At 42.0% G+C, this 226,641-nt stretch overlaps 9 protein-coding genes and 1 non-coding gene across 21 annotated transcripts; all 10 read left to right on the forward strand.

Moving 5' to 3' along the window:
- The first annotated feature begins 60,314 nt into the window (after positions 1-60,314).
- Positions 60,315-88,769, forward strand: CCAR1 (cell division cycle and apoptosis regulator 1). Of its 9 annotated transcripts, none has more exons than XM_066324360.1 (26): positions 60,315-60,359; positions 61,216-61,334; positions 67,722-67,972; positions 68,463-68,507; positions 69,119-69,151; positions 70,129-70,322; positions 70,843-70,957; positions 71,038-71,227; positions 72,320-72,452; positions 72,688-72,849; positions 73,271-73,496; positions 74,392-74,505; positions 75,326-75,492; positions 76,229-76,439; positions 77,241-77,324; positions 77,910-78,095; positions 79,398-79,589; positions 79,926-80,159; positions 80,491-80,602; positions 80,859-80,900; positions 82,255-82,337; positions 82,782-82,928; positions 83,333-83,453; positions 83,975-84,160; positions 84,446-84,651; positions 85,248-88,769. In XM_066324360.1, the coding sequence occupies exons 2-26, from the start codon at positions 61,262-61,264 to the stop codon at positions 85,305-85,307; spliced, it is 3,567 nt and encodes a 1,188-aa protein (XP_066180457.1). In that variant the 5' UTR covers positions 60,315-60,359; positions 61,216-61,261; the 3' UTR covers positions 85,308-88,769. The 9 variants fall into 9 exon arrangements, with proteins under 9 accessions (XP_066180457.1, XP_066180458.1, XP_066180462.1 ...); XM_066324361.1 differs by having other exon boundaries at positions 69,125-69,151; XM_066324365.1 differs by having other exon boundaries at positions 67,722-67,894.
- Positions 75,111-75,174, forward strand: LOC136364602 (small nucleolar RNA SNORD98). The gene has a single exon (XR_010744185.1). It is a non-coding gene; the product is annotated as a small nucleolar RNA SNORD98 (small nucleolar RNA).
- Positions 88,770-103,697: 14,928 nt separating the features above from the next.
- On the forward strand, positions 103,698-112,757 carry STOX1 (storkhead box 1). Its single transcript, XM_066324424.1, has 4 exons — positions 103,698-103,707; positions 106,710-106,862; positions 109,034-111,293; positions 112,290-112,757. The coding sequence occupies exons 1-4, from the start codon at positions 103,698-103,700 to the stop codon at positions 112,327-112,329; spliced, it is 2,463 nt and encodes an 820-aa protein (XP_066180521.1). The 3' UTR covers positions 112,330-112,757.
- A 757-nt stretch (positions 112,758-113,514) lies between these two features.
- Positions 113,515-124,833, forward strand: LOC136364412 (nucleolar RNA helicase 2-like). The gene is made up of 15 exons (XM_066324336.1): positions 113,515-113,700; positions 114,189-114,458; positions 115,126-115,201; positions 115,908-116,086; positions 117,544-117,661; positions 118,457-118,642; positions 119,141-119,286; positions 119,958-120,107; positions 120,596-120,757; positions 121,483-121,602; positions 122,348-122,421; positions 122,616-122,775; positions 123,082-123,216; positions 123,591-123,635; positions 124,142-124,833. The coding sequence occupies exons 1-15, from the start codon at positions 113,596-113,598 to the stop codon at positions 124,352-124,354; spliced, it is 2,139 nt and encodes a 712-aa protein (XP_066180433.1). The 5' UTR covers positions 113,515-113,595; the 3' UTR covers positions 124,355-124,833.
- Positions 124,834-125,673: 840 nt separating this feature from the next.
- Positions 125,674-137,231, forward strand: LOC136364413 (nucleolar RNA helicase 2-like). Its single transcript, XM_066324337.1, has 15 exons — positions 125,674-126,054; positions 126,179-126,463; positions 127,637-127,712; positions 128,668-128,846; positions 129,977-130,094; positions 130,743-130,928; positions 131,608-131,753; positions 132,011-132,160; positions 133,005-133,166; positions 133,729-133,848; positions 134,314-134,387; positions 135,127-135,286; positions 135,878-136,012; positions 136,396-136,440; positions 136,913-137,231. Exons 1-15 carry the CDS (start codon positions 125,674-125,676, stop codon positions 137,078-137,080), a joined length of 2,385 nt encoding a protein of 794 aa, XP_066180434.1. The 3' UTR covers positions 137,081-137,231.
- Positions 137,232-137,576: 345 nt separating this feature from the next.
- Positions 137,577-149,466, forward strand: KIFBP (kinesin family binding protein). 2 transcript variants are annotated; one of them, XM_066324338.1, is made up of 7 exons: positions 137,577-137,933; positions 140,219-140,317; positions 143,849-143,928; positions 144,045-144,228; positions 145,322-145,406; positions 147,165-147,277; positions 148,022-149,466. In XM_066324338.1, the coding sequence occupies exons 1-7, from the start codon at positions 137,586-137,588 to the stop codon at positions 148,898-148,900; spliced, it is 1,788 nt and encodes a 595-aa protein (XP_066180435.1). In that variant the 5' UTR covers positions 137,577-137,585; the 3' UTR covers positions 148,901-149,466. The 2 variants fall into 2 exon arrangements, with proteins under 2 accessions (XP_066180435.1, XP_066180436.1); XM_066324339.1 differs by lacking the exon at positions 137,577-137,933 and adding an exon at positions 138,055-138,117.
- Positions 149,467-159,766: 10,300 nt separating this feature from the next.
- Positions 159,767-162,308, forward strand: SRGN (serglycin). Its single transcript, XM_066324340.1, has 3 exons — positions 159,767-159,923; positions 161,694-161,841; positions 161,993-162,308. The coding sequence occupies exons 1-3, from the start codon at positions 159,833-159,835 to the stop codon at positions 162,204-162,206; spliced, it is 453 nt and encodes a 150-aa protein (XP_066180437.1). The 5' UTR covers positions 159,767-159,832; the 3' UTR covers positions 162,207-162,308.
- Positions 162,309-162,650: 342 nt separating this feature from the next.
- Positions 162,651-174,980, forward strand: VPS26A (VPS26 retromer complex component A). Of its 3 annotated transcripts, none has more exons than XM_066324341.1 (9): positions 162,651-162,808; positions 166,744-166,893; positions 168,544-168,616; positions 170,625-170,781; positions 171,244-171,408; positions 171,887-171,993; positions 173,023-173,091; positions 173,656-173,798; positions 174,664-174,980. In XM_066324341.1, the coding sequence occupies exons 1-9, from the start codon at positions 162,806-162,808 to the stop codon at positions 174,775-174,777; spliced, it is 981 nt and encodes a 326-aa protein (XP_066180438.1). In that variant the 5' UTR covers positions 162,651-162,805; the 3' UTR covers positions 174,778-174,980. The 3 variants fall into 3 exon arrangements, with proteins under 3 accessions (XP_066180438.1, XP_066180440.1, XP_066180441.1); XM_066324343.1 differs by lacking the exon at positions 162,651-162,808 and adding an exon at positions 162,863-162,877; XM_066324344.1 differs by lacking the exons at positions 162,651-162,808; positions 168,544-168,616.
- Positions 174,981-176,619: 1,639 nt separating this feature from the next.
- On the forward strand, positions 176,620-194,681 carry SUPV3L1 (Suv3 like RNA helicase). The gene is given in 18 exon segments (XM_066324345.1): positions 176,620-176,908; positions 182,171-182,248; positions 182,519-182,626; positions 184,158-184,272; positions 184,828-184,996; positions 186,421-186,532; positions 186,839-186,916; positions 187,976-188,067; positions 188,468-188,648; positions 189,082-189,175; positions 189,838-190,057; positions 190,421-190,501; positions 191,963-192,139; positions 193,613-193,761; position 193,841; positions 194,134-194,242; positions 194,245-194,498; positions 194,500-194,681. Coding segments are annotated over 18 exon segments (2,415 nt in total). The 5' UTR covers positions 176,620-176,649; the 3' UTR covers positions 194,638-194,681.
- Positions 194,682-199,667: 4,986 nt separating this feature from the next.
- LOC136364421 (hexokinase HKDC1-like) lies at positions 199,668-218,734 on the forward strand. The gene is given in 23 exon segments (XM_066324351.1): positions 199,668-199,871; positions 199,874-199,914; positions 203,305-203,422; positions 203,425-203,466; positions 205,810-205,958; positions 206,043-206,091; positions 206,094-206,161; positions 206,959-207,054; positions 208,251-208,350; positions 208,972-209,155; positions 209,465-209,620; positions 210,347-210,580; positions 211,017-211,199; positions 211,201-211,316; positions 211,587-211,703; positions 211,706-211,734; positions 211,817-211,936; positions 213,475-213,570; positions 213,657-213,756; positions 214,992-215,175; positions 215,901-216,056; positions 216,768-217,001; positions 217,611-218,734. Coding segments are annotated over 23 exon segments (2,736 nt in total). The 5' UTR covers positions 199,668-199,852; the 3' UTR covers positions 217,756-218,734.
- The last annotated feature ends 7,907 nt before the right edge of the window (positions 218,735-226,641 follow it).

Here is a 226,641-nt window from a genome sequence, read left to right on the forward strand (position 1 = left end):
CAGTCCTGATACTGACACAGCTGAAAGAGGTGATGCTCTATTATTACCTCTCATTCTGCCAACAGATTTTTGATTATGATATAATTATGTCTCATTCCAATTTTCAAAATTTCCCATCAGGACTTTAACAAGGAATGTCCATATGATAGAAGATCATATACTGTGCATTAGGTTAGGTTTCTGACCAATTCTAAAATGGGAAACTTAAAATGAAAAGACCAATCCAAAACCTCTCTTATTAAAAATGTGTGGATACATTGCCTTGTAAAGGAATTCTTCTGCTTTTGCCTACACTCCATGGTTATAATAGCCCTCTCGTTCCCCTTTTAAGCTAGTGATTTGTTTCAGAAGAAAACTGACCTTTAATGTGCCAGAAGATTTGGAAGCTTAGATCTCCTGCCGGTTCTTTGAGGGAGGTGTTCTCATGCTGCCTTTGTGTTATGAAGTTTATCTTCATCCCCCTTCATTTTTATGCTAGATTTAAAAGATGAAGGTGCAGATAAGGAAAAGTTGCAGTCATTGTGATGTCCAGAAATAAAGATGTCAAAATTCAGCTTATCAGCAATGATTGCGAGAAGTCAGCGTAGTCAATTTTTGACAGTCAAACCCTCCCACAAAAGCTAATGCAGGAGATTTGCAAGAGTGCAAAAGTAAACAAACAAAGCCCTACAACAGATTGATCTCTTACATGAAGACCTACTAACTATTAAATTAGGACATATACATTTAAAAAAAAATCATTCTCAGAAGTAAGTTCAAGTATTTTTTCTACCAAATTGCATATGCAGTACCATTTCTAACTAAGAAGAGAAGTGTAAGCAGCTTTCTGACATGCCAATAGAGCCACATTATTTTGGGTAAGACAAAGGGCTTTGCAATTATTTAGCCAAACCTTGGGTTGGTTCTCCATTCCTTCACCCAGTTACAATCCAATATTGCACCTTTTCTAGATGTTATGTTCCGAAGTCTTTTGTAGAAATATCCATGAAGTGGAAATAAGATCAGTGCTGAAAACTTTGACACTCATCTATTGACTTTATCTTGCTTCTTACTTTTCTCACAGGGGTAATATCCCTCTTTCTAGCAACACTGATTTGTGGTCTAGCAGGCAACCAAAAGCATTAGCTTTTGGACAGAAAATAACCTGTTAATCTGCTGCACCATTGTCTCCTGCTTCCATGAAGAATTCCTCCAAGCTCATGAGGCTTCCATCATCTCCTTTGTCCAAACTGTTGTCTCTGTCTCTTTACCAACATCCATTATTATGTCAGCAGGATGATAGCATTTTTTAATCCATCTAAGACATAGGTAATGTTTAAAGGACAGTGTTGCTACAAGAAAAACCGTGAATGGTATTTTGGCTGAGTGCTGCTTCAGCTTTGACAGCCAGATGGAGACATTTGACTTGTTATCACAGGACAAATGCTATAGGTGAATGTTTCCTGGCTGGAGAGGAAGGCTGGATATTCTCTGCTCTCTCAGGAGAGGTGGCAACTCTTACTCACAGCTTGGTGCCCAATAAGAAGATGGATATGTACCACCATCTTCTAATATTGCAGTGTCTTGATTTGTCTCTGGCACGTCTAGAGTTACTTAATTCAGTATTTCTGAATACGCATAAAAGGAGAAAACTGAGGGATTAAAACAGAGTTGCAGTATGACTAGAGTCTATTAATCTAATGGGGTGTATCCTGTGAACTGTGATAATCTTTCCGCTGTACCTGTGGAGAACTGGAGGAAGCAAACCTTAGAAGAGCAAAAAATCTAACTTTGTCACCAGGCTCTTCCCCCTCCATATGTGCTGCTGGAGTCTCTTGCTAGCAGATTATGCTGAGGGATAAAAGCATAACCAGCTCCAAGTATCCTCACCTCGTGCTGCTGGAGCAGGGGTGTGATTTTGTATGCTGCCATCAGTCCTGCCCCTCTCATACACACACAGCAAGTGCAGATGTGTTGTAAGTGCATTAGTCAGCCAAAGAATTTGTTCTCCACTGTATGATGGATTTAAACTAAATGGATGTTTATCCTTCCCGCTTATCAATGTGTAGGAAATTGGAATTATGTTGCATTAAAAAAGTAAAAAGTAAGAAGTAGAATTTCTTTCATCTCTCTTCTGCCAACAGGGAACACAGCCCAAATTTTCCTCCACTGGAGTTAAGGAACTCAGCTATACTGATTTTGGGACGAGCAAGATGAGGTATTGTATTTGCAGGTTACAGCCCAAAACAAATGTGCATGAAAAACCAATATTCTCATGTAGAGAACATAATTTTGCTCAAGTCCGTGGCATTTTAGTAATTACATTTTCATCATGTAAATCTCAGCTTACAAATGTAAATGTGTGCACTTTAGAGTTGGGTCTTCCTAGGAGTTTTGCCAGCTGGTTTTCTGGAACTGCTAGAAGCCTAGTTGAATCTCAAAAAGAAGGTAGTTGAATTAATGCATTGGAAATTTGTCTTATGTAAAATATAACTGAAAGACATGCATTAATTTAAAGAATATTCACATTAAAGTATTTTCTTGTAAAGCAATTTAATTCAGTGGTCTGGAGGCAATTGTATGCTATATTAGTGTAACTCCTGGGAAAACACAAGAACAATTGACTTACTCCAGATTTATTCTTGTCTATCTGAGAACAAGATCTGACTGAAAGGTAAAACTTTGTTACACATTATTGTAAGCCGGTGTCATCGCAGAAATATAAAAGCCTACTGTGAATACTGTGTAATGAGCAATTCAGAATACAAGAAGGATGAAATAGGTTATTTCTAGGAATCATAGTTCAGAATTCCCTGGTATTTATGCACAGGAATAAATCACTAGCTGTGTTGGTTCTGCTCAGCCTGGTTTTTGGTAGTGGGGGTGCCACAGAGGTGGCTCCTGTGAGAAGCTGCTGGAAGCTCCCAGTATGTCCAGCAGAGCCAGTCCCTGATGGCTCTGAAGATGGAAATGCTGCTGACCCAAACTGGGCCAATGAGAAAGGCTGGCAATGCCTCTGTGATGACATATTTGAGAAGAAAATCAAAACAGAGTGGGAGCACAGATTTTTCTAGCCAGACAAGGAGGTGAGAACATGTGAAGGAAACAACATGGAGACACCAAGGTCAGTAGAGGAGGTGCTCCAGGCACCAGAGCCAAGAATCCTCTGCAGGCTGTGGTGAGACCATGGTGGAGCAGCTGTGTCCCTACAGCCCATGGGGATCCACAGGTGATGCAGAGCCACCCACAGCCCATGGGGATCCACAGGGACGCAGAGATCCACCCACAGCCCCTGAGGATCCACGAGGGATGTAGATCTTCATTCCTTCAGTACTCTTGTATGGCATCTACATTCTCAGACAAAGCAATTACCGTTGTTTTCGAGGATGACGCTCTTCTTTTACACCCATACTAAATAATCCTTTTTCCCTTCTAAACAAACATTTTTCTTACTGAGAAGAAAGATGGAAGAAGAAACAAGTCACAAATGTAAGACCAAGGCATTCATCCATCCAGGCAGGTACCAAACGTGTGGCTTCGTCTCATGAATTCGTCCTGAGTGGCAAATGCTCCCCTGTACTTGCTCCCACTGAACCTGGCCAGTCTCACAGAGCTACAAATAGCTCTGGATTACATGACTGAAGGAAGTGACTCTCTGCCCATGCAGGTTATCTCACATCTTTAGTCCTGAGATACATATATACAAAAAATAATTTGCCTGATGTAAACCAAACAATGATGGTTTTTACAGACCTTGTCTCTCCTTCTGGGCTTTATGCAATAACATATATAAGGTTAATTTTTCACCTAACTGCTGTAAAAATATTATTCCAGGACCTAATATTGCCTTTTTGTTCAAGCAAACCTCATGCTGAAGTGAAGATTTTTTTTATTTTATTAATGTTTATATAAGGGCAAAGAACGTTCTTTTTTTATTTACTCTGTAAAGCAATGAAATGAACAGTGAACATTAAAATACTACATGAGTTTAGATATTCCAAATCCCAACCAGCTCCACTTTAATGGATGTGTATTTTTCTTCTGTATAATGAATGTTTCTAAATATGCCCAGAGAAAAGAAAGAATATTTACCTTTTTAATATTTAATATTTTGCAGTCATATAGATGGAAACAATTTAGAATGGGAGTGTTTCTAAACAAAGAAAAGATCTCCATTACAAGGCTGAAATACAGGTTCGATTGCAAAACCCACTCATGTTTGGCATCCTGAATGCCAGATAGAAGCCAGCTGACCCCAGAATATTGAGCTGAACTTTATATAATGCAGTGAATAGTCAAATGCAAAATAATTTTTCAAATCTTCTACAGTGGTTCATACCCATTCTATTGATATGCTGAAATACTTCAAAATTTTATCAGCTGAATATGCATATTATATATATTTTATATATATATTCATAGATATACTATATATACGAATATAACTTCTGTCTCCATTCCAAGGCCTCATATTTATCATTTTTAAAAGTATCATTTGAAGGCTGTTCATTTCAAAACATCACTGATTGTGATTTTTTCTCATCATCCCTTAAAACCCTCCTCATGTAGCCAACATTTACCCACATCCTGCACATTGCGCTAACAGAGCAATAGGCATAACCTGGCAAAGAGGATGGGAGAACTGCTGGTGGGACCTGCAGGAACCTCCCCAGAGCCCTGTGCTCTTCCAGCGACAGGCAGGACCACTCCCAGAGACCAGGGTGCCTATTTTAGAGAACTGAACCATATCCTTCACATCATCTAAAGTGAGAAAAATAACATTTGTTCTATGCCATGTGAATTATATATTATTATATTTTTACTTAGGTAAATTTTAGTAGATAAATTTAACCATATTTTCTCTAATAGTAAAAGTGAATCCAGATTACTTGACAGTTTCATGTGTTTCCACTGCTTCTTCAATACCAAAAATTGCTGTAGTATACACAGCAAAGGTCAATATCACTATAATTACTACATAGTGAAGGATTGATTCTGCACCTCTTTCATCTGTGTATCACCTGTAAAAGACTCTCCTCCCAAACCCCGTGGAGAATTATCTTTCCCTAATCCTTTCTTTTTCATTTTACTTAATTTTTTTCAATTGTTTTTTTTTAGAAACATAGTAAGTAATGCAAGATTTTTCATAGGGATTTTTCACAGACCTCCATGACTCAAGTTAAGACTTTGTAGTTTACCATTTGAGCTACATAAAAATCTTCAAATTCTACACAAAAAAGCAGTAGTTTCATGCATGTTTTTATGTCTGTGTCTTTTATATGTAAACGAAAATTTGTAACTCTATTGCAAATTAAGCCTGTCAAAAGGGGCATTTCTCTGTTGCCTTTTGTTTAAGCCAGTGCTCTTGAAATGGTCTAATCACATGTGCCCAGGGTAGCACATATATTGAGAAGGATAAAGACTTCCCTAAGGAAAGAAGAATAACGATCAGGACTAGCTCTGTCTCTGGGGCTTTTTTGCCTATTTTGCAATATTTTGGGGTTTATAACATTTTGCACACTTAAACACGCACAGGCAATTATACTCAATTTATCTATTCCTGCACTACAGATTTCTAAACAGGCCGTGTTCATCCCTTCAGCTTTGTTAATATATCATCTTGGTCGAATGAAGATACCTGCCAAAATAAAGAAGATTCATGAGTCTGAGTTACCAGCATTTATATTTTGTGGGATCAAGGTGTCACAAGCACAAACCACCTCCCTCAAAGAGAGGGCTGGCAAACTGTCACCATACTGCACCACCACAGCAATGAGAGGGACAAAAAAATAGAAGCATTACGTGCAACATTCCTGCTTTTTCTATTTTAGCATTACATCTCCAATCTTTGCCCTTGAAGCTGTGGGCAATGCTATCAGGTAGGGGAACTCCTATGAAAACAGGCTAAGGGAGATGGGGGAGTTGAGCCCCATCAAGAAGGGAGAAGAGGAGGCTCTGTGGTGTGCCTCAAGGGGCTGTAAAACAGCTGGACAAGGACCAGGGACAAGGCATGGACAGACAGGACAAGGGGGAATGGTTTCCCATTGCCAGAGGGCAGGGTTAGATGGGATATTGAGAAGGAATTCTTCCATGTGAGGGTGGTGAGGCTTGCCCAGAGAAGCTGTGGTGGCCCCTAGATCCCTGGAAGTGTTCAAAGTCAGACTGGATGGAGCTTGGAGCAACCTGGAATAGTGGAAGGTGTCCTTGCTCATGACAGGGGAATGGAACAAGATGGTCTTTAAGGTCCCTTCCAACCCAAACCATTCCATGATTGTATAACACAAACTAGGTTTTTCCCCTTTTTCCTCTGCACCAGTCATATCCATCCTAGTTTCAAACAATTTGTATGGACCTTGAACACAGCACTACTGTGAAGGTACTGGACTATCATAGAAAATATCTCCTTGCAGGAATATTCCCCATGAGCTTTGTAGGAAGTTGCACAGCCATGCATCCTCCCTGGCATCTCAGCACTTCTCCCATCTGTACCAGCACCATCCTGTCTCCAGCCTGGGTACTGGCCCATTTTGCAAGTTGTAAGCAGGTAACTGAACCTTCTGGTCTCCAGGATACAAGTTTAGTGTTTACTGGCTTGTAGTGAGTAAAGCAATAATTACTTTCCACTGTGACACTGAGCATTAATAAACCATACATAAACTGGAACGTTGAGAGCAGGAACAGCTTGTCAGGGGGGATACACTTTTTCTACCCTGGTAGGAACACACAGAGCATGAAAGGATGCATCAAGTCTTCACAATCTGCAGTAGGAATTTCAGTGTGCCTTCAAACAGACAGTGCCAACTTGCCAAACATACCAAATTAATGGAAGACAGCCCTATCAGGATGCAAAATATCTCTGGGCCCCATCCACACAGGCCCAGGGGTGCTCAAAGATGTGAGGGCTGAATTTAAACCTTCATAGAAACTAAAACACATAAATCCACACAGACATGAGGTAGAAATGCAGGATTAGTTTTAAGTAAGTAGAGAATATTTTAAGTGCTTTAAACAAATAAGAGGCTGTATTAGTTAGTAAGAGAAGCCCTAAAACCTAGTTTAAAGTTCAAGTAGCACTGCCTTCTGCAAAGTTAACTAAATTCTAGACATAATAAAAACACACTGCAGCCCTGCTAGTATTCCTAGATAGGACAGATAGAGTCACATATGTAGAATTTGTGTAAGAAATTACAACTATTTTCGTATACCAAAATTAGATTCGGACAGGTCCAACAAGGTAGTAGCAGAACCATGTCTGTAACAGATTGATTAAAAATAGGATAAAAATACACTGATTAGAGAATGCAAATCATCATCACCACCACCACCACAAATGGAACACAGATCACAGATGCTCTTGCTGCTGCTTCTGCATGGGACTTGGGGACTTTATGCTAGAAGGCTTTCTGCATAATGGCACAGACTGTAATAACTCTGCCTTCATGAGACTGATTTTAACCACGCAATAAAAACCTTCATTTTTACAACTACCCAGCTTCTATAGTCTTCACTGAAGACGAGATGAAAACTTGACACAAGCCCTCTGTGAGCCACTGCTGTGGTTTAGGAATGGCATTCCCCAGTTTGGGGCTCCCACTGAGGCTTCCTGAACCACACTGCTGCTCCCTCTGGGCATGAGGTGGATGGTGTGGAATAAAGGGTGGATAATGTCCAGCAGCCAAAGAACACAACCTGCACCTATTGCACCACTGCATCCAGACACAGACACACCACAGCCTCTCCCCACCTGCTCTACAGTGTCCCACTCACCTGGAACCCTCCTCCCTTACAACCATCAAGGCTAATTCTCTTACAGTGAGTAACATTTGTTGGCATGCCTTGCTGGCATTTGATGTTTTGGAACATACCAGTGTGGTATGGCCTGCCTCAGTGCTACTCTTTTTTAAGGATTGCCTCACAGAAAGCAAATACTGCTGGTTTTTATGTCCTGTTGCTTTCAAAGCTCCCAATTTTGCACGACCACGTATACTGCATACATTGCAGAATCTCCTTACACAGAATCCCTGTCCTCAGGGCTTATAATTTTAATGTAAGATTGATCTGCATAACCCTTTTTCTAATGAGCAGAGATAAATAATCCAAATTAGATACCTAATATGAGAGTATTTGCCCTTCACTTATAATTGCCCTTTTTCACTCCTAAAGGGAGAGGTCTTTGTCTCACTTATATATTTACCTATAATTTTCCCTCCCATGTTAACATTTCCACTGCTATTTGACATTTCATTCTCAGGATTTTCTCTTCCAATTATTTTTTATTGGCTGTGATTTTGTGTCTTTCATTAGAAGTGCACAGGGCCATCTGCCAGAAATTCAACCCCTGCTGCAGAAGCCTTTTGTCAACAGCTTCATCTAGACATCTGAGTGCTTTGGGTTGGTTAAGGTCATTATTTTTATTCAAACTGAGAACTACTAGCATTTCCTCATTATTTGCTCTCAAATATTCTTTATCTATTTTCACATTTTGTTCAGTTGCTCGCCGTCTCCCCTTGACTAGCGGTGTTAATGGCTACGCAGTTGTTTCCTATAATTGGGCAGTGACCCATTAACTTCCCAGACTAATTTTACTTTTCACTATTTCAGGTTAATTTGCAGCCCCTTTTGCAGCCAGTGAAGCTGCACTGGTTGTATTATTCCAAGCGGCAGGCTCTTCTTCTGAGACTGCATACCAGCTCCTTTAACTCCATCACCCAGTTCTCTTCCCCTTCTAGAACTCTGTGTTTGGTGTTAGCAGGGTGCTAAATCTTAATTCTTTGGCTATTCAGATGACCACAACTGAGCTTTGTCACTTCCCTACTCTGTAAATGCTTATTGTTCCTCAATAACTCCATGCTACCCAGCAAAGCAATAATTTTCCAGCTTCTGTTTTCATCTCAACATCTATTTCTTTCATCTTGCCAGTTCTTGGGGTAAAGAGAAAAGTTTATCTTAGTTTCCTTTCCACAGTCGTTTGTGCTGGAAAAAGTTTAGCTCTCTACAAAAAAGATTTTCCAAAACAACTTATCAAAACAGCTTTTTGAGACTCTGCACACTTTGAATTTTCCAGAGTCACTCTATCAAGTACTTTGGGGTTAGTTTGGGCAGGATTATGATGGATGCATACCATTAAGGTCACTGGAGGATAAAAAGGAAAGGGAATAAATGTTTTTTGTTCTTCTCTTGACTGTCTCTGAACTGTTCTTGAACAATCTGCACTGTGCTGTCCTGCTCTGCACAGCCTGGGCAGCTCATGAACAGCAAGACTTTGTTACCAGACAGGGCTTCAGACCAACAGCAATGAAGTCCAGACCCTCCACTAGAAAAATGCTAATCCCTGGAATTATTGCTTTTCTATTTTGTGACCCTAGCCCTGGACTTCCCTGGATTCACTCCAGACCTGCTTCTTGAGGCTCCCCAGACTTTTGGCTTCCGATGGCCTCTTTCAGAGGGGGCAGGCAGAGAGGCTGGCTGCTCTAATTGCCCTAAACAACCCTGTGCCAGCCTGAAAACAGGCAAGTGCTGTGGAAAGGCAGAACACTTGAGTTATCTGCAGGGCTGCCACACCCCTGAACCAGAAATGTGCAGGTCACAAAAGGGAGTTCCACTAATCTGCAATTTCCAGGCCAGAGCTTTGTATTTCAAAGAGCAATTGGAGACTTGGCTTGACTGTGATTCGGAACAAAAGCCACATCTTTCCTAGTTCCCTCACAGAAGAAATCACTATCTCATCAGCATGTTGCACCAGAGCCAAAAGCCCCAGGAGCCAGAGGTGTGGCTCAGCACAAGCCCTGAACATGGGGAGCTGGGACGTGTTGGGATGAGATCCAGTTGTGCCGATGGGAAACCAATTCTTCCAGCAGCCCAGCTGGCTCCTAGAGTAGCACCAACACAGCAACCATCATTCCAATTTCCAGCAGCATCCACAGCCTCTCCTCTCCCTCCACCTGGAAAGATGGTTCCAAACTCACAAGAGATTTGTTTCTCAGAGAAGTGTCTGCTAGGTCCCAACACTCCCATAGTACTGCCACTAAGGCCAGACTTCACTGTCTTAGTTAATTATCCTCCAATCCTACCCTTAAATGTACTGGAATCTTTCTCAGTCATGTTCCTGGAGACTATCTTCCTAACTTAACATGTCATATGTACAATTTCCAATTTAGCATTTCTTGATTCCATTCATACCATTCCTCAGGAATTTTCTGTGACAGCAGTATTTGAGCTGTACATTAAAAGCAAATTAATGCTTTAAAGACAGAGCAGTTCCTCTCAGGTTCCTATGCACTCCTGCTATAGGATTTGACTGATTGCATTTTAAAAAAAAGAGATTGAAATTAATTTTCTTTTCATAATTTTGTACTAAAAAAGTGAGAATAACCTCCAGGAAACAACAAACATAATGGTTGTCTTTTTCAAGCTTTCGAGAGCTTTAAGCATTAGTAATGGGATGCCTTAATAAAAAGGAGATAAATGTCATGTTCTTAGACATAAAAATTAGCAAGCAACTATTAAAGCCATTTTTGAACCTAGCAATGAAAGCTCATCATTAAAAATAAAACAACAGGGAGTTAGACTGTGATTCAGTAATGCACACAGGTCATCCAGCCTGAAGACAGGGATCTTTACAAACCCACTGCACTATGACTGAAATGAAGTATAAACCAATAAACTGCTGATTAAGATCATACACTCATAGGTCTTACCAATCAGGCTTGTGTCACTCTCTACAGACAATAATATTTCATTTTGTTCGTTGTTCACTGGTGATTGGAGGCTACTGCTCCTAACATCACACACTTTTTTTAATATGAATTTTATTACAGAATTACATTTCTCCAACACTGAGATTTGTTTAAAGTGTTTCCTCACTCTTCTAGCGAACATGAGCCACCTAACAGTCATTTTGACATTTATTTTAATTTCTTCTTTACCTAAGGGTATTTTATTAAAATTCAAATATTGTCCTTTCATTTACACCTTTTACAAGGCATTTTTCTCTTAATTGACGCTAAGCACCATAATATCCCTGGAGGTTTAAGGAATTGTATTTAGAAGACATTTAATTATTTAGTGAATATTTAAAATTTTAATGCAAAACTTTTAATTTTGTATATCATTTAAGGCCTCATAATCTCCAAGTTTTATTCTTTTAACTACAGTAGAAAGTTTTTCTCACATTCTTCCCCTCTGGTTTGCATGTTGCATCGTTCAGTAAAACATGCCAGTGGATAGAAACACATAGGTAAGTTTAAAGGGTTTTTTCCTCCCTGAATCATCCTCTTTAAATTGACCATTTATTGACTCATTTACAAAAGAATCACATTTATTTGGAAGAGGATTTTTTTGTTCCAAATATCTTGTGCGGGCAACTAAATAAATTGCAATAACATAATTATTTGCTTGGGTTTGGGTTTGTTGTTTTTGTTGGTTTTTTTTTTAATAAAGCTTTGGTTGTTTTGCCACTTACAGTAAATTCTTTTAAGGCTGGATATTTGCTTTGCATCACTTACCTTGACTCTCTTGTACTCATAATGATTCTTGCTGAACAGCCATAGGCCTCTGGTGTTAAAACTATCAACGAAAAATTCAGATCAAAAGGACAAATGTTTCTAAGAATATGAAAGTTATGAAACAAAGAGCGAGGTCCAAGCTGAGTTATACATAATGTCTAATAGGCTAAACTTTCTATTAAAATATTCCTAAATCCATACACTCTTTTAAATTTACCCACAATGAATCTCTTGGAACATCCCCAAAAACCTGTTCATTTTGCAGCTTTGAAGTATATGAATCTAGAGCCTCATTTTCCTGATTGAACATTTAAATCTTCCAGTTCCAGAGGGTATTCTTGAAAAATATTTAATATACAGTCTGGAACTTAATACCATTTTTTTATAAGCTGCTTTCCTTTCAACCCTTTTAATACTTATCAAAAATACTTTAATTAAACCTCATCATCATTCTTTTTTTTTATGCTACAAATGTCTGGGAAAAGCACCACAACAGACTATTTTTTTTCCACTAAGTCCTGGGTTTCCTTTGATTTATCACAATACTTCTCTGTGCTGAGCTAAGAAATAGAGGCTCATGGGGGGACCATTTTGATTTCTACAACTGCTTGAAAGGAGGCTGGAACCAGCTGAGAGCTGTCCCAGGCAACAAACAACAGAACATAGAGGAAACAGCCTCGAGTTGTACCAGGGGATGTTTAGGTTGCATATTAAAGAAAATCTTTTCATGGTGTTGTAAAGCACTGGAACAGGCTTTCCAGGGCAGTGGTGGAGTCATCATTCCTGGACACGTGGATGTGGCGCTTGAGGAAATGGTTTAGAGGTGGCCTTGGCAGTGCCAAGGTGGGTTCATGGTCTTAGAGGTCTTTTCCAATCTTTTTGGTTCAGTGATTCTAAGATTAGGGCAGAGCTAGGGTGATACTTAACTCCTGTTAGAAACTCCCAGTTGCAGAATGGAAAGCCCTTTTGTTAATCCCTAGAAAACACTTTTAGTACATACAATGAGCTTTCCTTAGCATGCAGTTAATTAGCATCCTTATTACATTTGCATTATCTTACCACTGAGCAAACTCATTGTGATACCCTCACGCAAAAACTGAGCAAGAGGAGAACTTTTTTCCACAAAATCCTACAAGCCAAGCAAAAAGCAGTTCAAATCAAGCAAAGGAAGGTGGGAGACAAGAGGTTAGCCTCAGAATACTGCCAAGTCCTCCATGGGCAAGTCAGAATTCAAGAGTTTTTAATTTAAGAAAATTAGGTAGCTTTTACCCATAATGATGAAGGTGCACATTCGGCTAAAAAGACCTGGTGAAATAAAACATGGAAGAACTAACTTGCCATGGAGAAATCCACCATGGACAGATTTCCATCTGGGTTTTTCTGGGATGGAAGGACACACCACAGCACACAAGCGCTGAGCGCTGGCTCATGGCTGTGGGGAGCTGAAATCCTTCATAGCATGGGAGCCTACGAGGAGATAAGACATGACTCACTCTTGACAGGAGGAACATACACACATTGTACCACAAACCAACCAGCACTGAACCTTCAAAATCCCACCAAAATTCGGTGGGATGGGATCAATATGACTGCAGACATTTGGCAGTACCCAGTGATTACCTTCCTGCCATGCGCTTCAGTAGATTCTGGATTTCATTTTGGACTATCCAGGATGAAAGGCAGCAGCATTATAGGATATTTCTGTTCCAGTTTTCCCATTACTCTCTCTTGCAAGCCAAGTTAACTGTAGTTTAAGCTGACACCTTTCTCCTAGAGGAGGTTTTCAGACTTTCAAGACTGTATAAAATCACTCAAAGAAGGAGTTTGCAATGACACCAGTTAGAGATCCCTGGAGAGCGCCAGGGCAGGAAAAAAGTGTCAATACTGATTCTAGATGTGCAAAGCTTGAAGCTGTAATGAGGTTATGTCAGATGAAAAAAGTAATTCAAAAGAATCTTTTCTACCATCATAACTTCCATTGTGAGAATTAAATAATAAATCCTTGTCTGAGAGGAAACGATTTTAAAAAAACAATTTTAGATCTAGACTCTGACAACCATCATGTGCTTTTTGCACACCTTTCACAATTTAGTAGATTGACACTTCGTATAAAGAACAGAAAAACAAGAAGTTTCACATGTGCTGGTTTCAATCCAGAAGAACAGTTCAGCATGGTTGCTCAGATTTTAAAGTGATTTAACTCATCTATTTCAGCTGAGTTAAATACAAAATTAGAAACACGTCACATCATAACATTACCTCTGTGCACTTGCTGGAAAATGAAACTGGATGGTTTGAAATCTACCCAATTAAATATAGATAGCCTGACTAGTAACCAGGACACCAAAGCACTACTTGATTTGCAGCTATTGTAACTGAGTACATTACATATGCTCCTGTTTACATATCAGTACATTACTAACAAATTTGGCTTGCAGCTTCCATACTGTATTACAGGACACTGAACAAAAGAGAGCACCAAACCTTGGCATGGTCATATGTCCCTTGGCAAATGACTAATACAGGTTTTTCTTAACCTATTTCCAGTCAGGTCACCAAGTTCTGAAAGAATAGAGGAAGCAGCATATGTAAGCAGAGCTGAATTGCTACAGCTCATTTTATTAGTGCTACAATTATGACATGTCTGAGCAACTTCGCAATACTGTGGTATGGAAGAAAAGACTAAGAATCCAGCAACCCAAACCAGCTGCTGTAGGCAGCCATGGTGGGCAAGAACATGGCTAATCTCATTCAAGGGACAACCGTATTTATGTCCAATTAGATGGGCTAGATGGCTTAATCTGAAATTTTGACATTCACATTAAAAACAAATGTAAAGTTCAGTGCAGACCTCAGAGCCTGAAGCCACCAGAGGGGGAAGAGAGACCTTTAAATGTCACTAGAGCAGAAAGTTGTTTGGCAACCTGTCCTGGTAGAGAAAACATGTTTAAATCTACATGGAGCACAAACTACTTCTACTCCGATAAGAAGCAGCCTTTCTCTATTTAAAGGGACACAGATAAGAAATTAACCCTGTCAAGACTCTTGAAGACTCAAAATGTTGAGAGTGGTTATAAAGTGGGCATAATCCATCAAGAGGAGGAGAGGTGATCCTTAAGGCAAATGTCTTTATCACCTGCGTCCAGGGAATAATACTGAGCTGAACTGGGAAATACAAAGTGTGTCCTCTGATGCAGAATGCTAATGAGAAAAACAAACACATTTAGGGGTGTTTTTGTTAATCTCTTTATGTTCTAGATGTTAATCTCCAATGCATCTATTTTCAGGCTGTAAGACTGGCTGCTTGGCCAGGATCAACATCTCAAGCCAACTGAAAAGAGCTTTTTGAAGTGGTCTTTATTTTCAAGTAGAGTGGGAAAATTACTTTCTAATTAGGTGACTCTTTTTTTTGCACAGAAATTCTCAGCAAGGTTGGAAAAAAATTCTAAGGAGGAGCACTGAGCCATGTGAGATCAGACTGTGTGGGTGCAGGAATAAAAGCTGGCCAGGAAGCAGAATTTGCTGTGATTCCAAAAGCCAACAAGGTGACCGAACCCACACTGACTGACCTGCTGTGACACCATGGATTGGGGAAGAGTGGGGTATGAAACCCTCATTTTATTCTTTTATCTAATCTCATGTTTAAAAAAAACTAGTTACACTAGTGGGTAATTTAATATACTTTTTTTTTTTTTTAAATTAAAGAGACTTTCAAGTCTTCTCTGAATGCCTAGGATTAGAGAGTGTTAAGTATATCTGCCTCAAAGGTTTGGCCACAAGGGACCTGCTAAAAACATGTTATTCATTGGGCACCCATAATCTTGCATTCCTTGTCCTCAGCTACAACAGTTTCAGGACATTTCATTTAGTAAGCAGTCTTAATATGTTCCACTTAAATCTCTAACTCATTGCTTTTATTCTGTGATGGGTATGGAAACATTTACATAAACATTATAAAACTGACAGTAACATCACCTCTTCTTTTACCTCAAACATTTAAAAAGTTTATGGGGTTCAGTTTTCCACATATTAGAAGTAGAGTTAAAGATTTACTGCTGTTAGAGTCTCTGATACTGCCTGACAGTCCTTAGCCAGTTTGAGAGGGTAACTAATATCATAAAACCTGAGTTAAACTCCAGAAAAAAAAAAAAAATCACACTCCACACATGGAAAGTCATAATTTTGAAAAAGCAAAAGTGCATATAGAGGAAACAGGAGAGAAAACCAGAAAAATCACTTTGTTGTGACTAACAGAGACAAAAGGAGTGATGAGACTACCTCACACACTCTTTGCATACAGTGCCTTCAAGGACTGTAATAAAAAACTTGCAATTTTTCATCGTTTTAAAAAACACCCGAAGTTGCTGCAGTAGCCTGGTGAAATAATCAAAGTAGAAAACCAAATACAAAACAGGCACCTCGGAGAAACATGGAACCACGCATTTAACATCTGCTGTCACAGATTTATCCATCCATGGGAATGTGCCTACCAGCAAGCCTGGCCTTGTGCTTCCCATAAAAGCAGTATGGGCACCAGAGATGATCTGCTTGCAGTCTATGTTGTATTCTTGCCATCACTTTTCTCTCTCAGACCACCTTCAGAAAAATGCCTTTACATTCTCTGAACAATATTTTATTCATCACAGAAGAAAAATAATTGATTTGGCTTCATCTAGAAATCTTCTGGTTTATGACAAATAATGTTTTTGAACTGATAAACAAATCCATGGCTGTGACTACTGCTGAAATACCCCAGTGTACTAACTGGCACATCTTCAAATTATTACAATTTTATTACAAGGCTAAGCAGAGTTATCTTGGGGGATCTTGCTTCTTCAGTAAGAATCAAACAGCAACTGCTAAAGTGGAGTTGCACTTGAGAATTTCAGTTAATATATTTTACTTGAATTTCACTGTTTGTGATATTTCAGTCCAGCTGAAACCAGAAGAAAATTAAAAAGCTTCAGTATTTAGGAGAGGAAAAGCTCAATATTTCCCCTTCCATTGTGCTAGCCAATTCCATGTGCACGTGCCCTGAGAGCAAAGGATTCACGTTGGTGCTGAGCATTGCATAATTACAGGAGTACAGCAGCGTGCCCAAGTCCTGCAGAGTCAGCACCAGTCCCCAGAGGCACACAGGGCTGAGAAGTTCTCTCATGGCCCTGAAGTCCATATTGCTATGGCAGTTGACAGGGTTGAAGCATGAACCAGGATGATAGGATCGATTTTGGAGCATGCCCAACCAGTAATCAAAATTTTTGTGCAGGAGCATGAACACATTTTGCTGCTGTATTATTTCAAAGCCTTTTTTGATAGATTTTTCTCTCGAGATCCTTTCAATACAAAGGTTTATTGAATGAAAACTTTCTCCTACTCCCTGTGATGATCAGCTATGTTCAGTGAGAGCACTACATAAAGTAAACACACAAGGAAGAGAGAATAACTAAAGATTTGAATGAGGGCTGCCACATACTGCCTGGAAATTGTAACCTAATGAGTCACTTTCCACATAAAGAAAGGAGCTGTGTGTGCAGCCTTGCAATGATAACCCCCTCCAGGGGAAGTTTGGGTTAGATATTAGGAAAATGTCTTCAGAAATTACTGTAAGAAAGGGCTGTCAAGCATTAGAATAGGATGTCAAGGTGATAGCTCTGATGGAGTCACCATTCCTGGAAGTGCTCAAAAAAAGTGTGAATGTGGCACATGGGAATGTAGTTTAGTGGTGAACACGTTAGTGCTGGTTAATGGTTGGACTCAATGACCTCAAAGGTGTTTTCCAGCCTCACTGATTCTATAATTCTATGTCATTGGCACTGTGACTAAGAATGCTACCACCACGTCAGAGGCTCATTGCTTCTCTGCCTGTTCCCTCCTTATCTAGAGAAGCAGGTTACTAATAATAATAGCACTGAAGAATCATTCAAATACTTTTGTTTACAACTTCATGATACATTGTTTTAGCACAGTGGCAATAGACAATACTGAATTTGATACTGCTAGATCTTTGCATTTCATTATATGTCAAATTTAGCCATCTGACATACTGTGCTTCGTAATATCTATTGTGTTCATTCAGCATCTTTCCCTGTCTAGCCACCAAAAGACCTCTGAAAAAAATATCTTCCCAGCTCTGCTGCCCCTGTGAGCCAGAGAGCATAGGTCAGGTCAGCTGGCTCCAAATCAGCATTTTGAAATAATGAGCTCTCCAACTAAAAAAGGTGCCTTGGAGTGATGGACACATGGTATAGCAGAAGTCAGAAGAAAAAAGGTATTTCCTGCAATGAAAACCCTTACTTTTGGCTTCTGTAGAAAAATGAAAACCAGTAAAGGCAAAGTAGAAAGGAGAGTCATGACTCTTCTGGATTTTCTTCAAGTGTATATAACATATCATATTTGTTTCAGGCTTGTCCTGGATCATTAATAGGGCATTCTCAGTAACTCCCATTCCAGACAGCACAAATATTTACACATAATATACCTCTGCACATATATATCTATATGTATATATCTAGATATACATCAGCCATAATGCTAACTTAATACTAGCAGATTTCTATTATTTTATGGCTCAAAATGCACTATTTTCTGGAGGAAATAAGAGACACCATCTTTGCTTTGGCACTCTGCAGTTTCATTCAGTGACAGAGAATGCATTTAAATATCCAGGGACTGGTATTATTTTTGGAGACGTCAAGTAGCTGGATTCTTTGCAGAATCCAAGCTGAGTCAGGCACAGAACCGAAGTCTAAACTCTCATCTATCCTCAACAGACTGAGGTATATCTTTGGGAATAGAAAGGACTTGTAATAGCATTCAAGCAGAAAGAATTAAATGCTTTCATGCACCACTGTAATGGGCTTCATACCCTCCCATTATCACTGTTGGGGTTAGGCTTTGTTCCTTTTTACTGTAAAGAGTTTTTTCCCAATAAGTTACCAAGGAGACTAAATGTCGTACTTAGGACTATTTAACAAAACAAAGGAGTGGTCGAAGCTCAGAGGAGGGTGGGGGTTTGAGGCAGGTAAAGGACACAGCTTCAGGCAGCCCATCTCTGGTTTTTGGGATTCGGGGAGAAGGCAGGGCTGGGTTGGTGTTCCTGCTGGAGGAGTTCACTGCTTCTGGAGTCCAGTCCTGGGAAATCTGCCATCATCTGCTCCCCTTGGAATTCTGAGCTTCTCTGCCACCTTGTGAGAGCTGGGCCAGCCCTGCCCTGCTGTCCTGGTTCCATCAGCGCTGCTCCTCTGCTACAGAGTGACCCTGCACCCCTCTGCCCTGCCAGGACACCCTGCCCCTGCCCTGCTGGGGCATCCTGCCACTCCAGCTACCAGCCCAAGACTTTTCCACTGTTCCCAGCTTGGTGCTCTGAGGATCCTGCAGAGGCACCGAGACCAAACTGCCCTGGGTTTCTGTGAAGCAAAGTCCTCAAAGTTCTTGGTACTGTTTTTGTTATCAATGCTGTAGTTGTTTTCTTTTTGTTTGTTTTGTTATACATACTAGTAAAGAACTGCTATTTCTATTTCCAAAATCTTTTGCCTAAAAGCTTTTAGCTGAAAAAATTATAATTGGAAAAAGGGTGGTGGTGGTGTTGGTTTACATTCTCCACTCCAAGGGAAGCTCCAGCTTTCCCTGGCAGATACCTGTCTTCCCAAACCAAGACAATCACATATACTGAAGCATAAAGTAGTCAAGCTAAATATTTTTCTTGCTTTGCATTGTCCTGTACTTTATAGTGCTTTTTACAAGAATGGTTCAGAGATTACAATCACTACACTGTGTACAATCACACCATTGCAAATGTTCCTGCTGTCTGTTCAACCATCTGAAGCTTTACTTCTGTTCTGCCCAACAGCCTTGACCGAATGATCAGCAGTGATTTCCTAACATCCTTGATGCAGTTAAAACATATAGATCCCATCACCTTGAAGTCTTTTCTCAGAGATAAATAACTTCAGTGTTGTACATGTTTTATTAATATTTATGCACCCTCATATGACACACTATGTAAGCTTCCCTAAGCAAACATAAGAAAAAAGTAAGCGTATTTCAAGTGTATTTTGAGAAACTTTCCTCCTGTAAGTTCAGGGTACATTGTATATGGGAGGTGCACCACTACAACTCCAGTTCCAGTTCAAACCTATGGATCTATTACCCTTTAGTCACCTCCCTGGATATGATTAAACACTTACAATTCACAGCTCATACTTCCAAAATCTTCAGTAAAACCAGAAAGAATGTAGTTCAAACTATCCCCTTTCTATTAATGACATAATGACAATCTAACATCTGGGGTTTTTATCAGCAAGAATCTTACAATCATGAATTATAACAAACACAAATCTCTGGAGATGCAACTTATCACACAAGTTAATGTAACGTTGAAATGTATACAAAATATTAGTACATACATTTGGAAGCCTCATCACACATAATAAGTCTCGGTAAGATATTATGGTTAGAACATCACATCGGTACCAAAACATAATCTTACATAATTATTTAAGTACAGGCATTGCTGTATTTCCACAGGCCACTGGAATCTAGATTAGTGTCTCAATTAAAATACAGGGTCTTTCACTTCAAAGATTTAGTAGATTTTATTTGCTCTAGACTACAGCAGTGGGTACCACACAGCACTCACTCTCCTGTTAATGTTCTGCAATAATTGGTGTGAGCCCAAATAATTGCCAATTTGTTATTTTACAAGTGGATAAAGTTTATCAATCCAATACTGCAAAATGCTCCATACAGGAAAAATGATGGTACTAATTGGAGTATCTGATCCTCAAGTAACATGGGGTTTCAGGGGAAGAAATTTGATAGAAAATCTGGAAAGCAGAAAAGCAACTCTTCTGGAAGTCTGGGGAGCATTTCCGAGGCAAAAAAAGTATGATAATTTTATTCCAGTACTCTGTTTCTAATGATCTGTCCATATTTTCATGGTGTGAGGGCACGAAGAGTTCAAAACTCCATGAAGGACAAGATAAAGTCCTGAAGGTACCCACTGGAGTTGGGAAGTCTGTGTTCAGCATCTGGCCAGACCTAAGGACACAGGAGCAGCTCCTGGACCTTGCAGCTACTGGCACATCTCCTCTCTGACTTACACACAACCCTTTCCTGGCAGAACCTGTCTGAATCATGTCCTGCTCCAAATACATCATCGAAGGACTGCTGAGATGGGATTCTATGATTAGGTTGCTCAGTCCTCACCCCATTTGTTCCTAATTCAGGCAGCAGCACTGCTCTTTGAGGATTTATTTATTTACAACCACATGTGTATCAGATGCCTGGATATCTAAAATGAGCACAGTTCAAAACAAATCCTCCACGTTGACCTCAAAGTCACATCAAAACCTCGTCCGGTGGATTTCTGCATGCGCTGGAAAATTGCTTTTCACAATAAGCATCACAAATTTTAGCAGATGACCATCTCTGACACTTTACTTGCTCCCTTTATTTTGCTTTCTATGACAAAAGAAAGATTTTTTTATTTCATTCAAGCAGATCCGCTGTAGTCACCAAGGTGCTTCCACACCACACCTACAGAATTGTATTATGTAGCTTTGAAAAAAATGTGAGGTGGAAGCAAACTTGAAAATTGAGCAGGAACATAGATATCTATATTTTTCAGCATGCAAATGAAGGGACATGCAAAAAGCCAAAGAGTTATAGTCCCTGTAATACTGTATGACTTCTTCACAGTGATTTTGTAACATTTAAAATTCTGAATACTTGGTATTTAGGTGCTTTACCTGATGATGGTTTCTTTACTGAAACGGGGAACACGCTCCCTTCCATTTCTCTAAATCCTTTCCCAACACTTACCATTTCCACAGCATATATACAATCCTATTTTTGAGGACAAGTCATCAGCCCCGCTGACCTCCATCAGCAGCTCCAGCGCCCTTCACATAACGTTTCCGACATTGCTCTGCTCCTTCCACAAGCAACAGCCTCTTACCAAACCCATCAAGATATTTTGAACCTTGCACTGTCCAACCAGTGGTGTCTAAACCCCATCTCAGGAATATGGTGGGGCTTCAGAACTCAGCACACAAAGCTCCTACGACAGCCAACACATGCCACATAGTGAGATTTGCTCAAGGAGGTAAATTCAGCTTCATTATATCCAGCTGACTTTTTGAAAAGGTTCAGTGGTGATAAAAATTAAAAACATGGGAGTCAATAAAATCAGAATAATTTCTACTCTCTCTTTTTAACCTTACTGCTGTATGGGCAGAAGCTCAGGAACACATTTACAAACAGCTCAAAAACAAATAAACTACAGGTTCACAAGAGTCTTGTGAAAACTAACATGCATTTTATACTTTCCAAACAACAAGTGAAGAGAATTAGAAGATTCTATCTCGTGCAATGTTGGAAGCCTGTCTCAGAAAACTTGTTTTGGTAGTTTAGGTGTCATGCACAACCAGACCTCTGCATGCAAGTGGCCTTACCAAAATTCTGCAGTAGCCACATTGGTCAGTGAAATCTGAGGCAAATTCTTTTCTCCCCCAGCAGGTAGACACCAAAAACCCCCACCAGGGTGGAGTTTGTACAATCTCTGAGATTTCTGCCAGCTACCATAGCAGATAACCACAATGAAGGTAAATTAATTTTCCTCCTAGTTTTGCCCAAGCCATTTTTTCATAAACTTCACTGGTTACACTCCTCATGATCTGTATTTGTGTGTTCACAGGGAAGTAATTAGAAAGGAAAGGACTGTTTTTCAGCCAATTACATCACCATTTCCATCCAAATGTAGCAATTTTTTTAAAAAATAGTTAAGTTTCATTCCCTGTGTCACAACAGGGACAAACTACTCAACACAGAAACTTCAGCTGGTAACACCCAGGACAAATACTTAAATCAAAATGAAATGTCACTAATTTTGGTGATGAAGCATCTAACATCCTTCCTATCACTTAATAATAAAAAGAGCTAATAAGATTTATGTTAGCATAATTTCTTTTTTTTACCTCAGACCTAAACCCCAGATTTTGAGGAACAGAAACACCTCTTTTCTGTTACTTTAACTTTTCTTTCACCTTTCTATAGAGGAGGTAATTTACAGCCACAAATCACTAAAATTGCTTCTACCACTGTTACATTTTTCTGCTTCTTCAAAGCTAATTTCAGCATTTTTTTGATGTCACAGGGATATAACATTTTATTGACCAACAAAGCATCCTGAAATACATTTCCATCTCCCTCCTATTGATTTAAGTCAAGCCTGGCAATCATTTCAAATCAGACACTTTACAGTCAGCCAGAACAATCTGGAACAGACAACAACAGATAGAGGAGATACAAGTTACAATGAAGAAGGCTTCAAGAATCAGCACCTTATTATCTGAAAGTCTCTCATACCTTTTGTATGTAGCCTCCCATGGGCAGCTCTGGCTTTTTCTCTCCTTCTTCTCTCTCCCTTCTGCAGTTCCAGCTCACTCCCTCCAGTCCCTAGCAAAGCCACCTAACCCTGTCTGCCCCGTGTAGGACATCTTATCCTTTCTGTCCCTTCCTCCTCACAGCATGGCCAGCAGACTCCACCTGAGCCCCTACCTGCTAACTCACTCTTCTATCACACCCACAGCTCTGAGGGGAAGGCAGTTTCCATTCTTGGGTAATTAACACAGCTGCAATATGTCAGGGGCAAGATTGCCTACAGCACTAAATCTATCTTCCCACAAATAACAACAAAAAAAAATAGTTTATGCACAAGCGAGTGCGCAAAGGGCTCAAAAAACCACACAAAACCATTTGGGCTTTTATTCCAAACTCAATGAGCAGGGTCTCATTCCCAAAGAATCAGTTCTCCACAGTCTGTCAAAGCACACAGGCAAGGTAAAAGACAGGAAAAAATGCCTTAGGGTAGAAGATCTGAGGAGATCAATCCATTCGGATTATCAAATGAAAGGTTAAGTGGTGGCTTGATCGCAGCCTCTTGCCATCTACAAAAATTTGACAATCCTGGAATCCAACATTCTAAAGCAGACCAGACTGAGAATAGCTCAACAAACCAGATGCAGAATAGAGGGTAGTTTTTAAGTAACAGTTTTTAAGTAACAGTTTTTAAGTAACAGAGGGTAGTTTTTAATAACCAGCTGGAATTAGAGGTCATGGGCTGATGTGGATCTATTGCATCTGGAATTGTGTGGCTTAAAAAAAAAAAAAAAAAAAAAAAGGCATTTTGTCATTGGCTTTCAAATTGTTCTATTTGTTCAGGTCTGAAAAACTTCAGAAGACGCAAACTTCACAAAACCTTCCTACAAATACTTCAAGGCTACAAATTCAAGTATATCTACTCTTTTTTTGTGTTATTGTTCTTTGGTAACTAAATGTAATATTAGGACTTAAAAGAGCACACAGACCACTTCTCTTATTCACTGGCACTTAGTTCAGAGAAGCTTAGATGACAAAAGAGCCTCCACTATTAAATCACCCTCATCATCTCTTGTTCTGTGAGAGCTGCTAGAACAGGAGGAGGACACAAAACCATGCTACCAGAGATAATAAATAATTCAAATGTCCTCTGGAGAAACCAGCAGCTCGGGAGATACAAAGAAGATGATGTAGCAGGAAAAACCAGCACAGAGGATAATGACTCCCGGTGGAATGGCCCCAAACCTGCTAAGTGGCAGTAACACCCATCAAGATGCATATTTTCTAACTTATGCAAATGGCGTTCTCTGCTTGATTTGTACCTAATATGATCTACCTCTGTCACTCCAGTTTTTACTGAATGGTAAAGAATACGCTAGGGAAAAATCCAACATTGAAATTTCTGTCATTTTTGTAAGCAAAGCCACAAAGAAAAATGTCTGGCATGCTAATAATTTCTGAAGCTTCATAATTGTTTTCTAGTGGAAGCTGATGATGACATGATGGCTCTCTGAAGACCTACATTCAGCAAAATCACTTTCCTATTGTTTCACGCATTCACTATAAACGTCACGAACAGCCTCATACTCTAGGAAGTATTTTCCCGGCTACAAGTAAAAGTCTATGATGTACAAAAAGTGAAGTTTATACTGCACAAAGCGCTAAGAATTACACAAGCACACACAAAGCTACATGTAAAAGGACAAGGCCTGCTGCCTCCTTCAGCACCCGTTGCCCAAAACTGCTCAGCACACACTAATAGGACAGGGCTTGGAACAGCTCCACAGGCATTACAATGCTCTAAAGATCTGGTATTGAATACATGCAGATATTTATTATTTATATGAAGTCATTTTACTGTAACAATTGTGCTCATGTGGAAACCATTTCTACCTTTAAAAGTTTCACCAAAACTGTGTAATTTCTCTAACAGGTAAAAGAGTCTTCGGTTCTGGTACACAAAATCAAAGCAAGTATCTAAAAGTTTAGCACAGGAAGAGTTCACAGAGAGTAACAATAAATATATTACATTCTTGTTCTTTTAATTGCTGAATGACATTGCTTTAATTGCTTCTGACACCCATGTCATAAGATCTCATTTGTGAAGTCAAGATACACCACCAAATTACTCAAAAGATTCATGTTCAAGCTGAGCTGCAACTCCTATTAAAACTTACATACGTAACACTTCTCTATCATTAACCAGCAGAATAAGGCATAATACATATAAGGTACCTGACCAAATAGAGGGCACAAAAGGCATACATGGAGCAGACAGTTTTTACTTTAGTTTTAAATGTGAGGAGGTTGTCCATGTAGAGGAGTGGCTCTTTTGAAAGACTTCTCCTGTTCTTGCCTTGCAGTAGTCAAGCCATAAGAATTCTCAGTGTGACATTAAACCAGGGATCTCTTGCTCGATGGATGTCTAACCCAAGCAATGGAGTCTGTCAAATGTACACCCCCACAACAGCACAGAATATTTCCTGTGATACCTCCACGGGGCTTTTACCTTGCAGCCTGAACCCAGTTTTTGTGGAACAAGCATTTAAGCTGAGGTGTGCGGAGCCCACAGCAGTGACCACCCTCTGAGAGGGATGAGGTGCCAGGGCTCCTTGGGGTTCATTTGGTATCAGACCACATGGAAAAGAAGGACCAGATGTTACTTGGGTACAGGTCCCAAAGGAGATTTTCCTCCTGGCTCGCAGCTGGACCTGAGCATAGCACAAGGAGATTGCTTAGGACCTGCCTACACCACCCTCTCGGGCATTAGACTGTGGCAAGGGCTACAAATTACATCTCCAAAGAGACATTACCCATGGGAGCAGCTGATGGCAACAGCTTCCTTGTCTTTGCCTCAGCTACTCAGGCACCAATCACACAAAGCTAAATGATTGCCAATACATGCAGCAATTATTAATGCCTGCAGTGGCAGAGGTGCTGATTCCGTGGTGCCAGAAAATGGTACTGATGCATAGAAGAAAGAGGAATAATGAGATACTAAATTACTAATAATTTAGCCTGATTCTAAGTCCCAGGGTGCCATTGTCTTCCAGTAAATATCCCGTAACAACCATTAAGCAATGAACCAGCCATCACATACCTGAGCAGTAGAAAAATGCAGAATGACTAGCTAATGGTTTGTGCTTTTATATTAAAGGCTTTGTTTTGGTTTGTTTGTAGGTTTTTTGTTGGTTTTTTGTTGTTGTTTGTTGGGTGTTTTTCAGGTTTTTTGTGTTTGTAACAAATGCATGGAGAAAGGAAGTAACATTACCAGGCATCAGGGAGGAACATTCACCCTTCCTTTGGGATAGCCTACAAGCACAGCAGGTCTGAGCTGGGTACCATGTGGCATTTTGGTGGTATTTTGCAGTATTTATATAATGCAGGTTTCTGGCTCCCTCCACTGCTGCCACAGAGCCAGCAATACAGATGCTTAAAATGTGCTTGATTTTAACTTACAAACAATTCACCATGTGCTGGTATATTAAAAAAAAAATAAATCAACATTTTTTTAAAAACATTTTAAAAAAATGGCTTTTTTTTTTTTTTTTTTAAAGCCAGATTTCAATCCTAGGGGCATTTTCATGGGTTTAACTTCAAACCACAGCATGGGATCTACTCCTCTTTGGCAAACAGACCTTCACAGTACTAAAATATGTTTCCCAAGCCTGCAGAGCCCTATAAAACACATTATAAGTTTTACTCAGAAGTTTTGGCTGAATGACATAGGTCATAACCTATGCTTGTTTTTACTTTGTTGATCTTTCTTATCAATATTTACTTTACATTGAGAACATTTAAATAATACATTGAGCATGGTCAGTGTTAGGATTTCTGCTCATTAATAGCATTAGGGGACAAGTTATGCATAAAGAACATCTCCTCTATGTCTTGCTTTAAATTATGGCTGCAGGGTTAATTGAACACCTCAATCTAATCTCCCTGTCCTGGCAGTCCAGCATGCTGTACTGCATCAGCATTTTCACTTGAGCTTATGATTTTAAACGACTACAATAAAACAGTGACGCCAAAGAGAAAAACAGTACTGGGGGGAAATACTTAAAAACAACAGGCCTGTTGAGATAACCAGAAAGGGTTCTATTTTAACAGGCTCAGGAATAGCATTTTTTCATATTTCAGCACATTTTTACCAAGCTACTCCCTTATATTTCCTGAATTCCTAGTCTGTCCTATATCAAGGCTATCCTATACAGGATACAAGAACAGAGCAACAAAACCACTAAGGTCATGATGATACGGAAAAGTTATCTGAGTTGCTAGACACTTCAGTCTGTGTGGAAAATCACACTATGGAAAGCCAGTGTCCATAAAGGGGACAGAGGAGTCCCCTTTATTTAAATAACTTTAAACTTTATTTAAATAAAAGGAGAGAGTCCACTGGGGCATACACCAGCATGGTTTTCTCTCTTGAAGCTTCTAAGGGCACAGCCTCATTTGATCTAAACTCCTGGCTGCAAATTGCCCTCTTCCCATCAGCTGAGGTACTAGGAAAGCACAGCCTTCTCAAACCACCTACCACATATTCCCCCCTTAAATATATCATTTTCCCCCAAAGTTCAGAAACTCAGGCTTGTGTGGATCCATTTGTCTGTTTTAGGAGCCAAATTGTCTGGGTTCTGCAACAAACCTGTGGCTTGAAGTTCGTAGAGACATTAAAGACCCATTGTTTGCAAAGACATCAGCACACATTTTTCCTATCAAATCCACTTGATGATAACTTTTCAGGCCATGCATTTTCTGAGGACAGGCATCAACATAGAAATATCTGCTAGTGCTTCCTACCCATTCCTAAAATCCTAGTGGTTCACAGAATCAATATGATTTTTTTTCACTGAGTACATAAACTCCTATTATATTACCAATATTCTCACAAACCCTTGGGTATTACTAGTTGGTTGGGTTTTTTTGCTATTTCCACTGATATCTGACTGCTTGACTATGTAGTCCTTAGCACTTCTAAGCCCAGAAAAAGTCATCTTATTTTACAAGAGTGACATAATTTTAATATAAGGGCCTTTTCTGAAATTCAGCCAAGCCCAATTCCAGCCAGCTAAATCAACCTTTAAGGCCTGTACATTTTGACATATAAATAAGCTGTCACACTTTTAATCCATATGTTGCTCTCTCTGCAGCTATTTGTTGCACAGATTGTTATCTCAGTAAGTGCTGGCAATAGCTCCTGACCTCCCCCGGGCACAGAAGAGCAGCCACCTCTTGCACTTAATAAAACCTGACAACGAGGGAGCTATCAGCTCTGTCAGCTTTCAGGGTCTTTCTCAGCAAGGTTCAAAACCAGAGCACTCCTTTCTCACTATAATGCTAAAAGAAAATGGCACTAAAGCAACAATACCCACCACAAATACAGACCTCTAGCAGCAATTGCCAGCACAAACTATTCACACCTATTACAAACTAAACATATACTGACAAATAGCACAGAAGGGTATGAATAGCTACTAACAGTCTTAGGGAGTCTCTGTGCAAGCATATTCTCATTTTTTAATTTTTTTTGTTTGTTTGTTTTAAAACCAGTTAATTTCTTAGCAAATTATTGGATTCTTTTCAATGTAAACTGTGTCTGAATTGTAAGTTAAGGGAGCAAAGGAACATAATCACGGGGAGTGGTTCAAGAAATCCTATTGTTGGGCAGCAAAGGTAACTCTTCAAAGTAGGGAAGTGATGAGGACAAAGCACTCAAACCCATCTCAGTCTCCTCACTGAAAAAGTGAGATGGTGATGATGTCTGACTCACCTTCCAGTGTCACAGGATCAACATGTTTAATAATATATGGAGTCAAAAAGGCAGGAACCTCTTCTTCAGGCAGGAGCATGCAGTCAGATTCCAATGGGAATTGGAATTGTGCTTAAGGTAAGCAGAGAAACCTGGAAACAGAAGCCTCAACTGTTTGCTCACAGGCAGAGCAGTGGTTGCTGCTGCTCTCAGGACTGGCAGCACACTGGTCTGCACCGTTACAGGGTTGGAAATGTGTCATTAATAAGTGGGACTGGAATAGCAAAATTTACCAGCTTTGTTTCTAATGTCTACAGACAGTAGTCAGGGGCAATATTAAAGACTCAATGACCATCACTCACTTTTAATCTTCTCTCTGTTCCAGCCTCATTTCCTTTAGTGAGCACAACCACATGTCCAAATGAATTTATCCAGCAAACAAACACAGGGTGGAGAAGCCACCTGGCTCTGAATCTGTATTGAAGGGTTGAGATTTCACTGATACAGCTAACGCAGTGGATAGACCATTGTTGATGCAAGTGGGTAAACTTTAATATGGATTAGAAAGATGGAAATAGCCTGTGACACTAAGAAGGTTCCTGCGCGCTACCTGGTAATTAATCTATTTAAAATGCAACAGAAGAATAATTTAAAATGTCAGTTTAAAATTCAAAGAGATAAAACCAGCAAGGAGGTCAAATTTGAAAAGGAAAAATAAGAAGAAACAGAAAGCCAGCTATTGTGGCTCCAGCATGATTTTATACACATCCTCTATTGAATGAGCCCTTATAAAAATGAGCAGAGAAGGATCTCCGACAGAGTGAAACCAGCAGGTAGTATGCAAATACAAGTTAACAAAAAGCAGCTGAAGAGTGGCTTGTAGGTATTAAATTAAACCTTCAGTATTCAAAATCTAATGTAAGCTCTTCATAAAACATACAAAAAGCAAAAATTAAACATTAGAGTAATAAACTCGTGGCGATTGCCTCACATTGGAGATCTACCTCACCAGAGCCCAAAGAAATACAAGCAAACAGTAGGAATAGTAACAGAAAAATCAGGGAATTTACTAATTATCTCTTTTAAAGCCTCTTACCTTTGTTTTAACCATAAAATCCCAAGCTCAAAGTAGGACCATAATATGAGTCCTGCTAGTGTCTTCCCTCTCTATGCAAAGAGCTGTTAAGAGAAAAACCCCACACCATCAGCAACACCTTTTTTTTGGCATTATATTAAAGTGCACAGAGGGCAGTATGGAGCTTGGCTCACAGCTCAGGTCAGGTGCCCAGCAACCTTTATCTGCATTTCATCAGTTAGATACCTTTAAATACAGGCATTGATTTCAAGACCAAATACACATACCACAAAGTGAATTACAGCTGTAGGGGAACTATCTGTAAATAAGACATTGCAGGAGTTTGTACATTGTCACACAGACATTTCATATTTGAATTGGTGGCTAACATGCTTATATTGCAGCAATAACTAGGCAGATGCTGTTTTTAAGCACCTTAAACAGAAAAAAACACAGCAAAATAAGACAAGAGCATGAACAGAAACACCAGTTTGCAGCATGTTTTTCATCACTGATCTTAGGGGTGTTGACAGTCCAAGTTCTTGTGTGGGACAGGGTTTTTTTGGTACAATTGGAGATTGATAAAGAATTCCAATCCTGCATCTGACACACAGTCTTTTTGTTTATACTGAATTTTAAAGGTTTTCAGAAGTTGAAAAATTATTACATTTGCCAACAGAATGTTATATTTATCAACTGTGCATCTTCAGGAAAATGAATTTGCCATTCTACCAGAAATTGTCGGCTTTAGGAGGTGTGATTAGACTTTAGCCATTGGTGTAGAAAATGTAATTCTTTCTCGCAGTTCATTGCTTTCCAGCTCAAAGATTTATTCATGGACTATAGATTATATAAGACCTTAAAATGAATTGTGGGTGAAGCAACTGTTTATAAAACAATCAAACTTGATTTCATGTTTTGAACAAAAATTCACTTTTGCAGTATGTGTCTTATCAGGAATTTTTATCTCAGTCAAGCCCTGAAGGGAGCACATATCTAGTGAATAGCAAAGGAACTGAGCTTCCCTGATTGCATTTTTATGAGTAGAAGCTTGCAGTGTGTAGAGAAGTCCACAGACATGCCAGAGCAGCAGACTCAATACAAACATTAGCAAGAGACAGCCCATGGAGAAACCAGGGTAAGCACATCTCAGCCTAGGAGAGAAAGAGCCAGTGAGTAAAATATGAAAAGGCTGGAGTTATTAATCTGTCATGCACTGCATGACAGCTCTTGAAGATACTCTACCATAACTCTTTTCCCACCTCAACAGCTAATCTTCCATAAGGCTAATACTTAATCATTAACATTTTTGTTAGGCAGAAAAACTTAAAGACTGAGTCCTCTATGTATTACATTACTGCTACTTAGGGATGAAAGCAATGGGATTGTTTTCATTAACCTTTCATTCTTATAAAAGGACAAAAATCAATATAAAATTTATTCAGGCAAGTGAAAAGCAATTTCAAGAGATTTCACAAGGGATTTCACTACCATCACTTTTTTCCTCCCCCAAATTCTAATAAAAAATATTGTATTCTGTCCAAATGTAAGACAAATAGAAAAAGCAAGATACTGTCAGTTCCTCAAAGGTATGAGATAAAACTGCCTTTTTACAGCTGGATAACTGTCTTACTAAAAATACTGGTTTTTTTTGGAATCCTAAGCAAGTCTGCACCATCTTACTGACAACCTGTAATACACTCCTTGCACAATTCTAAGCTGATCTCTTTTTTAAGAAGTACCTGTGATACAGAACTTTTCCTTTGGTAAATTAAACAATTTCTTTTTGGTGCACTTTGCCCTTTTGTGCCATGAACAAAATGGTTTGAATTACAGGGATTTTTATGCACTTTTTAACTTTGCTGGTATGTTTAAATATTCCACAGCATTTTGCCTTTGAATGAACTGGCTTTGAATTCACAGTCAAACATCTGACAAAAGCAATGATAACGCCCACAAAGTAATTTGACAGCAGCTTCACTTTCCACAGAGGACAAAAAAATGCTGAAATGCAAACATGATAAATAACTGTTTTGTTTAATCTGTGACTAGACCTCTTTCCATGAATCCTCCACACATCCTTTCAGAGTCTGTGACAATGCTGTTAAGGGGAAGGAGGGAGCAGGGGCAGCCACAGCCTGGTGCATTAGGCCCAACTGGTTCCTACAAAGCCCTCCAAACAGGACTCTTCTCTTTTTTTTCCCCGCTTTTTTTGTTTGTTATTTGTCACAGTTGGCTTTAAAAATATCTTCAAAAGTAAAATTTCGAAATTACTTCTATCAGTACCATTATTCCATAGATGCATCTTCACTGCAGGTGTTTGCTTTTGAATAGTTTTGGTCCCCTTGCCCAATGTGATGTTTTTGGAGAGTTTGAGGTCGGTCATAACACGTTTTCGAAAGTTCAGCATCTAGGGAAACTTGTGAAGTATCTGCACTATGCAAAACAGATCTAAGATTACAAGAAATAATTTGGTGGACATTAGAGTTGCTGAGCCCACCAGGGTGGGTTCCTAAAAGCCTCAGCTGTCCTCTGAGCTCTGCCAGCCCACTGCAATCACATTGCACAGGGACATGCCTCTCCTCTTCCAGTTCCCTGTGGTGGTACAAAATGGTGCCTGCTTTGAGGATAATGGAAATAACCAACTTGTTGCTTCTTCCATCATGTTTTTGATTGGGCAGTGGAGCTTGTGATGTTGGGAAATGTGCAGGTTTCCTGGGAAATATTAATGGATGGAAAAGCAAGCCCAAAGTTGTAGCAATGTGCTGAAGGCCTAAACCTGCTATGCGTTTGGGCACATTTCAATAAATCTATGCCCAAAAATGAACAAAAAATGTGTCAAGATATATTCACTTTTCTAAGCAGAAATCTAGACAAAGCCCACTCAAACACAAGTGATAAAGCACATAAAAACTCCCAGAAACACCTCCAGGTCTTTGTGAATAGTGTTACAAGGCCACAGGGCAGCCAGTCTGTGCAAACTGCCATCAGGAAACCTTTGGGAATACTGCACATAAGATAACTGTGACATAAGTGTGACAGTTATATTGGAGAACCACTGAAATGCTAGCAATTCTGTTTGCACTGCTAAAAAAATTTCCCAGAATCAGTATTTAGATTTATTCACTGTAAATTAATTATTACACACAAGAAGATTAAAGTGATTATAAGGAAGAAAAATTTGCCAGTTAAAGGGATCTGATTCTAGTAAATATTGTATTTAATAAATAAAAAATTACTGTATAAACACTACCATGCTTTTAGGATGCTGTGTAATTCACCATCACCTAAAAGCAGGGGAAAAGCAGATAGGAAGGGAATATTCTGGGGAAAATTGAAGAGGTTCTTTTTTTTTTTTTTTTTTTTTTTAATTCTGCTTTAAAAACAACAGCAGAAAACCAGAAAAAAAGTATTTGGAGATGCAGAATGCAGTTCAAAGCCTTCTCATTTTCTTCAGCAAAGTGTGAGTTGGCAGGCATGAAGGACCTGGCTTTGACAGGCTATCAGTCTATAAGGATGAATCTACTGCTAATTAAATTCAGCTAGGTTAATCAGAGAAATACAATATTTGCATTCTCATTTCAAGTATTAATGTAGAAACTTCACAGAAACTTACAGCTATTCTCAAAGACTACTGTTATATATATAGTTATAAATTTATGCTTGTAAGGTTTTACAAGTCAAAGCTGAAGTCACACTGTGGTTTTCCCACAAGACACAAAACCCCATTTCCTACATGAAGTCATCAACAGTCCCATCAGCAAGAAACAGATCAGCAGAACTGCAAGAAGGGCCATGGATTATGTCTTGGTTTAGAGACAAGTTTGGGAGAAAAATACTTAGGAATGAGTGTTTCCTCAAAAAAAAAAAAAAGGTCCAAAAAATCCTTTTCTTTCAATAAGAAATTAATACTAATGGATGAAAGCGAAAAAAACCCAATCGTTTACTGCCAAATAGACTGCCCACATGGCCAAAAATCAAAAGATGCCAGGGAAAGATTAAAAACTCACAACGGCTGCAACACGGTGGGGAAAAAAACAACAAATGGCGCCTGCTCCTGTCTCAGGGAAGGGAAAAAAACCAGAGGGTTCACACAGCAGCTTGGACAAAACAGATGAGAGCCCAGTGAATCTCTGGCATGAGCATCTCCTCTCTCCACAGCAGATGAAGCTGGTGGATTTGGTGTCTTTTCTCTTGTTAGCTTGGCTTTTCCAAGGTCTGGGGCCAGGATGGAGCAGCCCCTCACCTTCTTGCTGATCCCCAGCCAATTCACCTCCAGTCAATTGTTCTCTCTGATCTCAGACCAAAACCAAACTGTTTAATTCAAGAAAAAAAATAAAAAGGACACCGAAGGATTGATGTCACAGTCTCCAAGGCCAGGGAGAGGCAAAAAATCTTCTTGCCTAAGCTAACAAAAATCAAGCTAAGTAAAATAAATAAAAGAACCCAGTCTGCATGGCGTGCCGGACACCTGGAGATTGGGGGCTGCCAAAGAGCCCCAAGGCTCCCTCCTCCCCCAGACCCACCCTGGAGCTACAGCAACCATCTCTGAGCATAGGAGAGAAAATCAGGGAATAGAACAACTACCCCAAGACAGATCAGCACCCAGGTACACCTCCCTAGTGGACTTTAAATGGGGCTTCCTAAAGGAATTATGTATCAGAAAACATCCAAGCCACTTATTTCCACTCCCAGAATTGTCACTTGCATATCAGATAGCAATTTTAGAACCCAAGTTTGCCAAACCATCAGATGTATATCACCTTTTACCAATTATTAGAGACCAATTATGTCTGTCCACTTTTAGTTTGTTTTCAGACATAAAGCCTAAGGACTAGTATTTAACCCAGCACTGCCCAAGCATCGGGCTAGAAAGGGCACAGATGATCACCACTGAGCCCCTAGCAATGCTGTGCAATTGCTGTGCACGAAGGATGTTAATCCCATTTATCCTCAAAGAACTCCACAGAGTTCTTTGGAAGAACTCTCATAAAAAATTTTGGAAGAAGATGGAAGTGCTACATTTTGCCATGCCAATGTATGCTGCCGCCTAATTATTTCACCTAGAGCTATCTAGAGCTTCCCTCACTGCAGTTTAAGCCTCATTTCTCCTCATGCTACACACTTGGACTTACAAGAGCACATGATATTTACAATCTTTTGAAACCAGTCAATAGTGTGTCTAGCCCAGACATGCACCTTCTACATTGTCAAACACAGCCAAGCCCAAATATATACAGATCAACTACTTTCTCACTAGTGGAAACTTTTTTTCAATGCAAGAAGAGTTTTAAGTTCCACTGGGAAACTTCACAGGTTTTAGGGTAGCAATGCTCTTCCTGGCCTGCTGTTAGTCAAGCTGTCAAAGTCCATCTAGGTACTAGTGCAGAGGATTGTTTATTTATGCTGAATTTTTGTCATAATAGTTACCAATAAACAAAATATCTCATCTGATACTTTAGGTTGGCTTTTGTCTTACTGGTTTTGTCTTTTAACAGTTCCTCAGCAAGCCTAGCTGCAGTCGTGTCAAGATTACCTGAGCCCAGCTCCTTTTCTGGGCTTATGTCCTGCTAAATTATCCAAATCTTTATACTTTCAGTCTTCCACAAACCTTCCAGCTGTCTCAGCTGTGCATTCAACTGTCTGGCTTCCATTTGGCTTCATGGTACATTGAATACATTATAGACATCAGATTTGAGGTCCTGCAGATATTGCTGTGGCTTATTTCAGATTATCCAGGCTTTTCAAAAGCTCCTCTCTCATACGTCTCTCAAAGCCTTCCAGTTAACAGCACTGGAGCTGCTGCATTCCCAACGCTGGAGTGTCAGCGCTTCCCAAGTTGGTTTAAGGATGTAAAAATACAAAAGTGACTTGGTATCCCTTTGCTCACAGCAGCTGAGGTGCAAGGGAGAGGCAAGAGGCAGCCCACATTCACTGTGCTCTTTCCAGGCTGACTCCCAGCATTTCCAGGAATCTCCTGTCATTCCCTGACTCAAAGGGAAGGGTTTAAAACTCCAATTTTCAACAGGTTTGAACAGAATTTTTTTAGATTAAATATGATGCATGTATGCCCCTTTCAGCACAAGGCAGAACACTAGAATGGCTGATTTATGGCCTCTCTCAATGGGCCCAGGGTACAAAGTTCTTCTGCTCTCACTGCAGTCAGTTGAAGACACCAGTGGACACATGTTCAAATAGAGAGACCAATTAAACCACTTATGCACAGAACATAAGCTGGGCTTCTTTCCCTCATGACAAATGAGTAACACTGGCATACAGAATTAATCAATTATTCCTCCTCCAGCAATTATTATTACAATTGCTTGTCTTTTTTAAATAAACCTTTTGCAGAGAAACAGAACTCTTTAAACACCCCTTGTCCTATGTCCAGAAGCAAAGGGAGTCTAATACTGACACTCCCTGAGGCAGAGACCAAAGAAGGCAAGAAAAAGAAGAACAGGCGACCACTCGATCCTCCCTTAGCTCCATCCCCAAGAGGAGCATTTTTCCTTTCAGTGAAATAAGAACAATGCACAGGACACCCAGAGTACAGGCCAGGCCAGTCACATTCCCAACACAAAGGATACCAGAATTCAACCCCTGCTGTAGTCTGAGAGCTAAAAAAGACCTTTGGGGTTTCCAAACAGTCAACAGCTGAAAACTCATGCTTGTTCATCTGCCAGTATTTTCCATGTCTCTTTCAGTTTCTTGCATTGCAGTGTCTGCTCTCCTGGGAAATCAAGATGTTCATCTTTTTAGAAGACATGCCTAAGATAGCCCTTAATTCACCTCCAATTAATTTCTTTTATTAGCTACAGCACTATTTCTTTCTTTGTTTTCCCATTTTCCAATCCAAACATTCCATATTTATCACAACATAATTGCTGACATTTTGGCTATATGGTTTTGGATGGAAAACATTATTTTAAAGATATGCTACAGTGTATATTGCAGTGACAGGATTTTATTTTGATTAGTTCTTCTTACAGGCATTAATTGAACTTTCACACAGCATTTTTAAGTTTACAATTACTTGGCTGCCTATCTTCCAGCTAGTGAAGCATAGCTGTTCATGTATCTTACACAGTAAAATTGCTGCAGTCTGATAAGATAACCAGAATCATCTCCATCCTCATCCACAGGCATATTCATCATATTTTGTATTTGTAAGCTTATTCTAAAACACACTTTGAAGTTGTCAGTGATATAAAGCCAGAAAACTTTCAAACAAAATACCCTGACAAATATCCCATTCTAGACTGTCAAACTGCTAAAAGTGCTTTCTAATTCTGAGTATTTAAACAAAATCTCATTAGACAATGAGAAGGCAGACAAATCTGTAATAATAATTTAAAGAAAAAAAAAAAAAAAAAAAAAAAGAGAGAGAGAGAAAAAGAGGTTCTGTTCACCCCCTTGAGGAATTTTGGTTCTTTTATATCATGTAGATCTACCTACTGAATATTCAGTATCGGTTACACATCTCTCTCCAGTGCCAGAAACAGATCGTTAACTTGCTTTTTTTCTCTTAATTATTAAGTTAGACAAATTAATTTTCCACTTGCTTTGAAAAGGAGAGACAGGCTCCCAATTAACTCAGCATTCAGGCTCCATGACTGTTGAGCTTGAAAACTTTTCCAGGCACAATGGCAGCAGCACAACTGACAATTTTTCCTATTTGTAGATCTTGTACTTATCTCAGCTGAAAGCATCTGGGGTCTCTGAAATGCGCATCCACAAGTGAGGACACTTATAATGTTTTTCCTTATATATTCACAGCATTTTTCCAAAGGAGAGCATCATTTAATCTCATGTGGACTGAGTTACTGTGAATCAAGCTGTTCTGTTTCCAGGGCAGAGCATTTGCAGTCTGTCAGAAGCGGTGAATTTCTGCTGGCACATTTTTTTCATCTGACACTCCACTAATCACATTTCAACTTGTTCTTGCCTTCAATCATCAGTTATGTTGAATCTGAACTTCCCCTTACTGTCACTTGGAGAAAAAAAGCAATATACTGTAACACTAATTCCCTTCCTTTTCGTTTTCTTTTTGATCTCTGCATTATAAAATGCTCTGTAAAATTTGCTATATGAGTTTCATTTAAAAATGCTAATCTATTTTGGTGTAAGATCTAAACATTTATATGCTTTTATTATATTTTCAGCAACTGGAACATGATGAGCAATTTTTTCTCCAAGGATGGGTGGGCAGCACCTCTCTAGAGCCATTTCATTCTTTATCCCCTTATCCCCAAAATAATGTTATTTAGACGAAAGGAAGGGCTTATCAGTATCCAAATTCTGACTCCTACTGACTAGTGGTTCACAAGCTCAGAAAAAAAGTCTCCCAACACAGTCTGAGCCTTTTCCTGTGGCACTCATTACAAAGAGCAGCTTGGTTCAGTCATCTGCTAGGCTGGCTTTTCCTCCCTCAAAAATAACTTGATATTCACAGGAAATTTTCTGTTATATGAAACCTGAACACCAATGATCTCACATCAAGGCTGAATGATACACTGCTTCTTAGGGACAAAAAGCCAGAACTATTTTCAACTTCTCACAGACCACTGAGTTTGAACACTGAAGAATGCTCTCTTACAGGTTTTCACAGAATCCCAGAATGAACTAGGGTTGCAAAAGACCTCTAAGATCTAGTCCAACCTAGCCACACCAGCGCCACCAGGACAGGGGTTCTGATGTTTCTGACAATTAGTAGCAGACTTCTAGGGAAGTCTTCAGGGGCTGCTTTGGGTCTTTCAAATACATCAGTAAAACTAAAAGCGGAATCTCTCATACAACAACTAAGAGAGGAGAATTTTAACATTAGAAGGGATAAAAAAAGAGTAAAATTCCTAGTAAAGTAGAGGGGAAAAAAGAACCAAAACAACCCACATAGCATGCAGTGAATGTTCTAGCTTTCTGCTGGCATGCTTGTAGAGCAGGCTTTGAGGATATTCAGATTTTAAGGGTGCAATTAGGCCTTTAGCCTCAAGCACTACCTTGAATAGCTGCTCCTCTCCTAGACTGTTCTTGCTGCCTTTCAGCACAAGTCACCTCTAGTACAGTGGCAGTGACCTGTACAGTCTTAGATCTCTTCCTCCTCCTCCACACTGTCACTTCACAGTCGTAATGATAACAGGCACAGAGACATCCAGCAATGTGTCCCTATTTTCCTTCATTACTTATTTGTGCTATTGCCAAGATGCTGCTGTAAAGGTCCACTTCAGTCCTTGGAAACTGCCATAACAGCTGCTGCAACAAGCCACAACCAATATACACAAAGGCTAAAGAAAAGGGATTGAAAAGAAGTGTTTGGAAGAACCAGCCTATATAGGGTCAGACCACACTCTGCTCTCCTCTACATTGAACAAATAAATTTTAGAATTCCAAATAACAAATCTGGAGGCCGTAACACCAGATTTTTTTTCATCTTTCTCTACCTACTTAACACAGCTGACTGCAGAGCTGTCACAAGATCACATGTGAGATCTTGCTGTAGAATCCAGGCTGGGCCCAACAGGTGGATTGAAACATTCAAACCAAACCTGTCTGTGCTCTGAAAACCATGGAGATGTTTTCCTAACGATTTTTATTTCCAAATTGATGGTGTGTGAACAGAAGCATAAGGAGCAAAGCCTGCAGTGAGCTCAAGGACATGAGGCAGCCTTTTACTCCTGCCTCTGAAACTTTAGGAGCTGACAAGCAAGAAGCACCCAACCCACACGTTAAAGATTAAATAAAAAAATCTAAAATAATCCTGCAAAGACGTATTAAATTATCTATGATGGCAAATCTGAGAAAAGGCAAACAAACCCTCAAGCAGACTATATTAATCAATCTCACTTTATGGACATAAGTAACATAAAGTAGAACTGACAGATGCATTATAAAAGCCAAGATGACCATCATTTCTCTGCATTATTAAGAGAATGTTTTCCAGGTCTTTCTTGCCTTTTCTTAAGGGACAGTCACGAGCCAGTACAGGACCCATACAGATGGTAACCCCTTTCCTGTAGATCTCATATTATTCTGGATATTTTTCCTATTTTCTCTCCTTCCTCTTTTATGTATAATTAAGTTGTACTATTGCTTCGGATCCCCACATTTAACATCGTTTGTGCTTAAATCTTGCTTTTGGATATGTTTAGAACCCAGTTCCTTTCCACAGTTGGGGACTGAGGCAAAACTTGCCTCTCCTTCCCTTAAGAGGATCAGGAGAAGGACTGCTTGCCAAGTATTACTTGAGTTGTGTATCTTCCATCTCTGCCAGAAGAAAATACCCTTCACTGAAGGCACACTAGGAAATACTGTTTTGGTTTTAGTCCTATCCCAGCTAAGTCTCTTTGGTCAGTCAGAGACACAGCTTTTATGTTCTAGTTCTAAATCAAGGGATTTCTGATATTTTAATATCTGGTTCCTTGATACATTTGATACACAATTCTGCCACAAAAGCTTTTGGGTTTGTTTGCTTAAAACTCAGGTGATGAGTACTTAAGAATTTGTGTACAAGGCAGTCAATGTCAGAAAGCAAGGCAAGAAATCTGGCCAGAAAATGAACCTGTGCTTCACTTTTTTCACTAAAAGAAACATTGCACGGTTATTTGCATTATTCTTGCTGTTTAATCAATTATTCCCTAAGAGTGAATTATGCTCAGGTGTCAAACCCTTAAGTAACCAACAATTAGTGCTCAAAAAAAAGTAATGATGTGCTCATTACTCAGCATCAATAAATACACCTTAACTGACAGCATGAAATTGCTGCTGTCCTGTCAGCAATGTCCACGGTTCTGTTAGTCCTTTAAGACAGCTGTGAATACCCAGCTATTCCGCTGAAGGTTTGAGGAATGAGGCAATGATAATGCCCATAGACTTACACATGTAAAGGCATTTATTTGTGATATGGCTGCAAAGAGATTGCAAAAGCATTTGTGTGAAGGGGAGGAAACCATCCAAGACTCCCTTCAAATCCCCCAGACTAGAGTGTCATGTGAAGCTATTCCATGATGCTCACAAGAAAAGTCACAAATTTAATACAAGACCCATGTTTTATATCCCTCATAGTATGTTGTACCCTGATTTAAAAATAGGTCTTCAGAAATGCTGAGGTGGGAATGTATCAAGATAGCAAACACAAGACAAAAAGGAAAGGGATAGAAGAAAAGAGGTCACATACCAACATCCAACATATCTCAGGTCTCAACATCAAGAAAACAGAGGTGAGGTTTTGCAAGGCCTTACCAGGAAGGGCATTTGGCTTTGACACTCTTGTTCACCACCACTAAGGAAAAAGGACTGTTATTAACGACTCAGACACCAAGTGGGAATGAATTATAAAAGTTTTTTTGAGAACTATAAAAAAAATTCACAAAGCAAAAGGGACAGTGCTGGAAGCATGGCTGACCACCAGAGGCTTGTCCACAAAATGGCAGCTCCACCTTTTATACCCCTGGTGTTGCATCAGCTTGATGCACATTCATTTTGATTTTACCTGGTTACGGTCCACGTCACCCTCCTTGGTGCAGACTGTGGTCCTTTCATCACTGTGCTCCTCAGGGCCATCACTGGATGAAGTTCTGCTCCTTTTAAAGTCATGTCTCAAAGGCTTGGCCAGCAACAGTCCATGCATTATAAACCCACACTGCAACACACAAAACCATCCCTGCGAAAACCAGCCTCACAACCAGGCCACTGCAACATCATCAACCACTCCACAACACTATCACAATCCCGACACAAACAATGTCACAATATTTAATCAATAATATAATCAATAATCTAATATCAATTCATATACTACCCAGCAAAGTCAACTTCCATTAACTTGTTGCTTACAAGGTCAGAGCTCATTTTGTATCCTCCCATTCTCTGGAGGAAGCAGGAGGGATAATGTAAGGCTACAAGGCAGGGACAGCAATGATCAAAGCAAAAGTCGTTTCAAATTAAAGGAAGGACATGCCAGCTAAACTGGGGTGAAGGAGATTGTAGCAGGTTGACCTGGCTGGGTGCCAGGTGCCCACTCAGTCACTGGGACAGGGGAGAGAATAAGATGGAGAACAACCATCAGGGTGAGATAAGGCTCACTCTTTATAACTGCTTTGTTATGGTAAAAGAAAGAAATAAGCAGAGATCTGCACATGCATGGGCTAAAAAGAAAATAAGTCAGTCTCTAATTCCCATCAGCAGCAATGTTTGGACACTTCCTGGGAACAGGACTTCAGCAGGCATAATGGTTCCTCCGGAATGCAAACACTGAAAACTCCTAAATGCCCTCCCCTTCCCTCCTCTCTCCCTTAGCTTATGTATCTGAGCTGATGTTATATGGTACGGAATATCCCTTTGGCTAATTTGGGTCAGCTGGCCTGGTTGTGTCCTCTCCCAGGATCTTGCCCCCTCCCATCCCGTCTGGTGGAGGAAGGAATGTCAGAGGGACAGCGCTGCTCAGCAGCAGCCAAAACACTGGTCTGTTTTCTGTGCCCTTGCAGCTACCATTGCAAAGCACAGCACTGTAAAGGCTGCGAACTTCACCTTGGTCAGACCCTATACAGAAGGTAAAAGCTAGCTAAGGTGCTGAAAGACCCTAAGATCATCTCAACCACTGGCTTTTCCTTCAAGTGTGCCTCCTCCTGTGCTGCCAGCCACACCTTAAGCAGAACCAACTTTACCTTTAAATCTTTCCCAGCAATAAATCCAACTCCGAATAGACACAACGCACTGCTGGTCAATCCAGGGAAGCAGCCATTATGCCTGTGATCCTAAGGCACACAGGAAAGCCCCCAGTTCCCCATTATATCACTTCAAGAGACAGAGGACTGTGTCCCAATAGACAGTGGCTTGAGAGCAGATATCCCTGGAGGTAACAGCAGATCATCTTGGCTTTCAGTACCCAAGGACAACCAAGAAAGCCATCCAGGGCAGTTTGTGAAGATATCCAACCTGCAGATGTCTCAGAGGTACTTGTGATACCACTGAGCCCAAGTCAGTTCAATCTTAGCCTTTTGCAGGGCTTTGACTGACTTGTATTTCATAATCTGTGTCTTAATTACTGGAGGACATTTTTTTAATTTTTAAACCGTGTCTTGCATAAGCCTCCAGAAAACGAAGCTGGCAGTATTCCCATCTGACCACCTTGCTGTGAAAATTGCCATCTAATGGCCTAGTCCTTTTACATCAGCTTATGAATATATCTCCAGAAGAATGACTGCCAAAAACATATCTGTTGCATATTTACAGTGCCCAAGTCTAAGAGATTAATTAGTGATGACAGAGTTCAGAAGGCTAAGTGTGAAAAATGAACAATTTAATGCCATTTTTACTAAACAAATAATTTTTCAGCCCAAACTAACCACTCGGTTTTTTCAGAAGCATCTCTTGCAGTACAGCAAGTATGTTAGGTGTCAACTTCTAGTATGTTTTCAGAGTTTTAGTTTAGAAAACAGGCAGAGTGTGCAGAACATCAGCCCAAGTATACCTGATGAAATACAACTTTTCCCAATTCAATAAAAAAAATAAAATCCTATAACTTAACTTCGGTCATTTTAGAGATATATCGAAGTTCTCCTTCATTTTAAGCCATAAATTCTCCATAAATTTTATCATTTGACCTCCTTGTGGAAGATTGTGGCATTTGAACAATAAATCAATAGTGTGTTATGAAACACTGACTCACTGCAGAGATTCTCTGAAATGATACATTCAAGAAAAATTGGATTTGCTAGAAAGACTCTCTATTTTCCCTTTTGGGATAAATAGCATCTGATATTCAGCATCATTTTCAGTTTAACCAGAGCAAAGAAGCCCCCTTAACTCTTACTGACAGTGACAGGAAAGCTACACCAGAAAAGTCAGCTACAACAGAAAAAAGGGAAAAACTTAAAGAAACTTGGACTCTAGAAATACAGAGCTTAGTTTGTACTGCTGCTGCCCAAGACATCTTGCTGGACACTGAACAAGCCATTTCTCCTTCTGTGCTACTGCTCTCCTTCACACAAGGGGACACATTCATTTTTAAAGACAGTAACCTGGCAGACGAAAGGATAAAGTCTTTTCTGAAAAGCAAGTCTCATTTTAACAAGCACAGAACGTTCTGTCCTCACCATAGCAGCTGTATTTTTCAAAGGGAAGACCTCTAGTAATGAGAAAAGAGATTTTGAACTCTTTAGAACTAGAAGCATTTTTTGTATTAGCAGGAAAAAGGTATCACAAATAGACAGTAGTTAATCAGAAAGTTACAAGTAGTCTTATCAGATGCTATCTACAGCAAAAGCTAATCCATCCTTTCTTATTACACCTCTTTCTGTAAATACCATATTTGATATCCAAACAAAAACACTGATAAAAAGTTTCAGTCAGCTTCCCACTTAAGCTGAAAATTGGTCAATAACTTGCACTGGCAGTGGTGAGATATCCCAAACAATGTAAATTTTCAGCATCCAAGGAGCCAGGAGCTCAGGCGATTCTCACTAACAGATATGCTTGTTAAAAGACTTCTCAGAGAAGCTAAAACCCAGAAAAATATCAGGTTTTAATAGTCCAAAGCAACAGTTGGCCAGTTAGGAATATTCTGGAATTTACCTGAGGGTGTACTAATGCAAAGGTGACTCCAGTTCAGTAAACTGGTTGCCAGCAATTCAGCAGCTTTCATGAGCAGACAAGGAAAGAAAAAAAAATCAAACCCAAACCCAACTGGGTTAACAGTATCACTGGAGAGCTCATTAGAGTATCTTTGCTTTGTCTTCTTTCATGGAGGTAAAAAAGCCCAACAAAACAAACAAAGATCTGGTTTATTAACCAATCATTGTTGCTTTGTGGAAAAAGATCCTGCCTTTAAAAAAATCCCCTTCCCAGCCTGTTTCCTTTCCTATTATTAGCACCAGTACCAGTTATTATCTACCACATTGAAAATGTGTTCAATTCCTTGTCCTGTAAAATTGCATGAGGAGTTTTCCAGACTTGATCTCACCAACACATCTATGCACTTAACACACTGCAGGCTGTGTCTTGCCAGCACTGTCTTGCCAGCACAACTAAATGAGAACAAACTTTTTCCAATGTTTTGTTTGGAGAAAATGGAGTTACCAATATAGCTTATAAAGCATTTGCTGATCCCAAGGCAGCAAACCTTACCCCAAACAATAGCAAAGTGTTTTTTCCTCCATCTCTCACACAACTTCTTCTCCCAGTCAAATGATATAAACATAACTCCTATTCCTTTCATCCCTATCTTGGGCTTTTCTTACCTGGACTCCCACCTGTCTAATTGTCTCTTCTTCCAATTCAGAATACTTCTCTCCTGTTATCAGTCACAGTGCAGAGACAACAGACACATCAACTTCCTAACTGCTTTCAGCTGGAACTGTCAGTTAGGACTGAAGAGTCACTTTTTGACTTGATAAAATAAAAGCCATATACAATTCTTTTAGCTATGGTGACTTCACTTTCTTTCCTGGAGAAACAAACCTACAACAAGCATCCTCAAAGAACTTCCAATCAGTACATCATGCCATTCCAATAGGATGGTCTGTACAAACCCCTACAGAATAAAAAAAAAAAAAAAAAAAAGCCCATCTTGAATAGAAAAGAATGCACAAGCTCAACTGAAAAGAATGAGGTAGGATAGACCAATGTAATGGTTTAGGAGTGGTATTCTCCCATTTCATACTCTCACTAAAAAACCCCACACTGCTCCTCCTCTGCTACCTCCAATGGGATGTAAAAAAGGTAAAGACCACGGATTGAGAGAAGAAAAATTTACTGGAAACAGTAATGAGATAAGAAAATGAACAGTGGGAAGAACAGTATTAATAACAAAAGTGTACAAAGGAAAGAGCAATTCACATGCAAATATAACAACAAACAATACCAGAAGGTTATCATCCCACCTCCCCCCATCACTTTTTCTCAACCAGAACCCCTTCTCCTCAGAAAAGAGTCCCTTTCCCCCACCTCTAGGAAGGACATTAGGTGGTACAGAATAACTTTTGGGTCCTGGCCATGCCCCTCCCAGCCACTGCAAAAATTAACCCTGTCCAGGCCAAAACCAGGACAACCAACATGTAATTTAAAGACTTTTTAATGGTTGCCCTTTAAATTTGTTTTAAAGAAAGTATTGCTTTCATTAAGCTGCTTCTCCTGATGTGAGAAACTTTGGTGCATCTCTCCCCATGAAGGGGACAGCACTGCTGACAGAGAGAACAGAGACCAGCATTTCCCAGAAAATATCCACTTTACGAACTGTCTCCTCCTCACACAAAAATGCTCCAGGGACTCTCCGAAGGAGTCCAAAATGGACAGGCAAATTCCCCAACAGGCAGTGCAGATGTTCCAAGAAACAGAATATAGCATATATACCAAGCATGTATAGCAAATCAAGGCTGACGACCTCTTTGGGAGAATTTTGCACTAATTTCGACATGGCACATAAGTGATGTACACCTTGGCACAGATTTTCTCCTTGACACAGGGATGTGCACGCTGAGCAAAGGCAGTGTGAGCTGCACTTGGCAATACCCATCCAAGCACAGAGATGTCAGAGCCAGCACAGGTTGCTCCCAACAGCAAAACCCACATCGCAGAGGAGAGAGGAGGAGAGAGAAGAACTGGATAGGCCCACAAATTTAGCAGGAAAGCTACAGCGTTGCATTTAGCACTCCAGGAATTTTGTAGGAGCTTCACCCTACAGTCAGCTTAGCAGACTCTGCTGATGCACAGCACCCATCTATAACCCGGTCCCAGGGGGATTGACCAAAATCTCCAATCTCAAATGCCCTTTGAGTCCCCAATAATGTCTAATTTGCACTTTCAGGCTGGGCATGTATCTATATAACATATACATTATGCAAATTAAGTGCTCCTTTTTACGTTTCAATGAAAATAATTGGATGCAACCAATTCAGTGAAGCGAATTAGATAAAATAACATCAAACCTGGGCCATGCATCTCAGGCTTTGGAAGCAAAGCCAGGCCACTGGGCACAAAACCAAATACATGTTATTTGTGGGTCACCTGAAAATAATTTCTGGACTAGACAGCAGCTTTTAATTCACTATATCCCCCACAACATTTTGTGTTGATTTCACCTGCATAAACTCAAGGGGCAGAAAATAAATATTTTTCTGCTACTCATTCTGATTCACCTATCTGCAGCATACAGATATTAAAACCAGCTACAACAATAAACAGCCAAAGGCTATTTCTTGGCAGAACATGGTTTGCATTCACATTTCCATTGCTTGTAAGATAGGAGGAAAATTTTCTCAGATATTGTGTGCAGGAAGTGACTCAGATCACGGGCCCTCATTCAGAAATGTGACCCCACTGATAGCATAGGCAGTTTTGAGAGACACCTCCTCCTCTGTGGGTTTATACTGTATCACAGATGGGATTGGAGGAGATCAAACAGCCCTCCCAGTCCATCACCCTGAGCTGATCTGAATGGTAAGTCAACAACAGTTAGCCCAGAGGGATATCAGACTTCCATGCTAACACCAGCCTCAGGGAAGGCTCCTAATGTTGTCTGTTAACTTTGCATGTTGACAGATACTTTTCTGTCTCTCAACAAGCAAGTTTCTCTTATCTCTGTATTTTTAAAATAAAACTTTCACAGTGATTTTTCCCATATCAATTATTCAAGATACAGAAAAAAATTCATATAATATGAATGACCAAGAAAGTACATTTTCTAAATGCTCACATAACTTTTAGGACTCAGAGCACACGTATCTAATTGAGCAACCAGCTATGCTGCAATCCAACCAGCTGGAAACTCTCGCTCTGTTGCCGTGTTCCTGGAGGCACGAGCAGTGCCCCACAGGATTCTCAGCTTTCAGAGAGCATAGGAAGCACCCAGGCGCCCTGTGTCAAGCAAAGCCACCGAGACCACTCCGAGGCTTCCCAAAGAGGCTGGCAGGACTCTCCTTGTTGCAGTGTCCCTGGAGTCACACGCACTGCCCCAGAGGCTTCTCTGTTCCTGGAGAGCACAGAAAGTACCCAGGCCTCCTGTGATGAGCAAAACCACTGAACCCACCACGAGGCCGCCCGAACAGGCTTGCAGCACTCTCCCTCTTTCCGGGCCCATAGAGGCTCTGGCACTGCCCCACAGTCTTCTCTGCTTGTGGAGAGCACAGAAAGAATCCAGGCATCTTGTGTCAAGCGAAGCCACCATAGCTCCTCTGAGGCCACCCGAACCGGCTGGCAGCACTGCCCCAGCTGCCATGCTCCTGGAAGCACTGTCGCTGCCCCACAGGCTTGTCTTCTTGTGGAGAGCACAGAAAGCACCCAGGCGTCCTCTATCGAGCAAAGCCACTGAACCCTCCTTCGAGCCCACCCGAAGTGGCCGGCAGCACTCTCCCTGTTGATGTTCTCCTGGAGGATCCTGCACTGCCCCAGAGGCTTGTCTGCTCATGGAGAGTAGAGAAAGCACCCAAGCGTCCTGTGTGGAGCGAAGACAGCAAATGCCCCTTCGACAATATTTGAACTGGGTTGGAAGCACTCTCCGTGTTGGAATGCCCCTGGAGGTACCAGCTCTACCCCAGAGGCTTCTCTGCTCCTGGAGAGCACAGAAAGCGCCCAGGCGTCCTGTATCGAGAAAAGTCACCAAACCCTCCTCCGAGGCCACCCGAACCGGCTGGCAGAACTCTCTCTATTGCCCTGCCCCTGAATGCACCAGCTCTACCCCACTGCCGTGCCCCAGAGGCTTGTCTGCTCATGGAGAGCACAGAAAACACCCAAGTGTCCTGTGCAGAGAAAAGGCACCGAACACCCCTTCGAGAATACCTGAACTGGCTGGAAGCACTCTCCGTTTTGGAATGCCCCTGGAGGCACCGACTCTTCCCCACAGACTTCTCTGCTCATGGAGAGCACAGAAAGCGCCCAAGCATCCTGTGTGTGGCGAAGACACCAAATGCCCGTTCAACAATATTTGAACTGGGTTGGAAGCACTCTCCGTGTCGCAATGCCCCTGGAGGCACCAGGCTCCTTCCCCAGAGGCTTCTCTGCTCGTGGAGAGCACAGAAAGCGCCCAGGCGTCCTGTATCGAGAAAAGTCACCAAACCCTCCTCCAAGGCCACCCGAACCGGCTGGCAGAACTCTCTCTATTGCCCTGCCCCTGGATGCACCAGCTCTACCCCGCTGGCTTCTCTGCTGGTGGAGAGCACAGGAAGCACCCAGGTGCCCTGTGTCAAGGAAAGCCACCGAACACCCCACCGAGGCCACCTGGAACAGCTGGCTGCACTCCCTCTTTTATAGCGCCATTGGAGGCATCGCTACGTCCCCATAGGCTTCTCTTCTTTTGGACGTGATTTTATCTGATTTTAGGGCTGAATTTGGGACAATTGGGGGACAATTGGGGGTGAGTTTGGGGTAATTTTGGCTGAATTTTGGGCTGATTTGAGGGCTGAATATTAGGAGAATTTGGAGGTGATGTGGGCTGATTTTGGGGGTCATTTTGGGCAGAATTTTGAGGTGAGTTTGTGTTGTATTTTCACTGGTTTGTGGGGTAATTTGGGGCTGGTTCGGGGGCTGCTTTTGGGACTGTTTGGGCTGAATTTTGGGCCAATTTTTAGCCAGATTTGGGGTAATTTTGGGGGTGATTTGGGCCACTTTTGGCTGAATTTTGGGCTGAATCTTGGCTGAATTTGGAGCTGATTGTGAGGTAATTTTTTGGCTCTTTTGGGAGAAATTTGGGTGATTTGGGGCTGAATTTTGGGCTGATTTGGGGAGCAGATGTTTGGATGGTTTTAGGGCTGATTTTGGAGGCGATTTTGTCTGATTTTTTTGGCTGAATTTGGGACAATTTGGGGACACTTTGGGCTGAATTGGGGGTAATTTTGGCTGAATTGGGGGTAATTCTGGCTGAATTTTGGGCTGTTTTGGGCTGATTTGGGGGCTGAATTTTAGAAGAATTTGGAGAGGTGACGTGGGCTGATTTTAGGAGTCATTTTGGGCTGAATTTTGAGGTGAGTTTGTGCTATATTTTCAGTGATTTGTGGGGCATTTTTGGGCTGATTTTGGGGGTCATTTTGGGCTGAATTTAGACCTGATTTTGGGACTGTTTGGGATGAACTTTTGGGCAATTTTGTGCCAAATTTGGGATGATTTTTGGGGGTCATTTGGGCCATTTTTGTTTAGAAAAGCTTATTTTGTGGGACGCACGGGGGGGGAGGGTTTCCATACTGCAGCATAATGCAGGAAAGTCCTGGAGCTGTGTTTAGCAGTGGCATGAGGGCAGAGCTTCATTTATGTAATTTTGTATTTTCTTTATAGTTATGTTATTATTTTTTACTTTTTTTGTATTTATGTTCTTTTGTTGAGTTTTTTGGTGTTCTGTTTGTTAGCAGTGAGTTTTTAAAACGTTTTTTCTTTCTATTTTTTGGTTTTAATTTTTTGTTTTCCTTTTATTATTTATTTTTTCCTTTATTTTTAAATACTTTTAGATTTTTAATTTTAGGGTTTTTTTTCATTTTATTACTTTTAAATTTTATTTTCTTCCAATATTTTAATTTTATTTCTTATTGTATATATTTTTGGGGGGGTGTTTTTTCATGTTTTCTGTGTTCCTTTTTTCCCCCAGACTCTTTCTTACCCTGAGTATCTGGAAGTTTGGCTGTTGGCAAGAAAGAAGTTGAAAAATGACCTCCACGTACCCTGGACGTGTGCATAGAATCCAGACCGCAACCAACGAAACCTCCGTGTTTTCTGCTCAGTTAAAACACCTGAACAGAAAAAGCCGTGAACATTCTGGGGCCATTTTTTTCCTTTCAGCCCCCGAACAGAATTTCGTCCCACCCATGCACAGAATTGCCAGCAGCAGCCTGATGTCGGGGTGTATTTCAGAGGCAGCCATAAAACAAAGTCGACACTTTCTTTTGTAACTCTCCGAACCTCTTTGTTTATTAACAAAGAAATCCAAAACAGAGCAGGAAAAAAAAAAAAAAAAAACAAAGCAAAAGCCCCCACAAACACCCACCCCAAGAAAAAAAACACGGAAAGAGAAAATATGCACATATTATTTAAATAAAAATTAAAACTTGATCCTTTAGAAAGCAAGGCTCATTTAATTCTATTTAATTGTGGTTCTGATGTGTTAGGTCAGTGAATTCAAATAGTTTAAAATATCATTTGTTTGTTTATATTTTAAACACGAATTAAAAAAAAAACAAAATAGAACAATACAAGTAACAAAAATAGAAATATAAAATAAAAAAAATCAATAACAAAAGTAAGTACAATATATACTAATGCATGTTAAATATATTTTAATATAATATACATAGTAGACATAGATAAGAATATAAAAGATAAATGGTAAGATAAATAAAATATAAAAATAATAAATCCAAAAAATATTGGAACATAGGCTCAAGTACAGGCTTTTTTGGTTTGAATTTGGTCAGAGGCAGAATTCCTGCAGTAGTGATTGGGGGTCTTTTGGGCAGCTTATTTTAGGGGATGTTCGGAAGGGCATTTTTGGCCACGCTCATTCTGTCCTTCGCTCTGTGCCGCTGCCCCGGGCCGGGCAGTGCGGCGGTGCTGCCGCCGTGTGGACACAGAGCGGTACTGCAGCAATCCCCCGTGCTAGTCCACGAGGCACATGTCAGCTCTTGGCTGTGAGCTCGGGGGCAGTGCTGCCGCCCGACCGTCCAAGATCACGGCCAAAATGCCAGGAAAAATACGAGGACCGAAAGCCTGCACGCGACCCGGACCACGGTGCTGTTCGAGAACCATTTTCCTCGGTGCTTCCAGGATGTGCTCAGATGAGCTGTGGGTTCAACCACGCCACGGCCGGGTTCAGGCAGTCGATTTAGTCAGGCGCCTGTGTAAAGAGTGCGGGGGGGGAACCTTTGGGGGGCGCCACAACCAAGATGGCGGCTGTCTGCGCAGTGTGTGACCTTTCCAAGATGGCGGCAAAAAGGTGGGAAGAGTGCAAGGACCTGCGGTATGTCTCTGCAACTGCCTGTGCAGGACCCCGACTACGGCACCGCCTGGGAGCAATTTTACGCGGCATGTCCAGGGTGTGCGCGCATAGGCTGTGGGTTGAACCACGCCGCAGCCGGGTTCAGGCAGTCGATTTAGTCAGGCACCTGTGTAAACAGCCGGCAGGGACCTTAGGGGTGCCACAAAAAAGATGGCGACGCGACTGGAAGTGGCTTCAGACACAACCAAGATGGTGGTGAGAAAGGGCGGAAACAACTGAGTTTGGCCGAACAAGCGAAAATAGCCGAGGTCTGATGAAAATCACCGACTTTAGCCAACTTGGACTGTGTGCAGCCAAATGAAGCCGCGGTCAGCCGATCCGAACCAAAGGAGCTGCGCCGAACCGAGGCAAGGGCGGTTCCAGGCCAGCCCCGGGCCGGTGTCGGGCATCACTGCCGCTGCGTCGGTAGGCCATTCAAAGGCCACGTCGGGGGCTGCTGCCCGGGCGGGACACGCTGGCGCTGTGGCTGGAGCTGGAGCACTCGCTGTCACTGCTGGAGCTGGGTGTTGGATGGCGAGGAGAGCGGCTACATATCCTGCCATGCGGTGAGTGCCACCTGGCCACCTCCTGCGGGCCCGGAGCCGCAGGTCTCTGAGCTACCCGGAGAGTGCGGGTGGGGAGAGCCGGTCGTGGCTGGACACAGCCCCGGGGCAGTCGGGGCTTCCCTCCCGGGGAAGGCGCCGAGGAGAGCGCCAGAAAAGGGCCCGGAGTGCTGGCGTGCCCCCGGGAGCCCCCAGAGCATTTACTCGGCATGCTCTGTGCAAGCCGCTTATGGCGTGAGGGAGAGGCGTGCTCAGAAGAGCACGGAGTGAGCCGGACGAGGGGAACAGCCTCAGGATGAAAGGGGGCAGGTTTAGATTAATTATCAGGAAGAAATTGTTCCTGTGGGGGCAGTGGGGCCCTGGCACCGGTTACTCAGAGCAGCTGTGGCTGTCCCTGGATCCCTGGCAGTGTCCAGGGCCAGGTTGGATGCTGGGGCTTGGAGCAGCCTGGGCTAGTGGAAGGTGTCCCTGCCATGGCCCAGGGAGGAGGGGGGGGGGAGAAATGGGTTGAGTTTTGAGGTCCCTTGCACAATTTAGTGATTCTGATGGTCTTGTTGAGCTCAGTCAGCCTGAGGAGCTGTTGCAAATTCAGGCTGAAAGATGAGTGCTCGTAATTTACACCATGTAAAGCAAGAAGGAATGTTTAAAAAAATTCTAATGCATTCTCCCTCATCCTATACCAATAGAAGCACGAGCGATGGTCTGCATCTTTCTCTGAACCTGGAGAGCACGGAAAGCACACAGGGCTCCTATTTCAAGCAAAGTCACAGAAGCCCCCTCTGAGGCCACCCAAACCAGCTTGCGGCATTCTCCTGCTTCCTGTGCCACTGGAGGCACGAAAGATGGTCTGCAGCTTTCTCTGAGCCTGCGGAGCACAGAAAGCACGCAGGGCTCCTGTTTTGAGGAAAGTGACAAAAAAGCACTCTGAGACCATCAAAACCAACTTGCAGCATTCTCCCTCTTCCCATGCTGGTAGAGGCACGAACAATGGTCCACAGTTTTCTCTGCTCCTGGAGAGCACAGAAAGCATGCAGGGCTCCTGTTTTCAGGAAAGCCACAGAACCCCCTCCGGGGCCACCCAAACCAGATTGCAGCATTTAAACCCGCCCTGCAATCCTTGTTTGCAAAAGTAAGTTTACCACTAGGAGATGGCTTTAGTGCTTTTTTATATCCTGGATTTCTGGTATGCATTATACAAGGTAATAGAGTATTGATGTCGGACAGTTGGCTGCTTTTAAGTTCTTAAGCCTTAAATTGCAATGCCTACTTAAATGATGTTGTTAACAATTCAGTTGCAAAACAAGCTTTTTTGCTGGTGCTACAGTTAAGTTTTCTGTAGTACTCCTACACTGCTACATATCACAGAATGCCAGGATTTGCTGTTGCACAATGCTAATGTTGGTTACTGCTGTTGACAGTTCATGTTGCACACAGAGTAAACAGCATTCATCAAAATATTGGGGTTTCTGTGCACTCTGTATATCAGAACAAAAGGCATATTCAGATGTTACTTAAACACAAGCAAGGTAATGCTTCAATTAGTCTTTTGCTTCAGGACATGGCCTAGATAGTCTAAAATTAAAATAAAATAGCAGCAATCCCCATGTGTGTTTTTAGTCTTAGACGAACTGAAAATGTATTTAAAATGTGGAAATTTGAACATGGCTATTTTAATAACCATTAACTAGGGCAAAGTAGCCAAGCTGGGCCTTCAATTCCATGTCCCGTCTGTTTACTTCTGGATACTCTTTTATGACATATACCACTAATATAAAATCCTTACATTCCTAACACTTGAATCCTTGAAAATGTCCATGTCTTTTTACACTGGGCCAAAAATTACTTGCAGTCCTGCTGTAGCATGTGTACATCTCCATTTGTAACATGACTGGGTAATACTTTCACGCTATTTGATCCTAAAGGGGTCCTAAATTGCTGCTAGAGGCACAACGTAGCCTTTTTTCCAGCTCAGAACAGCAAAACCTTTGTTTTCTGTGTGTAAAAAGTCAGCAGTTCAGTTTCTTGTGACCATTTTGTTTTTACACAGACTGTTTTTGCATGAGGATGACTGACTCCATTCACTTGAGGGACCCCTCCAGGGAAATGAAGCAGCAGGCCAGTGCTTCATGAAGCAAACATGGTGCTAGACCCTAACTCACTTCCACAACAGTAGAAAGCCTTGTAAGGACTCACCTGGATTATGTGTCGTGGTTTGACATTTGTCAAATTTCGTTTATCAGCTGGGAGATAGGACTTTGGGAGAAAAAGGCAAAACAGGTACAACTTAAAAGAAAAAACAGATAGATTTTATTAATATACACTAAAGAAAAAGAGAGGGGGAAAAAATTGAGACCTGCTGAGACATTCACTTTCTTCCTTCCCTCCTCCAACTGTTTACTTTTCCACACACCACGTAGAGAAAAGAGAAAACCATGATTTTCAGTCAGTTGCCGCTATTTAAACACGATTTTACATCACCTTGGGAGAGTAGCCTCTTTAGGGTTATGAAGAACACGCCACAAGAAAAAAAAGATCTAGTGGCTTTCACAGGGTATACAACCACCCGGAATTTTTGCAGATTCTGTGCAGTCTTACCCATATAACAGTTTCCATGCTGTTCATGGGCTTCTACATGTTTGGGGTATCATTTTAAGAATGCTTTTTTAGTACAAAACAGGGATTGTCTTCCATTTCTAAATTCACTTTTCTCTCAAAAGAAATAGAAACCTCCTTATTCTTTCTCAGGAGCCGGGGACATATTCTAATCAAAATTCTTAATTAAAACCTATGTATATCAATACACACAACCTTTTGATTAGAACTTGTATCCCCCCAAGCAACATTAGGATATTACAAAAACAGTCTATTTCTCCATAATTCACATCTAGAGAAGTCCGGTCAGAAATGTCCACTTCCTCTATCCCGTCTTCAAAATAGTCTTTCTTCATTCTTTCACTGACTTTTTCTCAATGCTCTTTTTTTTATATTTCAAATGTCTTCCACGGAGGAGGGAAAAGGGTTAAAGTTTTTGCTCAGTCTTCCTTCTTCAGCAGACTCAAGGCCACAGATGATGGTCAGGGGAGAGGAAGGGAAAGCGCATGCTCAGGAATGCTGATGGACAAAATCTCTTCCACCCCTGGTCAAACCTCAAGCGATTCAAACCCAGATCAGCTTCCTGGGCCTCCGGAGAAAAGTTTTTAAAAGTCTTTCCTTTTTTGGACCAGCAGCTCTGGCAACCAAGGCCCAGAGCACAGCCACCATGGTCCTGGCGCAGGGCCAGACTGCTGGTCTGCAGTCCTTCTCTTCTTCTCTCCATCGGAGGTGCCCGGGGGTGGCCAGTCCTGGCCCCTGTCCCACAGGCACGGCCCCCCCCGAGGCCCGGCAGGCCTGGCCCCAGCCCAACCCCGACCCACGAGGTGATGTTACTTTCTCGATGACTGGAGAAGAGACTGAGTTACCTGAAAGATTGTAATTTAAGGCTGTGTTTCCAGAGGCGTAGAAACACTCTCATTTGTCAGCCAACCTGTCAATCACAATCCATGCTAAACCACTACATTATGTTACTACAGATTTTATGGGTGGGATTTGTTGATTCTTTGTGCTGTTGCAAATTGTCTTGTTCTATGGGGGTAAGAGGCTTTAAGTGGTTCAGGTGTGTCACTGCATGACAATCCTCCTTAGGCCATCGCTCTGCCTAGGGAAGGTACTCAAAAAAATTTAAAAAAAGAAAGCCCAAGGGTGTTGTGTGCAGAGTGCTCACCAGTAAGCCAGTCAAGTGCCAAAGGCTCTGGAACCCCCAAAGAATACAGGAAACTATTCCTTTCATATGCAACTGCTATTGCATCTGAGCCAGCAGAGCAGCAATCAGAGTTTCAGTCATGCTCCCTTGCTGTCTCCCACTGCAGGAGTCCTTACTTGGGCTTGTCTTGCACACTGAAGTTCTCAGGATGCTCCCTGCTCTTCCTGCACATGGCAGCCTGTGAGTTAAACCTCTGATTCTGTGCACTCAGCTGTCCTGCACAGGAACTGTCTGTCCTGCAGATCAGAGAGAAGCCTGTGCTCTGCTGTGGGAAGAGGCTGAGCACCGCAGACAGTGGTGGAAGGGAAATGGCTTTGCAGCTCTCCACCTCCTGCTTCTCAAGCAATGGAACTGAGATTTTAAAGGTGGCCAGGATTTTTCTTCTCACTCCTTTTCTTTATTGCCTGGCTATAGATGTACCTTTACTCTGGCTTCCATATGGCTGCATTACCCCAAGGCTGTAAGGAGAGAGCTGAGAAATCTTCTGTTTTCAGAATACATCTAGAAAAACAAAAACAGGCTCTTCCCACAGGTACCAAGGACTTAAATACAAGTCAGACTGGGTAAGAAAAAAAGGAACCCTTCAAACTTACGAAACTTACGACTTTTATGAAAGGCCACTGTTCTTGTGCTTCCTGGGGAAGGTGAAGTACTTTTTTCTCTATTTTTTTTTTTTTTTTTTTTAAATGTGATGTTCACAGATCATAGAGTACCCCGGGTTGGTAGGGACCTCAAACCATCACTCAGTCCCACCTTTTGTGGAAAAGAAAGCCTAGGTGGGATTTTCTAGCACCCTGCCCAGCTGTGTCGGGAGAACTTCCAGTGATGGGGACTCTCTCAATTGCTCCAACTGAAAAAACTTTTTCTCTCTTTTATCAAGGTGAAAAATTTACCCTGGTGCTTCTGGTGTCTATTACATGCAAAATAATTAAGAATTACTTTATTTATGCTATGACTTTTTTACTAATTTAAAACTTTGTCAGAAGTCTGTTCTCAATGCATTTAAATTTTATTGCAATACAGCAGACCACAAAAGCTGTTCTGTCCTTACGCTGGGACATTTTAAAACAAACAAACAAACATTACTTGCAATCAGCTAAACCTGAGCAGGTTGGTTTAATTCTATTCTGTCTTTCTTGTATTCTTGAGTGGCCTGACCAGTTCAGAAACACTTTCGTCAAGTACTTTGTACAGCAGTATGTAATAAAGTTCAGTTTATTAATTATTAAATTTCAGTACTGACTGTGTCACACACTTGGCAAAGTGTGAAGTACATATGGCTACACTCAAAAAGACTACAAGAGAAATTTTTGGACACCAAAAAATCCATTATAATTTGTTTAGATGCCTACCTGCTGCACCTAATCGTAATTTAAGAATCAAAAAAGCCATTAACTGGACTGTTGCTACCATTTCTGGATATCTAATGTAATAAAGTTCAGTTTATTAATTATTAAATTTCAGTACTGACTGCGTCACACACTTGGCAAAGTGTGAAGTACATAGGGCTACACTCAAAAAGACTACAAGAGAAATTTTTGGACACCAAAAAATCCATTATAATTTGTTTAGATGCCTACCTGCTGCACCTAATCGTAATTTAAGAATCAAAAAAGCCATTAACTGGACTGTTGCTACCATTTCTGGATATCTAGAAAGGTGAAATGTGTTTGATTCTCTCTGAATGATCTTTTCTGGCCTTCTGAAGAGAATAAATAAACAACCCCATTGAGACCTCCAAAAAGCAGGTTCCAGCAGTGACACATTTGGATCTGCAAATTAATTTGGAAATGGAACAGGATGCATGGAAATTTATTTCCAACAAGAATATGGAAAAATAACATCATCATTTTTCATCATCAAAACTGAATGAAATAACCACCTCCCTGTAACTGGCATTTAGCTGGACAGATACGGCATCTTTATTCACTTTTTGTCGAGTAGCTAGCTTCATGTTAGATATGAAACACTGATTTTTGTGTCTTAGAAATGGTACAGATTATCAAAAGTGTGTTCATTAGAAGATCTCTTCCAATTCTTTCCCTGAAATGCATAATACAAATACAATTAAATGTTTAGGGTGTGGGGGTTTTTTCTAACCAAGAATAAGCCTTTTCCACATTTCCTTCTACATTTTTCTCTCATAGCAGATATCCAAGATACCTGAAACTAGTTTCATTCTACCTGATGCAGGAAAATATCACAGTAGTTCAGCTGCTGCTGTACAGGGACAACTGTTTGGTGCTTAATTTTTGTGTAAAGGGCACTCTCTAAAAGCGTTCAGTTATAACGCATTGATTATGGTATGGAATTCTCTATACAGAGTAAATAATGTCTAGAGATGAGTTAGTAGTGAAGCACTCGGCTCTTAGGGATTCCCTAAGCAAAGGGCAGACATCTCAAGTATTCACAATTTGAACTGTAGCTGGTGCTAAGTTCTCTTCTCTGTGTTTTCCAGTCATCTTTGTTAAATGTAGGGATTGTGCAAAAACATTCACGATGTTCTTTGATGATAAAGTCTAAATATTACCATTTCTACCCACAATATCCCTAGCAGATTCTGAATTCCTGTAGTCACCCAGAAAGCTGGAAGCAACAATTTGCCTTATGCATTTCGCCTTCGAATTTCTATCTTTTTCTTAACCTGCCTCATTATTTTAGGGTAATTTGTAGAAATCTTACGCATTTCAAATTTCTGTCCTCTCATCAATTTTAGATTAAACTGTCCAATGCACTTGAAAGATAGTTTGGGGGCCTAGAACTATTTTAAAAAACAAAACTAGAAGCGCACGGTTTTTTTACTGCCTCTTCCATTACAACTGTTTTTCATCACAACAGCGTGGTTTGTCTTGAGCAGACAACACAGAGACCCAAACAATCCAAAAGGAATCATTAGTGTACTAAAAATGGCAGTGGCAAAATCTGCCACGTAATGGTAGCAGCATGCATGTGGAAAGAAGAAAGTACCCAAAATGTTCCTCTTGAGGAAATCAGAAGTGTGGTTCCTGTGAGCTTCTGAGGCTTTGAGAGCCTTTACAGTCTGATATAAAAGACCCTGGGCCAGAAGCCTGTACAACAGAGCTACTTCACAATACTTTGATACTCACTGACAATTACTTTCTACTTTAATACAACTTTGCCATGGTCCTTCTCACATACGGGGTGGGAGAAAGTCCTGCAACATTCTTAACATTTAATCTTATCTCCAAGTTAAAAGGTACAGATTCTGCTTTAGTCAACTCACTGAGCTAGATGGAGTTAGGCCCAGAAGAGATAAAGTTCAAAATGTGTAGACTTAAAAAGTAAGAACTATGTTTCTGAGCGTGAAACATCTAAACCCTCACCTAATTTGAAATATACTTTAAACAGCAAAGACAGATCTGTCTTTATATATTCTTAACTACCAAATGCTGGCAGAAATTTATTTGCACCTGATGATCTTCTGCTTCTTTATCTAGATGCCCTCTTACAATATAATCCAAAATCCACTGCAAGGGAATTTGAAGTCGCTGCTTCTCAGGATTTTATTCCATCACTAACTTCTGTTTTTAATATGACACTTCGAAGTCCTGTTCTCATTTACAAAGTGAGTCTTGCTGGCTTACTTTCAAACGTAGGTAGGAATTCACGTGTCTATTTCATTTCAAAACAAACTAGTGTAAAAAACTATTTATGGGATGGAAAGTTTTTAGTAACAACGCCATGGTCATGGGTTCCATCAATCCCTACATGAATCGGCCACTCACTTAAAAAGCTGGACTCGACGATCCTTTTAAGTCCTTTCCAACTCAGAAAGAAATTACTCTTGCCTAGAACTCCTGAAATAGTTACCACACTGATCCTCGCTGCAATTTCCGTTTCAGAGCATCTTAAGAGCTTTGATCCGTCTCTGGTGCGTCTGCTCTGCCTTCACCTCAGATGACCCCTTTCCCCCCACAGCATGGCCCGAACGTTTGTGCGCGTATAGCCGGCTCTCAGAGGAGCGGGCGAGGGCTGAGGGCTGCCCCTCCTACAGCGATATGGCAGCGTGAGGTACCGTGGGCTGTGTCTGAGCACTGAGGAGCCGCTGGCGGGGCGGCGGGGGGACCGGAGGAGACCCCTGAGAGGGCCCGCACCGCGCCGGTCCCACGGCTCCCAGGGCGGTCCCGCCGCAAGATGGCGGCTCGGCGCTCCCCCCCCGCGCCCGCCTCGCCCAAGATGGCGGCGGGGCCCCTCCCCCGAGCCGCGCGAACCCCGCACGCGGCAGGGCCGGGCGCGCGCCGCCTCGCGCGGTCGCAGCCGTGACGTAGAACCGGGCATCGGCGCATGCGCGGGGCGGGCAGCCGGGGCGGGCGGCGATGGCGGCGGCGCGGTCCCGCGCAGGTACCGCGGGCGCGGCGCGAGGGGCCGGGGGCGCGCGGGCTCCGCGGCTGCCCCGGAGAGGGGCCGGGCCGTGCCAGGGCCCGCGCTGCGAACAGGGGGCGGCGGGAGGAGGAGTAGGAAGGCGAAGGAGGAGGAGGAGGAGGAGAAGGGGGCGGGAAGGCCTCGCTTCCCGCCCGCCCGGCCCGGCGCCGCCGTCGCCTCCCTTTGCCTTTCTTCCGTGCGGCGCTTTCCGCGCGGCGGCGGGGCCCGGGCCCGCGGCCGGGAACGGAGGCCGCCGAGGCGGTAAAGGAGCTCGCGCGGGCCGCGGGCGCAGGGCCGGAGGGAGGCGGCGGGGCCGGTGCGCGGCCGGGCCGTGCTCGCGTGGTGCCCGGCCCCGCGGCTGCCGCCGCCGCTTCCCCGCGGCGCGGAGCGCGGCCACGGAAAACGAATAACGAGTTCTCGCTTCCGCGGAGTCACCTTTCCCTTAATCTTCCTGGAAACGGGAATGCGTTTTTTGCGTTTTGAACGGCGTTTGTCCCCATTGTTAAGAAGTGGGAGATGGAGATTGTGCTTCAGGGAAATAAAACAACTTGCCTTGCAACTTTTTGTGTTTCCCATACGCGACGCGTGTTGCCCACCAGGATTTAGGGATGTAAAACTAATATTTCAAGACTCTTTTTGTTTGGTTTTTTTTTACTTTTTTTTTTTTTTTTTTTACTTTTTTATTCTTTTTTCTTTCTTTCTTTTTTTCTGGTTTTGAGGGTTTGGGATTTTTTGTTTGGCTGGGGTTTGGTTTTTTGGGTGTTTTTTTGGCCCAGAATTAAAATAGCCTGACGGTATTTGTTTCGAAGATTGCAACTGTGCCTTATTTTACTAGGTTGCAGTTACAGAAGATAGACACTCAGGAGATTCTACCTTCTGCCATGGCTCAGTTTGGAGGACAGAAAAATCCCCCTTGGGCTACTCAGTTTACAGCCACTGCGGTGTCTCAGCCAGGTCAGTTTACACTCAATGTTTGAACCCTGACCTCTAGTAGATTTGGAGATTCCGTACTTGGGTATGCACTTCAGAGTGGCACGATCCTAACTTACTTATTTAAAGTCTGTTTATGTGGTTTAAGTTGTGAGTTTTTTCCTACAATAGGGACTTGAAAAGTCGTTGCCTAATACTGTTCGTTGGTTCTGTTTGTTATTTGGTTTTCTTTAAGGCTTTGAGTAGAATTCCAGGTGAATTTGTATTGATTGTTTCAGTCAATAAATAACGTGTCAAGTTATTAATCTCCAAAGATGTGTAAATCAAATTACCTCTTTTTAAATTACATGTTCTTGATTAAATAATATCAGCTCTAGTAAGGCATTACAGATTTTTAAGTGCTTCCCGGGTTTCATTTCCTGGGTAGCCTGAATCAATGTTTACAAATTATTTTATTAATCGATTATACATAATCCACATCGTGGAGAGTTCTCTGAAATTTCAAGTTACTTGGGTGACAAGGAGGGTATTTATTTTTTAATGCTAAATTAGAATGTAAAGGTTCCTATAACCAGAGTATTGCCATAATACTGGTAGAGTTTACTTTGATTTGACTAAGAAGTGTTATGAATTGCAAGCCACTGTTTAAAAACCTAGCTGGCTTATGTTTCCTCTTGGTTTAGAGTACAAAAGGTTTGAGGCAAGAATGTGAGGCTTGATGCATGATGAATTTTGGTGCTTCCATTTCGAGTTTTGGAGTGCCTTTTGCTTTTCTTGAGTACACATAGTTAATGAAATGTTGTAGTTAAGTTGTACAGTGTGAAGAGACTTGAGCAAAGCTGTGGCACTTAGAGGGTTCAGGATGTGTGGTGTCTGCAGTTGCTCTGATTTGATCACATTTGATTTGTTCCGTGTCACACCTCCTTTGTCAATGGCTTTGTGTGTGGCAGCCTAGCAAAGGTTGGGAATGCATGATTTTCTTTGGGGGTGCATGTCTGGGATGAGAATCGTTCTCCTCCTGACTCAGTTTTCTCTCCCAGAGTGAATCCTCTATCTCCATTTTTTCCCATGGGCACCGGGCCAGTCACACGGCGTATCCTCAGGGAGTGACCACCCACCACGTGCTTCACAGCACTTTGTCCCAGTGTGCCTTTTCCTTTTCCTCCATGCCCATTCTGCTCCATTCCCTACCTAAACCATTGCTGTCCCTAAGCAGCTGCCCACAGGCAGTTTTTTGCTTTTTCTCTGAATAGCTCACACTTCCCTTATCCAAATGACACTATCTCCTTCCATAAGAAAATCCTTAAGAACTGGAAAGGGTTGTGAATGTGGGAAAGAGAAACTTTGCTTTTGGTTCCCATATCAGACATGGGGAGATGTTGGAGCAGTCAAAGAATGGGAGCACCTGGGCTGGACTAGTCTTGGTGTGTTGGCTGGTGTGACAACTAATGCATCAAAAATAGCGGTGGAAGGTGGAGGACCAGCTCCATGTCCTGTTTCAGAGGGAAAGCTGCACAAAACCTCCCAAGGGGAGGAGGTGCCAAGTCATCTTAGAGCTTGCTGAGGTAGGACCAGGAGGGGGGCCCTGGAGGAGGGGTGGATGGAGCATACATCAGCCTCTTACCCATTTTCTTATGCTCATGACACTGGCTTCTGAGCCTCCTTAAGTTAAATGAAGGGCAAATGTAACGGGGGTAGGACTGGTCAACATCAGTTGCTGGGAGAGATTGTTCACCTGCTCAATGAGGACAGTATCTGTAGGGATTTATAGCTGTTCATCTGACCCGGCAGCACCTGACTCAAATATGAGAGCCATTAAAGATGTAACATTTCGTTGCACTTTTACCTTCCTTTTGTGCTAGCTCCATGTTCCTTCGTGTTCCTAGTGTCCTCTTCACGTTGTACTATCCTTTCCTATTCCTGCTGCAATACACAGTCACCACATCTGCATTCTCTTTCTTCCCTGTGTGCTCTGTCAAATCCAGTCCCTGGAATTCTTCTGCCTGGCTGCTGTTTTAGTACATACTTGTTCCCCTGCTTTTTTAATTGGCTCTTTTGATTTATAATACAGAGCACAGGAAGAGTCTTTTGGAAGGCAAGCAGTGCTCTTTGGCACTGCTGTGAGCTGAAGAACAGTATTTCTGGTTGAACTTGCCCCTTTCAATCTGAAGTTGTGACCTTCCAGAGAGGCTGTTTTCCTAAGGAAGAGGTGCTGTCAGTGCTCAGGTGTGCTGACCAGCCTCAACTGCTACTCACCTGTGTTGCACCCAAGAAATTGTGCATATTGGCTTACCCTTGTGAATCTCAGTGTTCATAAACTCATTTTACAAACATACTTTCAGAGGGTTGGCCAAAGCTATTATATATATTTATGCGTGCTAGCTGTTTTTATCCAAGTATCAGGTTCCTTCTCCAAAGTTTTGAGGTGCTTGGGTATGAGGAAAGGAGATTTTGATTTTTGTAACACAAGCAACATAATGTATAGTTTTTTTCAAGCTGTCAGAAGAAGTGAGTGATAACTTGATAATTGCAAAAAAGGTAATATCAGCGTTGGGGGTTTGTGTTTCTCGTTGTTTTGGTTTAGGGATTTTTTTGGTGGATTTTTTAATTGCTGATGTGGATGCTGTCTTGACCATCCCTGGTGAAGAAGCAACTAAATGAGTTAAAGCTCTTAATTATTAAGGTGTGACATGCTAGTTGTAGACTGACATGCTGTGTAATGAAGGGTTCTGTGATCCTTTTAGGAGGGCTTATTAATTAATCTCTGTAGTATTAGAAGAGAGATGGGCAATTCCAGGTGCCAGCAAAAATGGATGTGTGAAGAGAAACTCCTACATGTAACACAGGGAATTTTTGTCTACTTGTCATCTCATGCTTTTATGCATCACAAGACTAAAACCAGAATAATGCCCCTGCCATGCTGGTTAAGCATTGTTAAAGCATAAATTGAATCATGCCTACTACAGAAAATTACTTTCAACTTGCATAATGATGTGCGGACTCCTGAAACGCCTGCAAAGGAGAATTCCCTCTTCTCACCTCTTCGGTTTGTGTCACAGTGCTTGCCCTGTGCTGTTTTCAGGGTTGTGATGAACGTCTGGTTTTATGGATCTGTACTGCTGGGGAAGTCCTGGCTCTGCTGTGTTCTGCCTGGTTGGTGGTGTTGTCTTTGCTGTATCAAGACTTAATTGCATTGGCCCGAGGAATGGTGCAGCTGATGTGAGCTGGAGTGCCTGGAGCTCAATGTCTTGTTGCTGGTGGCCCCTGTGAGGTGACTAAAGCAGTGTGTGAGAACAGAGTGAGCATGTGAATCTCAACTCACTAAGCCATAGTAGCTGGTGCAGTTTGCTGGCTTGCTGTAAACAGATGTCCCATGACAAATCCGCTGAGCCTAGTTTCTGGTGTGTGCCTGTTGAAAGGAGTATTTTTGGAGTAGGCTGTGTGGTGTTTGTGTTGCAAGTGTGTGAAGCTTAAAGAAACTTGAAAGCCCAAGGACCCAAACTCATAATTTTTGACAGCTGTGAGAAGTGTCCCACGCCCTGCACAGGGTACTCCTTTTTTCTAATTGCAACGAACCTATGTCACTTAGCAAGGAGACACATGTAGCTATGTATTTTGAAGATGTTTCCCTAACTTCTAGAGATCTTTAGAGTTTAGGAGTAGGAAGAGGGACTACTAAATCGTGTCCTTGTGTTATTGCAACAGAAATGTCTATTACCTAACCCAGAGCTGCAGCCTAGGACCTCAGTTTCTGCCTTAGCCCTTTCAGCTGGCAGTGCCATGCAGTATTGGTGCCAGTGGGAGTTGTTTGCACTGCATTTGAAGGAAGGCATCTCCATCACTGTATTTAGTGAGATCATTACAAATCCTAAGAAGCTATTGTTTGCCACTGCAGATGCTTGTTGCCAGTAATAATAATATGGCAGTCAGATGTCAATTCCAGACTAGGTCTGATTCATTCTCTATCTCTTGTTTTTCTGTGTGATTTTTCCTTTTTGTTCTTGTTCTTTTCTTTTTCTTTTTAACTAGTAACACAAACTCAGTTGCCTAATGCATTGGAGCCTGTTTAACCAAGATGGGTGCACAGATCAAAGTTAGTCAGATGAAAGTCCTGTAATATTTCGAGGCAAATCAGTGGGAACAAGATACAGCTTTGAAAGACTTATTACTACGGATGTTATCCTTGGAGAGGATCTTGGCTGTCTTTTGTCTTTGCTGTTTCTTAGTAAATTGATCTGCAGTGTTATAGACAGTAGATAACCAGTTAATATTAAAAGCTCAGAAAGTGACAGTAGAGATGGGGAAAAAAAAAATTTTCCGTAGTTGACAAAATGAGATAAGTGTCTTAGGATGGGCTGGGAATTGCTTGAGATAATTCTGGGTTATGCTGAAATGGAAATTGTCATAGTGTAACTGAAGAGCTGAGTAATCCCAAGATCAGGTTTGGGGAGTAACCATTTTTGTGGGTACCATTGGTACAAAAAGTAGGTGAAAATTTGTGAAATTTGCTTTTGCTAATGCTTCCCAACTTCATCCCCCTATGTTGGCACAACATTAGGATAGAACTTCAGGCTGAATGACAATAGCTGGCATAGTCACAGATGTTCAAAATAACAGCATGGAGCAAATTTCTGCACTAATGGGGATTTCTGCTCATGTGGAAGTGGCATGTGGAAGTAAGAGGAGAAAGATGAATGCACTGGTTATTTGCCTTGACTGAGCCAGCAAAGTATTGCAGCCAAGAAAAATTAGAGTTGTCCCAGGATGAAGCAGCAAAGCTTTTGCATTATATTTAAAGGTCTCTTTAAGGTACGTTATGTGAGGCATCGGTGAGAATCTAGTTGAGGGTTTCCTTCTGGATGGTCCAAACTGCACATTCAAATTGAAGCTGATGATCAAGCAGGAGGCAAGAGCATTAAGACAGTGGAGGGTCTGTCATGAGAGAAGCCTCAAATTTTGTTTGCTGGCTTCTAAAGAAATGCAAATTTTGGAATTTTCTAGGGGGAAGTTAATTAAATGCTGTACACCGCAGAATGCTTGATTTCACTTTTAAAATACTGTTACTTCCTGGAATGCTTATTTGACAATATTTGATACAGATCATAGTGATAGCAATTATTTTCAGTGCTGTTTATGTATTTCTTTCCTGTTTCATTCCAAAATTATAAGATGATCAGTGCCATCAACGGACTCTGCTCTGCTGGTAAGGGCAGTGTGGTAGGAAGGATTACATTATTCAGGACCCGTTGAGCAGGCTGCAGCATTATGGTAACAATCAGCAACTAACTACAGGCAGTGTTTTACTGCATGCCTGGATCAGGAATGTAGAGCACAAACTCTGTAGGAATACTGTAAATCTGTTCCTCATTCTGTTGTGTGTCTTCGATGGCTTTGGAAGAGAGAGCAACTGTGTTAATCTTGAATGTTGTTCAGTTCTGAAGATGACTGGCTGATGTGTTTTTTGCTGGCAGTGTTTTCCTGCCGAATTTCTCTCTGGTTTTATTTAAATATGCAAACTGGACTGATAGTTTAATGAAGTGATATTTGATCATGCAGATGCCGATAACTTTTTGAAAAAGTGCTGCCATAGAGGGAGCCAGTTTCCAGATACATTTGCAGTTTTTTTCTGAGATATGCATTTTGCAGGGCTCTTTGTCACCCAAAAGATCCATCTGTAAGTCTTGAGCATACCTTGTTCAGAAGCATAGCCTGTGCATAGTCGTGCCTCATGATTTGCTTATGTTCTGTGGTGAGTTAAAAGCTGGCATGACAATAAAATAAGCTAATCTTTCCTTCTAGGCAGTTTGAGTCTGGGCAGCACAAACCCTTCCTGTTAAGAGCTGGAGAGAGCTTGAGTCCCCTTATACATTGGGGACTGATTAAACTCTCTGTTTTAACAAGGCTGTTCCTTCTCCACCAGCCCCCACTTCAAATGGGACAAAGAGAGCACTGAGTGAAGCAAAAACTTGCGAGATTTCAGAGGACATGTTCCATAAGCCTCTGTTTCATAGATGCTGTTATAGTAAATCTTTTTCTTGCCCTCAGATAGAATGAAATATATTAATTTGCAGAGCAGAGCAGCAGTCTTTATTTGGCTCATCCAGAACCTGAAATATCTTCAAGAAAGTACGTGGGGTAGGGGGCGGGTGCAGGTGGGGATGACAGCTACAGAACTGTAAAATCATGAGCATCTCCAGAGAAGGAACTGTAATGATCTCTGTTCCTCTGCTGTGGTTTACTATTGGTTAGATGAATTTAGAAGAGAAATCTAGTGGGATGTGATCCTTTATCTTGAATTTTGGAACTTTATTCATCTCCTTGGCGAGCTTGAAAAGCACTGCACTCTGCAACCTGTGCGAGGCGGGCTGTCCGAGGTGCTGTGAGCGCTCACCGGCCGTGTTCCCCCCACAGCTGCCCTGGGCGTGCAGCAGCCCTCGCTGCTGGGAGCCTCCCCGACCATCTACACGCAGCAGACGGCGCTGGCAGCCGCGGGGCTGACCACACAGACCCCCACCAACTACCAGCTGACGCAGACCGCCGCGCTCCAGCAGCAGGCGGCAGCCGCGGCCGCGGCCCTGCAGCAGGTAAAGCACACACAGTGGCCGGCGCTCCCCGAACTTCGTAAAGCTAAAGGACCCAGGAGGAAAGGAGAATGGAAAATGGTGAACATCGCAGTGTGAACCTGTCTTATCAATGGGGGGGCGGGGGGTTCGGGTTTATAGCTGGCAGTAGTGGAATTAGTCTGCGAAGGTGGGATCTCGGGCTGTGGAGGAGCTTTTTAGCTGTGGAAAGCCCTTTGGGAGAATGAGTTTTAATGCATCTAAACTGAGAATCTCAAGTATCTCCCATCACGATACATATCCTTTATGGAATTTTGCATGATTTTATAATGTGCCTTAAATACTGTCTAAGTGTCAGGCTTAACAAAAATTGCTGACTTTAGCTGGAAAGGGAACATCAGGGCCCAGTCTAAAGGCTCAGAATATTTGTTGTGAAAATAATACGTGTTTATATTACTGGTTATTTTTTAATTAAGATTGTTAAATGTTAAATATTTTTTATCTGGAACTTGCTAAGCAGATAACTTATATTTGATATTATTGTGGCAATAATTCTCCTGTTTATGAGATGTTTTGCTTTTATCTGTTTCAGCAATATTCACAACCTCAGCAGACTCTCTATAGTGTACAGCAACAGGTTTGTCTGATTCTTACTGTGTACATCACAAATAACTTAAAAATAATGTCAGTTGTGTGTCTTGTAGGATTTGTCTCCAAAATCATTCTCATATGGGAAGTTGTTAAAGAAACCTAAGTAATATTTTGTGTAGCGAAAGAGAGCTTGAAGTTCATAAACTTGGAAAAATGCATGCAGAATGGAAACCTGCCTACCTTCATGCAAAAACAAATTTTAAAAATACATATTGTTCTATGTGTAAAGGATTCTTTGCTGAACTTTGCTCCAAACAGGGCCGTGTATTTTAACTGCTGGAAAGATGCTGTCCAAAAACAATCCGTTTCGGATTTTTATGATGATCTTCAAACTTAACAGGATTTTTGAAAAAGAATAGAAGTACAAGGGAATAACATGCCTAAGCTGTTTCTCCTTTCAGAATAAACCTGGGTTATACAATCTTAAAATTAACCTCACAAGCAGAGTCTTACAGATATTCAGACTGCTGAAGTGACCAAACCCTAAAGGACTATTAACTATTCAGATTAAGCAAAAACTCTTACTTGTAAAGAGGAGGTAGAATTGTACAATTTCCTTAAGCATATAAAATTAATTATAACTTTATTTATTTTAAGTTGCAGCAACCTCAGCAGACCCTTTTAACTCAGGTTAGTTTGGTTTTATTGTTTGGTCTTCATCCCCAAACACAGATAATGTAAGAGTACAAATTTGTGACATCTTGGTATTTTAATCTGTAAAATTAACTAATATGAATGGACATTTTATTGGTACAGGTTTATTTTATCCAGATGTTAAAATATGCATAGCCTTGGTTTCAAAAATTAATAGCAACCACTTTTCCTTAATCTTGAAGGGAACATGTGTGTTGATTATATTTTAATTTTTTTGTTGTTTGAACTTCAAGTGTCCAGTTATTTTGCATTAAATAACAAATGGGGAAAATCTTTCTCTTCTTTGTTCAGGAATTTAACTTCCTGTATTGACAGTATGTGTATAAAGAGGTTTAAAAAGAATCTCCCTGAGCTGGATGGGTTTAAAACATGCAGCCATTTAAAGCACTGCAAATTCCTCTAGTTCCATTTTCACTTGAACTTTTAAACAGGCTTTAAAAAGGTAAAGATGTTTGACTTGATTTCATTATATTACTGTGTTCTGCTTTTGTAAGAAGGCAAGTAACTGTTGAGTTAGGGATGGGTTTATGTTGGCCTCAGCCTTTCCTGACTTCTAACACCACAGGTGGGATATAAATGCAGAATGACCTCTTAAGCATTTATTCCTAGTAAAGTTGGGAATTTATCTCCACTTCAGGCCCACTGTATGGGTTACCTGTAGACAATAATGAAGTCTTCACGGTTTTGTCTGGACAAGGTGCATTGTGGGGGGAAGCTGACTCTTGTAAAAAAGGAGGATAAACAAAGCCAGTCTTCATTCAAAGTAAGAAACACGTTATCTTCAGAGAAACCCAGCAACGTGACAAAAAATACAAAAAGCTTCCACCATCTGGAAATGTCTGTTCTAGGTGCTACAGTCATTTTCAACTGTTGTCTCCATGGCTAAAGGGCCTGTTCCGTGTCAGTCTGCCAGCTGCTTACAAGATTGAGAGTTGGCTTTGTTTTGCTTGCAGCCTGCAGTTGCGCTCCCGACCAGCCTCAGCCTGTCCACGCCCCAGCCGGCAGCACAGATCACTGTCTCCTACCCAGCTCCCCGCTCCAGCCAGCAGCAAACCCAGCCACAAAAGCAGCGTGTCTTCACTGGGGTGGTGACTAAGCTACATGATACATTTGGCTTTGTGGATGAAGATGTCTTCTTTCAGCTTAGGTAACTCACCTGCAGATGTACTCCGTGATACTCTCAGTAATCAATGGTTTAGATGATTGCATGCTAATTGTGTGACTCCACTGACAGGGCCTGCAATAGTGTGTTGTTTTCTTTCAACAGTGAAAGTCAGAGAGGTTGATAGATGCTAAGACTGAAGAATTTCACGTGAATTTTTGAATATTTTTAATACAAAGCCTAAAACTGGGAGACCCAGAGGTTATTATCTCCTTGTAATAGGAAATTCCAGAATTTGTGGGTGATTAAAAGGGTAAAACCTGCTTTCTGCATGTCTTAACTTGGTACTTTTAGGGGAACTTTTGCCTTAGGCCAAAGATAGAATTATTCAGTTCCTACACGTACCCTGAACTGAAGCAGGTAGTACTAATGCTGAATTTGGGGGTAGATGCTCTTCCTGTAAGCTTTCTTTAATGAACTTTGCCTACTGTCTCCCATCTTTAAATGTTACATGCAAAAAACCTAGCTAAAAAAGACTCATGTACGTTTTCTGTAATGTTTGCAGTGCTGTCAAAGGAAAGACCCCTCAGGTGGGTGACAGAGTTTTGGTAGAAGCTACTTACAATCCTAATATGCCATTCAAATGGAATGCCCAAAGGATCCAGACCCTCCCGAACCAGGTACGTGGGGTTACGCAGTGTCACTGGCGGTGACTGACTGTGGTTGAAGCTCTCTCCTGACTCATGGTGTTTGCTGTCAGAACCAGAGCCAGGCGCAGCCGCTGCTGAAGACGCCGCCGGCCGTCCTGCAGCCCATCGCTCAGCAGACCTTCGGGGTCCAGGCACAGCCACAGCCGCAGTCCCTGCTGCAGGCACAGATCTCAGCAGCTTCCATCACACCTCTGCTCCAGACACAGCCTCAGCCACTGCTGCAGCAGCCGCAGCAGAAAGGTGCTCCTTCAGTGCACACCTTTTTGGGGGTCACTGGTGCTTAGTGGGTGATGGTTATTTTATTGTTAATCGGAAGGTTGAAGTAATAACTGAAATGGTATGGAGGGCTCTCTATTGAGTTTTCAGATTGAGTATGTCTTCCTGGAGTAGCTGAGAAATCGCCTGGTTAGTGAAATCCCCGTGGACTCCTGTTCATGTTAAGATTTTGTAATCCGAAAGCAAATTCAATGTAATTTTTGTTCTTTACTGACAAGTTGGGACGTTAAAAGTTTTAATAGCAGTCCAGTCCTTCAGCATCTTCTGCACTGTTCTGCAAAATCAGGTTTCACAGTTGTATTGTTAAAGCTAGTATTTCTTTGCTTATTCATTTCAGTTAGCCAGGTTGGCATCTGAGAGAAGAAATGCTGCCAAACATGGCAAATCTAATGCAAAGATTGTGAAGTCTCTTGAACTTTGCATGGCTGAGGAATCAGTGATAATATTAGGACTGGTCTTATCACAGTAAAAGCAAGGGTAGGAGCACTGAAGCAGAATTGTCTCATGTAAATGCTTACTACCAGCTAATTAGTCATAGTTGTTCATTGGTTTTTAGTAACATTTGCTCCACCTAGATCAGTTGATTAAATAACTTGAGTCAAAGAAAGTACGTGCTGAGGAATTGATGTAGCAGTATGACTTACTGATTTAGGAATAATTTTTCAGGATGCCAGGTATTTTTATGTATGAATAGCCTTAGAATGGGGATTTCAGTTTTTGTTCAGTTCAGTGAGTAGGTAGTATATCTGTCTTAAATAAAGTTTTCAAAAAGGCTTAGCTGTTTATTCAGATGGGCTCTATGTGCTTAGGGTATGTTAGCTTACATCTCAAGAAGATGCTTTTAAACCCATTTCACTTAACTAGTGCATCAGCTTGCCTCCATAAAGAAAAGCTTAGGTCTCTTGAGGCTCTTTAAGTGGGTGTTAATAGTGGATAAATTTGACTGTGGAGTTAGGTTAGAAAATGTACACAAGTGAAACAGCTGTAAGCAGCAGTGTTAGACAAGTGTAGATCCTTGCCCCCTGTACTGTATCAATGCTGTACATTTTGTTTCAGGTGGTTTGTTGCAGCCCCCAGTCCGTCTGGTTTCACAGCCACAACCAGCTCGAAGACTAGACCCACCATCCAGATTTTCTGGGAGGAATGACCGAGGAGGAGACCCTATGCCAAACAGAAAGGATGACAGGAGGTATGTAGACCATAAAGACCTGTCCTCACCCAAGAGCTGAGCTGCTTGCTCCGGAGTGAGTCAGCAAGACCCAGAAGTAGTGTTATCCTTATGAATTAGGAAAGAGTTCTTATCTACCTGAAAGTAAAGAGTTGTGTAATCAGCTTCTCTTGTAAAGAGGCTGGCTTCTGTTGTGCTAGAAGTCATTTTGTGTTACCTGCCTGCAATAACATTTGTATTCTGTGTATTCTTTAAGTCGTGAAAGAGAACGAGAGAGACGCAGGTCCCGGGAAAGATCTCCGCAGAGGAAACGCTCACGAGAGAGATCGCCCAGACGGGAGAGGGAGAGGTCACCGCGGAGACCCCGGCGGGTCGTTCCTCGTTACACCGTTCAGTTCTCCAAGTTTTCATTGGACTGGTATGTTTATAGTGCCAGATGTTTGCCTACAGTTCACTTAATCATGGGCACGGCTTACCCTGAGCCGTGTCAGCCCACATGTAAGTGGGTGTTGAATGATGATCCTGACTTTAAAGAAGGGTCAAATATGTAATGGTTAAAAACCTTGTATGATGAACTTTTTGGAAGTTCTGCGTTACTTTGGAATGCTACTGCAAAATAGCTTTATAGCATTGTTTAATGAATATTCCCTAACATACAGACACATGAATTGAAAGAGTGTTTAATAGTTACTTGTTTTTAAACTTCATCCATGACATTCAAAGGTAGTATTCTTGAGATTTTATATATACAGCATCAAATACGCAATGGTTGTATTGCCAGTTAATATACCTCTTTAAGATGTACTTTGTTAATAGTTCTTTAATGTTGTGTCTTTCAGCCGTAGCTGTGATATGATGGAGCTGAGGAGGCGTTACCAGAACTTGTATATCCCGAGCGATTTCTTTGATGCTCAGTTTACATGGGTGGATGCTTTTCCTATGTCTAGACCATTTCAGCTGGGAAACTACTGTAATTTCTATGTAATGCATAGAGAAGTAGATCCTATAGATAAGAACGCTGCTGTCCTTGATCCACCTGATGCTGATCATCTCTACAGTGCTAAGGTTTGTATACTTTTCCACTGATACCACTATTCATTAGAATTTTTCAGTAGGGTGCAAAAGGGAGTTAAACTGAACTGAAAATATTCTGCAGTCATTTGAGCAAAATAAGTTTTAAACTTTCCAGGAGAAAGCTGGGATGTAGAGCTTAAAGAATCGCAACTGAAATTCAGTTTGTTTTTCTATTACTAGAGCTAAGCTAAATCTTATATTTACAGAGGGCTGTTCCATTCTCTCACCCAGTTGCGGTGATGTAATTATAGGAAAGAAAGCTAGCTCCTGCAAGGTCTCAAGGAAACTATTTCTTAGGCAATTAAATTTGAGTAGTTAATGGAGTCCTTTTTATTTCTTAAAGGATACTTTCTGTGCAGGGTGTGTTATTCTGTTTAGTGGTATTTTCTTTTATTCTTTCCTATTCATCTCAATATTTATTGTTTTGTTTGAAGTAGATTAAGATCTATCTTTGACATGTAATGCTTTTAACACAGATTGCCCTAAAAATCTCAGGCCTGTTTTAATGACAGACTTCAAAGGGAACAGGTTTTAAGAAAATGTTTTGATAAGGGGGTGTTTTATACATGATTACAGCCCTTGATGCAGCATATTTTGACATTCAGATAAAGATAGACTTAACTTACCTGCTTTCTGTGTACAAAAGCCTTTGCTCAAGTATCAGATATCCTGGTTTTTTAGTCTGTTCATGCTGAGCAAGAGCTGCCTTTTAGAAGGCTGAGCTTCAAAACAGCCAGTAACTGAGACAGAGCATCCCGTTTTGTCATACTTCTGTTTAGGGTGTAGGGCAGCCTTGTGAAGTTTTGGTATGTGTGTTTGCAAGTTGTGGTCGTTGTTTATCAGTCATAGTGAGACCTTCACCAGACTGCTCTGACTTGCACCACAGGTGATGTTGATGGCTAGTCCTAGCATGGAAGATCTCTACCACAAGTCATGTGCTTTGGCTGAGGACCCCCAAGAACTTCGTGATGGATTTCAGCATCCTGCTAGACTTGTAAAGGTAAATATGCTTCAATGCCAGACACTTTTGGCAATAAAGGTTGGTTATAGAGCTTTACCATTTTTGACAATAAAAGAGGAGCCTGTAGTCAGCTGAATGATAACTTCATTTTTCCTCTGGAGAGACCTAGTTTATATGTCAGTTCTTTTCCTCTTTATAGGAGCTTCACATTTACTGCTTTGTTCAACTTAGCTAAACTCAAACAATTAACCTTTTTAGCTGCTCTTTACAACCTCGTACTTGTTTTGTACGGGGCACAGCTGTGAAGAGAATACACATAAAGCAACAGTTTAGCAGCAATTTTTAAGTGAACCTTAACCATTGAACTGAACAAGCTGTAAGTGCTGTGGTGTTTCAGGACAACAGACTTGTTTTAAATTCTAACTTACGGCAAATGGGGAACACTTTCATGTATAGGTATGGTGCTCTTGAGGGTCTCATCTTTCATAGCTTTTCTTCATTTCTAAGCAGGCACATCTGTAAATGTGTATCAGAGTTAAGACACCGTTTAAGTGTCTTGTCTTTTGGGTTAGAAAGCTTTTAATTGCAAAGGAACATGCCTATACCAATAAACAAACTTGATGGAAAATCTTGAAAGCAAGAATGAGTGATGATGTTTTAAACCTATTCCATTGCTGAAATAATCTGTGGAAAAAAATAACTGAACTCTTTCTTGACTGATTTCCATTTTCAGACTTCAAAATAATTTGATGGTTTACTCAAGGATTTCAGTGTGTGTGCTATGAAATATTCTTTGCACTTTGGGAAAATGACTTTTTACCCCTAGCAGGGGAACATTCAGAAGACTCTTTTTGTCTAGTTTTTAGTGGGTATGAAAGGCAAAGATGAAGCTATGGCTATTGGAGGACACTGGTCCCCATCACTGGATGGACCTGATCCAGAAAAGGACCCTTCGGTGCTGATAAAGACGGCAATTCGTTGTTGCAAGGCTCTTACAGGGATTGACTTAAGTGTGTGCACGCAATGGTAAGTACTGTGCTGCAAAGCCAAGTGCACTGTAGAAACAAGTACTTGTCTGTTGCCAGGACTTTTTTAAAGAAAAAAAAAAAAAAAAAAGCTGGAAAACCCCTTTTTTCTTTGTCAACTGCTCTTGGTAGTTCAGGTAATCTACTCAAAGGATGTTCTGTTTGGTAATCAGCTTGATTGGTGCCAACTGTGCTGAATACTGCATGAAGAACTAATTAAAAATTGTGGGTTTATTTTTACATGTTATACTGTAATTTTTTTAATGAATGCGCGTTGAAAATATTTTTCATTTTGTGCATAGCTGGAGAGGATCGTCAAGAGAACTTCATTTCATTGTTCTTTTGTTATAAATAAATAGCCGTTTGTTATACAGCCATATTTTCTCTTGATGAGTTTCTGTCCTATGTTAACACTCAATTTAGTTGTACTAGTACCAGGAAAGCCTATTGTATGCTAAATTTGAAGTTCTTCAACAACTTCTATTTGCACATAAAACCTACTTGGGCTAAACAACAAGTTGTGTGAAAAGCATTTTTGTTGGTTTTCCTCCTTTTCAGTTGCGATACTTTTCTACAAGTGTGCCAAAAGAGAAAATATGGCTTCCATAATTTTTTTCTTTAGACAAACCTCAAGGTCTTGCAGCAAAATTTCTTTACTTGATGTGCTACAAGTGATCTAGGCTCTTTAAAATGTATTGTAGAATTTTTTTTCCAACATGCTTCTTCCCTTGCAACAGGTACCGTTTTGCAGAGATTCGCTACCATCGCCCTGAGGAGACCCACAAGGGGCGTACAGTTCCAGCTCATGTGGAGACAGTGGTTTTATTTTTCCCGGATGTTTGGCATTGCCTTCCCACCCGCTCAGAGTGGGAAACCCTCTCCCGAGGATACAAGCAGCAGCTGGTCGAGAAGCTTCAGGGTGAACGCAAGGAGGCTGATGGAGAACAGGCACTGAACGCTAATCCCTTTTTCTATTTCTGCTTCTCACAGGCACAGGAACACAGGCACAAAATGCACACCACATACTACACAACATACATACATAGGAGGAACATAACTGGTAACAATGACTGGTAAACCAGCTTTCAGCAGTGTAGTGAATGTTGCTTTTTATTTTTATTTCAGCTAGTTCACTAACTTTAAATGTGTATGCTGATATCAAACGGAATTAAATTGTGCTCATGATGCGCAGAAATTTTTTTATTGTAGACGTAGTTGCTGGAATCTGGGACCAGTTGTTGAGTGAGATTCAGTTTATGAATAGCTGTCTTCAAACATTTTGCCATTTTCTGAAATTCCTAAATTGTCTCTTGTGGCCAGTTCTAATTGTGATATTTGAAAGTGAACAAACACTAGTCTGAAACATCTGAATTTCAGGCCATGTGGCTGATCAACATCTTGGAATAAGGGAAGGTCTGACTGAACAAAGAGTAATTTGGGGGATTTAAAATGTGGGGGAAGATAACCCACTGTGTGGTTACTGGAGACCAGCAGTGTCTATGTAACCCCAATATCCTTTGTGGTGTTGCTTATCACCCTTTTGTGTTCCACAGATCTGGCTTGTATTGGCTGAGTGGCACTGTGATCATTTATAAAGTGGTAGAATGTGTGTGTGAACTTGTCTAAATAACTTTAGGAGAAGACTATCTGAAACAGTTGTGACCTTGCACAGATCAGCAACAGAATTTAAAAAATAACTGAAATGCTTTCTAGCTTTCTGAACGATAATTTCTAAATTTTATTTGTCAGGATGAAGAGGAAAAGGATGATGGAGAAGCTAAAGAGATCTCTACGCCTACACACTGGTCTAAACTGGATCCAAAAACAATGAAGGTAACAAACACTTCTTAAAAGTTGATTCCATTGTACCTTTTCACTTCTAAGACATGCCCTGAAATGCAGCTGTATGTTCCCTTAATGGAGCAAAAAGCCTTCCGTAGTGTTTTGCTGAATTTATCGGTAGTAGATGTGCTATCAAAGCATGCGGAGATGACTCCTGGTTGTAGGAAGTAAATACAGTTAATTGAATCTGTTGTGAACTTTGTACAATTAAAGGGTATCACGTATGATATATTAAGTGGAAAACAAGAGTTCTGCTTTGTACAACTACTGCCTTTTTAAACTTATGTCAGGAGACATAATGAAAAGTTTCCTCAAAAGCAACAGTAATAATATACTATTCTCCTCTGATAAAATCCTTTCCCTGCCTCTGTGAAAAGTTCCTCAGAACGAAGTTTTTTGTGGAAAGCATCACTTTAAATGTAACATGTTTTTTGTATCAGTAACTATTAGCGTTTTTCAGCATGTGTTTAATAAATACAGTTGACTTTTCAGTGCTACTGATTTTTACTTTCTCTACTAATCAAATGTTTTGTGATGTCACTGCTTGATACCACTCACAAAGCTTTTATTTACCAGGTAAATGACCTTCGCAAAGAATTAGAAAGTCGAACCCTTAGCTCTAAGGGACTGAAATCTCAGCTGATAGCTCGACTGACAAAGCAGCTAAAAGTAGAGGAACAAAAAGAAGAGCAAAAGGAGCTAGAGAAGTCTGAGAAAGAAGAGGAAGAGGAGGAGGATAGAAAATCTGAGGATGATAAAGAGGTTAGGATTTGGACATATGTGGTTTAAGTCCTAAGTGTACATTAAATGTATGAAACATTTGTTTAAATATGTATAAGCATAAAAAGTAGAGGCACGTGCCTACTTGCGCTGGGATTTTGTTGCGCTCAGGTGACTGTACTGGGAACTCTTGCTGTACCTTGAACTGCTGAATTGGGAAGAAATCTTGGCCAGTTTGAATTACTTTGTATCAACCAAATCAGCTCAAATGGGCAACTGCACCAAGGGTGTCTGAATTAATGTTTGACCTTAAATGTAAGGAAAAATAAATACCAGCCTCCTAAGAAAAAAGATGCTCAAGATAAGTGAACACACTTAGCGATACTGTAACTCCTTAAACCTACATGAAGAGCAGTTGCTTACCTCTGTTCACCTCTGTGTCTCACAGTCCAACTTCTTCATGTGGCAGATGGTTTAGTTGGGTTTGTTTATCCTTATTAAGAAGCTTTAATTTTTATCCTTATTATGAAGCTTTAATTTTTGATAGTTGCTATCTGTTGGAGTTTCTTGCAGTTCATAGTTGCAGTACTCAGTCTGGTTTGCTATTTCATAAAGATAAACAAAATCTGTGCAGTAAGGCCAAAGCTCAACCACAGAAAAGGGGCAGAAATGTCTGGAGTATGGTTTGTGTTTTAATTGCTTTTAAACCTGTGGTTTTGTGTGTTACCTGCTTACCTGAATGGGGTTATCAGAAGTTTTATGTTTTTATGTATCTCTGTAAACCTTGTTGGAGGAGGAAAGGCCATGTGCTTGCTAATTCTGTCAGCTGCTGCTGCCTTCTCCCACAGCTTGGATGAGGTTCAACTAGCTTGAGTTTCTTGCCACAGCTTTCTTTAGGATTGAAGGAGAGCTGTGATTGTGCTGGCTTTTTATACAGCATAGGCTGTATAAAGTCTGCCATGACTTCTTCTGTAGTCAGGAGACTTCAGTGTTTGTCTCTTGCAATCAGTCAAATGGTGGCATGTTAGCTTTTGTAACCCCACTTCATTTGCTTCAGGTATAAGTACTGAGATTGCATTTCCCATAATCAAGAGTTAAGTAAATTGTCATCTGGTAATTGTTAAAGCTGTGTTGGGTATCTTTGGAGAGATGATGTATGAAGCCTTTCTCTTCCTTCGTAAGGGGTAAACAGCTCACTGTACTGTAAACAGCTGTGTGTTGCTTTCAGCAGTTTAGGCTTTCCTTTGCTTTCCTCAGAGCAGTGAGTCCTAAAAACTAATATAGAGGCTGAAACTTCAGCTTTGGAATATTTATGCTCCATGTTGGTTTTTTGTCCTTTTCCAGGAAGAGGAAAGAAAGCGCCAAGAGGAGCTGGAACGTCAGCGGCGGGAGCGACGCTACATCCTGCCGGATGAGCCAGCCATCATTGTGCACCCAAACTGGGCAGCAAAGAGTGGCAAGTTTGACTGCAGCATTATGTCTCTGAGTGTTCTTCTGGACTACAGATTAGAAGATAATAAAGAACATTCCTTTGAGGTAACTCAATAGTGCTACTTACTTACAGTTAGCTATTTTTTCTTCTTGTGTGTAAGTTTTTCAATTGCCAACTCTTTGGTACATGGTACAATAGCAGTATAGTCACTGCATGGTATCCAGAGGAATACACAGGTTTTCAGATATGAAATGGTATTTGTAAAGGTGTTTAAGGATTCTATATTCAAAGCAGATATTAAGAAATCTGACACTCCATAAGATTCTGATTTGATGAAAGTTGCTAAGATGGCACCTCATAGTGATTTTATCATAATTAAATATATTTTTAATACATATTTTAAAACATTTTTTTCACTTTCCTTTCTTCTTTATGTGCAGGTATCATTGTTTGCAGAACTCTTCAATGAAATGCTTCAGAGAGATTTTGGTGTTAGAATTTACAAAGCACTGATTTCTCTCCCAGAGAGAGAGGACAAAAAGGACAAAAAAGGCAAAAAAGATGAGAGAAAAGAAAAAAAAGAAGAAAAAGATGATGAAACAGATGATCCAAAACCTAAGAGAAGAAAATCTGGAGATGATAAAGATAAAAAAGAAGAGAAAGATGAAAAGAAGGTATGCAGTTCTAACCTGTCTGGATCAATACTGAAGTGTTTCTATTTCAGTTTTACATTATTGCTTTCAAGTACTCAGCTCTTGTAATGCTAGTTAATTGATTTGACTTTCTGATCTGTTTAAATATGCCTCAGTTATATTCAGTAGTTTACAAATTTTACAGGTGTATTGGGAGTATTTTAACATTCAGCTGTATCACTTAGATTTGTATCTGTGTTCTTAGGTGACTAAGCATAAATGTAGGCAAATCTTGACTGACTAGTAGTAAGAATTTTTTACTGTGCTGGTTTTTGATTCCGTCTAGATAAATATTAAGGAACTTTTGTTACAGAGGGAAGATAAAAAGAAAGATGATGCTAAAGATGAAGAAGAAACTGAAGATGACAATAATCAAGAAGAATATGATCCAATGGAGGCAGAAGATGCTGAAGATGAAGATGAAGGTATCTTGACCTATGAATTTTGTGACCTTTCACAAATTCTTTTTACTCATCACTATGTTCTTTCAAGCTGGAGAACACACTGGAACTAGACAATTTAAAATTACATTATTAAACTAATTTTATTTTAGTAATTCTGACCAGTTCTGCGTAAAATGTAAGTACCTTTATGCTAGGCATTGTATGAACGTAGTTAATATGAACTAGCTGTGGTGCTCTAAGTAAGGCATGCATATAGAAGTGGTTTTATTTTTTTCAGAATGCAGACCACTCGCAACTCCCATTGAAGTCAGTAGGAGATGTGAGTATTCAGCACCTCTGAAAAACCAAGCCACTTTTACGTGCCTAACTTCCTACTCCTCAGTTCACCTGGTTTTGCTAGGACAGAATCTAGTGTGGGTGCTCTTTATGCCACGTTACAAGAAGTTGGTTTTTGTTTGGGTGGAGTTGTGTTAGCCTGAAGAAATATGGAAAGGGTCTGGAGGACTTTGCAGGCAACAGCAGCAGCTCTTTTCCTGCTCAGAGATTCAGAAAGGTGTAAAACAATTGTGCCTGCTTTTTGGGTTGTGCTTCGGGTTGTTTGTCTGTGGAGAGGTTTTGCTAGAGATGTGGGTTTGAACTGTGTGGATATTGCAGTCCCAGCATTTTAAGTTGTATTTTTGGCAGGGTACTGCACCAGCCTTAAAAAACTGATGCTAATCTGTGGTTTCCAGAATAACTCCTATTTATTTATAATTTGTCTGTAAGGGGAGGCCTGGGCTTGTCTGTTCCATGCAAGTGCTGCTGCTTCCCATAATCTGCCATTCCCAGTCAGGAGTTGCTGAGAAAACTCAACAAGCCATGGAAGTGCAGGAGAAAGTGATTGGTTCTCAGAAAAGGGTTGGGCACATTAGCCAGGTGTTGTAATACGTAGTTTTTTTTCCAAAGCTTGCCTCACAAGGAAGGTGAGCTTAAAGCTGAACTTGGCACGTGGTTCTCTGATCCAAGGCTTGCGCATAAGGTACAGAGCTGTATCCCATAATCCATCCCAGCAGTTGTCTCATCACTCTCTTTCAGTCTATTTTACTGTACTGCCCAGCTTTAGACAAAAACCCTGCCATTTGTGACTCACATCCAACAAGTGATGTGATCTGTAACTTCTTGCAGAATCCAAGTCATACGAGGACTAAGCACTCAATCAACATGAGTATAAACACATGGTTTTAATTACATCATGTATATAGGCTTTATTAAATGAAATATATGAAAGTAAATAATACTGAATTCGAATAGGAATAACCATAGCTGAGTGCAGACTCTGCCAAGCCTCATTAGGGAGAATTGTGGTAATTTCCTGCACACCACTTAAATAGATGGAGATGTTGGCAGAGCTCATTTTCACCTAGTTAGCATTTTTTTCACCTCTTCTGTCCTTTTTCCCTGCGAAACAAACACAGGGAAAAAAAGTTATAAATGGCTTATGTTAAAAGAATACTAGAGAAAAATCAAAATTTTAACAGGGCTCACTTCACTGGTTTATTTTTTTTTATTTTTCAGGGAAGTATATTGCAGATCTTTGGGGGTTTATGTGGACTTTTCTACGGGCCACATGTATTCTGGTAATAGTTATATAATGGTTTGCTGTGGATATGTTGAATTATCTTTCTTTTTTGCAGACCGGGATGAAGAGGAAATGAACAAACGAGAAGACAGAAGAGAGGGAAATAAGCATTGTAAAGAGAGGGCGTCTAAAGATAAAGTAATTAACACCTTTCTTAACAAGTGCATAGGCTCTGTTAAAGATGTCCTTATTACAGCTTAATTTTATTTTTGATAAGACCTGTTTTCCTTCTGAAAACAACTGTTAAGTAAATGATTGAGGGCACAAGGGATGCTTCCTATTTTATAGTTAGATTAATTCTATGACTATTTTTTACATACAAGTATGAACAAAAGGAAACTATGTCTACCGGCTATTACTATCCATTATGGTATATTTCTTTTAAATATTGAAAGATTACTTGTCTTATATAGCTTAAATTAGTCTTAAATAATGTGATCGAAGTAGATAAATGCCAGTAATATTAATTTCTTGACTGAAACTAACAATAAAATGAACAGAGAAAAAACTTTAATGAGAAGTTGGTATATTATTGGAATGATATTTTAACTCCTTAATGACCCCATAATCAATTTTCTGTAGGAGAAAGACAAGACCCAGATGGTCACTGTTAACAGGGATCTCCTGATGGCTTTTGTTTATTTTGATCAAAGTCACTGTGGATACCTTCTGGAGAAGGACATGGAGGAAATCCTGTACACTCTTGGACTACACCTGTCACGTGCTCAGGTTTTGTATACTACTAAAACACTTTTAAAAAGTTACGGGAATGTTTTTAAGTGGGAGAAATGTAATTTAGCTTCTAAAAGGCTTTGCTTACATACCCGATCTCTTATTTTTATGCAGCCACTTCATATCTAAAATTAAATACTAGTTTAATATTTCGTAAATTGCCCTGGAGTGAAAAGGTGAAGTTTGCAGCTTATAATATGCCCGTACTGTATATGTCGCTTTTGTCTCAAAATTGTATTTATTCTTTTCTTAGTTTGTTTGCATTTTAAGCCCTATTATGTTAAAGTTCAAAAAGTAATTGAATTTCTTGTAAGTTTTCCAAGCTAAACCATTCTTATTTAGATAACGGAATGTCTGGGTATTAAATAAAGCTATTATTTCTTCCCGTGGCTGTATTGTAGGTCAAGAAGCTGCTCAATAAAGTAGTGCTTCGAGAATCTTGCTTTTACAGAAGACTAACAGATACTTCAAAAGATGAAGAAAACCAAGAAGAATCTGACGAGCTACAGGAAGATATGTTAGGTGGGTTTTGTGGGGGGGGTTTTGCCACGAATTTCCAGAGAGTTATTTCCATGTGAATTATAATGAGAGTTCTGAGGAACTTGATTTCTTGCAGAAACTAATTGAGCCAGTTTGGAAAAGTGTATCTTTGGCAGTTCGAAAGTAACCGGGTTTTATGTGCTTCCAACACATAATCTTGCAACTTTAGGATAAATCTTAGTATCTCAAAACAGGCAAGAGAACAGAGGTTAATGTTCTGTATTGATGAACATAATTTTTCCTTATTAGTTTTGAAGTCAGGAGGCTAGAGCTGCAAGTAGCAGAATAAAGCCTGAGCTTTGAAGGTGAATTCCTGCAGGAAAGAGGCATCGAATGATGTCTTGAAAAAGAATGCTGCTTTTTGGCAGGGGGGAGAATTGGTGTCAGGGGAAGGAGGGAAATGTGAGGGATAGAGCAGCAAACTTGGATGTATATTTGTTCTTTGAAGAAGTTTCTGAGGTTGACATTACGGTTATTTCCTGATGCTGCTGACTCCAATGCAGGAAACCGCCTGCTGCTGCCATCGCCCGCTGTGAAGCAGGAGTCCAAGGCTGTGGAGGAGAACGTCGGCCTCATTGTGTACAACGGGGCCATGGTGGATGTGGGGAGCCTTCTACAGAAGCTGGAGAAAAGTGAAAGGGTGCGAGCAGAGATTGAGCAAAAGCTGCAGCTACTAGAAGAAAAAACAGGTGGGATGTTACTTTAAAGGCAGTGCTTACAGGGGTGCAAGATACTGAGACTTTTTAAGTAGACAAATTAATTTGGGTAATATTTGCGATCTAAATTTTATTCAAGTTAAATGCAAGACTTTAAATGTGGTCAGAATTAAGTATTAATGAATACTTATAAATTCAATGTAGTTTTTAATGTTCTTTAAAAATTGATATTATGGTGTTGCACACAAATAGAATATTAAGATGCAAAGTACACAGCATTGGAAGTGATCTGACATTTTCATTTCTTCCTTTCCTAAGATGAGGATGAAAAAACTATACTACAACTGGAGAATTCTAACAAAAGTCTGTCTGCGGAGCTAAAAGAAGTAAAAAAGGATCTTGGCCAACTGCAAGAAAATTTGAAGACCTCAGATGATAAAAAATTGCAATTTGAGGGTCAGCTGAATAAGACAATCAAAAATTTAGCTACTGTTATGGATGAAATACAGAGTGTTCTCAAACAGGTTAGAATTGTTTAATACCATTTATTTATTATTGTAGGCAAACTTCTTTTGACTAATTCTTGGAACAAACACTTCAGTATAAAAACAATTTTGACATTAATTCAGGGCAGCAATGTCTTAAGAGAGAGAGAGAAAACTTAGTGTTTGATTTTTTTAAAGGTAGCAAATTAAATGTGGGTTTTTCTTAACCTGCAACATATGTTCCTGACTTCAATGTTTTTAAAAAGGTATAAATACTAATGTAGATTTTAAACTGTCTGAATGTTTTCCTGTCCTGATCTTGTCCATCCCCAGCAGTCCAAATCTGCTCCTCTGTTTGACTGGTCAAGAGTACTTTTTCAAGGCAGAATTCAACTATTTCAGTATGTGGGAGTATCTCAGTAAAATGAGTTTTAAAAACACATAAGCTCCAGAGCATTTCCACCCCTCAGTTTTTCATGAAGATACTGGAATTGGTTATGATTAAACTGAGTAGAATACCAGTTCACATAGTATTTTAAAGATACAGTATCTGTGTGTGTCATGCTGCTTTACAGTTCACGAGAGAAATACAGCTTCTACGATTCCTCTCATCCTCTCCCTTTTTCCTTTTAAAGGACATTGTGAAGAACGAAGATAAAGATCAGAAATCCAAAGAAAATGGAGCAAACGTATGATAAACTGCTGCTGCCTAGAAGAATGGTGTTACATAATGTAATATAAATCATGATACCAGAATGTATGGGAAAAAAGTGATGCATGTTTGATTTTAGTAGTATAAATATCTTAGTTCCAAAAGATGTATAAAGTTTTATGAATATGAGTGTCTGCTCCAGAAGATTGCTTGTAATTCTTAGCATTCAATTTGAGACACTCCTCAAGTGAAAATAATTTTGCATTGCGAAAAGTTTTAGGATGAACTTTGTTACAGTTTTAACCCTAATAAAGTTCATCAACGTAATGAACAGTAGCAAGTATTTAATTACCAAATGTTTCTCATTGAAGTCTAGTGAAATCAAAATTTTCTTTATTTATAGACTTCCTATTTTTAGGTTTTTGTCTTTATTTCGGTCTAATTAGTCTTTTTAAATTCAAATATAAATCACAAAATAGCATGCTGCTTAATTTTACAAGTAAAGTTTTTTTAAAAAAAAAGCTTCTTGGATTTTTTTTTGTTTTGTTTTCACTTGTCACAATTGTTTTTTCCCTTCCAAATATAACTTTCTTCCCCAAAGCTGCTTGTATTAATGCCTTGTAATATAGAGTTGTTTGGATGAGTTAAGAAAGCAATAGAAACCTACCAAAATACTGATAGAGTTGTGAGATTTATGTGAAAATACATGGGCCTGTTTTAAATGTGTGTCATTTGTGTTCGTTAAATTGTTCTTATCTTTGGATTAATATATCTACTCCTTTTTAATGACAAATGCAGTATATTAAGACATACAATTGGATACCAGGCCAGTAGATGTCAGAATAATGCCTTACATGGAGAAAAAGCTGCCAGTGTAAACAGCTTGACAGAGTGTGTCATTACTGCTAAGACTTTAGTCCAAAGAAAAAATGGCTCCACAAGTATCTATACTGCATATTGTAATTACAAAGGAGCAGGACACAACTTGGTTTGTTGAGAATGGGTAAGATGGCCTTTCTTTGTGTTCACAAATCACTAGAGATCAAAACTCACAAGTTAATGTGACTTCCTTGTCAAAGACAACTTTACTGAAAGAATGTGAAATATCAACAATTGTATTTTGGTGCAACTTTCAGGAAAATTAAGGGGTTTGAGAGTTGAGACAGAAGTGTTTTCTTACAGAAATGGTTAATTTTAGCAGAGGTTTTCTTTTTTAGCCTAGATGTCCTAGGTAACTAAATACCTGTTAGGAAAGTCCAAGTGCCATAATATGTATGAATAAACTACATGGAAACTCATGTAGCTTTAACAAGATACACATTAAAATGCCTGAATTTATGTTCAAAAGAGTCTAAGCTGGTGCTTTCATCACTTACCTTTCTTGGCTCTTTTAGAGCTAGACAAGTGAAGTATCTTTCATTAAAGTAACATGCATAAGCTTCCCCCTCATTCATCTCATTTGAGTCACTGTATAATACCTGAACTGTTCACAGTCAAGTAGGAAATACTATAAAAAACCTAATTGTATATAAGTACACAGAAAATACACGTTTTAGAAATCGGGAGATGACATCTCAGAATGATTGAATTATGTTTGTGATAAATTTATCTTAGGAAAAGCATTATCTGTGGTGTACAGATGGTGTGAAATTCTTTTGTAATCAAATTATATTTTTCACCTTTACCTTTGTACAGATTGTTGACAGCATGTTTAATTTTTGACGTTGAGCACCATTTATGTAAATGGACTTGAAAGAATTGCATCTGAAATACTTGGTTCCTGAATTTCAGCAGTACGTGTGAACATACAAGAAAATTAGTCTAGAATTTAAGATAACGACATTTTAGGCAAACTGAAACGTCTGAAATATTTTGCTTGGATATTTTTACCTTAAACTGCTGAACTGAAAGCATTTTTAAAAGCAGGCCTCCTCATCTCATTCTTCAGTGAGGGCCCCTATGAGACAGTTGCTAGAGTGATACAGATTTTTACAATATTTAAGAAAAAAGTATTTGTTAGAATGACTGTAATCTTTCTTTATATTGCTTTGATGTAATAGTGTTTCAGATACTATGTACAGTCGGCATTTATGTTGGAAAGAAAATAAAATGGGTAAAGAATAAAGGAAAAAAAAAAAAAAAACCAAGGAAAAGTTTTACAACCTACAACAGAGTTTGACCAGTCTCCTGAAGCACAAATAATCTGAGGAAGAACAGGCACCTCTTATACAGACTCTCTGACTTGCTGGACCAAACAGCACAAGGTTCTGTATATGACCCACACTGATGCTGTGGATTAGCTAACACTTCCTAGTATTATTCCCAGAAATGTAACTAATTCTAAGGAAAATGGAATAGAGCATCAGTAATGGAGGTTTGGAGAACCAGTCTTTTGTCTGTTTTGATTTATGGACAAAGTTTTTGTATCTCATGTCCACATTTTCCACCTTATGGTCTTGGCACTTCCGAGTCATTTATGTCATGTCGCAAGTACTGGCAAAAGGCTGCTAAAAGTGAGCCTTGGCATCCCACTTGGACTTCTTAAATCATCACAGATGCTCTATAGAAAGTAGTAAATCTTAGACTGCTTTTTTTTCTGTAGAGAAAGCCCTGCTACAGCAGGTCCATAAATGGAATCTGATCTCCTTTATAGATTTATTTCCCTCCCTTTATTATTTTGTCTTATGAGGGCAGATTAATGAGTTTGACCCTTACAAAATTATATTTAGCCCCCTGGATGTCTCAACGAGGCTGGGAAGAAAGATCCAAGTGCCACATGCATGCAAACTGACATAGAATAAATAACACAGGCTCTCTGAAGTCCCTTTGCTTTTGCTAGGGCAGTGAGTGGAAAGACACAAATCTGTAGTTTCATTGCTACATAGAAAGAGTGTCAATGGTGAGGTTTTGACAGCTTTCTGTATTGTTGAGGACTGCATGCAGAAGATGGGGCTGCTGCCAGCACTGCTGCATGATGTGCCACGATGAAGACACCCAGGGTTTTCTTGACTCACCCAGTGCTTGATGCCTGTGTGTATAGTGCCCGGCACTGCTGCAGAAGAACTCCTGGATTCCAGAATGACTTCCAGGTTGTTGCTTTGTCCAGTGTCCTCGGCCTCAGTCTGGAAGGCCCTGAGTGTACACGGGAGAAATTGGAATTCTCTTTCTGGTGTCCGGGAGTTTCCACAGATCCAGCTTTTACAGTTGAGTTCTTTCAGTATCTATATTATAACACCTAGTCCTTTAACATAACTTCTTTTTCAATGCTTAACTACTTTGAGGGAAAGGAATGGCTTCCAGTCCATATTTCTGCTGAGTAATGTGCTGTGTAAATATGTTTGGATTTATGTAACAGTTAAGTTTCACTGATAATTTTGTCAGGCATGTGCACAAAATGTGTTTTTTCTCTTGCTTTTCTGTACTGTTTGTGTACCCAGGTCAGGTTCTTACCTTGAATGCATTTGTTCAGTGCAGTTTATATTTTAAAATATAAAAGATAAAATAATTCATTTTGAGTGACTTGAGTCTTACCACCAGCAATAGATTGCAAAATGTGTAGGTAGCATACACTTAAGCTGGTATCTTCCAGAAAGCAGAAGTGGGTCAAGGAGAAATTCAGCTGGGACTTGCATATTGCCATGGAGTGTGACAAGAAGGATGCTGTAAATAATGGGTACTTCTAGTCAGCTATCGAAACTGCCAGTGTTTCCCCAACAAGCTTTTATTTCTGCATACTGGGTTTCATTGATGTACTGCACAAAAATTGTTACAGTGAAAAGCTCTAATAACAATATGCATTGCCTTCAAGTAAAACAAATTTCCCTTATTAATTCATCCTCTATATAATCCACAGTATCACAGTACACAGTATAAACTAGAGCTTTGGAACCCAGCAAATCTCACCTGACATTGTTTGCTAGTGTTATAATTCTGTCTCAGAATGTTGCCTTTGAATTTCTAGGTAGCTAGTGCCTGAACTTGTCTTGAAAATGTGATGCTGCTGTTGATTTCTTGTATCCTGCTCGTTTTAAATTGTCTCTAACAAGTGAATTGTAACTGGTTTGAGGATTTGGATCGGGTGCCCCACAGTAAGTGCAAGAATCAGTACCTTTGCAGCTGTGATTTAGTAATGTTGCAAGCTGTGGTATCTAGTCAAATATTAGTTCAGCTCTATTCTCTTCAAAAGGACAGCAGGATAATCCCACTGGGTAGATTTGTTTGTTGCATGCTGCAGATTGATATTTATTTGTAGAAATTTGCTGAGCTGGTTTCCAGACAGATTGATGACAGGTGTCAGAAGATGACAGATTCCCAGTGCCAGGTGTTTTGATAGGAAATGGACTCCCAGGTTATTTTCTCCTCAGCCTACTGAGAGACAAGTGCAAGGATGCTGTTGACTGAGTCGCTGTTCACATTTCATCACAAACAGCTGGGTAGAGGGGAGGAGTGGGGAAGAGGAAAAACTGCAAGGAGTCTCAGTGTGAAATCTCCCCACTCTGCTTTTCAGCAGATATTTTTCAAGTACTAATTTGCTTTATTATTTTGTTGCAACTTTTTTGGTAGTATAAAGGATTTGTTCGAGTGTCAGTTGGGGTTTTTTCCCTGTATTGCTTAAATCTGTTTTCCTGACACCGGGTCATCCAGTTACATTCTGGTTTTATCATGCAAGGGGCAGGGTCAGCTGGAAAATGGCAGCTTTCATTTTTGGTCCCTTTTTAGCATGGCTGGCTGGTAGCCAGCAGATCAGTATCTAAAAAAGTAGAAATTGCTGCCACATGTGTTGTAGAAATGAGCATCTGGAGACAGAGATACCCTGCAGTGCTGGTCTCAAAAACACACTTGTCTCACAGACCAACCTGCTTCGCTGTAAAACAGTCAATTGCCTGTGTGCTGAGGACAAGTTAAAGGAAAGCAGGCAATTGAGGTAGTCTAGATCTCCCATAAAAGACTTCTCTTTTCAGCTCGTCTCCTCATGCCTTGTTTTATCAAAGTGCTATTCAGGTGAGTGAACTCCTTCGTTAAATGCATAACATTAAATGTAACTATTGAAGCATTCATGTTACAAGTTGTAAAATCTTGGGGAAGAGTTTCCAAAAGCAGCTTCAGGGTATTGGTAAATAGAGAAAACGTTGCCTTTGTCAAGTATCCCATCTGATAGAAGAAAACCATGTATAATGCGACTAAACAGATGAAAATACTAATTAGCTGCTTACCAATATTGAACCTGATTTTTCTGGTTTAGTGTTCTTCCTGAAATCAAGCTACGAGCTACCTTTTTTTCTTTCTTTTTTTTTTTTTCTTTTTCTTTTTTTTTTTTTTTTGGTTGAGGGGAGGGGTGATATTTTCATTATAACAAAGAGAAGAAAAATAAGTAACCATTGGTACTGTGACACCTATGGATGGCAGCACATCTATAAATTTATAAATTCTCAGACCAACCATGGGATCCAGTAATATGCCTGTAAGGAAAGTGCAGTCAGCATTTGCAGTCTTGTGATTTGGGCATGTAGTGATGCACTTGTGAGGCATACATTTGGGCACTTGTGAGGATCATACAGCCTACAATACTGGTGATCCATGGACAAAAGTAGAATTTTATAGTGTGACTTTTGAGTAGCAGTGGCTCAGAATATATAGGACTCATAAGAGGTGGCTGTGCAGATGATGTTCTAAGCAGTGAATAAATTTTGTTACCTACTTTACCCTTTAAAGAAAAGGAATAATAATCCACTTTATGTCTTATTTTCAATGAAGACAGTTTAAAAATGAGATTATTCTAAGCAACATAGAATTTAAGAACCTATAAAATTCCCTAAATAGCACACTGAGTTGGACACTACATCCCTCTGTGAGCAGCGGGTTCTAAAACAAGCTGTGCCCTTACCTTGTCTGTCAAGGATTTTGCAGGGTGAACGAGAGGATGCAGAGCTCTGCAGAATAGGAACAAGCCGTGCAAGTGACTGTAAGCAGGGCGCAGGGCAGGGCTAAAGGGCGGCGGCCTGAGCGTCTGCACTGGTGCCTCCTTTGCCTGCTCTGCCAGCCCTCGCTTCGTGGAAGTGTAATCTGAGACAGGGCAAGAGCCCTGCTCCCGGGGGAGAAAGAGGAGGGAGTCTTTTGTCTCTGTGAAATCTTAGTGCAAAATAGAGGCAGGTTCCTCAAACGCAGAGAGGGATTTTCTGGAGGTAGACTGCCTCGTCCTGGAGGAGCAGGGACAGGGGCAGAGAGCTGGGGCAAGGCTTGACCACAGTGGCAGAAGCACAGAGCCAGTGCTGAAGCCCCCCGGTGTCACTGAATTAATTTGCTTTCCTCTTTACTCTTTCCTACCTGCGTTGCTGCCTGCGTGTGTGATCCTCTCTTTCTGCAGGCTGAGCCAAGCAGAGTAGCCTGAGCTGCCATCAGAGGCCTCATCACCTGAGCTACCAAACCACTCTCTCAGGGCAGGTTAACTCCTGCCTCTGGCATTTTGTGACTGGCCATGTAAATCCTGGCAGGCAAAAACCCTGTAGCCAGGCTGGCGGAAAAGCGGCGAGCAAGCAGAGCATCACCAGGACAGCGTTCTCCTAAGGCACAGCCATTGTCAGCTATCAGTCGGACACTGGGGCAGACCGGGTTTGCTGATAGCCTGGTTTGCAGCTGAGTGACCTGGTGAGTCCACTGCAAGGTACACTGGGCACTCTGTACTTAGGAAAAATGTGGTAGGAAGCAGGTGTGCTGGTTGGTTCCCGTGTTTTGTTGCAGGTAATGTTTCCTAGAAGAAGTGGCTGGATATAATATGTCTGGAGCCTGAGAGTGAAATGAACTGTAAGGTGCATTCATGACCAATGGAAGACTGAATTAGTTTCATTCTTCGCGGACGTTTTAAGCAAAGCATCATGCACTAGAAAAAACGCTGGGGCTGGATGTCATGGGTTGAGTCACCACAAAGATTCCTCTGAGAAAGAGCTACAGACCGTGCTGCTGCTGGAGAAGGTAAAGGCGGAGGGCGCACGGCACCGTGGGTGGGGTGACGGCTGTCTGCTGGAGAAGGCACTGTGCTACCTAATGCCCATGCGATCCTCCGAAATCAGCAGTTGCTTTTAGTCTTTTATCCTCTGGAAATGTTCACATACACACACACGCCGGGGGCGGGGGGAGGGAGAGAAAAAAAAAATAAAAGGAAAAAAAAAAGCGCAGCCCTACCAAGTGATCTTTTGAACATTTTCTAAAATAAAAGTGGATAGGATTAAATAATTAAATATCTAAGAAGAAATCAGGCTCTGATACATTCAAGTTGCCATCCTAAACATCTAGTTATTCACATTAATTTTAACTACATCATACTGGTGAGTATTTATCCATCATTTTCATTTGCTACCTGCAATTAGTACATACGCAATTGACTTGTGATCTCTGCAGTCTAAAGAGACCGGGCTGCAATGAAGGGCTCGGTCTACACAGGAAGGACAGCTGGAGATTGTCAAATGTTCTTAATGCAAGTTTCCCACTAAAAGTCTTCTGAAATGTGATTGCAGAATACACCCTCCGGCATCATCGTTGTGGGTCAGATTAAATTTCTGCTCCTGGTGCTGACTGCTGCCTCCCAGCTCTTCAGTTTTCACTCGGGCCATTGGTTTTGGTCAGTAAATCCCTTTGCTGTTTGCAGTTGCTGCAGGGGGGACAGACTTCGGTATGTGGGGGGTCATTAATCCTGGAGTCTCATTTACTCTTGGTCCCGTGGGGCTTGTGTCGGTTTGTCCTGCGGAGCCTCCAGCAAGGATGACCGACCTTTAGCAGAGGGAGACAATACCACAAGTCCTCTTTGTAGTTCTTGCAATTTTCTGTGTTGTTTGGGCATGGTTACTGAGGACTGCTCTCTGTGGAAGGTAGTATAGGAGTACTAAGTTCTGATTATCAAGCCTAACGCAGGTAAGCGATACCTGAGCAGTGCAGTCCTTGCTTTGTGGCGGCTCAGATATCAGCTTTAATGTTTTGATGTGAAGCGCTTTGTGTTTGAACTTTCCCAAGACTAAAGGGCAGGAAGCATTAACAATCCAACCAGGAATGCTGTAAACAAAGACCAGAAGATGCTGCAGTGGAGACATTCAGCTGTTCAGCTCCGTAGTAACTGCTAGGTACTTGGTGAGGTGCAAACAAATCTCTTTTCAGTTGGATTTCCAAAGGTTAGTAGGGGTTTTCACAGCTGTCAATTCGAGATGTTTATTTTTTCCCTGACTGTAGCTCTGCAATCCTCTCTGTCTAAGGATGAATTATATCTTCATTCATATTCATTCACATATCTTAATTCAATTATATTTAGAAGTGCATTTTACCTCATTTCAAGCAGGACTGGATATTAGATCACAAAAGCTTTTTGTGGAAGCTAACTAGCAATTCTTCAAGAAAGAATTCAAAACTGCACTTTTTCATGAAGCAAAATAAATTGCCAACTTTTGGAAGGCCTGAGGAATTCTTAATTATATGTTTCAAAACTTTTAACAGGAAAATATCTGATGCCTATCTGTGGTATCCTTGGCCAGTTCAACCTCTTTATTCTTTTCTTAATATTGTCTTAGCTTAAATCACACAATTCCTTTTTCCTATTTCTGGTACTTCCTCTTCTTTCCCAATAATTTGTGTAGAACAGTGACTCCCTGATGCAGCCCCATTTTCTGACTAGAAAATTTCTCTCTTCCTCAGTCATTCTTGGGCACTCTGATAACTTTACCGAGCTGCTAACATCTGGCAGCTCCAGCTGGAATTCATCTTCCCTAATCACAAATTAACCTGCTGACCTTGTAACTCAATCCAGGAGAGGTGTTAAAAGGAACAAGAGTGGAGTTAACAGGATTTATAAGGAACAAGTTTATCGGTCTCCACTTAAAAAGCAGTAACATCTACAGGTATGTTGGGAATGGTTACCTCTTACCATAGTTAAGTTTTATATCACTGATGAAAAAATTATGTTACTGCTGGTGTCCTGGGAATGATTTGACTCCATTATTTCTTTATCTCCTTGCTTCCCAGTAACCTCTCTTCTGATGCATAGGATGGCTAGTTGAATCAAAACGTAAGTTATCTTGGTAAATTAATTAGATTGTTTCCCCTATTGTCCTGCCTCTTGCTGCTGTAATAGCCAAAGGGGTTTCTTACAAGTTAGAATTCTCTCACTTGTCTTTGTGAATTTCAGTTTTTCAGACAATTAATGCTGAAGTGACATTTTCATGGTTTTATTTGAATTTCCAGAAGCTTAACTGAAAAAAAAAATTCTATTTGAGTGTCTTTATTTAGGTAATTTTCAGATTTTAAATTATATATTCTATTCCTTCTCTTCCAAAAGTCATCATAATGGCTGTTTTCTGCTCTGGATTACTTTTCTCCCATTTCTTACACATATTTTGCTCTAGAAAAGCAAGTAGCAAGTTACGCAACTAAAATGCAAAGGACAACGTTTTCTTGGGTCTGGATTTATTTTTTTTTTAAGAAATGGCTATATTTAAAAATGAAGCTATGCGTATAAGGTTTGCTGTCTGTATTTTACATAGAGAGATTTGACTGCATTTTTTTATCTGGTGTGTTGCAGATAAAATGTAACTGTTTGCAGTAATGAGAAATTCAAGCCACTTGGGTTTTTCCTGACTAAAGGCTGGATGTTGGGAACCAAGCAATGTGGGTTTTAGGAGACATTTCCTACACATATAGCAATAGCAGTATCTGCAAATTCCAGCAGCATTTGGCGAAACTTTACAAATGCCTGGCTGTTCCATGTTTCAGAGATGTCAATCGCTTAGCCTGTAGTATCTTTATCCTTGGCTGTAGTACATGAAAAGTGTTTTGAATGAGTTTTCAAACTGAATAATGAGAATAATGAGCCAACGCTTTTGAGGTTTTTCCTTTTAAATCCATAATCAATTTTTTGCTGAGCAATAGATGAGAAGCGAGGGGCATTCGGCACCACAGCGTTGATTTTGCCAAGTCGCATTTCAGTGAAGAATTTTCCTGACCCTGTTTTTTTTAAAGCCCTCGGCACTCGGAACTCCTCCTCACTGCTTATCTCAAGGAGCCTTCCTGGCTGTTGTTTGTCATCAGACAACAATATGGTCCCACAAATCTCTGTTTCTCTTTGTCCCAGCAGTTTAAATGAGGTTTGTTCTAGAGAAACACCCTGGGGTGCTGGACACCCTGACTTTACAGAACAGGCTACACCTTGACTGATACTGGTCAACGGAAGTTTAGCCAAATAAAGGGAAAATTTAGTCCCAAAATCTTGTAACTAACACGAACTGCTTTGCTGTGTTTATTCTCAGATAAAATCCAAAACGTCTCTCTCGTCACTTCTGATGGGGATCTGATGGGTGCATGGTAGATACAGGACTGGGTAGAAGCTTTTATATATTCTCCTTGGGAGATGGAGGGGAAGAGAAGGGGAAAATCACGCCAATGAACATTTACCTCAGAGGGTGAAGCAGGGGCTTATTTCAAAAAATTTTGATCTGATAACTGAGCAAACTCTGCGGAAATGCCGACATCTCTCTGTGGACCACCTCCCGTGCTTAACTGAATTGTTCAGTCAATTGTTCACCAAACGAGGGGTGAACTGCTCCCTCCCACCTTTTCCCACCTTCCCTGTACAGCCTGGGGGGATGCATGCAGGGCTGGGAGAGGAGCAGGGGACTCAGCTGAGATTAGCTACAATTACAAATACTCGATTTGAGCGCACTGACCTCCTGAGCCTTTGGAGAGCGAAATCGGGGTGACAGTCCAGGAGAATGCATCTCAGTAGCTGCTTGCTTGTTGTCCTTGGTCGTCACCAGCTCGTTTCTGTCATCCCAGCCTGCCTTCTCTCGAGACAGCAGCATTTTCCATATGCCTGAATGGCCCGACTCCTCCTTTATGATTCCTATCGAGTAGAACAGAAAATATCAAAATGAAACATTTTTGTTTAGCCTTCAGAGGCTGAATTTGCTGTCGGTTCAGCATCTCAATAGCAGAGCTACAAATTATTCACAAGGAAAGCTAAGAAAGCCCAGTCCTTTCCAGTACGGCTGAAGCTGGGAATGCAGACTGTGATTTTTCCGTGGATAGGTAATGTGCTGGTGATCTTTTCCAGTGAGGGCGCTGCTGCAGGCTGGAAATTTATATCTCTTGGGAAATATCCTATTGAAGAGTGACATTGAAAGGACAGTACACTTTTCTGTGAAGTGTCAAGTTTTATACGTTTTTGCTGGAGGTATTGAATGAACTGGAATGAGACCAGACAAGGAATTCTTTTGTGCTCTTGTTTGTGCACTTGTAATCGAATCCCTTAGCGCCTCACTTTTGCTTATGTGACTCTTCCACAGAACATAAAGAGAAGAGAAGCACTCAGAGAAGCAGCTAAAAAATAGGCATTTTCTCTGGAGCTGCTTTGATACTCAGAATCCCCGTGATAGGAGAGGGATGGAATTGAATCTTCTGAAAATCTTCAGCCACAGCTTAAGGAGTAAGGAGCAAAACTTCTGTTGTACTTGTGTCCTGCAATAACCTTTCAAAGAGCTGGCACAACTTTGGGGAACTATACTAGTTCTTGGGTGATGACTCCCCCGTGGAACTTATTTAGTGAGTTCAGCTGGCACTGGCTGCCTGGCTGTGGAGGTCCTCACACTCAGCTTCTCTGAATGTTTGTACCCGCTTTGGGGAACAGTTTTGAAGTACCACGGTTGCACTGGTACACCTGGGATCCATCTATAGCTGGGTATTTGAGCATTTCCTGCTTATTAGAAATTCTCAACGTTGCTTAAAATGACAGAAAAATTCCTGTCCCCAGGCTACCTGGCAAGCTTTTAGGACTGACTTGTTTTCATTTGAGCAATTTAAATTTATTCACAGCAATGAACGTCAGTATCAGCACAGTGCTGCGGTGTGTTTATTGAAGCCACAGATGAAACTATGGCCTTGTGAGTAGCTGATTTCTGTTTGGCCTACAAAAGGTCATGACTCTGGAGTGGATATTGTTTGTCAGGCACTGCACTTACACACACAGGAACACACCACCTTAATGAGGATGGCAGAGGCCAGGGATGTGTCTCATGGGATTCCTTTCTTTTGGAGTCCCTTTCCTCCAGTGTCTTTCATCCTGCCCCACAAACAGGGATGTAGGTTTGCAAGACAAAGGAGAATAATTTTGTACTTCAATGGTGCTGGCTTCTGTGAAATGTAACTCGCAGCATGTGGTTATGCTTTGCACTGAACTGGTCGGGATTATTTAGAATTCTCTGTCTTTTTATTTTTATTTGGCCTGAAAAGAGTGGATGAGTTAAAATGGTGCTTTATTTTGCACTGCTGTGGATAGGCTGCCAAACACGAAGAACAGTTTGAGTTTCGAACTGTTTTATTGTCAAATAATACTTTTAAAGTTATTTTCAGTAAGGTATTTGATTCAGAACTTACTAACTTGCACATTCTGTGCACCTGAACATTGTAATTGGGCATTACCTGTTACCACAGTTGTTCCAGTGGTGATTCTGCTGATAGATTTTAAAGAGGAAAAAGGGAAGAAAACATTAGTGCTCTTTGAAGGAGCTTTTAATCTACCTTGCTGCTATTTGCTTTTGATCTAATTCTGTGTAATGATTGTGTAAAACTTATATTATTTCATAAAGTTCAGTACCTAACTTTAGCTGGCGTTTAGCCCTTACCACTGACTTCACATAATACCCCTGCACATTTAATGCATTTCCATATAGAATTCTAACTAAGGTGTTAATCCTGTATTATAAAAGCCCTTCCTAAGTAGAATATGTATTGCACTAACCCTAAATGCTATACTCAAACTGCTGCTAGAACTCACAGCAGCAAGGTACAAGGGCCTGTGATGTTCTTCAGAACTCTGATGCATTTACCAGATCTACTCAGATTGAATTACTTGAAAGGTTCTATCTGTAAAAGCATTTGTGCATGCAATTTTTTTCACACTATCTCAGCAGCGGTTTCTAATCATACTGTTTAACAAGTACCACTGAACAGAAGTGTATAATTTTTTTTATAAAAAGCTCCATTCAACTAAATTTACTCCTTTTTTTTTTCCTTCTTTTTTTCTTTTTTAATAATCTCTAAGCATATTAGTTGGAAAGAATTTGGTATGTATTGTGTATTTCTCAGTGCTAAAAACTTTCAGCAGCAGAAGCTATTGCTTCTGTCTTTTTTTGCTTCTGGTGAGAAAAAATTTCAAGAAAATAGGGTGACCTGTGCCATATCCTGTCTTTTGATTTCTTGTACCTTGAATCATGAAAGGCAGATCTTAACTGCTTTAATACCCTTTTAGAATAAGAGTAATTTGAACAGGCCTAATTTTTTCTGTCTCAGTCAGAAAAGACATTAGTTTAAATAGATATGAAGTTAATGAAATAAATTGCGTTAATTTGTAGTGCTTCTGCTGTGGTCTTTGATAGAATCAGAGACTTCATTTCAAGGCTGCTTTTAGCTTTTTCTATACTGCCATCTTGCTTTAGCACACATCCACTCCATTGCTGTGGAGAGCACCAGCCCTCTAACAGTGAGTCTGTACATCAGGAGTTCAGTTATGCAACAAAAGGTATGAATACTGGAGCTATTTATTTGAGAGTTGAAGAGAAAATCAATAGTTTTCTCATATGAATGCTGTTTGTCAGGACCTCATCACCAGTGTGAGGGAAGCATAACCTTGTTTCTTTAACTTGGTGTTACCCTAGAAAATGTCACAGCTCCTAGAGGTCAAAAGTGCCCTTGTAGTGGGTGACAGAAAGCAGGGTGGTCGAGGTGGGGGGTGAGGGTGGCTGTGAGAGGTACAGGTACCGGCTCTAGCCGAACCAGATGACTGCTGTACTTTTTCAGTCCTGTCCTACCTCCTGCGGCAGGGTCAGCTCTGGGCTTTACTCAGTCATGGGCTGGGAACTGTCCAGGGCTGGAGACTGCACAAGCTCTCTGGGCACACTGCTCCACAGCTGGGCTGTCCTTAAAGGTGAAAAGGTTTTCTGCAGAGCAAATCTGAACCTCTGCAGTTGCAGTGGGCGCCTGTTGTGTTTCATTGTCCCGCCACGCTCTGTTGTGCAGAGGTTGGCTCCATCTTCTCAGGGGGCTGCTGCCAGGTCCCTCCAAAGCTATTTCTTCCCCAGGTTCTATAAGAGCCGTTCTCTCGGCTGTGCCTCCCGGGGCAGGTGTTCCAGGACTGCCCATCTCAGTGTCCCTCTGCTGAATCTGCCCCCATTCCTTGGGTGCTTCATTGACCACATAATTTATTTTTCTGCCTGAAATTGTTCTACATTTTCAACATCCCACAGACACATGCACATCTCTATAATTTCCTTTGGAGGCTTCACCTTGGTCTGTGGGATTCAACAACCCAGTATCTTCACCGTAAGTGTTCTGCTTAACTGGCTTTTGGAAAAAAAAAAAAAAAATTTTGCGGAGTCTTCTGTAATACAGTGGAGTTGCTTGGTTGCACTGACAGCCGTTTGGCTGAAATTTGGATGAACTGAAACATATAAAGGGTGTTTTATAGCACTAAAGCCATGGAGACACTTTTGGGAACTGCAGACTAAAGTCATCAAGTTCAGATTAGTGCTGTTAATCTGCAGTGTCCAAACAGCACCACTGAAACCTCTTGTGGTGGTAAAGATGCTGCTTTTCATTTCTAAACTTTGTTTGTTTTGTTTTTCCCCATGGACCATAAATTCCAGCCTAATGAAAGGGTGCAGAAAGTTATTTTCTAGCAATGGGGACATCCTTAAAAGTTGGGCATCCATTTAGGGAGAGTGGAAGGAAAAGTGGCTGTGCACATCCATCAACACCTCAGGCTTCCCAGGCAGGTGTGAAGCTGCCCCTATGCTGGTAGAGGACACTAAATGAAGGGTATTCACACACTCAGCTGTCAGAGTAAAAAGAGAGGCGGTTTATTTTTCCCTTGGGTTTATATAGACCCTGGACAATGACCTGGGATTGGAGAGTGAAGGTTGACACCCCTCCGACCCCACTGGTCAAACTACAAGTCCATCAGTTGTCTTTCCTCCAGAGAGGAATGCGAAAACAACCACTTTTTCTATGTTACAATCTGTGAGAAACTCCAGTACAAAAATGTAAACGTCAGAAGGCTGAAAAAGATCAGGGTGACACCCCAATACCATTAAAGTTTTGTTCTCAGCTGAATGAAAAACCTCCCTGCAATGGAATTTGTCCTAAAACAAGATCTGAGGCCTGCTTGGTTCCATTGCTTTGGATGGTGGCTCCTGTCCTCACTCCAATCGAGAGGCCTGGGTCCCACTGCACTGAGCTCTCTGAGAGCTTCTGCTGCATGGGGAGGGATTGGGGCAGGTGTTGCCTGGGAGTGAGCTGTCATGAGCTCTGCCCCCCTGATCTGTGATTTGCTGGAAAACCTCTGCAGAGAGCCATGCTCTCTTTTGAGCAGCTCTGTGGGTGCTGCTCCTCTGAGAGTCTGGAACATGACTTCCCTGGGCTGGGGTATATGAGCTGAAGCCAGGGAATATGCAAAGGGAAATTCGGTTCGTTCTGGGGAGGGGAAACATGACCATAGGTATATCTTACTTCCAAGCATTCCACTGTATACTTTTCGTGTCTGCCTTTTATGTGACTGTAGAGGCATCCATGGGCTGCAGGGACAAGGAACTCTGCTGACCTGAGATATTCTAGAAACGTGGTTTTATTGCAAGGGTTGTGGGTAAAGAGGGCTGCTTTCAGCCACCAGCCTCGGCTGAAGGGAAGCCTGAAAGAGAGAGGGAGACAGAGGGGGTATGAGGGAAGGGAGGTAAAAAAGCTAAGAGGAGTAAGAAGACTGCAGGGGTTAGAGGGGTAAGAGAGAGCGAGGTACAAGAGGAAGAGGAGGAAGAAGAGTGAGAAAGGAAGAGAGAAGAGGCAAGAGAAGGGACAAAGAGGCAAGAGGAAAAAAGAGCAAGAAAAGAGGCAAAGAGGCCAGAGAGCGAGGACCTTGTTCCAACACATTATATCTCCTTTTGTGTTAAATATTCTCATTTACAGTGACCAACCAGCCCAAGATACAAAACCTACAGACTTTGCATGCAACCTATGAACACTACTAAATTACCATATCATTCTATATTCTAAACTCTAAAGACTACTCTTCTTATCTACTTTTTCCTTGATGCCTTGGCAGGGTGGAGACAGACTGCGTTCTTGGGTCCTTTTGTTTTCTGTCCTTCAACAGATCTCCAGTTAATCACCGTCTTTCTGCCTGCCATGCCTACATCTCAAAGCTGGCCTTCATTTCTATTTCACTCTCAGATTTTATATCACCAGTATTTCTTACCAGACAATCATATCCATAAGCCCTTCCTGTCCCATCTTTCCCAACAACACCCTTCCAGGCAAAGGAGGCAGCAGGAATATTGCAGCAGTAGGAGCTGACCTTTAGCTGTACAGGCACAGGAAGGCACAACTTCATCCCAACGCTTGTACAGTCAATCTTTCACTCTAGAGGTAAGTACCTAGCCAGCCCCCATTACTGCTTGCTGCTTAGAACAAAGGTTTGGACATTAAAGAGCTATTTGAATTTCTGGGATTTACTGCAGAAGAGAGGGCACAGCTGGGAGCAAGGAAAAGGCAGAGCAGTTTTAGTGGGGAAATGCCAGGGTTACGAAGGAGATTTTTTTTGGATGAGGCCAATGGAAAAGCTGTGCTTGTGTCAAATGCCTGTAGCAGTGGATGGCAGCATCTCAGGACAGTTAAAGGAGTCAGACACATTGCCAGTTGGTTGCTTATTCCTTTTCTGTTGTTTAGCTCCATTTGCAACTTGCTTGGGCCCGTTTCATGTTATTTTTTATCTCCTTGCAATGACTGTTTTGAATCAATCTGTCTTTTACCACCAAGCCTGACACTAAACGCTGGAACAGTTAAAGATGACCTTCCTTGCTATCAGCTGTGCTCTGTATGTTCAGTGCATACATGAACTGAATTAAAAGCCAAGCATGCTACATTATATGAAAAATCATAGTTGTTTTTTTCTGCCAGTTATGCAGTGAATGCCCCAAAGGTGGATGTGCTTATGCAGTTTTGCTTTTTGGCTATTGTGCCAGCTGTGGGTGAAATGCAGATCTCTGGACACCTTGGGCTGTGTTCTCATGAAGAGTGCATTTGGAGCTGCATTCTTGCCAATGTGTTCAGGCAGTACGTCTGGAGCTGGAAACCTGTTCCCGAGATGCTCTTGGAACATCCAAGTGGACACATCAGTGACCTTGCAAAGAGCTGAAGGGGTTCATCTCTTTGAGGGTCAGAGATACACATTTCAGTGGCAAAACCTTACCCACTATGCTCACTTTAAGGAAAACTGTACCACGCTGAATGTATTGGTGTCTGCTGTGTGACTTGTTCCTGTCCAGGGACACAGGCAGAGGTTGCAGGAGAGAGCTTTTCCTATTCTTCCTGAACCTTGCTTTGTTTTCACCATATCTGCCTGAAAGAAATTACGGCTGTGGGCTGCCACTAGCACTAAGATTGGAGTAAGCATTTCATGATGGTTCTTGGGTAGGAACGTCAGACAGAACTTAGAGGTAGTATTTCCAAAAGCTCACAACATTTGCATTTGGGAATAGGCTTTTAAGCGTTGTTTGGAAGGCAGAAAAAGTAGTTGGTTTTTGTTGTTTTTGTTTACTTCTTATCAAGTTGCATGGCATCATCTTACAAAACTTTTAAGGAATAAAAAATTAATAAGAACTTAGTACGGATAAATTAATCATAGAAAGTTGGGGACTGTAAAAACCAGAAATTGTGGACCAAATAGAGGGCACTCTTGACTTAAATGTCCTGATTTGGGAGCATCTGTCCTGGCAGGAATCAGTAGGTACAGAAAACTGACATTTCAATGTCTTTGTAGCTTCTTTGATGTCAACTGAAGAAGTGTTGGTGACCTTAAACTGACACTTAATTGTTTCTCTGAGAGTTGCACAAAATAATCAAGCAACAGATATTGTTTGCTGTTCTGAGAGCTTTTGTTTGTTTCAGTAATAGATTAGACACATTACAAGATTTGACAGTTTCATTTAATTGAATTATTTACACTTGGCTTTCAGCAAAAGGATGTTTCTGAAAACAATACCTAGTACAACACTAGTACAAAATAAAGTTTCTCTACTTAAAATATATATACTTAAGATTGAAAATGTTGATCTTAAATGCCTTTATAATTCACACAGAATTTTAATTCTTTAATAAGAACATATCTTGTAAGATCATTAATGTTCAAAAAGAGTTTTGATAGAGCTCCCAACTTTCTATGATGTTCTTATTAACATTTTATTTCTTAAAATTCTTTAACTATAACAAGTGATTTTTGCAATAAAATGTGATCACGATGCACTCTAGTCTATAGAAAAGCAGAAGCATTGCAGGTGGTAGCAGTACTGCCCTTGCTTATGATCCTCCTGGTATAATTCTGCAAAAAGTGAATTACATCAAACAAGCCAAGGCGCTCATGCAGAGAGGTACAGGATCTGTGGCATCTTTTGTATATCTACTCCATGGCAGATCCTCCCAAGTACAAAACAGAAATATCCATCTTCTATTTCCACATGCTGTGTCTTCTCTGCTCAACAGGTGTCTTGAATTTTTTTCTGGAATGGATTTACTCCTAGCCCTTTATTGTTCTGTAAATAGTTTACCTGAACTTTAAAGAAGTAAATTGAGTGCTGTTCTAATAAATGCTTCTCTGTTCACTTCCCCAGAATTAGGCTGGGTTTCACCCAGATAAACTTGTCTTGTATGTAATTTTTCTGAAGAGTCTGAAGATGCAAAAACTCTGCAACTGTTAAACAACTCAGTGAAAAATGATAATGCTCACATTACAGAGATGGAACAAAAATCACTTTGTGCTAGTCAAGAATACCCAGAGGCTTTTCTCTGTGCTGAGTTTTGTTACCCAATGCTCAAATTACAGATGACTTCCCACACTGTGATCAATAAGTGCTCCAAAAAGGGGATTCTTGGGTTTTATGTGTCTAGGTAATGAGCAGTGTGAGCAGACCTGTAAAGCAAACTGAAGCATAAGAATACCTGAGCCCTGGCCAGCTGCCGAGATTGGCTTTAGTTAATGTTGTTCTGCAAACCCTGCAGTGTGGAAGGGAAGGAGGCTGTATTTAAACCAGCAAGGGAGAAGCTGAGTTCCTTGACTGCTGGCAGGTCCCCCACACAAAGGTGCAAGCAAGGCCTTCCTAAGACTAAGAAGACAGCAGGAAGGTGATTGTCATCAGATTTATGTGGAGTAGGAAAGTGGGCAGGGCATTCTGCAGGGGCTTTCTGAGCTGTAAAAGGACAGATACTAAGGAGCTTTAATGAGCATGGTGTTCTGGTGATCATGCATCAAACCTACGAGACACAGCTTGCACAAACTGATAAGTCTTCTCCGTGTGCGCATCTAAGGGATGCAGGTTTTAAGTATTTCCAACAAACTTGGGAGATAATTGGAAGTGCAACATTAGTTATTTAGCTATGCCAAGTAAATCTACAAAGTTTTTAATTACAACTTGATAGACCCTTGTAGGGTGCTGCCTGGGCCTTTCCTCACATTGTTTATCAAGGTTGCCAATGATCTAATTCTTGCTTTCACAATATCAGATTTTACTTCAAAATCAGAAGAGAATGATATCTAAAACTTATGTTGTTAACATGTGTGCACTTGATGCAACATTTTAGATTTGTGTACAAACATGATTTTAGATTTTTAAAAATTCCTTCAGTATCAAGGTAACTTTTGCTTAATGCTTTAAATATTATTCTGAAACGGCCTTCCCTGAATGGACACACTGGATTTGATGCTGCAGAACAGATACAGACAACAACAGCAAGATAATAACTATAAAAATAATGAACAAATTTTAATCACACTTGGTATTTTACTCCTTAGCAGTCTGGTGCTCTGCAGGAGCAAATGGTGAAATTTGCAACAGCATAGTGTGCCCACAGCATAGACTGCAAACAGCAAACTATTCACAAGAGTCATTACTGAACGTCCATGACCTTTCCCATAGAAAAAGAAAGCGTGCAATGGTTTCTGCACCTGCAAGGAGTTTCCTAGCAACACCACTGAGGAAACTGTACGCCAGGATTTTCTTTTCAGAGTTCTTTTTGTTGATTAGAGCAGCAGTTGTAAAACAAAGGTCAAGAGCAACTTAAGCTCTTCAAAGCAATGTTGTGTATTTCATTTACTCAGAGAAGTGTTTGTGTTGTAGTTCTCTGCCTCTTTGTAGGATAAATATCGGGTTACGGTGTCATCCAGTAGACAACGGTGATTCAGTCAAACGTGAACATAGCTTAATCTAAAATGTCACTTTTTACTTGCGGGAAAATTCCTGTTAGTGTTTAACACCAGGTTATGCCTTGTGAAGGAACCAGGCGTCACTGCTGCCTTCTGCCTGCCCTGGCAGCTGGGCACAGCCAGGGGCTTTCTGGGCAGAAACAGGAGACAGCAGGACGTTACCTGCTCGTGGGAACAGAGCAATAATCTAACTAAAAAAAAAGAAGAAAGGTGGGGTTTTTGTTTTGTCTGAGAAGGTGTATGCGGTCATCGTCTCACTGTGTGCACAGACCCCAGGTGAGTCCCTGCTTTGTGACTTGTCATCAACAACTTAAGGAAAAATACTTATTTCAGCTACATCATTCACAGGTACTATATCAAAAGTACTTGCTGGGCTTGTCCTTACTGGATTTACCATCTTGGGGAGGAGAGCGGTCAGAGTTTATCTGTGTTTTATGGATGGGGGAGTTGATGTGAAGGACTAAGACCCTTTTCAGCCCTCTGGGTTGGGATTGCAGAGTTACTGGGGAAGATGGGCCACATTCTTGCCCCTCCAAACTTCTGCTTTTGTCATGCAGAACAAGAACAGTCTTTTTGTCTCTTACCAGAACAGAAAGTGAGGTAGCCTAAAAAAATGCATGCAGTTGTAATAAGAGTTTTTGCTCTCTATCCAGTATACTAAATGATTTTTAATTCTACTTCCCAGTTAAAAGTGGCATTTTACCGTTTCTATCCAATTTTATGTGCTAGACAAGGGACAAAGCCTATCGCTTGTATTTTTTTTTCATTGTGTTCTGACTTGGTGAAGACATTTTGTACTTAGATCATTGGATGTTGACCTTTTTCCCACTAGCTTACTTGGAAAAATACATGGTTTTAACATGTAAACAGTCTTCTAAAAAATCAGCAGTCATCAGAAATAATTCTCTCTCTCAGCTCCCTGTTTATTAATATAAATTATGGCTCTGGCCGGAATTTTATACCAAACAAACGTGCTTAAGGCAACCTTCTGTTTCTTTCATTACAAAAGCTCTTGAAAAGTGATAGCGCCAATTCCCTCCTCTCAGAAATATTTCTGAGGAATTTGCCAAAGAAAATTAGCTGAGGATAAGGGAAATTTTCAGTGGAAATCTTTCCACAGCTAATAGAAAAAATGAAACACTATTCCATTCAAATAATTTTCTTTTCTTTTAGGTGATGTGACCCCTGCTCTCATGAATCATCTCTGGCAGTCACGCTCTGTTCCTTTGGCAGAAGGGATATGCCAGACCATATCAGACATGAATGCAGATCATGTGATGGTCACGCAGGAAACTTTAATGGAGCAGTTAGTGACAAATTATCCAGGTAACTTGTTAGCTTCTCCCTCCTTTAAAAAGTGTCTGTATCATCAAGTTTGATTTTCTCATATTGGCCAAGGGATTAGGGAATGTTTACAAGCAAAGCTGGCAAGGTGAAGGAGTATAAGTTAACAGGCAACTGGTAGAACACATGAATGTGCATACTTCTCATCAATCTGTGAGGGTCACTCATTGTTTTACATTGTGAAACAATGTGACATTGGGTCACATTGACTTTGATCCAACCCTTTCTACGGATTTTAATAGAACTTGGAGAGTAAGAGGGAACTGACTGTAGTAACGTGTTGAGAATATGCCCTTTCTAGAGGGTGGGAAAGCACAGAAGTGGTATTTAGGAGACTCTAAGTCCTCCTTTAAGAGACAGGAACACAGCTGCAAAGGGACCACTAGGTAGGAGTCTACATCTGGGGTTTGCTATCTAAAAATATAACCAGCCTCAAATTCAGGTTTGTTGGTCATATTCTAACCCTTTCCTTCCTGAAAGCAAATTACTTAAAGTGATCTTTAGTTCTTCACTTCTAGCCCAATTGGTTAGAATATGATCCAAATAATGCCAAGGTTGTGTGTTTGCTTCCCATATGGGCCATCCCTGTGGTCCCTTCCAACCCAGAATATTCTGTGATTCTGATGGGGTGGCAGCCACTTCCCCTAGATGTTTTCTATACGTCTGAAAAATATCCCATTTTTCTTAGATCTGCAATATCAAAGTGTTATTGTGTTTGAGACTTTATACAGGCTCATTCTGGCCCTCTCAGGAGGCTGCTTGGTTTGATACTGAGCTGCTTCTTTTGAGTCCTCTTTGTAGGAGCATCCGTGGACAGCAGGGAGAGGTAACTCTGCAAACCTGAGGCACTTATAGAAATACGTGGTTTTATTGCAAGGGTCGTGGGTACAGGGCCTGCCTACAGCCGCCAGCCTCGGCTGAAGTGAAGCCCCAAGGAGAGAGAGGAGTAAGAAGTAAGAGCTAAGAGGAGAGAGCAAGGTAAGAGAGGTGGCAGGGGTAAGGGAGGTGAGCGAGGTAAGGTGAGAGAGTAAAGTAAGAGGTGTAAGAGAGTAAGGTAAGAGCGGGAGGTAAGAGATCGAAGTCCTTGTTACAATACGTTAGATCTCCTTTTGTGTTGAATATTCTGATTTGCATAGACCAACGGCGTGAGATACAAAACCTACAGATTTTGCATACAGCCCATGAGAACTGCTCTATTGCCATATTATTCTGTATTCTAAACTCTGAAGACTACTGTTCTTACCTGCTTTTCACACCTCCCCCCCCCCCCAATACCTTTGGGGGCTACTACCTCAAGCGCCTTTGTTTACTGCCATGCAACCCATCACCGGTTAATCACCGTCTTCCTGCCTGGCATACCTACATCTCAAAACTAGCTTTCATTTCTGTTTCACTCACAGGTTTTATATTTTTAGTATCTCTTGCCAGGTAATCATATTTGTAGGCTTTTCCTGTCTCACCTTTTCCAAAGCCTCTTAACATGACAGCTCTGTGAATGTTATAGGCTGATCTGGTAGGCATTTTACCAGTGGGAAAAATACTAATGCAACCCCACAAACTGGCACAGAACCATGCCAGGAATGTGTTGCAGTCATTAAGTGCACTGAGATAACCACAAGGTAGAATTTGTAGGTCAGCCAGAAGTAGCATTCTCAAAGTTTATAGGGTCTTGGAGGTATTTCTTGCTGTGTTTTCACCTTGCTGAAAGTTTTTAATTTTGTGGGCAGGAGGCCAGCTGTCACTAAACTAAGGACTGATTCTGTGACACCTGATAGAAAACAATAGCTGAGACCAGTCTCAGTGAGGTAATAAAATTGACATCTGATCAAACTACAGCAGAAGCTTCAGAGAGTGATGAAAGCTCCTGTTAAATAACATGCCAGGAGGGAAGCCCTTTGAACAAGACATTGTTTGGTTTCTACCTGGCAAAAGATCCCTCTCAGGAATATCATATCCTGACAGACACAAAGACAACATCCTTACCACCTCACAGTGGTGCTGCAGTGACAACCAGAGACTGGCCTTTATCTAAATGCTTTGGTCATTTAATTTTCAATTGATTTCAGGGCTGTTGTATGAGAGATATCTTTTGGCCAGCACCCATTTTATTTGAAAACTTATTTCTGATCTAAGCATCTTTCTCTTTGTTGCAGGCATTGCAGTGCCCTCCCACAATATATTATATAATATCCTTGGAACTCTAATTAAGGAAAGAAAAATCTATCATACAGTAGAAGGATATTTCATTGTGACTCCCAGCACATACTTTATCACAAATGATGCCATAGAAAACAACAGAAGGATCCTGTTGGAGGACAGTTGTTGCTGTTCATCATCTTCCATCACTTATCTAGTAGACATTAACCCCTGTGCAGACCTAGTGAACAAAAGCATTCCTACAGCATCCCGTTACAGATCCTTCCATTGTTTCCCAGACCAAAATATGCTCTGTGAACAAAGACAGTGGCAGGTAACTAGCCATGAATCTAATGGAGAGACAAAGAGAGGCTGCAGTAAATTGAAGCCTTCAATTCGAACTCCAGGCATCTCTGCCTCTGCTGAGAACCATTCCTGGGACACCATCAAATCTCTGGCGTCTGTGAAAGCAAAGCTGAAAAGCAAAATGCTTGGCCTTGGCCTTTTCTGGAGAAGTGGTTCTACAAAAGAGAAACACGAGAAGGAGTACTCCACTTTTTCAGCCCAGTTTCCTCCCCAGGAGTGGCCGGTCAGGGATGAAGATGACTTAGACAATATTCCACGTCATATTGAACATGAAATCATCAAGCGTATTAACCCTACTCTTACAGTTGATAATTTGATTAAACACACAATATTAATGCAGAAGTTTGAGGAACAGAATAAATGTATCAGTAAAGAGAAAAAATACATCAGTAATGGTACCTCGGCTGAAGTGCCAACAGTCAGGCAAAACCATCGTTCAAAGGATTGTGTTCAAAAGGCACCGGGTAAAACAGCAAAACACACCAGGAAAACCAAATCAAAGAAAGAAAAGCAGATTAGCAGGAGCAGCAGGAAATCTCACATACATAAGCTAACATCCCAAACTGTGAAACTGGAAGAGAACTTTTCACTGCCCAAAAACCAAGAGCTACCTGATGCAGCAGTGAAATCCCATGTGATATATAAGAAACAGATCCAGAATCCTTTTCAGGGTCTGCCATGGAGACCTCGAAGCTTTCGTGCAAGAGGGTGCCAAGGTGCTGTTAACAGTCAGCTGAAGTGCTGGACTCAAAAGCCACATTCCTTGGCCTCCTCAGGACACTTTGGCTGGAAAACTGAACGGCTGGATGCAGAAAGTGAGCATGACAAAGTTAAGCAAAACAACCTACTTCATGCTAATAGGTCTGGCCTTCAATTAAAGGCAGATAGTTTAAGTGAAAATGGTAGTTATCCACAAGGCAGTAATCTGCAAATAGATAAGAGAAGTAAATACTTCCTGGAGAGTAATATTTCTGAAGAAAATGTCTATAAAAGAACAGTTAAAAAAAATTCCCCTGGCTCCTACACTGAAGATAATGGTGTGTGCAAAGAAGATGCAAAATTTCCATTCTACCTGAAAGACGAGCATTGCAGAAGCAAAGCTGACACTGTATGTGAGCTGTTAGATCAAACAGCCAGTGAATTGCAAAATGTTCATCTTTCAAATTACACAGCCACTGTTAATCTCAGCCCCAAAAATGGTGTGAAATACAGACCAAAGACTGATAAAAAGAATGAACTTATGTTCAATTATGACTGTGCCAGCCACCTTGGATCAATGGAGCTGGAAAGTGAAAGATTTACTGATAACTTCCATCTTCTGTACCGAAAGGGACATGATGGTGACACCTGTAACTCATCACATCTGGATGAGAATTCTGAATACCTGTCCCCTGGCCCTGCCTTTTCAGACACAGGAGACCGGAGTACTGCAGTCTCCCTAGAAGCCTGTAAGGTTAGTGCTCGTCCTGCCCGGCGTCACATAACTGTAAATAAACGCAACTCTGTAGAGCACGGACATAAGGCAAGTGCCAGCTTTGCAGAATCACCAGAGGGCCCAAACGAGCATCCTAAACCAGAGTGCACAGAAGAAAGCTGGTTGTGCAGCCAGGTCCTTCTGAAAGGTCACAGAAAGGATGAAGAAACTGGCCTCACTGAATGTGGGAAGGGCTCAGCTGTGGCAGATTTCTGCCACGCTGACTCTGGTGCCAGCACTTCGCAGAACTTCACCCCGGAGGCGGGTGAAGGAGCAGCACGCTGTGCTTCGGGCTCACGGATCAAAGAAGTGAGAAACGCCCCAGGAAATAAACAGCTTTTTTTAAAGAATACATGTTCTGTCATCCCAGAACAGAAACTCTCAGAAGGGACAGAAAACCATAGTGTTACAGGAGACAGTGGAATTGACTCCCCAAGGTAAGAAAACATGTGACGCTAAGTTAGATGCTTTATCTTCAAACTGACCAACAGATTTAGGCAGAAAAGTTTAGGCAGACTTAGGCAGTAAATCACAAACCCCTTCCCCAACAACAAAATGCCTATTTTTTTTAAACTTCAGTGTTATGATCCAGAAATACTCAAACTATATAGCTCTGCTAACTCTTTTTACATGAACGTTCTCCCTAAATTGCTGGTGTCTGTATTTTGCATTTGTTTTCATGAGACAAGAAAACAGTATGAGCTCTGTCCTGCAGGTAGAGATGACCAAGGACAGAAATGTTAAGAAACATGGTGTTTGATAAGCTCCTGTCAGCAGGCAGGTTCAGCTCACATAGATCTCCCCACACGATATTAGATATTGTCATAGATCCTTCAGCTCTCCATAAATAGAGATCCAGTAGAAATTTAAAGCAGAAAATACCATGACTTGCCCACAACAGACAGAATGTGTGTATCACCTGAGTTTTCACAGTACAGTACATTCTGCCCATAATTACACCTGAAAATAGGTATGAAACAATATTTTACACAGTTGTACATGGAGACCTCCAAAACTTAACTAAGTGGGTAAGAACCTATGCTAAAAATCACACCCTTTTTTTTTTTTTTTTTTCTTTCAGCAACACATGTCCTAATATCTTAAATTAGTGGTATTTAACTGTAATTAAACAATGGAGTCCTCATTAGATTTGTACTGTCACCTTGAGAAGCCAGTATATGAAGGAACAAACCACAGGCTACAGTTTCTAAGGGAATCCTGTTGATTGTTAATCTTTCCCTTATGCAGCTCTTGGCTGTCACTCTTCCCAGCATATTTCCTGTGTATTACTTGGACATGAAGACTTGAAATCTTTAGCACAATTGGGTCATTTTGACTATTTGTACTGATGCCATCTGTGGCACTAAAAGCTGAGCCAGCTCAGTTCATTTTTGGAATGTGAAGTCTGACTTCTAATAATTATATTATTTTAGGTGGACAGAAAAGAAGATGAAGCTTCCTGCCAAATTCTGAAAGTATAAATAACAATGCAAAAAGGAGGATAAGTGAAAGGACAATTGCAATTTGATTATTTTTTAATGAGATTGCTAAACTTTCTGCTTGTACCAAGGTAACCATACTGTAAGTGCAGCTAGTCACATCAGTGAGGTAGTCTCTAAATCAATGCTGTTAGTTAAAACTTTTGACAATAATGTTTGGAGAAGTAACAACACGTATTTTGTTTGCACTCATCTTTAATTATTTTTGTGTGTCCCCGTGATAATAAAAGTGAGAACTGGTGTTCTTCATTCAGACCACACCGACCTGGCGAGGGTTTGTGTTGCTCTAGTATGAACTGCAGTTGGACAGGGCTGTTTTACACTGTAACTCTGGAAAGCGTTTCCTACTTGTGTCACAGAAATTAGCGCATGCTTCACCTTCCCTGCTAGAAAACAAATCAAATTAACTAGACACACCAGTTACTACAAAAATTCCTTCCATCCCAAGGTTCTCTGACCGTCTCCTGCATGCTCTGCCTACTTGGTCGGTCTGTATCTGTCAAACAGGGTTTAGTTGTTGCAAACGAAAACTGCCTGCTGCTGGTGGCAGGAGACAACACAGTAAGGCCAGTGCCATTGCTTTGGGAGAGGCCCTGCTCTGATCCTGAGCATCCCATTGCATAAGGAATCGACATCCTGGCAGCTGTCAGGATTGCTTCACGGATTTTACTTCCTAAGACTAATTTTGGCTTCTTCCGCTTGATTTATCCCTGTAGCTACAAGCACGATTGTTCTGAGCTCATACCGCAAATCACCACAGGCTTCTGGTTTTAAAATGTCATTTGGTCACACTGCCCTTTCCTACTTTAGACTTTTCATTACCGAACACTTCTGTGCGGTATTTACGGAGGCTAAAGTCATCAGCTTGTAAAGCTACGAGAGGTTGGTTCTGGGGAAGGCGGCCTGGGAACAGCAGCGGGCAGGGCTCCGGCAGGGCCGGCGGGACGAGCCGAGCCCTCATGGCGGACCCATCATGGCGGCCGCCCCCTCACAGCGTGCGGGGCGCGAGGGGGGCGCCGGGACTTGCAGTCCTTACGTTGTCCCCCGGGGCACCCCGGGAATTGTGGTCCCAAGCCGACGGCCGCAGGCGATTGGCTGTTGCGCACCGTGGCCCCGCCCCCGGACTGCCGGATGCGCCGTCCATTGGCCGCCGGGCGTCTCGGCCGCTCGGAGCGTGACGCGCGGCGGGCGCGCGGCTGGTGCGGGGAGCGGCGTGGCGGAGCGGCGGCGGCGAGCGGAGATGCCCGAGGCCACCCGGTGCAGCACCAGCAGCGGGGCCGAGTCGGGCTCTGACTGCTCCATGGACACCGAGGCGGGCCCGGAGAGCGGCCGCCGGCGGCACAAGGTACCAGGGAAGGGCTCCGGGTACGGCCTGGCCGCGCCCGCGCTCCGGGGCCGGCGCCCGGCGAGTCTGGCCTCGGATGGCGGCCGCCCGCACCGCCAGTGGCGCGGGCCTGGCGAGGTGAGCGCGGCGTAGCCGCGGGGCGGCCCGGGCCGGGCGGCCACGTGCGCGGGCAGGCCGGGCCGCGGCCTCGCCGCGTGTCGGGGCGGCCCTGCCGGACGTGTTGGGCCTGCTGGAGCCGGCCGGGAGCCCGGGAAGCGCTTTCCCCGGAGCGGGGAGAGTCCCGAAAACGGAGGCCCTGTTGTCTCGTGGTCGGTAACGTGTCTCCTGAGCGGCGGCGGCCGGCAGGGATCTGTTGCCTTGTGTCAGCCGCCGCCCCCGTCAGTAACTAGAACGCGCACTTCAAGCTTTAACTGTTCTCCGCCCTCTTCTCTGTTCCGTGTCGCTTGGATCCACGAGCGTGTGTTTTCATTTGCTCTGTGCCTTGCCAGAAGGAGAAAAAGGAGAAGAAATCTAAACGCCGGGACAAGTTTCAGAGGGGAAAAACTCAGACAGATGAAAGCGAGGAATCGGATGAGGAGCGTTATGCCCCGAAACCCAAGAAATCAAAGAGTGTCAGTAAACAGAACGGTCATACGAAAGAGGAAAGCCTGGAGAAGTCGAGATTGTCCTCCTTTAGCAGCAAATCCTCCCGCCGAAGCCGACAGAGTAGTTCTAGTGAAACGTCAAGTGAGAGCGAGAGTGAGAGTGAGCAGGATCAGGTAAAGCTAATGACTGGTTATAGTTATAGTGATGTGTTATAGCTTTTAACTCCTGCATTGTAACACGGCCGAATTTAGAAGGGGTTGAATTCCCCTTTAACCCCTTCCTAATCATTCGAAAGTGCTGTAAATTTTCAAGATTTAAAGTTCTTGAATTGTTCAGCCTGCCACGAATTTGTAAGAATTTTGAATTGTCAAAGTCCTGAAGTGCTGGATCACCGCATCATGGTTTCTTCACTTCAGCAGTCTGGTGCTGTGGTAGCTGTTGCTGGACAGACAAGTTGTACTGAGATGGAGCTTTAATATAATTCAGCATTATGAGGTGTATGTGATTTTTGGGGTTGTCCTGTACAGAGCCAGGAGCTGGACTTGGTGATCCTTGTTAGTCCCTTCCAACCCATGATATTCTACGATTCTGATTAAGAGTTTTCAGTTGTGGTTTGAGTGTTTTGCATTTACTGTGCTGTTAGATATGAAACAGCCTTAACCTACAGATTACTTTTGCAAACTTTGTCCGAGTTTGAAATATGACAGTAAAGCAAAGAAAGCTCTTAAACTGCAGCTGTGACACTTATTAAAGAGTATGATAACTGTGTGTATGCTGAATTTACTGACAGTCATGTGATAGTCACATGGAATCTTACCTGAGTTATTGTTTACCTAACAGGAGTTGACTGGAGAACAGAAAGAGGGTGCTTTCTCCAATTTTTCTATTTCCAAAGAAACTGTCCAGCTTCTTCAAGGTAAGTTTCTTGGCAAGTAGTGACCATGGAATGGCGATGATCTCTGTCGTGTTTTTATGCTCAACACCCTGAACCAATAAGCTTTGGGATGTGTTCTGCTTGTGCCTGTACAAGCATGGATGCTGTGCAGAAGACATTGATTGCCTGCTCTAAATACACCTTTGAACTCAGACTTTCCTGTTTGCAGTGTAGTCCAGCTCAACCTTTGCAGCAAAATTCTAAATAACATAAGCTAAGGGAAAAACCAGATGTGTGAGAAATTTTCAATTAAAGGTTATTTTGGTGTAAGTAAAGGAAAACCAATTATATTTAGTATCTTTGATGTTTGTTTATACATGAGTTAGTATGAATTAAAAGAAAAACATAATTTTAAGATACGTATTATTTGAAAGGAAGAGATTTTCGTGGATAGATGAGAAGTAGTGCATAAATAAAGGCACACTACTGACAGTCTTCCATAAAGGCTAATAACTTCTTCTGTCCTAGTTACCAGTCTGTCTGGTGCTGTGAAGTGGGAGAGTAAAATAGACAGTCCCAGGGCACTCTTTGCAGATTACTCATCTGATCAAATAAATCATTGGAGGTGATGATACACTCCTGACTGACTTTAGAGTTGATGGAAGTTCTTGGAATTATTGCCACTGAAGAGTATGAAAGAACACTTGTAAAATGACCATATTAAGGAAATTTCTTGAAATTGTCACAGCTCGAGGAGTGACGTACCTGTTCCCTGTGCAAGTGAAGACCTTCAACCCAGTGTATTCTGGCAAAGATGTCATTGCTCAAGCACGAACTGGAACAGGGAAAACATTCTCTTTTGCTATTCCCTTAATTGAGAAGCTTCAGGGAGAGTCACAGGAAAGAAGAAGAGGCCGTCCACCAAAGGTAAATGTGCCTGGCTAGAATGGTGGTTTTGCTTTGTCTTACAGCTAAATGATTAAGGTTTCTCAGCTGCTGGAGAAGCTGTTCAGGTCTGTGCAGGGGTAAGCTAAACCACATCAAAGGTGATTTGAAAGCTGTGTTCCCTGGGATTTGCCTGCATCCTGTGCTGCCTCTGATGAAGAGCAAAGAGCACAACAGCTCTGTCCACTTGTCAGTTCCTTTTTCTGCCACAGGGAGACCAAAACTACAGGTGCTCAGCATGTTCCTATTTAATTTTGCTCAGTCACGTTACCAGTTGAGGGCCAGTGGCTATTGGATGCTTGTATTTCTCCTAAATTGCTAACAGATTAGTTACTAATTGTAACTTGACAGCTTGATAAAACCTGTCTACTCAAACATGCTTCTTTCTAAAACATGTAAACAGTGGGAGGTTTTAAAATTAGGTTTAGTTTTCACTAGGAACACCACCAAATGTTGAATCTTCTGCTGCAGAGAATGCAGATACATTATGAGGCTGTGTTCATTCTGCTGAGGAGTACCACATGTGGTTTTTCACTGAATTCTTATGATGCCTTCAAAAAGGCCATAGCTGAGCATGTCCTCATTAACAATTTTTGTCAGTTTGTTTCATCTTGTCAGCCATCTCAGAGATTACCTGAAGTGCCTTCCAAAACTAGTACTAGCAGTTTTGAATGAGTGTGGCCCATCACCTTCCTTGGCTGACTGAGAACACTGTCTCTAGGTTTGGCACAGTCTTTTGGAGAAGGAAGAGCTTTCTTCAGGGGAGCTGTAAGCCTTATAAAAGATTCCACACCTCACTTTACCATAGTACACTGCTGCTTGCTTTTTGGTAATAGGTTTTGATGTTGAAAGAGGTAACAGGATAAGAATGTTAAGGTTCCTTTTGTGAAGTGACTGAGAGCAGCTTGGAGGGCAATGCTTCAATCACGTTTTAAATGCAATTATTTACCTGCCTGCAGGGAGAGCTGCATGTTGGAAGAGAGAATGGTTCCTTGGTTGCCTCTGCAGGATATGGATTAGCACAGCAGCTCTGCAGACTGAACATATGTTTCCCTGAGCCACAGGGAAGCCGAGAGACAGCTGATAGCTCTTACTGACACCTTCTCACAGGACTGTGAAGCAGTACTGAGCTTGTTACCCACATCCTTCAGTCTTGTGTTCAAATGGCATATGCACATGTAGAAGAAAATTTGTAGCTGGTCTGTTTGGGAGCTGAAGTTAAATAATGTTTAAGTCTCTCCTGTCCTGTTTAAAAAGAAGTTAGCCTGTCCTAAATGATTATATGTTGGAAGGAGTTTAATGATGTAACAAGACTTGAGCAGTGTGTTTCTCCAGCATTTGCTTAGATAATTATTTAAAACAGATATTTTTTTAAATTTTACAAAGGGTCAGATCTAAACTAATGATCAAAACATCTTTTTTGTCTTTTTTCTGTGCAGGTTCTAGTTCTGTGTCCAACAAGAGAACTGGCAAATCAGGTTGCCAAAGATTTCAAGGACATCACAAGGAAGCTGACAGTAGCTTGTTTTTATGGAGGAACTCCCTATAATGGACAAGGTAAAGTGACTCCTAGGACTAAGAATTGAAATATTGATTGACTGCCATATTTAAGAAATGCACTTGGGTCTTTCCAAACACACACAGCTCAAGAGCTGGAGACTATTAATGGGAAATTCAGCAGTTCAAAATGTATCTTCCTATGGCAATGAATAGCTGTGGCTCTCAGTTATATTCATGGTGTTACTTATCTACTCATGTACCTTAAAGTGAAACCGAGTATATTGTGTGTGTAACCCGTATGTGGGTTTAGGTGCTTGTAAACCCATTTTCTTTAAAAAAGCTTAGTCTTACAGCTGTGACTGAGTTTTTTCTCATGTGATAAGGGATATATAGAGGATTTGTAAGGTGGAGTAGAAGTTATTGTGACAGCATAATTTACTGTCTCGGTGATTGTAAACAAGGAATGAGCTCTTTCCTTGAGATACATCTTGAGACGTTAGCAATGTTTTTTTGACTGCAGAACCTCAGAAAGGAGTTGATTTCAGTAAATTTGGATAGTTAAATTATTAAATGATTTAATTTTTCCAGTTAAAGTAAATAAAGTAAATCACAGGGAGAGGGAAGGGAGGTAAGGTTTTTTTTTTTTTTTTTTTCTTCTTTCAGGAAGAGCAGTAGATTTTTTGCCTTACCTTTTTATCCCAGGTTTTCTCTTCCAGTTCATCATCTGTTCTCACTTTTTTAAGGAGAGTACTTAGGAATGGTTTAAGAAGCTGTTTTGTTACTACCATGTGTTACTGCTGTGGAGAGTGCTCCCTAGTTCACTGCTCTCTCTTGTTTTTCCTTGTTTACCAGTTGACCTCATGAGAAGTGGCATTGACATTTTGGTTGGGACACCTGGTCGAATCAAAGACCACCTGCAGAATGGCAAGCTGGACCTTACCAAGGTGAAACACGTTGTACTTGATGAAGTTGACCAGATGCTGGACATGGGATTTGCTGAGCAAGTGGAAGACATTTTACGAGTTGCATACAAGAAGGGTAATCTCAATATTTAAACAAATAGTAGGAAATATTAGTAATAATTTAATTTGCTAAAATTCAGATATAAGGTTACTTTGTTTAGAAATGACTGAATATTATATATTGTGAATGTTTGGGAATCATTCACAGAACCTTTGCAAAGCTTGAAGTCCAGTACCTAGGGATGTGTAAATAACTGTCTTTGGTACCTGTCTTTAAACTGTGCTTGCACTTCTTCAAATTAAAAGGAATTAGCTTTTTACCTTTTTCAGTGCTTGAAAACAGACTGGATTTTTTTGCCACAGTAACTTCTTCATAATCCTGAAATTATTTACACTTTCTAGAATAGTTTTACTCCAGGTGTTGATAATGCATAAATTAAAAAAGCTTGATTGGCTTCTTTACATTAGCTACTGATATTTAACCTCACTTTCAATTGCCCATCTCATCAACTTGAGTACATCTGTTAGGTGAAATGTATGAAGTTTATGAACATTGTTCTGGTTTTTTGTTAAGATTCTGAAGACAATCCCCAGACCCTGCTGTTTTCTGCAACTTGCCCACACTGGGTGTATGATGTGGCTAAGAAATACATGAAGTCTAGATATGAACAGGTTGACCTTATTGGGAAAAGAACTCAGAAGGCTGCTACAACAGTAGAAGTGAGTAATCTCATGTGAGAAGTTTTCAGGCTTTTTCCCCTTTTTTTTAATGCTACACAAGGTCATCTCTTCCTAAGGTGCATTATCACACTGATGTTGGAAGTTTGTTTCGGGAATTTTTTTCTAAGTAATAAGGCATGTTACAGCTAATCAAGCTGGTTTTGGGTTTAGGATATCTCTTCTCACGTTACAGGAAGGGAGAAGATTTTCTTGTCAGTTTTGTGGGTTTTCAGAGAAAAGCAGTACCTGAATTTATCCAAGTTGTAAGCAAAAGGCACACATTAACATCAGCCTGCTGCTTTTAATTCTCCATGAACATCCCAGCTGGCTTCTGGTATTGTGGATGCAAGATACTTTTTTTCAAACTTCCTGTAGTATCTCACCTCAGTAGGCCTTTGCTTGCTGTGCAGTGAATACCATAGCAAGGAATATAATATATCTATGCTAGAGACCTGATTTTTCTCTTACTGTAATTATTTTGCTGAACATTAGACTAATTGTGGTGGGAATAATTAAGAGCCTTATTGTACGTTCCAGTATTGTGAGTTAGTACATTTTCCCTATCAGGGAACTGTATAACTCTTTACTAGTTCTATATTTAATAGTTTCCAAATGTATTTTAAAAGAATCTTAACTTTACATAAGCCAATCACTGGATTTTTTTTTCATAGCATTTGGCAATAGAGTGTCACTGGTCTCAGAGAGCTGCAGTTATTGGAGATGTCATTCAAGTCTACAGTGGCAGCCATGGGAGGACCATTGTCTTCTGTGAGACCAAAAAGGAGGCAAATGAACTGGCTCTGAATGCTTCAATCAAACAGGTATTTTATCAGGTGTATTAAGTAACAAAACCTGTCAGATTGTATCAACCCTATGCTGATGCCAGACCTCTGCTGAGTAAGTTTTAAAGAGACCGTTTTGAAGTGCATAGGGCAGGATTTTGTGTGTGGTCAGACAGGATTTTACTTTCTTGTGGACATGAAACAAAAATTGTAGATGACTATCTTAAAAGCACCAAGCATTGCATACATGGTGTGGATGGCAAATCTTGCAAATTAGGGCAGAGTTTTCATATTCCATAGTAATTAGATGTAGAGGCTAATACGCACATCACAGTTCTGTTTTCCTGCCATTGTTAAAGGTCTTTGAGGTATATGAATAAGAATTACTAAGTACATATTGTAAGACACTCAAAATATAAACTCTTGCCACACAGTAGCTATCAAATACCAAGATGTTGTACCCAAAACTGATCATAAAATGGAGCACTTGGATTTTGGTATGGTTCTAAAATGATACTGTTTTTCAGGATTGCCAGTCATTGCATGGTGACATTCCTCAGAAGCAAAGAGAGATCACACTGAAGGGTTTTAGAAACGGTTCATTTAAAGTTCTGGTTGCAACCAATGTAGCTGCCCGTGGTTTAGATATCCCAGAAGTTGACCTGGTTGTACAAAGCTCACCACCAAAGGTAGGAAGGAGACTTTTACGTTGGATGTCTTGTAATAATTTGTAGTCTTGTAGTGTAAGCTATCAGCTGATGGTATTGATCACACAAAGTTCATCAGCATTGTGCTTAAGAGAGAAACCTCCAGATATGCAGAAGTAGTTTCTTTGAGGATTATTTGGGAGTGTGTCAGTCTCTAGTATGTTGAAAGATTATTTCCTTAAAATGTCTTCTTATGAGGCTGCTCAAAGCCCTCCCTTGAAAGCTGGGTATGGTGATGGCAAGGCTGGGAGCAGCAGGAAGAATGATTCTCTTGAACCGTGGTGAACTTGAGGTATGGACCACAACTGTGAGAGCACTGGCTGAAATAAGAGGGTATAAAAGAAACAAGGTAGTATTTCTATAAATACGCTATTAATTCTGCAGTAACCATGCTCAAGTCAGTGTGCAGGAGGGTGAATGTTGTAGGGGTTGTTGTAGAGGTACACACACTTCCAATGTGTGGTGATGCACAAAAAAAAGTTGATTCATGCTCATGGCTCTGGTTTTCAAGCCGTGATTTTGAGATGATTATGGGAAAGCTTATTTGGTCAATATTAGTGAAACAATGTTTTCTAATTTAATTCTATGCTGCAGTTACTTTGCATTGTTCAGCCTTAACTATAGCGGCTTCTCCAAGTTCTGTGGATGCAATGAGTTGATTAAATTACAAGGAATTAGGTAACTCATAAGGCCCTCTGTTTCTGAAGGATGTGGAGTCCTATATCCATCGTTCTGGGCGCACAGGTCGAGCTGGGCGGACTGGGATCTGTATCTGTTTCTATCAGCGAAAGGAAGAATATCAGTTAAGACACGTGGAACAAAAAGCGGTAAAGTACAGTTTTCTTCTAATTGCAAGACTCTTAGTTTGTATAAAGCACCTAGAGGAGGTATCTTGAGAGTACCTTGAGGAGGATGGGTGCAGTGCCAGTTACTGTGGAGCAGGGAGAGCACTGCAGATGCTAACACCCACACTTTTTCAGCAAATGCCAGTAAGGTGGATCTTGTGGAAATGGGAAAAAAGTCGCAGTATTTCAGTGTACTGTTCACCTTGGTTTTATCATCTGATCAGTGATGTGCATATGTGCAGCTTTCCTGAGAACTGTTACTTGCATTTTTGCACTTTGTGCAGTGTTCCATATGGTAGTTTACTCAACAGTTAAGGTATGTGGTTGTGATGAGAGGGTTTATTCCTGGCAAATAAAGCAGTGTTACATTTACACTAAGGCTCTGTAGTTTGTACTTAAATCCAAATCTATCAGACTAAAAGTAGTAATTCAGAATTTGTTGGACTCTTATTTTCCCAAGAAATGTACCAAAATGGTTTCTGTTTTCAGTCTAAGGTCACTGAATCGTTTAAACTGAACTGGTACATAAAAGCCTTGTAAGCATTACCCATTTTCCTGTAAGCTTAACCTTACAGTTTTCACTAGGAAAAATGAATTTAAAAGGTGAAAATAAGAAGCAAAACTACAGACTTAAATGCTTGTTGTGTTGGAGTTCAATACTGTGTGTTTAGAACTTAATTATTTATGGTGTGCAATTTTTATTTGTCTTTTGGCTTTTAAATTTTAGGGCATTACATTCAAGCGCGTTGGTGTTCCTACTGCAACAGACATAATAAAGGCTTCCAGCAAAGATGCCATGAGGTGTGTTTGGGGACTCAAGCCCTGTTCTATCTTCCTGCCTTCCTAGTTCAGAAGGGCTGTTTGAATTATTCTTTACTGTCTCTTTAAACTTTCTGAGAACTGTTGAAATCTTGGGACTACTGGGACTGGGGTTTTTTTCTATTCCAGAGCCTACTGGTGTATAAATGGTTGATTTTTTGGCTTTAACTACTTAGGTGCCTGGATTCTGTTCCTCAGACTGCTATTGAGTATTTCAGAGAATCTGCTCAGTTGCTAATAAAAGAAAAGGGACCAGTTAATGCTCTGGCTGCAGCTCTGGCCCATATTTCGGGTGCTACTTCCATTGAACAGCGCTCACTGCTGAACTCAGATGCGGTAAGGAAGTGGGGGTATGGCTTAATGCTTGTCTTGAAACTAAAGAAACAACACACCTCTGTGTTGTCTGAATAGAGAATTATTTGTCTCCTGACCATTTTGTTGGAGAATTATACTTAAGCCAATAGAAACTACTGATTTTGTTAAAAGCAGCAATACAGTGGCTGTAAAGATACTTGATGCCCTGTAACAGTACCTCCTTGAAGATTTAATTAATAAACTGTAAATTGGCAAGTTTCTCCTGTCTTTTATATGTGGTGAAGCTTATTCCTCTGCCCCAGTGGAATATGCCCCATTTCTTTTTAGGGATTTGTTACAATGATACTACGCTGCTCTGAAGAGATAAACAACATGAGCTATGCCTGGAGAAGACTGCGAGAAGTGTTGGGTGATGATGTCGATCGGAAGGTGAACAGAATGTGTTTCCTCAAGGGAAAAATGGTAAGTTTTTGTTTTGTTTCTCTGATACTGGGCTCTTCTGATGGCAGCCTTTTCTTAGCAAGTGTCAGGGGAGCTATTTGGTCTTTTTCTTTATTCCAGGCACTGTTCATGATGGGCCTCAATCTGTTTTTTTAGTGCTTAGGGCTCTTCTGACATGCTCAGGAGGTAGGATAATGCATGGCTATGGGGATAGCAGAACAGGTCAAAGGTATGAAGTGTGTTTACTCTGCCTTAAAGACAAAACAGCATTTCTTAGGACAGTCAGTTCTGATAGTGCCTGCCTATCAGGTATAGATTTGTGGGCTCTCTTGTTTTTAGTTACAGTCATTTAAAACACTTACCTTGTATGCATTAAAATTACTTGTTCTTTTTAGGGTGTGTGCTTTGATGTTCCTGTGGCAGACCAAAAAGAAATAGAGGTACGTTCATTGCAAATTCTGGGTACAGCAGGCTGAAGATGAAACTGGCTGGACTGGGTTAGACTGAAAACATTATGTAATCTTTATCCTGACTTTCCTAGTGGCAAAAGGGAGGGCTTGGAAGGAATTGAGGAACAGAACAAGCTCACAGTATTTCTTTCCTAAGGCATTTGCCTGTGATCAAAAGTCTATAACTTGAAACTTTTGCACTGAGAAAAGTGGTGCTGGATTCATCTTTGTAGGCAGCAAGTTTTCTTACCCTTTTCTCTATTCCCCACCTCCTGTTTTTACATAGAGTTCTCTCCACAGTAAAGTGAATTCAGATTCTTGCTTGGTAGCCATTAGTATTACCATGCCAAAATAATTGATTCCTTCAGTTAGAAGCTTGAATCTGATACATCAGCTCACAGCTTTACCTTTTCAGTTGAGCAAATTTAATAATTATTACATACCCTGTATTTGTATTCCTAGAATTTAACTTGCTATGTCGGATTTCATTCCAATAGGCAAGGTGGGAAGATTCAAAACATTGGCGTTTGTGTGTGGCAACTGAATTACCAGAGCTGGTGGAATCCATACGAGGAGGAGGAGGGGGGAGTGGTGGAGGCAATGGCCGAAGCTTCTCAAGCTCCAGGAACGGTCGGCGTGGTGGCTCTGGTAGAAACAGATTCAGGAGCAGAGGCCAGAAACGAAGTTTCAGCAGAGCATTTGAACATTAACTTCAACAATCCAGAAGTGAGAAAAAAATGGGACTGAAGTATTTTATATTACATTACAGTAGGCTGTTTCTGTGTGTTTGTACCATTGGGAAAAATACTTCATTAAGATTTTTTTTTTTGTCAATACTACTTTGCTCATAAACAAGGTTCTGTTCATTAAAAAAAAAAAGTGCAAAGAAAGAAAAACCAAAAAAATCTGGAAGAAAAAATGAACTGTTTCTTTTGTTTCTCATATTGCTCTTTGACTCTCTCCATGTCTGTTGCATTCAAAAGTAGCCTGTTTCACTGTATAATATATAGATCTGAATTGCTGCTCAAACCTGTAAATTTTCAGATAAAACTAAATATTGTTTTACAACTTCATATTTTGTTGTCACATATTTGAAGCAGTATTTTGCAGGTGGAGATTGGGAAGGTGCCATATTGGGGAGCATGGCAACAGGAGCCCTTTAAAGGAAAATAAATCCGTTTGGTTTTTATTTTGTGGATTTGTAATTAAGCTCTTCTTTCCCTAAAACTTACTCGTTTTTAGTTTCTGTCACAAAGTGTAACTCCTTATAAGATGGGGGTAGGAAAGACAGTTTCCCAAAGCATGAGGGAAGCCCCCTGAGGAGTGAGACCTGTGAGGGAGACCCATAATCCCATGAGGGTGTTGTGCAGTACATCAAGATTATAATAGGTAAGATCTTCAATATAAGATCTTTGTGTATTTTCAAGCCTAATCAGTGGAACAGGCAGCAGCAGCCCTTACTCAAGACATCCTGGAGCTAACAGGCTTTAAGGATTAAGTAAATTAGTGTGTCGATGCATGTCTATGTATATATACATTGTTGGGTTGGCAAAGTACTCAAGGTCCATGTATCCTGTGGGTGAACTATGTTTTAATATAACTAAAAATCACAGATATGGGTCAGAAAGATGCCTGCCTAGGGGGGTCAAGACCCTTCTGAGCATGTGGAGAATTTAGCTGGGATTACTGAATTTGTAGGGACAGTACTGACCAATCCTTACAGAGGGGCTGTGCTGGGCACCTTCCTGACTCTGAATTTCCATGTACGATGGCGGCGGAAGCCCGATGGTGGTGCCACACTTGTGCAACGCCCCCGAGCGCCCCGGCTTGCGCAGCTCTGAAATCAACAAGGTGTCTGTCGAGTGTGTCCTTTTTGGCTTGTTGCACACCGGGGAACGAGGGGAGCCCCACGAGGGGAGGGCCACGTGGAGAGGCCGGCGCGGGAGCAGCTGGCGGCGGAGGAGCCGGGGAAGGGCCGGGGCGGTGCGGCGGAAGGGGCGGGCCGGGGCGGTCGGGGCGCGGCGGCTGCATGGGGGCCGCCTTGGGCCGGGCGGCGCGGCTCGGGCTGCCCGCGGCGCGGGCTGCGGGGACTCCGGCCAGCGGCGGCGGGCGGCGGCTGGGCTGGCTGTGCGGCGCCGGGGCGGGCCCGCTGCTGCTGCTGCTGCCGGCGGCGCCGCTGCCCCGGGGGCCGGCTCGGCCGCCTCACTTCCTGCGCGCCGGGGCGGGGCGCTTGTCCTGGGGCCGCCGCGCCGAGACCGGCCGCGGCAGTGAGAGTAACGCGGCGGCCGCGCACCTTGGCGGGGAGCGGCCCGCAGCCATGCCCACCGCCGAGCCCGAGCGCAGCCCCGCCGAGCCCCAGGCGCCCGCCGCCGCCGAGGCTCTGCGCCGCGGCCGCCGGAGGAAGGTCAAGGTGGGAGCGCCACGTGCGGCCGCGGGTGCGGCCATTTTGTACGGGCTTGGGGGGCTTCGAGCCGGCTGGGGGCGGGCAGGGGGGAGAAAGGGCTTCCCTCCGTGTGACCGCGGCTTTCCCGCAGCAGGAGGAGACGCCGGAGAAGAAGGTGAAGCGGCAGGTGAAGACGAAGCGGCGCGGTAAGGCTGAGGCCGAGCAGGGGCAGCCCGAGGAGGGTGGGCTGGTGGACGGCGACTTCGAGCCTCCTGTGCCCAAGAAGACGAAAAAAGTCAAGGAGAAGAGCAATGGTTTGGTAGGAGAGAGCGGCGCGTCCCATGGCGCGGTGAAGTCTTCCTCCGCTGTGAGCGGCAGCGTGACATCTCCGGCTGCCCAGAGTGTGGCTGCCGGGGAGCAGGACAGCGACGCCGAGGTAGGGATACTCTGTCAGCAGAGCCTTTGTATTGGGTGATTAACATTCTGCTAGTAATTAGTGGGCCTAATAACACGTGTTGCGCGCTGTGTGGAGACTTGAGCTGCGAGACAGTGTGCGAGCACGAGGCATCTGCCGTAGGCGCCTTTTGCCGCTGTCCGCTTTGGATGCGCGGCACTTGGTCCTGGGCATCGGGAATGCCGGGCATCCCGCCGCTCATGCTGCCGGGCATCCCGCCGCTCATGCTGCCGGGCATCCCGCCGCTCATGCTGCCGGGCATCCTGCTTGCTCCCGCCCGCGCTGGGGCCGGGAGTGAGGCCGGGCAGCCCATGCACCAACACGTGGGAGCTGCTCTCCACGTGCTTTGCCCCTCCCGGTAAATGCCAAGCGTTTGGTGCCGCGGGTTCTGCGGGGAAGCTGACTGGCTAGGGGAGCAGTTTCCTTGTGTGCTGCTCTTCGTGTCCCAGCTTGTTTGTGTCTCACAGCGCAAAGGTTTCTCCCTGCTGCATAGGCAGCCACCGTCCCAGAAACGTGCCTTGCTTTGCGTTGTGATGGCACTTTCTCTGATGACAGCACCTTTGAACGAAGTGTTGGCCAAGTGTTCTGTAATGGAAAGCCACAGTTACGCTCATTGATTCCCAGTTCTCACACAAATGTGCAAGGGGGCCTTTCTGTGAGTAGTTTTGTGTCTAAGATGGGGACGTGAATCAAGAGAGTGCTGTTTGTACCTCAGGTTTAATGATGCGACCTACTGGATCTCTGGAGTAAATGCCAACTTTTATGTTTTAGCTATTTACTCATGTTTGAGGTTCAAAGCTCTTTGCATGGTGTACCACGTAGGTGTCTTCTTCTAGAGGGAAAATCATGCTTTGCACAGTGAATTGTGACACCAGATATGTTTTGTTGTGAAAAACGGCTTTCTCGTGGGTTTCAGTGGATTCTTAATTAAGGTTTTTAACAAATAGTTTGCATTTCCTGACTTGCCAAGCATGTATGTACAAGCATCTATGTCAAAAGGGTCTTCTTTTTCATTGAATAGAAAGAAGGTAGCTGGTTGAACTGTGGTTATAAAGCAAATGCACAGTTTTTATTGAGTGACTGTGTAGGGTATGTTCTATGCTCATCTTGGAGGGCTTCTAAGTCTTTTTCCTGTTTTGTTTTTTGTCCTATTAGGAGCTGACAGAAGAAGCAAAAGAAGGCGCTTTCTCTAATTTTCCTCTGTCACAGAACACTATCAAACTTCTCACAGGTTAGTTAGAAATGTTAAAAGACATTTCTGTAAACGTTTGGTAGAATTACGCTCTGTCACCTGCATAACCCGAGGGTAAATACTCCTAAATTGTGTTACATTTGCATGCTAAGAATGATATGAGCAATCACTGTGGATTCAGAGAAGCTGCTGCTGCTAGTGGAAAAAAGTTCTCTGGTTTGTTCAATTTCAGATGCCTTAAGATGGGATTATTCTTCATGGAGTGGTTATTCCTAGATTGACATTCTAGAGACATTTCTCATTAGCATAATTCAATATATCTTTGCTTCTGCTCCTGTGTCTGCTGTTTACAATATTGCTTCTTAAGCAAGCCTAATGGAGTTTCATATAGGAAGACTTTGCCTTGTGTGTACAGATTGTCTAGGGTCATTCTCATAGTTTGGGGCATTTTCATTTCTCTTTGTGATTAGCTTCGTTGAGGAAGTAATTGCTGTAGGATTCTTGTCCCCTTTGTTGGGTAGATGTGCAATTCTTGTTGGTTGGAAAAAATTCTCCTTATTGCATTATGTTTTCCTTGCTCTGAAGTTTCTTTCAGATGGGTTGTTTCACTTCCACTGTGCAAAATCTCTTGGAAGTTTTAGAATGTTTTTGAAACAAACTCCGTCACCTTCTTGCCTCCAAAATCCAGCTACCACAAAATCTTGAGCTGTATCAGAAATAAATATGTGGAGTCTTTTTCTTTCCTCTCCTGTTGTCTTAAACTGTACATTCACAAAGAGGACTGTATTTCATTGTGGATCCTCAACACTCACCATGTGGATGGAGTATCTTTTGATTTAGAGTAGGAATAAAATGCACATAATTTTCTTCTAAGTTGCAGTTTCTGTTGTGTACATGATTTGAGGTGGTGTGCCCTTCATATTTGGGCAACATATATAAGGACTTCTAGTTGTTAGTTCACCATTTAATGAAACCTCTTTCAATTATCCTACAGCTCGAGGTGTAAAATACCTGTTCCCTGTGCAAGTGAAGACCTTCCAGCCCATATATGATGGCAAAGATGTCATTGCTCAAGCACGAACAGGAACTGGGAAAACCCTTTCCTTTGCTCTTCCACTGATTGAAAAACTTCAGAGTGTCTCACAGGATGGGAGAAGAGGCCGTGCACCAAAAGTAACTTACACATAAAGATCTACATCAAAACCTTAAGAGCATGACAGATTTTTAAAGTGATTTACTGTTGCTTTGAGGTTTTTCCCTGGGGACTTCTTTGTCCTTTACTAGTATTTGTAATACCGAATACTTTGCTCAGATCAGAGTGTGACAGAGTTTTGCAGCATCACAGCAATGAGACATTTTGTGTTTGGGGTCCCCTGTGACTGTGTTTGGGCAAACAGTCAGGGCATTGTGGCAGTGTCTAAGGAACTTCCCGGCTGCTGTTCTTGAGCACGTAGCATGCAGCTTTGGGGTTCTGTCCCCTGCCTCTTCTGAGGTCATGTTCAAGTCAACTGGACTTGGCTCTGTTTGCTGAGGTTGTTTTTCACTGTAAATTCCATGGTGATAATTAAAGGCTTCTGGTTTTTTTTTCCTCCTCTCATGTCTGCATACTTAAAAGATGCAAGTGGTGTTTACCAGAGATGGAATGGTAACCAGATGCCAGTGATCAGATACTTGTTCCCATGCATTGCAGTGTATATATTTATCATTAGACTGCAGAACTGTATATAGTCTGCAGATTCATTGCCTGCTTTATCCTTTTGTTTTATTGACTGTAAAGGTTATGTATAAACCTTAAAATCTTACTGGATGAAAGAATTGAAAAGATGTATTCAGCTCTTGGTTTTGATTCATTCTTAAACGTTGGGGAGGGTAGATACTGGAGGAAGGCAGGTTGGTGGAGAAAAGGGATATATGGCTGGAGTGCATCATGCTGTGTATCTTTTAAAATCTTACTATGCCAAATTTAGTGACTGTCCTACCCTTTAATGCTGAGTTGCACCTTCATTGCCCTTGGTAATGTTGCTGAAGTGTCTTTTATCTGGCTCTAACATAAGAAAGTTGTTCTTGTCTCTGTTACCGTGTAGCACTTTCCCTTGTTCCCTGTTGCTGGCTCTGAAGCTCCTTGTGCAGGCTCTAGATGGCAGGAATGTTAATATTGCTGGGATGGTGGGAAGCTGTGGGCATCTCTGCAGCAAGTGTAGAATAAAGGTGGGAGTGCATGCTGTTTGACCCGAAGTGAACTCTTTTCTCCTATACTTTGTCCCAAACACAGCTGCATTTTTGTCTGTTTTTCTCTCCTTCAGGTGCTGGTTCTTGTTCCAACCAGGGAACTGGCCACTCAGGTAGCCAAAGACTTCAAGAATCTCACAAAGAAACTGTCAATTGCTTGTTTTTATGGAGGAACTCCATATAAAGAGCAGCGTAAGTAACTGCTAAGGAATTGCTAATGGATTGGAGCTGACTTTCTCCAAATGCGCTCCATAGGTAAAAATGGGCTTTTTCCTCCCTGAGACTTTGAGCTCAGTCAGGAGCTCAACTGGCATGGCTTTCAAAGGAAGCACACAGGCTGGGTTGAATTATTTTCGTTCCAATAAATCTTTGTGGAAAAGAATGGTTGTAGTTCTGTGAAGTGCCCTGTTAATTTCTTCTTTATTGTGTTTTTGAGTGGACACAGACCGGGACTCGGTGACAGTCCACAGAAAGGGGAGAACTATGTATGTGCCTGTGGCTCTGTGTGTCTCCAGAGGTAGCTGTGACAAATTTTAGCTGGAAAACTGAAGTGTTTCCAGGTAGTAAAGCTTTGAAGGTTTCTAACGTCAGCTGATTGCTGCTTGAAAATTGGTGTATTTCTCTGTAACTTCAGTGAGGTTTGGCTGATACTCCTGACAGAGCAGCTAGGATTGCAGTTAACTTCTGTGTCTGTTACCTTTGGATGTTGTGCTTTATTCTGAGGTTAAAGTGCAGCAGCTTTTTTAGCGTCTAAAATGAGAAATATTACTGTGTACTGCTAGCTTTTTATCTTGCTGTCTTGTAACAGTCTGACACTGTCCTCGTTTCTCTGTCTTCCAGTTGATCTCCTTAGAAGTGGCATCGATATTCTAGTGGGAACTCCTGGCCGTATCAAAGACCACATTCAGAATAGCAAGCTGGAACTGTCCAGCGTGAAGCACGTTGTTTTGGATGAAGTGGATCATATGTTAGACATGGGCTTTGCTGAACAAGTGGAAGAAATCTTGGGATCGTCCTATAAGAAAGGTGAACTCGGACATTGGGAGAGGAATAGGGGACAATGCAGAAAACACACTTACGCTACTTTAAAAACAACTGGTGCACCTCCAAGTTAAATTCTGTGTGTGATGCTAGAAAAGGGCAAGGTAGAATTGGAAAAGGTTCAAAGAGAGGTGACAGAAGACTGAAGTGGCATCTCGGGAAGGAGTGGAGTAACAAAAAAGGGGAAAAAAAGCAGGAAACTTGACTTCCTAAGCCTTAGTGTTCCTCATCCTGAGAGATGGGATGAGCAGAGGGTTAGAATTACGGTCTGTCTGTACACTTGTCATCACACAAAGCTGACAGCTAGGGAGTATTTGCTCTTTTATGATGTAGTGGGTGTTCAGCAAAGTTGTCAGGTACCAAGTATGGAGCAGAAGGAGGTTATTTTAATGTGTGAAGCTCCTTGCTGCATTTCACTTACGCAAGAATTTTTGAAAAGGCTTGAATTACTGGAAATAGAAATCTCAACACTTACTAAGAGCAAGACCTATCACTGTGGCTTTGAAAGGCATGAAAAGCTGATTGCTGGCAGCGTTTCTTCATATCTACTGCAGATTTAGTGCACATAGAAACCAGTCAGTGTGAGAGCAACTCTTGCTTTTTTGTCAGTTCTTAAGTGTCATGGTCTGTTGAGATGTCTGAAGTCAATGGCCTTTCCTTCCAGGCTCCGAGAACAACCCGCAGACCCTGCTGTTTTCTGCAACTTGTCCACGATGGGTTTATGATGTAGCAAAAAAATACATGAGAGATGAGTATGAACAGATTGACCTGATTGGAAAGAAGACTCAAAAGACAGCCACAACTGTGGAAGTGAGTTGTTCTGCTTCAGGGCAGTGCAGGTCCTGAGAGCAAGTGGCCTTGACAAAATGGCTTATGCATTGACTTTAAAAATGGGCATATGGAATGACTTTCCACATACTTGACACACAGATTTTGTAAGCAAAGCTTTTCATGTGGAGGCTGTCATTTGCAAGCTTAAAAAAAATTTGGAAGTTTTTTTTGTTCATTTTGTCAGTCCTGTGCATGGTTTGGATTTAACTTAGATTTCTTGTTTCTTTCCCAAACAGCACTTGGCTATACAGTGTCGCTCATGTCAGAGAGCAGGAGTTCTTGGGGACATCATTCAGATCTACAGTGGCAGCCGTGGGCGGACCATTGTCTTCTGTGAGACCAAAAAGGAAGCAAATGAGTTGGCTATGAATGCTTCGATCAAACAGGTACTGGGGTTGATCAGAGAGCAGTGGTTGGGATAGTCAGGGGTTGAATGCCCTGAAATAAATAGGAAGTTGCAACTGTGTGGAGAAAACAGTTTCTCTGGGTTGTTTTAAGACTTGTGAAAACTGTTTCTGAGAATTGAACTTTGAAGTTAAAATATCCTCTTGACAGAGATTATGAATTGATTCCTTTGCCTTTAAATAGTGCAGGGCACGGATCAGTAGGAAATACACAGCCTATGCTGAATAACCAGGAGATAGTAATAATTGTAAGAAACGGGAGCTAGTGTAATGGACATGTGCCATCTTATATTGGTGTGCTTTTTGGATTCCTGTCTCTTAATGGCCTTTGGTCTTTGAACAGTCATGCAGGAAAATCCCACTAAGATGTTAGAATGAAATGTCTTAGAAGGTTTGCTAAGAGTTGGTTTGGAATGCCAGTGATCTGTTGAGCAGGTCTTCTGTGTTTGCTTGAATTACTACCCTTTTTCTCATGGTTAAGAGAAGTGCTACATATTTTTCAGAGAAAATCCTGTTTGATAATAAATGCTGATTTATGGAGAGTGAGCAGTGGTGGGAATACATGTTTTGCTTAGTATTAGAGAAATCTTATATACCATCCACATTAGAAACTTGCAGCAATAATTTCTTCCTGTTGGCCATGCTGTTTTCACAGTAAATCACACAGAAGGATCAAAGAAAGTAGGATGGTTTATATTCCTTTGGTATCAGCTATGTAAATATTTTCTGTTGGTCTGCACAGTGTTTTGGGGTTTGCAGTTAATCTGTAGATGCTGCAGCCTGGACTCCCATTAAATGTCATGTTAATGGCTTGTTGCACTGACAGGATGCCCAGTCCTTGCATGGTGACATTCCACAGAAACAGAGAGAAATTACATTAAAAGGCTTCAGAAAAGGTGTGTTTGAAGTGCTGATTGCAACAAATGTAGCTGCCCGTGGTTTGGATATTCCTGAGGTCGACCTTGTTATACAGTGCTCACCACCAAGAGTAAGTTATTAGAGGAAATTAAAATTGTATTAACTTTTTTTTTTGTGCCAGAATGGTGGGTTACTTCTCTATTTTATCAGAAGTATGTTCTGTTCCAATTCACAAATTAGATGGTTTTTTTTTAATTGCTATGTGTAAAATTTTGTAGTTATTGTTTTACAGTTTGAGTTTTGATTAAAGTCTTGGGTTTTGTTTACTCAGGAAACTAATAAGATAGGTTTTGGCATTTTGCAGCTTTTCTGAATTCTTTCTGAATGTTGCTGAATTTCATAAAAATTTTAAAATATTTCTGTTGCCTTTTTAATTTTTTGAAACTCCAGTGAAGCTTTTTATTTTAAAAAATGTCTGTCATCAGTGTTCGTTTAAGCAGAGCAGCATACTTTGGGTGGGGGGGAGCACATGCAAATCTGAGTGGTTTATGTGTAGTTACAAGTTCAGGTATAAACACACAATGTGTCACTCCTTAAGCTTTTGAATTTGAATTTAGCTTGTGTTTAATATGAGATGTCAGCAGTTTAAATAACATACGGTTTTCTCATACTGGTGATCTGAATTTGTGAAGGATGTCGATTCCTACATCCATCGTTCGGGACGCACGGGTCGAGCTGGCCGGACCGGCATCTGCATTTGTTTGTTTCAGAGAAAAGAAGAAGACCTTCTGAAACAAGTTGAGCACAAAGCGGTGAGTTGTACCTCAGACTTCTGCTTAAGGAAATTCATCAGCTTCTAAAAGGACCCTGCCACTCTTAAACTTTGTAGTCCTGAGTTGTTGAGTCCAGTCCCATACACTAGTAGGCCTAAAGTGCTGATATTTGGTGTTTGTAAATGCTTCTGTATCAACCTGTTCTTGCATTGCCTGAGCTTTCCCCAGAGGCTGGCAGTCCTCTGTGGATGTCAGCAGGCCGGCAGGGATGGGAATGCGTGAGGCAGACCATGCCTTGCATCACAGTCTGCATGGAGTAAAGTACAGAGTAGCTCCAGATTAGCAGTGCTGGGAACTTCAGAGCTTTATTTCAGCTTTATAAATGACTTAATAAAGAGTATGTTGATTGTGCAAACAGTAAGTAGAGATCTCAGTAATGTGATTTAGACAGCATTGAATTGTAGACTACTGAAAATAACTTGAAATTTGTTTTCTTGATTTCAGGGTATTACCTTTAAGCGTGTAGGCGTTCCCTCTGCTATGGATGTAATTAAAGCTTCAAGTAGTGATGCCAAAAAGTAAGTTTATTTGCCTGTTCTTAAAAAAGGTTTGGAGATGTGTTTGCTCTAGATGCTAAGAGCTTAATGCAAAGTTTTAAGGGATAAGGCCTGTATGTGAGGATGGCTTTGCCTGTGTTGTAGAAGCCAGCTGTTTCGTGTAAGATGGGTATCAGTAAATCTCTGTGTGGTGAACATAGACCTTTTCATAGAACATAATGTTCTCTAAGTTTTTGCAAAGAATTAACCTTTGATTTTAAAATCAGAAATCAGTGACGGAAGAGGGAATTGTTATGAGGGGAAACTGATTTTGTCTGCTCAGATGAGGTACTGGAAGCAGTGTGCAAAAAGCAATACTTGGTATAATGAAGTTACTCTGCAGTTGTGAGGGTGTTTTAGCACTGGCTTGTGTTTCTTTATATTATTTCTGAGGGTTGTGGCTTTTATTCCATGCAGCTCTGTTTACATTTGCTGCCCCTGTGGTGGAAATTGCCTTGAAGCAGATTATTATAATTGGAAAGGATTTGACCAGTATAAAGCAGATGATGGGGCATGATGTTGGGTTCACTGTGTACTGAAGAATGGTTGGGGGGGAGCTGCCGTACCAGAAATAACACTACAGAAGTAGCTGTTCTTAGTTTCCTGTCCTTTTTTCCTCCCTACCTTTTTTAGAAATAACTGGTTTAGGGTATGTCTTGAACATGGCTGCACTTCACGATGGCCTTTTCTTATCTCTTTAAACCATCTTGTAACTGTGTAGGTTGCTGGAGGCTGTTCCTCCCTCTGCAGTAGACTACTTCAGAAAGTCAGCTGAAGAGTTGATAGAGGAGAAGGGGGCAGTGGCTGCCCTGGCTGCAGCCCTGGCACACATTTCTGGGGCAGCTCACATCCAGCAGCGCTCCCTGCTGAATTCAACAGCTGTAAGTAATGATGCACCCATGGTAACAAGGATGAATGCACAAATTCCTTGTGTCCAGACTGCATGTGGAATCTACTTCCCAGGCTTTTTCAGCTGGGTTTCTGAGCAGCTGTTACCCTCAGGCTCCTGCTGTGTTGTTTGTTCCTTAGCTGGAATCAGCTCTTCCCAGGAGAAACTTGAAATCAGTAAATTTTCTTATGATGAAAATTGGAAGAATTTCTCCAGAGATTGAAGTGACAGAAGACTTTGATGCTCTATGAGAGTTTAACTAATGACATTTTACAAGCAGATAGGTTGGTTCATGCTAGTGTAGTTCCTCCTTGCCAGGAATCTTCTACATTTGTTATATTGCAAGTACAGCATGTGATTGCCTGATCTCAGAGAGATCTTGACTGAGGAAAAGTGCAGCACTTCCCTCTTCTAATGCGTTTAGGGAGAATGTGGCCCAGGTCACTGTGTGGTAACACAGTACTGGACATACTGTGTGATTGAACTGTGGTTCTTGTATCAGTTTGGGGTTTTTTATCTCTTTTCTAGCAGTAGGTTTGACCAAGTTTAGCCTTGTTAAACATTTTTTTTCTGTTTCCTGTAGGGCTTTGTGACCATGGTGTTGAAGTGTTCAGTAGAGATGCATAGCATGGGCTATGCCTGGCGGGGGCTGAAGGAGCAGCTCGGAGAGGAAGTCGATAACCACGTGTCTGCAATGCGTTTCCTCAAGGGGAAGATGGTAAGATGGGCCAGCCTTGGGAATGAAGGGATCTGGGGCTTTGTGCACGTTCACATGTAGCCAGTTTGTGCAGGGTTTGAGGCTGGAGTTCTGAAGTACTGGTACAGAATGTTGGTACTGCACTGTCCCTACTCAGTCTCATTTCTCAGGAAATGGTAACCTATCATGAGTATGCTGTTCATGCATATGCTATCGAAAAAAAGAGAAAGGTATTGATATTAGTTGAGTGCTTTAAAAGGCTTATTAGTGACATGACTCGTGGATGATACTGCAGGAATTGCTTCCTAAAAAAAAAAGCATCATTAATATATAGGTAGTGGGATTGGTTATTGAGGCTTTCATTCTTTAATTGTAAATTTGTGCCTTTTTTGTTTGTTTTTTAGGGCGTGTGCTTTGATATCCCTGTTGATGAACTGAGTAATATACAGGTATGTTTGTGCAGCTGAAGCTGGCTGTAAAACCTCGTGATATGAAAATTGGCAATTGCCATATAAGATTGAGTATGGGGTGGTTTGGGAGATTTGTGGTTTAATAAGGATTTTGTATAGGCCAACAGAGTGATCAGAAAGAACATGGCACAGTCACTAGAAAATACCATTTCCATTCCCATGATATTACCTGATTTCATTAAACAAAATTCTATGGTCTTTGGCTAGTCAGTGTTTTGGCCTCTCCAGTGTATTTGAGAGTTCACCAGTTTTCTGTCGACTTTGTTCCCTATTGTCCCTTGTGATGTTAATCCTTTTTCCCGGGACTGTGAGTGTCTCCCAAGGGGGATCTAATGGCCCGTTTTGGCAGGGGTGGGATTTGTCTGGAAATGCCTTTGTATCCAGTATTGCCTCTGATGCTACGGGTACCCCTGCAGGCACATAAAGTCTGGTTCCATTGCTCTTGTTTCAGGAGCAGTGGAGAGACACACGGCGCTGGCAGCTGTCCGTGGCAAATGAGTTGCCTGAGCTGGAAGAATATCCCCAGGAGGCGGGACGAGGGTTCTCCAGGTTTGGAAACAGCAGGCAAGGAGACCTCAAGAGAAACAGCTGGTTCAAGAGTGGAAATCGAGGACTTTAATAGAACACTCGATGAACCTCCGCTACAGATACTGGGACTGAGCTGAATTTTATGAGACAGTAAAAGCCTGTTAGACACTCCTCTTTGTCTTTATTCCTTGATAAAGCAGCCTGTCTTTGAAGATAGTGAAAAATCATGTTTGCTGAAATGACTGGGCGTTTTGGGAGATCTTTTTTCCGGCCAGCAAAGTAGCTGCTGCCTCTGAGGGCATCTGTGACCTAGTGGGTGTGCCTGGAAACTCAGCACTGCGAGGGAACAAAATTATTCCGAACACAGACAACGACCACGCCTTGCCTCTTCAGCAGTGTTAAAAAATCGGGTTCTAAAATAAATTTTTTCCAGAAAAATCGGACATCCGCCACCCCCGAGCGCCCTTCCTCCGTGGCCTCTCCGCCGAGGCTGCGGGGCCGCCTGAGGGGCGGGGCCGGGCACGCGCACGCCGGGCGGGGCGGGGCCGGGCGCGCGCTCCTCAGGCGGCGCGGGGCGGGGCCGGGCGCGCGGGAAGATGGCGGCGGCTGCGGGAGGAGGGTGGCCCGCGGTGTGCGAGAAGTTCCGCGCCGCTCGCACTCTCTCGTCCGTGGAGTCCCTCAAGGACCCCGAGACGGAGCCGTACCGCTCCAAGTACAGCGCCCGGGCGCTGTTGCAGGAGGTGAAGCAGCTGCTGAGCGCCGCCGAAGAGGACGGCGAGGCGGTGGTGGCCGTGCGGCGGGCCGTGCTCGAGTACGAGCTGGGCGTCAACCACACCGACACCGAGGAGCTGTCGGCCGGCGAGGAGCACCTGCAGCGCTGCACGCAGCTCCTGGAGCCGCACCGCCTCTCCCCGGACTGCGTGTCCCTCTACATACAGGCCCAGGTGGGCTGGGGAGGCCGCGGGGGGGTCCGTGGGGCAGGGGGCTCCGGCGGAGCCTTGTGCCGGGTGGTCTCTCGGCTGCGAGGAGATCCGAGGCGCCGCCGTGTCCTGACGAGTGCTGCTCGTTTAACCATAATAAATGCAGCAGCTCTGGCGTTCGCTTCTTGCTGGAAGGAATCATTCCCAGGTGGTGGCTGTTGGAGGGGTGCTTTTCTGCCTTTGAGCCTCCTGTTGAGGCTTCTGGGCATGCAAAGCATCTAAAATATGTTCTCATTGAAACTGGGTGTTGAAAAAGTAATATGCTCTTCTGGACACACTGAGACAAAACTCGTAAGAGCTGTACAGGAATAAATTAGAAAAAGACCTTACTATGTCCAGAATTTATTTGCTATTCCTTAACTCATTGGTTGTCAAACTGACGGTGGGAGATGTATTTTATTGATGCTTTATCCTGAAATTATAGTTTGCTTTTCAGCATTGCCTGTTGTATTTTAAGCTGTTATGTTTTGTCCCAGATGGGTAAATACAGTTTTGTTGGTGTTTGAAGTAATAATATATTCTCTTTATTCTGCAGAAGGGTGCAGTGTTATCAAAATAAGTTCTTGCTGCATGAAGATTTACAGAAGAGCCTTTACCTGATTGCTCTGTCGTGGTAGCTGGTGTATAGTTAGGTATCTGACTCTAGACCCTACATGAAATAGAGCAGTTATTTAGATATCTCTGTCAAAAATGGTTGCCCTAGTTGGAGAGGGCTCCATAGTGCTTCCTCATCAAACTGTCAAGGAATTGTGGGTTGATGTGGAAAGGTGCGAGTGCAAGGATGACTTGTCTTAACACTGGTTGAATCAGCTGAGTTGTCTGGAACAGTGAGGTTACATCTGCTCCTTGTCCTTCAGTGTGAGGGTTTTGATACACTGCTACAAATCTGTTACCCTTTGTAAGGTAAGGAGATTGCTCCAGCTGAAATAAGTAACATCTTCCCACATGTTCCTGGGGAGATGTGGCTCTTGTGGCTCAGGACCAGAGATTCCCCTGCCCTTCTGAATTGGTGTTCTGGAAAGCAGCTCTTTTCTCTATTAGCCCAGAGTCCGCATGGACTTCGCTATTTCGGGGCCTTCAGGAAGCAGCAGGATGAAGTTTGTTATGCATATGAAGTGCTGTGGTCCAACAGTGATGGGTCTGGTGCTCCCTAGCACCGTCCTAAGGTGTGAAGCTGAACACAGTGCTGGGAAGTGAACCCTCAGCCCTGGGTCCCAAGGGTTGTAACAGGCTTGAGGACTTAATTTAAACTAGTTCTGATTGAAAAGCAATGATTGTCATCAATGGCAGAAGGTACTTCGCCTTCTGGGATGTCTGGAATGTGTTGCCATGGCACTGACGGCTCTTTTGTAGGAAGAATCATTCCTTTTTCCTGCTGGGCCTCTTTCTTTAGCCCCACTTCTGATTTCTGAGCTTTTACATAAGATTGTGTTTCCCAGTCTCTGTCTAATAAACTCTCATCCGTTCCACTGCTTGGCCTTTGGCAAAGTGTTTCAGTTCATAAACAACATGTGATGTGCTTTCTTATAAAAACAGTAAAATGGAACTGAAAGGGACTGGCATACACACATTCTAATTATTTTGAAGGGTTTGGGGGTTTTCTTTTAGCCCTCGAGTTTTGTATCAGCACTGCCTAGGATTTAAATTAGTGTATCAGATATAGATTAACACCTTCATCTTATTAATAAAATTAGAGGCACTTTTTTTCAAAGTAGGGTTCAGAGATGGAGTAAGTTGCTATGTACATTGATTTAACTTTAATTTGAAGGCAGTAGTCTATAATTTGGGTTTCAGAGGTGCTTTTCATCTCTTTCCATTGTTGAAAATATACCAGAATTCATTCCTAGCTTTTTTTTTTTTTTCCTTAATTTTTCTATGGAGTAATGTTAACAAATTTCTGATTTCTTGTCTCTTTTTAAGATATTTGTATGTGATGTAAAAGCTGCATGAATTGAATGCAGAACATATTCTGTGGAAAAAAATCATTATTTGAACACACTAGTCCTTATCTAGCAGAGTAAACAGGGAAGGACTGTGAGGTGAATTTTTTATGTGAAATTTGTTGTGTGAAAGCCCCTTCTCTTTTGAGCAACACACAGTGAAATGTCTGGGCATGATTTCTGTTTTTTTGAAATCCATTTTATTAGAACACACATGTATATAAGGATGCAGACTGATCAATTGTTTGGAAAAAATGTGTAATGTAAATGGACTGTGACTTTTTTTTTTTTTTCTCCTTTTACCTTTAGAACAATCTGGGGATCCTGTGGTCTCAAAGGGATGAAATTGAAATGGCACAGATGTACTTGGAATCTGCAGAATTCTTGTATAATCAATACGTGAAAGAGGTACTGTGTTAATATTATGGCAGGTTTTGCTATCATGTGCCACTTGAAGGTTAACTAATCTTTGAAATAAACATGCAATGGAATTTTGAGTTTCTGTGCTTTATACTGCCTGCTGTGATACTTTTGGTAAGGGATACGAGTTGTACTGCAGTATAGGACAAGGCAAATTAGGGCATTACTTGCTAATTAAAAAATAGAAAATAATTCTGCTCGAAAATAATGGTGCCTTTTGAAAGCCCTTTGTGTAGCAATGTATCCAAACAACTTAGGCCGTTCCTGTACCAGCCAAACTGTTTGTAGATAAGACACCTGCAGTCTTGTTTTTCAGAATTCTCAAGGATTTGTCAAGGCTACAGGAACAACAACAGGTCTAAAAATAATGAGCAAGAGCCTGGGAAAGTGTCTACAAGAAATGCAAAACTCAGATAAAAAACACACTGTGGCAATGGACACTTGACCAATTAGGTGCCCTGAAGGATGTGTGCCTGTCTGATGAACAAATGACTTAGTCAGTGGAGAGACTCCTGTACGTGTGAACAGTAGTGCTAGAAACTGTAAATGCAGCTTTATGTAAACAGTAAAGGGCTTCTCTTGGAATCATATTGATTCATGTATTTCAGTAGCCCATTTTCCCCCGCCCCTTTAATAATCCAAAGTTGATGCCTGGTAGAATTTGGGGTTTAATGAGGACTATTGCTAAATCTTATCTTGGAGATTCAATAAAAATGTCCATTGCTTTCAGTGGGAAAAGGAAACAAAGCTAATATTTGCATGGCTTGCTCTGACTGTGCAGTGTTTTGCAGGGACAAGTAGTTTAGTTCCATATCCAAGAGGACAATCTCACGGACAGCTAACCCTCTCATGCATATTAAACAACCTTTTGAGCTGTGGATTCTGCTGTGTATCCTACAAAGACTCCCTTGTGCTGTTTTTAAGCTCTTCGCAAAGCTGTTCATACACTGACTTGCCTCAGGAACAGTTCTGGAGTGAACTAAAAACATTTGTGGCCTTCAAGAAGCAGTAGCTGTATCTCAGGACAGCTGAATATGTTGGACAGACCTTAGTCTCACGAAATTACAGGTTCAGTTCAGGTCTTACCATGTAGTTGGCATAGACTACTGGTGATACCTGTGGAGATTTTTAGAATGGGCAAGTCTTTATTGGCTGGTTACTGCCCTCTTTCCACCTTTGCAGCCGTGCTGGCCTACAGTGATATCAGAGGTAATGGGTTAAGAAGAAAGCCCTATTTGTGCTGAAAAGCTTGACAGCTTACTTCCTGCTCCCTGGATCAGTTGGGCTAACCAGAGATCATGCATCTCTCTGCAAACTCTGTAATTAATTCCTGATGTCCAACTTTGATATTTATACCCAGCTCCAGCTCCAGTCACATGACTTCCAAAAGCTTCTGGCACTTGCTCCAGTGATTATGAAATTAAACTGGTACTATGGTATAGTGGATTAAGGTGCTTCCAGGTTCTTTACATTTGCACTGTAGATTTTTCTGAAACTTTAAATTACTGTTAGTAGTGGTCACTGAATATTTCTTCTGGGGCATTGCCACCTGACTAGGGTTACACATACATGATGATTGTTTGCCACAATTTTCCCCCCAGCATTATTTGCTACTTACAGTTTAAGGCATTATACAGTCAAACATAACTATGCTTTAAGCCTTTCTTTTAGAAGAAACTACAGATTTATACAATGATGTCAACATTTGTCTTTCACAAATCATAAATATGTGAATATACTTTTCTTAACATTCCCCATTTTTTGCCTGTCAGGAAGCCTTCCTGTCTGGGAGTCTTTGGTAAACTGCTGATGATGGAGAGGTTTTCCTGAGCTGGTGGATTTAGTTATTTACTGACTGGGTCTAATTAGCTTACAAATTGGATAGGGTGGTTTTCCCCCTAAAGAAAAACCAAGGTGAGAAGCTTGGGATAATGAAGTCCACATAGGAAGGAAGGAGAGTTGGAGAGCTCTTTCTGAGGATAAGTAAAGGTATAAGGGTTGATATCAAAGATAGATTTGTAGATACAGGAAGGAGGCAAGAGTTTTGCTTACTGTGTCATTTCAGTTCTTTTCTTCGCAGGAGTAGTTCTACTCTTGCCAGAATACACTCCAAATCTTGTTAGAACGTTTGTATCTAAAGAAAACAAGAGGAAGAGTTATAAATTTACCTCTTAAAAACTTACGAGGTGTAAACAGAAACCTACAGATTAAAAGATCATATACAAAAATCTGCATCCCTCTGGTAGGTTAAACATGGTTTAGTTTATTTGTCACTATGTCTTTCAGATGTGTTTGTTCAGTTTTTAAGATGAGTAAAACACCTACTAAAAGCGAGTAAACAAGTCCGTTCAGGGATTTTTAATGAGAAGCAGTACAAACACTGTATGTGTTCTTCCCTGTCAAGTGAGTGTATTCTCTGCTGTTGTTCCTGTTCCTTCCTAAGTCTGTATTAACTCATGGACAGTATTTCATTGAAACTGAACTTACTTTCTCTTGGTCTAAGGAAGAAATGGAGTTAGGAAGGGGTTAGACAAGCTGCATACTAACCTGGGCTTTGTTGCTGGCAGACATGTTGGACACCCTCCAGGATGCACTGTGTAATGGGAGAAAAGCTCTCTTTAAAAGATGGTTTCATTTGAAGTGTTTTAGAATTGGCACCTGAAGTTATTCACGATTGCAAAGGAAATAGGATAAGCAGAGGCTAATAAAGCTCTGCCATAAGCAATGTTAGTCTGTTGGGGTTGCCTGTGAGCTGTCTGGTAACATTACTGACAATTTTCTTAAGGCAGATTTGGGTACAGCAATGCCAAAAAGGTGTGTAGTTGTCCATGTAAGGATTCTTTAAACCACAGAGCTCGTGGCTTAAAGAAAAGTGCTTCTAACTGTGGGAACTACCACATTTAATAACTTGCATGTAGGTTACACCTGATAGGAAGGTTTAGCAGCTTCATCTGCCAAAGGCATTGCGTGTTGTCTCATTTTTTCTGTCTGAGTAAATGATCTTGCCAGCTTGTGGATACTGGGAGTCCTTTTACAGCAGTTTGTCTTCACAGCAGCTCTGCTGAGCACTCTGCACTTCATGTTCTCTGCAGTACTTCCTGCAGGATGTTTTCTTGATACCGATCAGTGCAGCTGGGCAAACGAATATTTCACACTTGAAGGCATGCTTGGTATTAAATTGATGCCTCAAACCCCAGTATGTTATTGTACAAAGTAAAGACGCCCAGTGGAGTCCTGGCTGAGTATCTCAGTGCAGGCAGCATGCATTGCTTTGAAGTGCATAAGTAAAAGTCTCCTACAAGCTCTGAACCTTGTCATTCTGTGTGGAGATATGACTTTAATCCTCTAAATCTCCTGAGTATTGTGGAATTGCTCTTGAGACGTGGCACTGAGATGGCTTATGCGAAGCTTTGTTGCATTTGGGATTGGCAAATGGTAAAATATGTGCAGCCAGGAGAGGGAGCACTGTGCCACAGAGAAAGAAATGTAGTTTGCTGAATGTGTCATGTACCCTTGCAGAATGGAAATCCTCCCCTGGATCCCAGTGAACATTTCATGGCAGAAGAAGAAAAACTCACAGACCAAGAAAGATCCAAAAGGTGTGTGTTAAACAGCATACTTACATTATTATTACATTATTTTTTTAAGTTATGAGGGTGTATTTAGGGAGGAAAAAGAAAGGAAATCTAAAGAGACTGTTGTTTTTTTTTTCCAGATTTGAAAAAGCCTACACGCATACTCTGTATTACCTGGCACAAGTCTACCAGCACCTGGGCATGACTGAGGAGGCTGCTCAGTATTGCCATACTACTCTGAAACGACAGCTCGAGTACTGTGGCTACTACCCAGTGGAATGGGCACGCAATGCTGCCACCTTGTCACAGTACTATCTCTCCAAAGTAATACAATATATCCAATGCTTTTCTGCTGTAGTTGTACCATTAATGTAACTGTCAACTAAAACAGTTGTTTAAACAGCTCTTTGAGACAGGGCTCCAAGATGAATTGAAAACGTGCACCTATAAAACCACAAGTTGTCTTCTGACATGAAGCATCGGTCAGTTTTTTTTTCTGAAGAGGACACGGTGGCTTTCCTGTGGTGTTGCGATGGCAGTGGGGAAGGTGAACAGTGGTATAGACATGAGGAAAGAAAGCTCTATAGTTAATGAAATGTTAGCAATGATGTGATGTCATGTTCCTAAGAAAACTTTGGAGTTATAATAATTTAATTTAAAATTCGTTCTTATGTTGTTGAAAACAAAAAGCATCTGAGGGCCAAGGTATGGCTTATTGTTTACTATGAATTATTGTCCTTTGTACCTTATCATGTGCTCAAGAGTTGTTTGAACCTATGTGAACATTAAAGTGAATATGTGAGTTGGTAGCTGTTTGCCACGTGTTGACTCTGAACAATCTACTGTTAGGAAGTGCTTCAGCTTTATTTAGGAATTCCTGCATTCCAGGCTATTTAGATGCTCTTTTCTGATGCTTAAAAAGATTCTTGCCTTACCTAAGCCAGCTAATGCTAATTTCAATAGTAACTCCTAATTTCCGTATATTTTTGATGCATTGATAGCAGTAATTATTTAACAGTGCACTGCCAAATATGGGTAAAACCTCAGTGTTGACTTGTATGTCCAGCTTGTTCCCATCAACACCCTGTGATACTGTTTGCCACAAGGCATCACTTCCTTCACCTCAGGGCAGCCAGAGTAGCAGAACAGTCAGAACGTCCAGTGTGCATACCCAATATTAAAGGAAAGGCTTGGTGTTGTGGCTGTGGTACAGAAAAAACAACTAGAAAATATTCAGTGATATGTATGGAAAAACTGGGTTTTCTTCCAGTGCCTGGGGAATATGCTCCAGAGCCTGTCAGTTCTGTCATTTCCCTTGTGGTCATTTATGCTCACTCTCTGAGGTGAGGGGTTGGCCCAGTGACAGCAGTGCTTGAGCTGCTCACACCAATGCTAAATGCTGCTCTATTTCTCTCAGGAATGCTTCATGGAGGCTCGACATTGTCTTGCAGCAGCCAGTGTCATCTTTAGCCAAGCTGGACAGGTGCCATCTGCTGAAGATAGTAAGTTAATAAAAAAGTTTGAATAAAATTATTGTGAATTAAGCACCATTATATGTTAATGTTTAAAACTAAAGTTTAACAACATGTACAAAACTTAATCCAGTGTTAATTTTCTATAATATTTTTTAATGAAGTTGCACGTTTCTAAAAAGCGACTTGCTACTATAGCTCAAGATTAGCTGTGTGTAGACCCTGTGAGAAAAAGTCAAGTGCTTGTTTCTGGTGTTTCAGAAAGCATACCAGAGTAAAAATTTAAAACAATATCCACTTCAACAGTGGCAATGTCTCTGTTCATCCATCTGGCTTTGTACATATGTTAAAAATCCAGTTTGCCTCAGTAATCAGAGGGCAGTCATTCAGTGAACCAAACCAGATGCTTCCTGGGAATAGCTTTAAAAGAGGGAGCAAAACCGTAGCTTTTAAAACCCCAAATCCAGAAGGTACTTGTATTGTCTTTTGTTGTTAGATGCTGCAGCATCATTACTGGCTGTTTTTGGAGTTGTAGCTGCCCTCCTTGTTGTTTGGGCATTGATGTAAAGAAACAACTTGGCAGTCCAAGTGGGAACAGCAGTAGAAGAAACTTTTAGAGAACTGACCCTAGTTTGAAGAACCAGTGGTTCCATGGTAGTGTCAGTGCTCTGTTTTAGGCCTAGTCTTTGCTTATCTACAGCACACTCTTTTATGTCTGTATTGGGCAAGTGGAAGCTTCCATTTTATAGAGCTTTAATTTGTGGAGAGGGAGCGAGTATGAGTCAACTATCTTGACTTCTTCCTATACCACACTGGAGTAGTGATAATCCTATTTGTTTTGGTGAATTGCTTATTCTACCTTCCCTTCCTTCTCATGGGACAGAGAGCTGGGCTGTGGACTTGCAGAAGGTTCTGTCTTACAGAAAAACCTGTATACGTCAGCATTAGCCATTCTCAACCACATTCATTTTATCATGTTAATTGGAATATAGATGACCATAGACATAATTAATAAATGTGCTTTTTCTTAGATTAGCAACAATTCTTAATTTCTTAATAAGAAATTGATTTGCTGTAATGACAGATAATGAGTGCAGTGGGTCTGAGTCTGAAGTTGGCTTTTTATTTGGTGAACAGAAGTGTTGCTGTCCTGTAGAAATGTACTCTCATTGTCCAGCTAACTCACTGCCACAGAGACTAGGAAATGAGTTTTTGTTGAAATCTGTTTGATTTATGAAAATGTTACCTTGAGACAGCAGTGCTGCTGTTTATGGTAGTGGGGAGACTTCAGCGAGAAAAATACAGAAGTTATAAATTTTATGTTTTTACCAGGTAGCTTAACCAAAGGCAGTTTCCCCTATTTTGTTCCCTTTTATGGTAGCAAGTCTGGGGCCCATTCCAGTACGAATACCCACATCATCTTTAGAAACAGCTACTGGTCAGACAGCTGAATCTCAGAATATGAATTATCCTGATTTCTTTCTCTTACTACAAAGAGATCTGGAAACCTTTTCCACTAAAACACCTTGAAGATGAAAGGTCTTTTTAAAGAAACTTTATAATCTATTTGTTTTCAGAATTCATACATTACAAGTCCATGTTAATCTTTACGGGTTTCTACCAGAAATGACAGTTTACAGAACTGTGACATAAACTAACATGGAGAACGTGTTTCTGTCTAACTATGAGGAAAATTAAATGGAAGTATATTCTTTGCATGTAACGTTTGAGGGTCTTGCTGGAGTGTTGGACTTCTCTTAAAGTTTTTATGTGTTTATGTCCATTAAGCAGATGAAAGAGAACCGGAACCACAGGACCTTCGAGAGAGGAAAGCTGAAATTGCAAGGTGTTGGATTAAATATTGTCTGAATCTTCTGCAAAGTGCTCGAAAACTGCTTGAGGTAACAAAAAAAATCTGTTCTGTAGCTGCCATTATCTAACAGCAAGCTAATTCTGCTTTGATGTTCACAAGAAAAATCAATTTGCAGTTGGTAACAAGGAGTAAGCAATTGCCCAGTGAGCAAAACAAATGCTTGCAGTGTAGCAAGTGTTTCATGGTATGCTTTAACTTAAATGCAGCACTGAAGAGTAAGTACAGATTGGGGATCAACTCTGTAGAGTGATCAGTGCATGGCTATTACAGCAACTTCACAAACGTTCCTCCTCTCCGCTGCATTTTTTTGCAGCTTGATTTGACAGATGCCTTCTTATTTAACTGCTAATAAGAACATTGTATTGTATTAATATGCAACAATTTTCTGTGCTGATGTTCTCATTCATTCAAGCATTTGATTAATTCAGATTTGATTCAGTTCACTTAATTCATTCAAGTATTTCTTCAGATGTTTAAACTAGCATTTGCTGAAGCACTTTGTGAAGCAGAGCCTTTGGGCTTAACATTTATTCCTTTGGCTATTTTGTCACACAGCATAGGGAGACTAAACCGCCTTAATTTTATGTCTTTTCAGAATTGATAATGTAATTTACATGGTTCTTGAGTTAATATAAGGCCTCATATATCAACGATTTCTCTTTTGTCTTGTTGCTCACTAGTTTATATTTCAAAGGTGACCCAAAATGATTCAGTGTAAGTCCCTCTTTTATAAGCCGGATTCATTTTTAATGAGTGCGCTTTCTCATTTCAGGATAACATAGGAGAGCTGGATCCAGACAGGCAATTGGAACTTAAAGCTCTAAGGAGAAAAGAAGAGGATGAAAAAGAGAGGGGCTGGAAAAAGGCTGTCCTTTTTGGGACAAGTGATATATGTGACTCTGTCTTAGCCATGGAGGAGAAAGTGAGCAGTCTATATCCTTTAGATTTTCAAGAAGCCAGAGAAATCTTCCTGTTTGGTCAGAACTATGTTCAGGAAGCAAAAGAGTTCTTTCAGGTTGATGGTTATGTTACTGACCATACTGAAATCGTTCAGGATCACAGTGCTTTGTTTAAGGTACTTGCTTTCTTTGAAGAAGACTATGAGAGGCGCTGCAAAATGCATAAGCGTAGAATAGACATGCTGGAGCCAATCTATGCAGACCTGAACCCCCAGTACTACCTGTTGATCTGTAGGCAGCTTCAGTGTGAACTAGCTGACATCTATTATGAGATGATGGATTTAAAGGTAGCTATTGGTAACAGGTTAGAGAAACTAGACTCACACACAATAAAAAAAATTAATTCTCTGGCGCAGTTCGCAATCAAATATTATGAGCTCTTCTTGGATTCTTTGAGGAGCCCTGATAAGGTGTTTCCTGTAAAACTCGAGGAAGATGTTCTTCGCCCTGCACTGGTGGCTAAATTTCATATTGCACGACTATATGGTAAGATTATTACTTCAGATAGAAAAAAGCAGCTGGAAAATATGCAGACATCATTGGAATATTACATATTTGTGGTAGACTATTGTGAGAAGTATCCAGATGCTGCTCCTGCCATTGAAACTGAACTAGAACTCAGTAAGGAGATGGTGAATCTTCTTCCAGCAAGCATGGAGAGGCTAAGAGCAAAGCTGTCTTCATTTGTATAAATACTTATCTTGAAGGCAGTGGGCACCATCAGAACAGTTAACTGTCAAATCCAGGGCTGTGGCACAGCTTCCATACTTGATAGAAGGAAGGTGTCTGCAGGGACATCCACCTAGAGCCTGCTCTAGTGTAACCTTGTGAAAAGCTCAGAGCTCTCCTGCTCCATAGCTCACCCTCACTAATGGTATAAACTCTAAATGTAAAGTCTAAGTCCAGCTAATGCTTTGTACTGTGTGTCCTATATGTAAATATAAACCTTTTCTCCCTCACAGCTTTTTCTTTGGTGTATGATTCAGGTTTTCAATGTAGTGCTGTATACACTGAAAATAGTTTGAAAATAGTTTCTTTTAAGACAATCTTCTTCTCTTAAGAATTTCTTTCTAATAGACCTGAGGCACATTCTTCCAACTAGAACGCATTTTATCTCTTCTAATGTTTGTCTCTAGAAAACTTTATCAATGTGAAGGGAACTTGTTTTCACTATTTATTTTGTATGTTGCTTGTTCTTTTCCCTTGTTAATCAAAACTTAGTTGACAGAGGCTCAATAAATGGACTAGCTTGGCTAAATGTTTCTTTAGAGTCCTTGGAATTCGGTTTCCTCTGTCTTACTAAGATACAACTTTGGCCAAAATAAATAGTTGTGAAAGTGTTTCCATATGAGTGTCTTCAGTAAAAATACATAGCAATTGTAGTGCCAGAAGCAAGAGCAAGAAAACAGCAAACTTCTTGTGGTGGGAGGAGATACCCTGCTCTTAATACACTGTAGAGTATTCACAGGTTACAGGTCCTGTGCTCCAGTGCTCCAGACATTTGCCTAACACAGCTTGATGCCATGGATGGCTTCTTTGTGCTGCTCAGGGAGGAGCTCAGGTGCTGGAATTGGGATGTCTCTGAAGTGGTTTTAGATGAAATACAGGCAGAGAACATGGTCCAGCTGCATAGTAGGAGACGGCGGCCAGAGATGCCAGGGGACATGGGGCAAGTGAAGGGACAATGTGACTCTGTGCAGTCTTATCACTGAAACGGTGACAGGGTGGGAAGACACAACACTGGAGGGCATTGAAGGAGAATAGTCAAAACAAGTGGATTCTTCTGGAAATTGAGGAGGAAGAAATCACATTTGCTTAAAGGGTGTGAAGGGAAAGCATGTGCATCTCAAATGTGTGGTGAAAATCTCTTCTGCAGAGAATTCTGCAAGCTAGACTGCTAACCACAAACAAATACGCCAACAAATGGGTGCTGGAAATAAGCAGCAACAAAACTCAAAACTAGACGAGCTACTTGTGTGCCTGTAGAATCAGGGAGAGAGTGAGTGCAGGTGCCTGTGTATATTCTTTTTCTTATACTAAATAATTGTCTAGTCAGCCTCTAGGAGTTTCATTTCTGCAGTCAGATCTTTAATTCAGTTTTTCCTGTGGCCTGAAAGTCAGACAGCCCTCGTTTCTCAGTGAAACATTTCTTAGCAGGCTCTATTGCACACTGTTTTTGTCTGATTTCAGTTACAGCTAGTGTGCGCTTTTACCACAAACTAAAAGGTTCAAATTTTTTGTGCTAACTTAGTTTCATATTCAAGTAAAAAGCAGCAATACATGTTTGGAGTTTTTTCCTTCTATATTTTTGCCTTTAAGCAAATTTTGTAAAGCGTGGATTGCCTGTGTCATCATTAGTTTTCTTGTAATTTGAAGGAGGATAATTTTTGGGCTATCCTAGCACAAAAAATCTTTTTCCCCTTCAAATTCAAATACCGGTCTGAAGTGTGAAAATTAGTTGTAGCTGACTGCAAGGCTGAATGAAGTGCTGGGTGCTGTATCCTTTTTAACCATCAGATATATCCCTTTTCATCATTTTGTGTATCCATTTTAACTGTCATCAGGTGTGCAGAGAAACACCCTGAATCCACTGAAACCACAGTGAGAGCAGACAGGTAGGAGTAGGTCCATAGTTAAGAAGGTCTGATATAAGAAAGATCAGAGCTTTTTTAGCACAATGACTGTGATTGGCACTGTGGCTTGGAGGACTCTCTCCTCTGAAGATACCCAGACAACTTTTCAGCTTTTTTAAAAAAAATATATTTCATATAAATGCATATGGAGTTGCAGAAACCAATTATGCCAGTTCATCTCCTAGACTAAATGTTCAAGGCTTCTGTCAGTTAATTATATTTTATTACTAGAGACTGTGTTGTGCCAGATGCTCAGCACAACGTACTATGCTGTGGTTCTTTTAAGGCATGTCTTTAAGCAAACCCTTTGAATTATTTCTGTTTGTTCAATGATTTGAGAGAATGAACTTATGTAAGATTGTGTATTTAGTTTAAAAAAAAAAAAAAAAGGACGTGAGGAGTTTGTTGGATTAGGCAGCAAAGCTCCCTTCAGGAATGCTGAGTTTAACTGTAAAGTATGTGTGAGGTCAGGCATTTATTTCAAAGATTAATTGAAGATTAGGTTCCTGTGAACTCTGTTTAACCTGCATTTCTATTCCTTTCTGTACAGCAAAAAAGTCTTACGACTGAAACCTCCTTTTCGTTGTTCTAGTTCTTTCTCCTTAGCCAGCATAAAGCAGCAAGATTTAGAAGAAGTCCTAATTTCTGCAGAATTCTTGTGAAGTGTGAGATCAGAGCTATAACCTCAGTGTACTTCAAGTAGCATGCAACACTCACGAGAAGTGATTTGGTTTGATTAAAACCACTTTTAGTTTAATTGAAGTTCTTAATTCTTATGCTGGCTAGAGCTATGGTTAGTGTTATAAAAAGGAGTGATGATGATGGCTGGGCTGTGCTTCAGTATTTTGTGAGAGAAAGAAACCAGTGCCTTGTTCTGTCTACCTACAAGGCTGTCAGAGCAAGCTCTTTGGTTTTTGTTCTCTCGAGAGGCTTGGACTGGAGGAGAGCGACAGGAAGTGATTGCTGTGACCTCTGTTGCTCATAACACTTCTGAAGCGCCGGGGCAGTGGGCAGAAGCGAGCCCCCATTTCCCCTTATCAGCAGGAAAGCAGATCCCCTGTGCTGCGAGGGGAGCTGCCGGTGCTGGTCGCTGGTGCTGGTCGCTGTCGCCGTGTGGCAAAAGCTCCTCGGGCTGGTTGGCTTCATTTGTGTTTCTGAAAGCTCCTAGGTGGGGAGGTTTGGTCCTGCCCCAGCACAGGCTCGGCGTGGTCGGTTTCCTTCTCTGTGTGCACATGGAGATGTGTCACTGTAATGGTGTACTTACTGCTATTCTTCCACGTCCAGAAATACTGTAGGAGACAGATTGGCCTTGACGCCAGACGATGAGAAACACCAGTGACTTCATTAACACATGACTTTACCCATCTCACTTTTGTTTAGGGTTTCCTTTTCGCTCAGCACCGAGAGCAAAGATGACCTTTACTTGTGTGTTTCTCCAAAAAGACTGAGATGGTTGGTGTTACCTGGAAGTTTTCTGTGGAACGTTTCGTTATAAGATGCCCAGATGTAGTCCTGCAGAGGAGGATGTAGCTAGTCTGGCAGCTCGCAAGGGAAACCCTTCTGCAGTCTTGAAATTACAGAACTAAAGACTGTTACGATAAAGCCAAGTGCATAAAGTTGTGTCGAGAAGCATTTGTCAATTTTCCTCTTGTATTGCAACATCTATGGCTCTTTTAGAGCTTGCTACAAATGATTAATTTTTCATTTGAAAAGTGCTTTTACATACTTCCTGGGAACTCGGTCCAAAGTGCCTGCTAGTGCTTTTTCATTTTGCAGTTTGGCGGTTTCTAACTCTTCCTTGTCACAGGTAGGTGAAAAACAGTAGTTTCCTCACAAGGAGTATTTGCCTGGCTGCCTTTTTTCCAAAACCATTTTTGGCTGTGCCTGTGTAGAGCCAGGCAGACAGCTGGGATATGAAACACATCACCTTTGGAAAATGTGTTGTTTCCATTCAGAACAGAAAATGTCTCTGATACTGACTATTTAGGGAGAAATGACTGATAAAGTGATGCTTTAACACCAAAGGTTTTAATAATCTGCTTGTTTATAGCAATGTTTTAAATATCTAGTGCTTGAATTTTTGGCATCAGATGTGCACAAAATACAGCAAAGTCTTTTTACATGCTCATTGTTTCTGTGAAAGAGATTTACTAGTTGGCATTGGACAAAGATACAAGGATTTCTCTGTGAGTTTTTAAATGCAATTTTCTGCAGAAACAATGAGGAATTGGATGAGTGATCAGTGAAAGACTGGGATAGGCCTGTGATGAGTGAGTTGGTGTTAGTCTCTGAATACTGTAAGAGGAGTACAAAGTGCTTGTGTTGGAGAATTACTCTGACATCTGTGGGTGAAATGCATGGGACAAACAAAAAAGGAATGAACAAGATGATTTTCTGCATACTTAAGTGTCTTGGAGTGGAGCAAGAGCAAGAAGTTCTCAGGCATGGTCTCAAACCACTCTGAGGCCATCTTTGGATTGCCAATGGGTTCAGCAAACACCAGAGAAGTTTCACAGCAGCCCATGAGAGAATGCAGTCAGGTGGGCCCAGAGCCTCGTTCCACCAGAATGACAGGACTTTTCAAATAATAGAGGTAGTGATGCCCTAGAAGTGATTTCTAGTGCAGACAAGGAGACAGAAATTGAGATACTGCATCTGGTTGCCAGTAGTTGTCTGCAGACAAAGAGGAGACCAGAAAAACCCCAACATAAGCCCCTGCTAGCAAAGTTTATTTTGAAATCAAATACTTGCCAATGGTTTGCGCATGACACCTGGTAAGTATCAGACACTGCTATCCATCTTGCCTGTCCACATCTGGAACTGCTGGCAGATAGGTGTCAGATACTTTTCAATGTCTCCATGTGCTTTGCCTTAATGTTTTCTTATGGTACTGAGATGCCAAGTTACAGTGGGGCTCAGGGAAAGACATATTTTGCTTCTCTCTGTGAAGGCACAAGGTATTGCAAGTGCGAGGGTCTAGAGACCTTCACCTCCCTGGGCAGCCTGTCATGGCTTTCCTGCTGTGCCCTTTGCTGGAAATGTTGGATGAGGTGAATCTTGCCCCAGACTTCAGCTTTCCCTGCTGACTGACTCCTGAGTCCTTGAAGCAAGAAAAGACAAAAAATCTTTTTTCTAGTTAGTGCGAATGATGTTTTCAAAATAGACGTGCTTATCTTGAAAGGGGGCAGAGCAGCTTTGTCAGCACTGTAGTTTCTGAACCTGAGGAACAGCAATTTGGAGCCTGTTGCTTTGTGCTGCAGCAGCATCCACCCAGGGAGCCCAGAGGAGATCCTTAAAAAAGAGCTTGGAGGCCTGTGGAGTGCCAGTCCTGCTGGGGAGAGGCTCCTGTGGCAGGTTGGATTTTCCTGCTTTTCCTCATTTTTCTCTTCTGATACATTTTGAAACAAAAGGATGCTTACTAAATCAAATGTGCTTAAAACTAGCTAAGAAATGCTCAGTTCCTTTGGTTGATAGGAAAAAAAAATCCTGTTCTCTTTTAATGTAAACATAAATTCACCTCTTTCCCCAAGAATTCAGTGAGGATCACAAAAGGCTCCAGGCTGGTTAACTGGAGCCCGAACACCAGCTCTGCTCCACTTTACTCACAGGATGGGAGAAGCAGGTCTTGTTCATGGGGAGACAGAGAATCACTGCTTCCCATTCCTCTTCATCTTCCCAGATATACTGATGTCCTTTCTCCCCACACGTGGTGTGAAGTTTGTCTGTGTAACCAATGGTGTTTGTACACAGAAAAAAGTTTGCACTTGCACAGGCAGTGGAGGCAAGGTGAGCTGCTTGCAGTGGATCTACGGGCAAGAGCCCAGGTCTGACAAAAGGTATCTAAAAGCTGCTGAGTAGCTCACTCGTGAGGTTGTTCTGTGCTGGAGAAACCATCTGGTGGAAAAATAGCTGTGTCTAATTCCTGGGTAGCTGAGCTTAAACCAGTGACATATGCAGCAATGCCAACTGGTTCTCAATGAAAACACGTTCCCTGAGAAGCAGTGGAGGAACAGGGCACCAGGCTTTACTCTGAAAACATCTTTGTCTCACTACCCTTCTCTCCCTTGTTACTTCCATCTGGGTTTAGGGACATTTTCCCAATGAATCCTGCATGACCCCTTGCTCCACTGTGCAGGTCCTGCTTGCACTGCTGGTGCTGCTCTGGATGGGGTTTTAAAGGACAGTCAGCTGCTGAAATTGCCTCCCTAATCAGTAACCAGAGTTTGGCTGCTGTGTCACATCCTAAAAAGATGTTGCTTTTGAACTGTAGTCCTGAAATTGCCAGACAAAAACTCTTGCTGCACCGTGCTTCAGCAGGTGGAAGCAGAAAGCATCAGCACTCCCAGCAGCAAGGAAAGCTGCTTTTTCCACCTGCAGGACAGTCCTGTTGCTTGATTAATGTTTCTGGGAGAGAGGGGAGATTGCTGATGGGGAAAGGTAGTTGGCAGCTTCCTGTCTGTCAGAAGCTGTGCTCAATCTTGAGGCATCTGTGGCTTTCCAGCAAAGATCTCCCCCTGCACTTGTTGATCTTTGCCGTGGGAAGAAAGGAGTTGTTCTTCTATGAGATCTATATGGCAGTGAGTGCCTGATTTCTGCATGATAAATGTCAGTGCTTTTTTACCAGATCTGAATCTTATCTGCATGGACCAGGCCCTGACACTGCCATCAGAGGAGAGAGGTGGTGGCGCAAGAGGCTGAGGGATGCCATGTGCTGCTTGGGCCATGATTCTTTGGGAGCAGGGGCAAACACGGGTCAGGTGCTGAGCTCAGATGTGACCCAGGTTAAGAATTAATTTTTACTCAAGGCTGGATTTAGAAATCCCCCCCAGCTGGACCCAACCTCTCTCTCTGGGTTGCCAGCTCTTGGCTATTTTGCAGCAAGGGAGGTTTTTGCTTTCAGTCCCCAAAGGTTGGTTGATTGAACATGAGCTGGTGGCAAAAGGCATCCTTAAATTTAGCTGGACTGCCTGCCCAGAGGGAAGCTCACTTCTGAAGGGCATCGAGGGTGATTTTTGGCATTTAACAGGGCAGCTCATGGGTACTCCCTGAGATGGACCAATGTGCTCAAGGGCCCATGGGATATCCAGGTCTCATGAATCTCATCCCACTTCATGTACCCGTGATCAGTGGAAAGTGAGAGGTGCTGTTGCAGGGAAGGTTTCTGCAGCCTTCAGCAGTGAGTGTCAGGGAAGAAAACTGTTCTGCCTTCCCAGAAGGCAAGATGGGCAAAACAAATGTTCCTTGTGTTGAACCCAGCTGCCATTCACTCTCCTCTGTGCTCTGTTTGTCCCCTGGTTTTTTGGGGTTTTTTTTCTGTTGTTTTTTTTTCATTCTCTCTTCACTCTCTTTTCCAGCTTTGCTTGTAACAGATGTAGCCTTTTCTGTAACACTTGCTCCCCAGAGCAGTGACCTGTACAAAATACGTATTTCTACTTTCTCAGTAGAGCAAATAAAGAGCAGAGCATCACAGGCCGTGCCCAGTGCTTCAGGATCCCCCGGCTGCTCCAGCTGTCTGCTGGCTCTGCTGCTCTATGGGGATGAGTGTTTGAGGGGTTCAGGGTTCAGCTTGAATTCATTCCCATGGAAGCCAGGGCTGAGCTCCCATCAGCAAAGGCAGGGGAAAACCTGGCCCTGAATGTAGAGCAGCCCCACAGCAGTTAGGCTTTATCTCATTTCTGAGCAGTTGTCAATGAGAAACTTCTTTATCAGGACCCTGCCTGGACAGATAGTGCCTTGTCTCCTAGCCTTGCTGATAAGTACCGGGACTGTGGGTGCCCCTGCACCCATGGGAGTCTATCTGTCCATCTGGCTGCCTGTCAGAATACAGGCTGTAAAGTAAACCTGTGCTGCCTGCTGAGGAAAAACAGAAGAGGGTGTGGCCTGACACTGCTATGCCAGACCACTCCTCTGGACCATCAGCATTTACTTGGGCTAGAGCAGAGAAGGGGTTGATGTCCAAAGAATTGGCTGAAACACCCCCGTGATGTCCCTCTGGGTTACTGCTGGGGTTTTATTTTGCCCTATATTCTGCCCTCATCAGCAGAGTGGACGTCCTCCTGCCAGGCACTCCTGCAGTGTGGTCCACATTTAGTGATGTTACTAGATTAGTGATTACTCCTGAGGCCAGCTGGGAGATACAACAGCCCTGAAAGTTATGACTAAGGAGCAGTGCAACACTTTAGATTTTGAAATGTTTATTATAGTTTAAGACTATTCCCAGATTTTTCAGGCACATTACGGAAGGTCTTCGGTGTCTGCTCAGGCGTCTGGGTGCACAGTGTTGAGGCAGCCTTCTCCCTCCACCTGCTCCCTGCTCCCCAAATTAATGCCTTAAAAAATGCAAAGCGAGAGCTTTGCAGGTTAGGAAATCTGCTTTGGGTGTGATTTGAAAATAATGGCAGCACTTCAGTGCAGGAGCTGAAAGCAAGGCTCCGGGAGCAAACTGTGCTCTCAAATACCTGCTCCTCATTTATTTGCTTCCTTTTGTAGGCCTGTTCTGTTGGGATGTTTAATCTTTCAGTTTACATACAGAGGATCTATGCAGGAAGAACATTATGCTATGAATCTTCCTCACAGATTATGGAGGGCAAATTTGAGGTAGCTGACCTTGGTATGGTCACTATGCTCTCCTCTGCTGATTTAAAATATTTAACTTAAAATCCTGTTTGTCTTAAACTCTGATAGTCATGGCATGGCACATTTCAAGGTTATCGTGTGCTGTTCTCTGTTTAAAAAAAGAAAGTTTGCTGGCTTTCAGCAGTTTGTGGCCTCTAGCCCAAGATGAGATTTTTTAAAAAAATTAGAGCTGATTATTTTCATTGCATGTCTTGAGTGGTTTTTACAGACAGTGTTCCTTGGGCATCCCGTGACACTCCACAAAAGGCATGTTTTACTTTTAACACCTGCACATCCCAGACTGTTTCAGATCCAGATCTCCAGTTGCTCCCATGTTCATAGGAAGGTGGAAAACTCTTTACTTGCCAAGCACAGCAGGGTGTGGGGACTGGCAGAGTGCAGCAGGGAAGGAGATGGGCACAGGCTGACCCTCCCTGCAGGCTTCAGGGCTCTGTTAAACAGATGTACATGAGATAGGGGTGAAACATTTGCTTTGGACTTCCCACAGCTACCAATTGTAAAGCAATCTCATTTCCTGAGCCGTGCTGCAGACACAGAAAACAATAACAAAACTATGTGGGCAAAACTGCCAGTGCTACAAGTTCCCCCATCAGCTGATGGTACAAGACAGATAACTTGGCTCTGCCAGATCCCCCTCCAGATACAGGGAATGTGCAGCTGCCCTACCTACAGCAGGTCTCCTGGCTCCTGCAGAATCCCCCAGTAGCCCATGACCGTGCCCACTGGCAGGCATTGCTCTGGCTGAATGCCATGGTGGAAAATGCCCACGGCTGGTAGGAAGGGCAAAAATAGCCAGTGGGGTTTTGTTTTCTCACACCGGGGTTGTTTCTGCACGGTGGAAGGGTGTGGAATGGGTGAGCATGTACCCGTGATCAGTGGAAAGTGAGAGGTGCCATTGCAGGGAAGGTTTCTGCAGCCTTCAGCAAGTGGAGGCTGAGCATCTCCCTCACGTGTTTGCCCAGCTTCCTATTGATGTCTCAAACACAAAGAAAAGATAAAAGAGCTGACGCTAAAAAAGTGAAGTAGAAATGAGGGTGGTAAGAATAACCACTGCACACGAGTCCTTCCGCACCTGCTTGGTTTGAGTCTCCTATTTTTCTTGTGCCAAAGAAAAAACCCATGTGCAGAGGCTCATAAGACTGAGCATGCAACTCGATCCCTCAGTCCAGTGGTAAATCCCAGCCCCGAGAGGGAGCTGCTGAAGTCTTTTCTGCTGCTTCATGGCGTTTTGGTGGAACACCATGCCCTGGGGAAAGTCACTGCTCAGCCCAGGTCCCCACTGGGGGCCTCTGTGGACTTTCCACCACATAAAAATAGATTTACCACAGACAACTTGCACTATCAGCCTCAGTACCAACAAGGTGCTGCGCAACGTCAGGCCCAGACGTCAGTGTCCCAGTTAATCCAGCAGCACTCTGTATGACTGAGAAAAACCTCCACTGCTTTGATAACCTCGTTGTTTATAATTTCTTCTTAAGTGAACTCAAGCCTGGTTTAATCACAGCCAAAAGGCAAGCAAAAGGTCTGAGCCAGCTGAAAGGCAGCTTCTATTTATCTGTCTATATAAGAGCTTTCATGGCTTTTCAGATGTGTTCCTTGTGGAGCCACATGTGATCCAAACCCTTTGCCACATTCCCTGGGGCATTTGCACCACACAGTGATGATCTGGCCAAGCAAATTGCCTATGCCCTTCCAGAAAGGAGTTGATAGGTTTCTACCAGAATATATTATCTAACTTAAGATATTATCTATCTTTTTTTCACTTCTACTGTGAATATCTATTTTCCTGCTTTCAAAAAAAGCCCCCAAGCCTGGCATGAGCTTCCAGAGATAATTTACTTCTGTGGAAAAAGATGATTTCCCAGCCAGTGAAACATGTACTGACTGTGAGTAGCTGTCTTCTAACCCATTTGCTGGACTGGTGTGGGCTTGAGGCAGGGAAAAGCAGAGTCAGTGCCAATGCAAAAACGCAGTTGACCGAAAAGTAGGGAATATTAGGCACTGCTTTTTCACTCTGGAGGCCTCTCAGCACTGGGCAGAGGCTGGGTGGGATGCGTGCCTTGACCACAAGCTGCCCGCAGCATCACCTTCAGTCCAGCTCACGGGTCCTGGGCTTTCGTCTTCGGGCAAAACAGGAGATGAAGGCAGAAGAACTTTTAATTTGGGTTGATGAAGGCAGGAAGGCCACAACCCTGGGCTTTTCTGTTCATGTCTCACTCCCGTCAATCAGGAAGTGGTGACGCAGGTTATGGGCTGGGTTTGAGGTTTTGGAAACTTTTTCTAAAAGTTGATCTCCTCACTCCATCTTATTTCTGAAGCGTGAAGCTGTGGTGAAGGCTGGTTGCGAGCAGAGGGATGCCAGCCAAAATGCAGCTCCTTATCAGATGTAACGGGAGGATTTTCCTGGCTATTTGTTTAATCCTCTTTGTGGGATACACAGCACAAGGTAAAGCGGGGCGGTTGTTCTCTCGGTAATCCTCTTTCTGGGCTATGCAGTGGAGGCCAAGTAAGCAGCCTCCGAATTTTACAAACTGGCCTTCTCTTGAGGGTAATATCTACTCAGAAAGTCTGTTTTGCTAATGTTTCCTTTTCTGGAGGGGGAATGGCAAGAAAATGTGCTTTTTGCAATTGGAGCATTTCAATTTTTGAGAAAAGACTTGATAAAACATATTGTTGCATGTGTGTATGTTTTCAGTCTACATATCTCAATGTATATTTTTCTACGTGTCCCTTTCATAGTGATCTGGTTACTGCTGTTACTCAGTTATGGAGTTAGAGACATAGTATGTAACAGTTCCCATGTCATAACTCCTATGGTCTGCTTTCTGGGGGGAGCAGGAAAGGAAACTAGTTGTGAGTATGAGGAAACTAAACGGTTTATTCCGTAAAATATTGCAACATACGCCACTAAATGACAAGAGGGAAATATTGATTCATGATGCCATGCCCCATGGATTTGCTTCTTGTGAGAGAAAAACTGCTCTTCAAGCACGTAGAGTATAATTTGTCCACAAACCAAAGCTATGATAGTGATAGGCTCCCATTATACATTACCACTCTGAGGCTGATCTTTAAGGGATTATGCCTGCTTGTTCTGCGTAGCTTATTTGCAAATTTTTCAGCCGCAGTTTATTTTGTTGCCATCGTTTTTATTAAAAACCTTCTTAATAATAGGCGAGGAGAAGAAGATAAGAATGAAAAAGGAATATACTGTAGAAGCAGCAGGAAATTACACTCATGAGATGTTTTTTCTTTTACAGAAGAGTGTAGGAGGTAGCTGAAAGTCATCCAGTACATTATGGAAATATATAGGGCAATAGAGAAGTGTAATTACAGAAAGATATTCCCAAGAAACTGAGAAAAAAAAATAGATAAAATGCCAACAGGTTGAGAATGCACCAGGAGGTTTCTGAACAAATTAATTACATGAGACCAAGAGGAAGGATGAAATGTCACTGCTCTTATCTTTATTATGTGATCCTTATTTTTTCACTTTGGTATTTTTTGAAGACCCACATTTTCCATGATAGCCCCAATCAGGCACCTGGGCAGCACCAGATCTGAAAACCTGGGTTTACAAAATCTTGTTGTGTCTAGGAGACACCTGAACTGTCTCTCCCCTGGTGAGTGCTCCCAGAGCCTCCATAAACCCCAAACCTGCTCCTGTGGCACACCTTGAATTTCTCACCTCTCCACCAAAACTCAGACTATTGAACTTGAAAGGGCAGAGCCAGAGCCAACATAGGAAGGAGAGCACAGGAGCCAGCTCTCTGCTAGGTTCCTTGTCCCCAGAGGTTTTCACATTATTTTCACATACCTCCACCTTCAAGGAAAGCTGCAGGAGGCTGAGCGCCCAGGTCCCCCATGGTCATGCCGAACTGTGAGCTGGGGATGAGCCTTGCTGTGAAGGCAGCGGTTTCCCACGGGCTTCCTGGTGCTGCGTGTGAGGGGATTCCCTAGGATTTTTCATGGACTTCCTGTTGCCGTGTGCGAGCTGTGCCTGATGTCTCTGATGACAAAAATGTCACTTCTGATGTCAGTAGCCATTTTAAAAAAAGTCTTCAGGGTTACTTTACTTTTGTGGAGGTTGAGCAATCAGGGCCACAGAAACGACTTTCATCCGCTCCTTTATACCTTATTAGGTGCTCATTAAATTCATAGGACCTGGCGAATAATGTCCTGGTCCTCATGGAGAATGTGTGGCTGATTCCATCAGGTGCGCCGATGCAGAGGGCGAGGTACAAGAGGGTGAGGTGCCGGCCTGACGCCTGGTCTGCTAACTGCATCGAAGAGAAGGGGCCCTGGTTTTACATGCCCACTGGTGGGGCCAACAGGATCCTTCCTCCCATGGCAGACCCCTCCTTGTAAGTTCATTTGCCACGTGGCTGTCTTTAATGCTAGCTCCCCAAAATGTATTATTCTTGCCTTGACAGTCCTGTCACAGCGTGGCTCGCCCACGGTAATGTGAGGCTTTGATGCGTTAATCTAAGAGAAAATTGCCACTCTGCATTTCAGGATGAAGAGATACCAGGAGCTGGGCGACATATTCCCTCTCTCGGATGAGGATTCCGGCTCTGGGTCCAACACCGTGGTGGAAGCAGAGCCAGCCTCTGGGTCGGGGCTCGGTGACAATGACAGCTTCTCTGAGGCAAGGCTGCCTGACTTCCTGGAAAGTCTGCGAGGCACCGAGCTGAAGGAAAAGCTGTCGGAGGAGGATTTGCTCCTGTAGGGCTAGAGACGTCGTCGTCCTCTTGTGCTGCTCCCTCGCCTCTTCCCCAGAGCCTGACCCAACAGTCATTTTAAGCCAGCATCAATAAAAACTTTGCCTTAAGATCTTCGCTGCTTTCGCTTACTAAAAGTGTTGTTGTTCAGTCTGAACTGCCTTTTTATTTATATGCATGCAGCAGCCATCACAATGGGGGAAACAACAGCGATGGGTGCACAGGCAGCTCTGCGGGAAAGCCATCGTGCTCTGAGGGGATAAATTCCAGCCCTTCGTGCGCTGGGAGCCGTCTGCACTTTTACAGCAGTCAGCCAATCGTGTATCTCGAAAAAGAGCGCGAAATGCTGCCGAAAGAAAAGGTTGATTATCGCGTTTATTGCCTGAAGGGACCCCCCCAGCGGTGGCGCCTCCCGGCCGCCAGGCGGCGCCCTCCCGCGGCGGGCACGGAGCCGGAGGGGGCGGTCACGTGCGGCGGGGCGTGGCCCCGGAGCGGGGTGGGCGTGGCCTGGGGACCCGTAAGGTCACATGACCAGGGGCGCGCGGCCGGGGGTGGCTGGTGCTGGTGCGCGCGGGGCCGGTGTCGGGCCGCGGAGGGGGCGCGTACCATGGTGAGTGCGGGGGGAGGCGGGGTGGCAGCTTGGTGGTTGTGAGGGGTGCGCGGAGGGGCGCGTACCATGGCGAGTGCGGGGCGGGGGGGCGGGGAGCGCCGATCCGCCATCGCCTGAGGCGTCGGCGGCGGCCTGGGCAGGGCGGTGCCTCCTCTCCTCCTCCTTCCTTCCAAAACTAAGGATTTAGGGGGTTATTGATTTTATTTGCGGATTAAATGTGCCCGCATGACCTCGGTAGGGCGGGGTTTGGTCGTGAAACTCGGGCTCCGTGTGGCCCGCATGGCTGCCGTCGGGGAGAGCGCACGGAGCGACCTGGGGTTATCGCTGGATCTTCCGGCAGTGCCGTGAGGCAGCGCTGGGCTGTGATCCTTAGGGAGCACACCCTGCAGGAAACGGCGGCCGCCTTGTGCCTGGCAGGCTGGGCGAAGTGTTCGCTGTGCTCCGATGAAGAGGGTTAAACAGTACGTGCTGTAAAGAGTCATTTGGATCGATGGCCTTGTGGTTCTGGGGTGTTCGGATTCCTTAACACGTGTCTCTCTGTTACGCGTGCAGAAGCTGCTCAGGGCTCTGTGTGAAGCTGGGATTTCTGTACCCTCTATCAGCCGCTGGCATTCCTACAAGTCCTTCAGTGCAGCTATTGCACTTCAGGGCTGAACGCAGCTTGATTTTGGTCCTGATGTGGCAGAATCTCCAGCGTCTCTCTTTTGCACAAAACCAAGAGCGTAGCCTGATATTTGGCCAGTTTTTGGAAACCCCGGTTCTCTGTCTGCGTTCTCTTAAACTGTAATATAGTAAGCCCTACGATAGCTATCTAAAATACTTCTTGTTTTGCGTAGTTTCCCCGCAGCAGTATCTTCAATAGCAGCTGGAGGAGATGCCAGCTGTTTACTTCTTTATTTCATATGCTCTTGTTCTCTCTGGAGGAGATCATAGCTGATCTCAGGAGTTGATTAGAAGGAGTGCAGTTGAAATATCTACATTCAGTTTCCTGAGAAGTGATAGATTACCATTGTTTGGTCTGGTTGACCATTTAAATGGTCAGCATGTAATTCAGAAGGTTCTGTGAGAGCAAGCTGCATAGTCTGCTTAAAGGTAATATGCTTGCTTGTTTGGTCAGAGGGGAATATAAGACTAATCTGGAAATAAAGTACAGTTTCAAGGGGAAAATGTGGCCATGCTCAAAAGTATCTTTTGTTTAAAATAGTCTACAATTTGGAATTCTTGTTGAAACTTTGTTCTTTCTCTCTTGTCCTTCCCCAGAATCCTTGAATCAGTAATGGTTCGAGTGTGCACTGTTTAAACAAAATTTTTTTTTCTGCAGTCCATACAAATCTGTGCTTGGCAGAGACTTGGAAGACATTTTGGTCTTCTATCTGATGGCCTTGTTGGTCTGTCGCTGCTGCTTTCCTCTTAGAATGTGTAGTAGATGTAACAGGGTTTCAGGTAGAGTCATACACATCTCTGTGGATTGAAGTGGGGTTGATTGCTGAACACATACAAAGTCAGTTTAGTCTTGTGGGAATCACTGTTTTATAGCTCCAGCTTCCTCTGTGTCCTCTCTTCTCTAGGAGGGGTGAACACGCCTAGTGAACACGTGAAGTCACTCAGTGTTTCTACTGCTAAGCAATAGCATTCAGATAAAATCTTCCCCTAGGATATTTGTTTTTATGCTGCATGTCAGGTCCCCAGAACGTCTTGGAAAGAGTTTACTCCTTTTATTAATGTTAAATTGATGAAGTGACAATGATTGTGTCATTTAACCCCAGCCGGCAAGAAAACACCACCACAGCTGCTGGCTTATCTCCCCTCTCTGGTGGGATGGGGAGGAGAAGCAAAAGTAAAACTTGAACATTGAAGTAACAGTTCAATAATTGAAGCAAAGTGAAATATAATAATAACAATAATGGTAAATAATAACAATAATAATAATAATAAAAATAAAGGAAACAAACAAGTGATGCACAGTATAGTTGCTCACTGATGTCAGACCCCCTGTCAGCCCCTTCTGGGTAACTGCCCCAGTTTATACACTGGGCAGGACATTCCAAGGTGTGGAATATCCCTTTGGCTGGTTTGGGTCACCTGTCCTGGCCATGTTCCCTCCCAGCTCTTTGGTGTACCTCCTCTTTTGTGGAAGAGCACAAATAAGTCCTTGAATGAATGCATAAAAAAATCCTTGAATGATCCCAACTTATTAACAACTAAAACATAACAGTGTGTTAGCAATGTTATTCTCAGACTGAATCTAAAAAACACTGTATCAGCTACTGAGACGAAATTAACGCTAGGAGAACTTATATCTAGAAGTACTTAATTCTATCCAAAACCAGGACAGACTCTTTCATATATATCAGATTTATCTGGTTGAAGCAGATGTTCTGATGGAGAACATAGTGTAATTCCTCAAAAAACCCCACAAATATCACTGAATTAGTGAAGTGTCATCTGTTTTAGTACATCAAAGCAGATTAGTGCCCAAATCTTTGGAAGAAAATGTTGGATTCTGTACTAACCTTTTTGAGTTTCCCATAGAGCCACTAACATGTTTGGCAGCTTCTTGTAAAAAGTGTTTGTGTAAGATCAAAGGATGTTTTCTTGTGTTTGGTGCCCGTCAGAAGTTCGAGCATAATAGAGACTGCTGAGGGAAAGTGAGGACAAACATTGTGCCTGAAGCAGTGTTACAGGTGAACTCGTAACATCCACTCTCCCTGATGGCAGCCTTGTGAAGAGCTGCTGCCTCTCAAAGCTGCTGGGTGCTGTCTGCTAAGACAGCTGTGGTGTGTAGGCAGAGACAGCAAATAAAATTCCTATTTCTCCTTCCCCAGCCAGGGGGATTGTTTTGGGCTTTGCATTATATCCCCTGTTATTGCTTCTTTCCATTCTACTTTGATCCAGTGTTATGGTTTTTGTCTTGGTTCAGGAAAGTCGGAGCTCCCCTTGGAATGTACAACATAAACCCTCTCCCTCTGAGTTATTATAATTTTGAAATTAAGGAGCTTTCAGGCAAAACTATGAGACTAGGAATAACAGTTCTTTTCTAGGAATATTAAAAAATAAAAATGTGGTAGTATAAAAAACAAACAGAACAAAAGAAAGAAAACACTGACAGAGTCAGAATACAACCTGACACCACCCTGTTGGTAGTAGTCCAATTAAATCTTCCTGAAGTGACAGATGTAGTTCTGTTGGAGCAGAGATGATCCTGTAGAAAGGTGTAGTTTCCTTCTGAAGGTCCAGTGGCGATGAGATGGGTCCAGTCTTCCTCTGGGAAATCCAGTGGAAAACAGGCTGTCCTGCTGTGAATCTCAGGTTTTGTCCAGGTAGGAATGCTTGGCTCCTCCCACTGGGTAGAGCATCTCCCAATGGGATGATGTAATTTTATCAGTCATGTGGTGAGCCTTAACGGCCCATTAATAGCAGATAGCCCCCTGAAGGGAGGATGGGTCATTGAAGAGATAAAGAACACAAAGAACACGGACCCATCTGGATTTAACAGCTGTCTCATTAATAGAAGACACCCACCCCCTTCCACCCCTCAAAAGCAAAGACCCGGAGTTATGAGGAATGGGTCATAGAAGAGATAAAGAAAAACATCTCCCCAACCGGTTTCAACAGATGGGAAATAGAATACATCTTGCATTGAACTCAAGGCAGTTTTTTATTAGTAATGGTAATGATGCTGTGTACTTTTTATAAACATGATATTTTGTAAGAGCTGTCACTGCTTGTTACGGACCTGATTTCAGTTATTTGCTAGATGAACAGCTCTCCTTTATCATCACTATTTCTTGGGTCTCTGATACATAACGGCTTTGTAACTTCCTGGAAGCACAAATGTTTTTTTCCCCAGTGTACAGTGTACAGCTGCAAGTAAACACCACATTTAAAATAGAGTGTCCACTGTGTAGTAATTTAGTCAATTCTTGTTCTTCCAGAGTTTTCTTGGAAACCTTTTCGTTCCTGTTTGTGAGATTGATGTTGTACTTAATGATGCTGAAACACGAAAACCTGCAGAAATCAAAACAGAAGATGGTAAAGTAGAAAAGCATTTTCTCTTCTATGATGGAGAATCTGTTTCAGGAAAGGTAAATTTTTATTTAAAAGTGATTATTATTGTTCTGATTCTGGCATGCAAATACATATTTGCATTATACATATTTGCATATTATTCAAAGAGGAAACTATTTTGCTATGTATGGTTTTTTAACTACAGTCATTGAGACAGCTGATAGAACTCAACATTTTCAAATAGTAACTATTTATTTCCAGTCATCTGATACTTGTGAATAAACTTTTTGTGCGATGATCTGCAATCCTATCATTGCTTCTGATGAGAAAACTGTTTCAGACTGGATCCCCCTGCTTCCCCTTCCCTTTGAATTCCAAAATCCACAATCCAATACAGGTAACAGTAATTTTCGGCTGGCGCAGTCAAAAATTTGCATTCCCTGAAGGTAAGCTTTGTGTTCCGTGCCCTGGAGTGATTTCTGGATTGCATCAGAGGAGCAACAGAAGAGCAACATATGAAATTTGGCTGGCCGCTGAGTCAACAAGAGTTTTTCTTGCTGGAAAAAAAGGCAATGAAGTTGAGATTGCCGGAGGGATTTCTCATTCAATATTACAACTAGGAACTCCTTGCCGTCACTCTGTTTTACTGGAGCCATTCCCACTCCTTGAATATTTCTGTTATGATTCACTTTTCCTTCAGAAGACTCGAGTTGGGTATTGCTGGGTTCTGACATTGACTTCTGAATGCCTACTTTGATCTTGACTGACTGATATAACTGATATTGCTCTGGCAATACATTTCCATACAAAGATCCTACTTGTCTAGAAAGATCCTTCCAGGGATGTGAAGGGCCGCAAGATGAGCCTCAAACCCAGGAGACTGAGGGAGAAGCGTATGATCAGTGGTGGGAGCACTGCTTGCTTATATCGGTGACACCGGAGAGGTGCCTGATGAGTTCTGACTAACACAAACACAGTGGCATGAGGAGGTCTGGGAGACCAGGAATTTTTTGGACAGCTTCCCTCTACCCCATCCTTTTTTTCACCAAGATGGATTGTTCCAGTGGTTTACTTCCTACTCAGATAGTGACAGTGTACTGGAGTTTGAAGTGCAGGAATTTCTCTGGTCATCGCTGCCTTGTAAGAACACATTCTATATGCTTAAATATTTACATGTTTCAATACAAAGTAACCTTGTGGAATCCTTTCTTGGCTGTTTTTGAGAATCAGAGCCACAAATGAAAGTCTTCATAGTAGGTTTCATTATCTGTTATTTTTCATTGACTTAGACAAAACCAGTATTTAGCTGTCTGCCAGAGAGGGGACTGAAGCTCACTTGGCTTGAAAGGAATCAGTTTCATGGCATTTCATTTTTGAACTTGCAGATGTGACTGTCAGAAGATACTTTGAAGCATCACGACTGGCTCTGCTTGAGCTCTGCCTTGGATACTTAATTTTAGGACTTGAAAGTTTTAATTTTAGTTGTAAAATTCAGTCTCGTGGATGATTAGATTTTTCTTGGATGTTTTAGTGGTGCATTGGAAATGCTTAATTTCATGATCAGCTGTTTCATTTGGCTGCCTTCAAGCTCAGGTAGGGCTGTCAAGAAGATATCTTGGTTCTCATAGGCACATACTAATATGTTTTCCTTTTTACTGAGATCGTGTTAGAGTGAAAATGTTGAAAAAATTTAACTTGTGTTTGGTTGGTTTTTCTTTCTTTGGTAGGTGAACGTCTCCCTTAAACATGGGAAGAGACTAGAGCACCAAGGAATTAGAATTGAATTTGTAGGACAAATTGGTGAGTTGAAGCTATAAAGGGGCTTTTAGGTGCTTGTGCTTTATGGAACTTGGCACTTGTGACTGTAAGCAGTTCGGCTCAAACAGTGCAACCTGTTTTGATCAGTGGATAAGGGCCAGAGGAAAGTTGTATCTTCCTTACTTTAAAGCAAGTGATGTACCAATTTGTGCTACTCAAAAAGATATATACATGGAGAACATACATACATGTGAGGGATTGTGAGTATTCAGTCTGTCTCAAACTAGCTAAAAGTTTGATTAGTAACTAGAGACTAAACTTGTGGTCTTCTCTGAAAGAGAAGAGGCACAGAAAAGGAGTTAGGAGGCAGCCTATGGCAAAATACTTTAAAAATTCTGTGGCAGTTGGTTTTATAAAATCTATTAGAAATGTAAATTTCTTAAGTCTGTGAACTGTGAGGAATCTTTATTATAGCTAACTTCTTACCAGTCCAGGCAATCTCTGTGCACCCTTAGGCTGATGCTAAAATTCCTTCCCTCAGAGAGCTATTCAAATTATTGTCCCCATTGGAAGTAATTACTCAAGTTTCAGCCTCATACAATTGACTTTAAATGGAATTTCACAAATCCCCTATTTCTCATCAGTCGGTAGGCTCCAGTAGCCTGTCTGAAGTGTTGTGTAGCAGACATAACTCTACCTGCTGCTTTATGCATTGAGGTATTGATCAGTAAGATTGTAAAATTAAACTTTGAGAGTAAAGCAGCACTGTGATGGGAGTGAGGCGTATAGACAGAGGAAGAAAAGAGTTCAGGTATGTCAGCTTCATTTAGTCTGTTGTCTTCTAATAACTGTACAGATTGTTTTTCATCTACCCTTGACTTACACATTTTATTCTCTAGATTAATTTAATTTGATGTAGTGTGTCTTGAAATTCATACATTTCTGGAACTCTTTGTTATGCTACATTTGGAAGTCCACAGACTTATGCAGATGTGGTTTAAACTACTGCTCCTTGTAGTTCATGTTTTTCTTGCATCCTTCCAAGTTTTAGTATAGAAATGCAGAAAGCATTCCAGTAGTGTGATCTCTCTGCACTATTTGCAGACTAACTCTATATCAAAGCTATATTTTAAACCAGCTCTTCAGAGTATAGCTGTTCTGACTGACTGGCACAAAAAGTATTTGATATGCAGGATTAGATAAACTATGTGTTAGATAAATGCTAGTCCCAGGAAACTAGGTATATTTTTAGATCATTTGTGGTCATATTAGAAAATAGGAGTTACTAGTTAGTTTCAGTTTCTACCATATTGGCAGTGATAAACTGTGGAGTTGGTCTGTTAAGTTCATTCATTGTTTTCTGAAAAACTTCAGTCCGTGTAACACCAACTAGCAATGCTGATGTTCAGTTTTGAATGGTAGAGAGGCTTATTTTTAGATACTGAAATGTTTGGGGTTTCACTTTGAAGGTAATTTTTGGTGAGAACTGCATGGCAGAGGTCTAGGAATGAATAACCGATACTGCTCTGGGGACAGGAGATGCTGTTGCTGTGAAACTGCCTTTGTTTCCAAATGACTGACTTAGACCAGGGTCATAATAATAATAATTTGACTGTAGACTAGTAGTAATAATAAATTATTTGCTAGGTATTGTTAATCTGCAGACCAGATTAGGATCACTGGCCTGTCGTAAATAAGGCAATCCTGATGTTGCTTACATTTTGTCCCTGCAGCAATAAATGCTGGAAGCCAAAACCAGCAATGCTAATTACAGAGCATGCAAAGCAAGAAGTACTTATTAAAGCTAGCTAAACTGTCATTAAAGAACAATGCCATGCTAGTGAAGCTTGCAATGTGTTCTCTTCATTCCAGTTAGTTCTTTAGGGAAGCTGTAGGTTGCTAGAACTGAAGGTAATTCAAAAACCTGAATAAAGCATTTGGTCAAATATATGTAATTTAAGTTAATTGCTTCAGTTATACTCTCCCACCTGCTCCTGTTTGCTAAAAAATAAACACTGAAACACATTTTCCTTTAACTTTCTAACTTTAGAACTCTTCAATGACAAAAGCAATACCCATGAATTTGTAAACTTAGTGAAAGAACTGGCCTTACCTGGAGAACTGACCCAAAGCAGAAACTATGACTTTGAATTCATGCAGGTTGAAAAGCCATATGAATCCTACATTGGTGCCAACGTCAGACTGAGGTTTGTAACTGTTAAGTTTGTAACTTTTTTTCCTCTCCTCCCCTGCAGAAAATTCAGTTTAGCAATTATCCTGCTCTTCTTCCTCCTTTTAGTTATTACATAGAACATGTAAAAGCCAGTAGCTAGTGTGCCTTGATTGGTGTTGTGGAGATTGTAGTACAAGGTGGTCTTCTCTACTTAATTTGGAATCACTCAATGCTGTTTGTATAAATAAAATCCCTTCAGTTCAATCAAGTGAAGACAATCCATGTCTCTCCTTTAAAAAAAAAAAATAAAGCATACCCACAATTGAAGAAAACACTCCCACATGTAAGTGTTTTTTCTTGTGTCTTGGTGTCTTACTCTTTTCTATTTAGTCTTATGAGATTGTGAACTGTCTTTCAAAGAATATCTGTACTTCAGAACATGAGGGCTCTTAGTAAATCTGAATAATTCTGGCTAATTCAGTGGCTTTCTTCCTAGGTATTTTCTAAAAGTGACAATCGTGAGACGACTGTCAGACTTGGTGAAAGAGTATGATCTGATTGTTCACCAGCTTGCTACATACCCAGATGTAAACAACTCCATCAAAATGGAAGTAGGCATTGAAGACTGTCTCCATATAGAGTTTGAATACAATAAGTCAAAGTAAGTGTCAGAGCAAAATGCATTCATGTAAATAACTTGGTATAAAAGGCTACAGTATATAATGTATACTGTGTGACCAACTATATATAAAATATAATATTATATAAAATACATAATGTGACCAACTTCACCTTCTGGAGATTTAAAATGTAAAGTTCTAATTACACAATGGCCCTTTTGGGATATAGTTGGCTGTTCTGTCCTCAATACTAACAGGAAGGTCACGAGCAAATATTTAAGACTTAATTTTTGCATTTACACCTTTTCAGTATGACTAATATCACTTCCTTTCCTAATACTGATGGAATGATGAAAATACTGTAGTTGCTCTTGTCTGGCTGAGGTGCTTAGTTCAGTGGGAAAATAAGCTCCAAATAGTTTCCAGGCAGATAAGATAATTGCCTGTGTGACTTGTGTTCAAGAAGGTATAAAACTTGTGTTTGTTTTTTAACAAAACCTCCATTTTGTTCTTTTAAAGGTATCACTTAAAGGATGTGATTGTTGGAAAAATTTACTTCCTCTTAGTGAGAATAAAAATTCAGCACATGGAGTTGCAGCTGATCAAAAAGGAGATTACTGGAATTGGTAAGAGTTAAGTCCAAGTGAAATGACAACTTGGGTGCCAGCTGAGCCTTATGCAGACCTGGAGAGTGAAGTCAGTAGTTGCAGCTCTGGCTAAACCAGTGCTGCACCAGCTTCTTTCTCACTGGTGTTTGACTACCATTTGCATTTTGTGTGTTGGCAATAATATTTTGTAGTCAACACCATCGGTCTGTTTAATTGTTCTGGGGTTGTGCCTCTTGTGACTCTTCACAAATGTGAACCCTTGTAAATGGAACTTGGACATAAATATTCAGTAACGTAATCAGCCTCAATATATAATGAAAAAGTGAAGAGGTGTAAAATGCATCCTGAAAACTCTCTTGCCTCTACAGGGATTAACTAGTTAAGGTTTCTTGGTAAACATTAGCATGAACCAGTCATGTTTTAGAAATGTGTCATTTTCTGTCATCCTAAAAAATTGATATGATGGAAGAATCAAGCAGCTTTGAAGGGGAAACAGCTTGATAATTGCAGATCAGGCTTGTACTTGTCAGAACAATGCTGGAAGAGGCTGTTGCTCATGACATTTCATTCCCCAGTAGCTGGGGTTCTTGGGAACTTCTTGTATGGAGAATGAGAAAGCTTCCAGTAGAGGAAGGGCAGAAAGCTCTGCTTTATTTCTGGCTCTTGAGCTGGCTGATAACCTTCAGTTTCTAGTCTGAGCATGGCCTAGCAGTATCAGTTGCTAGCACTGCTCACCAAGCAGAGCAGTTTCAAGATTCCAGACCCTCTTGTTTGTCTCTTATTTGAAGCTTGCGTATCCAGGGCTCCTTTGAAGCTCTGGTGCCTGCGTCTTCTGTGTCAGCTTGGCGAGGGGAGAGTGAGAAAGAGGTGTCCTGCCTGGGAGAAGGTTTTGCTTGCTTTAGCCATGTCTGACTTACATGCAAGGCAAAGGCAAAAATGCAGTGCTGCGTTAATTGAAATGCTGCAGAATGGAAATTGTTGTGATAAAACTTTGTGGATGTTTAAAACTGAAGTGTCTGTTGTCATAGTGAAAACTTGTTTCACCAGGACCCAGTACCACAACAGAGACCGAAACCATTGCAAAGTATGAAATAATGGATGGTGCACCAGTTAAAGGTAAATAACTGTTTGTTTCAAAGGGTGAGCATTTAGTGTCAAAATCCTGTTTAAAAGATCTGGGGCAGGAGAGAGGATTTGCACAGTTTTTTTTTAACTAGAGAAACTACACTTCTCCTTAGGTTGCTGAAATGATGATGCATTTTTTATTTGGAGAAGATATTTTTATGGACTTAGGGTGTTTCCTTGGCATCCTAGTAACTTTTACACTTATTTACCATCGGAAATTCTGTGACTGATTTTTTCATCAAATCTGACTCCATGGTGTAGACCATCTTTAGAGCTGAAAATACTGATCCCTTTGGCTTTCTTGGCTACCATGCTTGCACTGAGAAAGGGTTCTCACTTTCCATTTCATACTTGCTTCTGTGCTCAGTGTTATGTTTCTTATATGTTGGTAGATTTTTTTTGTCTTATGCACATTTGTTTGCTTGAGTTTTTTTTTTAACCAAGGAACAGTCACAGATACTGCTTGGGAGACTGTTTTTATTTTGCATGTCCTCTGAAACTGTATTAATTATTCCAGTTGTAAGGAACTAATTTAAGCTTTCTGGTTTTTTGCAGGTGAATCGATTCCTATAAGACTGTTCTTAGCAGGCTATGACCCAACTCCAACAATGAGGGATGTGAACAAAAAATTTTCAGTGAGGTATTTCTTAAATCTGGTGCTTGTGGATGAAGAAGACAGACGATACTTCAAACAGCAGGTATGGTCTATAGCAGTCCTGTTGCAGAATTATCTGGGCTGTTTTACATGCTGCTTTGAACCTTGAGCAGGTTAGAAGCCATCTGTCCTTCATGTGTTAAGCATTTCTGCTGGCAAGTGTGTTGACAGTTCTGTCGGTGATGTTACCTTGCAGAAAAGGAGTTAAGGGGGATGCTGGATGCTGTTCCAGCAAGCATAGGATGCTCAGTACCATAGAACTTGCATTGGGAATACCCAGACAAAACATTGGGGTGGGTAAAATGAGTTACTGGTGCATTTGTTTGCTTCTTTAAACTCCTGCAGAGAGCTCTCCCCTCCTGCATTAGCCTGGGCTCGAAACTGCAGTGTCTTAATAAGGACTAAGGCATTTGACTGAAAATGTTAGAGAAGATGAGGTGGTGCTGAGGAAAGGTGTAGCCAAACAGGCCACTGAAAGAAGCTGTGTGGATTAGATCAGAATCTTCCTACTACAAAGTAGACAAGATAATATAATTGAATATGGAAAACAAGAGGTAGCTGGAGCATACAGTGGCTATGGTAGGCTTTGGATTTTGAAAAAAGGAGGAATAAAAACTTCTTGAACTCTTCAATACTATTAAAATTGAGGGTAGGATGGTTAAGGAAGGGGCGACTGCTCAAGATTTGCAAGTATTCAAGCAGTAACTAAATATGTAAACTTTCTGTTTACTGTAATCTGTTACTTTTGTATGAACTGCACTGATAAGTAGTGGGGATGCATTTTTTGTGGGCTCTTGTGTTTGGTTATCTTTTTTATTAAAGTTGTAATATATTAGGAACTTAAGATACTTGATGCTGTTGTTTTAATGGTAGCTCTTGGTTTCAAGGGTGTTTTCTTCCTCAAATAGGAAATAATTTTATGGAGAAAAGCTCCTGAGAAGCTGAGGAAACAACGGACAAACTTCCACCAGCGATTTGAATCTCCAGAGTCACAAGCATCTGCTGAGCAACCCGAAATGTGAACTGGTCGAAGGTGAAAAACTTTGCAGTGCTTCAGCAGGTTAAAGATGGCAGCAGCCTGTGGGAAAAGAAGGCCAGAATTCCCATTACATCTGTCTTCCTTCATCTTGCAGTGCTGCGTTTACCATACTACTAAAGCGTTCTTCAGTTAAACATTCAAGTATGTATATACATTTAAAATAAAGTGCTTTCTCAAACACTGGAACTTTCTTAAGCTACTATTTTATACTGCACATTTACTTTTATTTGATATTGTTATATGCACTTGGGTATGCTGAGGCTTAAATCTAGCTATTTCCGTGCATGGTAGGCTGGTATGTTTGATTTTTGCTGCTAAACTCTACGATGTAGACTAAAGCATTTCCCATCTCTCATGTTGTTTATTGCATGTTTGTTTCCGATGTTGCTTATTTGCTTTGTTTTGTTTTGAAAGTGCATTAAGACACAATTGACTAAATCACACTAAAAATCAAGGTTTATGGTGCATTTGTCCTAAAATCTCCTAATGACTACGTTAGACAGGGTTTAACTGAAGCTGCATGTACACGCACTATGATTGGAGCCTTTCAGACACCTCACCAGTGGTTCTAAGAGGCTTTGCATCTGTCAGTAACAAAGAATATTGGGAAGCATCTTTGCCGTCTCTCCTCCAGTTTTCTGTCAAACTTCTCTAAGCCTTTCACATGAATCACTCTGAACTCCTGGGGGCTCGTTACCCAGTAATTAGTGACCGTAGAGATGTCAAGAGTTCACCTTCAGGTGGTGAGCAGGTAAAGTATTTGAACATAGTTATCTTATTGATGAAGTAAATGCTGGTAACATCGGGGTTTTTTTTTTTTGTTGTTGTTTTTTGCAAATATGTGAAACTGTGTTTCCTCCTGGCTTCATGATTCCACTGTCTTCACAGTCAGTCTCTGTAACTGTCCTGATAGGAGAGGCAAAATGTCCTCAGGGGACATCCTTCTGGGCCTGTTAAAGGGCAAACAAGCCTTTTGTGGTCTTCTGCAAAGGTATTTGAAGCCAGGCAAGCCTTAAAATTTAGAAGCTTGTCTGGCACAGCAGATTGTTTGTCTTTATCATCATCTCGTAGGCATTTAGTGTTTGAAGAAGTAGCTTAAAGGAGTTAGTGTTTACCACAGAGCGTGGGGTCTGTTGTCAGACCTATGGCTTGGGCACAAACCAAAGCCTGCTGTGAGGAAGGCAACTTGCGCTTGTAGTTCACTTGGCCTTTAAACCAAGGCTTCTCAACTCCGGTGCAAGTGTCATTGGTAACCTTACTTTATGAGTAAGTAAATAATCAAATTACATTTCTGTAAGAACTGTTTTATTACTGCGGCACTTTGATAAAGCAAAGACTCTGTGTACTTTATGCTAGGATACTCCTAACGCGGATATCTTCAGCTGAGAGCAAATCCAACTCCCTCATGTAAGTGCCTGTTCCGAAACTTAAAAGAATAAAGTTTGAAAAAAAAAAAATAAAAATAAAGCCAAATATTTTCACAGTCACTTGCATGTTGTAAACCTGGGAACGATGATTTTGAAAAACTTTATTGTACTTAACCAGCCTCAGATTGTGCAACCGTGTATAACGAGCGGGGGGGGGATAAAACATCCTAAGCTGCTATTTGAATTATTAAACCAGCTGTATTCTCACTAAACCCGGCTTGTGTGTGTCTGAGGGGCGCTGCCGCCCCTGAGGGCTCCCGGCGGTGTGGGGGGGGGAGTGGCGGGGGCGGGGCCGCGCACGCGCGGTGGGCGGGGCGGGCGCGGGCCGATGACGCGGTGGGCGGGGCGGGCGCGGGCCGATGACGCGGTGGGCGGGGCGGGCGCGGGCCGATGACGCGGTGGGCGCGCGCCGCCGCCCTTGTCCGCGGATGAGTCGCAGCGCGTGGCCGCTGCTGCTGCGGCGGCTCCAGGCGCGCGCGGGGCTCGCGCTCCGACATGGCGGCATCGCTCCCCGTGCGCGTCCCCTCGCGTCCTCGGCATCGTCTTCATCGTCGGCCTCCTCCGGGGACGGCGGCGCCTCCCGCGCCCCCGACACCTCGCTCTTCGTGCCCGTGCCGCTGAAGCCGGGCCTCGGCGGCGCGGGCGAAGAAGACGTGGGCGCCGAGCTCACGCGGCCCCTCGACAAGGGTGAGTGCGGTCGGGACCGTGAGGGGACGGAGGGCGGTCCTCGGGCACCCACCGTGAGGCCTCGCCCGCCCTCTGCCCGCCAGCACCGGAGGCGAGCTGGTGAGGCCGCACCTCGCGCGGTTCTGGGCCGCTCGGTTCAGAAGGACGTTAAGGAGCTCGAGCTAGTCCGGAGAAGGGCAGCGCAGCTGGGAAGGGGCTGGAGCAAAAACGTGATGGGGAGCTGATGGGGCTCGGCCTGGAGGAGAGGAGGCTCGAGGAACACCTCGCTCTCTACAGCTCTCTGGCAGAAGGCTGCAGCCAGATGGGGGTCGGGCTCTGCTCCTAGGGGACATCGGCGGGACAAGAGGAAACGGCCTCAAGCTGTGCCAGGGGAGGTTTAGGCTGGACATTGGGAGGAATTTCTTCACAGGAAAAGTGATTAAATATTGAAAGGGGTTGCCCAGCGTGATGGTGGAGTGACCATCTCTGGAGGTGTTTAAGGACAGATTTCATGGGGCACTCAGTGCGCTGCTCTGGTGCAAAAGATGTTGTTCAGTCATAGGTTGGACTCGATGATCGTAGAGGTCTTTTCCAGCTTAATTGATTTCGTGACCCTCCTGAGGGCTGAGGGAAGTGACCCCTGCTGCTCTTGGGTCCTTTCCTGGGGTCAGAAAGGCCTTCTCCCTTAAGAGCTGGGGCTCCTTCCCTGCAGGTTGTCTGACCGGTGTAGCTAATTGTGCCCGTGAAGGTGAAGTGGGTGAGATGACACCTGCATGTGCTGGGATTCTTGGGGATGCGCTGTACAGGGCATGATCCGTGTGGGTGCCTTCCAGCTCGGTATATTCTGTGATTGACTAGGGCCTGTGGGAGGACACCCTCCGCTGTCTTGCTTCCTCCATTCTTTGTTTTGGCACAGTCAGAGTGAAGGCATTTGGCTTGGGGCAGGTCCTGCAGCCAAACTACAATCTTGTGCATTCCAAAACCATAACTGTATCTGAACTTAAAAGGCTTAATCTGAACTGAACTTTCCTCAAATATTGGTGTTACAGACAGAAGAGATTGCGTATGAGTGTGCCTAGACCAAAAGTGAATGATGACTTCAGATGGACAGAGGTTAGGTTTAGATTGAGGATTAGGAAAAATTCTTCCCTGTGATGTTGGTGAGGCAATGGTATAAGCTGCCCAGAGAAGCTGTGGCTGCATCATCCCTGGAAGTGTCCAAGGCCAGGTTGGTTGGGATTTGGAGCAGTGTGAGGTAATGAAAAGTGTCCCTGCCCATGACAAGGGACTGGACAGAGATGTTCTTTAAGGTCCCTTCCAACCCAGATAGTTCTGTGTTCTTATGACTCCATGATCTTTAAAGATTTGGTAAATAAGAGACAAGTTCTTGATTCTTTTGGTGTTTGCTGACCTGAAAGCATTAAGGTCGTGAACAGAAATCTTTTTCATATCTTCTCCTAATTAAGTGTTCTGATGACATATTATTTGTCTTAACTCCAGAGCATAGGAGCATGGGCAAATGATCTTAGTTGTTCAGAACTGTGGAGAAAAGAATACCTGGCCATGAAAGCTAAAAAAACCCTAGTCAGGATGAAGAATCCTGAACAGCTGTAATGCAAAAATCAGTGTCATCAGACTTGCCTTTTATGTGGATAGTGCATTCCTCAGATGCCAATAAAGATGACTGATGGCTTCTTACTTGTGCATTACCTGTTATCTCAGTTACTAGAGGAGCTGTTGTGTTGGATTTTTTCAAAACTACTACTAAAACGCTCTGGGAAAATAAGCAGAGATTCTATTTGGTCTTTGTTAAGTTGTTGAGAAAAAACAGATTGGCTAAAATTATGTGTGCTTGCACAGGTGAACATTAACTACTTCAGCCAGCCTGATGTTCCTCCATGTGAGACTGTCAAGGAATAGCAGCCAGCTGACCTGTGTGGTGCTCATCTGGCTTATTAGCCTCTAGTGCTCTCTTTGTTGCTGTCAACAGTATTTTGAGACAACAATAATGTATTTTGAAGTATTGGTCTTTTGAAACCCAGTAGTGTTAGAGAAGACTGGGCAAGACCTCCTTTAACATGTAGCCGTTTTTAAGAAATGAAATAAATAGTCTTCCTCTGCTTTACCCTTCGCATTCTAACCACACACAGTATTATGCATCAGGTTTTGTTTTAGTATTTTAAATTAAGATACTTTGTCAGATTCTGCTGCCAAGTACTGAACTCGATTCAGTAAAGAAAGATGTGTATTTATGAGCTTTCTGGTTACAGCTTGTGAAGAAACCTTGTTAGGAATTCCAGTGTGAATCATCTTTTTAGCTTGTTACTTGCTCAAGTGAGAGTGATTATAGTTTTCACATTAGTCAAATACTGTTAGAAAGACTAAAGGTCTTTTTAGAAGCTTATTTTTGTAAAGTCAGTTTTGTAAAAACTTCATAACAGACCTGGAATTAATTCACTGCTTCTGTTTTCCATGACTTCATAGGAAGTGTACCCCATAGGTGCTGATGAATGCTTTCAGTTTTGCTGCGTCTATCTTCTGTATCAGTTGCCATTGAGTGTCAGTTCTGTGGCTTCAGTTGTCACACCATGGGGCTGTGCTTTACTTGTGGGAAATACCAGGAAAGACCAGGTATGGGCAGCAGGTCACATGGCAGGAACAGGAGATGCCTGAACGGGGGCTTAGTTAGATGCACGAGGTTGCTTGGACTGGACAGTGGGAGTCTAATAGCTGGGGAGGAATTCTAAAATAAAGCACTTCAGCTGCCCCAGTGGTAGCCCACAGCCTGACTGCGGTGGATTGTTGCCATCAGAGATACAGGGAAATGACTCAAAACTCTTCCTGCAAACAGGGTTGAAACATCTACATGAATCCAATACGTTGGAGACTAACTGCGTGATTTCTGAATTTACCGCAGTTGGGCTGTCCTTTTGCAGAGTGCCTTAAAAATGCTGCTGAGAAGTCAGTCGTGGAGGAGTAAGAGCTTAAACACAGCTCTAGAGTGACAGAATGGTAAATAAGGGGAAATCTCAAAACAGGAGTGAGTGGTGAAAAGGGTGATGATTGAGACAGGACTCAGAGGTCCTGAGTGTGTATGTACAGTTGAATAAGCTCACATGGGCTGCAATGCCAGCTTTATTTTGTTTAGATTTACCTTACTGTTAGGACAAGTATTTGTGCTTAGGAAGGATCCTGACCTTGGTTGTAGGGCGACATGGTCCCAATATCATGTTGCCTTGGATAGAAACATGTTTTTGCATTGACCTTTTAATCTTGTACTCAGGCCAATGGGCTGTGAATTTAGCTGCGGCTGATGTGTTAATTGCTAGAGCTTCCTAGGGAAGCTCTGAAGAGCATTGAGCCCTGTGCTTGCTTATACTGCACTGTTTTCCAGTCTGCCTTTGATTTCGGGGCCCTTAAACAGGAGTGTGGATGCCTTCCTGGGAAATATAATCCTGCTGGTGCCCTTGCTTCTTCGTTGTCTTTGGGAACATTTCAGATCATGAGTTAATCCATTAAAAGACTCCTGTAGCTGTGCACAGGGTATGGGATGTGCATTTAAATCTGCTCTATTCTTGTCAGCTGGTGATTTTCATTGTGCCAAGTGGACTTGACACGCTGAAAGACTCTAAAACTCAGAGACAAAGTGAGTTTTAAAGTAGGGATGTGATTTATTCAGCGCTGGGCGCAATGTGGGATAGCTCCCAAAGGCATGCCCACCCCTCACTCACTCCTATTCTCCTTTAACCTCGAGAATGTTGCATATGGATCAAGTTTTGCAATACATCTATGCATATACATTCCTTGGCTCCTCCTCTCCCCGCTTCGTATGTTAATTATCTTATCGGCCCTTTGTGCCTGCGCAGGTGTCTCTGGTGGTCTTCCCGGGGATCTCAGAGATGAAGAAGGATAGTCTTCCTCAGAGATGAACTTCTGACCCTGCTGTCTTGTGCATGCCCCCTGATCCTCTGGTTATAGTCCAGGCTCTAAGACCAGGTTTATCTGGTCCTGGGGGCTCAAGGTGCCTTCAGTATCTCAGTGTCTTTGGTCATCTTGCATTCTTGTCTTTTGTTCTGGTAAACAACCCCCCTTTATCAGGCATCTTTGTATTTCTCTTTGCTGTTCTTGCACACAGCCCTGTCTCTTCCTTCGAAGAGCAGCGATACACACCATCTGAATGCCTAGCCTTTAATCAGTATTCTTCTAATTTTTATGATTAATATCCTCTAGTTTCTAACCCCATGTTTCAGACTGTCTCTGTTAGAAAGGCAATCTTTCAATAATTTAAAGTTGATCTCATGTGAAGTTTTCCATGCCATGTCAGACAGTTACGGAGTGAGTTGCAGAGAGTTGAGCTTGACAGTTGTGTTCAGTGACTTGTGCTGGCATCCAGGGTGTGCTGCATTTATCACTCCCAGCATTTTGTAATGCAGGGTTCATAGACTTGAGTTTTAAGAATGGTGTAAACTGATTAATAGGTATTCATGATATTTCCTAGATTTTTTGTGAATTTCTGATCTGCCGGTGATGGAAAGGGGACACATCTTTTTGCACTGTCTTCTAACTAACTAAATTTAATGAACTAAAATCAGCATGTACTTGAGTAAATACAGTTTTGTTGCAACAGTGAGCTTGCCTTTTAGGGGAGGGAAAGAGTCTATGAGTAAGTTTATAAGATTTTATTCAAAGAAAGCTCAGTAATTTGTGATATATATGAAGAAACTCTGGGATTTTTCTTCCTTCCTTTTATTTAACCTGAGAAAAGAAAGAATACTTTGGTTTACCTGATCTTTCTGAAGAGTCTGTCTTGAAAGCAGGATGGAGGGAAGCATGTACCTCAGGATGTTGATTAAAAGCTGTCACCAAGTAGTTCATGCAGATTTGCTTTTCACATTAAAACCTCCTGACAGGTGCTGATAAAAAGCAAACAAAAACCCACCCCAAAACATTAATTAGTTTGTTCCATGACTTGTTAGCTGCATGTTTCCATCTTTATGATTTCATATCAAGTACCAGGGGAGATGGCTGGCACCATCTTCATGGCAGTTCTTACTCTGCTGCAGTTGGAGGTTTTCCTTTTCCACGAGAGTCCCAGTCTCACTCACTGATTGTATTTGATTTAGGGAGAGTTCATTTGAGTCTGTTCAGCATGGAAAGATTCCCTCTCTCCAGCGTAGGAAGACTACAGGCCAGGATCCTTGGGCCATGTTCAGAACTCCAAGCCAGGAGAATGTGATTTAATTTTGAGGAAGCTGGAAAAAAAAAGTTACTCTTTTTTTACAGGTGAAGTTCTGAAAAACTTAAACAAGTTCTACAAAAGAAAAGAAATTCAAAGACTAGGAGCAGAACATGGACTAGATGGTAAGATGTTTTAAGTTTATAATATTTTAATGTGAAATCTGTTTTAATTCAAATATGGTATTAGATGTGATCTTATCACAACACTGCTTCTTTACATTGCCTCTGTCACTTAGTTCAAATAACCTTTATGTTTACTTTTAATAGCTTATATTAAGGTTTAAGTTTTCAATGAACTGCTTCAGGGTTTTATTGGGGGGTTTACAAAGAGACTCTCCTGATCCTGGCCACGTTAATTTTGTTCCTGTTGTTGTTGTTGTTGTTGTTTTGCAGCTCGCCTCTTTCACCAAGCCTTTATAAGCTTTAGGAAGTATATCATGGAATCCAGTTCTGTGAGTGCTGATTTGCATATTATTCTCAATGATATATGCTGTGGTGCAGGCAAGTATCTGGAATGCTTGTAAAATAAAATGTGCATTTTACCTTGTTTTTCCTCTGTATACTTACGTACATACCTCTGGACCCCCTACTATACTGTCAGAGAGATTAAAAATCCCTGCCTCCCTATCAGAAACATTTGTGCCCATCCTAGAGAATGTTCAGTTCTTAAATCTTCTGAAGTGGAGATGAAAGATGTGGAGGTGTTAGCAGGAAGCAGCCTGTTGTTTTACAGCATTTGTTCATGGCTGAAATGAAAACAGTGCTGTTCTGTTTATCCCTCTCTTGAAAATCCAGTAGTCACTAGGGGGCACTTGCAGAGCTTTCTCCTGGCTGGTGGCTTTAGGGGCAGCTTTGTGGCAGTGCTCTGTTTCCCCGTGGCACTCAGAGGTGTGTTTGCCTGCTTAGTGCATCCTGTGTTGTGCTTAACAGCACTGAACTGAGAGATGATGCCAGCTGGGAACAGCAGAATCCGCTTTCTCTAGTGTTTGAGCTGTACAGTGTGTATTCTAATGATGGGATTTTAAAGGTTGCAGTGATTGTTAGTTTTGTCTTAAAATGTAAAAGTGTAGATTTTAAATGTTGGCCATCGTAGGAAATTGTCTCATTACGTTTCTTGTGCATAAAATGTTCCACAGGATTTTCTTGTTTCCACTCCTTATTTGGTTATATATGAGCATTATGCCTTATAACTCATGTAGAGAAATACTAAAAGTTTTAATCTGAGTTTGCTTGTCCAAAGATGATCATTAGATATATAGGGTTTTTTTAATTTCCACAATAATTTTTAGTCATTGAATAATAATTCTCGATTTAACCTCCTCCAAAATAGAACATCTCCCTGCCCCCTCCCCCCCAAACAAAACTACTCCAAACCACTGCATGTTCTTTTTGTGTGTGTATGTTTGCTAATAACAGTTTTTTAGATCAAGATTGTTCTTTGAAATTCCCTGAGAGCTGGACAGTAGAAGTGGGACCTGAAATGAGACCTTTAAGGCCCACATGTGTACTCTGCAAACATTCAGAAAAATGAACCTGAATTTGTCTTCTGAGTTGATTTTAGTATTTTTATTTTCTCTCCTAGGAGTTGGAAACTTAGAAATTGGAGTCAGCATCATAAGCCTCGGTAGCTTAGAGAAGCTGCAAATCTTCATTGCAGCTTCGTTTATTCATAAAAGCACTTTAAAATCTCTCCCTCGTCCCCTCCCTGTTCTTTAGCATTTCCAGTTTCTCATTTTTACTTAGAAGTTCTGTGGGCTAGTAAGCTGAGCAGAGGGAATACACTGAAATGAGATGCATTTTTTTCAATAATATATGTATTCCATTGCTAAATGAGTCCATGTACTTGTGTTAGTTTCCCTTTCTGCCACTGAGATATTATTGAACTTTATAGAGAGACAGAAGTTGAAAGGATTACGTAAGTGCAGGATAGAAGTAGTAGAAATTTTTTTTTCTAAGTTTATTATGAATGATTGTTATTATTATTACACTCAGATAAGCACACAATGTTTCTGAAGAGGATTTGTTCTTCTAGGTCACGTGGATGATCTATTTCCATTTTTCCTGAGGCATGCAAAGCAGATCTTTCCAATGCTGGACTGCATGGATGATCTGCGCAAGATCAGCGATCTGAGGCTGCCACCCAACTGGTCAGTGTGGTGAAGTGGCTGCATTGTTTTCTTTTCTTAGTGTCATAGAATTTCATATTCTATGGACTTGTATGTAATTATGCTACGTTTTCAGTTCTTTTCTCTGTTTTTACAACAATTTGTGTCGGGAACTCTTGTATTTTTTACAAGTTGCATCACAATGAATTAAAAAGAAAATAAGATTATATCAGCTATGAAAGATGCCAAATTGGTGTGGCTTTCCAGGAAGATGTTTTCTGACAATATGTTTGGGAGGTAGCACATCAAAACATTAAAATATTGATAAGCTCAAGGAGAGAGAATTGCAGTAATAATGAGAATTTTGAATGCAATGTGTGAATTTCACTTTGAATCTTTGAAAGCATTGCATGACTTAGGAGATCAATGGGTAAGACACAGTAACCTCTTTATACTGTCTCTAAGAACTTGATATTTCTGCTTTCAACACACATTAAAATTATTAATAAATAAATGCTTAAGCTAATTTCCACTTTCTTCTCAATCAGTATCCAGATAAATGTTCAACAGATCTGCTTTATTTTGTCTTTGATTTAGGTATCCAGATGCCAGGGCTATTCAGAGAAAGATAATATTCCATGCCGGTCCTACAAACAGTGGAAAAACTTACCATGCTATCCAGAGATTTTTGTCAGCCAAATCTGGAATATACTGCGGTCCACTAAAACTCCTGGCTCATGAGATCTTCCAAAAGAGTAATGATGCTGTCAGTATGTCATATTACTTACCAAGATCCTTAGTACTGGAACAGTCTCATGAATGCGTATCTGTAAAGTCCTGTAGTGGCCCCGGCTGGTCCCTGGAGCCCTGTGCTTGAGCAGTGCAGTGCAAAGCCTTTTTTGCTTTGCAGTGGTGTCAGCTCATGTGAAATCAGTTGTGCATTCCTGCTTTAGGAGCAGAATTCAACATCTTTTCCCCAAGTGGAATAATGCTGTACCCAGAGTACATGCAGTAATCTCCGTAACTTGCCTCTGTTCTTCGGGAATTTGTTGCTCCCTGGGTTATCCAGGTTCTCCTATTAGATTTTTCAGCATAGAGACCATGCCTTCTTTTGCCCATGACCTTTATTATAGCTTGTATACAAAAAATTATCCTTGCTTAACTCACCTCAACCTTTTGCTTCAATGTATAAATATATTTCATTTCACTGTCCTTGAAAAATTCTGCAGATTCAGATGTGTTGAGTTGAAGAGCAGTGCTGTATATTAAGGCCCTAGAGGAAATTCTCATTAGTGTTTTATATTGCTTCTGGCATATTTTTGGAGCCTCCTCACTGGTGTGTTTCCAGCTGCGGAGAAGCAGACCAGTTCTGAAGCTACAACCACATATAACGTGTTAACACAGCGCAGTGTGTGTGTACAGTAGTGATGTTGTGATTTCTGGTTTTTTGATGTGGAATTTGTAGCTCTTGTTGTCAGTCTGTCTGAGCAACACATCAGCAAGATTGGCTTGTCCTAGGAGATAGCTGTAATGTACCACATGCATTCACAGAGTGACTGTGGGTACCAAGCAGTGATGTTCCTTGCTAGTGGCTACTGAACTTTTCTCCCGTGTGTTTAGTGTGTGTGAGAACTTTTCAGTTGTCAGCTCCTGGATCATGTTTAGGCCCTTGGGGCTTAAAGAGGGCTTCCAGCAGGGCTCTGCAGGTAGCTGTAGGTATGGATGGACTAGCCATCAGCAGCAGTGAGTGCAGGGTGGTGGCCTCAGCTGTCTCTCACAGCTAATTCTCATCTTACTGGTCCTCTGAGTTCTTGCTGTGCGAGTACAAGGTAGCAGGGCCATTGCCGAAGGAGCTGGAGCTGGCAAGGCTCTTTTGCACCTGAGCCTTGCTATATGAGCCCCCTTGTACTCTTCTAACAGTTCTTTTGGGGCAGATATGGCAGCTTTGAAATGCTCAGGGGAAGATGTAACCTCCTACAGGAGTAGGGGAAGGTGTCTAATTACAGATACCACCTTTTCATTAATGAAAAGTCTCTGATAGGACTTAAATACAACGCACAAGTCTCTCAAGGCTTACTAGTTATTTCCTGGATAGCTTCTATTACACTGTCCTAGAAACTACTGTAAGAAACTGTTCCTGTCCTCTTTTATGTTCAAGAAACTTAACCTGAGATTTCTGAATGCCTTTAGAATGTGCCATGTGACCTGGTGACGGGAGAAGAGCGTGTGTTTGCCAGTGAAAACGCCAGACAGGCTCCCCATGTTGCTTGTACCATTGAGATGTGCAGCACTAATACACCTTGTAAGTATTCATAATTGTTTCTGTCCTATCTGTGGTGTCCTTGTGTGTGTTATTGCTTGGACTCAAAAGTAGCTGAGCTCTTTTTTACTCTTACTTGAACAATTCCTGAACTATGATAGAGCAATTCAAGAAACCTGGGTCATGTCAGGATAGCTTTTTGGTGATAGAGAATTAGCTTTATTTGAGCAGCCTTTTTTGGGAAACCTGGGAGTTCCTTCAGTTCCTTTGTGTCTTGTACTGCTGTTCTAGATGCTCTTCCTTGGTGCATCAGTTTTTGTTTTTTTTTTTTGGTTTTTTTTTTTTAAGATGAAGTTGCCGTGATTGATGAAATTCAGATGATCAGAGATCCTGCCAGAGGCTGGGCTTGGACAAGAGCCCTTCTAGGTAAGCTTGTTTGTGTTGGCAATGAAATTGCTTAATGGCACATGAAATTGAAGGTTAGAAGTCAGCATAGTCATTAATGGTTATAATATGTGATGCAAAATAAAAGTATTTCTTCTTCATGTCTTCTTACAGCAAGTTAGAGAGATACTATGCCTCAAATGATTTGTCTGCATGACAGGAAGCGATTTGTCATGTTTTATTTAATGAATAGGTTTTTAAAATTTTATTCAGATGCCTCTTTTATTTTTCCTTCCTTGGATAATAGGGACTCGTTACTACATTGTGCTGTCCTTTTACACTGACTATTTCCAAGAAGTATGCTTTTCTGTTCAATTAAAGCACCAGTTTTCAAGAGACTACCTTTGTAGAGATTTTGCTAAATAATGGTAAACTTTAAATATTTATAGTGTTAATTTCAAATGGCTTATTTACAGAGCTGCATCAGTCTGTTATGTTCTTAGAAGAATTATTTTGATAATTTAGAATTTTTCTAGAGGAATTTTTTGAAACATTTTTCCTTGCATTTGGAACAGAAGTTTGGAATCTGATTCTCTCTTGACCCTTCCTTTTGTTGCTTTTGATTCTGAGTTTAGCAGATTTGTCACACTTCCTTTACTTCCTGTTTTTCCCTTTTCTGTTCTGACTGAATTAGAGGTGAATTCATGCAGAAAACAAAACTCCTCAGTTCTGCTATGGTTTGGGAGTTAGTAAAACATAAGTAGTTAATAAAACATACTCAAAGCTTTGCTCCATTTCAGTGGCTGAGGGTACCTCTTGTTTTGGCCAAGAGGGTGCAGTGAGGTATTGGCTGCTCTGATTATCACACTGATGATTTGTCAATATCAGCTGCTGGTAAGAGATGAAGAGCAGCTCTAGGGAAATAGTGAATTTTGGGAGAGGCTTTAGGTGGAGGTTTGGGTCCTCGAAGGAGGTGAAATACAGTCTTCATTGTGTTTAGCAACCAAAATACAATTTTTTGTTACCTTAAGAGCCACCTAAAGCTACTGTTGTATATAAACAAGTAACATTTTCCTTTTTATTTCACTGGACCTTATTTAGGCCTCTGTGCAGAAGAAATCCACGTTTGTGGAGAACCTGCTGCTATTGACTTGGTGACCGAGCTCATGTACACTACAGGGGAGGAAGTTGAAGTAAGTAACTCTGAGAAGCTATGAACAGAACATAAGGTTCTCTTTGCTGTGAAACGGCAAAATTGTAGGGAGTTTTGGGGGTATCCCTGCTCAAAGTTATCCTGCAGGAAGTCTTTTTAAAATGTTTCTCAATTTCTATCAAGCAAAGATGTTGCAAAGTTCTTTCTTTCTCTTTTCAAACAGTGATACTGTTTTTCTGGAAGAAGCTAAGTGGTTTGATGAGTTCCCTTCAGGAGATGCTGTAGCTGGTACAGCTGTTTATGGGCATTTACAGTTCTGATCTTCCAGGAGGGCACAGTGCTTTCGAGTTTGCTGACTTTACAGGATATATTGATAGTTAGTCCTGTTATGATGGAATTTGAGTTCAAAAAGATACCATCTTTGACAACTTGAATTCTAGGTCCGAAACTACAAGAGATTGACTCCTCTGACTGTGCTGGATTATGCCTTGGAGTCCTTGGATAACCTTCGTCCTGGGGACTGCATTGTCTGTTTCAGTAAGAATGACATTTACTCTGTCAGCCGACAGATTGAAGCAAGAGGATTAGAATGTGCTGTCATATATGGCAGTCTGCCACCAGGTAAAGCACTCTGGCTTTTATTGTTTAAGAAGTGTTCTGTTTCTTGCTACTTTTCTTAGGAAAAACACCCCTTGTACTGCTTTCCTTATTTTAAAATAAAGCAGTGCAAGTTTCCTAGTTTTGCTTCTCTGTATTATATCTAGAGAAAGTAATCAGCTTTCATTGGCTGGTGTTTTAATCTTGGGATTAGGCCTTTATTATGTACTTAATTTTGATCTTCACAGATAGATATAATGAAATGAGGTCTGTCCACAGCTCTGGAGATGATTTAAATCCCTTCTGCCCCTTCCCCCAGTCTGCAGCCAAATACCAATCAAATACCTATTTATTTATTTTTTTCCTCAGCCTATTATAACGACTTTGGACTTAGTGATTCATTGTCTTTATTTTGTATGAAGTTTGCTATGTGACGTATTCTGTCATTCTGTTTTAGGAACAAAGCTTGAACAGGCAAAGAAATTCAATGATCCTGATGATCCATGCAAAATTTTAGTTGCTACAGATGCAATTGGAATGGGACTCAATTTGTAAGTACTTGCAGCAGGTTACGGTATGTTTATTTTCCTTCGGGTGCGATAGCCACATGAATTTCCTTGCTTTTTGTCTCCCTAGTCTGACTAACTCATCTAAATATCTGCTGTGTCTAGATAACACAGTACATACATTTCACTTTTGAAGTAGCAATCAATTTAGTTAGGCAGAACTAAGCTCTAATTTTAAAACTGATTCCAAGAATTAAATGGCTCCCTTGGCGTGTTCACACAATTCAGTGTGATATGTGGCCATGGCTAACAGGGCCTACTGGATCAACTGGAGTCAAATGTGCTAGGTTATCAGAGTTGTCATTCTCTTGCATTTCTGAAATACAGAGCAAGTTCAGGCCAGTGTCAGATGTATGTCTTTAGTGAAGGACATGCAGTCACATTGCTACAAACTACTGAGGCAGGTGGTGGTGAATGGACTGGGAGGTGATTAGGTTGTGAGTGATGTATGCAGAGATGACGATTCTCCTGCAACTAGCCAGTAGCCTTCTCCTGCCCTTTAGAGTATACTGTGTCCATAAGTAGTATCAGTGATACCCTAATTTATAGAGGAGAAAAAAGCTTATAAAAAGCAAAAGCTTTAATTCTTCATATTGGAAGTAATTTGCAAAAAATGATTTGCCTTTGTTTTTGTTGAAATGTTTCAGGTGTATCAGAAGAATAATTTTTAACTCCATAGTAAAGCCGACTGTCAATGAGAAGGGAGAGAAGGAAATAGACTCCATTACCACCTCCCAGGCTCTGCAGATTGCAGGCAGGGCTGGGCGTTTTGGCTCCTCCTTCAAACAGGGAGAAGTCACCACAATGCATCGCGATGACCTCGTGCGGCTGAAGGAAATTCTGAGTGAGGCTGTGCCCCCTGTCAAGGTGAGAACGTCAGTACCCAGTTTATACAGATGTGCTCTGCAGCTGGCTTATGATATTCCGATCCCGAATTATTTTTCCTTCTGTCTGTTTGCAATTTAGTAATAAAAATGGGTTGTATTGTGCCAGAATGACTTTGGATGTATGTCCCATTTGGAGACTTGAAGTGTTGCTTTTGTGTTGAATCAGCTCTTCTAAGAATTCAAAGCTCAAGCACAGAAGTTCTTAAGTGTGCTAAATAAACTGAAGTCTGCAGGGTGCTTTGGTTTCTTGCATTTTGTCTTTCAGTATGTTGTTTTTGTTGCGTTAACTTGAAAACAATATTGAGAAATAATGGAAGTTTTTTTTTCTTTATTTTCCATTTAGGCAGCTGGCCTACATCCTACTCCTGAGCAGATCGAAATGTTTGCTTATCATCTTCCTGATGCCACTCTATCCAACTTAATTGTAAGAATGACCAAAATATTAGCTTCTGCTTTAAAATGAAGTATCACTAATAGCTTTGTACAAACCTGCCCATGGGAGGACCTGACAGACAGCCTTGTGTGTATGTTTTATTGATTGGATTCTTCTCTCTGCCACACAAGTGACTGCATATAGGTTTAGGATGTTTAACTTTTCTGTGCCACTATAAACCTGAAAGCTGTTGAAACGTGTCAGTCATTTTAGACATGTCTAAAACTGTGCAGCAGCTTTTTCATTCCAACTTTTCTGAATTTTAATGTAGACATTTCAGTCTGAGGCTGAAGATTAGAGATCTAAAATTAGATAAATTATTTGAAAATTCCAGAGAAACTGATCATGTGAGATTTCCACATATCTGAAAGATACCTGATTTTTTTTTTCTTGTTTCTGTGGATTTGTGGTAAAACAGGGTGTTTTTAACTTTTAGAAAACTGATTTTGTGGGATCATATTTAGACAGATACTAGTTCCTCTTGGATGTACTTAAACATTATCAAGTAGAAATTAAGATTCCAATACTGTATTGAAAAAAGTTATCACAGCTTTAGTGAGATATCCTTGGCAGCTTTCATGGTTTTAAATCCACATTATTGTTCCTGCTTGATCTGCTGTTATGTAGCAAAATGTATATTTCTAACCTTAAATAAAAGATTATCCCAGGAGACCTCCTGAAAGACTTAGCTTGGTACAGTAACTACACATCCTTAAATTTTTAAATTAGCAATTTCTGGACTAGCATAGTGGTATTAAGATAAAAACCTTGTGTTGTTTTTGATCTCTTATATATTCAGGCACATATTTAATTAAAAGCTCAGCATTTCTTTAAAGATGTTCTTAAAAAAATCTTTCAAGTATTTACATTAGAGAATTAATTTTGGGAGCCCATAAATTCCCCCTGTAGGGTGCACTGCATTTTCCCTTTCTCCAAACCTTGAGTACATTTCATATTTTCTTTGAACTCCTCTATTGGATTTCTATGTTTAGCTTTTCCTAAATAGATCTGATCCTGGCATTGAGCTAAAAATACCTCAATTATTGAATTGGATCCTGTAAAGTTAGCTTTTTGGGTCATGCTAAGTGACAAACCTGGAGAAATTTCTAAACTTCGTGGTAACTGGTTCCTGTGATGGTGTTCTTTGTAACTAAAATATGCCCTTTTAGAACTTTGTTAATTGGAAAACTGACTGAAAGTGTTTGAGTAAAGTGTAGTGTGTTATGTCTTCTCCGATCCTGTGTTGGAGAATTTAATGCATGTTCTGCTGAAAGAGCAGGGCAAACTCCCCTACCCACTTTATTATTAACTGTGGTCAAATTTGATGGTTTTTAATTGTTCTTTCAGTATAACTAGTCTTTCAAACGCGATAAATAATTTTTGGTTTGGTAAGACAAAGTTTAACAACCCTCTCCTGTAATAACACTCTTGCATTTGGTTTTATTTTCACAGGATATTTTTGTGAGCCTCTCACAGGTTGATGGGATGTACTTTGTCTGCAATATTGATGACTTTAAATTTCTAGCAGATATGATTCAGCACATTCCACTAAATCTGCGATCACGATACGTCTTCTGCACTGCACCCTTGAACAGAAAAGAGCCTTTTGTGTGTACCACTTTGTTGAAGGTCAGCTATTTTTCCCCCCTCAAAAAGTCCAGTGTTTATATTGGACCAAGAGGGTTCTGATATACTGGAACTGTACCTAGCTGCCGTATTTGTTGTGGGGCTTTGCCATCAGAACATTTGAGAGCATTCTTTAAGTGCTCACGGGTAGAATAAGAGATGTAAAATATCTGGACATGTATTGAATTCTTCACCATTTTTATTGACCAAAGTTCTGAGATGTGGTTCTTGTGATGTCAAAGTTTGGATAACTTCTCTGCTGTTTACCTCTGAAAATCCTACTGCTTGTCCTTGTATGTCAACTCTAAACTGAGTGAGATAGGAGTTGTGTTCCCTAGTCACTTGTGTATTGTTAAGCTTTGCACTATAGCGTTCCTAAAAGCAGTCATTAAAAACCAAGTTACTGCTCCTTTGAGCTGTTAGCTTGTCAACAAAAGAAGAAAATGTGGCATTAAGGGTGGTTGCTGATGCTGTAATACAGTTACATAGAATTTAAACTTCAGAAAACATAGAGCTGTCAGTTGCTCTCAGAATTATGTCACTTTACTTTTCAGGCCTGGATAAATTGTTTTTTCCTGTGCCCCTGGAGTGATTATTTTGAAGAATTTATAGTCAGCTGATTTTTCAGTTTAGCTAATAATGTCACTTGGGACTGTTACTTTGTTAGGAGGCATTACCATTGTTCCTTTTTTGAAGACTACATTAAAGTTTTAAAATGAAATAGTGTAAAATGAAACTGATGTAGTGCCCTCATGTCACAAAGAGTTGAATCAAGTGCCTCATTAGGAAAACACTGATCTTTTGGAGTCCAGGTAGTGAAGGTGCAGAGGAGCATAATGTGTTAGAGGGAGGTATGCTATTGTGAATGCTTGTGTGAATTTAAGCCCCATTCCCTGGCCAAAAAAACCCACTTCAGCATCAGCCAGATAGGAAGCAGTTCTTCCAAAGCATCAGTACACTTTGAAAATTTTAGATTTAAATCTTACTTGGCTTATTTTTCTGTTAGTTGAAGAGCTGATGTGTCTGAGTTTCAGAAGAGCAGATTTCTAGTGCAGATTAATCTGTTGGTTTGTAGGTAGTGTGTTCCTAACCAGGAAGTACATTTAATATTCTAAACCCTGGCAAGCCCGAAACAAGATAATAAACCAAATAGGAGGATTAAAAAAGACACAAAGTCCATCTGCTTTGCTAGATGAAATCAAATGCCTTCAGTGTTACGCTTTTCTGGATAGCTCTGTGCTTTTGTTGCTTAACTCTGTGCATGGCCCATGAACAAATTGTGTTAATGAGGCCCTGGGAAGGAGAAGTGACTCCTGTGTTGAGTAATTAAGAAAAGAATGCCTGGCATTTGGGTTGTGTAAAACAAAGCAGGTATTTTTATGGAGTATTCTATGTATACAGATTCTGGGGAATTTAACTCTTTGGGGATTTCTTTCCTGACTAACTGAGGATTTGACCGAATCTGCTGTTTTTCAGTTTGCACGACAATTCAGTAGAAATGAGCCTCTGACTTTTGACTGGCTCTGCAGGCACACCAAGTGGCCCTTAGCTGCTCCAAAAAACATCAAGGAACTTCTACACCTTGAAGCTGTGCATGATGTTTTTGACCTCTATCTTTGGTTAAGGTATTGTCTTGGTGCTTGAAAACCTTTTTTTTTAAATTTTTTCTCCTATTATTTAAGATTTGCAATCCTAAAAGTGCAGTGTTTTCAAGCCCATGCGTACATGGTGCAGGATGGGCTTCTTTGGCCTTTTAGAGGATTTTGACAAATGCAGTGTTGAGGGAGTGAGTTCTGCAGACAGAATTTTATGACTGACAGAAAGAGAAAAGTAGAAACAAGGTGATCCTGGGCCTGAAGCAGCTGAAATGCAAATTAAAATACTATTACCTTCCATGTAAGCAACTATTAATAATTTTTTTTTTTTTTTACTTAGCATATATCCCCTTTTTGTCCTGTTGAGAAGGTTTAACTGTGTGTTGTTTTGCCTCTCTTCAGTACCGCTTCATGGATATGTTCCCTGACGCTGTCCTTGTAAGGGATATCCAGAAAAAACTAGATGACATTATACAAATTGGTGTCTCCAACATCACAAAGCTGATCCGAGCATCCAGTCTGCAGCTGCTCCTGGCACAGCTGGAGTTGTGTCAGACTTTCCTCTCTCAACGACTCAGAAGGATGCCAAGGTGGTTTCAGACCATCACAGTGCAGCCTCCACGGAGGCACTGTCCATTGCAGTGGAGGCTGCAGGACTGAGAAGAGCAAAGAATTTGGGGCCCTCTCGGCTTGGTGGCAGGCAGGAGGATCTGAAAAGCTATGGACGTGGATCTCTTGCCAACAGATTGCTGCAGGAGGGACTTCTGGACACAGGAAATGCTGAGACAGCTGGAGAGTGAGTGGCAGGATCAGCACAGGAATGGTAGATATGGCATTGGTTCAAAAAGGGATGATCAGCATACTTCAAAGGAAACAAGGAAAAGAGAAAATAGAACCAAGTCCTAATTCTGTTTAATTTTTATTCATAAAATAAAATACTATTTTAATAACTTCTTTGGCATTTCATGTGTACATTGCTGCCACTCCTTGATGTTTTTCCTTCTCCCATGACCAGTGATGTGAAGCACCCAGAGAGATGGACTCTTAAAAGCTCAGAGGCCATAAGTTTGTTTTTACCACTCAGCTGTACACTCTTTCAATCATGGTGTTCAGCATAAACATATGATCTGCTGCTATGTGAAAATTTCAACTTGCTGTCTTCTTGCAAGGTATCTTCTCATCATCAATAAATGTCAGATATTTCAATTGTAATGAATTAGCTACTCATTCCACCCCTTCCCAAAGGGCGGAGTTTAACAGACCACAAGCAAATAATGAACTGCCTGGAACAAAATTGGCTCAGAATGGTGATAGGAGTCATGTGCCTCTAACCATTGTGTCTTGTGAAAATGTGGAAGGAGGTGAAAAGCATTTATGGTTATGTGTTGAGAGTGATGGAATTCTGGCCACAAGAATTTCGGAGTGAGTTTCAGTTCTGTAATCTGACAGTTAATTATGATACTGTGTGATTTGGTTTTCATGTGAGCAGCTTTTGTGTGTGCTTTTTGAGCTCCCAGTACAGGTACTGAATCATGCTGAAACTGCTGTGTATTTACAGAAATGGGGTTCAACACTTGTGTATGTTTCTGGGCTGCCTAAGGAGCATAATGCTACACTGGCCATATACTGGGGTTGGCTGTGTACAGGTGCACAGGTCCTGCTTGTGTTAATAATGTTGGGAAACCTTTAAGAACCAGGTTGAATTTCACTATCAGATACCTGACTTTCTGAAGTGATCAACTGTGTTCTCTGCAGGCTGAAAGTTTTGCTCTGAATCTTCTTTTCTTTCTCCTAGTATCAATCCTTTATGCTGCTGTTCAGAGAGAAATCTGCCGCAGTTTGAAAGTCATCGTTGTTTACTAAAAGGCAAGCAGTGTGTAAATGTTTCTAGTCCTCATGATCTCCTGCTGGTTTCAGTACAGTAATGGTGGGAAGAGAAAGTTTTAGATCCTTGCCCTGCAAAGCCCCGTCTTTTTTTCCTCCCCCAAGAAAAAATCAAGCAGCTCTGTGTGTGGCAATGGCCATGTGAGTCTTGTGGATTTTCTGTTTTGCGGATGAGTAGCTCAGCTTTGCTTTCCAGAGTCCTGCTGAACACCACTTGCACAGATTGCAAGCTTGCATTAACCCTTACAAATGTGTTGCATTTGCTGCTATCACACAGCCTGTGTCATGGAGTGGTATCGGGTGCCTCCTTGTTCCTTGACAATCACTGGAAGGGAAGTGGTACTTGCTCAAGCCTGCAGGCACATTTTGACCGCATGCATTGTCCCACTTACCCCTGGGACTGCACTTCCCCTAGATCCAGGGTGAATCTGCAGACCATTGTTTGAAGCCACCTTGGTTGTCCACCATGGGCAACTCCTGTTTTCTCTGCCCAGTGTGTGTGAGGTTGGCTTGCGAAGACCCACATTGATGTTGTGATTTGCTTCTGTTTAGGTGAGTTATCCTTTAATCATACAGTAAGCTGAGTACTAGTGTGTATTTCTGAGCAAGGAAAGAGTGTCTGGGACTTCAGGCTGTAAGCCAGCTTTGTGTTTCAGCACCAAGCCTTGCAATAAAGAAGCTAATGACTATAAGCATTGTATTTTGCTGAGATTAGCACTTTGCTTAACTTGCTGGTTGTTCCATAGTGACTCCATAGTAACTGTTGTAGAAGCTCTGAAGTTTATTCAGGCGTTTCCAGGCTGACTTTATGGAAGTTTTCTTGTCTTCTGAGCTAATGGTGTGGCTGTCATTGACTCTCATTAGAATGGCTGCCCAAATTGGTCCCATGTGGTACAATCTGGACTGGTGTGGTTCAGGGTTACCCAACTACCCATTTTTAACCTGCCTTGGGGGCTGTGCTGAAGCTTTATTTTTAAGCAACAACAGTGCTGTTCTCTTGATCTGGGAATCACATTTGCAAAACCGTTTTCGGGTATTCAGATTTCCAGATTAATTTCAGGCATTCAAATTAGAAATGTTTGGAAGTTTATTCATTAATTGTTTATTTGCTGTCCTTCAAACGTAAAATGCTGATTGTAACAGCACTTCTTGGTAAAATCCTTCTGTCGTTTAAGCCCAGTGTGCTCTGTTCTGTCTGTGCTGTTTCCATCTCTTCTGATTTTTCCCATCAGTTCCCATCAGTCTCGGGTGTTCTGCCTTACTTTAGTGCCTTTTGCACTAAGAGTGGCTATGCAGGAAGCGTGAATATGGGGGATCCGTTTCTCTCCTGAGCTTTGATGAACTTCTGGGAATATAATGAGGAATGAAGCTGCTGCCACTGCAGGGACGGGGTATTGTGTTCTAGGGGTTGGTCTGGGAATCATAAACTATATAACAGAAGGATCTCTTCTGATGACTCACTAGTAGCCTTGTCCACTGTCTCCTTTTTAACCTGGGTAGCAAATCTAGCAGCCAGCATTGCTGCTGCCTTTGATACCTCACCAAAGATAATGAGTTTATCTCGCAATGAAATGCTTATTGATACAGTACCTCTTTCTAGAGGTAACAAGGGCACATTTAGCTGATGTACTCAAGAATTTTTTGGAGTTTCCCCATTGTAGCTATGAGCTTTTCTCTGCGGGCCTTTGACTGCAAGGCTGTGGGAGGCAGATGAGCACCAGACTCTTCAGGATTCTCCATTGTGCTATGAGATGGGGTTTGGAGGCAGAACAGCCCAAGAAAGTAGAGAGGGAGGCATTGCAATTTTAAAATCTTGTTGGCCCTTGCAAAGCAGCGAGGGAAGGTTTGTGAATAATTTTTTTTGGGTGCAGCTCAAAAAAAGGGAAAAACATCACCTCAGCCTTCTGAGCTGCATGCATTTGGAGCTGATCTGTTCGCATGGGCCTGGATTGGGTTCCCCTGTCCTGGCCAGGATATGTACAAAATGGCTGTGACACTTTTGGATGTTGGCCCCTTGGTTCATTGAACTGCTGTCTGTGTGGAAATGAGATAATGTCTTGTCTTTTCTTGCACAACAGCCTGCCGGAAGCTGGATGCACCAGGGGTGAGTGAACAAGTTACGCAGCAATTCTGACGTGTCAGGTATTTCACAGAGCCTGCTGCCAGTTTAGGAACATTTAGATCTTTGAGACCCTTTTCCAGTGGCATCTGTCAGAGAAAGAAAGAAAGAAAAGAGGGAATGAAAAATAAATCTACTGCATTACAGACACAATGAGCTCTGGATCAAAGTGGGATGGAGCTTGAAAGGTGATGTTTTCAATTTTGCTGGCCAGAGGGGTTGTGACTCGGATGGCGTGGGTAAACAATGAGGAGAGAGACAGTCCCTTTGGAAGTCAGTGGCTTGACTTAACGAGCCAGCAGTTATTAAAAGATGAATAGAGGAGAAGTGAACCGTGCTTTCTGGCTGGTTGTGTGGCTTATTTTCTCTTTCTTTTCTCTCTTTTCTCTCGAAGATCAAAGGCCTAATTTTAGAACAAGCCCTATTTATGGACTGCTCAGCCACTTTGTCTGCTTACTCTTGTTCTAGAATAATGGAAAATAAATAGAGCTGGCAGGATCTCCCTGTGTCCAGAGCTCATCCCTGATGCAAGGCAGGAGGAGAAAAAAAGAAAAGACCTTCCTTAGGTTGTCTCTGCAGAGGGAATTCCCCTCCCTTAGCTCTTGCAATCTTTCCTCGTGATCACAAGCTGACAAAATGTGACCTGTGACTGCTCCTGATCCCTGCCTTCTGACGCAGCTGACAGGACTGGGTAGAGTCCTCTTTCAAGACTGGTGCTGAGTATGGAGTTGAGTGTTGGTTTGTATGCCTGTGAACTATACTCCTGTGTATACAATCCACCATGATCACTTGTACTTTTTTTCTTTTTATAATAGCATGAGATTGTTGGGTCACTCCAAGTTATGAACAGATGTAGCTAGACATCCTTGTTACTGACTGGCTGTCTCTGCCCTTCTCTGGATCTCTAGATGGTTTCCTACCAGTCAGTAGTTCTTTGTGTTTCTTCACGTTACTTGGCACTCCCCTCCCCTTTCCTCTTCTCCCCTTGCTTTTTTTCTAATCTATCAAAATAATTTTAATTGTTACCTTGTTCTGCAAAATTTAGGGTGTTAATTGTCTGCAGTGATTGTGCTCAGTTCAGCTGAACAGTAACTGGGGGGAAACACGTTGCATGTGTAGGTGTAGTTTGAGAGTGAGCCTCTAATTACCCCATGCAAATGCCTTTCTCCCTCCTTCCCTTTCCTTGGTGTCAGCATTTCGCCAGAGTTTTCTTGGGATGGTGTTTCCATAGTCCATGTCACTTGATACGGACAAAGGCTCTGTCAAAATCTGCTGGTGTAAGGAAGCTGCTCTTGCTGTAGATGCTCTGTGCTGCCAGTTTAAAGGCATCCTTCCAGTGGGCAGTCTGATACCCACACTGCTGCCTGGCAGGTAAATGTGTCCTCTTCCCCAGGTTTTGCAGTACTGAGGATCTTCACTAGTCCAAAGGTTTGGGTGAAGGGAGAAGAATCAGTGCAAAACATCTCTGCTGGGAATTGCGCAAGAGGCATTCCAGCTGGGGGCAGGGGGCTGTGTGTCTCTGCTCTTTTACACAGCTGAAGCTTAATTGGTACAAAGCTGCAGATAAGGGTGCACTGTGCAGAACCAGAGTGGAGTTAACTCATGCAGAAGTGCTTATCTCACAAGTGGGAGCGCTGAGCAGAGGGAAGAAGTCTCCTAAAACCGTTTAGCTTTGCAGATTCCCGGCAGCACTCCCCTTGCAGGCAGCAGCGGGGGGAGCCTGTCAGCCCTGGAATGAGCGGAGCAGCTGCGTAGCAACTGCGTAGAGAAGTGGTAACATTCCCAAGTGAGGCAGTAAAAAAAATCGATTTTTCTCCCCTTCAGCTTGGCAGCTCTCCAGGTGCCTGCTCTGGCACAATGGAAGTGTGTGGCGTGGGAGGGAGGGACTTTGGGTTGATGTGGGGGGGTGTGATACAAAGAGGCAGAAGTTTAATCACTGACCTGATCACACTGGATGGATTTATTTCTGGACTCAATTTCCCAGGAACTCCACTATTCACCCTGGGGAAAATGCCTCTGATGAAGTTTCTCTAGCTCCAGCTTTGTGAATAAAGAGCTATCGCTTTGGAGTATTCGCAGCAGCTCCGTCACTACTGACTCATCCATCTGCTTCAAGAAATGTTTGCTGTGCACTTGCTAGCTTCCATTTCACAAAGCTAAAAGAGGATCAAATAAAAAAGGTAAGATGCAGCGTTGGCTGATAGCTATTTTAAGAACTGTGTACCCCACATACAAAGGGGTCTGCAGTACCTAATGCAGACCATATAACAGCATTATCCGCTAAAACCACTCAGCCAAAAGGAGTAGGAGATGTTTAGACCTTAAACCACCTGACAAGTGTGAAAAGAGGTCTGGTTAGTGGTTTTTCCCGGAACAGTTGTAAGTGCTCTCCCAGAAATGGAGCAAATTCTCCTCAGTAAGGGAAAATGCTTAAGATTTATCTGGCGTGGTATGGTAGAGTCCAGAGGACAGAAAGGACGACTCTTGCTGAGTTGCTTTGCAAGTGTAGCATGAATGATGGGATGTCTCAGTCTGAGTAGGAATCAGGAGTCAGTCAAGTAGCAGGGATAGGGAAACCACCTGTGGTCTTTGGTCTGGGTCTGCTGAGATTCGGGAGAGATTTCCAACTAGTGTTGGAGTTCCTGTGCCTCCTCTCTGGTTATCCAAAGCTGGCTAACCTCTCTGATGTTACAGGTGTGGACCTTTAATTACAGTTGGAAAAGCTCGAGATGGCTCAGATCTGAAGCTATCAGTACTGGCAGTGAGCTGCCTAATGGTTGCTCTTCCCTAATCCACTTTCATGCCATGCTGAAAGGTGTTTTTGGGCTTATGTCCATCATAACACCATGTGAGAACTGTAAGGTCAGAGGTCCTCTGGTTTGTGAACATGTCCCCTCTGGGCCCCTCTGTATTCCTGATGTCTTTCTTGAGTGCTGTCAGGTGGCCATTGCTGCCAGGTCTGTCCTCTGGTTTTCCAGCCAGCAGGAGGTGGGGCTGGTGGCAGATCCAGGGTCCTGGTGCATAGATCTGCTTGCTTCACTAAGCTCATCAGCAAAGTGAGACACTCTGAGTTCTCCTGTCCTGTGCCCAAAATATGGAATGGCTTGTTCCAAGGAGGACTTCTTCCATTCATTCTGTTTTGGAGAGAGGCATTCCAAGAGAGGTACTGGTATCTCAACAATCAGATGTCTCTGACCTCAGTCATAGCCCTCTTATCCCTGAGATTAATGTGATCAGAAAAAAGCCTTGCTGCCCCTCCCTCTGTGAGGAGCTGATCTCTTACCTAACAGTACTATTCTTTCTTTTTACTAAGAAAGAGAAAGACCTTCTGGAGCAGTTGCTTGGGTGTAGTGGGCTTTGCAGAGAAATATCCAGCTTATAGTTGAGTGAGGATAGTGGAGATGAGGCAGCGGAGGAATTCTGGCAAACCCACTTTCTGCAAGGTGCAAACTAGCCCTTCTGAAGGCAAGAAACCATATGCTCCTCAGGCTTCTCTTTTAAGTAGCCTAGGTAGACTGTACAGAACAGAATTGATTTCTCCCTTATTAGAAAAAAGGAATGTCTTCCACTTCTCCCTCCTCAGGCTTATTTACTCTGGTGGCAAAATCAAGAGCCTGCCCGCCATGAAAACAGTATTATTTCTGTAAATGAGACAAGGCACTGTTCCTGTGCCATGGGAGGGGGGCAACCAGTTTGGTTTAGGACAGCCTGGCCATTCCTGTGTTTACAAGAAAATGGTTAAGAGCAGGGCCTTGCTCTGGTTGTAAATCAGGCTGGAGAGTCAGCAGGCTTTCCTGGAGCAGTCTGCTCCTATGATTGTAGGTAAACAGGGTGGGGAATGCAATGTCTGGGGCAGCAGGGAGCTAGTGCATGTTCTCTGCAATAGACATGGTTCATTTTTATTACTCTTGAGGGTTTTCTTCTCCCAGGAGTTTCTGTCACAAGGCTTCTGGGTCTGTGTCAGTGTGCATGAGTGCTGTATGTCTCCAGTCGCTGTATTTCTCCAAAAAGTCAGTACGGGTGCATAGGCTAAGGTGGTGGATCCTACACAGTGGTGAGCCTCAAAAACCCTTGGGGCAAATCAAGAGTTTGTGCAAACAAGGGCTACAAAGATAAATCTGAACAATGGCCTTTTCAAGGCACCTGCTCCAGGACAATTGCATGATATAGTTTAACACTTTCTCCTGTGTGTGGTAAGTGCAGGAGCGACTTTCAGGATCCTGAAGTGGGTCATTCAGGTGGGTCATTGCTGACCATCAATTTCAGATGGGACTGTGAATAGGTAATTAGTTTGTGCCTCAATAAAATAGGTGGCCAGTCCAAATTGTGGCAGAGACCAATTTATCTACAACCTGCACTGCCCTCTGTTTAAATAATAGAACCTTTTAAATCCTGCCATATTGCTGGTGGGACTTGGTTTGCATCCTTCCAACTCTCCAGACCTCCCTATGGTAAGTGGGACTGATGAAATGCTCTGAACAGATAAAGCACCAAAACAACATAGCCCATGTGCAAGAGTTGAATGTCTGTGGTAGCAAAAGCACTGGCAACTGTCCCAGCTCTCTCTGGCCCCGAGTCTCATGTGGTGAGGAGTGGGATGTGAACAGAAATAACCCTTGGGGACATCCAGCTTTGGAGCACGCATTATTAGCCTTTCATGCTCAGTAACAGCACCATATGGAGTCTGCCCCAGTGGAAAATCCTGGATGTGATGTTCAGATATCTTTTTTCCACACCTGCAGTCAATTCCTTGTGTGTTATCCAGACTATGTGGTTTTTGGGCCATGCTAATTATAGTCCTGCAGGTATGTGTCAGTCTCAGCAGCACCATGGTCCTTAAGGAGAAAACCTTTCACTTTGCCTGATGAAGGTTCATAAACACTGATTAGCTTCTCTGCCAGTTCATCGAATGAGCGCTTCATAGATACTTTGAATTCTTTATATTCAACTGGCTTCTATTTTGATGTATTCTGTGAGTTCCAGACCTTTAACAAAGGGATTGATTGCACCCAAAATGTATTTTAGATATAATCCTAGAATCACAAGAGAATGGAAAGCAGAGCTGGAGTGAGAAAAAGGCTTTGAGTTCCAGCCTGGCATGCCAACAAAGTTAATTATCTGTGGAGTGAAGCCATAGCTGAATAGATGTTTTGGGTTGTGGCTGACATGCTTGGGTACAGATGGCATTTTCTGGACCTGCCTCAGAGAGGTCAAATTCTCACCAGATTGACATACTTTGCAGGTCTAGTTCATACATGTATAGCAGGAGAGGATGGTGTGAAAAGACTTGTCAAGGTCTCAAGCAAATCTCATGGGCTTACATAGATTGTCAAGTTACTGAGCCATCAAAAAAGATGGCAAACTTTTGGGCACTAATTCAAACAAGGCTGCATTAAACATTTAAAAACAAAGTTTTTAGAAGACTGAACGTCCTGATGATGACCTGGAGCTTGCTTGCATTGACAGTCATGAGAATTTAGGTGCTGAGGTCGAAAACAAAATGCACAATCAGCAGCTGCTGAGCACCAAGGAGTGTGCATGCCTTTGAGTAGCACCTTCCATCTTTGCAGGTTGACAGGTACCTGTACCACCTGCGCCTCTCCAATGATGTCCTGCTGGATGTGATGGCTCGATTCCAGGCCGAGATGGTGAAGGGCCTGGGCAGAGACACCAATCCCACAGCAACAGTGAAATGCTGCCGTCGTTCGTGCGCTCGCTGCCCGAGATGGTGAGTGCCCCTGCTCCATCACAGCAAAATGAGTCAGTACTGCCAGTACTCCAGCACAGCACAGCGGAGACACAGGGCAGTCAGTGCCTCTGGGTTACTGCCTATCTCACTGAGAAAGCACGTGTGTGTACATTGAGCCTGGGGGGATGCTGCCAGAGTGGTTTTTTTCCTTGCACCAGGTGGATTTTGACCTAGTGCTGCTTGTTTGAGGAAAGGACCTAAGTGCTCAGGAACAGCCTGTCCATCTGTCCCTAGTGCCGGCCTTGCTGTGCGAGCTGTGGCTAGACATGGCAAGGGCAGCCTCTACAGCTCAGAGCCTGCAGTGCAGTGTACAGGGCTGTGGGATGTGTGGCCTGGCCTTCTTGGCCAGGGAGGCTACAGGATGCTGCAGTGGAACCCCTCAAATTGCCAACTGACAGCAACACGGCACCCTCAGAGCTGTGATCCCCAAAGTCTGCACTGCTTTTTCTAATTCCCCAAACTGTGATCCCTTCTGCGCTTTCTTGCCTTCTGCATTGGGAAAATCTGCTTCTGGTTGGGGTCTATGAAAACTGCTTTGTTTCTTCAGCTGAGACTTGGAGAGAGAGAGACAAAGTGCAGTAGTGTCCTCTGGGAGCATGTGACAATCTTGTTTGGAGAAGTATGCACATCCAAAATAACTCCTCAGCTGGCTCCCAGCAGTGCACCTGGCAGAAAATCGCACTTTTCCCAGGTTTAACCAAGTCAATTCATGCAGGATTCTGTGTCTCACCTAGGTCAGGACTTGGCATAAACTAGCTGTGCAGAAAACTGAAATGTTAGCTTTTTACCTCCTTTCCATGCGACTTTACTCCTTCTGAAGATATTTTCCATGCAGCCAAATGAGGAATAACAGCTTTAATGGCATAAAGAAGACATTTGAAGGCGAGTCCCTTGAAATGATGCATGTCTGACAAAAATTATGCAAGCTGCCAGGATGGAAGGGGGCGCTCTTCCTTTGCTGCTAGCTTCGTCAAAGAGAAAGAATACTTTCTTAACCTTTGCAATCTCAGTGACAGTCACGAGTCCTGAGGTCTAAATGGTCCCTGATGCTGTCCTGGAACAACAGGGAGCCCCTGAGCCCAGGAGACTTGGAAGATCACACGTAGTGTCATCAGTTGCAACAGTTGATGCTCCTCAAGGCCAAGGCTGGACAGTGCTCTCCTGGCCCTGTGTGGCCTTTCCTATGGGTTAAGGACATGCTGAAGCATCAAGCTGGGCTATATCTTATTGACATGCTGCCTACTCTAAGTATCACGTTGGTTTTTCTGGTTTTGCTCTCTTGAAAAATCACTGTTGGTTATTTTGCTTCCAGACAGGTTAAAACTTCCAGCAGGTTTAAACATCTCAAACTTTGATGCTTATTCCCCATTTGCAATATCAATTAACTTGAAGAATTTTTTTTTGGCTGCCCTCAGAGTTGCTGCCTGAAGTGACCCATATAGAGCATCTTCAGTTTTTCATTGTTTAGGGATTAATGGTCTGACTAATGTCACAGTGTACTGAGTAGCCCAATCTGCCTCCTAACCTTTGATAGCTGGCCATGGTAGAATTTCCTGCTTCCTTCCCTTTCAGGACCAGATTTAATGAAATTTAATCACATGTTTGGACTGTGGAGCAAAGATCATGCAAGGCTAGACACATACCACTGTGTTTTCCTTTTGGGAAAGTAATTTTCCTGTGTGTGGGATAAACACTTGTTTTATTGTAGCAGTGAGGCCAAACTGTCCTTCCATCTGAGGTTTGCTGCTGGAGATGTATATGTCTGAGCAAGCCTGTGGAACACAATGGTACTTTCACAGAAACACCAAAAGACATTTGAAAAGGACAGTGCTGGTTGACTTTGGGTAGCAAATTAGCTTTGCCCCATTGGAATTTGACTTCTGCACTGGAGCTGTCTTAACAAATGCCTCCAAATCCTGCATACTCTACTGGATACAGGTAACGGGTATCACATTCTGACTATCCCACGTTTCAGGTGATGGTTTTGCAGCCTCTGTATGCTTTGGTAGGCTTTGCAGTTGCTTTCGGCCTTCTTGCTGAAAAGCTTATCCTTCTGCAACTTGAAAATGTGCTGCTTGGAACGAGCAGGGTCGGCAAACCCAAACTGCCAAATAAAAATTGAATTAGCTATTACATAGCAAGCTAAAAGGAGAGACCTGATAGCCTTGCTTTGGGCTTCTAACTCTCAGTTTCCAGGCCCATAGGATAAGGATCTGCCATGATGGGGCAGGAGAGCCTGTGGCTGTGGTGAGGGAGGGCCCTGGGCTGTGGCCATCAGCATGGCACCCGAGCTATCCCCAGTGATGGGTGCCCATTTGTGTTGCAGAGAAGGGCGACTTCCTCGCTGTGGACCTGGGTGGCTCCCAGTTTCGTGCCCACCAGGTGAAGGTGTTTGCTGACGGGAAGCAGAGCAGCCAGCTGGAGAGCAAGTTTTACCCCACACCCAAGGAGGTCACACAGGGGAACGGAGCCGAGGTAGGGCACTGCTGCTGCTCTGCTGCTGCTCTGCTGCAGTGCCTGCCTGTGGGACACAGCCCACTGTCCTGTCTTTTTGTGCAGCTCTTCGATTACGTTGCTGACTGTCTGTCAGACTTCATGGAGACCAAAAACTGAAGCATAAGAAGTTACCTCTTGGCTTTACATTTTCTTTTCCATGCAAACAGACCAAACTGGAAGAGGTAAGGCACATAAAGAAATACTCTTGTCAAGCCGAGCTCCTTGCAGAATCTGGAGAAGCTGTTGAATGTCGGTGTTATCCTGTGACTTTTCTGTGGGGTAATGTTTACATAGCTCTCTGAAGAAGGCGTGGATGACTTTTAGCGTTTAACTAGATTTGACTACCATTCAGCTATTCATTTCTCATCTCAAGGCAACATGATCTTTAAGCTAAAGCTATTCTACTGCTTTATCAGTAACCAATTCCACAAGAACCATGTGCCCTTTATTAACACTTTTAGAAATAGACATGTACTTTTGTGTCTTGAAGCACCTTTATTTTTAATCACTCTCAGTGACTTTTTTATTTACAGTTGATTCTGAATTGGAAATACCTGTAGCTGAGCTGCTTGGGGACATGTAGCTGACACCTCTTGGGGAAATTGAGGGCTGGTTGCAATTATTTTGTGCTCTCCTTCTAGCCTCTCTTGTTTCTAGGGGTATGTGCTTTGGGCTCCTGTCCTGCAAATGCTTTTTGCTTAATGCTATTAGACTGTGATCAGCATAGGAAAGCCACATGTGCTTTAAAGGAAGCACAGGGAGAAACATTTACAAATTGGAACTTTATGACTGTACTCTATTGCTAGTATTGGTACTGAGAGGCACCCCAAAGTAAGATGCTCTGCTCTGACGAATTTTGGATCAGTTTTAACGTGTGGAGAGACATAGTGGACTTCTCCAACCCTTTAGTCTTGACTGGCTGTGTGGTTTGTGTGCTAAACTTTGTGTCCTTTTGGGTCACTGCACTGTTACTTTTCAGGGGGTTCTTCTTGCGTGGACAAAACACTTCAGGGTCCGAGGAGTCCAGGACACAGATGTGGTCAGCTCTCTGCGCAAGGCCCTCCAGAAGCACGAGGCAAGTTTAGTACCTGCCGGAGCTGAACCTGAGCAGCCTCAGAACGTCCTCCTGGGAAATCAGCTCTTGGTGTGTGGGTTCTTTTGAGAGTTGTCAGGCGTCATCCAGGGATAGCCAGTAGCAAGTGCCCAGCATGCCTGGACATCTAGTAGAATCTCAGACTGCCCCAGCAACAGCAAGGGCAGCTGCATGCTGATAACCCAGCCTGGCTGTGGCAGCTCACCAGTGTGGCCTCACTGTCTCAGCCCAAGGGAATCTCTTGTGAAACTACTGGGTGAGATGTAAAACACTAATTTCACACACTCTGTCTTACAGCATGGCTTGTGGGATGAAGGCTGGTAGGGGGAAACTCTCATCCCAAACTGTCACACCTAACTCTACCAGGGCTTGCCTGTCCACTTCTGTAGGATGGAGCCATTGATTGCAATTTTAAGGTCAGCAGTAAGACATGATTAAATCTGCCCTTGAACTAGCATATGGCCTTTGAATAACACTGTTTTAATATTTTGGAAAGCCTTGCTTTTCATGTTTGGTAACACCAGCTAAGAAATAAAGGCATCTTTCCATACCTTGATGACTTCATAGGATAGAGGAAATTCTGTTTTCTCACATGGTAAAATTCAGATTTTGGTTCATTATTTTTCTGCATCAGTCTTGCAGTTATTAGTAACAAAGGATCTGAGGCTTTCTGGGTGAAGTGTGGCCTCCTCCTGGCGTTGGCATCTGAGTTACAACAATCCTTTGATAAGGTGAAAGGAAAACTGCACAGCCTTGATGGAAGGACTTTCTGCTTGGGTGTGGTATTGCTGCACAGCCACAGCTCCATTTATGAGTGTTTTCTGTCCTATTTATGATGGGCTCTGCTCAGGTGGTAGGATGTTAGCCTTTCCACACAGCCTGTAAGCACAGTATCACAGCATTCACACCAATAACATGTCACTTTTTTGACGAATGAAGATTGGGGAAAAAACAAATCCTTCAAGCAAAGAGGCTGGTGAAACATTTGAGAATTCAGAGATGTTTGTAACCTTACAGGGTGTGGGAAGAGTGTTGTAGAAGGCAGTGATGTCTTTCAATCAAGTTTCCTGAATGAGGCCTTCGAAGTGCAACCCAGGGAATATGTCTGCATGCGAGTGTTTTATCACACAGGAGGGTTGAGTTTTTTCCTTGTTAATCACTCATCTTTATGCTATTAGGACATAGATGTTGATGTTTTGGCATTGGTCAATGACACAGTGGGAACCATGATGACTTGTGGATATGATGACCAGCGCTGTGAAGTTGGACTCATAATTGGTAATTTTTTTCTGTTCACCATGAAGAATTTTTTTCCCTCTCATTTGTTGAATTACAATAAATCTGGAGTAGTAGGAGTGAGTTTCACAATACAGGGAAGAGCAGAAAGAAAGCGGAAAAAACAGTGATTGGATTTTCAAGCCTGGCTGCCTTCTGTAAAGCAGCTGTTTTTATGCTGATCACATTGCCACCAAAAACCACAGTCCCCATTTTGTCTGGGCTCAGTTGTGACCAGCATACTAAACTTTTCTGCTGACTGTATAAAAATTACTGTGTCTGTCCAGGAAAGCTGAATTCCCTTCACGTCTGGTAGTTAGTACCAGCTATGCTTTCCACAGTTTCTCCATTTCATGCACCATGATGCCTTTTATTAGGCGCACAGAAATACATTTGAAAAAAAAAATGTTTTTAAACAAGTCAAGCCTTAGTATAATTTCAGGGTTTTTTATTCACTGTGAAATGATGATTTCACAGGTGCAGATGGCCTATATTAGCATCCTGTGCCACAGGGTTATGTATTTGTATTTTCTTCTAAAGACAATGTACTGACTTATTCCCAAACATGTGGGCTTAAACAAAAAGCACACACGGAACAAACAGTAGTTTATCCAATACCCACAGGGACTGGCACCAATGCATGCTACATGGAAGAGATGAGGCACATCAGCCTGGTGGAAGGGGATGAAGGGAGGATGTGCATTAACACAGAGTGGGGGGCCTTTGGAGATGATGGTGCTTTGGACGACCTCCGCACAGAGTTTGATCGGGAGCTGGATCTGGGATCTCTCAATCCTGGAAAACAACTGTAAGTGATTCACTGAGTGACCTGCAGTCTGAGCTCTCAGAGTGCTTTTCCAGTGCTTGCCAAGAGCCCCTTTGGAGTAGGAATTGTCTTAAGTGAACCTGAGATGACTTGGTGCTGGTTCTGTCCAACCCAAACCTTTCCCTTCTGGGAAGGGTGAGTACCTTTCATACCTCCCTGCTTCAGGCCAAGGGTTGCTACTACAGTTGCTCATGTGTTGTTAAAAGCAGATGGTTGCTCTGGTATGATGCTGTGGAGGGCTAAAGAGAGGAGCTGGTGAACAGCTGAAATCCTTCCTATGCTCCATTCTAGGTTTGAGAAGATGATCAGCAGCCTGTATTTGGGAGAACTTGTAAGACTCATTCTCCTAAAAATGACAAAGGAAGGTCTGCTCTTCAATGGGAAAGTGTCAACAGCTCTGCTTACTAAGGGCAAGATTGAAATGAAACATGTGTCTGCAATGGAAAAGTAAGAACTTGTAATACACTCTTTGAGAGTAGCCACACTCAAAGTTAGTCTTTCAGAAGCACAGCAGTGATAATGAAAGTGTAGTTAAAATTTGTGAGTGCTGTGAACAGTCCTGACTGTTCAACTGATTTTGCTTTTGCCAAGGAGAGAAGTTGGCTTTATGGAGGCAGGAGATAGTTTTAGCAAAGTACCACAGTAGCAAGTTTATTAGTAAACATGCTAGATGCAGGTTGTTTTAAACAACCTCTCTGGACACCTAAGTGTGTGAGATGATTGCTGCAGTTTTCAGCCTCTCTGATGTGGGAGTACTGGGACTGTAGAGAGTAGCAGAGATTCTAGCTCACTTACTGGATGACTACTTGGAAAACTTGGATTCTAGTATTTTGAAAGGGAATCCTGGTCCTCATTTGTCGCTCCAGGAATTATTTTCTTCGTTGTACTGAGTGAAGCTGCATATCAGTTCTTGTATCTCCTTCTTTGAACTGTTTTATCCCGTTCTCTTCTTGACTAGCTGATTGGTCTCATCAAATGCTGAACCCCAGGAAGCAGCCTCTCTCCCCTGGGTACTTTTGGGAATGTTGTGGGAAACACATTACTGGTTTATGGGAACCAGTGTGATGCTGTCTGATAGGTTGTGTGGTGGTCTCCTCTCATTTCTTTTTAAGCCAAGGTGTTGATTTACATGTTTTTGCATTTGGTGATGTATTCTTTCATTTTGGGGATTAGGGACAAGGAAGGTCTGAGCAACACAAAAGAGATCCTTACAGACCTGAACCTGTTTCCCTCTGAGGAGGACTGTGTTGCTGTTCAGCATGTCTGCACCATCGTTTCCTTCCGCTCGGCCAACCTCTGTGCCGCCTTGGCGGCCATCCTGACCCGGCTCAGGGAGAATAAAAAGCTGCTGAGGATGCGAACCACTGTTGGGATTGATGGGGGACTCTATAAAACCCACCCAAGTGAGTAACCAAAGAGGATTTGATAATGGGGCGGCATGTTGTTGCTAAGAGCCTCCATCTGCATGGGTGTGTGGCTTTTCAGAGAACCGCTGTTTTGCTTCAGCTTTGGGGTGAGATCTAACTGGCTTAGTTATTGCAAAGCTGTCCCAGGAACTTTAGAATTTGGAGTGGGGTGGGAAAAACATGACACCTGGAATAATGCTGTCGGAGGAAATGCAGTTGATTTCTCAAGTGACTCCTGGGCCTCTAGGACTCTTGCAGTTCACTGTGGGTTTTTTTTTTATTTCTTTCTCCCTCTGCTGCTTCCCTGTTTTTGAACCCAAACTGGAAACTTTCTCCAACCATTCTCCCGACGGGTTGGAGGCCTGATCGCAGACCGAGATGAAGCCAACCATGCCCGAAAGGACTGAAAGCCTAAAGAAACTCTCTGTCCCTGCCAGATATGCCAAACGGCTGCACAAGGTGGTGCGGAGGCTGGTGCCCACGTGCGACGTGCGGTTTGCTGCGGCGGGCGGCAGCGGCAGGGGAGCTGCCCTGGTCACGGCGGTGGCACACAGGCTGGCCGCCCAGCGCCGCCGCGTCGACACCGCGCTCGCCCCTTTCCTGCTGCCCCTGGCCGTCCTGGGAAGTGAAGGACAGGATGAGGGCTGAGCTGGAGTATGGGCTGAAGAGGGAGACGCAAGCCAACGCCACGGTGAAGATGCTGCCCACGTACGTCTGTGGGATGCCAGATGGAACAGGTGAAGTTAGTTCCCGATCACCTGGAGGTGGTCAGGAAAGTTGCATGTTTGTTCTTGGTGGGGGGAGGGAAGATGCTAATTAATCTGACACATGCCAGGGGAATTTATGTTGTCAAACCAGTGCTTCCTGCTATGTTATCTGTTATCTTCAGCCCCATACTGGTGGACTTGATGGGATAAATGCCCAGGAAACAGTGTGCTATCGTTGGTATTCTGACTGGCAAACGTGCTTGTGGAGAAGTACAAAAATGAAATACCTTTCTCCTTCAGAGAAAGGGAAGTTCCTCGCCCTTGATCTTGGTGGCACAAATTTCAGGGTTCTGCTGGTCGAAATCAAAAGCGGGAGAAGACGATCAGTGCAAATGTATAACAAAATCTTTGCCATTCCTTGGAGATCATGCAAGGGACAGGAGAAGAGGTAATGAATGTTTAACTGGTCCAGCCAAGGCCCATTGTATAGGATTACTGGTGAGATTTATATGCTGCTTCTTTCCTTCCAGCTCTTTGACCACATTGTCCAGTGCATAGCAGACTTTCTGGAGTATATGGGGATTAAAGGCGCTCGGCTTCCTCTGGGCTTCACCTTCTCTTTCCCCTGCAGGCAAGCTGGCATTGACAAGGTAAGAACTGTGGCACAGAATGGGTTCAGATGGCAGCTCTGCACTTGCTTGGTAAATGGCATCATTTTGAGCAAGGGTAACTTGTTGGTTTGGAGAATTTATTACTTTGCTTTGCAAATAGTTGTGTTTCATGAGAAAATTATCATCCCGTGTTATCCATCTGCCTATGGGAGGCAGAACTTTCACTTGTTGTCGATGGTAAGTGGTGGACATGACTTGCTTTTGTTCTATAAAGATAAGCCCTCATGCCAGCAAAATGAAGTGCATGTTTTTAATAACGCAGGAACCTCCTTATGCTGCCTTAACTCTTCAATGGCAAGAGGTAACAAATGGTTCCTGCTGCTTGCTCAACAATCCCAGGATGTTTTCTATGCTCTGCTGCACGCTCTGACTGTGTAACTTCTGCACTACATTCGCTTCTTTTTGCTGAGTGTCAGTGGACAGATCTGAACTTACTTGTTCAACTTGGCTTTTTGACAGATATCTTTTATCTTTTCAGATCTTATGTAAGAAAAGATTATTTTTATGAATTTCCAGGAGGGGCAGGTGATGTTGTGCTGCTTAGTTCCAGTCAAATACGTAGGATATTGGGGAAATGGAAGCCTGCTACTTCACTGAATGTTTTTATGTCCTGGTAGGGTTCACAATAGCTTCTAATCCTGGAAGCTAGTCTGCTCTGTCTCAGTTTTCAGCTCATAGTTGAGAGTATAGCAATAGGACTTGGCCTTTTGTGGAGACGTGAATTTGTATGCCTTCTGAACCCACAGCATAGCATTTAGGTCTTGACAAATGATTAGGAAGCAAATTCCACAGTATTGGTGGCAAACTGAGTAAGACCTGAGAAGCATCTGTATCAGGGTCCCATAATATGTTGTTCTGTGTGTTTGGTCTTTTACTGTTACTACAACTTGAGGATGTTTCTTAATAGCAGCTTTTTCTTCCTTTTTTTTTTTTTAATTTTATTTTTATTTTTTAATTTTATTTGGACAGATAGTCCAGAGACACTTAAGAAGTGTAAAGCTAATTTACTTCATGTAACCTGGAATCAACTTCTGTCAGGCCACATCACTGTATGAAAAGAAACAAATTAGTGTTGCCTGGAGTTGTGGGATCATACCAAATGTCCTTGAGTAAACGACCCAAAAATTAACAGTAGATGTTCATTAATGTTGGTGGGTGTTTAATGATTTACAGCAAAAGGATTTTTTGCAGTCTTTCCCTCTCACAGGTAATACAATGGCTGTGTGCACAAGAGGAGAGATGAGGTTTTCCAAATGAGATTTAGAAGGTACCGAGTGCAGTGCCTTGATAAACAGCTGAGTAAACTTGAAGCCACTACCATCAGCAGTTGAGTAACAAAGATACATGTGCACAGCCTGCACTAGACACCCACAGTAACCTGTCCGGGGAAATATGTGATTTGGAAAAAAAAAAAAGAGGAAAAAAATAAAGCACTGGGGTGGGAGGCAAGAAAAAGAGAGCTGATGCTTGCAATGTACAGTCTGCTCTTTGTCTTCACTTATGACTTTCTGTTTCAGGGAACACTTGTGGGATGGACAAAAGGATTCAAGGCAACAGACTGTGAGGGGGAAGATGTTGTTGATATGCTAAGAGAGGCCATCAGGAGAAGAAATGTGAGCTGGTTTTTTCTGCTCATTTTGGTTAATGCACCTTTACTCTTCCTCTGGCATTCCACTACTGACCTTGACTTGTGTTTTAGGAGTTTGACTTGGACATTGTAGCAGTGGTGAACGACACTGTTGGGACCATGATGACTTGTGGATATGAGGATCCAAACTGTGAGATTGGCCTTATTGCAGGTACAGTGATTGTCAAGTGACCACTGTGAGAAGGAAGCACCTATACAGAGCTGGGCTTTGGGATCTGTAAACCAGCACCTTTATTTGAGTTTGATATAAGGTGTTAGTTGCTTGGGGTTCTTGGCAGATTTGTGTGGTATTCAGCAGGAAAGTTAACAACATCTGTAGCAGATAAGTTCATGAACCTGTTGGCCTTTTGATCATATCTCTGATGGTGCCTAACAAGAGTGTATGCAGGATAAAAGAATAAAGCAGATAGAGCCTGAATTTTTGTTTTAACAAATGAATCCATAGTTACTGTGTAGCCAGGTCATAGAACAGGGAACACCCAAGTATTTTTAAAAATCTGAGTGAATTCTTGTTGGGCTTTTTAGATGATTCCTCCAATAGGTTCCTCCAGGTTTTTATCCAAAAACAATTAATCATAGAATGGCCTGTGTTGGAATGGACCTTGAAATTTGAGATATGGCAAAGTGAACTTTAAGATGAACGCTGCAATTGTCTTCCATAAGTTTCTGGTGCTTGTTGGAGTCCAGGACATCCCCTTGGATGGCCTGGGAACTGAGGAAAGGAGTTTGAGCCCTGGACAGGGGGTGTGGAGACGGTCGGGGGCTCGGAGACCTTGGCACAGAGCCCAGGGAGACGCCGGGTTTGATTTTGATCCATGGGAAAAGCTTTCAACACTGCAGAAGTAATTACAAACTTCCAGGATGTGAAAATAGTCTAGCACAGTAGATGATGTAGAATTTAATAGTCTTAGAATTTTTAGAATAGAACTAAATGGGGACAAGATGGTGGAATTTGGGTGGTACCTTATGTACTTCTCCTTCTCCGTCCTCCATTTTTTTGGGGCGGTGATGGCACAAAGTAGTTAGAGTAGATTGGACCAAAGTAGAATGTCACTTCTGGTGGGCACTGGGCATTGGCACAAAATAGTAAATAACTAGTACGTAATATATCTGTATAAATGTTAGGGGACATCCCATCTGTGGGCAGTCGCCTCGTGTCCCAGCTGCTGTCCAGACCTGGCTGGGAGCAGAGAAAATTCTGAGATATCAAATAAACAACAGCGAGAAACCTGAAAACAAACCTTGAGGACTGCTTTCTTACACGGACGCGACTAGGGCTTTTTAGAGGGCCAAGGACTCTAAACCACCTAAAGCTGGGTGAGGAAACCCCCCCGACAGTGCTGTATCACTTTTCCAGCTGAAGTCTTGTCATTTCTTTGCTTCTAGGAACAGGCAGCAATGTTTGCTACATGGAGGACATGAAGAACATAGAAATATTGGAAGGGAATGAAGGAAAAATGTGCATTAATACAGAATGGGGAGCATTTGGTGACAATGGCTGCATTGACCACATCAGGACAAAATATGATAGAGAAGTAGATGAAGGCTCACTAAACCCAGGGAAACAGAGGTAAACATGATGGTCCTGATGCCAAGAGCCTGATGAAGTCAGTCTTTGAGACACAGTGACTGCTTTTTAAAATGTGCTTAATGAATGAATAATCAGAAAGGAATTTTTAATATTGCATTTCTTTTGTTGCTTGGTAAGAAACCTAGATATTAAAAAAAAAAAAAAAGCCCAATCAAAAAAATCCAAAACAAATGAAAGAAAAAACAAAGATGTACATTGTTACCACAGCACTGTTTTCATCTTTTGAAGTGTTGCTAAACATTGCAGCTTTTAATATTTCCCTGCAAAGTCTAGGCCATGCTTTGTTCCTTTTCTTAGGGTGATTTTTCAAGGGCAAAATACAACTCCAGCAAAACTCTAAGCTGAACTTGACTGTTCTTTGTTGGGTTAAGACAGTATTGATTAGGTGTGACTCACTGGTGAATGCATACAGGGATAGGAGGAGTTTTGCTTCAGTGTGGACTTTGGATTTAACGATGTATGCTTAATATTGCAAGGGTTTTATCCTACTTTTGTTACCATTTGGCATAGGCAAATATATGTAAATAATGTTTGCACTTGAAGTGACTGCAATGGATTTTTGATGGTTGAAAAATGGAGTTTAATGGCTACTGCTTTGCAAGCTTGGACTGCTTTTCTTGAGGTTCATGGGGCACTACATACCACTCATGTTAAACAGAGCCATCTCTTTAAATGAACTTTTTGTTCCTCTTTTGACCCAACAGGTATGAAAAAATGACCAGTGGAATGTACCTAGGTGAAATAGTAAGGCAAATTTTGATCGACTTAACCAAACAAGGGCTGCTGTTCAGAGGACACATTTCGGAATCACTCAGGAAGAGAGGCATATTTGAAACAAAATTCCTGTCTCAGATTGAGAGGTAAAGTTGTTCAAGTTACATGATTTATATCCTTGAAGTCTTATAGGACACTTAGAAAACAGTCTTTTGAAAGTCTGTGGAGTCCTTTCCTTTGTGAATTCAATTAAGTCAGTTATTTTTCTTCTTTCGTGTTTCTTTTCTTCTTCTTCTTCTTCCCCCACCTCCAGAATAAAAGTTTAAAATGAGAAACTGGGGGAGTTACAGAATTATTTTTGATTATAGGAATTATCATTTTCTGTCCACACAACTGGTTATCTTGGATACCTTAGCCATCATGCTAGGTGTTTCTTGTGGGACTTAAAATAGTACTTATTTAAAAAAGTAAGAAGTCAGTGATACAGGAATATGTGCTTATTATGTATCTGTGCATGATTTCAGTGGTCTCTAGGCTATTTGGAACTCTCTTGCTGTGGAAAGCCTTGAAAGGCATGTCTCAGCCTTGAGATCTAAAGTAACAGTCAAGTGGCTCTTCTCCCTGTCACTTTGGGAGTTAGGTGAACAACTGCTGTTCATGCCTTCTGGAAGATACAGCCTAAACACAGCAAATGGCACGGCAGGAGCAACTTTTCAATCTGAATTCAGACAGAAAGCTGCCTTACAAGAACTGCAGGGTGTTAGAGCTAAAGTGGTCCCCTTTCCTTCAAATATCCTGTGTGAGCTGCTGGAGCTCTCCCTAATGCCTGGCTGCTCCGTGTGCTTCCCTGTGCGCAGTGACCGGCTGGCCCTGCTCCAAGTGCGGCGCATCCTGCAGCAGCTGGGCCTGGACAGCACGTGTGACGACAGCATCATCGTCAAGGAGGTGTGTGGGGTCGTTTCAACGAGAGCTGCCCGGCTCTGTGGGGCAGGGCTGGCCGCTGTTCTGGAGAAGAAGAGGGAGAACCAAGGTGTAGAGCGCTTGCAAATCACTGTTGGTGTAGATGGGACTCTGTACAAGCTCCACCCACAGTGAGTACCTTGGTACCGCTTCCCTTTGCTGTTTGCTGGTTTGCATTGTGAAAACATACCAAGCTGTACCAGCTGAGATGGTTAAAAACCTGAGAGAGGATAAGGACCTCACATTTCCCTGCATTTTTGTCATTTCCCTTTCCTAGACGTAGGAACAAAATTGTGAAGTCAACTCCAGTTACCACTGGGAGGCTTTTTTCCCTGGGATGCTGAGTGAACCTCATACTTGTTTTCCAGGGTTTTGGCAGATTTCTACAATATCTGAGTCTCCTAGATAGAAAGCTATCTTGAGTTTTTGGAGTTGGTCAGTATTCTGTGAGCAAGGCCTAGAAATAGATTAGCTTTTGAGCATTAGCTTTTGAGTTGGAGAAGAGAACCTCCTTCATGATCTCTGAAGATGTGGGCAGTATGTGGCATCATGCTGAACAAAATTCAAGTGGAGAAATAAAAATTAGAATCTGATTGTGTACAGGAATTTGTATCTTTCAAAAATACGAGAAAAAGCAAAAGAAAGCAGTGGCTGAGGTTCCTTGCTTACAGAGGAATACGAAATTTCAGCTCAGAAAGCAGCTGCTAAAATGTTCTGTTCTTCTCTCTCTTCTCTTTCAGTTTTTCTAGGGTCCTGCGGGAAACTGTGAAGGAGCTTGCACCTCAGTGTGATGTGACTTTCATGCTTTCTGAAGATGGAAGTGGGAAGGGAGCTGCCCTCATTACTGCAGTTGCAAAAAGATTGCATAATGTTGGACAGAAGTAGAAATGAGCGGTCAAGTAATTTCAACACTGCAGGCATGTGCAGTAGGGTTTTGCTGAGTGGTGATTCAAGATAGCTTTGCCAGACACTAGCACAAAGGTACCATTTTTTGGGGAGCAGCTGGTTTTGACCAACTAGGATTGTGGATTTTGTCCTTTGGTAACTTGGATTAGGGTTTCTGCTCCCTACCGGCATTATGTCTTGGCATACCACAGTCTACTCAGTTCTCTACTTCAATGAAAATGTAATGCACATGGGAGAGTGAAAACAAAACAAAATCAACCCAAATGGGTCTTTTTAGTAGATCTTAATTAAGCTACTACACCACAGCTGAATCACCAGTTTCTTGTGATTTGTGTGCTTAGTTTTGTTTTGGCCTGGCTCAAAGAATATTGAGATCCTGATGTTGCATCTTACCTAGTGGACATCTTTCTTCAGTGCTTCACAAGTTTTATAATAAATTTGCAGGTGAAATAAATTAATGGGCTTTGATCAGTGATGCTCCCCCCACTGCTGCACTGGTTGCAAGTGTAATGTAATACTTCCCTGAATACAGGAGGCATGTTTAATGGACAAATGTAAAGGAAAAAAAAAAAAGTGATTCCACAGAACATCAGTTTGTGTCAAAATATGTCAGTGCATCTGAGTCACATAAAGCTAAAGCAATGCTGGATGGGTTCTGACTCTGACTGAATCTTTTGATACTGAAGGAAGGGGAGAATGGAGGAGCTACAGAGTGCAATGTCTATGTCAGGGCTACACAGAGGGTATCAAACAGGCCCCAAAATATCTGTGTAGAGGGGAAAAAGTCAACTGAATTTCTGAGAGTCTCCTCTTTGTTTTTCCTCTGTTATCTTCTTGCGTGTTTCTAAGAGAATTGTTTCCATTTTGTGCCAAGGAGTTTATCCTTGGTTTTAATTTTCTGTTGCTTGCTGCTCTGCCTGTTTGTAGTCTGTTTGTAAATAAATTTGTGTTGTTGTGAGCCTTTGCTTCTCCATCCAGTGCATCTTCTGAGCTGTAGGAAGAACATGCCAGGTAAGTGGGAGCTTTATTAAAACCTAAACCTTTAAGCCTAAACCTTTCTTTGAATCTAAATCTGTAAGAGAACTCAACAGCACTTCAGTGATGGTAAAGGTGGTTTGTGGATAGAATTCTTGGCCTTGTGTGACCAAATGTCCATCACCTGATTTACCCAGAACAAACCAAAACAATAATATGGCAGAAAGAAGCAGCAGATCTGTGTCCTGCCTGTTCTCTGTTCCCAAGTATTTCTGTACCTCTTTTAATCCTCTCTTTGTGGGTATTTGCTTCCTTGTGGGCTGACAGCAGGAAGCGGGGGCAAGAAATGGGCTTTAGGCCTAGTTAGGTCAAAAAGTAACTGTGGTGCAGGGGTATAAGAAGTTGGGTTTATGTAATAATCTGTAACAAGGCCACCACTGGGTTTAAAATTAGCAATCACAAATTTTAAATTGAAAGCTACAGACTTTTTCTGTTTTGTAGTTTTAAACAAACCCAAAAAGTGTCAACAGCTCTATGTCTGTGTTGGAGTAACTGGATGGGTAGAAGATACTTGCAAATAATTTTCACTTCTGAAGGAATTCTTCATGGTGCTGAGCTCACAGTACTGAGCAGTTGGAAAGAGAGACAAGTTGTGAACTCATACTACAGTCAATGTTTTTCTCCTTTCATCAAGAAACTTAGTATTTTACTTTTCTTTGTATTTCAGAATCCACAGAGCTGCAGAAACCAAACCTTCCCATGTAGTAGGGGCAGGGGCAGGTAACTGAAGTTTTGTTGCTGGTGACCAACGGGTCGAATTTGGAGGGGCTGGGTTGTAGAAGAAAAGAAATCAGATCTTGAGTCTATGTGGGACCTAGAATAGATCTTCTAGGCTGTTTTAGACCCCAAGGGAGAAACATGTATCTTGGCACCTGAAATCTTGTACTATCTGTGTGTTTGGGGCCTTTTTTGAGGAGGTTGATTTTGCTGATCTGCGAAAGTGCACCTGTGAATGAAGTATGTCCCTGTCCATCTGGAATGAGGTGATGCAGACTGCCCCAGGATGGCCACGTGAGTATGGTGCAGAACACCTTTTGTACTTTTATTCTAATGCCTGTTCTGCACAATTGGAATGCAAATTGGTAACAAAAAAGGAAACCCCTCACATTTAAAAGGAAATCCTGTCTTGTTTTGATTTTTCTTTTTAGTCCTTTTGGGAAATGAAATACACAAATCAGTTACACCTCAGCTGCAGTTATTCTTTTTTCTGCAGCAGGTTAGACCACACAATAATTTTTTTGCACATGCAGGGTTTTTTTTCCCAGTCAGTCTGTGAGTGTCATGGAACCCGATCCCATGGACCTGAAACTGCTCACAATGTGCTCAGCAGCTCTTGCTGAAGTCCCTGAGGCCCAGGCCACGTGTGCTCCTGCCTTTCCTGCAGGCAGCTGCCTTGCTCTGGAGCCAGGCAGCTCCCACACGGCTCAATGACCATCTTCTGGGCAAGGAGATGGCATCTGAGCTGGGAGGGCCGCTGCTGTCTGAAAGGAATGAGCAAAGCTTCGCTGGGCGGCCCTGGAGAGGGGCCCTGGTAAAATCCACTGGTGGGATTTTACCAGGAATACAAACTTCACTTGTGGTTTTGCAGACATCCCATAAAGACACCATGCCTTCTCTAAACCAGAACATTCTCCATCTGGATAATTGATGCAGCATCAAGTTCCTGATTATGTCAACATGTGGAAACTCAGCGACTGGTGCAAACTTGCCATCTCCCTTGTACAGATATTAAAACTGCTGAAGCAAAACACTTCTCCACCATCTGTACCATCATATGTGGTGATTCAGTTTAAAGCCCTAGCTCACAATGAAAGTAGAAGCCTTCTATTAAATGTAACACAGCATCTCCTGTGCTGAACAATGTGTTGCACTTCATCAGGTGACACTCTTAGTCGATATAAAATAAAATGGAATTGTTCCAGTTTCACTTCTTAGATTTTTCTTTTTCTGTTTTTTACCTTTTCTACTGCTTCTTGGATGGCTTTGTGATGCTTCATTTCTGCCCTGCTTTCCCTCCAGTTATTACATTCGGTGGCTTGAATTTAGCAATTTTGATTTGATGCTTCTTGAAGACACGAACACCTTTTTTCACATCTAGGTCACACATGTCATTTGGAAAGTTGAATGATCTTTAAGTCACAGGTGTGAAGTATTACTGAGAGAAGGAATTAAGGTTTGCGCCTTTCAGAAATTCTCAGTAGATGGTCGCAGTTACCTTTTCATCCATGGGGAAAAATAATCCTAAATACGTTGTTTTGCCAGCTAGAGACACATTTTGGTGGCTGTAGATTTGGACAGTGCTGGCCCTTGACTCATAACCAGAGAAAATGCAGTAGCAGCTCAGTGGTGGCATATTCCCTTTATCACTCTGACAAAGTTCAAAAGTAAATATAGAATCATGTGGAAATCCTTCAGAAATCCTGATTAGCATGATCTTCCTTCTCGAGAAGTCAATATTATACAAGATTAGCAGAGTAGTGTAAAGGAGTTTGCAGCTGAAATGTAGGTAACACCAAAATGAAAGTATGTTTCCTCGATCTTTCTTGATTTGTTTCTTTGTGTTTGGTGAAATGAGCTGGCTTGGGTATTAAGGTCACCACAGGAATAGGTGGAGGGAGAGCAGGAGACTTGGTGAATATTGTCCTGTTCTAGGTAAATTACTCTTTCTCTAGGAAGACCATCACTGCCCTTGAACTGTCATTGCAGGTTTATCCAGAGCATTTCTCAGACTTATAAAGTTAGTATTTTGTCAAGTGATAAATACATATATAGATATAAAATAATAATATCAAGGACCTATTCCTGTACAAAGGTGGCCTGCTGAGGTGAAGAAGGAAGGGAAATAAGGCAGATATCTTCTTTGTCCCAGCACTGAATCTACTTTGTAAAGCTGAGGTGGAAAGCAAGATATAAACCTACCAAAATTTTAATTAATGCTTTCCTTTCTCTCATTGATACTATCACCTTGCTTGTGTGCACTGAAGGTGCTGTAAACGTGATGGGTCATGTCTGTCGGAGAGGGGAATGCCAAAATAATTTTGATCTTGTGTGCTTTTTAACACCCTCCAGATGCCAGCCCCATCCCTGCTCAGCATTACACTTCCTCTGCACTGTGTCTGGGAGCCTTGCCTTGCACAGGCACCTCTAGAGTCAGTAAAAGCTGTGTTCTGTGAAGAGAGAACAGATTTGATAAGAAACCTGGTAACGTGTGTTCCTGCAGAAATCCCTTCCCTCTGGCACAAGGAATTGGCTACAGGAAAATGGGCAAAGGGCTCCAGGTGAGAGGATTCCTGTGCAGGGCTTGAAGAACCAAATGTTGGGGAATCTTTGCAAGCAGGAGCTTGCTGGGAGGAGTGGAAGAAAGTCCTTTCAGTCTTGGTCTTTCTTGACTTAAAAATCCCAAATCTGAAACAATCCAACCCTCTCAAAACAACCCAAATTCTTATTTTTACCTAGAAAAGTCTAAGTTAAAAACCAAACAAAAGCTATATAAAAACAAACAAACCCAAAACAAAACAAAAAAGGAAAGATGCAAGGAGGAGACTGAGTCTGTTTCACTGTCACTATATTTTATTTTCTTCTTTTGCTGGAAAGGAGAAAGGCTGTTTGGAGAAGAGGGGAGAGATGTGTGAAGAGTATAGCACATCAACAGTTAAAGCTCCCCCATTAATTTGTTATTGCATATCAGAACAAGTTTACACTAAGTCTTAATAGTGGAGAAAAGGGATGACAGCAATGCAAAGTGTGACATGTTAAGAGCTGTTATTTACAAGGACTGTTCAAGGGAATTAACAGAATTAAGTGGTTAATGTGTTTATTGTTAATGGGGGGGGGAGGCAGTGGGGCTGTTACCTTACTGGCATCCATTTTATTTGGACTTGGAGGTGAGATGTAGCTCCCAGGGTCGGGCATTTCAGAATAGGGTTCCGTTCTCAAACCCACCAGTGTTACTGATTCCATTTACTTTTCTGAGGGCTGTTTTCATTCTTCTCAATTTGCTACTTGGATGCTCAGCTTGCCAAAGGCTTCTGTGCACCTGGGAAGTCCCCATTCCCATAGGGCTGGCTTGGCCAGGGATGCTGGGCCATCTGTTGAGTTGTGGGACTGGGACTGCTGCCTGCCAGGCCATTGGAGAGGACTGTCCTCATCGTGCCAGGCTTGTTCCCTACTGAGAGCTAAAAAAGGCTGTTCTGTGCTCTCCCCAAGAGCGGAGAGCAGGGAGGTGTGGAGGGGATGAGACCCATGGGGCTGAGCTTAACCCAGGCATTCCCCCCTCAATGCTCACCTGAGGGGTGAGCTGAGATCCTGGGGCAGCAGCAGCCACCTCTGGCTCTGGCTGCACGGAAGCATGAATAAAGCACGACTAGGACTGGGATGGAAGTGGTTAATGGAGCAGACCAGCTGGCGATGGACAACCTGGTCTTAGAGGGAAGCTCTCAGCAGGAGGAGAAAATGGATGGTGGAAAGGCATGGAGGGAAAGTCTGTGAGGGTCTGAGCAGGTAAACAAGGAAGGTGCTTTCCCAGCAGGCACGTCCTGAATACTTCAAAGCGGAAAGTTACGGACGCTGATTTGGGAGCAGCAGCTGATTCTGGAAACAAACGGGATAAATACTGGCATGAGAAAAAAAAAAAAAAAAAAAAAAAAGTTAAAATGCCTGAAGGCACATCTGCTTCGGCCGGTGATTCTGCAGGAAATGCACTGAAACCAGAGAGTCGAGGAAACTGGACATGAACACAGCTCCCAGTGAAGCCAAATGAAAGCCAAGGGCCTGGGAAGTACCTGTGATAGCATGCTGAGAATTTGGCTTTCTTTTCCGGGCTCTCCAGTGAAATAGCTGTGTTTAACAGGGGCCTGAGTCTGGCTGTGCTGAAGGAATTATAAAGGTGTTTTGTGTTCTGAACACAGAAATTCTGCTCCAGAGCCTCTTCTGTTGCTTTCAAGTGTGTGTTTCAGAGCTGTAGGTCTAAAGCTCAGTCTGTTAGTCTGAAATTTGAATAATTGCATGGTCATTAAATTTTCACAAAAAAGGAATTGACTCTAAAAGCAGCTGATATGTTATCATGATTAGAGCAATAGCAATGCCTTCTTTCATCACAATGAAGTTACATTGTTAGAGAGCATAATTGACATTTTTATTGAAAGATTAAGAAGAACTTGTTTACAGCTTGCAAACAAAGAGGTTTTAATTCAACAAACTGCAGCAGGAATAAGCAGTAAGTGGCATTTTCATCTGTTGGCCGGCTAGAGCTTTAGCTGCAGAATGCTGTGGATAGAGAAGTATGAAGGAATTTGCAGCTCAATATCTGCCAGTAAAGCGTGCACCACACTGGCAAATGCCAGAAAGCTGACGGGGAGAAACCTTGAGTCCAAAGAAACAAAGGTCTATAGCTAATATTAGCACTTTTTGGGAAGACACCACGGCTTTTGGGGACCAGCTTCATGCCACCTGTCGTGCAAAGGTCAAGGTATGGCATTTCTGAGGATGCTTTTGCCATGGAACCCTCGGGATAACACCTGTCTACTCAATTGGCTGCTGAAGTAGGTATCTGGGTTATTTTTGTTTCCCTGGGTTTATTGCTTCATGGTCTAATAGGCTCAGGAGCTAAGTGGTACTGGCATTTCAAAGTGGCATGTTGTGATTGGAAGGGGGTGCTGTGGAAGTGTTTGGAAAGCAGATCCAAATGAAGCACCGTTGTCATTCGACTGCAGAGAGGCTCTTTTGCTTTTCAAATATACTTGGGATCCCGTTTGTGCTGGTGGTTGTGTCTTACTGTCCAGACTGCTCTCCAGATAAAGCCAAGGGTATGTGAAAAATTCGGGGTTTTTTTAAAGCAAATTCTTCTCATACATTTGGAAGTCGCTTGGATTTATTCTCCCAGCTCTGGTCAAAGTTTAAGAGCCCAACTCTAGCCCTGCTGTTGTGAATATGCAGTGTGGCAGAGTGAGGGAAAAGTCCCCCTGGGGCACTTGGGGTGATTGCAAGGAGGGTGCTCAGCCCACCATGCCAGAGGAGCATCTGTTGAGCCACGTGCAATGACACTGCTGTGAGGGGAGGGAAGGGGCTGAGCAGGCTGATACTGTAAATCATGAGAGCTCCTCACCTGTGCCACACCTGGAACCCAGCAGCTTCATGCTGGCAACCTGAACATGCAGTGCCTGATACGGAGGGCAGGTGATAAAACAGCTGAGGGTATTTTCTGGGTCTGAATGTTGACTGATAGCCACAGGCTGTTGTTGCTGTTATCCGTCCAAACCAAGGTTGTAGATAAGACTTGAGATGAGAACATTTGTTGGTATCGATGTCAAATGTCAGAGTAGAAATATCCTGCTGTCATACAGGGATGCCCACGGGTCTGTCAGCATGGGGTCAGGTCCCAGAGAATACTGGAGAACTCAGCAGCTGTCCAAGGAGCCAGCAGGGATGAGTTGCAGTGGCCTAAGATATATAGGCTCTTGTGAGGAAACTTCTGCTTTCCTAAAAATTGTATCTTCTTCAAGAAAGGAAGGAAAAGACAAACAGGATGGGCTTATCTCTTGCTGCAGTGAGTACTGGCGCCACAGCTGAAATCTGGGGGCAGAGCTGTTGACCAGGAAGTCAACAGAGCTAGGTTGCCCATTTAAAGCACTGAGATGACAAGAAAAGCTTATTTTTTATATTACAAAAAAAGAAGTCTCCATCACCGGTCTTTTGTAGCTATGTGGAGAAGCCAGACTCAGGTTTTCTACCAGGAATGGGTCAGGGAAATGGAGAAACCTGTTAAACTAAAACAAGAACTTGTTTTCTAATGCATACATGAGCTTTTGTTTATTGAAAATTGTTTATTGCACCTCTAGTTGGTGTTTTTTTTTTTTTTTTTTTTTTTTTTTTTTTTTTTTTTTTTTGTGCCTGAAAATCTGAGAATGTAGATGGGGATCCAGAATCTCTTTTGGATTTGTATTTGACCTGATGTGGCTACCTGACACCCACTCAGCCTGCCTGCAGTCACTTCCTGAGTGAGACAGGGGACAAAATAGGGGGAAGAAGCTCATGGGTGGATATAAGCATGGGAGATGGGTCACCAATCTTCACCACGGGAAAAACTGATTCCACTTGGGGAATATTAATTAAAATGGATTCAGACGGAGAGAAACAAAGACAAAACTAATGCAACACCTTCCCCAGTGTAGAAGTGTTATTAATGTGCATCAGTACCCCCCAGTATGGACACCTGTGGCACCACAGTCTTCCCATGGAACTACGGCAGAAGAAGAGTACAACAACTTGGGGCAGTTCCCACTTTTCCTTACCGAGAGTCTTCAGTTCCACTGCCACCCCAAAAGAACCTGAGAGAGCCAGAGTGGCTTGAAGGAAGAAACGTTGGGCTTGGGAGAGAGGACAACCCCAAAAACACCGTGTGGATGCACAAGGACCAGGATGGGGCTGACCCCACTGGGTTTCTGATTCCACTCTAAAATGATTAATGACAGCAGCCTGTAAAGTTGAAGAAGCCAAAATTTTGCTCAGCGGTGCTGTTCGCATCTGCCTCCAGCCTCTGTTAAGACAGGTCTGGATTTTAACAACAACAACAAAAGTATCACAAGATTATCCCAAAGCAGCCCAAAGTCTGCGTTTGCTCCTGGACGATGCTTAGCTGCAAGCCTAGCATCTGTGACTGTCTTCCTGTACTGTTTATTAACGTGAATATTTTGGTTTTTTTCAAGGCTTTGTGGGTTCTTTTAATTAGAATAATAAGTTAACAGGACTCAGGTGTTTTATTGCACATTTGCTTGCTAAGCCCTCCTCTGTGTGCGGCAGGAATCTCAGGGCACCGCTGTATGTTGAGGCTAG

The sequence above is a fragment of the Sylvia atricapilla genome, chromosome 8, assembly GCF_009819655.1.
Source record: "Sylvia atricapilla isolate bSylAtr1 chromosome 8, bSylAtr1.pri, whole genome shotgun sequence".
Taxonomy (NCBI): domain Eukaryota; kingdom Metazoa; phylum Chordata; class Aves; order Passeriformes; family Sylviidae; genus Sylvia; species Sylvia atricapilla.

Bases quoted from the DNA above. Each gene is read 5' to 3' on its own strand.
- LOC136364412 (XM_066324336.1), top strand. From the start codon at position 113,596: ATGCCCGAGGCCACCCGGTGCAGCACCAGCAGCGGGGCCGAGTCGGGC. The intron at 113,701-114,188 runs GTACCAGGGAAG...GTGCCTTGCCAG, and splicing joins GCGGCCGCCGGCGGCACAAG to AAGGAGAAAAAGGAGAAGAA. The intron at 122,776-123,081 runs GTAAGGAAGTGG...ATTTCTTTTTAG, and splicing joins CACTGCTGAACTCAGATGCG to GGATTTGTTACAATGATACT.
- SRGN (XM_066324340.1), top strand. From the start codon at position 159,833: ATGCCAGCCAAAATGCAGCTCCTTATCAGATGTAACGGGAGGATTTTC. The intron at 159,924-161,693 runs GTAAAGCGGGGC...TGATTCCATCAG, and splicing joins TGTGGGATACACAGCACAAG to GTGCGCCGATGCAGAGGGCG. The intron at 161,842-161,992 runs GTAAGTTCATTT...TCTGCATTTCAG, and splicing joins CCCATGGCAGACCCCTCCTT to GATGAAGAGATACCAGGAGC.
- LOC136364413 (XM_066324337.1), top strand. From the start codon at position 125,674: ATGGGGGCCGCCTTGGGCCGGGCGGCGCGGCTCGGGCTGCCCGCGGCG. The intron at 127,713-128,667 runs GTTAGTTAGAAA...ATTATCCTACAG, and splicing joins CACTATCAAACTTCTCACAG to CTCGAGGTGTAAAATACCTG. The intron at 134,388-135,126 runs GTAAGTTTATTT...GTAACTGTGTAG, and splicing joins TCAAGTAGTGATGCCAAAAA to GTTGCTGGAGGCTGTTCCTC.
- STOX1 (XM_066324424.1), top strand. The intron at 106,863-109,033 runs GTAACTTGTTAG...TCTTTGTTGCAG, and splicing joins GTTAGTGACAAATTATCCAG to GCATTGCAGTGCCCTCCCAC. The intron at 111,294-112,289 runs GTAAGAAAACAT...ATATTATTTTAG, and splicing joins AGTGGAATTGACTCCCCAAG to GTGGACAGAAAAGAAGATGA.
- VPS26A (XM_066324341.1), top strand. The intron at 168,617-170,624 runs GTGAGTTGAAGC...TTCTAACTTTAG, and splicing joins TGAATTTGTAGGACAAATTG to AACTCTTCAATGACAAAAGC. The intron at 173,092-173,655 runs GTAAATAACTGT...GGTTTTTTGCAG, and splicing joins GGATGGTGCACCAGTTAAAG to GTGAATCGATTCCTATAAGA.
- CCAR1 (XM_066324360.1), top strand. From the start codon at position 61,262: ATGGCTCAGTTTGGAGGACAGAAAAATCCCCCTTGGGCTACTCAGTTT. The intron at 70,323-70,842 runs GTAACTCACCTG...TAATGTTTGCAG, and splicing joins GATGTCTTCTTTCAGCTTAG to TGCTGTCAAAGGAAAGACCC. The intron at 76,440-77,240 runs GCACTGAACGCT...TTTATTTGTCAG, and splicing joins AGGAGGCTGATGGAGAACAG to GATGAAGAGGAAAAGGATGA.
- KIFBP (XM_066324338.1), top strand. From the start codon at position 137,586: ATGGCGGCGGCTGCGGGAGGAGGGTGGCCCGCGGTGTGCGAGAAGTTC. The intron at 137,934-140,218 runs GTGGGCTGGGGA...TTTTACCTTTAG, and splicing joins CCCTCTACATACAGGCCCAG to AACAATCTGGGGATCCTGTG. The intron at 144,229-145,321 runs GTAATACAATAT...TATTTCTCTCAG, and splicing joins CACAGTACTATCTCTCCAAA to GAATGCTTCATGGAGGCTCG.